This window comes from Xenopus laevis, chromosome 3S (assembly GCF_017654675.1).
Source record: "Xenopus laevis strain J_2021 chromosome 3S, Xenopus_laevis_v10.1, whole genome shotgun sequence".
Lineage (NCBI taxonomy): Eukaryota > Metazoa > Chordata > Amphibia > Anura > Pipidae > Xenopus > Xenopus laevis.
The window spans coordinates 47496304-47716682 of record NC_054376.1 but is presented as its reverse complement, the minus strand read 5'-3'; the positions used below and the strand labels follow the sequence as shown (position 1 = coordinate 47716682).

The window sequence follows — 220379 nt, the reverse complement described above, 5'->3', positions numbered from 1 at the left end:
CATACACTTTATACTAACATGCAGCCTTTAGCTATTTTTGAAATATAATACCAGCAGCCTTTTCCATAACAACAGGAGAATTGCAAGTTACTGTATAAATAATAGGGTCCCCTCCAAGTATATTGTCCCTGTAGCCTCAATAACATGCAGGAGGAGGTACAACAACAGGAGGTACAACAACCAAAGTCTGTACAGCCAGTTGTATTCCCATCATTCTTTGGCACCACTATTACATGGCATGGGGAGTGTTTATGTAATTCTGTATTCCTAAACATGACCTACACTCCGTGCCCAAAACTGAGATTAATTTAACGTAACATCACCATGTGCAAAGTCAGGCATCAGCTGGAGTGGTATTCAGATCATCACCAATGGAGAAGCAGAAATGCATCCTTGGGCGGGATAAATGGCATTTCAACTTCTGCGAGGTGTTGGGCTGTATTCCATGGTATGAGCTAGGGTTCTTGGTTACATTGAAAGCAAACCTCAAGGCTGCACAATGATATTCCTGAAAAGTTTTGTGTGTCTCTCCTGTTTCAGCACAATAATGCTTAATGCCCAAAGCCAGGTCTGTACAAAATGGGTTTTCGGAGATATTCTGAGACAATTTGCAATCTGGTTGCTAGGGTCCAAACTGAATAAGAGACTGGAATATGAATAGGAGAGGACCAGAATGAAAAGATGAGTAAGAAAAAGTAGCAATAACAATAAACTTGTAGTCCTAAAGAGCATTTGTTTTTTTAGATAGGGTCAGTGACCCCCATTTGAAAGCTGGAAAGGGTCAGAAGATAAAGGCAAATAGAAGACCAGTGAAGACTAATTGAAAGCTTGCTTAGAACTGACCATTCTATAACATACTAAGGGGCAAATTTACTAAAGGGTGAAGTGACTAACGCTGGAGAAAATTCGCCAGCATGACGTCATTTCAGGACTTTGCCGATTTACTGACGGGTGCTGGGGTAAATTCGATAGCGAAGGAGATAGACTTTAGCGGTACTTCGCACTCTAACGACAGGCGAATTTTCGCTCTGGTGAATGGACGTAACTGCGGATTTTACTGAACGTTACCTCTTGCGCCAGACTTGCCTTCGCACCTCAGACCAGGCGAAGTGCAATAGAGTAGATAGGAGTTCCTCAAAAAGAATTTGAAAAATGTTCTAAGTCCCAAAAAATGCTGGTGACTTTTCCGTTTTTCAGGGTGATAGGCCCCTACATTTCCTAACATATGGCACATAAATTATACAGTGGGCTAATGTGTAGGGCATTATAACAACTATTTTCTTTTATTAAGCTTCCCTTGTGTAGTGTAATGTATTTGCTGCAACATATACGTCCATTCAACTTTAACTTAAGGTCATATGCAAATTAGCCAATGATAGCGCAACTTTGCTTTGCTTGCCGAATTAACGCTAGCGAAACACCGCCATCGTTTGGCGCCCTGGACGCAACTTCGCATTTTATTGAATTAGTGTTGTCCTGGCAAAGTGTGGCGATGTGAGAGAAGCTGTTGCTGGCAAATTTCCGGAGGTTAGTGAATTTGCCCCTAAGAGTTAACTTAAAGGTGAACCACCCCTTTAAGGTTTATTAACATGCGTAGCATTCATCTTTAAAAGTGACCCACATACAGGATTCTACTTGTGCCATTTCTGCATATAGTGTATGTGAAATTCACATCCCTCAGGCTTTTCTTAAACCATAAGTGCCATTTGGACAACTGAGGATGGTGGGAACTAGATGTAAAATGGTTTGTTTCTTAACTAAAAAAAAAAAAAACAACTAGAATTTAGTATAAGCAAATGTTTATTGTAACTAACACAGGCAAAATACATTCAATAAAAAAGATCAAAATCCAAAATGTTTGGTTACCAAGGAAAATAAAACCATTGATTATTTCAGTTTGTTCCAGGTCAGGGCTTAAAATGATGAAAACAAGTATTTAACAAGAGCCGTGATCACTATATATATAATTCTTACATATTACATGGAAGAAAAGTACACAATAACTCTTCAGCACTTGGCAGTTAGATGCTTTTGAGCACCACACCCAGCCTGAAACAAATGGATTTCACATTGCCCACACTTCGCCATAGTACAACTGGTTATGGAACTTAAGTATTTATGAGAGCAGCTATTTTTTTTAACCACTTAGTGCCCAGCAGTAGGCAATACAAAATCAGCTCTACCAGCTCTCTTCTTGTACACTTTTACGACATAGCTCAGGTCATTTGTCTGCAATCCGGATTGCAGATTATACATTAAAAATAACACACTACCCAGTACAAATAAGCAACATACTGCTCCAGTGACTCCCCTTCTGTTTGTACTCCAAGAACACAAATGGTACAGTTCCCTGCCGCACTGAGCTAGTAAGTGTCATACGGAGCTGAAAGTAACAGGGAATTGCCATGGGCTATATGTGTGAATGGCTTTCTGCATTCAAAATGTTGTCAATGGAAATTAAAGGAACTCCTGCACCCATTATAACCCCAATCATTTAGATTTCCAGATACTATAGGTTTGATTTGAGCCCAGCACTGTCTGCATAGAGTTTGTATGTTCTCACTGTGTCTGTGGGGGTTTCCTCTGGGGGCTCTGGTTTTCTCCTGCAATCCAAAAACATACAGGGAGGTCAACTCCTGATGAAACGGACCCTAGAGTGTGCAAGGTCAGGAAATTATATTGTAAGCTCTCTTGTATGATATGACCACCAAGGGTGTCCAAAATATGTGCAGTATTTTACGATCTATATTTAATTATATATTATAGTAAATATCAAGATTAAAGACAATATTCAGGCACAGAGCAGGGCAGGCAGCAATCAGAATGATCAGGAATAGGTTCAACAGCAAAACAAGGCAAAATAGTAAAGGAAATAATAACCTAAGACCTACAAGTGGAGTTTGAGCCATGGACCCTAATGTCTACTTATGCTGAATTTGGAGCCGCGACTGGTATGGTAATGTCAAGTTGCTGTGACACCGTGGGTCGTGATGACGTGGCACCCTTTATAGCCACCAAAACATCGCAGGGTTGTGTTGAATGAATAAGTGCTCCCCTACAGCAGTAACTTTCATTTTGACTTTTTAGTATTATTAGCAAAACTCCTTTGGCAAGTGGTAGAGAACTGACTGAGCCTAATTGGGCAGCCCCTAACTCACTTGATTGATGTCTCGTCAAATGAGCTGATTTTATTTCTCACCAGCAAGATAAATATCTAGTCCTTTCCTTGACAGGCCATTAACTATACTGTATTAAGGATAAGGATCTTTTAGGGAAAATACACTCTATTTACATTGAACATTTCTGTCATTTTTCCTTTTTGGAACACACTAGCATATGCTATTAGGCATTACCATGTTATTGTTCAGTGCTCCTGACAGATCCGTATAATGCCCCAGGACTGCATCGTTATTGCACTAGTGTATTAGTGCTTGGATCTATGTAGTTATTTCTGTTATGTATCAACATTATTCCTATAGCCTTTAGCTATGAGAAGCCTGGTTGGATTTGCATTAGCAATACAAAGTGATATTCACCAGAATGTGCTATATATTTCCAAGTATTCTTTCTCACCACCTTGAGTGATATGGTTTAGAGCAGTATAACCTTTATATAACACCCAAAGGCTGTTCTACCATCAGTTTTATTCTAAATACAAAGCCAGTTATTTCCTTTTACTCTTTTCACACCATTATTAAATGAGGGTAATTGCAGTGGTAGAATGTTTTTTTGAGCTTTGAAGGCTATGGGCCTATTGCCTATCGCAGAAAATACTGTAATTACCAAGCAGCCACAGACATTTTCATTGAGACTAATGAGATAATGAGACTAATGAGATACAGTAAGTACTGTTCTTAACATGAAAGTACCATGAAACCACAGACATCCTGATTAACCCTAATGAGGAAAACATTTGCTTTAAAGACAATCATTACTTAACTCTTCGGACATCGGTTGGCTGGGCATATGGTTGGATTGCATAAAAAATATTAATTTCCTAAAATAATAGAGTAGTAAAAACAAAAGATACAGAAAAAGTCTCAAAGATGAAATGCAGAAACTATGCAAACAAAAAAAGCTCAGGAAGAGTTTTGCTCTCAGGTTCCACCTGCTCCTAAAATGCTCAATGAATTAGAGGCCCCTCTAATGAACTGATTCACACTGATAGAAAGGTTTCAGCCAGTGACTAAAGCATAACCATGCTGTATTGTTCTTGCAATCCCAGGCTTGTCTAAATGCATCTTTGTATCCATATGTTTATCTGAGCAAATGAGATACAGTATAATTGTCTAGAATCTAGATGTATATGCAAGTGAAATGTGTCACCCGTTTTTCGGCCTCTTCATCTGACGATTGGGCATAAACCTTTTGCCATGATTAAAGAAAAGGTTTGGGGAAGGAGAAAGAAAACATATGCCCTGAGCCATTAACCCCAACATTATGAACATGGCAAAAGCACAGTGCCTTTGTACAAATAAATATCATGTATTACAGTGTGTAATTTTTACATATTTTTATTTACAGCAGAGAAGTCCCTCTCGTGAGTCTCCAGATGATGAGCTACAACTCCCGGCAGCCTCAGGCCACAGAAGCAATGGTTAGGCATCCCTCAGTTCTATTTGCTTTCTCCACTAAAGGAGAAACTATACCCCCAAAATAAACACTTGAGCAACAGATAGTTTAAATCAAATTAAGTGGCATATTAAAGAATCTTACCATACTGGAATACATTTTTAAGTAAATATTGCCCTTTTACATCTCTTGCCTTGAACCACCATTTCGTGTTGGTCTGTGTGCTGCCTCAGAGATCACCTGACCAGAAATACTACAACTCTAACTGTAACAGGAAGAAGTGTGGAAGCAAAAGACACAACTCTGTCTGTTAATTGGCTCATGTGACCTAACAAGTATAGTTTGTTTAGTTTGTTTGTGTGCACCATGAATCCTATGATCCCAGGGGGCGGGCCTTATTTTTCAAAATGGCAATTTTCTATTTAGGATTACCCAATGACACATACAACTAAACAAGTATATTATTATGAAATTGATTTATTTACATGAAGCAGGGTTTTACATATGAGCTGGTTCATGCAATATCTTTTTAGAGAAATTACATTGTTTGAAGAGTACAGTTTTCCTTTTAGCTCCCAGCCCCCTAGAGTTCCAACCCCCCATCCTATTAAAGGGGAACTCAACTCAAAAAATGAATGCAGGATGATACATGAGGTATTAATAAGCATCTTCCCAAAATAAATGATCTGATCGTTTAAACAGATGTAAGTGTTTCATTCTGTTTGGCCCTTTCTATTCGCCGCAGTGCTTCTTCTGACTTCCAGACTGCCCTGCATGTTCTGGAATAGAGCCGGTGTTAACTACAGGGGTGCCTTGTACCCACCGCGGTGTAGAGTCTGCACCTCTGTACAGACCTTTACAGACATAACAGCAGATCCACTTTCCTGTATCTGCCTACAAAATGCAGGCGGAGGAAAGCAGCAGATCAGCTGTCTGCAGAGCTGTCAGTACCCCCCCCCCCAATTTTTCTGGAATTCTACCTGTCACTCTAACACAGTCCCCTGATTTCTGACAACATCTGACGATTCCCCATGATTTTTGGGGAAAGTGTGAAGTGTGTGGTTTCTGTGGTTTCAGAAATAGTTGTGCTCATGTGCATGGCGTCAACTCCGCTGACATCACATCTGCTGATGTCACATCCCCCGACTGATGGCACAGTCTGGGGACTTGAATGTTTCAGGTCCCCCGACTGTGCACTCTGCAAAGCTGACAGCTCTGTTTTTGTGCCCAGACCTAATGTGCTCTTGTACTTTTGGTCGGGGCATGATCCCAGGGGCCATATAATATTCTTTGGTTCAGGAAACGTACTACACATTACACATGTATCTATGCTGATTCACATATCAAATCAGTAGAAAGTGTCTGGCCTCTGAGCATTTCAACACCATTCTGCTCTATGATGCGCTAAGTTTTAACATCCCTGCAAATACTAACTCCCTGAATTGCAATTGTTGATTAGAAATTTGTCATTTTCCTCAATGCTGAAATTATTCAATGAAAAAATATCAGTATTTGGATTTTTTATTTATTATTACACCAAAAAGTAAGCACGTTTAATGCTTTGTAGAAAAAAAATCAGTGCTTTCCAATTCAGGCCATTTATTTCTTATGGAAACAAAAACAGCAATGACGCCATTTTCCTGTGCAGAATTCCATAGCTAAAATAAAGATCATTTCCCTGTATTGAGTTTTAGTGTCTGCCACATTGCTTCAGACATAGGGGCAGATTCACTAAGCTCGAGTGAAGGATTCGAATGAAAAATACTTCGAATTTCGAAGTATTTTTTTGGTACTTCGACCATCGAATTGGTTAAATTCGTTCGAATTCGAACGAAATCGAACGAATCGAACGAAAAATCGTTCGACTATTCGACCATTCGATAGTCGAAGTACTTGACCTTTAAAAAAAACTTCGACCCCCTACTTCGGCAGGTAAAACCTACCGAAGTCAATGTTAGCCTATGGGGAAGGTCCCCATAGGTTTGCTAACCTTTTTTTGATCGAGGATTTTCCTTCGATCGTTGGATTAAAATCCTTCGAATCGAACGATTCGATCGATCGAAGGATTAGCGCTAAATCCTTCGACTTCGATATTCGAAGTCGAAGGATTTCAATTCGAGGGTCGAATTTCGAAGTATTTTTAACTTCGAAATTCGACCCTTAATGAATCTGCCCCTTAGAGATCAGAATGAAATGCGAGTGCTGGACACATACAGACTATAAGGCAGACAGCAGTTAAGCTTTTAATTTCTGGTGAGCTGCACACAGTTTTATTGCATTCAAGTAGACATTGGTTATTGGTTTGCTTATTTACATATAAAACAGAAAAGAAAAACGTTAGAAAAATAAGCATTTTGGTTACATTAAAGCCTAAGCGTTCCTTTAAATAAACCAGAGTATCCCCATGCAGGCAGCTGAAGTGGCAAAGGCACAAAGCACCAATGTTCTGGCTTATTAAATTTTGCATGATGAATGCCTGGTCTGTATTCTGCAGATAATAACAAGCAGGCAAAAGGTTACCACTTACACAAATACTCAGTGCATGGAATCTGTTCTAATAAGAACCATTTGTTTGTGGATCCTGTGCTGTATATTACATATAAGAGATATCAAGATAAAAAAAAGAATATTTTCCAAAAACAGATGTTTTTTTTTAATTATAACTTGTTTTTATTAGGAATTTTTAGCATATCTGTTGATTAATATTGATTGTACAACAGGATTTCCTTTTATTCCAATAACATTGTATAGCAACATTATAACAACATTACAATAATATTATCATGATAACATTTATAACAATCAGCTTGTTGAGACCCTATAGAGAGTTTTGTGGATAGGAGGCTAACAACCTATTGATTTAATGACTCCTGGGGGGTGCACCAAAAACAGTTTTTAATGTAATGGGTGGAATTGTTTTCTGAGAGAGTCGGGAATAATATGCTTCTCATTCGGAAGCATTTGGAAAGTTGTAACCCCTTGTTTTGTATAAATTAAACCATCCTGGCAAATCAAAGTAGTCATAGATCCCCTCTGTGTACTTGGGATGGTGACATAAGTGCAACATTGCACAATTATACTGAACATGTCCATTAGTCTGTGCCCAGTAAAGGGAAAGCTATTGCTAGCACATGGTTATGACACGATCATTCATAGGTTATTAAAAGGAAATACTAACTAAATGCTGGGGTCAGTGATTCCCTTTAACCTCATTCTCAGCAAACCATTCAAACCACAGTATGACAGCTAGGATCCCTATACCATTTAGGAGAACATGTATGGGATCCGTTTTCAAGAAACCTGTCACCCAAAAACCTTTGAATTATGGAAAGGCCATCTCCCATAAACTCCATATTAATCAAATAATTTTAACATTTTTAAAATTGATTGCCTTTTTCTCTGTAATATTTAAAAAGTACAGGTATAGGACCCGTTATCCAGAATACTCTGGACCTGGGGTTTTCCTGATAATGGATCTTTCCATAATTTGGATCTTCATACCCTAAGTCTACTAGAAAATCGTGTAAACATTAAATAAACCCAATAGGCTGGTTTTTCCTTACAATAATGATTAATTATGTCTTAAGGTGGCCACAGACGGGCAGATTAAAGCTGCTGATATCGGCCCTTTAGACTGTTTCGGCAGCTTATCTGCCCTTGTGTGGGGGCTTCCGACAGGATCTCCCGATCAATATAAGGCCAAAAATCGGCCAGCTATCGATACAATCCAGGACCGCAGCCATTAGTGGGCATATCGGGTTAAGATCCGCTCGTTTGGCGACCTTGCCAAACGAGCAAGTCTTATAGTGTATAGCCACCTTTAGTTTGGATAAAGTACAAGGTACTGTTTTATTATTACAGAGAATAAGGAAATTATTATAAAAATGTTGATTATTTGATTATAACGGAGTCTATGGGAGACTGCCTTTCCGTAATTCAGAGCTTTCTGGATAATGGGATAATATGTCTTCCTATTATTTTGTTCTCCATTAGTGATGGGCAAATTTATTCGCCAGGGATGGATTTGCGTCTAAAAATTTATTGCGCGTGTAGAAATTGATGTGTAGTAAATGCATTTGACATTTGAATGCATTTGAACAAAAAAGTCACGCTTGTAAAATGTGTTGCACGTCAAAATTATTTTGACCCCCATTGACTTCAATGCGTTTCACAAATTTTTCATTGCGGCAAAACGGGACAGATTTGCCCATCGCTGTTCTCCATATCTATTCAATCAGGTCTCTCATTCTTCCTGACATATGACTGGCTGGTAGAGTACATGGGACCTTAGTGACTAGTAACCAGCTAACAGTTTATTTATTCCAAACTGACGAGCTGCAGAACCACAAAATGTAATCAGTCAAAAACAAACACTAAAAAACAAGATAATTTGCTAACTGCCTTAGAATGCCATACTAGCAGCTAATTTAAGAGTAAAATACCCCATAAAAAACTAAACAAACACCACTGTCCATCAAATGGTAAGGGCATACCTGGAGATTCGGGGAGATTTAGTCGCCCGTGACTAATCGCCTCTTCTTTGAAGCAGCGCTTCTATTTCCGAAGTTTCCTCACAAATAAACTTCGGGCAACTTCGGAAATCGAAGCGCCGTGAGTGCATTGGCGCAGGCGTTTTTTTCATTTAAACCCGAGGAAGACACGGGGAAGCAGTTTGGAGAGATTAGTCGCCCCAAAGAAGAGGTGATTAGCCGCCGGGTGACTAAATCTCCCCGAATCTCCAGGTGTGCCCTTACCCAAAAGGTGAAGAAAACCCTTTAAAGGCAAAGCAACACAGCAGTCTCTGCTTTATAATTCAATATAATCTTTAAGTGCATACGAAATGTAAATATAAAAGCCTATCCATGGGAGAATGTTCTCTTTGTAGGAAATTTGGATTATACATGGTAATTATGTGCCAGTGAAGAGGCATAATAAGTTATGCACCACAATTTCTAGCATTGTTCCGCAGCAGCTAAATATCCTATTATAATATTTTCATCCTACTTGTTTCTGACCTTCCCAGATTACAGTGCTCATGAATTCTTTGGATACGAAGGGTTCTGTAGAATAAAAGAACTAACAGGTCAAATGGGTTATGGCCGTACTTTTATTCTGTTCTTCTAGTACAGGGATTAATAATGGATACACTTCTATGATGAGAGCTGTTCAAATAACGATTGATCTGGTTCAGGTGATTAATGGCATGATTAATGTGAGGTTCAAGCACCAAAGAATTATAGTATATCCCAGCCCACTACCAAAGTAGTCTATACACTGGGTGCATCAATCCTATTAAAGATATACCGCCCGCCTTGAATATACTGCTAATAGAAGTGAAAAGGAGAGCACCCCAACAAGCATGTTAACTACTAAAATGAAGTTTATTTTAGACTGACACAACATGTTTCAGGCTCAGAATGGTCCCTGGAGAAAAGGGGCACAATTCTGGGCCAGAATCACGTTGTATCAGTCTGAAATAAACTTTACTTTAGCACCTCTGCTTGTTGGAGTGCTCTCCTTTTCACTTCTATTAGCAGATTAATGTGGGGTTATCTAGGATGAGAAATGTAGTAGAGAAACAAGATTAAAAGGCATAAATACATCCAATACAACAACATGGAAATAATTATAATTTGTAAATGTAATGCGATTTATATTTATGGCACTAATTCCAGGCTCATGATTGTATCGGTGTACTTGATTAAATCTAACATGCGGGTTACTAAGGCAACAGGAAAGATCTTATGGATTTTGTAAGAAACAATGGCAAAATGAATTAAAGCCATTTTTCAAACACCAAACAAAAACCCTGCACAAGGAAAGAACAACGTTTACCACATACTGGAAGAAAAAAACAGCACATCAGCTGTATTTAAAATAAAAACTTCAAAAAAATGGTTAAAAAAAAATTACTGGATAACTGAATTGAGTTTGTCTCAGTAACTCTGTATGTGGCCTATCCAATAGTGATAATTATGGTAGAGCTTCTGTCTGGAAACCACATTTATCCAAACAGAGAAATGATGTTCTGCATGTAACTTTGTGTTATTGTTGGAAAGTTAGAGGAAGCCAGCAATAAACAATGCCTGAACCCAATGGTAGTTTACAATGAAAAGACATAAAACAATGCACAAAAATAGATGAAGTCAAGCCTATGACTCCTGCAGGCACCAAATCATTTAGACTTTAGAAGTACTGGAGTGGTAGTATGTGGACCATCAGTGGACTGATTGAATAGTGGCTATTGCTCAGGAAATGCCTTGAGTGCCTAACCTGATACTTACCCATTTCACTGTAGGGCTATTCTAGTTTCAAGGTTTACAGTCTGGATCAAAATATGGTTCAGAGACTAACACTCATTTCTCCCAAATCTTATTGGCATTCAGGCTGAGTCTTCCCTGCTGAAACTCTGGGCCAGCACCACAGTTTGGGAACCACTGACCTAGAGGCCCATGTAGAAAAATCAAAACCATTATACATTCAGTTTGGGGTTGCTTAAAGGGATTCTGTCATGATTTGTATGTTATTTCTAAGACTAAATTACTCTGTGTACATTGGAAGTAATTTATTCTACCATTTAAAATTCTTGTACCAATAAACTTATCTTTTTTGGCTGTAATATTGGTGTGTAGGCATCTATCTCAGAGCATTTTGCCAGAACCTGTATTTTCTGGAGTGAGCACTACACATTGGAACTGCTTTCAGAAAAGCTGTTTCTCCTACTCAGTGTAACTGAAGGAGTCATGACTTGGGTTAGCCAGACTTGGATTTTTACTGTTGAGTGCTTTTCCCATATCTTCCACTAGGTGGAGCATGTAGGTGTCAGGGAGTTGTTTTCTGGTTACCTTTCCATTATTCTGTTGATGGGCTGCTGGGGGGAGAAAGATTGGTGACATATCACTTCAACTTGCAGTGCAGCATGAAGAGTGACTGAAATTTATCAGAGCACAAGTCACATCACTGGGGGCACCTGGGGAAAATAACTTTGATGTTGAGCCCCATGTCAGATTTCAAAATAAAAAAAAAATCTGTTTACTTTTTTGAGAAATGGATTTTAATGTAGGATTCTGCAGTAGGAGCACTATTCATTGCTCAATTTTGGGGAAAAAAAGGTTTTCCCATGACAGAATCCCTTCAAAGATATTTTTGAGCTGTGCACCATGACTGCTTGAATGACTGCAATTAAAATCCTAGTTGACAATTGATTTAATTTGCCATGGCAGCTCAGTCTCCTGCCAGGTCCAGTAAAGGAAATTTTCTGTGCAAGTTAAAAAGCGTTATGCCTTAAACCCAATGTTCAGAACTTGGCACATATTCTGTAGGTAACATTAGACATTGATTTAGTAACTGGGGCAGTTATAGATTTATTTCCGAGCAGTGCCCAGATGTTCTACTCAGTGAACATTCACATATTCCAAGCAACTTGCTTTACTGAAGCTGAGGAAAATGAGAGATATATTGTGGGAGTCAGTAATCCTACTGAATGTGGCAAACACAGTGTTTTCATTTCAGCGGCACTGCCCTCTTTATATATGTGTTCTTCGAGCTTTCCCACAGGAGAACCCTAATCTATTGCTGTTCCTACTCACAGTGACCAAAAAAACAAAATTGCCAGAGGGTCTGTAGAGGAGCTGAGCAGCAAAACATTTTGCCTCCTTCCACTAAGGCTCATTTGAAAGTAACAGCTGATTTTGTAAGAAAGGGAATAATGTTCAAAGTTACAGCTTGACATTTATTCCCCAAACGAAAAAAAAAGAGTAAATGCCAAATTTTAAACTACAGATGAAAACAATGTGGCCTAATATAAAACACAAAGTGTCACTTGATATTCCCTTGGTATGAATCTTGCAAATCTAATAACAGTTCTTCATGCCTCACTGTTTCATTATGAACAATGATATAGTTAATTGTGGTTATCTGGCTTTTATATCAGGTCAAATCTAGGTAATATACCATCATTAATTTATACCTTCAGCCTTCATACCTCTATACAGCTGTACAATGAGATACTGGAAGCAGAGCATTCAATATCTATACTTGGGACGTAGGGTTTTCCAGATAATGGTTCTTTGTATAATTTGGATCTCCATACTTTAGGTCTGCCTAAAATTCATTTACAATTGATATTAGGCATCAGTAGGTAAGGGGCAGCCACAATACACAGGAGATATAAACTCGTGGAACCAATCTCCTGCCATATTACATGAAGGTTAGTTGAAAAAGTACTGTTTTCCAGCCTTCATACCGTCAGCCTTCAAGTGGAGGTGCAGAAATTTATATAATAAAATAGAAGCAATGGAGAAACATTAGAGAAGCCTGCAAGATTGTGTTTACTACTCCCAACCCAAATAGAAATGAGAGGCCACACAAAAAAAAGGATTGAAGCAATGGAGAAGCCTGGGGGGATCGAGTTTAACACCAACAAGTCAAAAAAGCTGAGTAACATCCGCAGGATAGAGATGTCGCGAACTGTTCGCCGGCGAACTTGTTCGCGCGAACATCGGGTGTTCGCGCTCGCCGGAAGTTCGCGAACGTCGCGCGACGTTCGCCATTTTGGGTTCGCCATTGTTGGCGCTTTTTTTTGCCCTCTCACCCCAGACCAGCAGGTACATGGCAGCCAATCAGGAAGCTCTCCCCTGGACCACTCCCCTTCCCTATAAAAACCGAAGCCCTGCAGCGTTTTTTCACTCTGCCTGTGTGTGCTGAAGAGATAGTGTAGGGAGAGAGCTGCTGCCTGTTAGTGATTTCAGGGACAGTTGAAAGTTTGCTGGCTAGTAATCGTTTTGATACTGCTCTGTTATTGGAGGGACAGAAGTCTGCAGGGGTTTGAGGGACATTTAAGCTTAGGTAGCTTTGCTGGCTAGTAATCTACCTTCTACTGCAGTGCTCTGTATGTAGCTGCAGTGGGCAGCTGTCCTGCTTCTGATCTCATCTGCTGACTGCTGCAATAACAGTAGTCCTTGTAAGGACTGCTTTTATTTATTTTTTGTTGTTTTACTACTACTACTACTACTACTACTATAAGAGCCCAGTGCTATTAGTCTAGCAGTGTTGGGGAGTGGGACTGGTGTGCTAATCTGCTGCTCCTAGTAGTTCAGCAGCACCAACTTTAATTTTTTTTTTAATATTCATTTTTTTTTTATTTTACTTTTTTTTATTTTACTACCGCTGTAGTAGTGTATAAGTTGACCTTTTAGGCATTATTTGCCCTGTAGGCATTTTTTGCCCAGTGTGTTATTCAACCAACTGCCATCTAGCTGTGTGACCTTGTTCACATTCTGTCTAAATATCCATAATATTACCGTCTCCAGAAAAAACACCGGAGTGACTTTTTTCCAGCAGCCATAATATATTTTACGTAATCCGTATCCATCGCTGTAGTAGTGTATAAGTTGACCTTTTAGGCATTATTTGCCCTGTAGGCATTTTTTGCCCAGTTTTTTTGGCCGCAGCCACTGAAGCACAGAGGCCAGAAAAAATATGCCATATAAATGCTGAAAATAGTCATTTTTTGCCATACGTTGACTCAACGTATATGGCAAAAAATTACTATTTTCAGCATTTATATGGCATATTTTTTCTGGCAACTGTGCTTCAGTGGCTGCGACCAAAAAAACTGGGCAAACAATGCCTACAAGGTCAACGTATGGCAAAAAATGACTATTTTCAGCATTTATATGGCATATTTTTTCTGGCAACTGTGCTTCAGTGGCTGCAACCAAAAAAACTGGGCAAACAATGTCTACAAGGTCAACGTATGGCGAAAAATTACTATTTTCAGCATTTATATGGCATATTTTTTCTGGCAACTGTGCTTCAGTGGCTGCGTCCAAAAAAACTGGGCAAACAATGCCTACAAGGTCAACGTATGGCAGTTGTTTAAAGAGAACAGTAGATTACTAGCCAGCAAAGCTACCTAAGCTAAAATGTCCCTCAAATCCCTGCAGACTTCTGTCCCTCCAATACAGAGCAGTATCAAGCAGATTACTAGCCAGCAAGCTTACTATCATCTGTCCCTGAAATCACTAACAGCTCTCCCCCTACACTATCTCTTCCAAGCACACACAGGCAGATTTTTCAGATACATTTTTGCCCTTGATCCCCCTCTGGCATGCCACTGTCCAGGTCGTTGCACCCTTTAAACAACTTTAAAATCATTTTTCTGGCCAGAAATGTCTTTTCTAGATGTTAAAGTTCGCCTTCCCATTGAAGTCTATGGGGTTCGCGAACCGTTCGCGAACCGCTCGCATTTTTGCGCAAGTTCGCGAATATGTTCGCGAACTTTTTTTCCGACGTTCGCTACATCCCTACCGCAGGATAGAGTGTAGGAGAGAGCTCAGCAGTTGGAATGATGGAGTGTTGAGGTTAGAATCAATGAGCCAGTTGAGCTGAGGACAGAAGAAGCAATCTAGAAGGGAGAGCAGACAAAACAATTTAGATGAGAACAATGCAGGTAGAACTAGAATTTAAAGCTAGATGTGAACAAACCATTTATGAATTGTTGAAGAAATCCTTGGAAGTTGGCTTTCTTCTCACCCATAATTGGATGGACCCAATGCAATCTGGTTTCAAGTAATATACCTTACGGAGACAGCCTTATAGAATGTCATTACGAATAGTCTACAGATTGACAAGGCCAAAAAACACTGCTCTTTTCTCATCCTATGCAGGTCATACTATCAGTGCCAGGCCAGGCTGGTTGGGTTCAGTATGCAACCCTGCTGGCCATGATGGCCAACTCCATTGTGCACATGGGAGAACAAGCGTTGAGTACAGGGAACTCTTAACAAACAGCATCCAGTAAGGGGACAAGGGCCTGGACTAAGGGTAGCCCCCACACCGTTATTTCTTAGGCACATGCTTGTTCTGATTAACTCCATTCTAATACGAATTCTCTATTCCCTGGTACCATCGGAATCCTGGTTATTTCTTTTTAAACTCTCTGTATTACTAACAAACCACGTCTTTAGTCCAGCATTGTTCAGTTGTTCTCCCTGTACTCTCTCTTTAGGAGACCTTATTATTTCACATGGCTTTAAATATCACTCATCCGCACATAAGTAGTGATAGATAAATTTGACCCGTTTTGCTTTGTCGAAAATTGGCAAAATGGCAAAAAAAATTGCCAAACTCATTGAAGTGAATGGGTGGGTTTTTTTCTGTGACAATTTTTTAACTAAGGGCATTTTTTTCTGCTGTTTAACGAGACAATATATTCCGCTTATCCCTACACACAATATCCATAAATATTTAGACAATCTGTAATTAATATTTACAGTAGATGTGGATCTCAAACTATCACCTACCTATTTCCTCCTGGCTGGGTGAAACAACACCATATAAAATGTATCTAAAAGTTTTTCCACCCAAACCTGACCCTACTGCCTTCTTTTACTTTCTACCAACGTTATGCTCTCTAGCCAAAGCAGTCTACTAACTCAACAGGTTTAATCTGCCTGACCTGTCCCTTTGCTTTTCCTCTAAATAAGCTTGTCTCTGAGTTGTTATGTCTGAAAGCTTTAATAAGGTGGTAAACTAAACCTGTTTGACCATATTCTTTATGTTCAGCAACACCTTGGTATAGTTCTTTCTCATGACACCCAACCCAGACTCTTTGCCCCTGAAAAGCCCCTCTGTAACACCCCTTTAATGAGTGTCGAATGATTCCTGTGCTTCAGTAACACATAATGAAGGCTGGCTAATCTCTAGCAGATCACTTATCATAGGCTTGGCACAAGGGAGCAGCACGGCATGATACCTAGCACTCACTTCACTCACAGGTATCACTGTTTAAATAGCAGCAGAAATCAATAGGGTTCATTTACGTCTGCAGTCGCAGTCCCACACATTTCCCATAGTCAGTTGCACCAGTTCTATTGTATTTGCATCAAAATACACTTGGTGCCGCTCACAGGGCCAGACTGGAGCATTGGGGGCCCACCAGGTTCCAAATTGATCGGAGAGCAGGTCTGTCTGACCCTGGTCCTACATGACTTCTGTCCCGGACAGGGATGCACCAAATTCACTATTTTGGGATTCAGCCAAATCCTAAATCCTTCACAAGAGATTTGGCAGAACGCTGAACCAAATCCGAACCTTAATTTGCATTTGCAAATAACGGATAGGCAGGATTTAAAATGTTTAAATTCCTTGTTTGTGTGACAAGTCACGTGTTTTTGGGATTTGGATTTAGCCAAGTACTTGGATTGGGCAGAATCAGAATCCTACTGAAAGAGGCCGAATCCCAAACTGAATCCTGGATTCGGTGCATCCCTGGTACCGAATTGGGCACTGTCTATTGCGACAGGGGAGCTCCTGTTACCTCCTGGCCAGGCAATAGCTCCAGGGTTCCCTATGCGCCCAGCTGCGACTTGGCGCACTTACACCTAAAGAATCGAGCATGGAGGTCACTCATACGGTGAACACCAGAAATGACACCAGGGGGGTGCACCATAGTACTTGCAGTTGCATTTCACTCAGTCCACTTGCAGATGTAAAAGTGTCCTACTATAACATAGAATAGATGATGAGTGATTGCCTTGTGCTCGGAAATATAAATAAATCATTAGAGCGTTAGAAGATGCCAAATTTCACTTGCATTATTTTTCTGTTCTTTAGAAAGCAGATGAGTTCTAATCCTAATCATCCAGTTAAATAGTATATTCTCAGCTCTCACTGAAAAGTGATCATTTCCAGTAAGGTTTAATAATAGCACCACCTAGTGTTAATTTTATAATATACACTTTAAATTCTACAATAATATACAAAAGGTTAGAAACAACATTTCTAAACAGGCAGGTGTTAAGGGAGTCAAACAAATTGGTGACGCCTTAAAAAAATGCATGAGATGTCCCTTCCACCAACTCCCAATCTGACTGACCCCTGATCCCCACTATTTCTAACCACCAAGTAGTTGAGTACCCAAAAGAGAAATGTTGCTCTCTCTCTCTCTGGGTAGGAAAAAGCAGGTTTTCTTTCTTGTCATTTTCAGGTCCCTGTTACAGTGTTTTTGCACTCCATCCCAGAACCACAGCACAGAGAGCTAAAATAATTTGGCAGGCACCCCTTTAAGTTTGAGGGATATTGGGGCAGAAAATGAGCACCATTCCAAAATTTCAACTTAACTGGCCTTTAGGCAGAACTCCTTTATCTTATATAAAGGTTACAGGTCAATGCCAGGGCCTATTTTAATCCTCAGTCCAGACCTAACTTAACCCTATCCTTCACATTGGTTGAGCCCCTATCAGACCCTCATTTCTTGGTCAGTTTTAGACCCTAATTCCATCTGACAACCCTGAAGAATGAAGCAATAACTCAAAAGGGCTTTGCATCAGCCATGCTCTTGCCATATCATTTCAACTTTAAACCAGTCAGAGCATCTGGTTTCGGTCTGTACCACACATTACTTATATAGAAACACTAGTCTAGCTAACACACTGATTTTTACTCTAATTTTTCATGTTATAAATAGTTTATGAAATAAAGCTCAGCCCCAGAGCTAGTGAGCCTTCCTAACTGCTAGTTGATTTGGGGCTTTTTTTGTGTATTTGTGTGGATCCACATACAGTATAATACACAAGCGCCATGAAAATCTTGTAAATGATATCCTTATAAACAGTACTTAGTGATGACTCAAACGTGTGTATTATATAATAAAGTACCCACTATTATAAATCTGAGACTATAAGAAACAACTTTGGAGCTCCATGACCTTTACATTATTATTTATAGTATTTTATTCACTCTGTGTATATTAGTGCACCAAGCCATGCACCTTCGCTTTCCTGTTAAGCCTTTGGTTCCTTCGTCATCTTTTGCTTTTTTTTCTCTTTTCTTAAAAAGTTGGGAGTTTTTTTGGGAGGGGTGAAGATTTGAGGGGTCTTCATACACACACACCAAATGACGATGTTGTGTTAGCAATTATTATCACGCAGATAAAAAAATTTATTTATCGTGCGGTAGCTGTGGATCAGCTGCTCCCTATTGTTGTTACCTATTTCTACTTATATCTGTAACAAAAAAAAAGTTAAAAAAAAAAACTATGATGCCAGGGCCTCCCCATAAAGGTTTTTTTTAAAAAAAAATTGGTGGTCAGGGCCCCCCTACAAGTTAAAAAAATAATAATTGGTGACCAGGCCCCCCCTAAAAGTTCAAATAAAAAATTGGCGGCAGGGACCCCCTTTCAAGTTTAAAAAAAAATTGGGGCCCCAGAGAATATTTAAAAAAAAAAATGATGGCAGTGGCCTATAGACTATTAAAATAATACATTGGTGGCCAGGGGTTTAAAAAAACAAAAAAAACACACACATTGGTGTTCAGTAGAATTGAACTCAAGGCTTCAGAACTTCAATTTCGGCTCCTTTTGAGACTTTTTTCGATACTTCAGCACTTGAAATTTGGCTCGCTTTGTGGCTTCAGGTATTTTCGCTGCTTCAGGACTTCCTTCGCCTCTGGTCTTTTTGTGGCTTCGGGATTCCAGCTGTTCGGCTTTTTTGGGACTTCAGGAGGCGGCACGACTTCGGTGCTGTCAAGGAGGGCCTGGCAAATTCAAAAAGTGCAGCACAGCTGGGCCCTCCTTCAGGCCGGGGCCCGATACACTTGTACCCCCTGTGCCCCCCTGATTATTACACTTGCAGTGCTCACAGACCATTCCTTACATTCCATTAGAGATGTCGCGAACTGTTCGCCGGCGAACTTGTTCGCGCGAACATCGGGTGTTCGCGCTCGCCGGAAGTTCGCGAACGTCGCGCGACGTTCGCCATTTTGGGTTCGCCATTGTTGGCGCTTTTTTTGCCCTCTCACCCCAGACCAGCAGGTACATGGCAGCCAATCAGGAAGCTCTCCCCTGGACCACTCCCCTTCCCTATAAAAACCGAAGCCCTGCAGCGTTTTTTCACTCTGCCTGTGTGTGCTGAAGAGATAGTGTAGGGAGAGAGCTGCTGCCTGTTAGTGATTTCAGGGACAGTTGAAAGTTTGCTGGCTAGTAATCGTTTTGATACTGCTCTGTTATTGGAGGGACAGAAGTCTGCAGGGGTTTGAGGGACATTTAAGCTTAGGTAGCTTTGCTGGCTAGTAATCTACCTTCTACTGCAGTGCTCTGTATGTAGCTGCAGTGGGCAGCTGTCCTGCTTCTGATCTCATCTGCTGACTGCTGCAATAACAGTAGTCCTTGTAAGGACTGCTTTTATTTATTTTTTTGTTGTTTTACTACTACTACTACTACTACTACTACTACTACTACTATAAGAGCCCAGTGCTATTAGTCTAGCAGTGTTGGGGAGTGGGACTGGTGTGCTAATCTGCTGCTCCTAGTAGTTCAGCAGCACCAACTTTAATTTTTTTTTTTAATATTCATTTTTTTTTTTATTTTACTTTTTTTTATTTTACTACCGCTGTAGTAGTGTATAAGTTGACCTTTTAGGCATTATTTGCCCTGTAGGCATTATTTGCACACTGTTTTCTTCAACCCGCCATCGAGCTGTGTGACCTTGTTCACATTCTGTCTAAATATCCATAATATTACCGTCTCCAGAAAAAACACCGGAGTCACTTTTTTCAAGCAGCCATAATATATTTTACGTAATCCGTATCCACCGCTGTAGTAGTGTATACGTTGGCCTTGTAGGCATTATTTGCACACTGTTTTCTTCAACCCGCCATCGAGCTGTGTGACCTTGTTCCCATTCTGTCTAAATATCCATAATATTACCGTCTCCAGAAAAAACACCGGAGTCACTTTTTTCAAGCAGCATTCATATATTTTACGTAATCCGTATCCACCGCTGTAGTAGTGTATACGTTGGCCTTGTAGGCATTATTTGCACACTGTTTTCTTCAACCCGCCATCGAGCTGTGTGACCTTGTTCCCATTCTGTCTAAATATCCATAATATTACCGTCTCCAGAAAAAACACCGGAGTCACTTTTTTCAAGCAGCATTCATATATTTTACGTAATCCGTATCCACCGCTGTAGTAGTGAATACGTTGGCCTTGTAGGCATTATTTGCACACTGTTTTCTTCAACCCGCCATCGAGCTGTGTGACCTTGTTCCCATTCTGTCTAAATATCCATAATATTACCGTCTCCAGAAAAAACACCGGAGTCACTTTTTTCAAGCAGCATTCATATATTTTACGTAATCCGTATCCACCGCTGTAGTAGTGTATACGTTGGCCTTGTAGGCATTATTTGCACACTGTTTTCTTCAACCCGCCATCGAGCTGTGTGACCTTGTTCACATTTTGTCTAAATATTGATAATATTATCGTCTCTAGAAAAACCACTTGAGTTACTTTTTTTCAAGCAGCATTCATATATTTTACGTAATCCGTATCCACCGCTGTAGTAGTGTATACGTTGACTTTGTAGGCATTATTTGCACAGTGTTTTCTTCAACCCGCCATCTAGCTGTGTGTATTATCGTTTCCAGAAAAACCAACTGAGTTTTTGTTGTTGTTGTTGTTTTTTTAAAAATAATGCCAGGCAAAGGCAGGCCGCCACGCAGAGGCCGTGCTAGGGGCCGTGCTGCTATGCAATCCTGTGGCCCTAGCAAATTGCCCAGTTTTAAAAAGCCAATGACCCTGAACTCCCAAAATGCTGAAGAGGTAGTTGACTGGCTTACACAGCACACCCCATCCTCTACCGTTTCTAACTTTACCACAACATCCTCCTCATCCTCCACTGCTATGGCCACCCCACGTAACACTTCCTCCACCACCGGTGCCCCTTCTTCACTGGGGTCAGAGGAGTTATTTTCCAATGAGTTTCTTGAACTGAGTAATGCGCAACCATTATTGCCAGAAGAAGATGAAGGAGATGAGGACCTTACACCAGATTTAATTCTGGCAGAGAACACGATAGAGATGGACATAATGAGTGATGAGGAGGAGGTCCCCGCTGCTGCTTCCTTCTGTGATGTGTCAGAAGAAATTGATGCATCTGAGGAGAATGATGATGAGGAGATTGATGTTTTGTGGGTGCCTAGTAGAAGAGAGCAAGAGGAGGGTAGTTCAGATGGAGAGACGGAGAGTCAGAGAGGCAGTAGGAGAATAAGACTTAGAAGAAGCAGGGAGGACAGCCCGCAGGGATCAGCAGGGCAACAACATGTATCGGCACCTGTGTTCAGCCGGCCAACGCACCCGCCATTGCCGCCAATACCGCCAACTCCACCAACTTCTACTGTTACCGCCAGATCGCACACTTCCAAAAAGTCAGCAGTGTGGGATTTTTTTAATGTGTGTGCCTCTGACAAAAGCATTGTAATTTGCAATGAGTGCAGTCAGAAACTGAGCCTTGGTAAGCCCAACAGCCACATAGGTACAACTTCTATGCGAAGGCACATGAGCGGCAAGCACAAAGCACTTTGGGAGCAACACCTCAAAGGCAACAGGCAAACTAAAAGCCACACTCCTTCTGGTCCAGCATCTTACTGCTCTACCTCTGCTCTCCTTGACCCGTCTGAACCACCCTCCACTCCGCCTTCCACCTTGACCACCTGTTCCCATTCCCAGTCATCTGCCACCAGCCAAGTTTCTGTGAAGGCCATGTTTGAGCGTAAGAAGCCAATGTCTGACTGTCACCCCCTTGCCCGGCGTCTGACAGCTGGCTTGTCTGCACTCTTAGCCCGCCAGCTTTTACCATACCAGCTGGTGGACTCTGAGGCCTTCCGCAAATTTGTAGCAATTGGGACACCGCAGTGGAAGGTACCCAGCCGCAATTTTTTTTCTAAAAAGGGAATACCACACCTGTACCAACATGTGCAGAGCCAAGTTACCGCATCTCTGTCACTTAGTGTTGGGCCAAAGGTCCATATGACTACTGACGCATGGTCCTCCAAGCATGGTCAGGGCAGGTATGTCACCTACACTGCCCACTGGGTGAACTTGGTAATGGCTGGGAAGCAGGGAATGGGTAGCTCAACAACAACAGTGGAGTTGGTGTCACCGCCACGGATTGCACGCGGTTCTGCCACCACCTCTACTCCTCCATCGCTCTCTACCTCGTCTTCTTCTTCTTCTTACTCTGCTGCTGGGTCCTCCTTCTCCTCCTCCACACCTGTGCACCCCCAGCTCCCCCTAGGCTATTCGACGTGCCAGGTACGCCGTTGTCACGCTGTCTTGGGGATGACGTGCCTGGAAAGCAAAAACCATACCGGATCTGTACTCCTGTCATCTCTGCAGTCACAGGCCGATCGGTGGCTGACCCCACACCAACTGCAGATCGGAAAAGTGGTGTGTGACAATGGAAGCAATCTGTTGGCAGCGTTGAGACTAGGCAATTTAACACATGTGCCCTGCATGGCACATGTGTTAAATTTAATAGTCCAACGTTTTGTCTCCAAGTACCCAGGATTCCAGGACGTTCTCACCCAGTCCAGAAAGGTGTCGGCCCATTTCAGACGTTCCTACACAGCCATGGCACGCCTTGCTGACATTCAGCAGCGCTACAACATGCCAGTCAGGCGTTTGATTTCTGACAGCCAGACTCGCTGGAATTCAACGCTCCTTATGTTGGAACGTCTGCTGCAACAACAAAGGGCCGTCAACGAGTACCTTTTTGAACTGGGTGGTAGGACTGGATCTGCACAGCTGGGGATTTTTTTCCCCCGTTACTGGGTGCTTATGCGCGATGCCTGCAGGCTCATGCGACCTTTTGAAGAGGTGACAAATATGGTCAGTCGCACCGAAGGCACCATCAGCGACCTAATACCCTTCGCTTTCTTCCTGGAGCGTGCCGTGCGACGAGTGACAGATGAGGCTGTAGACCAGCGTGACGAGGAGCTGGAAGCGCACGATTTCTGGTCGGAATCACCAGAACGAACCCAGGCACCTGCTGCAACGCAGGGAGAGGTGCCAGAAGTGGAGTCAGAGGAGGAAGGTGGCTTTGTGGAGGAGGAGGAGGAGGACCAACAGGAGCAGGCTTCCCAGGGGGCTAGTGGTGACCTTTTGGGGACCCCTGGTCTTGTACGTGGCTGGGGGAGGAGACCGTGGATGATGCAGTCCTTGATAATGAGGAAGCGGAGATGGATAGCTCTGCATCCAACCTTGTGAGAATGGGGTCTTTCATGCTGTCATGCCTGTTGAAGGACCCCCGTATCAAGAGGCTTATGGAGAAGGACCTGTACTGGGTCGCAACGCTACTAGACCCTCGGTACAAGCATAAAGTGTCAGAAATGTTACCAACATACCACAAGTCCGAAAAGATGCGGCATTTACAAACCAGCCTGCAAAACATGTTGTACAATGCTTTTAAGGGTGATGTCACTTCAGGAACTCATCAACATTCCAGGGGCAGAGGTGCCAGTAATCCTGCCACGAGCACACCTGCAAGGACAAAGCCCTTTGGCCAGTCTGTAACGTCAGACATGCAAATGTTTTTCTGTCCAAGGCAGCGCCACAACCCTTCTGGATCCACCCTCAAAGAACGCCTCGACCGGCAGGTAGCGGACTACCTGGCATTAACTGCAGATATCGACACTCTGAGGAGCGATGAACCCCTGGACTACTGGGTGCGCAGGCTTGATCTGTGGCCAGAGCTGTCACAATTTGCCATGAACCTCTTGTCTTGCCCAGCCTCAAGTGTGCTCTCAGAAAGGACCTTCAGTGCAGCAGGAGGGATTGTAACTGAGAAGAGAACTCGCCTAGGTCACAAAAGTGTCGATTACCTGACCTTTATTAAAATGAATGAGGGGTGGATCTCGGAGGGTTACTGCACGCCGGAAGACTTGTTCTGACTTCTATGCAGCTGTCCTTCTCTTCAAGCCTCATGACTCCACACACAGCTGTCCTTTAGCGTCCTCCTCCTCCCTCCGCCACCGTTACAAACTAGGGTGCAAACCCTACTGGTTTAATTTTTTCTGGCCTCTGTGCTTCAGTGGCTGCAACCAAAAAAACTGGGCAAACAATGTCTACAAGGTCAACGTATGGCAAAAAATGACTATTTTCAGCATTTATATGGCATATTTTTTCTGGCAACTGTGCTTCAGTGGCTGCATCCAAAAAAATGCATATTTTCTGCATTTATATGGCATAATTTTTCTGGCCTCTGTGCTTCAGTGGCTGCAACCAAAAAAATGCATATTTTCTGCATTTATATGGCATAATTTTTCTGGCCTCTGTGCTTCAGTGGCTGCAACCAAAAAAATTTATATTTTCAGCATTTATATGGCATAATTTTTCTGGCAACTGTGCTTCAGTGGCTGCGACCAAAAAAATGACTATTTTCAGCATTTATATGGCATATTTTTTCTGGCCTCTGTGCTTCAGTGGCTGCGGCCAAAAAAACTGGGCAAACAATGCCTACAAGGTCAACGACGTTGACCTTGTAGGCATTGTTTGCCCAGTTTTTTTGGCCGCAGCCACTGAAGCACAGAGGCCAGAAAAAATATGCCATATAAATGCTGAAAATAGTCATTTTTTGCCATACGTTGACTCAACGTATATGGCAAAAAAATGACTATTTTCAGCATTTATATGGCATATTTTTTCTGGCAACTGTGCTTCAGTGGCTGCGACCAAAAAAAATGCATATTTTCTGCATTTATATGGCATAATTTTTCTGGCCTCTGTGCTTCAGTGGCTGCAACCAAAAAAATTTATATTTTCAGCATTTATATGGCATAATTTTTCTGTCAACTGTGCTTCAGTGGCTGCGACCAAAAAAATGCATGTTTTCTGCATTTATATGGCATAATTTTTCTGGCCTCTGTGCTTCAGTGGCTGCAACCAAAAAAGTTTATATTTTCAGCATTTATATGGCATAATTTTTCTGTCAACTGTGCTTCAGTGGCTGCGACCAAAAAAATGCATATTTTCTGCATTTATATGGCGTAATTTTTCTGGCCTCTGTGCTTCAGTGGCTGCAACCAAAAAAATTTATATTTTCAGCATTTATATGGCATAATTTTTCTGGCAACTGTGCTTCAGTGGCTGCGTCCAAAAAAACTGGGCAAACAATGTCTACAAGGTCAACGTATGGCGAAAAATGACTATTTTCAGCATTTATATGGCATATTTTTTCTGGCAACTGTGCTTCAGTGGCTGCGTCCAAAAAAACTGGGCAAACAATGCCTACAAGGTCAACGTATGGCAGTTGTTTAAAGAGAACAGTAGATTACTAGCCAGCAAAGCTACCTAAGCTAAAATGTCCCTCAAATCCCTGCAGACTTCTGTCCCTCCAATACAGAGCAGTATCAAGCAGATTACTAGCCAGCAAACTTACTATCATCTGTCCCTGAAATCACTAACAGCTCTCCCCTACACTATCTCTTCCAAGCACACACAGGCAGATTTTTCAGATACATTTTTGCCCTTGATCCCCTCTGGCATGCCACTGTCCAGGTCGTTGCACCCTTTAAACAACTTTAAAATCATTTTTCTGGCCAGAAATGTCTTTTCTAGATGTTAAAGTTCGCCTTCCCATTGAAGTCTATGGGGTTCGCGAACCGTTCGCGAACCGCTCGCATTTTTGCGCAAGTTCGCGAATATGTTCGCGAACTTTTTTTCCGACGTTCGCTACATCCCTACATTCCATATCTGTTTATATAAAAACTACTGGTGCCCAAATGACTGCTCCAGGTGTGACAATGCCTTCCTCAGTGAATTCCCATGTTAGAGTGTCCCTTGTGCTCTGCTGACATTAGTCAGGGGCAGCCAGTGCAACATTACACTAGTGATGAACTCTAAATTCACACTTTCATAAATCTGCCCCATAGTGTTTATGCATCCAGTGAAATAGCATACAAAGAACTATAGCAATGGGGAATATACATTATGTCTGCTACCGGTTACACTGGGTTATTAGAACAGAGCGACTTCTGTGCAGCCATAAACTTTACTTTACGTCCATAACCACAAAAACATTCAAAAAGTTATTTAAGAAATCTGAAATAACACGGCAACGTGTTGAAGTCACGCTTTTGCTTTCTAAAAGTAGAAAAGAGCCCTGTGTGTATAGCGTCAGGCTATTGAAACCATGAATAAAAACATTAAAAGGGATTTTCTGTACATTAGTTTTTGGCAAAGGAATCTGTGATGTGTGTGTGTGTTTTGGAAGAGAGTATTATGCTTGGCTGGGTTTCAGGAACGATTCTTTCCTAAATGCTCATTTTCTTGTTTGCGCACAGTACATTTACCCTTGAAACTTGAACACAGCAGTCGTTTTGCTACTGATTGGAGGAAAATACCATACCTCGAGGTGGCAGGTCCCTGGTTCCTCCTGCAGGCACGCTGCCCTGTATGTGCCAAATGGATTGGAAGACGTGTGAATCTTTGCAGCTAGTCATTCTCTTGCTTTTAGAACAGCCTGGAGATTGTCCCTGATCCCTAAATGGGTCTATGAGCAGCAGCACAGGAACTACATAGACTTTGACCCTTTCCAAGTTCCTACACTCGGGAGAAAATCACAGCCTTTTTCAAACCTAAAGAGAGAATTGTAATGCCAACACACTTGTTTGTTCATTAAATGCAGAACATTCAGATGGGAAGAGGAGTGTGTACTAATGCAAAGGAGTCAACCCAACGTGTTATCAGAATCACTGTGTTTGCTGATCTACAGCTCACCATAACTACAGCCTCTGCTCTTCCCTGTGCAACAGAATTCAGGTTTCTGAAATGGCAAATAATGCACAGAAAGTGATAAAGAATGCTTTGTAAAGGGTTAGGACTGTATTCACTGGGCCGCGGACAGTCCTGAACTGAGCCGCCGAGACTAACGACGACGCGCCTGAATTGGATGACCAGTTGCCACTGACCCCCCCAACCCCCACCCGACCAGGAAATCTTCGGATTATTGCACAAAACCCAGCGCCGATCAGGATATCTTCGGGACATCGCCCATTGACTTCTACATGAACTCGGCAGGTCTGAGTTGGAGTACTTTTTTATTCGGACTTTTAACACCTTTGTCATATTTGATCAAATCAGTGCCTGGGGGACACTGTGAGATTAGCAGCCATTAACCCAGAGAAGTGTCTGACTCTGTAGTGTGATTATTGGCTACAGTTTTTCAGTAGATACGTCAGTATGTAGATGTGGCAAAGCTGAAGGACTTCCAGCAGTTTCAATTAAATTGCTTACACTTCCCTAAGGGTGGTGGCACACGCTGCTACTTGTGGAGATTAGTAGCCCAGCGACAAATCGCCTCTTCTTTGGCGACTAATCTCCCCTAAATGCCTGCCCGCCAGCTAGAATGTAAATTACCGATGGGATGGCACTTGGATCGCTTTGTTTTTCCAAAGTCGCCGGAAGTTGCCTCACGAGGAAACTTTGGGCAACTTTGGAAAGTCGAAGCAATCCGAGTCCCATCCCGTCATCGATTTACAGAGCCATGCATTGGGCTTTGTACCCGCAGGTATCCGCATAATACCCACAAAGCAGTCTGCATTTGGGTGGAAACCCTCCTATCTACTGATGGTGTGGATGGTCTCAGGTATACTGAGTAGGTGGGCTGCTCAGGATGCCGGGAGTTTTGCTGAACTAGATCCATGCAGTGGGAAGTACAGTGTGGAAGTAATAATGTGGTACAGACAAATCAGTTTGAGGTTAAACATATCTGGCATATCAAGGGTCGAAGTGAAAATTTGAGTTTTTTTAAGTGGAATTCAACTAGGGAATAGTTAAAATTCGATTCGAGTTTTTTTAAAAAAAAAATCTAATTTGATTTTCGAAATGTATCATGTACTGGCCCTTTAAGAATTTGAATTTGACTATTCAGCAGCTTAAACCAGACGAATTGCTGTTGTAGCCTATGGGGGGCTTACTGGGATCAATTTGGAGAAAAAACTTGAACCAAATTCGTTTCAAGTTTGCGGGTCGATCCCATTCTTCCGAGTTTGAAACATATAAAAATGTTTGAAACATTTCGATTGGTCATTTTTTTCCCGAGTTCATGGGAGTGAACCATTAACTCATTAACTCTAAATTCGACCCTTGATAAATCTGCCCCTTATTTTCTTCTCTGTTACTTTCTTTGTTGGATTTTACCTTAGTGTCCCAGGCAATAACTCCAGGGTAGAATGTGGAAGGGTTATTATAGTGCATCAAAAGCTACAGCGTGGGAATCTAGAATAGATAAGGATATGAGTCTGTGTGTGAATATTCTCTTTCAGTTCTGCACTGTGAATTTTATCCTACTGCCTGGATATTATCTTGTTTAGGCTTCCAGTGCACAACATTAGTCAGGTATAACTGCAGTCTTTGACCAGCCGCTGTCACAAAGGTTGGCTTTTGTCCATTGTTCCTCTGGGGTATCTGAGCCCAGTGGGGACATCACAGCAAGAGCCCAACCTGCCCAGTCGTGGGGCCTCCACCTCACTTGCAAACGTCACTGGTATTTTTCCAGCAAAAACACTGTCAGCGCAATTCTTCCAAGGCGCATTAAACCCGAAAGGCACATGAATGAAAATATTTGTCATGCCACTAACTTTATTTACTTTGCTATTACAGTCAATGCAATTGAAAGCCTAGAGTTATTCACTGTAATATTTTCTTTTTGAAAAAATTCAAGTAATAAATTATAGAAACCCAAGTATGAAAAAAAAACCACGAGAAACTATTTGCGACATTTGAAGAAAGAAAACTTGTGAAATGTTGCTAAATCTTCCTGTCTGTGTGTGTGTGGGGGGGGGCTGAATAACTAAGCAAACAGCAAGGACTTTTTCAAACATATAGGGGGTTATTTACTAAAATCTGAATTTTTCCGATTTGTTAATAAAAAAAATCCAACCAAATTAGAATTCAGGATTTACCCTCATTAAAAAAACACAAAAAAATCCGGATCGACAAAAACTGCGACTTTTTAGGATTGTCTCTCAAAAACCGTGAAAAAAATTAGTTTCTTTCCCCCACTAAAAATTCAAATTTTATAGTTAAAAAAACTCAGGTAATTTTGCCTGGTCATAAATAACCCCTGGCAAACTGAATCTGGACCCCTGGCAAGCGAGCCCCACAAAACTCTATATTTTAGAAGGCGCCAGTTTTAGAATTGAAAATAAATGTCTTTGATGAAAAAATACGGAAAACCGCAGTTTGCCAAAATTAGTGATTTCAAAATCAGCACTTTGTAGCTTCTTACATGTCATATGCCCTTAGGCGCAAAGAAACATTTTGACAAATATGAATGAGTCTGAATTGTTTGGTGCCACATAGACATTTGATTAGTCAAACTATGAGGCACATAAGATAAATACAGGTATGAGACCGTTATCCAGAATGCATGGGACATGGGGTTTTCCATAAAAGGATCTTTCCACAATTTGGATCACGATTCCTTACGTCTACTAAAAATCATTTAAACATGATTAAACCCAATAGGACTGTTTTGCATCCAGTCAAGATTCATTAGATCATAGTTGGGATCAAGTGAAAGGTACTATGTTTTTACTACAGAAATTATTTTACATTATTATTAATCTTTACAGAGAAAAATCGGTGAAAAGATTTTAAATTATTTGATTTGGGAGATGGCCTTCCAGTAATTCAGAGCTTTCTGTATAAAAGATCCCATACTTGTAATGCATACTCATTTCAACAAAGGATTCTGGCATCTACAGTATACATCTCCTATCACTCGAAAAGCTGACCCAACCCTTACTTACCTGCTCTCAACCCATCTGTAACTATCTGTATTTATAGGCCTATGCCCAACCCACCCATCTATGATGTCACTGAAGAGGTGGGGCAAAGCAGCAGAAATGGGACACAGTAAGATCACAGATGGGGTGGACTGAAGGAAGAGTTCATCTTGTTGCCTATAAAGGATGTATGGATGCTCGGCCAAACCAGCCTAAATCTGTGCGTCTCATGGGTTTCAGGCCGGCAGACACAACACTACTCTGTTTTATAACTCTCTGTATTGAATATTTACATAAACTCCCTTGAAATTTCATCCCCTAGCCTAGCGGGCCAATTGTTGTAAAATCATTTGCTACTCACTACATTAAGAGGCAGATTTATTAAGGTTCAAATTTTTGATTTTTTTTTTTGTCAAAACTGTCAAATTTGAGTTTTTAAAAAAAATCGACTTAGATTTTCATGATTTATCATGCTCTGGCACTTCAGAATTTGAATTTGACTATTCGCTACCTAAAACCTGCCGAATTACTGTATAAGTCAATAGGAGAGGTGCAGTGGCCAATTTGGAGTTGTTTGTAGCATTGCTGACATTTGCGGACACAAGATCACAGCTCCCTGGCAGATATAAGAACAACACACTTAGGGGCATATTTATCAAGGGTCAAATTTCGAATTCGAAAAACTTCAAAATTCAAAAAGACCAACCGAAATTAAGTCTAAGCTTTTTTTGGCCGTATAGGTCCGTTTTCAATCGTATAGGTTCGTATTCGGCCGAAGTCCACCAATTGACTCCAAAGGTTCTAGGAGGTCTCCCATAGGCTACAACAGCAATTCGGCAGGTTTTAGATGGCGAATGGTCAAATTTTTAAAGAGACAGTACATGATAAATTTCGATATTCTAATTTTTGAATTTTTTTCAAATTCAAAATCGAATTTGGATGATTCCCTAGTCAAAGCACACAAAACATAGCTCGAAATTCGAAAATTAACCTTGACCTTTGATAAATCGGCCCCATAATGGTAAAAATCCAGGTCCCACTGTGACTCCATTCAGTTACATTGAGTAGGAGAAACAACAACCTGCCAGAAAGCAGATCCATACTGAAGTTCTGGATCTTTCTGAAAGCGCATGACCAGGCAAAATGAACTGAGATGGCACCTACACACTAATATTACAACTAAAAAAAATACCCTTGTCGGGTTAGGAAAGAAATTTTATATTGTAGAGTGAACTATTTTCAGGGTCAACAGTGTAATTTAGAAATTAAAAACGACATCATAAAAATCATGACAGAATGACTTTATTGGAGAAGCAATGGAATCCATTAGAAGAGCTGCGGGGGAAGAGAAGCTCTGCTGATCCATTTGATACAACCCCACATGGCACAGTAATGTCCCTTTGTCCCGGTACATTAGTTGTTTCTTGATTTCTTTAGAAGTGTAAATAATGTGAGGACTGTACACAATAAGCTGGAAATAAGACACTTGTAATGCAAATATAGAATTTTATTTGACTGCAATTTAATTATGAAAGGTGTAAAATGATGCATTACAAAACAGAAAACTAGGTTCATGAACTGCATATCTTAAATACCACTGTACATTTTAAAACAATCAAAACAACGGGTAAGTGGGGAACCTCGAATAAAAGATGGATTGTGAGAAAACAAATATACAGAAGGGGCCGGTACTAAATTGGCAGAATTTGAAAGGGAAGTACTGCCTGCACCTGGGTTACAGGTTTGGGACCCAGCCACCCGGACTCACCTCATAACCCTCACTGCCGTGGAACAGTTCTGAAGGCATTGCTGGTAGATCTGTGTAAAGTATAAGCAGGCATTCCCATTGAAAGGCTAAAAATCAAGAGAGGCCCAAAGCTATTGGCACATTAAGTCATTGGTGAGTTAATCAGGTCTGTAACAGTCCAGGAAACAGAAGAGCAGGCACTCAAACAAAGGCAATCTTCCACCAGGCGAATAAGAGCAATTGGTATAAATGTATGTCAAAAAATATATAGATACAGCCTTACGTATTTTGTGTTACAAACACTATGGGGCAGATTCACTAAAGGGCGAAGTGACTAACGCTAGTGCAAATTCGCCAGCGTGACGTCATTTTGTTACTTCGACGATTTACTAATGGGTGCTGGCAGAAATTCGCTAGTGAAGTGGACCTACTCTAGTGCTACTTCACACCCTTACGCCAGGCAAAGTTGCACTATGACGAAGGGACGTAACTACGCTAATTCACTAACTTGCGCATTTTACTGAACATTACCTCTTGCGCCAGACTTGCCTTCGCCACCTCAGACCAGGCGAAGTGTAATAGAGTAGATAGGGATTGCTTCAAAAAAAGTTGAAATTCTAAGTCCCAAAAAACGCTGGCGTCTTTTCATTTTTTAAGGGTGATAGGCTGAAAAAGATCGTACATTTTTTGGGGTACCCTCCTTCCCCCCTACATTTCCTAACATATGGCACCTAAACTATATAGTGGGCACATGTATAGGGCAAAATAACAACTCTATTTTATTTTATGAAGCTTTCCCAGGCATGTGTAGTGTAATGTATTTGCTGCTACATATACGTCCATTGTACTTTAACTTGCCGCTGTATGCAAATTAGGCATCGCTAGTGTAACTGCGCTTTCTTTGACGAATTAACGCTAGCGCAACTTCGCTACCTTTCGCCTCCCTGAGCGCAACTTCGGATTTTAGCGAATTAGCAGCGCCCTGGTGAAGTGTGGCGAAGCCTGCGCTAGCGCAACTCCGCAGGTTAGTGAATTTGCGCCTAGGTCCTATAACTAACTATAACTGTAACACAAAATGCGTAAGGCTGTGTATATCTATCTATCTATCTATCTATCTATAGATATATATATATATATTTTTTTTTTTTACATAACACATTTATACTACCCTAATTGTTCTTATTCGCCTGATGGAAGATTGCCTTTGTCTGAGTGCCTGCTCTACTGTTTCCTGGTTTGATCCACTCTCCTTGCTGAAGGCTCAGGGTGGTGTGCCTGGGCATCTTCCTGGTTGTGGTGAGTTACTACCTGATCTGCAACAGTGCCAAGAGACAGATGCTCACTGCTGGTACCAGTGGTATGTAATGATCCCAATTTCTGTACAGTAAAACTAATCTGATTTCATGCATTTACAAAGCATGACAGAAGTAGGGCGTGTTACCAATGCAGCAATGGCACTAGTAAGGAGAATAACTGAGGAGCTGATGCTACTACTGGGACTAAGCAGCAAAGCAATGTCCACACTGAAGCTATGTACCATGTAGAACACCATAAATGATTTTTACTGGGAAAAGTAAGCAACACCCAGAGCTTTTAAGTCAAAGCAAAGACAATCTCCCCTGTTTAAAGTTAGACGGGTAAGCAACCAGATTTTGTCAGCTTACAGCTTCCATAAACCCCCAGTAGAGTCTTGGCTGTTGGTGGGATGCTGGGAGTTGTAGTCCCAATAATATCTGGAGGACTACAGCTGAAGTAAGAGATGCTTGATTTATCATAGGGCATTAACCATTTCAGTGATGGGGTGGGCTATGCCCTATTATAAAGCCAAAGTGACAATGTATGCTTAATTTTGTTTGTGTAGAGCAGTGGTCCCCAACCAGTAGCTCGTGAGCAACAAATTGCTCTCCAACCCCTTGGATGTTGCTTCCAACCTCTTGGATGCTGCTCCCAGTGGCCTCAAAGCAGGTTCTTATTTTTGAATTCCAGGCTTGGAGGCAAGTTTTGGTTGTATAAAAACCAGGTGCACTGCCAAACAGAGCCTCAATATAGGTTGACAATCCACATAGGGGCTACTAAATGGCCAATCACAGCCCTTATTTGGCACCCCGGGAACATTTTTCATGCTAGTGTTGTTCCCCAACTCCTTTTACTTCTGAATGTTGCTCACGGGTTCTAAAGGTTGGTTGATCCCTGGTGTAGAGCATATTCCTGTACATGCAATCCAGCCATTCCATGAAAGGCTTTTACTGCACAGGAATAGGAGCACTACAATCAAAGTGGAAGAAGAATAGTCTGACCTAAAGACAAATGCATTTGAGTATTTGGGAAGTGTCCAAGATATTCTGTTTTGTTACCAGAAGCCATAACATCCTGGAACGGTAATCAGAAAAGGAAATATCAAGGGCAGCTTGCTAAAAGAAAAAAAAAAAGATATGAAAAAACCACTACACAAGGTCTTCTCACTGCCAAACACTCCAACAGCCCTTTAATGTCGTGGGCACCCGTGCCCATTGGCATAGATCATCAATGAACGTCACCCAAAGTTCTATCGTGTAGCCAAAGAACCAGATAACACAGTCATTCTAGTAAATAAACGGAAATAACATAAATAACGTTTGGGTCTCTGAATTACACAATGAATGAATCGATCCATCTTTCAATTTTGGACAAATCATACATAAAGGTTTCATAGAAATGTACTTTACAGATAAATTACTACATATAATATACTAAAAGGCTAATCTTCATTACAATACAAAATCTACATTAAAAACCATCTCGCTCTTATTTTTTGAGTAAAACACGTCATAAGTGCATGTGTGAGTTTACGGACTGATTTCAGAACTTGAGAACCAAAGCAGAAAAATAGGGCGGAATAACCTTATTCTGGGAAACAAAGAGAATATTATGTCCCTTTTTAGCAACCAATGAGCAGTAGCTTCCTCTTATATTCTAGGAAGAAAGGGGGTCCCGCTGATGTGCCCAATGTCCCAGTATTACTGAAAGGATGTTTAATTGATGTTTAATTGAAACTGCAATGCTATCAATAAGCCATTCACTACCTGTGTGGTAATAAAAACATAAACTGTAGGATTATAGAGAATGTGTACATAATCTCATATATCTGTAGAATTATACAGAATGTGCACATACTATCATGCTTAAAGCACTGCGTATCTTGACAGCGCTATATAAATAAATGATGATGATGATGATGATGCTAAAGAAAAATATAACTTATTTATTCATTTTGAATTTTTAATAAATGCTCAGCAAGACAATGGTGTGCCGAATGATGCCCCCACTTCAAACCATGACAGCACTAGTACAGGAATTTGTAGATAAATCTTGTTGGAAAATGTTGCATGGTTAGAGGTAATTTAGTAGCACCTCCCGAGCCAAAAATTGAAAATCACCCACGTGCCATTGCAGTTACACCTGTGGGTCTTACTGTAACCATAATGGTATGGATGAAGTGTGGGTTGAAGGGTCTATGGTGGGAGAATGCAGATAGGACAGGCCTAGCTACAGAGAGTACAGACAGCTCAACAAACCAGGCAATGGAACATGAGGTGGGTTCAAGCATCTTACCTCTACTCCATGGAGAAAAATGCTCCAAATCACCCCCATTTACATGTATGACCAGGGCCTGCAAGTGCACTCAATTGCAACTGTCAAATTAAACCATTGATGTATCAGGCAAGTAACTGCATCCATGCTTGCAGTTGATACATACATGAGAATGGGGGTCATTTTGAGTGTTTTGCACTGTGCCCACGGAGCTAATCATTGCTGTGGGGGATAATTTCTCAGAACTGCTTCATGTATATATGTGCTTTGGATATGTTTTGGATATGTTAAATGAGGGATCAAACCTCCATTTCTTAAATTGCCAATATCCCCCTCCCCCTCCCCTGCAAGTTCAGTGAATAGGACTTGAACAAATGTTTAGCCAGTCTAAATCTGCAAGACTGCACTGGTAGTGAGTAGCAATTGAATTGCTAGTTAATTTATGCTGTAGCCTAGCTGGTGGTGTTCAGCTGGGGAAACATCATCATGAGCTTTAACTGCAGTGACAGGCCACTATCAGCACATTTGAAAGTTTTTGACTAAAATGCAGTCAGTTTCCATTTTAGCCAAATACAGATAGCAAAGGCAGATTTGTAAGGTTTTCTGCTGGAGGGGAAATATGCAGTATCAAATTGCTTAGAAGGCAGTATTATTTCTCACCCCCACTAAAATGTGGTGTCAGCCCTCTCCACTGAGCAATAGTCAGTCTGGTCTCAATAAAGAAAGCAGCTGCAAAACTGTTATTTTTATTACATCTAACCTGTTTATCAAGGATATTGTTGAGTATCATCCACTCTCTAGTACTATATCTTACAGCACCCACTGCCAGTCTGGGAACAGTAGTTCATGAGCACAAACGGGGTGATTCAGACATCCCTGGATTAGACACTTCTGATTTTTGAATGCGCATTTTTCTTGTAACCAAACAGGGTGAAGAAAATGACACACAATGCAACACACAGGTTTGTGATCTTCAAAAATGACCATGATAAACAAGTGTAATGTTCTTCTCTACACCATCAAAACCAAATGGTTACTAAAAACCCACTAAGTAAAATAAATGGTGCCGTAAAATTGAAAATAATCTCACTGGGTAAAGGCTAACGCCACACGGGGTTGATCCTTGGCCTGTGGAAAAAACAAGCTACAATTAAACCCCTGGTAATGGCAAATCACTGGACTATTCTAAAGCAAAAACAACTGTACTACACATGTGACAAACACACAGATTTGTGAAGAAAGCTTGTGGGATGCTGGAGCAAGGCACTACTGCACAGTGAAAAGGATTTCTCAGAAACACAATTACACTGATAGTGTTAGCCTATTGCACTCTTTCCTATGGCAAGTATTTTGCCAGTGGGATTAACAAATTACATAAGGTTTCCCACGAGTCATTTGTAGGATTAATATATGGCTACTTTCAAATCCAAATTATGCCATATTAAAAAAATAAAAAGGCATTATAGATGATTGTAAAAATCTAGAATAAAGGGAGATTTGATTGTTTTGTATGTCCATAGAAACTGGCTGGTGATTAACCCAATGAGTAATTTGGTCAAGGAAGACCAATATTTACTATTAAAAAATTTCCGGTTTAAAAAAATATATCAACAAGCTGATGCCGCCTGAACGTAATTGTACTCTCTATATATTATATTGGCTGATTTCCCATAAATTCAGCTCTTCCATTTACTGCTTCTGTTGGAAACAGCATTGCGTTCTGTAGTTATGAAGCAGACATCTGAAGATAAGTAGGAAAAAGTTTAAACCAATGAGAAGAGCTGGGTTAGAAGGCTAGTCAGGTTGGACCACAAGGGAAAAACAACTGTGAAAATAGAATTATCCGGCTATGGGGTTTCATTCAGATGGCTAATATTAAGGCACTAAACGTTTCATTTCATATTGTTATTTTGGTATGATTTCATACCATATATCAATGTTGGCAGCAATTCATGTCAAAGTTCAAACAAACCTGGTCATTAAGTTATTATTTCGCAAAGGATGAGGTCAGTGGTTTCAGTCTATGTAACATACAGAATGATGTTTATCCAAGTCTGTATGACTAATGGTGGATGTCCTTTTTGTTTCCTTTTAATGTAAGATGCAAGGTCACATATATCCATATACATGAATCCTTCACTACCAGAGGAGCTCCAGAGCACTGGTTCATGTGTTGCACGTCTCTGATGATAAAAAAGAGTAAGGCCATGGCACATTGTAGTCTTAAAAAATTTAAAAGGTGGCTTCACAGAGAAATGTAGGTGGTTCTCTAAATTACTGGCTTTCTTTAAACAAAGACATTTTGTCCCAGACCTTTTTGAAAACATTTTCCCCTTCTTGTCCAGTAAAATATAAATGTTAAATAACGGTTGGGAAGCTCCAACATTTCTGTTTTTTAAGGACCATAAGAAGTAAAATTAGTGACGGTATATATGTTCAAGTCTTTCTGCTACCCAAACGGACTCTTTTCTCTCTGTAAGTGCAGACTGTACTCTGCTTGGAGTCTGGATCACAGCTTGTCCGAACGGAAACTGTCCTCTATTGAGGGGTCAGGCAGAACCATGTCTGGGTCACTTAGCATGCTAAGCCCATCTAGGCTCAGAGGTCCAAGTTTCAGCTCATCATCCAACTGAAATGTATTATCTGCATCAAAACCCAGCTCAGAAACACCAGCAACAGCATTGCTAATGTCCTTTGATAAACTGTTGCTTGAGTCATCTGTGGAAAAACACACACAAAATGTAAAAAATAAATAAAATTCTACCAATGGGAGCTAAAATACATCCCACTAACTTAAAGGGATCCTGTCATCGGAAAACATGTTTTTTTCAAAACGCATCAGGTAATAGTGCAACTCCAGCAGAATTCTGCACTGAAACCCATTTCTCAAAAGAGCAAACAGATTTTTTTATATTCAATTTTGAAATCTGACATGGGGCTAGACATTTTGTCAATTTCCCAGCTGCCCCTGGTCATTTGACTTGTGCCTGCACTTTAGGAGAGAAATGCTTTCTGGCAGGCTGCTGTTTTTCCTTCTCAATGTAACTGAATGTGTCTCAGTGGGACATGGGTTTTTACTATTGAGTGTTGTTCTTAGATCTACCAGGCAGCTGTTATCTTGTGTTAGGGAGCTGCTATCTGGTTACCTTCCCATTGTTCTTTTGTTTGGCTGCTGGGGGAGGGGGGAGGGGGGGGGGGAGGGGGAGGGAGGGGGGTGATATCACTCCAACTTGCAGTACAGCAGTAAAGAGTGATTGAAGTTTATCAGAGCAAAAGTCACATGACTTGGGGCAGCTGAGAAATTGACAATTTGTCTAGCCCCATGTCAGATTTCAAAATTGAATATTAAAAAATCTGTTTACTCTTTTGAGAAATGGATTTCAGTGCAGAATTCTGCTGGAGCAGCACTATTAACTGATTAATTTTGAAAAAAATGTTTTTTTCCTATGACAGTATCCCTTTAATAAAACAAAAAAATGCAGTTAATTTTAAAAGGTCTGAAGTGCAGAAGTCAGTAATAAAATGTAAAGTAGTGTTTACAAAAATTGTATACAAGGTGCAGGGAGTTCCAGTTTCTGGCATGTAAGGGCTGTGATGAGGCAGAATGTCATGGTCTGTAATGTAACTAAGTGCAGGTGACTGAAGATGGCAATTTTACATGCATTTATTGCCTCTATGTAATGAAAAATTTTTTCTGAATAATTATAAAGGTGGCCATAGACACACAGATCCTATCGTACGAATCGAGGATTCTTACGATTTTCGGATCGTGTGTGGCGTGTGCCGACATCTTTCGTCCGGCGGAGATCGGTCAGGTTTGATTTTGACCTGACCGATCCCGCCGGAACCCAGGGAACATCGTAATCGGATCGTTCGGCCATACGGCAGAACAATAAGATTACACCCGTTATAGCCATGTTTGTTAATGGCATATTGGGGAAAGATCCGCTCGTTTGGCGATGTTGCCAAACGAGCGGATCTTTGCATCTATGGCCACCTTAAGCATTAAATCAACCAGAATGCAACCAAACCAGTAAGCAGACTTTCTGAACCTGGTGACCTACCTGTAAGGATTATGTTTGGGACACTCCCACCGCAGTTAGAATACAGATAATTGGGCCGCAGTTGAAAAGAATCCTGCAGATTTCCATGGCTGCCTCCTAGGCCCATTAATGATGCTTGGGAGTACTGAAGATTCATATTCGGATCAAAGAATGCGTTAGTATTGGGAAGGGAGCTGCTTGGGCTTCCAAACATGTCATACTGTTCTTGCTGCAAACAAATGTAAAAATTTATCACAAATGTGAATCTGCCTGCAAGTAGTAACTGAAGTTGGGGGTTAAATTATTAATATGAGTAAAAGTTCTGCAAAGCATAACCCTGGGTGTTCGCTATGGAGTACAGGAACAAACACTTATGCACAATGACATCAGCAACTCATCTTACCCCTAAATGTAGAGAACAAAATTAAAATCTTGCATTGCATTACCTGTGTGCACAAATAATGTTCATTTTTTCAAGTTACTAAGGTTCACCAGTGCAAGTATGGCCAGAGCATATTTCTGCTTACTTTTTGCTCACTGACTGAATACCATACAGGTAGTAGACCTGCTATCCGGAAACCTCTTATTCAGAAAGCTCCAATTTACAGGAAGCTCATATCAAATAGACTCCATTTTAAACAAATAATTAACCATTTTTAGAAATGATTTCCTCTTTATCTGTAATATTAAAAGCATACCTTGTACTTCATCCTAACTAAGATATATATAGTCCTTATTGAAGGCAAAACAATCATACTGGATTTATTTAATGTTTAAATTATATTTTAGTAGATATAAGGTATGGAGATATTTAAAAAGAGATATTTATTAAAAGATCCCTTATCCTGAAGACCCCAAGTCCGAAACTCCTCTTTGCTCTATTATATATGGGCTTGGATTTGGTTTGGGATTCAGAAGAAAGATCTCACCGAATCCCAAAATAGTAGATTCCGCGCATGAAAATTCACTAGATGGCACTAGTTAAATATTACAAAAAGGGGTAGCTGTAGAAATTGTGGGATTGAATTTTTTTTAAGAGAAATCAAACACTAATTTTGTTTTCCTGGCTCTTACTGTAGACAACCAATCACAGTTTATTGCTAAATTATTTATATGGTTACTACTTTGACTGTGAACTTTTCTTAAAGGATGCGGATTTATAATAAGCCCATCATTGGAAGACCTATGCATATGATTTTGTCCCTTCCTTTTTCCAGTGCTTTAAAGGACAAGGAAAGTGTATACATAAATCCTGCTTCAGATATAGGCATACCTTTTGTGTAGTCAGCCTTGCCTTCCAATCGTCTGTGTGTATAGCCTTTGGTGACATCTGCAGGCTGCTTACAGAAATAACCGCACAGTACTGTGTAAAAAAATCCCATGATGCATCCGATCTCAACACAGACAAAGGCAGAGGATTCTGCGCACTGAAAGCGTTCAAAGGGAGCACATGCGCAGTAGAGCTCATATGTGAACAAGCTAACAGAGCAGGAGGACGTGCAAACTGTGCACAAAGCTTGTCCTTGTGCCCTCCCACTTGTATGCGCGCACCAATAGCAACACGTCTAAACGGTTGCTATGGTGACGCCTTGCCGGACTGCCTGTTACTTGTTAGGATCCGTTTTTTTTTTTTTTACTTTACTGTGACGCTCGCGCACGTGATGCGCGTAATAGATTTGGCGCATGCGCATATGAACAACCGGCGCCATCTTGAAAAAAGAAAATGTCGGCGCTGATAACGATGTGCTTCATTTACAGACTAGGATGCGGAACAGGAGAACAGAACGGATTTTGCACTAAAAAACCTAGCGACCAGGTACTTCATAGGGTGGACTTTACAATCATGGGGGATAAAAAAAAATACTTTCCTTGTCCTTTAAGGCTCTAACTCCCAAGCTCGAGACCAGTTTCCTAGTATTGATTGTTGTACAGTGAGCATGTCCTGATCCTTACGGATTATATGTGCATATGACATGGCACTGCATTCATAAACACTATGTGGTCTAAAATGTTTAATTAAAGTAGACATACTAAAACCAGTAAATGCTGGGATTTACAGAACAATATTAATTACCTGCTGCCACAGATATTTCCCCTGCTTTGTAGGTTGCTGATGATCGAAAAAAGAATCTCCAAAGAATCCACTCAGTGAGCTCTATAGAAAATGACAACAAACAGATAAAATATTAAGCTTAGGATTGTTTTTTCTTTTACATTTTCTATATGATTTCAACAATAATTCCAGACAAGTCAAATTCCACTTCATGAATAAGAAATTCCTAAAGTGTTACATGTCCTAATATATTGCTTTTTTCCATTGCCCATGTTTAGAAGGCAGAACGATTATACTGCACTGCCTAGTTTAGACTGTTTTCCAATACCATAATCAACCTACCAAGAAAACAACATCTTTACTATTCCACTCTTTTTTCATATGACTCCACTATTTACATTGAATAAAGACCACCATTCAATTAACTAGTAACCTTGTCGTTATATGCCTAACCAATAGGATATACTCCCACATACAGGAATTTGAGTATTACTTCAACAAAACAACAGAAATCAATAGAATCTAATTAGAAGAGGAGCAGTCACAAAATAGCTATTTCCCAGCATAATACCAACTTACATTAGCCAGGTTCAGATCAAGAGGGGGACAGGGTACTGGTGAAGGAGGCTGGAAGTTTTGAGACTCTGGAGATTCATGCATTTGTTGGTGTGTATGATGAAGCGGAGGTTGGGGTTGATCTGCATATAAGGGATAAGGCGGTGGAGGCTCCAGGGGAGGAAGGGAAAGTGGACTTCGGTCCATAGAAACACCCTGGTAAAAGAAGTTTTACACTTAATTTACTCGTTATTAAAAAAGACCTTCCCCACTTAGCTATTGATTTCTGCATGAATATCAATACACAAATAGGTAAGATTGCCCTGCAATGTAAGAATACACCAAATCAATAAAAACTCCTATCTTTAATGGCTGATCAGTTTGCTGCCTCCACTCATTTTTTTTTCTGTTGCAAACAACTTGCACATGCTGTTTGGCTGCTGGCAATTACATCTCATTTAAAGAAGTTAAATGTCCCTTTTCGTTGCGTCTCATGTTGTATAGCACACTTTATGATATATTAAATATTTTTAACGATGTAATAAGACACAAGCCCTATGCCCTCATGTTGAACAAGGGGGTATATTGCCCATTTAACTGAAACACTGACTACAGCGTGTCATAGATGTAGCTCACCACTGCAGCTTAGTGCAGTGGTGAGTGTTGGTATGCTGCCAACTGCCTGTTTATTATTTCTTCTAAGCATTCAGCATGTAGACATTAACTGTGTCCAGTGTCCAGACTATCCATGTACAGGAGGGATGTTTGCAGGCAAATCAAAAACCAAAAATGGGAAGAGACCCACTATTAGTGAAAAAGTAGCCCAAATAATAACAATAATTAAAATTTAAAAATCTTTATTAGGCCATGCATTATCTCAACATTTCATGCCAAGGTGGGCACTTACTCATACTCATTGGCACGAAACATGTTAGGCTAATGCATGTCCTAATAAAGATTTTTTAAATATTATTTGGGCTACTTTTTCACTAATAGTTGGTCTCTTCCCATTTTTGGTTTTTGATTTACTCTGGTAAACAATGGATAACCCTTTGGACTGGGGGTTTTCTGGGCTGAGACCACTGTGTATAATTTTTTTTAGTTAAATTGGATTTATGATTTTCCTGTTTTAAAAGTAGAACTACACACCACAGCAAAATTACATAAATGTTTGCAGGCAGGCAGTACGTGGAAAACTTACAGAAAATACTGCAGCATTCAGGACAGAAGAGAACAAAGAAGAGAAACCTAAGTTAACATTTAGCCCTAAGATATATGTATATCATTCCTTACCTGTGAATTTAATGGCATGTTCATAGGGCTAGTCGGTGAGAACTGGTTGCTGATGCTACGGTTGGACTCGCTGCCTGGAGTTAAAGTCAGAGGGCTTACAGGAGTGTGCCTGCGTCTTGGGGAACTTCCAAGACCAGAGGTAGGAAGAGAAGGGTTGCTGAGAGAGGAGAGACGCAGAGATGGATGAAGTGCTTGGTTGTTGTGGCCTTGGGGTGTGTGGTTGTTGACATTAGAAGCAAGAGAGCTATTGTTCATCGTTGCCTGGATGGAAGGGTTACTGCGCGTGTTCTGAATACCTGATTGGAAACACAAAAATGGGCATACTTGGATTCTGCAGCTGAAAACTAGACATATGTTTTTTCAGGGGTTATGCAAAGTCAGTAGGTCGGTAGACAAGTGCCCACCCCCCATTTATATTTATGCTCTGAGGACTGAAGATATAGCAGGCAATAAGACTTAATTAGATCCAAACATGTTCTGTTGCTTAGCAGTCTCAAGCACGTGAGATTTAGAGGCACCTGCTATAATCAATTACAGTGATCACAAATCTCCTTATTATATTTCACTGCTTTTGTGTAGTTCCTGTTAGAAGTCATTTATCCTGGCCTTTTTAGATGACTTGAATTAGAAACCTCTCACTCTCCTGCAGACAAATCTCTATTCACGGTTATATAATGGCTGCATTATTAAGGACTGCTTGTAGAACTTGAATGCTTGCGTTTTGATATCAGGGAGTGGGCTGCCTGGCACAATGTTCCTACTGAAGGAAGGAAGCTTTCCATACGCTTTTTTTATTATCTTTATTATTTCTGGCTCACCCCTTAGTCCTCTAGTCCAGCCTTATGCCACTTAGTTGCCTCGTGTCCTACTTTTTATATCAGAAGGGAATCATTTTATATCAGAAGGGAGTCCTTAGTAAATTTTGCATTTGAGCACCAGAGTCGAGTTTATATCCATACTACATTTTTTAAAAAATTTTCTGCAAGCTGCTGTGTCAACACCAAAAGCTTTTAAATGGGCTCTCCTTTTCCTTAGACACATCATAAAGCTGCAGCAATGCAAAATATTCTCCAATTCCATACAGGGAGACTGGCCTAAGTTGCTACAAGGGCTATTTTGCTCCCTATCGTTTCCATGCAAACACTATAATGGAAGTCATAAAACCCAACCACAATTGCGCCATTTTTAGGCATCAGGCAACAGCACCTATAAACTCAGTGGATTCATGTGTGTGTTTTTTGGCGGTATGAAATAACTCTGTGTCTGATAGTAAGCTCTGTAAGCAAGTGAATAGTCATTTTTACAATTTTACTACAACACAATGGTACAGGCCTTACTGAAGAAATTGTTAGTTACTGAACCCTTCCATACCACTGGCCCCTTTGCCTATTGATCAGAAAGGATTTCTACCCTTACTATTTACCATTTCCACAGAATCTGAGAAACTGATTCACACACTGACCCCTGCCCTAGTCACTAAAAAAAACCCAATGTGTGTTCCTTGATATACAAAAACAGTATATACATTTGCTGAGATACTTAAAGGAACAGTGTAAAAAATAAAACGGTTCTGGTTATTATGTTAGACATCTGTTTACTGCAGCCTTTAAAGGCTAACTTTCTTTAAAACAATTTTTATTCTGTCTGTTTACCCAGTTTCACTGAACAGTTATTTAAGTACAGTAAGCAGTAAAGTGAAATAGTAAGGAGCATTGCCAATAACAGTGTCATATATGACTCTCTAAATTCTTGGAGCAGAAGGAATAAAAATAATTACTGTCCCCTGGTCCTTTCTATGCCCCCACCAACCATGCCATCAACTATTCTTACAAATGAGAAATATCAGAGAGTTGCCTGTATATTGAGAGTGCCGTTTTACTGCATTCCAAGATTGCTAAGCCAAGCCTTGTCCTGCCTTCTTGGAAAATGGTGGAAACAAAGCAAAGGAAACATGACATGTTCATCTTTAGATAGTTTCATTTGACAATTATACAGTGAAATAGAAAAAAAAATAAAAAAATAAACAAGGTACAATGATCCTCATAATAATTTCTTTGGAGGTGAACATCACCTTTACATACCTTTACATTTGGCACAGAGCGTTACAAGAAAATGTATTTTATTTACTATTGGTGATAGCTATTAACTATTGGTGATTAGATACAAAGCAAGAAGATAGTAAGAGAACATACTGTAAGGTAAAATAAAGCAGGAAAAAATATTTATACACAGAAGTGTAGGTCATAGTGAGAGGACACTTTGTACATAGTATCCATTCCTATTTTATATAACATTAAAGGGGTTGTTCACCTTTGAGTTATCTTTTAGTATGACGTCGAGAGTGATATTCTGAGACACTTTGCAATTGACTATTATTTTCTATTTTTGAGTTACAGTAGAACCCCCATTTTATGTTTTTCAGGGGACCAGGAAAAAATTTGGTAAAATCCTGGAAATTGTAAAATCAGGGAAATGTGTTAAAGTAACTTTTTCTTCAAGTACTAAAATGCTATAAGCACTGGAGTCCTTTTTGCTTTGAGATACAATATTTACTGTGTTAATAACAAGGGTTAAGCATTGCAGCGTTAATGTTACACTATGGGGGGCATGTACAAGACTCTCTGTCAGTCACATATACAACCTAAAGCAATAAGTGGATTGGTGCAGGACTGTATAAGGGCAGACTAATTGGAAATTACCATTTACAGGGAGAACCATGGCAAATATATATCTGGCTAGTATTTTAAACCTCTTTATTTCACAAATAATAACATTCATAGAGGAAAAAAGGCAGTTTTTGGGAACATCAGGACAGAATTATGATGTAAAATCCGGGAAAACATTACTTAAAATGAGGGAAATGCACCCATTGAAATGCATTATAAATTGGTGGGACCACAAATAAAAAATGTAAAATGTGGGAAAACCTAAAATCAGGGGACTTAAAATCAAGGTTTCACTGTATTTAGCATCTAATTCAGCAGCTCTCCGGTTTGCAGTTTCAGCAATCCAAATTACACTAGCAACCATGCATTGACTTGAATAAGAGTCTGGAATATAAATAGGAGAGGACTGAATAGAAATATGAGCAATATAAAGTAGTAATAACAATAAATGTGTAGCCTTTCAGAGCATTTGTTTTTTAGATGGTGTCAGTGACCCCCATTTGAAGGCTGGAAAGAGTCAGAAGAGAAAGGCAAATAATTAAAAAAACTATAGCAAATAAATAGTGAAGACCAATTGAAAAGTTGTTTAGAAATGGTCATTCTATATCATACTAAAAGTTAATGTGAAGGTGAACCAACCACCCCTTTAAGCTATAATTATAATATAAACTTTTTTTCCACCATAAACAATTTGCTTAAAACGCATAGGGGGTTTGGATAAGGATACTGACGCTACTATGCAATGCTTGCCCTTACAAGTTCTGAAACGGACTGGTTAGTACAGCACTGAAACACATTAAGAATAACACAAACCTGGCGAGCCACTGATGCCAAGATGAGTCATGGCAGCAGGGAGACCTGAGCTGTTCTCAGCGCTAATGTTGGCATAGGCTGTATCGTCCGGATCCAAAGGGGTTGGCAGAGGGGATGGGAAATGCAAGTTTGTGAGATCTGGCAGTGACCCTCCTGTATTAAGGCTCCCCTGAAAATGTGACAGGCTTGCATTTGAATCAGAGGATGGAAAAACTCTAGAGAAAGGAAATATTCAGAATTACTATAAAGTTCATACAAAAATCTCCTACCCAACCATATATATTGGATCATAAATCTTTATGACACTGCTATTTCTGACGGACTAGAACAGTTAGTTGTGTAGGAAACCACTTTAATAAGGGGGGGGGGGTTGCATACACTTTTTCTTGTTAGGATAATAAAATGAGTGCCTGTCTGATCATAAGTAAATGTGTTCCCAGGGATGAATTCTCTCATGGGCTATGTACTGTGTTGATATATTAAGGGAGAGGTAATCTAAATACAGCTGTGGGATCCAGAATGTTTGGGACCTGGGGTTTTCCAGATAAGGGATCCTTCTGAAATTTGGATCACCATACATAAAATCTACAAAAAAAAATTGTAAATGTTAAATAAACCCAATAGTGCTTTCTTTTTACCTCCAATAATGATTAATCACGTTGGTTAGGATCAAGTACAAGGTACTGTTTTATCATAACAATGAAAAAGAAAAAAAAATATTTGATGGATCTCAAACCTGTACAGCCACAACAAAATATCTTCATTCAGTTTGGGGTGTAATGGGTTGTAATCAAGTGCTTATGACATGCCATGAAAAGCACTGAATAGAGATAAGAATGAAACTTACTTGATGCCAGGCACCTCGCAGGACCTTGGACGCGACGTAATACACTGGATCTATGAACAAAAGCAACAAAAACAAGTCAGTAAGAAACACACTGTCATGCATATTCCAGGCAAATCTACAACTAAACCTATATAGCCACAAATTACTTTGGATGGTAATCACAATAATTCTTATTTACTGAAGCAGACAAGAAAAGTGACATTTTCAAATCTGGCATCTTGAGGGGGTGGATAAAACCATGGTGCATAATGGTGCAAATATGGAGACGTCACGTGGACAAACTATCTGAAAACCTTATGCTTTTCAGTTAGCCCAGTACATTTCCTGGCCCTAAATCTGGAGCATTCTGCCAAAACAATAACAAGTTGGAGGTATTGCAAAGGCAATTTTTACAAACATTTACCAACAGGGTGGTGCAGATATATTCACTCAGGCACATACAGGAAGCAATACCAGGGAAAAGCAGCATGCTCTTGCAGACACCTACATTTATAAGTTACTTCCAGTATGCTGCTTTAAAGGGATACTGTCATGGCATCTGCTAATAGTGCTGCCCCAGCAGAATTCTGCACTGAAATCCATTTCTCAAAAGAGCAAACAGATTTTTTTATATTTAATTTTGAAATCTGACATGTCAGTTTCCAGGTGCCCCAAGTCATGTGACTTGTGCTCTGATAAACTTCAGTCAATCTTTTCTGCTGTACTGCAAGTTGGAGTGATATCATCCCCTCCCTCTCCCCCCCCCCCCCCCAGCAGCCTAACAACAGAACAATGGAAAGGTAAAGAGATAACAGCTGCCTGGTAGATCTAAGAAAAGCACTCAATAGAAAAACAACAGGTCCCACTGCATCACATTCAGTTACACTGAGTAGGAGAAACAGCCTGCAAAAAAGCTGTTCCATCCTAAAGCACATAACCAGGCAAAATAACCTGAGATGGCTGCCTAAACACCAATATTACAACTAAAAAAATACACTAGCTGGTTCAGGAATGAAATTTTATATTGTAGAGTGAATTATTTGCAATGTAAACAGTGTAAGTTAGAAATAAAAATACATCATAAAATACATTACAGAATCCCTTTAAATAGGAGCATACCCTTATCAGATGGGCAACTCCTGCCCTAAAAAAAGAGGACTAGACTCGCAAAAAGATGTGGGTGATATATTATGGATTCATGAATTAGACACTTTTCTCAATTTTATTTCTGTTTTAATTGTTGATTACATTTTTTAAAACCAATGAGTTTTAATCAATTCTCACCATCTAAGAGTTAAAGACATTTATTCGACTGAACAGGTATATCCACAAAATAATCATTCATTGTCAATAAAGGGAGATAAAAATATACACCTTTGTTATAATAAGTGCATATAACTTTTCTTGCGTCTTCACTTTTTTTTTTAATAGTTTTTTAATTATTTGCTGTCTTGCTCTTTTATTTATTTATTACATTGATCTGTGAAGCTACTTCAAACTGATGTTTAGTTGCTAGGATAAATTGGACCCTAGTAACCAGATAACTGCTGGAATTCAAATAATTCAAAAACCACAAATAATAAGAAATGAAGACTAATTGCAAGTCAGAATATCACATTCTACATCATACTAAAAGTTAATCCAAAAATGAACTACCCCTTTAACCCCCGGGAAAAAAAACATTGCCTTTATAATGAAACAGTGCAAAGCACAATAAATGCAGTGCAATATTTTTTTCTCAAACAGAACTACTAACTGGATCAATAAGTCATAATTGATTTATTAGTACAGGTATGAGATCTGTTATTTAGAAACCTGTTATCCAGAAAACCAGTATCCAGAAAGCTCTGAATTACAGAAAGGCTGTCTCCCATAGGCTCCATTTTATCTAAAGAATCCAAATATTAAAAATAATTTCCTTTTTTTCTGTAATAATAAAACATTAGTGTGTACTTGATCCAAACTAAGATATAATTAATCCTTATTGGAGGCAAAAACAGCCTATTGGATTTATTTAATGTTTACATGATTTTCTAGTAGACTTAAAGTATTCCGAATTCAGAATGATCCGTTATCCGGAAAACCCCTGGTCCCAAGCATTAGTAGTGTGTTTATCTTGAAGGACTTCCTGCAAGATTACTAAAAAAAAAAAAACTAATGTGGGATTTTAGGTTACGAAAAGCAAATAACATATTTCTGTACATTCTACAATATTTAAAGAGGAAAGATATCCTTTTACCACTCATATTGTAGAGTTTTTTTTTTATCTGAATCGAACCAGTTATATCAATGACCATGTTTGATAAGTCACAGATCCCCCCACAGCCCCATTATAGCACAGGTGTACAACATAATATACACAATAGAATACCATACCTTTTGAGCTTCCCATATTTGCTTGGGCAGTGGCTTAGATACATTCAGCATATTCTCCTCCATCATAGCAGTAGGATAAGAGAAAACTGAAAGAGCTACAAAAAAAAAAAACAAATTTCACTATATATATATATATATAGGTGCAGGATGCGGTCTCTTCCCATGTTCATACATCAGAAGTGAATGTACTTCCGGGGCTTCTATGGCTGGCATTTATTAGCTTGACTCACACAATACACACAGTTGTGCAAAAATTGGGGTACAGAAGGATAAATGAATGGGGGTGTTTTCTTTGTGAACGTAATGGAGACATTACAATGGGTACCTGCTGTGCAGTATCTTTCTTTTATTGAATTCTGTTATTATTGGCATTAGATATATGATTGTTTTTAGCAGTCCACATGCCTCATGCAAAGATTATCATTTACATAGGAACTAAGAATTGATAATTATATTTAGCTAGGGATGTACCAAATCCAGGATTCAGTTCGGTATTTGGCCTTTTTCATCAGGATTCGGATTCAGCCGTATCCTCGTGCCTGGCTGAACCGGATCCTTAAAATCATTTGACTTTTTGTCACAAAACAAGGAAATAAAAAAATGTTTGCCCTGCGTGGCTCTTTCTCCCTCCCCCGCCCTCAATTAATATGCAAAAAAAACTTGGATTCAGTTCGGTATTCAACGAAATCTTTCAGAAAGGATTCGGGAGTTTGGCTGAATCCAAAATAGTGGATTTGGTGCATTCGTATATTTAGCCACATGCACCAGGGCTTATATTTTTAAAGTGAACATACGTGCAAATAATACTGGCTTTATGCAGTCTTTAATAGCTTCATCGGCTTTAATCAACAATTGCTGCTTTATATTCTAATTTTAGTAAAAGTAGAACTGCCTTTAATATGTGAATATGATATTCCCCTGTGTAACAGATCAGCCTTGTTCAAGCATGCAGGGCACTGTAAGATGATAAGGTCATAACACAAAGAACTTATATGCAAACTGTACCTTCTCCAAAGTTGTCGATTTCACCATCTTGTAAACTTGCTGAAACGAGAAAAATTAAAAATAAAGACAATGCACCTATTTAGCACATTCGTTTTAACTTCATTTTGAAGGAGGATACATGAACATTGTGCAGCCCTTATTGTTCTGGAAGACCAGTTAAAGGGGTTGTTTGTCTTTCAAAATAGAAAGCAACTGAAAAAAAAAATCTTTATTTCTGGGGAACTACAGTATCTGAAAAGAACTGAACTGTAAAAAGAAATGTAAGGTGAACAACCCCTTTTATGGTAACTAATCATTTTTGTAATGGGTTACAAGAAAGGGGCAAATTTTCTATGTTAACAAATGCCCAGTGATGTCCCTGTAAATTCATTATAAGTATATTATAAAGTATTATTTTCTGAGCAGCTTTTTTTTTTTTTTTTTTTTCAACTGGTCTTCTTAATGTTTTTTTTTATTCTGTATAGTATTTGTAATTATTTACCTTCCTTTTTTCTGTCTCTTCCTAACATTCCAATGGGGGGGTGGGGTCACTTAACCCAGCAGCCAAAAAAACTCAGAGCAATTTGAGGCTACAATGTCACTGTTATCTTCACTAATTTTTTATCTTTATACTCAGTGCCCCTCCTATTCACCTTCCAGTCTGTCATTCACACTGCTGCATGGTTGCTAGGGTAAGTTGATCAGTGTGTTGCTGCCTAAACTACATGTCTCAACATGGGTTGTAAATTAATAAATGGAGAAATATTACATTACAGAAGTGAGTAAATGTTTTCTGTAAGGTCAAACCCGTAAGTAAACTATATTATGATTGATATACCATCCTTTGTAATACACTGATTAAGGGGACACAGACAAGTGAGGATTCTGGAAAGTTCCTAGAATGTTGGCAAAACAATGTATGGCTGTAGAATTATGCAGTAATGGTCCCAAAAGGTTGGCTTAAAATAACAATAGCTGTACAAAATGCAAGTTAAGCCAGATATGAGCAAAAAGATGAATCACAAACAGGTTAAACAAGACTGTACAGCTCATGCATTATTCAGTGCCAACACTAGAGGGGGCAAGTGCCAAAAACATTCCATATGAAATTGAATCTGGTTTGTCTCAAGCAACAGGACAGGAACCTTAGCGGAAACATCATTACTACATTACTTAACATATTTTTATGTATGTATAGTATATGCTTATATAGTGAAACGTCAATTTTACATCCCCTGAGTTTACATTAACCTTCATTTTAAACCATTTATTTGTGGTCCCCCTACATATTATGCATAGCGCACTTCCCTGATTTCAAATTTTCTCCAATTTTACACCTGAAAAACTTTTGGGTTTTTTGGGTTCTACTGTATATCATTTAGTTGATTTCTTTTTTGGGAAACTGATCACAGAAGTGCATCCTAGAGGGACAAAAACAAGGAAGTATCTACTGTGAGAGCAGCTTGTAGCCTTATTGCTCCTTATGTTGAATTACATCAATGACCACCTTCCATTGGGTACAACATTTTACCTCAGCAGGCAATCTTTCATAACAGTCTCTGTTCCTGTTATGTGAAATACATCATATATATATATATATATATATATATATATATATATATATATATATATATATATATATATATATATATTTGTTGTCACCTTGGAGGTCAATAACCTGAGTAAGAGCACCTAGACTTATGACTTTATACGATTATGGAATGCTGAGGTGATGTATTATATTCCAAGAGCTATATACCCTTTGATTCCTTAGTTCCCTGTGAGGATACATTAGTAAACTGTACATAAGAAATAAATGACAGCATGGATGTTTAATCTCAGCAGTAGTACACATTATGCTATCACTTAACTTGTGTGCCTGTCTCAGTGTGTGCAACAGCTTAGCTGAGAGCTCCCCAACCATGCTTCTACTTGTCATGGCTACCTGTAATACAATGTCTGCCAGCTAGACTATGCCGTGGATATACAGGGAATTTACACACATATTTCACACCTGCACAGGCATTGAGCAAGCTCCAACTTCTGTGTATAGATGCAAATATACTCTTACTGACACACACAGATATCCAATGCCATAGAGACTTTCTCTCTCTGGAAAGATCAAGCGCATACATTCTATAAAGCTGATTACGTTTCTGTAGTATGGTATGCTTTGTATCCTCATTATTAAAACAGTGTGCTTTTCTTGCCGGGAGACATCAACACTCTAAAATAACAAAAAATACTGCACCCCAAAAACCCAACTGGAAAACTAAATACACACCTGACTAGTAAAGCATGTGCTAATCTGATTCAATAGGATTTTTTGCATAGCACATACAAAAGTTAAGAATCTGATCAAGCTTACGGTTTCGTTGTGGGGGTTTTGGGGCCCTCAGCATAGCTTGGGTTCCTCCCAAAAAAGGATCCTGCATTTTGGTACTTGAGGCACTGGTGTGAAGGGCTGAATCAGAATTTGTTCTGAGAAAGAAATAAATAAATAGGATATTGAGATAAATAATGCAATCTGTTTAAGAGGTTAACATACTGGAATGGACCCCAATGGAAAGCCATTTTCTATATTTAAGACATTTCTACTATATAGCGATTTCTAACCAAAAACATTTCTGCCTTGGGATTCAAACTGTTACTATAATTGTCTGATCGTATTCTTTCATTTCTGTTCAAAACAGAAGCAGAAACACTGAATAGCTATTGTTTTGTATGGCTACCGCATTCCATCCCTTTCCACCAAAAGAATAAAAAGTCATTATAAAGGAAATAATAAAACACACGCAAATACAAACTGTTTCATGTCTTAGGGGCAGATGTATGAAGGGTCGAATATCGAGGGTTAATTAACCCTCGATATTCGACTAGGAACTAAAATCCTTCGACTTCGAATATCGAAGGATTTAGCGCAAATCCTACGATCGAACGATTGAAGGATTATTCCTTCGATCAAACGATTAAATCCTTTGAATCGAACGATTCGAAGGATTTTAATCCAACGATCGAAGGAATATCCTTCGATCAAAAAAACTTAGGCAAGCCTATGGGGACCTTCCCCATAGGCTAACATTGACTTCGGTAGCTTTTAGCTGCCAAAGTAGGGGGTCGAAGTTTTTTTTAAAGAGGCAGTACTTCGACTATCGAATGGTCGAATAGTCGGACGATTTTTACTTCGAATCGTTCGATTCGTAGTCGTAGTCGAAGGTCGAAGTAGCCCATTCGATGGTCGAAGTAGCCCAAAAAACACTTCGAAATTCGAAGTTTTTTTAATTCGAATCCTTCACTCGAGCTTCATGAATCGGCCCCTTAGTGTTAAATGAAAAATACATAACAATAAAAGATTGGCTGAAACATGGGGAGCTGCTGCCATCAAGAAGTTTCTTCAGTGATGTATCTGGTGGAGATTGTATGCTTTTCTCTGAATTACATGACACTCTTTATTTCTTTATATCTAGCCATCTAGTCATCCTTGACAAAAACAGTATTAAATGGAGCAACACTTTAACTGGTTAAAGTATCAAAAAGCCTCCATTTGCATTAACATAAGATATTCCTATCCAGGGCATAGCTAAAATAATTCCTTTGGAGCAAAAATACTGAATTTACCACAGAGCCTGTTTTTTAATTACAAAGCAAATATATTTGATTTGACAGCAAATGCATAATCATTACAAGTAAATTACATTTTGTTAAGGCTTTTCGATGAATGAAAATTATTGAAGCTTTATCCTCTTCATAAATGAAGAAGCAGGTATTCAGCATCATTCTTCTAGTGTTCAGAACAAACCGAAGCGAACAGACTACTCTGAAGCATTAGTTATATATATTAACTAGCACACAAGGATAGCTAGCAGAATGTGGTATGACAATGAATACAAGGATGCCCTAAAGAAACTGGAATGCTTGGAGTTTTATCAATTTTATGCAGAGTGTCAACTACATTCAAAACTTTATGTTGAACATTGCACTAGATGGAACAGAACACACAGAATGATACATACTAAATGGCATTTGAGCCTGCATATGGTTAAGGTGAGTGTGCTGGATTGAAAAGCAAGTTTTCTTTGAGATAATGTAAGGATAATTTTTTATATATACATATATCAAAAGAATATTTGGCTTTTACACTACAAAAAACATGGCGACTTTATGGGCTAGAAAACAAAGATATTCCATCTGAGCAATAGATAGAAATAATTCACCTGTTAAGAGCAGATAAAAGTCTAAATCCAGGCCGTTTCTCTTCGTTCCAAGGAACCTGCTGCCTTCAGAGACAGAAGTAAAGAAGGGAAAAGGGGAGAGGGGACATGTTTGACATCAGTTGTAATCCCATTAAAAAGACTGAACATCTGCACATTGTGTCGATCTCAGGAAGTTAAGAGTTCTGGCAAGGAAAAGTACCAGAAGGAAGAGTTTATAAAGAAGGTGAAATGGGAATCATCTGAAAGAGTGTGGCACATATGACCAATGAAGCTAAATCCACGTGCTTGATTTGAAGGCGAATGGTTTTAAGAGGAAGTCAAAGAGGAGAATGTTATTGAAGGGTCTTCCAATGCAATGAACTGCATTGCAAGCTTCTGTGCTGAAAGGAGAGTGTTAGCAAGTCTGATATTCATATTAGTAACAGTAAAGGCCAGCAATTAAAGAAAAGGATGTATATTCAACATTGCTTTTCTTGTCCAATTTGCCCCTTCTGAAGCCAGCCATTGTACAACTATCATACAGAAGCCAGCCATTGTATTACTACCATACTGCATGTCAAAAGGACTCATTTTGCTTCTGAGCTGCATAACAACTTCAATAAAAATCAGTGAAGAGTTCCAGTGGCCCAAAGCCTCTATAACACTCAACATATGCTTAAAGAAATTTAACAAATGTACTACACAAGGTAACAACACCATTCATGCCTTTTTCTTACTTTTCCTGAATGTTTCAAAAAGAACACAGTGGCTCCTTACTTTTCACTGTATCACTGTGCTCTCTTACTAAAGACAGTGGAAACAAAATACATTTCATGACAAGTAGCTTTTGCCAGAAAGAGTGTAGGAAGCATGCAATACTACTTTAGGAACTGTTAACTTGATTGAAGTGACAGATTTATTATTATTTGCATGAAGCATTTTGAGCTCATATTTAAATGTTCTGCACAAGAAAATCCAACAGTCCATTTCAGAATAGAAAAGATCAGTTTAATTGTAAGCTAAAATATGGGCCTATCTTTGTACTAATGCAAAACTACAAGCACTTTTCTCTGCTGTTGATTTATTTTCTCTGTTAAGTTCTTTGGCAAAGACACAGTTGCCAGTGGGAACAAGTGACACTAGGCATCCAGAGCGTGGGACACAGAGCTATTTGTCCAGACCAGCTGCACTACTGACCTCTCTCACTGGAAATTATTTTATTGCCAGGGACACTGGTTTTTACCATCCAGAGCCAGGTCATAGCAGGGATCTTCTGGCTTCACTCAAATTTTAACTCTATGTAGGACCAATTTCCACAAAGAGTGGTAATAAGCATAGTTAAATTGGTGCTTTGCATAATATATACAAAGCAGAGGGCTTACTGTAAAATAATATTTTATTGTATTCCTCCGTGTGACTAGTCAGGCTTATGGCACATATCTACCTAAAAACAAATGAGGGTTTGGAAGGACAAGTACCAAAATGCCACTGATTCTCATAGTATAATGGGAAGTGTTCAGTGGCCATATTCAGAAAGGTTTTCTTCACTGATCTAATATCTGATCAGAACTGACTATATATACGTATATACACACACACAACTTGGTTCATGTTTAAAAAGATTTTGAAACCAAAACACCAAGGGGCCCTTAATCGTGTCAATGAAGGTACCAGGCAGCAGCAGAAACTGGTATATGCGGAACATAAAAATGGATATAAAATAAGAGGCATTAATACTTCAGGAATGTGACATGAGGGGATTCCAGTAAGACAAAGAAAAAGGCAGAAGGTCGAAGTGTTCTGCAGAACTTGTTCTTGTGAAGTGGTGAGTAGCCACTGGAAGCTGGGGATGGCTTGGAGGGGTAATAGGAGTGTGCCTAAGGGAAGCACATGAACTGGCGGAAGATAGTGAAAACAATAGTCTTAAGAACTGGAATATGGTGCAAACATGGGCAAAACTATATGAGTGAAAATGACTAAAGAACAACCAGAAAGTGCTAAAAAATCTGTAAATGAGTAGTGGGGAGGAAAAAACAACAGATGAAGAGAAAAGAAGTAGGAAGGATGGAGAGGCATATTATGCAGGAAATCTTACAGGCATAAGGAGTGTGGGGATTCCTGTTTATGTTTTGGTTATTTGATTAAATAGAATCTCCCAAAACAACATGCGAGCGTTGGGGACTGCCACAAGGAAACATTTGGATAGCATATATTACATTGAGAAGAAGTAAGAACACTTTTCTTCAAAGGCGTAATTGGATTTTGAAGTAAGGACTCAAACTCAATTTATTGACCTCATGAATTGCTTTTTTACTTACTGTCTTTAAAAGCATTATTGCTCATGCACAGGTATAAACCATCACATCCCAATGCACATAAGTTCTTATTACTCAACAAGCCCCTATCTCTATATTGCTTCTGCCTGCGTTTCAACATTTACTTGTTGCTCTCACACATTACAGAATTCCTCAGTGTGGCAATTCCTGTTCGGTTTTCTTAATGTAGATATGCAGAAAAGAAATTGCCTTGCACTATAAAGCTATTTTGCTTCTAAGATTGTTGGAACCCATGCAGTGTTTTACCTAATAGAGGGGAAGTACCTTCCTGTTATAAAGAAATTCAAGTGTAATGTCGCATGTTAAAGGGATTCTGTCATGATTTTTATAGTATAGTTTATATTCCTAAATTACACTGCTTACACAAATAATCCACTCTACCATGTAAAATTTCATTCCTGAACCAGCAAGTGTATTTTTTTAGTTGTAATATTGGTGTGTAGGCAGCCATCTCAGGTCATTTTGCCTGATCATGTGCTTTCAGAAAGAGCAAGAAATTCAGGATGGAGCTGCTTCCTGACAGGTTATTATTTCTGCTACTCAATGTAACTGAAGGATTTACAGTAGGACATTGATTTTTACTATTGAATGCCATTCTTAGACCTACCAAGGAGCTGTTATCGGGTTACCTTTCCACTGTTCTGCTGCTGGGGGGGGGGTGATATCACTCCAACTTGCAGTACAGCAGTAAAGAGTGACTGAAGTTTATCAGAGCACAAGTCACATGACTGGGGGCACCTGGGAAACTGACAATATGTCTAGCCCCATGTCAGATTTGAAATTAAATATAAAAAAAATCTGCCCTTTTAAAAAACGGATTTCAGTGCAGTCTGCTGGAGCAGCACTATTAACTGATTTTGAAAAAAACATGTTTTCCCATTACAGTATCCCTTTAAGATCTGATATATTTTTTTTAAGACTGCAGGTCTGATCTAGCAGCCATGACATCAGGTTTTGGGGGGCCACTGTAAAGACCTGATAGGCTGTAGGTAAAGTGGAAGCATTTTAGTAATAAATGTATTCTGCATGACTTCCCTTTAGCTTTAAAGAATAAAGAAAGCTCTTCCAACTTCTTTCTTTGCAACATTTCAGGCTGCGCGCAGTGCTCCAGATTAGCCCCTACTGACCCTATTTTTCCCTCAAGTCAACATCAAGCTGCCAAATTGAAGCCACAGCCACCTCTGCACTATACATCACTGCACACAGAAACACTTTCCAAGTGTACTGACAGGCTTTGATTTACTAGGAATAAAACTAGAACCCTGGCCAAAGTCAATGAAATTAGGACTCAATGTCTACACAGATGTCTAAATCCACGAAGCTACATGTTCAGCACCTGGAAACAAAGGACAATAGGCGCTCTAAGTGCACAGCAGGTTATACTGAATATGCCCCTGATTTCTTTAATATTATTTGCTCAGAGGCAAAAGAAAAATTATGTTAGGCATTAGAAAACGATTAAAATCTGTAAGAATGCGAGAACAGCTGTTAGTGAAAGAAATGATAATCAAAGTGATTTGGATCCACTGCATGTTTGCAAACCTGAACATATAAACATACATAAACGTGAAAATATGGACTTACTTTCATATCCGTTATAATGTAAACATTTGCCATTGCATGTAGGCAGTGTTTATATAGGTGTTAAAACCTAAACCTTTGCATCCATATACATGCAGATTATATATACCCACACATGCATTTTGTAGAAATATGCAATTTCCCTACTTACAAATAGGAGTGATCACATATTTGAAAATAAAGATGTCAATGCATTATAAAAACTTTTAGAGAATAAAGGCATCTTGCTCATTTACCAAAACTGGGCAAATTTGAACTTTACTAGTTAATCTATAGCAACCAATAAGTAATTTGCTACTGTATTTTCATCCAAATGTGACTGGGCAAATTTGCACCATGCCAATTGTTGTTGCTAAAGGAACCCCACATAAGGTGGACACACTTGAGGAAGTCAAATAAATGCCTAGATCACCAGCTGGATTTATTTATATTTTATTATAAACTACAACCCCCTGTATCCTTAATCTTATTTATTTGCTAAGGCTGACTAAGCCACTAACAACAGTGAATATTATTGCAGAAGATAAAATGAAAGGTCAGTGTACTTACCTTCTCCAGTTATTATCAGGTGGGGGAGAGAGATAAACAGATCCATACGGAGAACTGTCACAGTGATTTTGAGTTAAGGAAAAGCGGACACTTAGCTATACACTAGGCATGCACCATCACAGTGTTAATTCTATGGGAATCACAGCCTAGCACAGGGGCACAGAGAGTAAGTAAAGGGCTCCTTTAAAGTGAGCAGAAATGCCACTACAAACCAGTGGTGCTGCAGAGCTGGAATACCTCATTGTCAATAATACTACAGCATAACCATTTAAACACATGACAGCCCCAGTGCTCCTGTTCTGCCCGTGGCTCTACCAATTTAGGTTTTGAATAGAGCATGTAACACGTTTGTTTTTGGCACTAATTTGGCACTAATTTGTGTTTGACAGCTGAATAACTTCTTTATTGTTATTAAAAGTTAAAACAGTATGTCTAGATAATCTGCAGTGAAACGGGTAATTTAAGTACCCATTATGAAAAGAAGCACAATTAACTTTAATTCTGCTAATCATATCAAATGTAACTTGTATTTACAACTTAAGTTTTCTAAAAAGAACAGAGCCAACTGAAATGAACACAAGTTATTAGAATGTGCAATAAATGGGTATATACTGTAAATTAAACATATAGATTACATACAAAAATATTAACCAATAAGTGACACAAGACGTAACCTGCACCTAACTAAAAACTACCAACAAGACTCGAAACAGTTCACATGGTCAGTTCATATGTTTATGCTAGAGGTGCACTCCCCTACCCCCAGACAAACGGGCAGATTAGGCAAAATGTGAGATAAGGGGATTTGTATTACTCACCGATAAATCCTTTTCTCGGAGTCCTGTCAAGGCAGCACAGGGACAGATGGGTTAATGCACACTTCCCTTCAGGAGGCAGGATGGCTTTAAAGAAGTGAATTAGTGATGGTCTGCCCCTCAGATCCTCCTCTTCCCTGCATTAGCCCCTCCCCTATTAGTTCCGTTTAGCATAGCTGTAGACCAGTATAAATGATAGAGAATTTTGTGTTTATGTTTTGTTGGTGGGGCTCCCTGTGCTGCCTTGACAGGACTCCGAGAAAAGGATTTATCGGTGAGTAATACAAATCCCCTTTTCTCCGGGAGTCCTTTGGCAGCACAGGGACAGATGGGTTAGTCCCAAAGCATAGAAGAAGGGTGGGCAGTGAATATAGAGAAAAAAGAAACAGACAGGAGTACCAAACAGAAGTTAGACTCGAAGTTGCTCTAACATGGCAGTGACTGGCAGGTCAATAACATTTTTAAGAAATAACTGTCTGAAGAACTTTGCGACCGAATGCCGCGTCTGAAGATGAAAAAACATTGAACTTGTAAAACTTTGTGAATGTGTGGAGTGACGACCAAGTGGCCGCCTTGCAAAGCTGTTCTGCTGATGCCTCGTTAGATAAGGCCCAGGACGTGCTCAGTGCTCGTGTGGAATGGGCTGTGACCCTGAAAGGAACAGGTTGTCCCCGAATCTGGTATGCCTTGGTGATAGCAAGTTTGATCCACCTGGCGATGGTGTGTTTGGATGCTTTTGCACCTTTGCGAGAGGATCCATATAGAACAAAAAGTGCATCGGTCTTCCGAAACTCTGTAGTTCTGTGAATGTAGAACTTCAGCGCCCGCGCCACATCCAGGGTGTGAATCCTGCGTTCAGTCTCCGTCTGAGGTTTCGGGCAGAGGGAGGGCAACACTATCTCCTGGTTTATGTGAAAAGCAGAGTTGACTTTCGGTAGAAACGTTGGTACAGTACGTAGAACTACCTTGTCTTGGTGGAAAATACAAAAAGGTGGTTTATGACTCAATGCCCCCAATTCGGATACCCGGCGGGCTGAGGCAATAGCAACCAAAAAGACAACCTTCAATGTCAATAGTTGTAGGCTGGTAGTGGCCAGTGGTTCGAATGGCTTCGTTTGTAGTACTTTGAGTATGAGGTTGAGGTCCCACGGCGGCGTGGGTTGTCGGAAAGGTGGATTTATGTGGGATGCCGCCTGTAAAAAGGTCTTAACTTCTTGCTGAAAAGCCAAAGGGGTTTGAAAAAACAGCGATAGGGCTGAGACCTGGACTTTGAGAGAATTGACTCCCAACCCTTTATCCAGTCCTGCTTGTAGAAATTCGAGTAGAATAGGTAACCTGCAGGTGGAGTGAGACAACGATTGATTTTGGCACCAAGTCATAAACGTTCGCCAAATACGGTAGTAAGAGGATGCCGTTGTCGGCTTGCGAGCTTGCAAAAGAGTTTTTGTCACTCTGTCCGAAAATCCCTTACGCCTCCAGATGGTGCTCTCAAGAGCCATGCCGTTAGTGATAGGTGTTTTAGGTTGGGATGCCTGTACTGGTCCTGGAGAAGCAGGTCTTCCCTTAGAGGTAGATGCCATGGTGGTGCGATCGACAGATTTAGAAGATCCGAGAACCAGGCTCTTCTGGGCCAATATGGTGTGATCACAATGGCTGTGGTGTTGAACAGACTCAGTCGACGTAGAATCGGATGAATCATGGGAATTGGTGGAAAAATGTAAACCATGTCGAACGTCCATGGTGTTACCATTGCATCTAACGCGACTGCCTGATGGTCCCGGTACCTGGAGCAGTATCTGGGGAGCTGATGATTGAAGCTTGACGCCATTAAATCTATTTGTGGGTTTCCCCAGCATGCAGTGATCTGGCGAAAAACTTCCGGATGGAGGGACCATTCCCCCGGATCCAAAAAATGGCGACTGAGGAGATCTGCCTCCCAGTTGAGTTGTCCGGGTATGTAAACTGCAGACAGGATGCAAGCATGGTTTTCTGCCCATTGCAGTACCCGCTGAGCTTCCTGCCACGCTGCCACACTTCGCGTGCCCCCTTGATGATTGACATAGGCAACTGCTGTGGCATTGTCGGATTGTATTTTGATTGGTCGGTGCTTGAGCAGGTGAGTCCAGTGTGATAGAGACAGGTAGATTGCCCTGATTTCGAGGACATTGATGTGCAGTTTCTTTTCTGGAGGTGACCATTTGCCTTGGACTTTGAGGTGACCGTAAACACCACCCCAACCAATGAGGCTGGCGTCTGTGGTAACGAGGGACCAGTGTTTGATCGAGCAAATCCTCCCTGTCTTGAGGTTTCGTGTTTGGAGCCACCACTTCAGGGATTGCCTGGTAGATTGCGACAGGTTGATTCGGGCCTCGAGATTGTGATGAAGCTTGTCCCACTTTTGCAGGAATTCTAGTTGGAGGTAGCGCATGTGAAATCGGGCATATGGTATGAGCTCTATGGAGGCCGTCATAAGCCCTAGAAGGTGCATGGTTCCTCTTGCTGACAGTTGTCTGTGAGTTATAGCATAATTCGCGGCTGCCTTCAGCTTCCTTATTTTTTGATCTGTGAGGGACACTGTGTGTGTTCTGGAGTCGAATTGTGCTCCTAGGAAAATGATCGTTTGAGAAGGACTTAACACGCTCTTTGTGTGGTTGATGATCCAGCCGTGATCTCGTAAAATTTGGAGGCACCTTTGAGTGTTGTAGGTGGCTGTTTCGAAGGATGGTGATCTTAGAAGAAGATCGTCGAGGTAAGGTAGAATGTACAGGTGTTGCAGTCTCACATGTGCTACTAGAGCTGCCATGACTTTCGTAAATACTCTTGGCGCTGTGGCGAGTCCGAAAGGTAGCGCTTGGAATTGGTAGTGGCCACCGAGGATTGTGAAACGCAGAAATTTTTGGTAATCTCTGTGGATGGGGATGTGCAGGTATGCATCGGTGAGATCTATGGATGTGAAAAAGTCTCCTTTTTCCACATTGTTGATCACAGACCTGAGGGATTCCATTTTGAATGTTGGTATGTAAAGATAACAGTTCAGAGCTTTCAGGTCTAATACCGGTCTTACTTTTCCGTCTTTTTTGGGGACTAGGAAAAGGTTTGAATAAAACCCGTGTCTCCTTTCTTGCAGTGGTACCGGTAAGATGGCTTTTGTGGCCAGCATGTCCCCTAAGACCTTTTGCAGTGTCACCCGTGCTGCCGCTGAAATTGGCGGTCTGGAACGCATAAACCGGTGAGGGGGTGATGCTGTGAATTGCATTTTGTATCCCTCTGAAATTACTTTGTGTACCCACTTGTCTGGAGTGGTACGAATCCACACTCCTTTGAACAGAGAAAGGCGTCCCCCTACCGCAGTTTCCCTGTCCGTAGGAGAGTAATCTTCATTGATCTTGCGGTTTGTCTGGCGCTCCTTTGAAGGAACGCTTTTGGTAGGACCAATTCGGTCTCTTGTTGGTCCGAAATCCCTTGGAGGTGCTTGGGTAGCTGTTTTGATATGTGTTCTGATATGAGTTTTGATTTTGGGAACGCTGAGGCATTCTGCGGCCAAAGGAAGATGTCCGAAAGGACCGTTTTTGTGGTGGAAAGGGTGATTTGCCCTTCCTGTCTTGTGGGAGGAAGTTACTCTTACCTCCTGTGATTTTGGAAATGAGTGAATCTAACTCGGGTCCAAATAATGAAGTTCCCTTAAATGGTAGGGCAACCAAGTTTTTCTTGGATGCTGGGTCTGCATTCCATGTTTTCATCCATAAGGATCGTCTAGCTGCTATGGATAGAGCTGATGATCTAGCTAATAATTGAAGAATGTCCATGGAAGAATCGCAGAGAAAATGTACAGCATTGGTAACTTTTGATAAATGGGAGTGCATGTCAAAATCAGGATTGTCCGTTGCAGTTAACGCTTCCTCTAACCAGAGTACTAGAGTGCGTGTGACACAGGCTGAAGCTACTGTGGGTTTAAAGGCTGATGTCGTACATGAGAAGATGTGTTTCATAATGTTTTCCGCTTTTCTGTCCATTGGGTCTTTAAAAGAAGTTCCATCTTCTAGTGGGATGGTAGTTCTTTTTGCTAGACGTGCGACTGGTGCGTCTACTTTAGGGACAGTGTCCCATTTTTCCCTTTGAGAATTTTCAATGGGATATAATGTGTCCAATCTCTTATCCTTGGAGAAGCGTTTATCTGGGTTAGCCCATTCTTTTTGAATGGTGTCAGTAATTGTACTGTGTACAGGAAAACTCCTTTGTTTCTTTTGAGTAGAGCCGAAAAGCTTGTCCAAAGTTTGGATTTCTTTGTGTTCTTCTTGAATGCCTAAGGAGTGGAACATGTCGGATAGAAGGGCATTGACAGCATCTGTCTGTGACTTATGAGAGCGTTCAGCGGTCGGTGATTGTTCTGAAACTTCGTCTTCCCAGTCACTATCTGCTTCTTGCAGAATCCCCTCCTCCTCAGAGGATATGTCCTGTGAATGGTCAGGCCGACTTGGTGAAGGAGGACAAGAAGTGGCTGAGGTCATGTGTACCCTATCCTGGGTGTGTTGAATTGTATGCATAGATGCCAATTTATCAATGGATGCAGTCATGCCTAGGATTGATGACTGAAAAGCTTGGAGCCAGTCCGGAATCTGTTTTGGTGGATTACTGGACTCCCCAGTAGCTACTGACTGTTCTGAGTCAGCTGAGGGTTTACGCTTCTTAGAAGTTTGCTCTATGTCCTTAGTGCGTTTATAAGACCTTTTGGCTGTTGCGCCATTGGATTCTTTGGTTTTGGACACTTCTGCAGTATCTGTGAGTGAAGTTAGAGATTTTGACTGCTCAGATGCCATGTTAGGCCATAGAGTTAGGAAAATAGGTATAAGTGTAAATTGCAGCGTTAGCAGAAAAGAAGTGCAGAAAGTAAGTGCAGAAAATAAGTGCCCCAGAAAAATATTTTTCCAATTAAAATGATTGTGGGGTATACCCCTTGTTCCGTAGCTAAGAGGCTATGGGAATTAATAGGAGCAGGGGATATCAGTTGAGGTTGCGTGTCCTGCAAAATAAAATATCACGTAGTGAGGATTGCCCACCATCCCGTGAATCTTTGGCCTTTGTCAGAAGAAAAAGGCTACCTACCCCTTCGTTAATAGTAGCGCCGACTAAGGAATCGTCACCTCACAGACAGCGATCACGCTGAGCAGCGTTCCTGTGCGCGACTGGATGGCGTATGTGTTTGCCGTTGTGCGCATTAACTGCAGTGACTTCCTGTCGGCAAAAGCGGAAGTGCGCTCTGGCTTGAGGCGCGCCAAATGTGAAGGCGCGAAATTCAAACACAGGTGAACACATCCTGTGGACTCGTGGATGCGGCAGCGCTAAGGCATACCTTTGTTTTGGTAGTGGTTATTGGCAGCGCTATAGCATGCCTGAAACCAGCGGCAGAGAGTAAGACAGCGCTGCAGCATGTCTGAAAAACTACTCTGCGAGCTTGTGGGTTCTTTGGCTTACCATGCAGCGCTGTAGCATGCTGTAGTAAGTGGAGCGGAGATGGGTATAAAAACACCCTCTGAAACACTGCAGTTTGTTCTGAAGAACCTAATAAAAAAAAAAAAAAAAAAAAAATAATAAAAGAAAGGAAAAGAAAGTAAAATAAAATGATGTTTGGAGAGCCGAGCTCTCCCACATCCTACCTCCTGGGAGCAGGATGGCAAAAAACTAATAGGGGAGGGGCTAATGCAGGGAAGAGGAGGATCTGAGGGGCAGACCATCACTAATTCACTTCTTTAAAGCCATCCTGCCTCCTGAAGGGAAGTGTGCATTAACCCATCTGTCCCTGTGCTGCCAAAGGACTCCCGGAGAAAAAAGTTTACCATAGAAAAACTCACCCACTTGCTGTTCATTCCTGTGAATGCTAACTTTTACCCATTGATAAATACACTTACTAAAAATAGTAATGAATATAAAATGGGTGAGTTTTTAGACGATGAGCTCTAATCTCACATTTTGATAAATCTGTCCCTTACTGTCAGGGAGTAATAACTCAAATGTATTTTTGGTTGGAATAGGGTGTTATACTGAATCAAATCAATCTTTGCATTATGGAAACAACAACCTCCTTGTTGTGAGATGAAAAAAAATTCTCTCTCTCTCTCTCTCTCTCTCTCTCTCTCTCTCTATATATAAATATATAGGCAACAGAGCATAGTAATCATCATCATTTCAAGCACAACCATTTTTAAACTTTTTAAAGACCTGATGATTTCTATGCTCTCTTTTCTTGCTCTTATTTACTAGCACCCAGGTACCTGATTTTTAGTGGTGTGTGCTCCATCCAGAACAGTGTTACATATATTTAGACAAATATATATATATATATATATATATATATATATATATAATTTTTTTTATTTATTTATTTATTTTGTACATGTATGTATAGATCAGTCTGCCCATGTGCCCATCATGGAGTAAACATCTTTTCCTCTCAGCTTCAAGCTGAGATTTCCTATCACAGTCATATACCCAAAAGGATCAATTTCTTCAAGTAGACCAAACACAATACAGATAGTGTCCTGCTGGTTGGGATGGACTAAAGATTCCAGTGCTATAAGCCAGCAAACTTACCACTACACCAAAATAAAATAAATTAGGAATTCTTCCTAAATCTTTTCAGCCTATGTACTGTCAAAGCTTCAGATTTCCAGCTGTACCAAACACAGCTACCTTGGCATAGTAAATCCTCAGAGCAGGCCATACACATACTAATCTGTGATTGTGCAGTAAGCAGGTGCAATGAGTGGACAATGATACAATTTAGTAATATGTCAGCAGCCAGAAAGTAACCATTGGTAAGGTTTAATTTCACTTTCCACATGCTTTATGGTTGTTACAATCCTAAATACCTGCATTAAAATGTCAGTTGGCAGCTGTATAGGTAGCATTTGAGAGAGGATTGCATGGAGAATGTAAATACTACTTGTACTACAGAGGAGCAGGGTCTGGGTGGGGATTGGGAGTTAAAAAGCAGGACTAAATCTGTCCTTATTATGACACATGATGAATATAGACTGCATGACTTCACTAAACTAGAGTTATCACACTGTCTAGTTAACTGAGCAGTACCAATGAAGCCTGAATTGACTTAAAGGCAAACCAACCATCACAAATTCTACTTAACCTTAGTGTATTTAATAAATATGTTTACAAATATGTTGTATTTGTAAACATACAAGCTTCATTTATAAATACAGCAAAGTGTGCAAAGGGCAATTCTCATGTGCAAATCGTGCAACTCATTGCGCATTTCTTAGCGATATTTCGCTAGTGTTCAATTCTGCCAAGCGAAACTTCGTTAGTAATTGGTCAATTTGAATAGGGCAGGCACACACAGGTCGTATTTATGTCTTTATTAGAGATGTTGGTTAATAAGCTTGAAGTGGCCACAAATTTCCAAGGAAGCAAAATAAAGACAAAAGAGATGCTCTAAAGCCCTAGACATGAGCCCGCCCTAAAACAAATGTGGCATGCTCCACAAATTGGTTAAAAAAATTGTTAACACAAAAATCTTTAATAATTAGGAAGGCAGTTAGGCTTTAAAAAAAGAAAAATACACAAGCATTTTTTACAACTTTAGAGGCATACAGGATATGATGTCAATGACATAAGATTGAGAAGAGTGTAGCTTCATCTTCTCAGTTCGCCAGGTCTAAGGTGGCAAAGGAAACTCTGGCGTAAGAGGTAACGTTCTGTAAAATTTGAACTTTAGCGAATTTGCGTCTACGTAAATTGGCGATGTCCCTATGGATGGGATTTATGGCAAATTTTCACTAACAACTGGCACTTCGCCCTTTAGTAAATCTGCCCCATTGTGTCACAACTGCACACAATTTTGTGTGTGTGCACAATTTGTTGAACTTGATGCAAATTAGACCTAGTATTCTTAGAATGTCAATTTCCGGTGCTTGTGTTAAAAATCAGCATTACCGTTTGACCTATTTGACACATCAGGGGAGGCAGTTGCTTCAGGTTTCCTGAGCGTAAACAGGTTTAATAGAAGAGGCAGAAAAGACACAATGGTGTGTAGCACAAATATGTGAAAGTGTGTTTAACACAAGTATATTTAATGAATACTATCAACAGGCATACCCAATTGCATCCATTTTAGCACAGACACACTTTCAGCTACTGTATAAATTACCCTTTATATATGTAACTTCTTATATTGAATTTCTTTACCCAACATTTTTTTCTGGCTGCAAATAACAAATGTATACTGTGAGTGGCTGACAATTTTTGATCCAATTGGCTGATGTTAAGCTGGGGAAGCACACTTACAAACTGATTTCACTCTCTCACTCTCTCTCTAGCAGGGAAGATCTGCGCCTAAGCTTAGCTTCTCAACAGCTGCTCAGATTGCACTTTTTAGGGTTCAATCTCCTTTAAGCCAGTGAGATTGCTTAATCAGTGCTGAAGCTGCTGAGAAAGAGACTAATAAATGTAACAGAAATGTAACAGAAACAACAACAACAAAACATTATTTTAGGGGTATTATTTGGGGGGAAAAAAACAAAAAACACACAAAACTAAAAAATAAAGCTTTGAAGATGAACTAGTTCTTTCAAACACATATCTCAGCCAGTCTGGTTTCAGCAGGAGTCATGCAGGCACACCCTGTCCCTGAAGCCCAAGACAACAGCATTAGTTTCATTGTATGGTGTTACATGACAGAGCTTTTACTCTATATAAATGGCAAGCTAAACATCAGCAAAAAATATATTTTAAGACAGAGTACCTTGTCATTCATAAAAGCAGTTGCTTCAGTTGCACTGTATGGGTTAACATGTTGTGACTTATGACGATTGTGAGGGCTACTACTATTTTTTTTATCTTTACAGGATAGCTATAGTCTGGTTCAATAGGACACATTGTCACATAGAATAGAGGGCAAACTCTATGAATTGCCTAAAGCTTGTCAGTCACTCTAGTATCTATCTCTGCCGTGATGTCAGCATTGGGGCAGTAAGAGGACTCACGTGCGTGTCTGATCAGTCCCCATCCTATAAATAAACAAATAACTCCACACATTCAGTGCTTAATATCAGTGGCATAAATTAGCAGACTGTATATCAGATAAACCAGTATTCCTAATAATGGGGCACGGGGTGGCATTATATTTGGATTGTAGGGAAGCCATTTATTCTTACTTCAACAAAAAAAATAAAGCAGTGTGCCAGCTCCCCCATATATATTAGCAGATCAGTCATAATTATGCAGCAGGCAGACTTTTATTTCCAGAAGTATTAATTACCTCTCCTCTAAACCATTGTTTGCAAAAGATTCACTAATACAAGGTAAAGCATTGGTAATGGGAATGGACAGTTATTTTTTTCTGCACAAGGCAGACACCTGTACAAAATGTATAAAAATGCTTGTTTCTCAGCAGCTGTATGTGACAGGATGCTTAAGGCACTACTTAATTAAAGTAACAGTCAAATGTTTGATTCTCTTTACTTTGAATTTGTTTGATTATATAGAGGTGGCAGACTGTTCTACAGGACATCAGCTCCCAAGCATAAAATCTATGGTAGACAAGTCAATGTTTATACTGTGTTATCTAGTATTAGGTTTGTATAAGAGCCTGCAATTTCAGAAGCATCCAGTCAGAATTCTGCACTTACCCATCAGAAGTATTTAGCATGTACATCTGTACAGAGCTAACACTTTAAAATCTGAACTAATTAACTACTCCTCTATACTAATAAAATCACACTAGTCCAATTAATACACTGCAGCGCCCTTCTACAGTTTGATGGACCATTACCCCATTAATACAGTGTATTAAATCAGAGCAAAAGGAATTTCCATATATATATATATATATATATATATATATATATATATTAGGGATGCACCAAATCCAGGATTCGGTTCAGGAATCGGCCAGGATTCGGCCGAATACAAGGTAAAGCATTGGTAATGGGAATGGACAGTTATTTTTTTCTGCACAAGGCAGACACCTGTTGCAAAATGTATACAAATGCTTGTTTCTCAGCAGCTGTATGTGACAGGATGCTTAAAGCACTACTTAATTAAAGTAACAGTCAAATGTTTGATTCTCTTTACTTTGAATTTGTTTGATTATATAGAGGTGGCAGACTGTTCTACAGGACATCAGCTCCCAAGCATAAAATCTATGGTAGACAAGTCAATGTTTATACTGTGTTATCTAGTATTAGGTTTGTATAAGAGCCTGCAATTTCAGAAGCATCCAGTCAGAATTCTGCACTTACCCATCAGAAGTATTTAGCATGTACATCTGTACAGAGCTAACACTTTAAAATCTGAACTAATTAACTACTCCTCTATACTAATAAAATCACACTAGTCCAATTAATACACTGCAGCGCCCTTCTACAGTTTGATGGACCATTACCCCATTAATACAGTGTATTAAATCAGAGCAAAAGGAATTTCCATATATATATATATATATATTAGGGATGCACCAAATCCAGGATTCGGTTCAGGAATCGGCCAGGATTCGGCCGAATACTTCTGCCTGGCCGAACCGAATCCTAATTTGCATATGCAAATTAGGGGTGGGGAGGGAAATCTCATGACTTTTTGTCACAAAACAAGGAAGTAAACAATATTTTCCCCTTCCCAGCCCCAATTTGCATATGCAAATTAGGATTCGGATTTGATTCGGTATTCGACTGAATCTTTCGCAAAGGATTCGGGGGTTCAGTCGAATCCAAAATAGTGGATTTGGTGCATCCATATATATATCTATATGCACATAATGTTTATCAGGCCTGGACTGGGACTCTGGATTTTGGCAGATGCTGGTGGGGGGCTGTTTGGGGGCCTCTCTGCAACTGAATAAAATAACAGAATAATCAGGAATATCGGTTTATATCATAAACAGGGCAGTAACATTGGTTCTGAGTTTCTTCCAGCCATCTCTGAAAGAGAAGTGCAGTAGTGCGTCATTTCATCCAACCTTCCACTTTATATATTTCATCTAGAACAAGTGGTTTTCCAGATAAAGGATCTTTCAGTAATGTGAAGTAATATGCCATGATACAAACAAACATTTAAATAATCAATTGTGCTGTTGTGCCATGAACATGCATCATATTAACATCTCATTATTACTAATAATAATTAGTCACAATTGAAGACTTTATTTCAAGTATTTGAATCCTACAGGGGGGAGGGCAAATAATGTGTTTGAAACTGAAGTACACAGGAAGTAAATATTGGCGATTTACTTCCTGTGCAAAGCATTGTGGGCCCCTTGAGAAAGGAAGAGGTTGCTGCAGCAGAACCAACACCCACACGTTCTACCAGACAGGAAGGAAGAGTTTAGTGAAGTCTGAATACATTCCCACTGAGGGCTCCAGCTGTGATGCAGGGATTCAGCTCGAGCTGTACAAACAAGGAGTGTCTTTGGCAGCCTAGATTTCATTTTTTTTTTCTTCAGAAATATCACTCCCAGTCAGTGCTATGTCAACACCGGCTGGAGACTTTGTTTTTGTCTGTAAGAAAGCAGACTGTGCAGTGCACATCATATTCATGCACAAGCCCTGTATTGGCCTGCTCTGTGGCTAGTGATGTGCAGAAATCGGCATGCATAGGTGCTGGGAGCATCTGGCTGGAGGTGGAGAAGTGACTAAACAAACATGTTTTACAAGTCTGTACAAAAGAAACACAAACTTCCCCAGAGCAAATAATTTCCCTCATACCCAGCACACAATAAAAACAGTATGTTACACTGTCTCTGCCAGAAACACTTCAAAGCCTTGCACTACAGACTCTGCTAGTGATTTACACTCATACACAGCTACATCTCAAACTCCCTCTGCACCACTATAGGGGAACTATGACTCCCACCATTCTCAGTGATGCTCTCAGCCTATCTGACCCCTGCCTTTATGCACAGAATGCTCCTTCTTTTGCGCTTGCTCTTTTAGTACTTATACAAATATACTTTACCATATACAAAGTATATAATATAATAGTTGTATAATATTAAAACCGTGAATAGGTTTATTATACAAATATCCCTATTTAGAAAGATAAACAATGACAGCTATGTAGGGCACTGAAATATATTTAGAAAGATATCAAAGCAAATGTGAGGAATGAATGTTATTTGGGTCATTACAACCCTTTTCAAAAAAAAGTTGGGACGCTGTAAAATGTGAATAAAAAGAAAATGGGAAGATTTTCCAATCATTGATTGATGGACAGGGACACACCACTCTGAAACCTTGTGTGGGGGCAAATATTGCAACAATTTAAAGAATTTAAAGGAGAATTAAGCCCTAAAAATAAATGTGGCTAAAAATGGCAGTGTCTGTGACACTCACATGCTCAGTGGGCTCTTAGCAGCTGTGAGAAGCTAAGCTTAGGGGTTCTCGCAAATTATCAAGCAGAAAAATGAGGTTGGCCAATAATATAAGCTGATGCTACAGGGCTGATTATTAAATTCTGATGCTAGTTGAACTGGTTTCTGTGCTGCCATGTAGAAATTATCTGTATTATTTATTAATCAGCCTTATATTGTGACATTTATATTATGTTGTGAATAAATATATATATAATTCTGGAAGCCACCACAGCTCGTTAAGTTCTGCCTGGGTGCAAAAAGACCAAAAAAGTAGAAGTAGAACGAAGGATGAAGCTTGCACTCACAGGTCTTACAAAAAGTTTTCAAGTGTTTATTGGATCAAAAAAAACTGACATTTCAGCTAGCATTCTTTCACTTTGAGAAAGGCTAGAGTGCTAGCCGAAAGATGCTGAAAAAAAAAAAAATAAAAAAAAATATATATATATATATATATATATATATATATATATATATTCAGCATCTTGTGCTTTGGTCCCTAAGCTCAGTAGGTGACAGCAGCACAGTGCATGTGCAGTGAATCAGCAGAAAAGAAGATGGGGAGCTACTGGGGCATCTTTGGAGGCAGAGATCTTCCCCTCTAAAGCGCTGTGGTTTCCTTGGGCACATATAGAAGCCCACAGCATAATGTACCACATTTCTATCCTACTCCTTTAGTTAAGCTTTAGTTCTCCTTTAAGATGACCAGAATCTTCATGTCATCAGGCAGTACTGCATTAAAAACAGACGATTCTGTAATGAAAATCAGTGCATGGGACCAGGGATACTTCTCAAAATCATTGTCTGCAAACACAGTTCATAGCCACATTCACAAATGCAAGTTAAAACTCCACTACGCAAAGAAGAAACCATTTATAGAAATGATCCTGAAACGCTGCCACCTTCTCTGGGCCCCAAGCTCTCCACTGAGGTTAAGTGGAGAACTCTTGTAATCTGACAAATCAAAGTTTGACATTTTTTTTGGAAATCATGGACCCATGTCCTCCAGGCTAAAGAGGGAAGGATCATCTGTGATGGTATAGGGATGCATTGTGAGGGTCTATTGGTGCACGTGGCATGGGGAGCATGCATATCTGGAAAAGCACCATAAATTCTGATATGTACAGGTATGGTGGGATATGTTGCCATTCAACAGCATGGCTCCATAGAAAGAGTCCTGGTGCTTAACTGGCTTGCCTGCTGTCCAAATCTGTCACCCAGTGAAAATATTTGGCACATTATAACAATTGTTATTATTATTATTATTAATAAAAAATATGACAAAGGAGACCCTGACTGAAATCCTACAGGCAAGAGTGGGGCACATTCTCTTTTTCAAAATTACAGCAATTGGTGTCCAATGTTAAAAGAAGAGGTCATTTAGGAAACATGCTTCTGCCCCACCTTTTTTTTTGGAATGTGTTGTTCAAATTTAAAATGATCATATATTTTTTCAGAAAACAATTGAATTTTCAGTTTCAACATTTGATATGTTGTTTTGTACTATTTTCAATTCAATTAAATATAGGGCTTAAAAGATTTGCACACTATCCCAATTCTCTTTTTATTTACATTTTATACAGTGTCTCAACTTTTTTGGAACAGTGTTTAAAAAAAAAAAAAGGGTATGGCATTGTTTACAGTACATTTAATATTCCTCATGAGCTAAAAAGATAGCCATTCTCCTCCCAACAAGCAGAAGTGATACGTTCCCATGCTCTTGCCAAGATTTCCTCTGAGAAATAATCTGTTTTTATGAAAGACTCTACAAAAGCCACTTGCTAGTATAACACAGGTTACATAAGTCTAAGGCAATGTGTACAAAACATTATCTGGCTGCCAGGGAATGCAGTATTTGCACAATGACAGAAATTAAGCTTTCCAATATACATTTAAATAAAAAATATATATTTTAGCTACAATTGCCAATTTATGTTCAATTTCTGCACTGCTGGCTCAGAGTCATGAAATAATACAACAGAAGCTAGCTCTCCTCCAGCAAAGATCCATATTCCCACAAATGCCTTTCATGCTTTTTCACAGATCTGTTAATCATCTGCTTCTGCCAAAAAGAGACAGACAGATACTGGTTTCAATGCCAATTACATTTACAAATAGCTTTGAAACTCTATTGGTTTCTCTAGAATTTTTCTGATAATATTATTAAAAAAAGAGTCAGAGCGAAATAGAATTCACTATTTCACCTTATTTATTATTAATAAAGCACGATTTAAATGGATCAGGGAAAAACTTGATAAAGTAAAGAGGAAATCCAAGATTTTTTCCCAAAAACCCTTAATTTTTTTGAGCTTTGCCCGAAAAGTCCGAAATAATCTGAATTTTGGGTTAATTCCAGCACAGACCACAAAAACTTCAAAATAGGATAGGGACTTCTATTGACTTATATCCAACCTCAGCAGGTCCGAGATGTTGGATTTTCGGATTCTGACTTTTCCATCCAATATATCTGACTATAATAAATATATGTTAAATATGTTATTTCCACTAAAAATTTGATCTTAAATAACCCTTAACTATTTAGGATGACTTTTTTATTTAATATGTAAACCCATTTTTGGGTGGAGTTGTTTCCTCTTAAGGTTTAATATAAATAACAGCTGGACCATGAAATGAAAATAAAATTCAAGGCGCTAAAAGCAGATACTATTTGACTGTTTGAGTTCCTTAACATGACCAGCCATATATGAACAACACATAAATAAAACATACCAAGCTGCAAAATATACAGATTATCTGCACTTTTTAAATGTTAAATCAGCAGGCGTTTATGGGATTAAAAGCAAATGATTATTTTCTTTTCAACGTTCTGTCTAGTTTCCTCCGGGGGGTTCCCTCCCACTAAAGCACTTTTTTACTGTGGGAAATCTTGCAGAAGAAAAAAATAAACATGTTTCTCTGATGGGTTATTTATTACTTTATAAGGGAGGTATTCGAGTTTGTTATGTAGGTACCATTTTTATTCTGCTCAGATGCTAAATGATTTCCCAGCTCTTTTTTTCATCTGTTATGGGGTAAAAGTGTCAGGAGTCGGAATATGAATATGGACAGTGGTGAAACTAGAAGTTACTGAGCAAAATAATTTTAGGGACTTTTTTGGGTAAAAGACACCTTCAAAGGGGCCCCACTGGGACCCAGAGGCCTGCTTCCTCTCTACATTTTGTAATGGATACAGAAATATGTAGATACTCGTAAAGCTATACAAAATATACTGCCCTCATAATATGTTTTTAACCAATACACACAGACATATCTGTATTTCAGTTACATTACTAATGTCTTTAAGGAGAAAGATGCTCCACACGTTCCCCTCCACAATATTTTTCATACATTTTAGATTATTATTTGTTCTTCACATTTAGGTCTATTTTTCCAGGACCTTGTATTAACGTGTATTAATTGATACATTTAAAGAGGATGATAAGTGAATGGGTCGAGTATGAAAGAAATATGGGTAGAGTAAGATTAAATAATGCTTATGAGGCTTATGCCTCTGGCAAAACACATCTAAATGGTGCACATGAATCTGCCACCCAAGGAACATTTTCATGAGTGTTCTTCAGTACACATTTCCTAAACACCTGCAATAATGATCACGCCACAGAATTAGCTGTAATAGACAGATACTCCAGAAGTTAAACAATTTGTCTCGGACCAAATGGACAGATACCATATGAAAGGCCATACATTAGTTATACATGGTTAGTTAAATGCCCAAACTGTGTCCTTCCTAACACTGTCCTTCTCAACTAGAAACCACCCAGCTGAACTCCAAACCCACACCCACAGATGACTTCAGAGTGGGAACGGAAACTAGGCAACACCCTCCCAACAAAGTAATTTATGGGGAGTCTAGTTGTAACACACATATGGCAGGTATTGCGACTACAGTGGGAAGAGCGTACATTACATCAACATCCTACATGAAGTGGATGCCTGAAATAAAATGACCTGAGGGTAAACCCATGATAGGTTTTACCACCTATGAACATCACTGCTAAGGATGCACCAAACCTCAGAATCCTTGGATTGGCCGAATACAAAACCAAATCCGAACCCTCTGCCGAGCCAGGAATTCCCAATATGTGGGCAGAAAATGGCAATGCGCCATTCAGCCAAATCCAAGAGCCTGCCAGAAACAAATCCGATCCTTATACAACGGTTAATTTTTACCATTGTCTAGGACTTGAATTCGGTTTGGTTAGGCTCTCGATTCAGCTAAATCCTGCTAAGAAAAAAGGCTCTGATTTGGCCAAATCCTGAACGAAATCCAGTTTTGGTGAATCTCTACTTATAGGCACCGTTCTATTGTTTCATTAATTTCAGCAAACAGCCTCAGCAGTTGGAATAGAAGGAGTTGAAGAGAAGCTGTGGCTCCTTTCACTTTCTCCTCTACCATTACATCTGCAGTGCTTTAGCATTTTGCTAGGTCTATGTATTAATCTAGAGCAGATAAATAGGGTGCCAAACAAGAAATAAGGCCGGTGTATGGTCACCTTTATAAACACCAGAGAGCCAGAGCATTATTAAAATTAGCTCATTAGATCAGCTGTGCAAAGGAAGCAATTAGTTTTTGCTTCTACAGACGCTTTGAACAACTGCATATCTTGCCTTATCAATACACCAGTCAACAAACACAATGAATGCTCATGTAATGAATTAAATATAACTTATAAACGTATGAATGCTACTAAATTTTCTTATATAACAGCAGTTATATAAGCCCATAAAAAAACAGTTATGTCAAAAACAGATTTAACATGCACTGCAATTTAGAGAACAACCCATTTAATGTGTGCAATAGCTGTAAGGATATGTAAAAGCCAAAACAAAATACAAAAACAAATAGCTAGAAAAATTCCTTGAGCCAATTTGCTTTTTGCTCTTTTCTGTAACCTGAAAGGATATTTGACGTCCATGCTTCTCTACAGGTCTGTGATGAGAAGAGTGAATGCGATTACGGGAAACTCTCTCCACAAGTCCATGGTGGCGCATACCTCGTATATTATCCACAGGGTGAAAAGAAGGCTGAAAAACAAAGAAAGTAAATTGGCAATGGAGACTGTAAAATGAGACTTTTGTGGTTTGGATGGGTGGTTTAGTCAGTGTCACTCTGTAAACATGCTGATTTGCTGCTTTTACTGTTATTATTACAAGCATATTTTATAAACAAGCACAGCAGAGTTTTTACATATAGAATTTACGCACAAAAGCGCAACCTGCCATATGCGGTTTATTTGGACTTTATATTAAAAACACAGTTGCATTATTATAAATATGCCCCTATATATTAATGTTTTTGTTCGTTTGTGTTCTTGATATGAGTAAATGTGCTCTGGATTTTAGATGTCACTGTGCCTGCGACTCTATACATGTGTTTCTTTAGAGAGTTCAAATCTCAGTGTGTATTTGTGTAGTGCAAGGGCGCTTGTGTGCAGCTATTAACTTTCAGTGTGTTTTTCTGGTTACTGCAAAGAATAGATGCTGATGGGTGGGACTTTGTACTACTGCTATACACTAGGATAACTTGGCAGTTTGAATTTGTGTTTAGGTGACTATGTGCAACGATGTGTATGTTATCACATTGTATTATTTGTATTCTCTTGCTGGTGTTACATTTCTTTGAGTCACTGAAAGAGAATCTAGGTGTCTGCAAACTTACTATCCTATAGCTGCACCGAAGATCACTTTCATCTACTAAGACCTTCGTTTTGAGGAAACCTATTGAAATAAGGACTGAACAGTCAGAACTTTTGATTATTCGTCCATAAGCGTGCTTCCCCACTGCCATGTAAATCTTTAATTCTATACACAGTGCTGAACTTTTTTTAAATTGCAATCCACTGCTATGTCATTGACGCCACTCATTTTTTTATCACCAAAACAGGAGAAATGTGTGACTACATTATTAATGGATAAAGTGCATAACCATTTTTGGTATAGATTATCTAGCTTTATAACACCAGGGTTATCACATGCCTGAGAGCTTTCTTGGATCATCTTTTACCACAGCAGGAGTGAGAAAGGAGTGTGGTGGTACATACACCAAAACAACCAAACCCAGTTGTACGACAACTACGTGTATATATATTACTAATCTCAAAAACTTTATGGATTGTATCTGTGTATATTAGCATACAGTACTTCCATCTTTGGCCTACAAATAGTGAATAGTTGCATTTAATGAATTAACATTTTTAGCTCACAGACACATTGATTTTTATTAGATTTTTTAGAACTTTTATTATGAGACTTGTGAATTGAAGCTGCCACCTATGCACAGTAATGTTCCTGCATATTAATATTCATTTATTGTATTAACTATATGCTTGTAATATTATTGAATACAATAAATTATTGTTATTGATGTTGTTTTGGGGTAATAAAATATGAAATAGTAGTCAGATATTTTTTCCTCACTTTATCTCTTTATTATTCTTTAGATTGCATAGAAAGCAAACTTAGGCCACCTGTATTCTGCCTCTTCAAGGACTATTTCCCCATACCCAGTCAGGCTGGAAGATCCATTCATCTCATTGGCATCATATCTTGTTGCATGTTGAAGGGATGAATTCTGCAACTTATAGTCCTCTATTGAAAACAGAAGGACATCAAGTCCCAAAATTCATCACAAGCTATATTTATAAATGTATTAATGTATTATATTAATTGTATATTTATAAATGTCTCATCAACTGTATAACTTCCAAAAGTAACAACCTTAAATTCACCTACGATGAAATGGTAGGCAGCCCTAATTCTGGTCTTATTTTATCTAAAGTAGTACTGTTTAGTAACAATCGAAGACGTGCAGTACACTGTCTTTTCTCAAGACATCCATCATCTTCTGGTGATGACAGATACCTTTTAAGGCAATGACAGACAGGGCATTTTGTTTCCCACATTTTGACACGGTGACTAAACAGGTGACTAAACACCCGATCTTTCCTTTCTATTGTGGGAAGTAGGACTCTATGCAGTTAAAACACTTAAAATGTATACAGTAATTGTGCATATATGACTAAGAAGGCATTTTTAGTGTTTTAAGTGGGGAATTTAATAAAATTGTTAATGGATAACATTGCAAAACTAACATACTGTATATTTATTTAATATAGCTTTTGCTATATAATCTGTAAACAGTTAAGCGACCATACCCATAATTTTAGTGCATCTGAGATGTTTAAGGACATTACAACTGCAGTGCTAAACAGATTCTTACTTTTTTTTTTAATTCACACATGAACACACACATTTTCTTTTCTTTTTCTCTATAATAATAATAATAATAAAACATTTGTTTGTTTTTTTTTTTTAAAAAAAAAAAAGGAAGACCAGTTGCAAAATCGATACAAACAGTAAAGGTGAATCACCTCTTATCTGTGTTTCAAATTAAACCAGAAACACCTTGTTCAAAGGTATCTTTGAACAGGCAAAACCTTTTTGTGCGTTTTTGTTGTAATAGAGGTGTTTCTTATGGTGTTTGTCAAGAAAAGTAATTGCTTTGATCCCTAATTTGATTTGTTTGCCTAAATCTAAATGGCTTATTTAATGGCACAAAGGTCCATCGTGTCAAGTTAACCAAATCTTCATATGCCACATTATTATTTCCCTTCAATGATTCTATATTGAGTGCTTGAATTCTTTTCATAGTGTTAGAGGTTGCACAGTATGGAGGTTGCACCACCACCTTTGCCTTTCAGTCCTGATAGTTTGATAGTTCTCATATAAAATGTATCTAATTTAACGGGCACGTAAAGGGAAAAAAATAAAATCTAATTTTTACTTTCTTTAATGAAAAAGAAATCTATTGCCAATATACTTTAATTAAAAAACATGTACCGTTTTAGGAAACTGTATGCAGTGAAATTCTCCCTTCATTTACTGCTGTGGATAAGAATTGTCAGACAGTCCCTAACTGCTCTGCAGGGAAACAATCATACTTATGAACAGCAGGGGGAGCCCCCGCCTTACTTCCCAGCTTTTCAGAACTCCATCAGTTTTGTTTCCCTGTAGAGCAGTCGGCGACTGTGTCGAGATTTGTATTGGATTTTATTTTTGCCTTTAGATCCACTTAAATGTTTCCAATGCCAGCTGCAGGGACAAAGATCATGGAGCCAGATTTAAACAGATAAACTGGGATTCTATTTGGCGGAATATTTTGCTGCAGCCACTGGTTCTTCAGAGTTGTAGAAAGTTTGTATTAAACAATACAAAAACTATAAAAATCCACATTAGATTACATGACAACACAGAACCCAGTGCAGTCTGCCAATTCCGATTATTAATCAGTCTTGCTGTATTGGCTTCTAGCAGATATTATTTGACTTGTGCGGTTGTGATAATTTATGATGATCCCTAAGCAGCGTAGACCACACTGAGCATGTGCACAGTCTTGGTCTTGTAAAGATGACAGCCCCCTGTGGCAAAATTTGAAAGCATAAATCATTTGTTTGATTAGGCTTGTGCTGCAGTAAGTTCATGTTTATGTTTAGTATACAAAATACAGCATTTCTAGCCTTATTCTATTTTAGACTTTCCTTGTCTTTTAAAGAATCATTTTGCATCAACGGTAAAAGAATCATTATAATCCTTTAGCCTGTGGTGAAAACTGACAAATGAAGCACTTTGTAACCCAAAAACTGTATTTGCATGAAGCACATACACAGTCACACAACTAAGGCATTATGCTTTTCATGTTCCCTTGGATGAGTGGTGTCAACTAGCCAGACATACGACTTTCATACCACAGCTGTAACTCAAGCTGTGGTGTGGCCTTTTAAATCGGAGAATCCTACATACAAAATGGGTCATTCTTACATTCATATTAATATCAGGTTACTTTAGAATCAATATCCATGCAGGGTCTGGCCCCAATGTTGCAGTGTAGGTAAAGAACTTAAGAGACAATGCATTCCTGTGGCACAGAATGAATTCTGCTCAGAAACATAGGTGAAATGTATATTTCTCTATATGAAATGAGACTGTGGCTCAGCTGTTCAAACATCTATACAAAAAAACCGGTTATTCAAAACCTGAATAAGTGTTACTTCCATAAAGTCTTAAATGTAAAGGTAATTCAATCAATTCAAAGTGATATCACACTTGTCTAGAATTAAACCATACTAATAACATTTAGGAGGTTATTTATTAAAGTCCGATTTTTTCTGATTGAACTTTTAAAGGAGAAAAACAGAAAAACAATATTTTTGTAGAAAAAAAGCCGCAGTTTTCATCAAATCCAAAAAATTGCAGTTTTTTTCGACGACAAATGTGAAAAGATGGTATGATTCAAATTTTTTCAAGATTTTATCAATTTTTTCCCCATACAAAAAGTTTTCGTTATAATGTATTGATAAATAGAGAAAAAAATTGCCCTTAGGAGAGCTAAACTTGCAGTTTAAGTCTTACTTAAAAGAAAAACACCCAAACATATCGTAAAAAATACATTCACCAATTAATATAGAATAACTGAACAACAGAATAACTAAATGCAGCTAACAAAGTACTTTAAGATAAGATGCTGAAATTAGCTGTAGGTGTAGCAAATTGATCAATATACACTACTCCTAATTTGGGATGTGTCATCGGTGGCCATATAAGCAAATATCAACTTGTATGGCTTAAGCGGTTATTTCAGTTAGGTGGCAGCCAGTCTTCATCATCAATTCCCACATAGCCATGCTATTGCGTTATAATGTGCTCACAAGTAGGCAAAATCTGAAACCATTGTAGGGACAGGACCAGTAAAGACAGCTTAATTCTTCTAGCAGAGCTGACTGGGTATGTTAGGTTAGCCTGAAAGATTAGGAGCAGAACTGTCCCTAAAGTTCCCGTTTCTAGCAAATGGAACTGCAGCCTTTTTCTAGAGAATATCTTTGAAGTACTAGTATCAGAATATGAAACTCTAATAGAATCCCACTTGGGGGAAAAATCTCTATCTATGTGATGTGATCCATATCTATATTTTATGTGATTCAACCAAAAGATTTATTTTATATAATAATATTCTCCCTCTATGTATTCTACTGTTAAATTCCCAAGTAACCCAAAGAATATCTAATTTCCCCTTTTCTGCAAGTTTTATCATGTTATTCATGTCCAGGGAAGTGTAAATTCTAGGTTCTTATCTATTATGCATGGCACTGTGAAATAGATGGAAGATAAAATACATTTTTGATGAATGCAACTACACTGCTGACTCCATCTGCGAAACCCTACAAACCAAATTAATCACATGTGTCAGGGGACAATGCAGAGGGAAAATGAACTATATCGATTTATATAATCACAAAGTACTTGCATATAGTTTAGGTTAAAAATACTGCTACTTCAAAGCATTTACATTTATATGAAAGGGTATTTCATAAATAAAACATTCTTCATCGCCAAGGACCCTGCCTATGGGAGAATAATGAGCAGCACTCAGTAGGAAGTCACAAAATGAATAACTGGTTTAAGGATGTATTATTTTACCACACTGGACAGCATAGAGGGTTTATGTTTTTTGGGGTTAAGGTCCCTCATTGCTGTTAGAAATTATGCTGGACTCTTCTTTGCTTATAACAAGGTTACATTTATATGAAAATGTGGTCATATCAGTCAAGTCATGCTAAAGACAGTACAAAACCCTTCACCCTAACTGGCCTTTAGGCTGGACTTCCTTCTGCTTTATTGGACGCTCAGTTCCACAGTTTGGAAAATATAACCCTTCAACTGTCAACCTGGGTTCTGTTTTGCTCTTGTGACATTACCTTAAAGGTTTTTCTTCTCCATGAGCAAAGCAAAGCTCCCACCTTTGTTTTCACATTCTTTCATGTCTTTGTGTGTTTTGCTATGCTGTATTCTTACTCTACAAGTTCTCCTGTGTTTGCTTTACATTCTCTTTAGAAGGAAAATATTACTTGGAAAAACACCAGAGCAGCAAGGCCATGCTGTGCCAGAACCACAGATCCAACAGTTAAAGAGATTACGTTTGTATTTTGCAATTAGTACTTGCTCAGGAGTGGTGGAGAAATCAGTTGGTCTTACCATTCACATAAAAAATTTGCACCACAAGAATGGAATGGAGAGATTCCCATTTACATTCAGTGAAACTGTCTTGCAATGCTAGGGTCATAGATTCAATTCCAGTATATGCAAGGTCTATGTACGCTCTGCTAAAGCTTGTGTGGGTTTACTCCAGGTATTCGGCTTCCTTTCACTCTCCAAAACCACCCATCCTGATAAAAGGGACTCTTGTGTGTTGTGTGAATGTGATGGGGACCTTACTGCAGGTTCCGCTGGGCTAGGGGCTGACATGATCCCTATAAAGTGATGTGTAATATGTCTGCACTTTATAAAGAATAATATATAAATATGTTATTTGAGTAAACAAAATGAAAATATGGAAAAGGAAGGGTTACAAAGAGATGACCTATTAATGAGCAGTGCAACTGAAACGAAATGCATTGCTGCTTGACTGGCTGTACTCTATTATGCAAGGACCTCTCTCTAATGTACAGTTTGCTGACCTTTCATACAATGAGCTAGGAGCATATAGAATGCAACCTTTGCATAAGTTCATGTATTTGGCCTCAAAGGCACACAAATTCACTCTGGGAAGTCTTTCATACTTGCAGATACAGTGAAAGTAATTCTTCAGCTTCAGCTGTAACAAACATAAAATAGAGCTGTGTGTGTTTTGGAGATATAAAAGCATGATTTCATACTAATAAGTGTAGAACTGGGTTGATAGGTGTGATGCAGCTGCTGTTCTAGGGGCCCTTGGTTCTTCAGTGCATACAAGCTTGAAACTGGTGAGCCAAACCTGTCTAAAAATGCTCAGAACAAATTAACGGGGAACTATCGCGAAAATGAAAATTTAATATAAGCTTCCTCATACTGAAATAAGAAACTTTCTAAATACAATCAATTAAATTTTTTTCTGCATTCTTTCTGAAATAATCAAGTTTACATTCACTATTCCTCTGTCAGCATCTGTCTCTCTTCATTCTGTCTTCATGCAGCAGTTGGATGTCATCAATGATCCAATATATCTTATAGGGACTTCCTTTGTTAGCAGATGAATTAGAGCTCACTCAAACAACTGATTCCTGTACAAACAAATTCTAACGAAATAACTGCCTTTTGCACAAATTCTGCATGTAGAAAGACAGGATTTCTGATGATTTTAATAGAATGAGCTCTAATACATCTTCTAGGCAAAAGGAGCCCCTCTATAATATATATTGGTTAATTAATCTGACACCCAACTCCTGAATGAAGACAGAATGAGGAGAAACAAATGCTGAGAGAGGAATAGTGAAGATAAACGTGATTATTTCAGAAACTGTACCAAATTTTTAATTGATTGTATTAGAAAGTTTCTTATTTCAATATGCTGAAGCTAATAAACAATTTTCATTTTAATGATAGTTCCCCTTAAACATTAGGCTGCAGGTAAAAAGTCAAATATATATTCACCAACTTTTTACCCCTTGGGGAACTGTAGAAATGAAAAAGTGAAACTTCCTTCTTTAAGCGGATTAGCCATTTTTTAATGAAGCCTTAAACATTCTTTTTTTACTCCTTCATCCTTATTACGAGATGAAGATTATATGCTTCTAGTTTCCCCAGCTTCATGTTTTTTGCAGATGTTTAGAGTGTTCTCCCACGCATTTTTTTTTACCATTATAATATTAACTAGCCCAGATGCAAGTTCTTGGAAAAAAGGCGACCTCTGAAGTGTCACCATCGAAACTGGGACAAGAACATATACTGTGTATGTTTCCCATTGCTCAGCACTGCACCTGCATTCAGTAACATTCAATTTACAGAGATAAAGGCTATTCTCTTTAAACTACCTATTCAGAGAACCACTGCTTCTTGTAAAATTGATTTATGTATGCCAGGTTGCAAATGTTGGGTAAGCTCATATTACATAGCTATGCTAAAAACTGGTCAGCTTGGCATAAGTCAAATTGTTTTGGTTTTTTTACACGGCAAATGCAACTTTTTTCATTTTTTCAACTGTAGAAATATTCACTTACTGAAAACTACTTAGGTGAACAAGGCCCTTTTCTTTGGTCCAGAACACTAATAATATAAAGTGTAGGTAACATAAAAAAATTAAAGTGTTTTAAAGTAATACAAATAGAATACAGTATTGCCCTGCACTGGTAAAACTGCAGTGTTTGCTTCAGAAACATATATAAATAAACTGCTGTGTAGCAATGGGGGCAGCCATTCAAAGGAGAAAAGGCTCAGTTTACATGGCAGATAGCAGCTCTGTAGAACATAATGGTGTTATCTGTTATCCACTATTTAACCTGTGCCATATAGCCTTTTTTCAATTTCCGCCATTGCTACACAGCAGCTTGTTTATATAAACTATAGTAGTGCTTCTGAAACAAATAGATCAGTTCTACCACTGCAAGGCAACAGTAAATGATATTTTCAACACTTTTTTGGTGTTACAGTTCCTTTAAGAATACTGAACACTGAGAACGAATTATATTACTGAATAGAAGACTAATCAGTCCATAAGGTTATCATTTGTTGCTGATAAAAATACAGTAAAATACAAAGACAAAGTCTAAATTAAGGCGTTTCCCACCACTTTTATAGACAACACGACACAGCCCTGAACCAAATCAGTGGCTGTTGGCAGGATGTCTCTGATGAATTCTGGAAAGGGTCTCGTCTCCTCTGATTCAGTCTTATTTAGAAACTAGACCGTAAACGACGTTCAAGCTTTCCACAGCCAAAAATATTACTTAGCTCCCTCACTAAGGATCCAAATAAATGCAGATATATAGTAATCAAGCATAACAGAAGACTCAACAGATTATTGCTTTAAAAAGCATCATGCTGCAGCCCGAAGACTTAAGCTGGCCATAGACGCAAAGATATGAATCAAAGTTTCGTACAATTTTTGGACCGTGTGGGGAATGTCGGCTAACGATAATTTTTCTGCATGCATTGCCTATCTGACTATATCAATGGGTGACTGTCACCTCTATTTGTCTGACATAACTTTTGTACGGCCAGAACATTTTCTGATTTGTTCTTTTACTACTTTATTTAATCTGAGTGGTTAGGGCAGGTCAGAAGCTTGCGACGTACAATCGAAGGCTAAAATCTGCACATCTATGGCCAGCTTTATAGTCCAATTAATGCCCCAGACTCCCAAAATTTCACAACCCCTTTATTCAGCATCCTGCATGGAAGTGTGTGCAACGGTGTATGTTGATACAACTATGTCAGAATACCTTAACCATGATCAAGGACAGAGGATGTAGGAGGGAAATATTTCCAAAAGAACGTTTGCAATAGTACCGGATATTTATCTTCTAGATTAATGGAACAAAAACTTCACATTGCTTATTGACCAACAGCCAGCGCATGCGTAATACATAAATACAACAAAAGAAATACAAATCAGTTATTACACCAGGCAGAAAAAAGACAAAATGGGAAGTCACCCTGCATGAAAGATGTGCTAGTACAGTTCAAATTCCCTATTATTTGCCAATGACGTGAGCTTTCATGATAGACTGGCCCCATGGCTACTTTATTCCTACAAATGTGTCTTCAAGCAAAAGGGCTCTGAAAGGGTTATTTATCTGGAGAGAGTCAATTATGCAAGTTTCACGGAATTATGAAATGTAGGAGGGGGATTATTCCGGCATCTTGTCTTTCCTCTAGTGAAGAGAAACAACTGTAGGATTGTTTTTCATGACTGCTTTCATCTTTGTAACAGAGCCAATGGCTTTAGCATAATATGACACTCATGCAATGCTTTACGATTTGTTAAGCAATCTGACTGCATGTTCTCGTTACTACTGGATTCCTCCTTTTTTTGTAACTCGTTAGCAAAGATAATTATTGTGGATTTCCCCACAGTGTTAAAATATACATTACTTTCAGTCTTTTTTTTACAAATCAGCTCTTACTCTTTCCCACATTTTAAGCTTTCAAACCAACATGAGACAAAGATATTCTCACTCAGGCACTGAATTAATCTATCCTACAAAATATGACAACAGCTGGGCAACCTGCAAAACTGTAGGTGTTGGAAAACTACAGCTACCTTTACGTCCCCCCTTCAGCTGTTGAATGTGTTTTGTGAGTTGTAGCAAACAACCACCTGAAGGGCCACAGGTCCCTTTACCTGCTTCAAAACTTACCTGGAAATCGGTTGGACTGCTGCCAATCTGGTTGACATTTGGCAAAGAGCCACCATAATACTGAGCCCTAGATTGTTGAAGTCGCAACTGTTGCACCTTTTGAAACTGGACCTGTAAAACAAAGGTGGACAAACAAACATAAAAGACAGGCTTTACACAGAGGTTCTTAACTTTAAAGTTTAAACGCAATACAGGTATGGGACCTGTTATCCAGAATGTTCATGACCTCGGGTTTTCCAGATAATGGATCTTTATTTAATTTGCCTCTGCATACTGTAAGTCTATGAGAAAATCATGCAAACATTCAATAAATTCAATAGGCTGATTTTGCCTCCAATATGAGGATTAATTATTTGTCCGTTTGGATCGAGTACAAAGCAGGAACTGCTAGGTCGCGACCCGGACATTTTGTGCAGGAGTCAGCCCGAACCTGCCGACCCAAGGGTAAACCCGTAGGTATCGGCCCGGTCCACACATCACTACAAGGTACTGTTTTATTATTAAAAAGAAAAAGGAAATAATTTTTAAAAAATTGCATTATTTGGCCTTTCTGTAATTCGGAGCTTGCTGGATAACTGGTTTCCGGATAACGGTTCCCAAACCTGTACTATAACTACCCCTTTTACTTATTGCTTCTGAATCTTATACAAGCAGAACAGCAAAGATACTGTTTATGGCTTACTAATACAGTAACACAAGGTATAAGCTGACTTATAACATAGTAGACTTAGGTTAAACAAATATTTAAAGGGAAACCATGACAAAAATAATAATTCAATATAAGCCTCATCTTATGCATATAAGAAACTTTATAAATATTATCAATAAAACATTCTGTACAGCTATGACTATGAAGATTTTCATTCATTAAGGTCATGGTATATCTAATATAAGTAATTCTATAACAACTGGACTTGCTGAGTAATCATTGAAGACGTTTCACTACTCATCTGACAACTGACTATCACTGCAAGATAACCACAGTAGTCAGTGATAGCAATACATGAGAACACTTAAAGGAAAACTCTACCCCCAAAATGAACACTTAAGCAAAAGATAGTTCATATCAAATTAAGTGGCATATTAAAGAATCTTACCAAACTGGAATATATATTTAAGTAAATATTGCCCTTTTACATCTCTTGCCTTGAGCCACCATTTCATGATGGTCTCTGTGCTGCCTCAGAGATCACCTGACCAGAAATACTACAACTCTAACTGTAACAGGAAGAAGTCTTGAAGCAAAAGACACAACTCTGTCTGTTAATTGGCTCATGTGACCTAACATGTATGGTTTGTTGTTATGTTTGTGAATCCTACGATCCCAGGGGGCGGCCCTTATTTTTTAAAATGGCAATTTTCTATTTATGATTACCCAATGGCACATACTACTAGAAAAGTACATTATTATGAAAATGGTTTATTTACATGAAGCAGGATTTTACATATGAGATGTTTTATGCAATATCTTTTTATAGAGACCTACATTGTTTGGGGGGTATAGTTTTCCTTTAAGGAAAGACTCAACCAGCTGTTACAAGAAAAAGGTGTCCAAAGAATATAGTCCCATGGTCCAATTGTGTCCACAATCCTTAGCCGGCTCCTACTTGTATCCCTTCAAGCAGGACCGCCATCAGAAATTGCAGGGCCCCATACGACAAAACTTCCTGGGCCCCCTGGGCTGCACCCACCACAAGCCCCACCCCACAGGTCCGCCCCCCACCACACAGTTAAAAAAAACAAAATAAATATTGGTGGCTAGGGTTCCCACATGTTAATAAAAAATAAAAAGATATTGGTGGTCAGGGCCCCCCATAAAAAAAACATTTGTGGCCACGACACCCCCCATTAAAAAATATTGGTGGCTAGGACCCCACATGAGAAAAAAATAATTGGTGGCCAAAATTGGTGGCCAGGGCCCCTTAAACGTCCATGCCTTCCCGAAGTCAGCAGCTCTCAGAAAGATGGGGGGCACGGCTAATCAAGTAAGTGTGGCGTGGCAGGGCCCCCCTTTCCCTCGGGCCCCCTACAACTTTCCCCCCTGTTGGCTGCCCTGCCTTCAAGTCCAAAAATCAGTCACTAAAATGAAAGCCAGCACCAAAGGCACAGGGAACAGACAAAACAAATGTAAGGTAGTATTGTTCTATAATGTTGCCACCTCTTGTGTTCAATGGGAACAATTATTCGGTATTTACCACCAGCAGAAAATTGAAAACTTTCCTTAAAAGGCTTGTTTAGGCGGGTACTCACTCACAAACGCATATTGTCAACTTGCTTGTAAAGAATCATGAAGTACATCTCCTGGTATACGATGGCAATGGTTATTAAAAAGCATATCTATGCATGGTCCTCCTGGAAGTTCCCCCTGTATCGAAAGTCCGCACAAAGTCCCAAGGGCCAAGGCCTTTTTAGAAGGTATTAGGTTGGCTTGTAGCGTCCTTTCCTCGTGTGCAAAGAGGGGCACCTTCCAGTGACGTCACCTGCCTTACATGTTTCGTCTGAAGAAGTCATGATGTACTTCATGATTCTTTACATGCAAGTTGACAATATGCGTTTGTGAGTACCCACCTAAACAAGCCTTTTAAGGAAAGTTTTCAATTTTCTGGTGGTGGTAAATACTGAATAAGGGTGGCACTTATAAGGTGGAGATAATTGTTCCCATTGAACACAAGAGGTGGCAACATTATAAAACAATAGTACCCTATATTTGTTTTGTCTGTTCCTTGTGCCTTTGGCGCTGGATTTCTTTTTAGTGACTGACAAGAAAAAGGTGATAGGTTGCCTACAACAACTTGAAAAGGAGAAAGCCATCGATCGAGTTTTATACCGTCGCCTGTACCCCAGAGAAGCCACACCATGCTGTTACGGACTCCCAAAGATATATAAAGAAGGAGCCCCAGTAAAATTCTTGGCTAACATCTTAGCCCCGTTGGTAGGCAATACAGTGCATCATACCCAGCTTCTGATGAAGTGGCGGGGTGTCACGAAACGCGTCAAGCGGGCAGCCAATTTAATTTTTATATTGGCTTCCTCTGTACTCTGTTTATTTGCTTTTTCCTGGATATGAATTTGCCGCATTGGAAAATAGGGGTGGAACGTGCAGCACGTTGAGCTAGGCGTCCGATAAGTGCTCCCACTAAACTATTTTGTGCAGGAGTGCATCATACCCAGAATGCCAAAGAGTTTGTAACCAAGATTCATGGTGTAACATTAGAGGCAGAAGAAACAACGATATCATATGATGTCACTTCATTGTTCACATGTATACCTACGACAGAGGCAATTGAGACTGTAAGAATTCAACTGCAGCAAGCTAACACCCTCAACAGCAGAATGAAGCTCAGGCCTAACCAAGTAAGTTTGTTGCTAGATTTGTGCTTTAACACCACATACTTCAAATACAAGGACCATTTTTATAGACAGAAACATGTCTGTGCAATGGGTTCTCCAGTATTTCCCACTGTAGCTAACTTGTACATGGAGGAAGTGGAAAGGAGGGCCTTACTTACATTCCAGGGAACTACAAGTCACTGGTTCAGGTATGTGGATGACACTTGGGTAAAAATCAGATCCAATGAAGTGGCGGCCTTTACAGAACTCAGTGGACAACAACATCAAGTTCCCAAGGGAAGATGTCTACAATAACAAACTTGCCTTTTTGGACTGTTTGATGCGCATCCAAGAGGGGGTATACAGAAAACCCACTCATACGGATCAATATCTGTTGTTCGATTCCCATCACCCGTTGGAACAAAAACTGGGTGTCATTAGAACTCTGCACCACAGGACGGAATGTGTGGCGACTGATACATAGTCCAAGGACAACGAGAAAAAACATCTCAGAGGCGCTTTGAAAGCATGTGGCTACCCAGACTGGGCCTTTGTCAAAACAGCAGTAACCAAGCCCAACAGGAACACCAAAAGAAATAACCGCCCGGAGACACATAATAGGCGAAACATAGTCATCCCATATGTAGCTGGAGTGTCAGAGAAACTCAGGATTATTTTCAACAAACACCACATTACTGTGTTTTTCAAACCTAGCAACACACTGAGACAAAACTGGTACACCCAAAGGATCCAACACCTAAACAAAAACAAAGCAATGTGGTATACGTAGTCCAGTGCAGAGAAGAGTATACAGATCTATACATTGGGGAGACAAATCAACTGCTCAACAAGCAAATGGCTCAGCATAGGAGGGCGAACTCTACCGGGCAAGACTCAGCTGTCTTTCTACACCTAAAAGACAATGGACACTCCTTTAAAGATAACAATGTCAAAATCTTGGATAAAGACCACTGGTTTGAAAGAGGTGTGATTCATGTCAAGGTGGAGAAACCATCCCTGAATAGAGGCGGGGGGCCTTCAACACCACCTGTCTGCTACCTACAATGCTGTTCTCACATTTGTACCCCGGTGGTTTCAGAACACTTCACGCATCCATTCATGCAACTCTCACAAGTAACACCTGTTTCTAGGAGTTGCATGACACATTGGTAATCCTAGCAGTAACTACACAGAATCAACACATCTGTGAATTTCAGATGTCACCTCTCTTAAGAATTAAGCAGGCCATAGATACAAAGATCCGATCATACGAATCGAGGATTCGTGGGGCTCTAAGGGGGTGCAGGCCCTGGCCCGCTCGCACACCCTGCTCCCCGGTAGTTCCGCCACTGGTCAGGAGATGGGAAAGTCCAATCGTTCGAGTATTCGAACGATCAGATCTTTGCATCAATGGCCATTTTAACAATTTGCCATTGTGATTGGATTAGTGGAAGAGTTTATATGCCGAGAACTTCCCACACCAGTCAGTTGAACTGAAGAAGCTGCTCAGATGAGTAGTGAACCGTCTTCAATGATTACTCAGCAAGTCCAGTTGTTTTAGAATTACTTATATTAGAAATTCGGCACAGTAACACTTTCCTATGCCCCTCTGAGCAATCTGAGTCAGAGTTGGATATTTTAAAGTTCTAGTCCAATACAGCTTGGCAACGGCAGTACAAACCAATGTTATATTAACTGGCAATCATTTCTGACTCAAAATCAAAATACTTTTCCACTTCCTCCATGTGCATGTAGAGAGACAGACTGCTAAGAAGGAGGTACCTGCATTATTTCAGAAATGGAAAATGACTGTTTAACTGGTTATGCAAAGATAATTCTTAAGAGGTGAAGCTCATGTTAAATTTTCATTTTGGTGGGAGATCTGTTTCCAATACCATATACAAACTGATCCAGAGAAAAGCAATGCAAATCCCCAGCAGGCCAGCCAAGCCCCTAAAAATTGCAATTGGGTTACTCTCACTTACAGTCCTGCAGCGGGTCAGGTATCTGTGGGTTACCTGCAAGAAAGGCTGGTACCTTGTGGGATGAGGGTAGGATTTTCGGGTACAGGTATAGATGTGGGAATCATCTATATATCTTATCTTATGTTATATTGTCTATATTTTACTCCTTTTAAAAATTTACAACACTTTTTTCTGTCTCCTCCCATGTTTGATGATGTAATTTCCTTTTTAATGGTGGTCGGCTGGGTTGCAGATAAGGCAGTGTGGGCATGGGTCAGGTAACGGATGCAAGCATGTAAATATGTGGTTTGGGTGCCGTGTTCGGGTTTCAAAAAACTGGTTTAGAGAAGGACTCTACTCTCACTCAATTACTATAATATTGCCATTTATGAAATACTGCCATTCAGCCTATCTTAAATGGGAACTATCGCGAAAATGAAAATGTGATATAAGCATCAGCATACAGAAATAAAAAACTTTCTAAATACAATCTATTAAAATTCTGTACCATTTCTGAAATAATCAGGTTTATCTGCAATAATCCTCTATCAGCATCTGTTTCTGTTCATTATGTCTTCATGCAGGAATTGGGAGTCAAATATTAATTAATTGTTAGATCCAATATATCTTAAAGGGGCTCCTTTTGCCTAGAAGATGTATTAGAGCTCACTCTATTAAAATCACCAGACATCATGTCTCTCTACATGCAGAATTTGTGCAAAAGGCAGTTATTTTGTTTGTACTAGAATCAGTTACTTGAGTAAACTCTAATTCATCTGCTAGGAAAGGAGCCCCCCTATAAGATATATTGGATCTAACTGTCAATGAATATTTGACACCCAACTGCTACATGAAGACAGAAAGAAGAGAAACCTGTTATTCAGAAAGTTCCGAATTACTGCAAGGACGTCTCCCATAGAATCCATTATAATCAAATAGTTCAAATTTCTTTCTTTTCTGTAGTTATGGAACGGTACCTTGCATTTGTTACAAACTAAGATATAATAAATCCCAGTTGCATGCAAAGCAATCCTGTTGGGTTTAATTAATGTGTAATTGATGCATAGTAGACTATATATATATATATATATATATATATATATATATATATATATATATATATATATATATATATAAACTTTACTGGATACATTGGTGCAGTAAATTGCAAAAATGTTAGCGTGAAGGCTGCACACCTAGCAAATAAACATATTTAAGCAAAAGACACAGATCAATCAAAAGACCCCTGAACACAGTTGTATCTTACAGAGGCCTGTAGTATTGCTAGATGGGTGAATGTTACCAGAATTACCACTTGATTACATTGAGATACTTAAGTGTAATTTGGGTTAAGAGCTGAATTCAGACCACACACCTCACTAGATATATAGTCATCTCCTCATGATTAAATGCGAAAAGTACTTGTCAACATGATAGAGAATTAATTAGATAATTAATTAAAAATTGTTAGCGCTTTAAAAGCTATTTTTAAATGTAATTGCTATTGAAAGCACCATTTGCTTAAAGAGGCCCATTTAATCAAAGGTTAAATTTCAAATTCATGTGAATTTTTTTTATTCAATATAGTCACAATTAGACTGGGAGGTTATCTAAGAAAAAATTGGAATGTCTAATATTCTATCGAATGGTTCCGAACCGAGAATTCTAATCATATTCAATTAGTTTGAATCAAGCTTTTCACCAGAAAAAAACCTTGAATGTCAGAAAGGCTATTAACATCTCCAAATGGTTCAACGGACCTCTGCCGTTGACTTGTAAATTAACTCGGCAGGTTTTAGATGGCAAATATTCAAATTAGGACTGTTCCCATGGTCAAAATGTGATAAATCTCATAAATTTACATTAAATGGGTGGATTAAAATTAAAATGTGTGAATTTTGACACTTAAAAATTCAAATTCAAATTTACTATTCGACCCTTGATAAATATGCCCCTTAGTATGTTATAGAATGGCCAATTCTAAGCAACTTTTTAATTTGTCTTCATTATCTTATAGTTTTTTTTAGTTATTTGTGTGTTTCTTCTAACTCTTTCCAGCTTTCAAATGGGGATCACTGACTGAATGCACGCAGTCTAAGCAAGGACTGGACTGGTTCATTGATCCAACAGGTTTTTAAATCTGCCCGATCAACACCTGACCAATTTTCAGCCAGATCTCGAAAAGGGACAGGGCTCTCCAAATTCTACATTTGAATGTGGCTCATATCACGGGTAAAAAAAAGTTGGGGACCTCTGCACTGTCCAATAAGCTGCAGTTTTTTTATAAGCCCGTGTAGGGCCCTCTTTAAATTGTGCACCTCACAGTGCACTGGAGTGCTTCACAAGGCAGAATGGCGGCTGCTTGGCACCAACTGATTTCTCCTTTCTAAAAGGCAAACTGAAGGAGGTAGGGCTACCTAATAAACTTAAAAGCTATGGGGTGTGTAACTGAACTATCTATTGCCATAACATAAGTTGAACTGTGATCTTTTTATGAGACCTTATCAGAGTACAAAAGTACGATTAAGGAACCCATTATTATCCCTTGAGTTAGGAGTGTTTTATGTGATAGTTGATCCAAATTAAGTGTGTTCCCTTTTATTTTTAAGTGGTGCAACGTTTCGGGGCTCCACTTGACAAAGGGGCGGAGCCCCGAAACGTTGCACCACCGCAGTAAAAACTTTTGCAAGGGCTTGCCCTGCAGATACAAGTCTCGTGTGCAAGTGTGGTTTTTTGCTTCAGTTACTAGGAGATCACCGTATCCTCCATTCACTGTGCACCGAGCAAAGCTATACACCTACATAACAGGTGTGCGAGGGTTTCTCTCCAATTGAAGTACCCCAGTAAATGGAGATACTGGATATTAGGATACCAAGTACCTAATCTTTCCTCACACAACTACAGGAATGCTCCAGTTAGCAGCTATCCACCCTTCTGAAGTACTTTGCATCTGTTACAGTTACTATCACAAAGTAGTGCAGATGGTAAGAATTATAAAGAAGGATGACATATCTGTATGACATTAAGTGCTGAATGCATAAAACACATGGTCCAAGCAACACACACCTAAGTTTTGAACTATCTGGGATGACTGTGTTCCCTTAAGTGAAGAACTGTAGGGTCTTTAAGCACCCTCTAAAGCCCCACTTGTAAGCTCTGTATTATATAATAAACAGCATAACGGTAGTGCCTGGGTGCAGGTCATATAGGCATAAAGCAAAGAAGGCAATAAACCGACTTTACTTAATGAAACCTGTAGAGAAGGCTATGGTCAAAGATTTATTCACTCGAAGTTATGACATCATACTAAGGCCTTGATCAGTGTTAAAATGAACCAATAATACATAGATGTCTAATGATGTAATTGGCTAGTATGGGACAGTCACTTTACAATGTACAATGCTATTAGGATTTCGCTTCTTTTAAAATATGAAAACTTTCTACAAACTTGTCTATTGAAAGTTCAGTAACAATGAACAAGAAGAGAGTTCCTCCATTTAGTGAAGCTACCCAAGCACAGACAAAATATGAATAATACACCCATTTGAGAGAAGGAAAACTGAACATGCCATTAAATAATGTATTAGCCATAAAGCCCCTTCTGAGGGGGTGGGGAATAAGCATCAAGGTCATATATTTTAATCCTTATGCATCACTCTGACACCATATTATTATACACACTCCCTGGGGAAAGACTGCAGACTCTACACCAAATTTCTCTACATATGATTTTGGATAAATAACACAGATTTGCCAACACCAGACATTCAGTCAGAGGATATTGCTTATGCCCAAATAATCACTATTCCACTGCACAGACCCACCTGTCAGAGAAAGACAAACAACATGATAGTCCAATCACTTATACTTTGTAGCCCTGGTCTAGGCTGTTTTCTTCACTTCCACCTTTCCAACAGACTAATATAAGGCCTAGCTGACCATATTAACAGAAAAATGTGGATCTTCAACTGAAATCTGGTGATGGATATACCACATGTAATTCGACAATTTACCTGATTCACTGTAGGGTAGGGTTTCCAGATCACCTGAAAAAATCATCACATCTAGAAAATCCAGCTAGAAGGGTTGGACTGATTCCAATTTAATTTTAATTCCCTCCAACATGCATGTATTAGACATGTACCTGAATTTTTAAGTGATCTGGTAACCCTACTCTAGGGCCAGTTAATTCATAGACACCGCATTACAAAAACTCAACTACAATGTAAACTGCCAATGGAAATAACAGTTTTGATTTCAATAGGCAAATAATGTATTACAATATCAGGGGATATAACCTGCTGCGAGTGATTATTAAGCATTCACAACAGTTCCTGTTCCAGTAGAGCTTAAAGTCTACGGTCCTGGAGGAAACTTAAGGGTAAGGTCACACTGGGAGATTTGTTTTCCAAAGTCGTCCAAAGTTGCCTCACGAGAAAACTTTGGGCGACTTCGGAAAACGAATCGCCGTGAGTGCCATGCCGCAGGTGATTTTTCATTCTAGCATGCAGAAGACAGGGGGAAGCAGTTCATGGAGATTAGTCGCCCCAAAGAAGAGGAGATTAGTCGTCGGGCGACTAAATCTACCCGAATCTCCCAGTGTGACCTTACCCTAAGTTTACACAAAGAGAACATATAAACTCCACCTAGATAGCAATATTGTTGACATCAAACCCAGGACCCAATAGGCCCTATCAATAAACACTATGGAACTATCCCTGTAAAAAAGAATTCCAGCTGCAGCCTCATGTCTGGTCATGGAACTGCTCGGTTACTTATAATATCTGTATATTGTATAATATATATATAATAATAAATGTTTCATGGTCTCTAAGTTGTTGAACTTCCTATTCTCACTGTCTTTAACCTAGAATCTAAACTGCTTATGAAAGGGATCACTATAACAAACAATAATAGAGATTTCATGAAGCCTTGACCACTGGAGCCTAACACTTCAATAGCATTTTGGTATTAGGTAACATCAACAGTCTGCAGCCATAGCTTCTCATACACATATAAATAAGCACAACATTTGCAGATTATTATTTTTCCTCTGTGAAGAATAAGTAGTTTAAACATGTTTTAAAAACGTATGGATTCAACTGCATGTAAACAGATTTATTTATTTAATTATTTATTGATACTAGCTATACAACTGACAACTAGTGACATTTTACATGGCCACATAAAGGCAAATTTTTATATCTATCTAGTAGATATGTTTTCCAAAATGTTTGGGGTTGGGGAACTAAAATTTGAATCTCAAGGTCATCAACAGTAAGAACTAAAGGCTAAGTGTGTGGCCTGCTTAAAGGGTCATTTTTGGAGAATTTTTAATTTATCTACACAGTTAATTTGTAAGCAGATGATATATAGCTATCCCTAGGGTCAGACATCTACTTTTTATGTACAGGCATGGGATCCAAAATCCGGAAACCTGTTATAGAGAAAGTTCCAAATTACGGAAAGGCTGTCTCCCATAGACTCCATTATAATCAAATAATCCACATCTTTAAAAATGATTTCCGTTTTCTCTGTAATAATAAAACAGTACCTTGTACTTGATCTAAGATATAATTAATCCTTATTGGAAGCAAAGTGAGCCTATTGGGTTTATTTAATGTTTACATGAGTTTTTAGTAGTCTTAAGGTATGAGGATCCAAATTACAAAAAGATCCATACCTGTATTAATGCAAAAGACTAAAGAGTAGTTTGCATATCATTTTAAATAATATTTGCCAAACAAATGCCTGGTGATAGACAAAAGAGCATATATTTTATTACAGGGGATGGTGACCGTTAAATAAACTTTTGGCATGTTATAGATGAAACTATTCTAAGCAATCTTTCAACTGGTCTTTTTTGGCTACTAGGTTAATTAAGCCCTAGCAACTAGTGATGCACTGAATCCACTATTTTGGATTCGGCTGAATCCCCGAATCCTTCATGAAAGATTCTACAGAACCTAATCCTAATTTGCATATGCAAATAAGGGTCAGTGGGAAAAAAATCACTTTCTTGTTTTGTGATGAAACCCTTCCCATCCCTAATTTGCATATGAAAATTAGGATTTGGATTTGGTTGGCCAGGTTTTATCCTGCTGAAAAAGGCCGAATCCTGTCTGAATCTCGAACCGAATCCTGGATTCGCTGCATCCCTACTAGTAAGAGCAGTTTAAATTTCAAGCCTGGCAGCTACACATGAAAAAGGTAAATTATTAAGAAGCCACAAAAAATTAAAAAAAGAACAATTGCAAATTCTTTTAGAACATCTCGGTCGGCATCATGGTAAAAGTCACTCTTTAGGGGAATTACTCTTAAAGCACAGAATTTTTGAGGCGGCAGCAGCAGCCCTAAAAGCTTTCATATGCAGACTATTTTATTTGCAAATTCTACAATTATGGGGTGGGGTAAGATTTTTGTTTTGGTTCCCAAATACATATCACTGAAAAGGCTACAGCAATATTTCAGGGTGCATAGCAACTCATCATTTTGCCTATTCAATTCTGAAAGTCAATTAGATTAATTACTGTACATGCCAATCTTTTTCCCGGGGAATGGATTCACACTGCTGAACTAAAGAATCTTATCAGACAAGTTTTCAGCAAAAGGCAAAACAATAACAGTTCGTTAGTGCTAAAGCAGAAAACAAAATGGTACATGTCTACAGATAACAGCTATATAATTTCCCGGTGGCAGTTGCATACAGTGGGTGTTATAGGGCACTCGATAAAAGGAAATATAATGTACCACCACTCAACAGCATGCCTGTGCCAAGTTCAGTATGATTTTGAGAAAAATAGAGTGGTAACTATGAGTGAAGGCATTTTACAGGGGTATGTACTGCTTGATTACACAACACTTACACTTCCAATGGTTTAACTCCAAGGGACTGATTAAAAAATCAGCATCAACCAGCAGGAAACACTCATTAACACCCCGGCCCCAAGCCTCCCTGGAGCTTCTCAATAGCAATATGTAAGCAGGATTCACATCTTTACTTGCTCAATAAAGCCATCAGCTTAACGAATGATGTTTGAACTTATACGGCTACATCAATAAACAAGAATATTCATACACTGCCATGGACTGAAAAAAAAAGCATTCGCCACTCTCACATCAGAAATTCATTCCATATTGTACATATTATGGTATTTTCTTTTTGCTCAAAGTTTCTTGCGGCCATAAAAGCAACTGTAAGGGAACTATGGGGACAAATCCGAAAGCACACTGTGCGGTTACAGGTGACTGCCATTGAGATTTGCATTAGAGTACCACTGTCCACACGGTGAACTTACTTTTTAATGCTTATAACTTTTATTTACCTCCCAGTATTTGAATGTAAAATTGAGACGTTTTAGAATATACCCCAGATCCAACCCAATGTTACCCAGCTACAACCAGGCATCACTGATCCAAATAAAACGTTAAGTATCTATAAAGCTGCAAATTGTCTTAGAATCCCACTAGCTACATAATTCTAACTGTAACAGTTGGACATATGGACAATAAACCGTTCCCTTATGATGAGATTTTCATCTGTAAGATTCTATCGAGGTAAATGAAATGTCATAAAGGTATAGGATCTGTTATCCAGTAACCCATTATCCAGAAAGCTCTGAATTATGGGAAGCCATCTCCCATAGACTATGGCACAGATTATTTCCTTTTTTTTTCTGAAATATGAAAATGGTACTTGAGACAGAATTAAATGGTGTTAATATAAATTTTATATACAGTATGAGTCTTTATACTGAAAATATTTTTCCCCCTTTAAAATACTAACCAGATATAAATGCCTGTAAATGGTCAATTCCAATAGTCTGCCCCACATACAGTCCTGCACCAATCACTTATTGCTTTACGTTGTGTATGTGACTGACAGAAAAGACTTGTACATGCCCTCCATAGTGTAACATTAATGCTGCAATGTTTAACCCTTGTTATTAACACAGTAAATATTGTATCTCAAAGTAAAACCCACTCTTGTGCTTATATCCTTTCAGTACTTGAAGAAAAGGTTACTTTAACACATTTCCCTGATTTAACATTTTCCGGATTTTACATAATTTTTCCTGGTCCCCATGAAAAACCTAAAATGTGGGTTCTACTGTATTTGCAAGTTGAAAGCTGGTGCATATATCCTTATACACAGTATATTCTCATGGGATTCATTATTGTTGTCATTATTTATATTGTTGCAGCATTTCCTGCATTACTCGACATTAGTAAGTGGAAGTGACAAGCGCTGACAGTAATACAGTAATCACAGTAAAACAAAAGAAATGGGCAGGCACAGTACAGTGGACACCCTTCTGTGAACGGGGACACATTCTAGAGGATGGGATAGCCCATTAAAGAATTTGTACTGAAGTACCCAAAATGATGACAATTTTAAAGAACAACACCTAAAATATGGACGAGAGAGGTATGGGAAGTTTGTCAACACAGTTTTTTGGACTACTTAAAAGAGCCTTAAACAGCCTCATACACCACTGCCCTTAGCCTGTTCTTGTAAAAAATAATAATGGTGTATTTTTGCTTTCAATCTAAAAATCATGCATAAAATAAGCACCATTGTGGCAAAGGAGGCATCCAGACAGAGTCCAGTAAGCTACCAGATCACTTGAAAATTCAGGGACACATCTAGAAAGGTAGCACTGACTGCATTCAAAGAAAATTGCAATCAATGCAGCCCTGTAACATGCATTTATTAGAGGTGTCCCTGAAACTTCTAATGGTAATCTGGTAAACTTACTGTAGGGTACATAACTAATAACTGTAAAGAATACGGGAGGAAGGGGTCATTCTTCCACTGTATAGAGCACTGGTAAGGCCCCATCTAGAACATGCCGTACCGTTTTGGTCTCCATCACTCAACCAGGACACTATTGTATTAGAGAGGGTACAAAGAAGAGCAACTGAGCTGGTAAAAGGTATTGAAAATCTTACCTATGAGGAAAGACTGGCCAAATTGGGGATGTTCACACTATTATGGAAAGGCATCCAAGTTATAACAATGTACTATGCTTGGCTGATCTGCAAGGTTGAATACAATGTATCAAACTATAAAGAACAACTGAAGTGAGGGTCAGAGATCCAGATAATCTGAATGCCTGCCCCACAACTCCCAGCAACCCAGTTCAGACCGCCAATGCTAGTTTAAATAATTAATGCACTTATGATCCCATATTTAAAATATAACTTTTAATAACACGGTTTAAAAATAGAACACACCAAGCGTGAACGTAATGCCACAACCAACAGACCCACTGCGTTTAATAGCGCAGAGCTGTGTCCATAAAACCACAAAGCTAAAAACTGCACAGGTGGACGTGTGATGGTACTGTAAGCAGTACATCAGCGTAAACATTAATTTTAGAGAGCCCTTCAAGTCAGGTAAGTATGACACTAAGTTCTGCTGCCCCCTTCCGTTCCCATGCGGCGAACCTGCCTGCCTACGTTGGGAGCAGTCGGAGCTATTCTCACCACCGTCCACCTATGCTGCCCTACGCGTTTGGCCGCATCAGCGGCTTCTTCAGGGGCATAGCTATGAGGAAAGACTGGCCAAATTGGGGATGTTCACACTATGTATAAATATATAAGGGGATCATATAATAATCTCTCTAATGCTTTATTTACTAGTACAGGTATGGGATTGGTTATCCGGAAACCCGTTATCCATAAAGTTCCGAATTACGGAAAGATTGTCTCCCATAGACTTCATTATAATCAAATAATCCACATTTTAAAAAAATTCCTTTTTATTCTGTAATAATAAAACAGTACCTTGTACTTGATCCAAACTAAGATATCATTAATCCTCATTGGAAGCAAAATCAGCCCATTGGGTTTATATAATGTTTACATGATTTTCTAGTAGATTTAAGGTATGAAGATCCAAATTACGGAAAGACCCCTTATCCGGAATACCCAAGGTCCCGAGCATTCTGGATAAAAGGTCCCATACCTGTAGGTCTTTCCAACTGACGGTCACCCATTCCGATTAGACAAAAAGAAGTTCAGCCAAAATATTCGAAAGGGTTTTTTCCAGTGAGAGTTGTGAAGATGTGAATTTCTCTCCCTGAATCAGTTGTACAGGCTGATACATTAGATAGCTTTAAAGGGGAAGGAAACCTAGTCGACGCAAACCCCCCCTCCCGTTTGTTGCCCTCCCTCCTTCCTCCCCCCTGGCCTACCCGTCCCGCTGGGCAAATGCCCCTAACTTGTTACTTACCCTTCTGCGGAGGTCCAGTCCAGGGAGTTCCCAGACGACATCTTCTTCCACGCGATCTTCTTCCTGCTTTGAACGGCGTATGCGCAGTAGGATAATTTCGCCGGTACGATCTACTGCGCATGCGCGTAACTTTTGGCGCATGCGCAGTAGATCCGTACTGGCAAAATGATCCTACTGCGCATGCGCCAAAACGCCGTTCACAGCAGGAAGAAGATCGCGTGGAAGAAGATGTCGTCGGTGAACTCCCTGGACTGGACCTGCGCAGAAGGGTAAGTAACAAGTTAGGGGCATTTGCCCAGCGGGACAGGTAGGCCAGGGGAGAGGAGGGAGGGTGGGCAACAAACGGGAGGGGGTGGGGGGTTTGCGCCGACTAGGTTTCCTTCCCCTTTAAGAAGGGGTCGGATTTTTAGCAAGTGAGGGAATACAGGGTTATGGAAGATAGCTCATAGTACAAGTTGATCCATGATCACAGCTATTATGGCTCTCTGTAAAACTTTCATATGCAAAATAGGATTGTTGCTGCCAAGAAAATATCTAACTTGTAGCTGCTTGATAAACTTATAAAATCTGTAAACAAAGTATTTCCCTTATTTCCTAGAACTTTGATGGGTAGTGTCAGCAGATGGTCAAGTTTAGCTGCAACACTGGAGAGGTCATGGATGTGGATAGAGGAGTTTCCAGTAACAAGATGGTACACATAGGAGCAGCATCAGGAAGGACTTTGTGAATGTGGACAACAATAATTCATTCAGGGTAGGACGATCCGACGTGATGCAACAAAACCGCCGCCGCAACGTGCAGCGTCTGCACCCGACAGTCATGTCACGACGGATCAACCCAGCGACCCTATCTCTTACCTTATTTCTGTTGCATGCGATTTGTCGGCGGCGTTTTGTCGCAGCTCGTCATATCACGCCGAAAACGTCCGAGTAGTCCTACCCTCATTCATTCACCCTTAAGTGAACTTTTAGTATGGTACAAAATAACTTAGCAACTTTTAATTGGTATTTTTTGTGTAGTTTTTTAATTGTCTACCTACCTATTTTGCATCTTTCCAGCTACCTGTTTGTTCGGGGTCACTGACCCCCGCAGCCAAAAATCCATTGCCCTATAAAGCTATAATTTTGTTATTGCTCTTTTTCTTAAACTGGTCAAAGATGTGCAGATTTCACCCCTGTATCCGATGATCAACAGGAGACATTTTTACTTGTGGGCAAAATTCACCTGATAGATGGTAATTGAAGCATTATTTATACAGAATCCACTGTGCGACTCTGATATTACTGCTGGACGGCGGAGGGCCTTTTCTGCCTCAGGAAATATTTATGTCAAGAGGCATTATATTTATTTATTAACGCTGAAGAAGTCGCCTTGAGTGAAGAAACTCGGTACTGGGACTTGAATCTTTGGAAAGCACGTTAACGGAAATCGAATCTTCCAATTGGGTTATTATACGCTATCGATGCCTGCAAATATTGTAAGTACATTTTATCTACAATTAATAAATTGTTTGAGAAGATTTTACACCAGGGGAGTGCGACCTTCTTATTATCTATTTTTAGATCACTCCTGGCTTGACCATCCAGTTTTTTTTGAAGTGGCAGCACCCAATCAGCTGTGATTGTTTGATAAGATTATCCCGATCGAGATCTGCTGGGACCGCACACTCCAACTCTAATTGTAATTTGGGTTCTTTCCTTTTTTCTACAGAGACTACTTTCTTTAAAGATTGTTACAAAGTGCCCCCTACTTACTAATCTACGATGAATGATCAGACCTCGCAATCTTCCGACCTGCCACTAACCATACAGATTAATTAAGTAGTAAAAGAACAAATCAGACAATGTTCTGGCTGTGACAGCAGGGCCGGAACTAGGGGTAGGCAGAGTAGGCACGTGCCTAGGGCGCAAAGGTGGAGGGGCGCCAGGCACGTACTTACTCCTACCCCTAGTTCGGTCCCTCTCTGCCAACCGCCCATCTGTGCGAGTACGCGAACGCATGTGTCGATTCGCAAATGCACAGAAGCATCTATGCGCTGAAGTGTCTTTTCGCGCATGCGCAGAAGCGCGCAACTAGCCGGCGCAACAAATAATACTAACTGTCACCCATTGATATCGTCAGATAGGCAATACATGCAGAGAAATTATCGTTAGCTGACAGAAATCTTCTAACCTGTCGATCGTCGATGGTACAAAAAATGTTGGGGCGATCCACACAAGGTCTGAAAATCATACGGAACTTTGATTCGTGCGACTATATCTTGTGTCTATTATGGCCAACTTTACTTATCTTTCTGTTATGGCCCTTACTCTTCTGCCATTCTATTATTTAAGCTACTCCCTGGTTGCTAGGTCAAACTGGTGCCTAGCAACCAGATTCCAAACCGGAAAACAGCTAAATTAAAAACAGGGAATATAAAAAACACACACAAAAATTCAAGACCAGCTGTAAATTGTCTCAAACCCCTACTAAATGGTAATATAAATGTAAAATATCCTTTTAAACTGCATACAGGAGGAAACATCCAAACAGTGCAAAGCCTGGAAGAAATGTGCTGTATTGGTGAAATGGTCGGGAAGGAAAATCAAACAAACAGCCTCATTCATGACAGACTGACAGGGTTGCAGTTTTGATTAATGTAAAGTTCTACAAACTTGGGTCCCTAAATGTGGTTACATTTCAACTCCTGGCAACCTCTGGCATAAAATTAAGGGTCAAGGCATGCTGAAATGTTACTGCAGCATCTGGGGACACCAATTTAAAGAGACAGTGACACCAGATAAAAGATGGCTGAATACAGCAGAGGTGATAGCAAACACACTGCTATTGAAAACATGACTTATATTTCAAAGAAAAGGCTATTCCATGTACATTATAGAAATCAAGTTATCACAGATGAAAATAATAATTTTTTTTGTCTTACAGGAACAAGGGGTGGTTGCAAGGCCACTGAAAAGCCACTAAAATCATAAACAATATCAAAAGGGTTGTTCACCTTTCATACAAGATGTTTAGTTCAGTTGTTTTCAGATTGTTCTCGAGAAATAAAGTCTTTTTTCTCAATTACTTTCCATTTTTTAAAGTTTTTCCAAAATGTAAAGTTGAATGTCCCTGTCTTTGGTGTCTCAGTCTGGCAACTTAGTAATTCAGATGCTAAACTGTTACAATTTTGCAACATTGAGTTGATACATTTCTGAGCAGCAGGAGTATTAGCAACTATTGTATCAATTCTAACAGCTGCCTGTAATGAAACCCAGAGATTCTGCACAGCAAGGACAAAGAAAAGAAATGTATTAACTAAATGTTTCTATTTAGATCAGTGTAGAGGGTAGGTGACCCCCCCCCCAGAGCTGCTTTAGAAAGATGAAAAATTAGACTTACACTTTAATATTAGAAAAACAGTCACATATAGAAAGTAGAAAGTAATTGGTAAAAGTCTTTATTTCTGGTGAACTGTCTGAAACCAACTGAAATGTGTTGGAAGGTGAACAACATATACCTGCATACATATTCTTCGGCACACCACTTACTTTTCCTTTTTCCTTTAGGGTGCATTCAACTCCTCCAGCTACTTCCAAGCCTGGTTTTCATACAACAATTCCCATAGGGAGGAAGCACACCAAACATATGATTTTGCCTTTTAGGACATTTATTCAGCAGTGTTGGCACAAGCTTTTGGGGTCAACCCCTTCCTCAGGTGCAATAAAAATCAAGTGAACATCATTGCATTAAATACCTTTAACACCATGTGAGCTATCATGTGATACAATTAACTGTTTAGTACTCGATCCCATTCCTCTTTATATAATGGTTTATAAATATCCCAAAATTCATGAAGGAAAGAAGAATCCTTTTAGGAAAATTCATTGCCTGCAATATAACAATAAATACTATAAATAACTCATTTAAAACATACTTGTATCAAACATTATTTGCAACAATATTAAAACTTTTACAAAAAGCAATTAATACATTATCCTTCACCGAGTAACGTTACTATTGTAGCCTAATAGAGGCTTGTTACATATTATAAAAAACATCTCATGTTAAAACTTTCATTTAATCCCATAGGTGTTAGGGAATCCAATCTTTTTATCCACACTGCTTCTCGTTGCAGCAACCGTTTTCTTATATTACCTCCCCTCTCAGTAGTTACCTGTTCCAATATATTCCATCTTAATTGGGCAACCGTATGTTTATTATGGAAAAAATGTTTTGCCACCGACATTTCAGACAAATTTTCTTTCTTATTTTCCTGTTTCTCTGTATCTGGTGTAAAGTTTCGAATACTACTTTTATGTTCATTTAGTCTAGTTTTTATAGATCTACTCGTCTGTCCCACATAGGTAAGTCCGCATGGGCATTTTATCATGTAAATGACTCCTGTACTGTTACAGGTAAAATGCCCATTCAATTTTATTGGATAGCCCTTGGATGGATGTGCTATAATGTCCCCTTTCAGGATACCATTACAATGTGCACATTCACCACATCTGAATGTGCCATTTTTTAAAGGTGCCAATAATCCCAAATTTTTATCTTTTTTTAGGATTTTTTTAGTCACTGTCTGTCCTATCGATTTTCCTCTTCTGTACGAGAATAATGGCGGATCTTTAAACAGTTTACCCATTTCTCTATCTTTTTGTAGTATCCTCCAATGTTTCAAAATTATTCGCCTAACATATGGTGTCTGGCGACCAAAAGTTGAAACAAATGGTATCTGAGAATTTTTTTGTTTCCCCTTTCTTTCTCTTCTTATTAATAACCTTTTTCGTTCCATTACTTTAAGGTCTTGTTTTACCTCATTAAGTTGGTCCCTGTCATATCCCCTTTGTGAGAATTTTTTTATCATAGCATCGGCTTCCTGTTCAAATACATTTTCTTTAGACGTAATACGTCTCACCCGACTTAACTGGCTGCGTGGAAGTCCTTTAAACACCCCCGGTGGATGACAGCTTGATGGTAACAATATTGTATTACAATCTGTAGGCTTATAATGGATTGCTGTAGACAGGGTATTATTTTCAATAGATACTTTAACATCCAAAAAGGCTAGGTCTTGTTCCGACCATACTGAGGTAAATTTGATGGTATTATGTACCTCATTTAAATTTTTCACCATCATTTCAAATTGGTCCACAGTACCATCCCAGATCAGAAAAATATCGTCCATATAGCGCCAATACTGCAATATATACTTGTTCCACATATTGTTATTAAGGATATACTTATTTTCAAAATCATGCATAAACGTATTTGCATATATAGGCGCCATATTGGCCCCCATAGCGCAGCCTATCTGCTGGACATAGTATTGCTCAAAAAATACAAAATAATTTCTGGTCAATATCATCTCCAAAATTTCACAAGCAAAATTAATTTCATGATTTTTTTTATCCAATTTGGTTAGGTATTGTCTTATGCTTTCAATGCCCTCACTATGTGGAATTGTGGAGTATAGATCACATACGTCCAAAGAGCACAAGAGTACCTTCCTGTCTGGCAATTTTACATCCATTATTTTATCCAGGAAATCAGTGGTATCCTGGATACAGGTATGCACTGTTACAGGTATGCACTGTTTTAAATGAGTTATTTATAGTATTTATTGTTATATTGCAGGCAATGAATTTTCCTAAAAGGATTCTTCTTTCCTTCATGAATTTTGGGATATTTATAAACCATTATATAAAGAGGAATGGGATCGAGCACTAAACAGTTAATTGTATCACATGATAGCTCACATGGTGTTAAAGGTATTTAATGCAATGATGTTCACTTGATTTTTATTGCACCTGAGGAAGGGGTTGACCCCGAAAGCTTGTGCCAACACTGCTGAATAAATGTCCTAAAAGGCAAAATCATATGTTTGGTGTGCTTCCTCCCTATGGGAATTGTTGGAAGGTGAACAACCCCTTTAAATGTAGCTCATCTCTTGCTGTATGCGTATACAGATATAACCACATGCAATATTCATTTAAAATAATAAAAAACATTGAAATGTCTGTTGATAACTGCTAAAACTGAAAGTAAACTAGAACCTTTTATATCAAATCAGTGCTGGCTGAACAATCAGTGAAACTGGTGAATGCTTTGCAAGGTTTCTTAAAAGGATATATACAAAGGGCAAGTAAACAGAAGAAGATTCAGCCTACAAAGTGCTGATTGCTACTGCCAACACCCTTGAGGGTTAATTCTCCCAATAAAGTTGATGCTAAACTACAGGGTCGTTGTCTGCCCCCCCCCCAGGGGCAGTTGTGGCCCCACAATAAACCTTACAATAGGTCCAGTGCTGTCATGCAATCTCTGCACGCTGTGTGATGATTCTGCAGGTCACATTCACATATACATAGAAGTCATGTGTACTGGAAACATGCCGAGCTCCTATCAACCCAACACACATGGCCTCAGTGTCACGCCTGCTGCTAGTGTGTGTATGTGATGAACCCCCTCTCTAGGAACTGTCTATGCTGGGATCCGCCACTACTCTCACACACATGCAAACATTATATATATATATATACACACACATCAGCACATTTACAGAGTAACCAGAGCTCTGATCCTGTAACAGTCAGACCTGTGATTTCATCATTATTAGTAAATACAAAGTGTCGAGCTTCCCGACCCTACCCCCCCTACCCTACATAGACCCCCCCTCAATCCAAGCCTAGCTGCCCCCCCCCCGCCAAATGCCCCTAATTCTTTACTTACCCCTCTGCAGATTCTGTCCAGCAGAGAGAGATCTCCAGCTGCTTTGGTAATCTTCGGAATGAGACCGGCGCTTTGGATATTTTCGTGGTGCATGTGCAGCGAAATAGAAAATTACTCCAACTGAGCATGCGCCACCTCGTCGGCCTCATTCCGAAGATTAGCGAAGAGAAGAAGATGGCGCCTGTGAACTCCGCTGGACAGAATCTGCACAGAGGGGTAAGTAAAGACTTATGGGAATTTGCCCAGGGAGGAGGGGGCAGATAGGCTGGGGGGGAGGAGGGTCTATGTAGGGTAGGGGTTATTTTTATTAAGGGTTTGTTTCTCCTTTAAGGTCCAATAGACATGGCTGGTAGAGGATGCTGGGAGTTTAGGGTTGCAGATTACTAATCCCATTACTGCAATTGATTTAAAACACGTTGTCACTGGGGCAGTTAGTTTGGGAACTATGGTCTTTACAGCTGTTGTTGCTGCACTACAGCACTTACTCCCGGGGCATGCTGGGAGTTGTAGTCCAACAGCAGCAGGCTGAGCCCCAGTTCCGCCCCCGCACGGCAGCTGTCAGGAGGAGATTAAGTCAGTTCCTTACCCGGGACACTGTCAGGTCTGACATGAGCTCATCAAAAGCGCGCGTCTCCTCGGCCTGTTTCTGGTTGTGCAGCGCGATCTTCTCGCTGAATTTCCTCGGGTTGGAGGAGCTGCTGGCGGCCGGGGTGGCAGTCATGGCGCAGCTCGGGTTCCTCTCCCTGCGGAGGGAGGGGGGGAGATACTTGTGGGAGAATTGAGGGGAGTCCGCTGGTGACTCGCACTTCCTACAGTCCCTGCGGGACCGACACTACTCAGCCCGTCATGGAGGGTCCGGCTGCTGCTGCCACTTGCTCAGGAGAGGCCCTGCCTACTGCCGCCCCACAAGTTCTGCACAGCCATCCAGGATGAGCAAATCCACCAGCGGCCACAACTACGGAAGCTCCCCCGTCTGTACAATCCAGTTGCTGCTAAACTCAAACGTCCGGCGGGTCCGACTGTACAACCACTCCCTGACAGCAGCGATCACTCAGGCCTGGAACTGAGTCCCGCCCACTCAGCCTCCCCGCATAGTATCCGCCCCCGTCACTGGCAGCAAGAGACAGCCCACCGCCGGATAGGCTCCTCCCCTTGGCACCTCGCTAGCAACCACAGACCGCCCCCTCTTCCCCTAACGTTGGCACGCTACTAGCAGCCACAGAAAACTCCCCCGCCCTGGGAATGGTCTCTCCCCTAGGCTCTGGCACATTACTGGCGGCCTGAAACTGTCCCTGGCCCCTCCCCTCCCCCAAAGATTCCGCCCTGTGCCCCGAGAGTGAGTGTTGTGTGAGCGAATGGGCTGACATTTAGGCTGGGTTTTCCCCAATAAACCTTGTGGCCGGAGCTAATTAGTTGTGTGTTGTGGACTAATAGGCGGGGGAAGTATAGTGTGTCACTAACACCTGCATAAAATATCCAGCTCCTATTCATTACAACTTGGTACACTGCATATAACAACAATAAATTGGGTCATATCTGTTGCTTTTGAATCTGAGCTGAATGCTGAGGATCAATTGCAAACTCACTGAACAGTTATGTCCCATGTGGCCCCCCTTATAGTTGCTGACTAACTCAGAGTTAGAGAGCTGAAAAGCAGGAAGTAGTGTTCTGGCTATTATGTTACACATCCAGTCACTCCATCCTTTATACAATACATTTTTGGCTAACTAACTATATTAGAACCCTCATTTTATGTTTTTCAGGGGACCAGAAAAAAAATTATATAAAATCCAGGAAAATGTAAAATCAGGGAAATGTATTGTGCATAATAAATAGGTGGGACCACAAAACAACAATGTAAAACGAGGGAAAAACTTAAAATCAGGGGATGTGGTCAAATAAGGTTTACACAATCCAATCCATTTTTCACGTTACTTAACTGTTATTCAGCTTAAATTAAGATGGTAAAATAGAAAGAAAAAAAAACAGAGTACTATAGTCCCATTTGTTTACTATTGTTTCAATCATAGTTTTTACACTGAACTGTTCCTTTAAACATCGGAGGACTGAAGTATTATGCCCTTGGTGGCAGGGAGTAAGTTGTTCTTTTAGGAACATCTTGAATACACTGCTCTCATGTGCTTTCCCAGGAATGGGGCTCATATCCATTCATGACTTTAGGGGTATGTAGATGTTTGCTAAGCTTCATTCTGAAGTGGTGGCATATATGAACATACATACCTCTGGAAATTTTGGCAATAAAAAGAGGGACAAAAAGAGTTGCCGCGGGACTAATGTTTTTACCACGCCCATTTTGTGGCCACACCTTCACACATTCCTGTTTTTTTTTCTTTCAGTTATTACTATTATGCTAATGAAGGTGAATTGCACTTTAAGCTGTGAGTCTAAATTCTTCCAAGAGACCTGCTTATCTTAATTGTTACAATTACTTATTTGCGTACCTCAAAATTGTTACAAAAGTATCTTAGTGCATCTGGTGGCTGTTCTGGGCTTTCTGCCAAAAGCCAATTAAAGCTGGCCATAGACACAAAGATTTGATCGTACGAATCTCCGTTCCATACGATTTTCCACCATGTGTGGAGAGTCCCGTAATTTTTCGTGCAATGTCGTTCGGTCGTTCAGACGATTGGAAAGTGTAGAACATTTCTGTCGGCTACTGATAATATCTCTGCATGTATTGCTGATCTGACAATAGCAGAGGGAGACTGTCACCAGCTTTTGTCGGACATAACTTTCGTACGATTGCTGTCAGGGGCAGAACATTGTCTGATCTGTTATTTTACTCCTTTATTTGATCTGAATGGTTAGTGGCAGGTCGAGAGATGGCACCGAACGACCGTTCATCCGATATGAAGGTAAATCTGCAGGTCTATGGCCACCAGAAACTTTGTATCTATTTCTGGCTGTTCAGTGCAGAGAAGGGGACTTTTCAGTACAAATGCGGGACTGAGGGTTGAGCTGTCAAAAGTGGGACTGTCCCACTCAAAACGGAACAGTTGGGAGGTATGCACCTTTCCAGATTTCACCCAGACAGCCTGGTATTTGGAAGGGTTGTCCGGGTGAAACCTTGAAAAGATTTTGAAAGTAAACACTGATCACCACAAAATCAGTCCCACCCTGATGTCGCCCCCCTCTTATATTATCTGCCCCACTCCCCAGCCCCAGCAAAGGTGGCAACTCTACAGTATCCTATAGCAACCAATCAGCGAGTAGCTTTTTTTTCAGCCAACTGCAAGTAGAAAAAAAGCAAATGTATAATTGCTTGCTATAGGTCACTGCCCAGATGTAATTTTGCCCACTGTTTATAAATGAGCCCCATAAACTGTATGCGCTCCCCCCCCCCTCTGTTCATATATGCCACCATCATACCCTTAGAATGCAAAATCTATATATGTATCTATCTGATAACCCTGCGGAGGCCAAAGCAGGGGTGGGGAGGATGGAGTAGATCAAATCCTGATGTAAATGTGACAATATATTTTCTCCCATTATTGCCATTCACATCATGTAAAGGAAAGTAAAATGCTGGGAGCTATCATAGTCTAACCACAAATGCAGTGAGCCCTGATCTAGCAGGGACAGTGTGCCTGTGCAGAATAACCTATGCAATATATTTGTGGAAAGTCAGCTTTGTGTTTATGGGCACAATATGCTAGGAGGGGAACCCTGGTAGGGCTCCCTTATATCATTGTACTCTGTACACCTTCAACCCGCTTAGAAAAAAATGTAATTAATAAACTAGAATAAAATTAAGTGCAGCCAAACGTATCTCAAACATAAAAATAGTTATGCAAGGGCTCCCAGTGTAATCTCCTGAATGTTATGCTGTTTACAATACAAAAACTGTGGTACCGTGTTAGCAAAAATAACAAATAAAAAAAACAAACAAATACAAAAAGTATTGTAAAAGTGATACCTATATTGGCTAACAATAAAAATACATTGCAAGCTTTCCATCAGTGAAAGGTATTCACTGATCTAACAGTATATATGCTGTGCCTTTCTAGCTTTCATTTGTATTTTGCCTGACGAAGGGGCCTTGGTGCTCCGAAAGCTTGCAATGTATTTTTATTGTTAGCCAATATGGGTATCACTTTTACAATACTATTTTATTTGCTGTTTACAATGAAACTATAATATAATATATTGAATTAAAATTGTGATCCCTTGCTGAATTTTGTGGTACTTAATGTGACCTATTCCTGTGGATGGTATGGGATCCGTAATTCAGAAAGCTCAGCATTACAGAATCTCCCATAGAATCCATTTCATCCAAAATATTTATCCAAATAATCAAAATGATTTCCTTTTTCTCTGTAATAATAAAACAGTACCTTGTACTTGATCCAAACTAAGATATAATTAATCCTTACTGGAAGCAGAACCAGCCTGTTCGGGTGATTTAATGTTAACATGATTTTCTAGCAGACTTAAGGCATGAAGATCCAAATTTCAGAAAGATGTTATCTGGAAATTCCCAGGTTCCAAGCATTCTGGATAACAGATTCCATACCTGTATAGTGAAAAACATACCTCCTATTGTAATATACTGTATAAGGATACTATAAGTCACCAAGGAGTTCCATGACCATATAAAGGCACAAGACTGCATATCTTTGCCAAAACCAGACCTTTAGCCATAGTTCCAAGTATATCTATAATTCGTTTTTACCAAAAATGACTAACTTCAGTACACACACACACACACACACACAGTGAGATCCATTAGTTTGACCAAGGAACCAAGGATTCTTTGCTGTCATTTCTGGCCATATATCTATTAACAAAGGCATCACAAGGCTAATAGGCCATTTTCTCATCTGTCAAGTTTTAGGCTTCCAAAAGTATTGAGGACACTCTCCTCTAATCTTGCCTTGAATAGCCTCCAATCTAGTCACCCCAAATGAAGGCTTTGGGAAAGAAAGTCACAATATCAATCAACCGGTGAAAATGGAGGAGTGTCAAGTGTCTTATGATTAAGCTTGACACAAACAAGAAAGTCAGAATTTCTTTTAACGGCACCAACAGTGGTTCCCCCTCGGTTCTGCAAATAAGGGCTTAGATTTGGTTCGATATTCGGCCAAATCTTTCACAAAGGATTTGACTGAATCCTGAAATAGTGTATACAGTGCATCACTATCCATGTATAACATAATTTCTAGCATAATCTTTTTTTAAGACTTTGGTTGCCCCTATTGTGTCCTGTCTTCTGACCGTACACTTACAAATACACTATCAAAAAGAATTCACACACACCAATACAAATTAGATTTTTATTTTGTTGAACAGAAATAACGATGTGGGTGCATAGGCCCATGAACAAACAAGGGACCATATTCTACAAAACTGTCAAAGGATAAATATAACTTTAAAGAAAGTTATTTTTACTCGTGGCCACTAATAAATAATAAAAGTTTTAGAAAAGGGAAGATCCCAGATATCCAAGGAATTTTTAATTCAGAGCATGGGTTTATTTTTAATTTACTAAATATATTGCATGAGTTGTGGCATTTGAATAATCTCGGATTTATAAGATAATTTCCCTAAAAATTAAAGTTTTGAATTCTTATATTACAAATAGATGCATCATTTTGCAAAATATATTTCTATTAGCACATATTGGCCTGTCCACCTTCAATAAATACGTATTGCTGGATCATAGCTTGTCAGCAAAAGCATTAAAGTAAGACAGAAGTGTTAGTTAACAATGTGCTTGCCACTTGTGAAGCCACTGTATTATATTATAAATGTAAAGAAATATATCTATTTATAAAAAAAGGCTTGTGGCCATTCATAGAAAACTGGCACTTAATTTACAATATATTTTCTGAACATTAAAAAGCTATAATTGAAGTGGTGCGCAAGCATGGCCCTAGAAGAATATCAGCATTAGCAGAACTGGGTATCAGATGCCATTGGCTATAGCGCATTTATAAGAATGAACACAATCTTTCCAATGTCTGCATGTGAGAAAGGAACTAACATCAATATATTTTCTCTTTGATTCTAAATATTTATCCAGCTTCAGATTTAAAAAAAAAAAAAAAATGTTTTTACATTTTCCTGAGAAAAGCCATAAGACAATCTAAAAGAAAAGAAAAAAAATAAGTGGAATTTTGGGTGGCACTAACCACCGCTACTCCAAAATTAAAAATATTTCCTAAATATTTATGTTCACATAAAACAATGGCTGATACATCTTTTGGCAGCAATTCTACCTACTGCATATAAGTCGGACAGTGGTGCAAGCTAAATTAAATGCAGAGGATTCTTAATAAAAGGCATAACTAATATGGAGGAGGACTAATTAATATAGTTTAACAAGTCACTGCTGTAAAACTGGAATAGTTGAGATTGATTTCAGCTGATTTTTCTGTGTCAGACAATGTTTGCCTTACATTTCAGGACATATGCAAAATATGTTTAACAATGACCCTCCACTAAAACTGCTGCCAAGGAGGTAGTAATGCACATTACAACTGCTGTAAAACAATTCATTAAAATGAAGCAGGGAAGACTGCATTGTGGCTGATTTTGACTAATGAAATATAATAGTATTTGAGGACAAGGTTAAATTCTTTCTTGTTTTTACATTTGTGTCTATACAGCTTTTCGATCCATCTACCCTATCAGTAATAATAATAACGGGCAGGCGATCAGATGCTACCAAAAAAAAAAAAGTATAAAACACTTAAACAATATATATATATATATATATATATATATATATATATATATATATATATATATATATATATATATATATATATATATATATATATATGTATATATATATGTATATATATATATATATAGTGTATTAGTGCACGTACTCTTGTTGCTAATCAGCATTCTAAATAAATGTTTGTTCATGACATCCAAAATAGATTCCCTAAGTTAGGTACAATATGATATGTAACAGTAACACTATATTTGGAAGCACCGCAGCCTTTCTGCTTTCTTACAGCAGGATTCAGGATGACACAGATGGATGCTTGCAGAGGGCGGGCACACAGACTCATGCAGGTATAAAGCAGTTTGTGTTGGCTGACGAGTTTGACAGGACATACATATGATGTTTTCCCCAAACTGTCCCCCTATCTTCTCCCATGACTCTTCTTATTTCCCATAGAACTTCTTGTTGATGAGGAAGATGAGCAGGTTAACATTGACCTTTGCACGATCAAACATCTTCATGACAGCAACTCCTTCATACTGTAGTTGGAGAAGATCCTGCGCGAAAAAAGTTAAGTGCACATTAGCAAATGAGAATATTTTCTCTATATACAATTCTAAGCCCTATCTTTACCATATATAAAAATGCTGATATACCAAATAAACAGTTAAATAATGTAATTAAAATCACAATTTTTCAAAGCAAGCTCAAGGTCCCTTTGACTTTAAAAGCATTGCCTATATTTTAATGATCTGTGATTGTCACAATAAGTATTCTTTGCATCTGCATTAAAGGACAAGGAAAGAAACTAAAGAAGTAGCTAGAAATGTTGTACATTATGTTTTGGGCTTCTGTAGCAGCCCCAGACAACCACAGTCCCTTAGCAGTAAAGATCTGTGTCTCCAAAGATGCCCCAGTAGCTCCCCATCTTCTTTTCCGCTCATTCACTGCACATGCTCTGTGCGGCTGTAACTTACTGAGCTTAGGGATCCACTCACAATATACACTACACATAGAATATAAATGTCATAATATAAGGCTGATTAGTAATTAATACAGATAAATACTACATGGCAGCACAGAAACCAGTGCAATTAGCATCAGAATTTAATGATCAGCCCTGTAGCATCAGCTTATATTACAGGCAACCTCATTATCTGCTTGATAATTTGTGATGACCCCTAAGCTTAGCTTCTCAACAGCTGCTCAGAGCCCACTGAGCATGCGAGTGTCGCAGACACTTTCCAAGATGGTGACCTCCCGTGACAAGTTTGAAGTCCTGGATCATTGCTGATATTGACAAGCTGAAACTTAAGGCTGGTGCAATAAGTTCAGTGTATAAAACATGGCATTTTTATCTTTATTTATTTTTAGGGTTTAGTTCTCCTTTAACGACGGTGATGCAAAAATTAGCAATGATTAGTAAAGAGAAAGCCTAGGGCCATGCCATCTAGAGGCTCACCAGATGGCATGGCCCCCAGATCTTTAGACCAGGTAATGGGAAGGATGATCTTGTTCATCCTACAAGATTCTTCATAAGTGGTGTCTGGTCCCAGAAAAATTAGCAAAATGGTATTCTTCTTCATCTACTATAATTACAAATGTAACTCGCCTATCTCGCCCCTCCCCCCCGGGAAATTCCCAGAGGGAGGGGTACTGATGAACAAAATAATCCAATATATTCACAGACAGGAACAAAATAGACAAAGGCTACACTATGGAAGTCTGCTCTAGAGGTTATCCAACTGCTAAATCCAGGCTTATCATCTGTTTTGTAATGAAGAGGCTTAATAGCATCACAATCTACAAAAATGTGGGATTTATAGATCCAATATAGAGGCCTAATGCAAGATCATGGTTCACCTTTAGTTAACGTTTAGTATGTTATAGAAAAGCCAAATCTAAGCAACATTTCAACTGGTCTTCATTGTTTATTTTTTATAGTTTTTTAAAAAAAAATATTTGCCTTTCTCTTCTGACTCTTTCCATCTTTCAAATGGGGGTCACTGACACCCTCTAAAAACAAATGCTCTGTAAGGCTACACATTTATTATTATTGCTACTTTTTATTACTCATCTTTATATTCTCTACTATTCATATTCTAGTCTCTTATCCAAAGCAATGCATGGTTGCTAGGACAATTTGGACCCTAACAACCAGATGGCTGAAATTGCAACATGGAGAGCTGCTGCATAATAAAAAATGATTGTCTCTGAATATCAGTCGACATCATACTAAAAGTTAACTCAAAAGTGCACAACTCCTTTAACTTTGGCTCACCTTTATAATGCTCACAGTCCTATTTCACCTCTTCCCCAGACTCTCTTTGGTCCAACCACAGTAATGTATTATGCTGAATGAATAGGTGACCTACTATTTTTATTATGAGGTTTTTTAAATTCCCCTTTAACTTCTCTTTCTCTACTTTTTAGGCTGCTCGTGATAACACTGCATATAAATAACTGTAACCAGGGAACTATACAGATAGCATGTGAGAACGATGATATCCATATAAGTTTTTTGGTTATAAATCAAAATGATGAAAAGAAGAAATACAAGTATTGGTTTAATGTGTTTAGCTGTATCCTGTGAAAGAAAGCAGTTGAGAAGTGCTGAGAAAGTGTGTGTAGATAGGTCATGATGCCAGTTGAGTCCCTAAAATACCCATGTGGATTATAAACGGGATACCAATTTTGAAGGGGACACTTGTTTTTTTCATAGAGGTGCTCTAAATTGTATCCTTATTTAATTAACTAAACATTCTATCCAGCCTGGGATTTGAATTATAAATAGGCGTGGCATTTTAAATACACAGAGGCTCAAACAGCCCCCACCAGTCCAAAAATTACTTATTGTCTACAGTTACTGCAGCCCCATTGTAATTTGCCAGAATCCACAGATTGCCAGTCCAGGCCTGCTAAACATTATAAGGCAAGGGTCAAATTTCGAGTTCATGTGAGTTTTTTTTTTTTTTATTTTTTTTTTAAAACTCCCATAAAATCAAAATTCAAATCAAAATGTATTAATAAAATTGAATTTTCTCAGCTCGGACGAATTTGATCGTCCCGAAAAGTATTCGTTTCAAATTCGAAAAACTTAAATTGAATTTAAAAAAAAACTTGAATGTCAGGAAAGCTGAATACATCACCAAAATGATCCCTGGACCTCTCCCACGGACTTAAATTCGAATCGAGTTTGGATAACTCACGATTCGAATTTGAGAGTTTTGACAAAAAAATTTTTTTCATATCAACCGTTCATAAATCTACCCCTAAGTGTACTGTATATATTGAAACACATTTTACCTAGGCTATATATCCTAAGCTGACAGAATACCCCAAAGACTGCATTCTCCTGCCTTAGAATAATTTAATTCCAATACAGTGTTAAAAAAAAGTTTGTGAAAAAATATGCTACAAGGTATTGTACTTTATTTAGGAGGGGGAGTGATTGTGCTAAGAGGAATGGTTTTATGTCTGAAGCCTTTGCATTAAGACATTTTCAAATGATATAAGCGGAAAACTTGTTTCTGTATGCTAAAGGTAGTGGAAGATCCATACATAAGTAATTATAATAGGGCTTACAAATAACTAAACATATAAAAGTAATTCTCAATAGGACACGATAGGGTCCAAAGCATTCTTCCTGACCATGTGGCTCTCCAACCACGGGTGATATCATTTACCAACAAGTGGATCTTAAAGATCTACAATGCTTGAGTTGCTGTGTTCTTCATTTTTGTAGTTAGCTGTCAAACTCATACCTGGTAATGCAGCATGAATGTTTCCATCTGAACGCCCATGAACTTGGCTTTCACCTCAAAGTCACCAACTTCATCTGTGGGAGTGATTTCAAAAATCACGTTCTTGAATCTTCAAAGACAGAAGAATAAGAAACAGATTGACATATGCTTAGATGGTGAATGCGATAATGTCTGAGGCGTGTCACAGGACAATGCATGGGAGTGCTCTAATGGCATTAAATAAAGATATTTCTCTGACACCAAAATAAATATATAGCAAGTATATATATATTTTCTTACATTGTTCCTTCTTTTTAAATAACTATCCATGTTTGCATACCCCAACTTTTCCCACATACACCTTTCTGGTCACATTAATTAAAATGAAGTGGGGGAGAAGCTTTTAAGTCTGCATAATACCAATTCTATTTTAACTGAGCTAAGAGGTTTATGTATATTTTAATGCCATCTAAAGCAGTCTACATCTGTAATAAGGATTTTTTTTTAAAAAAAAATGATGCAATCTTTGAAAATGACAATTGAACTAGGAGACTGCTGCGATGCAATACCCAAAGGAAAGTACGTCTCTAAGCAGAAGATGGGTGTTACTCAAAGCAAGGGAATATAAATTATGTAATTAAATGAGTTTGTGAGAAAGGTGCATTTGAAAGGAAACTACTACTACAGAGAGCAAGGCTGTAAATAAATAAGTCATATAACAAGTTAAAGAGACTTTGAGAAAATTGTATTGAAATTAACAAAAAAAACACCTTTACTAGAGAAATGTAAATAACGTGTTTATAAGTCTGAAAGCTTGTGTCAAGGATAGAGATGCACCGAATTCACTATTTTGGATTCGGCCGAACCCCTGAATCCTTCTGGAAAGATTCGGCCGAATACCGAACCAAATCCGAAATTGCTTATGCAAATTAGGGGTGGGAAGGGGAAAATATTTTTTACTTCCTTGTTTTGTAACAAAAAGTCATGCAATTTTCCCTCCCCGCCCCTAATTTGCATATGCAAATTAGGATTCGGTTCGGTCTGGCAAAAGGATTCGGCCGAATCCTGCTGAAAAAGGCTGAATCTTGAACCGAATCCTGGATTCGGTGCATCCCTAGTCACGGAACAGTAAAACCTTTACATGAATTAAATTAATGAAAATATATTGTACAGTTGCTCTGTACTGGTACAGCTGGTGTGTTTGCTTCATAAATTCTACAATAATTTATATAAACAAGCTGCTGTGTAGCCATTCAAAGTTGAAAAAGGAAAAAAGCCACAGGATACACAGCAGATAACAGATTAGCTCTAAAACACACAACAGGATTCTTCAGAACTCATCTGTTATCTATTGTGTACCTTTCCATGTCTAAGCTGTATCTGTTGTTTATCGATTATGAAGGGTAACAGTTTACTATCCCACAAAAGATACCCCCATAAAGTTAAAAGACTTCTCTACCTGTGATACCAAGTACGTTGTGTACATGTTGAAATGTTCATGCGGTATGGAATTTACTGTATAGGACAAACTATTAGACAGGTGAAGGTACGTATTAAATAACACAGGATTAATATAAGGAATTTTAAAATAGATCTGGCCACTGATGCACCTGTTTCCAGTCATTTTTACAATCAAGGCTATAACTTAATGCAGCTTAGATGGCTGGTACTCTAAAAGATGGTTCATTCCAAAAGAGGAGGAAATATAAAAAAAAGTCTCGTGGACAGCGGGAGGCTTACTGGATCAAAAGAATGAACACGTTGGCCCCTTCCGGCCTGAATGATTATTGGAGCTTATCTCCCTTTCTATAGTAAAAAAGCTCATCTTTGTATCCTCTTCCTCCACAGATATTGACTTCTGTCCTAATTTAGAATACAATGTTGCGAGTACCAGCTCTAGAAAATGTCTAACGATAAATGTGAGCAATTTTTAACTATATCAATTGATTGAGCAGTCACAACAAGGTACCCTGTAGGTAGGCTCTTTTAATGAGCAAGTCCTTCATGTAACTATTTTACTGTTTTTATCCATATTTATGTGTATCTTGATTTCACACCATAAATCTTATGCTTATTTCATTAACACACAGGTATTGGCACAACGGATAGATTTGGAGGATACCATAAGCCATCCTTACGATAATATGAACTTTTAAGGACTTTTTTGGACTTCACTGAATTTTTATACAAACCGTTAAAGGAAAACTATACCCCCCCAAACAATGTTGGTCTCTATAAAAAGATATCGCATAAAAGAGCTCATATGTAAAAAAAAATAAGGACCGCCCCCTGGGATTGTACGATTTACTGTGCACACAAACATACCAACAAAGCATACTTGTTAGGTCACATGAGCCAATTAACAGACAGAGTTCTGTCTTTTGCTTCTTCTGCTCTTTGCATTCGATTCTCATATCTTATATTGGACTTATCCTGTGCTTGTATGGCTGCCCCCATTGCAGCTTGTTTATATATAAAATAGTAGTGTTTCTGAAGCAAACACACAAGTTTTACCAGTGCAGGGCAACATTACATTGTATTAGCATTCCTTTAAACCTATCAAACCATCTCATTTTTTGGTGTTACTGTTGTTTTAACTGCAGCTGTACAAATGAATGATAGCAAAATAAACAGGTGCATACTATGTTATTGTACGACATATCCATTCACTGGGCTTTTTGGATCTATATGTTTTACCTGCTGTAGTGTGAGCCCTATTAAACTAACAAGGTAACGCTTAAATGATCCAGTTTCATACATATACAAGAATATTTCTTTCTGCCTCAAAAAGTTAAAGGGGAAGTTCACCTTAAGCAAATTCTGACCAATATGATAGGGCTTGCCAAAATAAACATCCAAGTAATATTCATAAATAGCAACTAACTGTACGGGTCCTGATATCCAGAATGTTTGGGACCTGGGGTTTTCTGGATAAGGGATCTTTCCGTGATTTGGCTCTCCATACCTTAGGTCTGCTAAAACATTTTTCAAATGTTAATTAAACCCAATAGGAATGTTTTGCCTCCAGTAAGGATCAATTATACTGTAGTTTAGATCTAGTACAAAGTACTGACTTCTTATCACAAGGAAAAATAAATAATTTTAGAAATCTTGAATTATTTGTTTAAAACAGCGTCTATGAGAGATAACTTTCTTGTGAATTGTAGCTTTCTGGTTAACAGATCCCATAACTGTATTATGCATAGTATTAATAGTATTAGCATAGTATTAATAAACACAGAGAAAATTAACTTGATTAACCCCCTCCTACACTATGCTTTGCAGCAGGAAATCAGGAGCAGTTGGGACAGTGTGACTTTGGAAGTGATACTGCACACGCCCCATCTCTTCCTTACTTATATACATAACATTAATTGACAGTCAAAAGTATTGACACTATGAAAATAAGTGAGGGTGGCTGGGAAAAGCATAGTAGCACTTGAAGCTGTGTTGTTGTGATCACTCATTCAGTGTTGCTGAAATCTGCGAAGAGCATCCGTTACTTATTGATGTTATTAGAACAAGTGATTTCTATTGATGGATGTTATGTAGAAAATTTTCATTTTGTCAAACTCTACCATATTGGCCACATTTTGCTCAATGTGATGTTCCCTTTAAAGATATTTAGCTACTGACATCTGCCAGTAAGGCACTGCATGCAAATAACTGCAGTGGTATCTGCTACTGCATCTATACATTTTGCCCATCCCTGTCGTCTTAATGCACACAAGGGAATGTAGAAACCAAAAAAAGAGTGGATCCTCCACCTAAACCCTGGAGCAACCACGTCTTAGCAAAGATATTCGTACAACCCTATTTCCTTTGAAAATGTCTTATTCTATTACTCAGCCATCCTCACTTATTTCCACTGGCACTGTCAGAGCCAACAGAACTCACTGATTTACTTGTAGGTCCTCAATCTCTAGCAATACACCTTTCTCGTGCAGCCGTCCTGCAGTGTATTTCAATGATATCTTTTTACTCTTCTTTCCTTTAGCTTGTCCTGGTTTCTTAGATAACCTGGAGTGAAGAATAAAATATAGAAATACAAGATAATTTAAAATGAGAACCTAGAATAGCGCAATGTATTTTTGGCAATTCCTTACTTCCTACTTTATGGCATCAGTTTGGAGAACTCCCTTTGCTGTTTCAGCACCGTATGCCCCAGGGTACAAGGCTGCACAGAGACTTAACGTCAAACCAAGTGCAAACTAGGCCAACATCAAGCATCAGTAACCTTGGGCTTGAATAGATCCACATTCCAACAACAATAATGTTCCTACATATAGTGGAAAACTGTCCAGGGAAAATAGAGAGAACTAATCCTACATTTGGGTGGGGCAGGTATAAAAAGTTCATTACTCCATATCATTCTATATGGATTTCCTAACATTTTAAGGTGGGTTTGGAGTTTTGGTCTCAGTTTAAAACAGATTAGCTTCTTGCTAGCTGGTGTCCCTCTATATTTGTCCCTCTAAAGAAAATTCAAAGGAAGAAAATAATCTATAAAATATTCCATGAGACTGGAATAATACATTTCTAAAGATATCTGAGCAGCATTTACTCTCATAACCTACTTGCGATTGCTTGCCAAGTTGTCCAAACAGGTTTTGATATAACTCTTGTAATAATCCACTTGTTCCTCATAGAATATAGCCTTAGAGTTCAATGCTGTGTGTGTCTGCTGCAGCTTTACAAGCTCTGCCTTTCTTCGTTGGCGGTATCGCCTTTGATTACGGATATCCTGAATAGCAGGAAAAGGAATTAGACAAAAATGCCAACTGAAGACTATAATTAGGGTTTTTATTTGCGTATAGAGTGAAAAAATATATAAATTTCAAACATCTGTCTTCTTTAAAAAGAATTGACTTAAGTGTACACAAACTTCCCCAATAATTCACTCTTTTTATTGAGGGGCCATCCATGGAAAATGGGTTCCAAGTGATCATTCTGTAGGCCATATAGTGAAATACTTTTCAATTTAGCCATCTGCACAGAGAGAGCTGTGGCAACTCTCAATTCCATATCTGCAGTTACCTAATGCACATGCCAAGTCATCAGCAGATGTAATTTTTACTCCAGACAGATTGACAGGGATCTGTAGGAATTATAGGGCTGTGAAGAAAATCAGTCTCTCAAGTGTCTTATGTGAACAGACAATTGGCGAAGATGAAGTCAGCCAGTTATTGCAGCCGCCTTGCAATATGAACAACTATTTTGTGTTATTTTCAAAAGCATATATAATTCATTTAAAGTTACCAGGGTCATAAAACATTGACGTGGTTTGGTATAATTGGGGGTAATGGCCTGGATGTTTTGGGGTATGGCTAGTTGTGGCCATAACTGATAACAGATTTGCTCTTATGTTTGTACAGAGTCAGAATAATACACTATATTTCATATAACTTCCACTGTGCAACCCACAAATGACCTTAAAATGGCCTAATAAATCTTGGTTATTTGAAGGAGAAGGAAAGCTATTGAAGCAGTTTGTTGTAAATAGATTAGCCACAATAGTGCAAGCTATAACACTGTATTTATTCTGTAGAATGCTTTCCCATACCTGAATAAACAGCTCTAGAAGCTCTCTCTGTTTGTTTAGGATAGCAGCTGCCATATTAGCTTGGTGTGTGTTCACTTCCTGCTTGAGTCTCTCCCTGCTCACTGATAGCTCTGGGCTTAGATTACAGTAGGGAGGGGAGGAGAGAAGGGGAAAAGGGAGGGGAAAAGGGAGAGAGGAGCAAACTGAGCATGCTCAAGGCCAAGCCCTGGAGGTTTGAGCTGAAAACAGGAAGTCTAATAGAGAAGCCCATGTGTACACAACAGAAGGAAAGTAATGCTGTGTTCTTTTAACAGAGGACTCAGAGCAGAATTACTTTGAGGGTTTACTGGTGTATTTATATAGAACTTTCTGATAAAGCTTCCTTCATTTTAGCCTTTCCTTCTCCTTTAAAGGAGAAGGAAAGTCATCTTGCACTTGCCAAATATTAGGTACCCCCAAGTGATTGTATATACTTAACTGAAACCCCAGGCCGGTGCTCCTATCAGAAGAAAACTGCACAGCCTGGGGTTTTTCCAACGAACACCATGGAGCAGCTTCTTCTTTCTTCAAATTTCTCGGGGCAGATGCATGCGCAGTACAACGAAATAGCCAACTTTTTAGTTCGGCTTTTCGATCTACTGCGCATGCACAGCCGCCCAAAGAAAGAGGAAGACAGAAGAGGACCGCTCTGTGGTCCTCACTGGAAGAACCTCAGCCCAGTGCAGTTTTTTGCTGATAGGAGCTCTGGCCCTGGGGTTTCAGGTAAGTCAATACAATCACTTGGGGGTACCTAAGAGAACTGCTGTGCTGCTTCCCATAGTGAGCACCTATATGCCACATTACCCACATTACTTTGAAGGAAAACAGGCTCAGTTTTTTACATAAGGTCTGTGAAGTATATCCTTTATACAGCTATCAAAAGATTTAGCCAGAGCTACTTGATTTGATATGAAATACTGCCTTTTGTAAATTCTCTTTTCTTTCTGTCCAGCCAATACAACCTTCTGTTTTACAATTTCCAATACACTGCATAATTCTGGGATTTTTATGGTACGATATACATTCCCTACATGTCAGTTTACCTTGGCAATATCATTGATGAGATCCTGGTACTGATTATCTGGATTTACCATACCCATTTCTGCAAGCTTTTTTAAACCAGCTTTTATTTTATCCTTCTTCTCCTCAAGGATTAGGTTGCTGTCTTGCTTTAGGCTCTTTGCTGTTTTCATTTTGTCTGGGGTTTTTGCATCTCTCATAGCTCTTCTCTGCATGGCTCGCAAATGGTCTGCTTCCTGTTACATGAAAACACAAGATGTAGAGCACATGCTGGCAAATGCTTCCCTTATTTGACATTAGATGCTGAATAACATTTCAAAACTGCATTTTCTTTTGCTCACATACATAATACAAAATTAACCTAGTAACTTAAACCTGTCAAACACTTATAATCGTTATATTTAAAATGTATATAAAAAAGCGCACCTATATCTGTCTCTAACTACACAGCAACACCTGTGCAACAACTTTGTTTTCTACCTGTTCACTGGTGGCTCGAGTTTGTAAGATTTCTGCCAAAGATTCTCCAGGTTGGAACCGGATAACATCCACAATGAGACGTTTTGTGCTACATTAAAAAGAGAAGAAAAAAAAAGTTTTGTATGCGTTAATAAAAGGGAGCTTGATGTAATGGAGAATACTTTTTTCTACATTTGATAACATGCAGCATGTATCCTCTGCCAGTTTATTTCATCCAGTTGAGAAGCATGAAAAACTGCCACTGCTGAATTCTATTCACTTAAATGGGCAACACACCATAGCACTGGTACTGGCACTGATCTGTATGAAAATGTTCTACTTTTTTTTTTAAGATGAAAAGCACCAGTACCACAGCTGTCATGCAGTTGCAATTTGAGTAAATGAAAGATTGCAGCATGATTTGGGACATTTAACCACCAGCTGAAATACAATGGTAGACAATATTGCCTGTGTGCCGCAGCCCTAAAACACAATATAGATGCTAAGAGTAACAAAGACTGCAGAGAAATCAAAGGGTAAATGCCAAACTCAGGCAGAGATTAGGATCTTACTTCAGCATGATGGTCTTTGCATCCTTTTCTGCATCTTCATCTCCAAGAATTTCAAACTTGTTAGTTAGTGTAAGTGACACCTCTGTTTTTGCCAGTGAATCAATGTTGGTGTCCCCTGCAGAGCCAGGTCCTTCCCCTAATTTAAAATAAATGAATAAATAAATAGCCAGTTACCCTTTAACTATAGAGCTGTGCCAGATGGGATTGAGACATCCCACCCATGACCATTCTTAGAATAGTGTTTCAAAGGAAGCATCTTCTACCTTGTGGTTTTCCTTTACAGGCGTTCACATATGCAAGTTTAAAATCAGGAGACGTATGCCAATCAGTTCTGTTTTGTACATATGGTATAACTGTTGCTTACCAATAAGAGACTCAATGGTTGGAACCTCTCCCAGATCATCCAGAAGTTCATGGATTGGATCGTTATGCTCTGGTGCTACAGCATCCTGATGGTCGAGAAGCAGCTGAAATAATATATAATAGTCCCCAGCATTAGTTACGCCATTTACTAATGACTTGCTATCCTACAAAGAACTGACGCTAATGAATATGTGAATTGCTATAGAAAATAGCGCAGCTTTTGTCTTTTCTACTACAGTGCACTGCGCATGTATCTTAACATTTACTAAACAACTTGTAAGAAAGACAAACTTTGTAGACAGAAGTCTTGAGGATTTATACATTAAAAGGGCTAAAATGAAAGGACTAAGCTATGAGGGAGAAAAACAGTGCGTATTGTAGTGTTCTGGGTTCATATATTATTATAATAGGTGCTATAAAATCAAACAAGCTTCACATACACGGAACAAAACTCTGCTGTGTATCTAGACCATGAAAGTTTCTAATACTGTACACACTTGTGTAGTGTGGTTTTCACTTCATTCCTATTTCTACACTGTTCTCTTAGGCCAGTGTCACACTTAGCATTTTCTCCACTGATGATATTTGTATGGAATGTTGCACACTGTTCAAGTGTACAGTATTAGTAATCTTCATAGTCAGAGCCAGGGTTGGAAAAAATAAGGACTTTTTAAGTGTAATTTCCATGAGCACTATTTGAATATATATTATTATACTTCGGTGGAAGATGACCACAGGGGTGTGCACCAGGATGAAACTGGGTATGCTGACTTTGAGTACCTTTTGTATAGTTTCAGAAACAAATTCAAGGTACAGCTGAAAGTAAGATGGGAACTTTGTGATTGCTAAATAGCAGACTACTTACAGTGTGGGTGTTAACAATTTCTCCAATAGAAATATAGATAACTGGCTTGGTTAAAGTCACTAGATCTGAATATTCATCCACATTAAACTTGTCCTCGAGTTCAGGAACTTCACAAGCTGACTGGAAAAAGCGCCTGTGGAGAAGAACACATATATTTATGTATAGGACTAAGCAAGTACCAGTATTTCTAAGGAATATTTAAATAAGGTTATGTTGCATACAAAGAAATTAGATACCCAATGGTATATATATCTATGTATGAGAGAGAGATCGAGAGAGATTGAGAGAGAGAGAGAGAGAGAGATCGAGAGAGATCGAGAGAGAGAGAGAGAGAGAGAGAGAGAAGCACCAAACAAAAACGCAACCTGCCTTGGTGCAGGTAAAACGTGTACAGAGCAACAAAAAAGTTCAGTTAGAGTAACTGAAATTCCAATGTTTCTATCACATTATTGTGATTTTCCTCAAGAAAATGTGGCAGCTTTTTACAGCTCTCCAGCATCCAGGAGCACAAGCAGTTGAAGCCAATCTAGCTTCAAATGCATATGTTTCTAGTCATTGATCACCATGTCAAGAAGTCAGAGATGCCAGCCACCAACCCCAGCCTGCATTTTATTAAAAGGTACAGGCAGACAAGCAGCATTATGCATGTGGACGTATGATATATAATACAGCACATGAAGAAAAAATACATATATATATATATATATATATATATATATATATATATATATATATATATATATATATATATATATATATTCTTAAAACAATGTTAATTCAGAAGTAAACTTAAATTACATTTAATTGTGCATATAGGGAGCTGAACAAATGGACGACCATGAGGCAGAAGTGGCCCTCTATTGCATTCTTAGGCAGCCCGTCCATGGTCTCCAAAAAATTTTATGACAATTGTTTTAATATAATCAGGCGAATTAACAAATTGCTAATCTGCTAACTGGCCTACTGAATTAAAAAAAGTTGCGCAGTACTGCTTTAATTCAATGGTGCTGTTTGTACTCCATACTGCTCAAGCTTGCCCGCCAGTGAAAGTAATAAGGTTTTTAATCTTCTCGTTTAACCAATGAAATGAATTATTGCAGAGACCTGAACTTTTGGTAGGACTGTGAAAGGTATTCATTGATTGTACTTAGATGAGCATTATCCCCAAGGAACATCTTGTTTGATGCAGCATGCTGAAGCATCTTTGCAATGGAACCCAGGTTCCTTCTCTGGTCTGTGGTGAGCTGCCCTCCAGCAGAGATGTCAATGATGTCAAAGGCATCTGGTGCCACAATGGCTGGGTTCATGTAGCGGTAATATAACAGATTTCCCACAATCTGAAAAGACAAAAGCATTGCTGAGAGAAGATACAACAGAGCTGTAAACATAGAGTAACCCAGATCCTGTGGGAACCATGGGTCGGAGTGGCTGGTGCCTTTCAGCCAGCAAAATACATATCCAATAATTTACCATTGTTGGATGTCACTTCCACAGCTCCTGAGGTTAACTCTGCGTGAGTGACAATAGGTGCAAAATCATTTTTATAAAGAAGGAAAATAGCTTCAATCTCACAACCCAAGCTTGCCCTTTCAAGCAGAAATAGGGCAGCTAAAACCCTGAAGTAACACGATGCCTACAGCATAAACCAGTGTCACTGATGAAAGTTCACCATTTGATCAATATGGTTCTAAAAATCCCATAGGACTAAATAGAAGGTGGGTGAGTTTTTCAGTGGTGAGCTCTAATCTCACAATTTTTATAAATCTGCCGCTTAAAGTAAGATCTAATGAGCAGGGCCCTCTTTACCCAGTGGCGGAACTACCGGGGGAGCAGGGGGTGCGAGCGGGCCAGGGCCAGTTCACGCGCCGCTAATTCCCGACCAGTTCCGGGCATACGGAGAGGGGGCGGGGGGCCCGGCTGCACCAGGGCCCGCCCCCCTCTAGTTACGTTTCTGTCTTTACCGCTAGTATCAGTGAGTATTTGTATGGAATGTGCATGCTTTATGTATCCACACCCATTAAAGGTACAGCACTGTAAAATGTGCTGAAACTTTTTAAATATGTTATTATTATTATTATTATTATTAATAATAAAAAAATGTAGGGAATGGTGGCCATGTGAATCAAAATATAAGTGTTTTGCTGTACAGCCATTCAAAGTGCTCAGTATGCATGATGCAGAAATTCTACGATGGGTTTCTGTACATTGGACATAAGGTGCAACAGGAGTGGCAGTATAAAGCTGATGCACTTTCAGAAGCATATCCCAGTTTTTGGTGATATTTTCCCTTTGAATTTGTCTAGTGAAAAGAGAAGAATGCACAATTCTTTTCTGTAACCCTAACATAGTAATATAGTTATAGTTAAAGTTAGGTTGAAAAAAAGACACACGTCCATCAAGTTCAATCTTTCAATTATTTTAACCTGCCTAACTGCTAGTAACTTGCAAGAATATTACTGTGCATCTTGCAATTATAGCCTAGGATATCCGTGGCCTCTGGCTTCTATAGTGCACAATATCTACATAATATCAGTCTAGTTCCACCTGGAAAAAATGCCCGTCTACATGACAACCTTCTGCAGAATCAGTGTATTACTGTGTTAGGAGAAACTGTGGACAGTTTATTGTTCAGTGGATGCAAATAAGTGATTAAAATGATTTGACTGCAATCATTCCAAATAAACGTGTTGTTAATAGACTGGTTAGCCCATCAAAATGGATTAAAGAGAGATTCACCTGCAGAACTAGTGTAATACCGATGTCTCAGTGCAGAGAAGAAAGAGCTAGAAGAACAGAAAAGAAAAGCTTTCAAAAACAGTGCAGCATAGTTGGCAAAAAGAGAAATGGTTGCAATAACAGGACAGAAACTGAGGCAGCATGCAAGTACCTGCTAATCCACAAGTCACCAGCAGAGAGCACAAAATAACCAAGTTTAGGAAGAAAGAGCTGGAAATACCAATGCCATGTATTATATAACATGGAAAAGAAAACAGAAAAAGTGTTTGAAAATAGACTTTGAGTTGCAGTAAACAGTCCCTTAGCAAAATGTCAAATTATATAATTAAACGATATACACGCTCAACAGCACTGAGCTAGAAGTAGATAGAACTATAAAAAGCAAGTGTAAAAACCACAATCATTGCTTTATTTATAAAAATCTACAAATCATGAGCATATATTCATAATGCATAACCTAAAATCTACAAAGTATTTTTGTACAGTTCGGGACTGGCTTGTCACCTTATTGTGTGGGCAACTATAACATATGTTCAGAATTTAGAAAAAAAAACGTGCCTATAAAAGCAATACTAATATAATAAAATGAAAGATTAACAGCTCACATTGTGTGTGTGTGTGTGTGTGTGTGTGTATATATATAAATGTACTGACCTTGAGTAACTCATCCTCATGAAAGATTAACAGCTCACAGTGTGTGTGTGTGTGTGTGTGTGTGTGTGTGTGTGTGTGTGTGTGTGTGTGTGTGTGTGTGTGTGTGTGTGTGTGTGTGTGTGTGTGTGTGTGTGTGTGTGTGTGTGTGTGTGTGTGTGTGTGTGTGTGTGTGTGTGTGTGTATAAATGTACTGACCTTGAGTAACTCATCCTCTCCTGCATCAGGAAACTTTTCATGCAGTGTGTCTTTTAGAACCTTGGCTATAAAACGCATGCCATAGCTGTAGGGAAAGAGATACATTAGCAAGATACATAAGGGAGGAAAGGATGTGCAAAAGAAACATAAAACAGATTAGATAACTCACGGTATTTTGTCCACAGAGCTAATGATGGCCGCAAGAAATTTGTCCGTCACAGTTCGCATGTTTTTGACAGATGCTTCAAGTTTAGTTCTCACTTCCTCGTGAGACATGGCCTGCTCAGGTGTGACATCATATGGCAACTTACTAAAAAAAAACAAAGAAAATGTCCGTTAGAGAGGTAGAAATCTACCAGAAAGCATAATCTATGCATCAATATCTACATATACATTAAATACATTGATTTTCATAGTGAGAAACATATAACAGTAGGTGGGGGAATGGTGTGAGTGTGTGCATGTTTAATTATACAGTGATCTTTGGGTGCACGGCATTCAATTTTCCTTCAATACAGTCAGCACAATACAATACGAGTAAGTGTTGGAAAGTGTACAATAAGTAAGGATATCATAGAAACAATTTAACTTTGGGGTGTATGTCATCTTTTAGTGAGAACTGTGCACGGGTCCAATACTATGTGTTACATATAAATTAAAGACATGCACAGTGTCTCACTTAAAACATTTATTTGTGCAATTCATCCATAGTAAAATTCACATTAATATATCCAAACAAAGCTTTTTAGCATAACACACCCCAATGCCGTGTCTCCCCCCCCCCCAGTCTGCCTACCTCATGTCAGCCACTCCCTCCTGATGCGTTTCGCGCTATTGGGCGCTTCATTAGAGTAGGTCCTCTGATGAAGCACCCAATAGCGCAAAATGCATCTGGTTAATCTGACATGAGTGGTAGGAAAGCTTTTGATAGGGGTAATTAATGGATAAGATACTTGACTACACTGCAACTCACAAAAATATGAGTTTGCATGAGGATGGGTCTATGCACACTAGATCTTGTCAGACTAATTTAATTGCCCTTTATGAGGAAGTGAGTAGGAAAAGGCTACTGTGATACTAAAAACTACAAATAGTATATTTTATATACACTATAACCCATCTTACAGTATGTAACTATGTATATACAAGAGAATGCACAATATCAGAAATTTTTTGCCTGAGCTGCATGTTTACATATGTCTATACAAAAAACACAACCCATTGAAAGGAAATTAATATAATATAGACAAGCATAACAGGACTTCTGAAGATGCTGAACTGTACTGTAGCTTCACAAAAAGCCTACCTTGCCTCTCCAGTCTGAGATTCCATCTGGTTGACCCAGGCCTTGTATATATCAACTGGATCGGTTTTGATGTTTAGAGCCTTGTCATCCATAATCTCTTTCACCACAGGGGAGAGTATCTGTCTCAGGGCATTCTGTCCACGGGCACCACGATTAAAACTCACCACCATCTTTATAACTGTTGGGTTTCCAGTTACAATCTCCTGAATCTGATCGACTTTAGATCTATGGAGTCCAATGAAAATACCCATCATTATGTCACAGGGCAATGAATTCTTGTGATTGTTACTGGACATGTTACATAATTATAATATATTTAAGTGCAGTGCTGTCTAATGTTGTATATTTACAGGGGGACATATGTTACTATATATGCAACATAAACAGCCAGCCTGGGCACACACATGGCAAAGAACATCACACATTTGAGAAAGCAAAACCACAGCCTCTTTGAATATACATCCAGCAAAGCAACTGTGGACACATGCATCCCACCAGAGTCACAGAACAATAACCCTAAACACACACCACATAAACAAGACTCACAGAAGACAAAACCGATGCCCACTGACTGCAAGAAGTGTGTTTTAACATTCAGCATGTGTACTTACTAGTATGTTGCACTTCCATTACAGTGTGTGGTACACATAGGGCCAATACATCAAAATGGAAAGAGAAAACTTTCAGCAGGATCATTAAAACCTGTAGCTCCCAAGAGTTATGTTTGCAGTATATTGTGGTTGGTGTGGGAAACCTAAACCGTTTTATCTCTTTATTTTATTTCTAAGTTGATTTCCCTAAGTAGACTTACACACATAGAAAATCTTACTTTATCTCCTCTTGAAGGGCTGTCTTAAAGAGACGAAGCAGCAGGTATTCCTCCCTTTGGTTGGATGCATAATTATAAAGGGTAAAAATAACAGAGTCCATAAACTTGGTGGATTTATTCTGGGGCATTTGGAAAATAAGCTTGGCCAAGTAGGTTGGGTTTGTCTGTAATGAAAGAAAATAATACGTAGGGTATATATCTCTACTGTCAAATAAATGGTACAATGTGAAGCATACATCATCTACATAAACCTAGATGAAGTGGTGCTTCTGATATCCACATCAAATGACATGCTGTTATGAGAGGACCAGGATATCAATGTTCCTTGTAATACTCAATTCCTCCCCATGGTGTGCCAAAGCTAGCACCTTCACTCAAATTAAAATGCATGAATCTTACCCCACAATCTAAATGTTTGCTTGTTTGACTTTATAAGACAAACCTCTGAGATGCAACTCATATACACAACTGAAAGGAGATGCATTTGTTCTCACAGGAAAACAGTTACCTGCAACAAATAGAAGAGATGCTGATAAGCTTCCAATTTTTCTCTTTTTTCTTTGCTCAGGGCCTTGAGACCTCCCTTTTGCTTGTTTGACATCATCATATCTGCAAGCTGCTCCTTGTTCTTCTTTGTTAATTTCTTACTATGAGAGACGACATCCTGCAGAAAAGGCAGAGGAACTCAATTAGACAGAAACATAAGCAAACAATATTTCAGTTTTAATTTGATTATCCCGATTAAATGAGAAAAGCGAACCATGGTGGCCTTACTGTCACTAAAAATACTACATTGTTACAGTGCAACCTCAAAGCCAAAAATCCACAACTTCAGAACTCTTACCCTTTACTCATCTTGAGATGAAATCTCTTTTCTTCAAATTTGAATGGAGATGGAGCATAAGAGAGTTTATTGTATGGTGCCCTTGTATATGCAATGTACCCATATGTGGCTTCTGTCCAGTGCAAACAATCCCTCCTTAGCCAACCTTTCCTCATAACCGAGGCCTTCTATACCCTTCCTACCTCATCTTTATCAGTCTATTTGGACTCTATTCCCTTAATATCCATTTTAAAGGGGTGGTTCACCTTTCAGTTAACTTGTAGTATGTTATAGTATTGCTAATTCTAAGCATCTTTTCAATTGGTCATCATTTATTTTCTATAGTTTTTGAATTATTTGCCTTCTTCTTCTAACTCTTTCCAGCTTTCAAATGGGGGTCACTGACCCCATCTAAAAAACAAATGCTCTGTAAGGCTACGAATTTATACTTTTCATTACTCCTCTTTCTGTTCAGGCCCTCTCCTGTTCATATTCCAGTCTTTTACTCAAATCAATAAATGGTTGCTAAGGACCCTAGCAACCAGATTGCTGAAATTGCAAACTGGAGAGCTGCTGAATAAAAGCTAAATAACTCAAAAAACAGAGATAATAAAACATGAAAAACAATTGCAAATCGTCTCAGAATATCACTATCTGCATCATGCTAAAAGTTCATTTAAAGGTGAACAACTCCTTTAAGGCTTGGAGACCAAAACTGTGCTCCATATTCTAGGTGGGGGCCTTACCAGTGTCTTATAAATATATAGTGTGATGCTCTTCTCCTGTCAATCTATACCTCTTTTAATACAGGAAAATACCTTGCAATACCCTATGTATGTCCTAATCCTATAAAGAACTTAACCGGCTTTCCTGTTTTTGTATCCCAAATGCATAAACTTGATGTGTTTGGTTTACAGACCATGCAGAATTTTCAGAATATGCATATGCTTTATACCTGCAATGTAATTTTATTTTTCACAAGAAGACCAATCTTAATGTCCATAAGATTAAGGTCATTCTCCAACTGCTGATTGGATCTCAGGAGAGTCACAACTTCTTCTCGCAGCTTCATTACATCTAACTCTTCTTGGAAATCCTGATCACTTTGATCCAATAGATGGACAAATTTACGTACAACAACCATAGGTGGGTTTTCAGCATTAACTATGAAATTAAAAAGAAAATAAATTAGTAGCACAAAGATATGAATTAAAAACTTTGAAAAGCTGAACCTAATGAACATTTTTTTTTTTTCAACCTTAATCTCTATGTTTCTGTAACTATGTAATCGTAGGAAAAAATGGAAATCATTTCAAGGGATTCTGTCATGATTATTATGATAATGGTTTATATTAATAAATTACACATTGCACATAATTTATAATTTTTGTACCAACTAATTTATTAAGTTGTAGGCAGCCATCTGAGGTCATTCTGCCTGGCCATGTGCTTTCAGAAAGGCCAGCTAGCACTTCACAATGGAACTTCTTTCAGGCAAGCTATTGTTTCAAGTACTCAATGTTACTGAAGGAGCTGCAACTTGGGTTAGCAGTACTTGTTGTTCTCAATTGTACCAATAGGTGGGGCATGGGAACATTTTTAGCAATGCAGATGTCAGGGAGTTGTTACCTTCCCATTGTTATGCTGAAGGTCTGGTGGGGAGATGATTTCACTCCAACTTGCAGTGCAGCAGTGAAAAGCTACTGAAGTTATTCAGAGCACTAATCACATGACTGTGAGCACCTGGAAAACGGACAACTTATCTAGCTCCATGTCAGATTTCAAAATGAAACAAAAAAAACCTGTTTGCTCTTTTGAAAAATGGATATCAATGCAGGATTCTGGAGAGCGCTATTTACTGATGCATTTTGAAAGAAATTATTTTCCCATGACAGAATCCCTTTAAGAATATAATTTAAATTTTTAAATTCCTAAATGGTTAAATATGTTAGCTCAGCCATTAAAAGAAGAATACATTCTGTTTTGAAACTAAAATCATCATTGGATAAACCCCTAGATATGCATGTTCTTGCCTTTGCAACATTTATGTTGCACTTACTGAGGGTCTTGTAGTCATCCCGTGCTTTATTAGCACGAATGAAAGCCTGAATTTTCACAATGTCATTTATCTGAAGAGAAAGAAGGCAGTGTCAGTTAAGAACACCATACATATTGTATGAATAAATACAAATACATATGTCCATGTCCGTACATGATCCCTGAAGTATTGCAGTCTGTCTCTGTACCTCTTCCTGGCTTGATGCATTCTGGTGTAAGACTGAATCTAAGGAAAAGCACAAAGTTATCTATACACCTTTCTTCCCACTGAAACGAAAGGCAAGCTTATTTAAAGTGTCAATATCACTTTAAACCTTTGCAGAATAACACTGTGTCAGGTCTGTTACATATATCTAATAAAAATAAAAGCTACTGTGTAGCCATAACCTATTAAGTGTAATAGCATACAGGGGATTTTGTACGTGGAGGTTGCAAAATGTGAAAACCACCTTTGGGTTACAAAGAATTGAAATTGCAATGCAATTGGAAATGCAGAGGGTGGTAGCATTTTATACAAAAACTCAGTTCTGCTCGCTTAGACACAGTGATTCTGTGGTCATTAAGTAAAGGTATTTTATTTATGACATTTTGTCACCTGCCCGAAATGTGGTTTCAGGTGGGCAACAACATGTACCATGTGTAAATGCCCTTTGCTACAGAGTAGATACTTGTTACTTCTACCTGTTTCATAATCCCACTAGTAAACAGATCAAATTGTTATTATTGACAAATACAGCAAAGTTATTGGGCAGCTCAACCCAAAAACAGAATTATATTTATATATATTGGTTATTAGACGGTGGATTTGCCACAGTCTGAAGTAAATATAGAAAGTAAGTGACGCATAAGAACAATTGCAGAAGCAGAAAAACTCTTATGCCTTTCAAATGTAATGTTTGCTTACACAACATTTGGCTAACTTAAGAGGTCACTAAAGCTTCCTCACAATTTCTTGTTATATCCAATGTAAACATTTCTAGAATGTTAGTACATAATGAAGGGTTTTAGGATGGTAAATCTGACTTGACCAAAATCTCTGAACTTACAGTTTTAAAGACAAATGCACAAGTAAAATATTTGAATTTAATGAGAACTATTTCTGCATAATGATTTTTTTTTATTAATGTATGTTGGAAAGTTACTTAGAATTACAGTAGATGTTCTTTCATTAAGAAGAAAACTTTTTGGGTAGAGTTACCTTTTTTTTTTTTTAACTGAAATGTTTTATTGATTTTCCAAAGAAAATTTTCACATAGCATTGCTTGAATTTTTCAAGCATATGAACAAACATACAATGTCATAATAAAATAAAGTATATTTAAATAGAATAAAACAAATAAAAATAAAATAGAGTAGAATATGACGGCTGGGTTATACAATATAACAGATATACACACTTAGTAGAGCTAGTTTCCAATATTGAAAGTATTTATTCTACATGTTACCTTTACTGACCATTCATACATGTAGTGCTAAAAAGAGCTACGGTCATTTTGGTATGCTAGCCAAGGCAACCAGATTTGGCTGCTATGTCTATAATTTTTGCTTTTAGCATAGACAAAGTAGCCTTTTTCCAGCTGCGTGCAATGATCAGTCTTGCGGCCGTAAGGATATGTTGTGACAATCTGTGAGCTGGATTGGTAGAGTTACCTTTTTAAAGGTACCCGAAGATTCATTTTTTTTGGGGTAAACTGTAAAAACTGGAATTATGTCTTCCTACAAGAACATACAAAGCTAACTTTAAACATTTATTATTTGCTTCACTGTTAAAAATTTATCTTGGATTCGTCTCCAGGCACCAATTTTGAAGCACTGTATAAAACATAAAAGAACCACAAACAGTAGAAACAAACAGGGGAATATCATTAACATTTATTATGTGTTTTGTGCTGAAGTGCTTAAACACAGGACCTGCTTAACATGAAAGAATAGTCTGAATGTGCTTCCCACTCTAAACCTGTGGAGGCAGGAAAGGACAAAACAAAATATAATAGGTACCTTAACAACTTCATCGGAATGATCATTCAGGTATTGCAGACGATTCTTGTATGCTTTCCTCTGCTTCTGTCCTCTGTAATGGGCCTAGGCAGACAGAACAAAATAGTATTATAGTGGCAAATAAGAGTGCAATATCAAATTTTAGATCTTACTGTAGTGTGTTTTCTACTGATTCAAAGTAGTACAGGCATGGGACCAGTTATCCAGAATGCTAGGGACCTGGGGGTTTCCGGATAACGGAGATTACTGTAATTTGGATCTTCATAATTTAAGTCTAATACAAAATCTTGTAAACATTAAATAAAGCCAATAGGCTGGTTCTGCTTCCAATATGGATTAATGATATCTTAGTTTGGATCAATTACGAGATACTGTTTTATTATTACAGAGAAAAAGAAATCATTTTAAAAAATTTGGATCATTTGGATAAAACGGAGATGGCCTTTCAGTAATTTTCTGGATAACGGGTTTCCGGATAATTGATCCAATACCTGTATATAGTGTTATGAGGCAGCGCCATTTTTGTGTATTTCTATAAAAAGCCCACAGAAATCTATACACATTTGCAAACCTCAAAATATACATGGATATAGTTATCCCTTCAGTTAAAATCTTCATGCAAAATTCTCTTTACCTAGTATAAAATCCTTGAATAAATGCAGATAATTGTCATATAAATGTATGCTTATCTCTATTACCTGGATACAGTTAATAGCTGGAATTTGGTCCCTCAAGAATTTCAGTCTTGTATTGAATTTCTGGCGTATAAGATAACCACGGCACCTGGCCTGCAGCTTAGTGATTAAGGTTTCGTTGGCCAGCCACAGCTGCTCCCTGTTGTAAGCAGCAGAAACCCCAGAGATGGAAGTCTGCAAGGGAGGCAAAGTCCGCATAAAATTAGTTAAATTAGAAAAGAAAATACAAGAGGACATTTTTAAATAACAGAGAAAAAACCCAACATATTCCCAAGTATGTGTGGGATCCACAAAGGAGTTAAAGGTAAAAATCAGTTTATTTTATTTTTTTTACACAGCCCAGCAGTATTAGGTGTGGGCACTAGGCAAAACTCGCACTCAGTCCAATCTGGCAGTGACACATGGCTCTGACACGGAGGCTCTTATAATCATCTGTGGCAAAGAATTTCTTAAGCTGGCCATACAGAAAATGATTTGATAATTTTTGGTACATGTATGGCAAGCTGATGATTCTAAAAGATGTCCGCTTACTACAGATAGCAGTCATTTGTGGATTGACACAATGCAATCTGATCTCAATTTGCCCTCTACAGAAAGACACCAACATACTGAAATGTCTTCTGAGAGCCCCTGATTGGAAAAAACCTTTATCCAGGAGTACAAATGGCTAATTGTGATGCGTCTATGTAGGTTTTAATAACGGAAACAAAATGCTGGTAAGCTAGACCAAGAGGATTAAATGAACATTCTTATTTCCCTTCCTAAACTTATCTCCACGAGAGACATTGCCTATAATATTGTTAGTTTCCTGTAGGAAATTAATAAAGGCTTAATGCCTACCACTGTCCCCACAAACTGATCACAACAGTAGTATAAGTCTCATATTAGGCTTTCTGCATATGAAAGGAGAGTATTTCATTCAGATGCACCAGCAGAGTGAAGAATACATCTGGAGAGTATCACAATAAGGCTTTGTTTTTTGTTTGTTTTTTATATCTAGGGTAATACATTATCTAACAGTTCAGCCACTGAAACAAATCAGTTTAGCATATCACAGTATAAGTGATATTTCCCATTACCTGAATCTCTTCCTTTGACAGCTGTGTGTTATTCTGTAGGAATCCTTGGGGCTCCACCCATCCTCCTTCATTGTTGTTTAAATTAAAATAATAAAGGTATCCCCCTTTCACCCAGTGCTGCACCCACTCACTTCCGTTGTCCCCTACAAGGAATGCCGAGAGACATGTAAGATGAAGGATGGGTTTCATTAAATGCAATTCATAGCTATTAGCTCAATTTAATAGCTGGTTTTCCTTATGCCAGAAACATTATAGGTAATAGAAGCAACATATGACAAGCATAAAGAAGGAGAAATCTGACTTGCAGAACATATTGCTCTGTCAAATGTTAGTATTGGTATTGAGATATATCGGCTACACTCTGCCCTGAAAACCAATCTGATTTATAACGGAAAACATAACTGAAAAAAGAGTAATGATGGCAACAGCATTTCATTAAATTCATCAGTCAATTTCTTATATTGCATGGCCACATTCGGCACCCTACCTGCTTCGATTTTCTTCTTCTTAACCTCTGCCAGTTCATTTTGGTAAGCCTGTGCACATTCACCAGTCACTCCATAAAGCCCAACATCTGGGGTCCGCAGTGTGTTCAGGGTATGGGCAGTGTCACCATTCCTTACAGCTTCATTAACAGCCAGGATGCCAATAGAGACTGTGTTCATAAAGTAAATTATGAAGACAAGTGTCAGCAAGCACTAACTGGCAAGCAGCCATGATGAAACATCAGCATTATTGGAACTATTAAAGAAGTAGTAAATCAGATATGTTTGTAGACACCAGAGCAGAAAAGAATCCAACTGCTAAATAAAAGATCTCATTTTCTGATACCATTGAGGTTTTAACATACAAGAAAATGCTCCAGGCTTTTCTGGAAGCAGACATCAATTTCCACATAATTTCTCTGGGCAGCAGCAGCAGCAGTGGGGTTAAAGAACACTGACTCGTTTTCATTGGGATTATGGCCAATCTCCAGTGGTTTACTCAAAGCAATGTTACAGCCCATCTTTTTCTGTAAGTGCAGTAAGGAGTGTCATCTGATATCACTACTCATGTAAGTGTTTATAAAAGTTAAGTAAACTTACATATAAATAATGGTAGTATTTTTCTTTTCAGTATATTAGGGGGCAGATTTATCAAACGTTGACCCTTTAAAGGAGAACTTAAGCTTAACTAAAGAAGTAAGCTACAAATGTTGTACATTATGTTTTGGGTTAGCCCAAGGCAACCACAACCCTTTACCAGGGAAGATCTGTGTCTCCAAAGATGCCCCAGTAGCTCCCCATCTTCTTTTCTGCTGATTCACTGCACATGCTCTGTGCTGCTGTCACTTACTGAGCTTAGGGACCCACTCACAATATACAGTACACATAGAATAGAAATATCACAATATAAGGCTGATTAGTAATTAATACAGATAATTACTACATGGCAGCACAGAAACCAGTGCAATTAGCATCAGAATTGAATAATCAGCCCTGTAGCATCATCTTATATTACAGACCAACCTCATTTTCTGCTTGATAATTTGTAACCACCCCTAAGCTTCTCAACAGCTGCTCAGAGCCCACTGAGCATGCAAGTGTCGCAGACATTTTCCAAGATGTTGACCCCCTGTGACAAGTTTGAAGTCCTGGATCATTGTTGCTATTGAGAAGCTGACACTTAGGCTGATGCAATAAGTTCAGTAAATAAAATATGGCATTTGTAGCCATTTTCATTTTTAGGGTTTAGTTCTCCTTTATGAATTCAAATTTGACTATTTGCCACCTAAAACCTGCCGAATTTATGTATAAGTCAATGGGAGGCGTCCAGTGACCAATTTGACGATGTTAGTAGTCTTCTTGACATTTGAGTTTTTTTTTGAGAAAAAACTCGATTCAAGTTTGGTCGAATTTGATTCTAGTTTTCGGGTCGGTAAAATTTGTCAGAGTTTTAGATATTTGATTTTTTAAATAAATAGCCCCCAATCGAATTTCGACTAAAATCAAATTCAGTAGCGTTAAAAAAACTCACATGAATTGTGGAATTCGACCCTTGATAAATCTGCCTCCCTGTCTTTATATATATATATATATATATATATATATATATATATATATATATATATATATATATATATATATATATATTTATTTATATATATATATATATATATATATATATATATATATATATATATATATATATATATATATATATATTTATTTATATATATATATATATATATATATATATATATATATATATATATATATAAATATATATATATATATATATATATATATATATATATATATATATATATATATATATATATATATATATATATATATATATATATATATATATGTATGTATATGATCAAAACATCTGGTAAAGACGGCATGTAGAATCATTTTATGTCTGAGATGTAAATACGCACTGGGAGGTCAAGAAAAATTTTTTTATGCATCAGTAATTCTAAAACATGACTGTGACTTTTTATAAAAGAAACAAGGACTCATTTACAAATGTATGGTGCGGTGCAAAGCAAAATAATGCCACTCACACAGGTTATTGTGTCAAGCAGGGCCGCTTTGCCAATGAGGGGAGTTGAGGCTCTCTCCTCAGGCGGCAAAAATTCTGCTCCTGGTACTTTAAGAGCCCAATTTCCAGTTTTCAAACGGGAAATTCGCCTCTTCTAGCGCAGTTAGGCTCTCTGCGCTAGCGTACTGGCCCTCTCAGCAACTTCTGCCCCACAATATCCAGGAACTGTGGATTTCTGAATAATGGATCTTTCTGCGATTTGGATCTTTATGCCTTAAAGGGCAACTAAAGTCTAAAATAGAATAATGTTAGAAATGCTGTATTATGTATACTAAATATAAACATGAACTTACTGCACCAGCAGCCTAATAAGACAAATGATTTATGCTTTCAAAGTTGGCGCAGGGGGCTGTCATCTTGTAACTTTGTTAGACATTTCTGCAATATCAAGACTCGCACATGCTCAGTGTGGTATGGGCTTCAGTTGGGAGGTTAAGCTTAGGGATCGTCATAAATTATCAAAACAGCACAAGTCAAATAATATCTGCCATAGAAGCCAATACAGCAAGACTGATTAATAATCATAATATAGAGACTGCACTGCGTCTCTGGATACAAATCTCTACAGGGAATCCAACAATGCTGCTCGAGTTCTGGGAAGTAAGGTGGAGGGGCTCCCCCTGCCATTTGAAAGTATGATCGTTTACCTGCACAGCAGTTGGGGACCATCTGACAATTCCTATCCACAGCAGTAAAAGAAGGGGGAATTGCACTGCATACAGTCAGGTTTATGATAAAAACTGTAGACATCTTTTAATTAAAGTATATTGGAGATAGATTTCTTTTTCATTAAAGAAAGTAAAAATGGGATTTTATATTTTTGCCTTTACATGCCCTTTAAGTCTGCTAGAATATTGTGTAAACATTAAATAAACCCAATAGGCTGGTTTTGCTTCTAATAAGGATTAATTATAACTTAGATTTGATTTAGTGCATGGCACTGTTTTATTATTACAGTGAAAAATAAAAAAATAAATTTATTCAAAAATTAGATTTTTTTGATAAAATGGAGTATATGGGAGGCACCCTTTCTGAATAACGGGTTTCCAGATAACGGATCCCAAATCTGTACTAAGTGCAATAATTATTCACAATCATATGTGGTTTTACGGACACATACATTTCTGTGCTTCCTCTGTTTCTTTGTTTGAGCGGAAAATGCCGTCCTGGATCTCATCAAGCCACAGCACAGCAGATTCATCTTTTGTTTCCTAGCAAGAGAAATGACAGAATAATCTAATACAATTTCTACCTACAAGTATATTCAAGGTTGATGCCTACCGCACTAACCGTTAATTTTAAAAAAGCAATAATTCTTTATGTGTACACCAGAGGGTGCTATATTCACGCAAGCATTTCCTGATGCAGCTGTAACTAGGCAAAAAAAGCAGTTTTCCTGTTCTTTTCTAAATGGCGATGATGACTGTAAAATACGGAGACTTCCAGGAACAGTTTATTGTAAACAGCAAAAATATCAAAAAGTAAAGCGGGAATAAAAGCTTTAAGAGTTTATGCAAATGTGGCTACAAAGCCCATGAAGTAAGTGCTTGTGCCAGTGCTAGTTATTGCCACAGGAGCTTGGTAAATGTGTATGGTGGGTTTTACAGGCTACTATTACCTGACAATCTCTGTTAAAGAGTGTTTGTCATACGATTTACATTAGTGTGTGTAAAGGGCTGATTTGGAGCTATCCATTACACTCCCTATGAAAAACATTTGCCTCTCTGCAAAATAGGTCCGAATTGGCATTGCAAATTACAATTCAATAACTTGTAAAAAAAATTGCATCCCAAACAGAGTTTAGAAAATCTAGGTTAAAACACACATATTTGGGTTAAGAAAATCCTAGTTCTATGTATGGATTAAAATAGTGAACACCATCCATTCTCCCCTGCACATTTAGAGAGAAATAAAACCAGTCCTTACAGACCTAAAGAGTAACATATATTCAGGTCAGTATTAAATGTTGCCTTGGAGAGCTAACTGAAACTCAAGAACTTTGTATAAAAGCCCTCAGTGAAAGAGCTTTCCCTATAACTGTGCTCCCTTTGTGTCCAACAGTCTCAGGGACTAGCAGCTTCTTCCAATAAATTCGACCCACGTCAAGAAGCAGCAAAGTCGTTTTGGGGGGAGAAATTCTACACATGTAATTTACACATCAGGAGCATTGGTCACTGAACGTCTGGCTCTTAAAAGAAACTCTTTCTTTCTTGTCAACAATTGAAAGGGACAACCTGTGCTTTGTAGACGTTGAATAAATGGGAAAAGGTTGGCTCATTTTGGGGCAAATAAACATTTGACTATATACCTTTAAGTGGCCAGAGGGTAACTGCATGGGTAGGTAAAAATGTATGTTCAGCACAAGCCGTATTCATTGCGTTAATGATTATACACTGTCCCTTTAGGATACTGGCACACTGGGAGATTTGTCGTGCCAATACCCTTAAGCTGTTATTGCTACAATAAGTGGCTCGACCATTAATTCAAGAGTGCTGACAGTAGGTTCTTCAGATCTTCAATTGAATTCAAAGTTAAACAAATCAGATTGCAAATCCCTGGCACAGAAATATTCCACAATATAAATATTCCAACATAAATCTTCCACAACAGCAAAGGGTACATAAACAATACCAGTTATTTGGTACATTTCAAATGAATACAATTATGGCAAATATGAAGGATAAAACTCCATTCAGATTGCCGAATGTTTTTTTGTTTTTTTTTAACATCCATCTAGATGTTGAAAAATATCTAAAATTGGTCTGTTGGGTTGTTAGATGCTCATTGTGACTAAATAAGGCAATTTTTCCTCAGGGAAATTACCAGGCCAACCTCTATGATTACAGAAAAGAAATTGTTATTTCACAGCAGCTCAGCAGCAAGAGGAAATGCTTGGACAAATACTCAGATCCTGTACAAATTCACTTACTCCTTTACTGAAGCCAATAATGTGCAAGCTGAAAAAATGTAACCCTTGTACATTTACTAACCAAGACTGGGTCCTCTCTAATCCAGTCCTAAGGGAACTCTCATATAATACCATGTCACTCAAAAGACTGTGAGGATGATTACTATTTACATTTTTTTTTAAAAACACAAAAATACATAAATTAGGAATTATTCCTCACTCATCACTATCACAGCCAACACCTACCCTGGAGCATCGCTAATTACATTACTATAATATTTACAGGGTTTTTTCAAAATGTTATTTTGCATATAAATAAATGTCCTGTGTGTTCTCATGAAAAGACCTTGTGTGTTTGTTGTAGCAAAATCAGCGTGCATGCTACATATTTGTGCACTGCCTCCACTACTGTAATGCAATGTTTTATCTTAGAAATATTAAAAAAAATTTTTTTTACAATACAGTTTTGATTCATAAGCCAAGTGCACTTGGCTTTACTAGATTTGCAGTTAGCTCTCAGAGAAGAATAGGCTTCACAGTATGAGAACACTTCAAATCGGGCATCCCCAACCTTTTTTGCCCGTGAGCAACATTCAGATGTAAAAAGAATTGGGGAGCAACGCAAGCATGAAAAATTCAAAATTGAATATAAAAAAATCTGTTTGCTCTTTTGAGAAATGGATTTCAGTGCAGAATTCTGCTGGAGTAGCACTATTAACTGATGCATTTGAAAAAAAACATGTTTTCCGATGACAGGATCCATTTGACTTAAACCTTTTTTCCTTTCTTATTTCTGTGAGGAGAAGTCACATGATTTAAAGAATTAGATTCAGCCAGGGACTTGGATTCATCTGAATCCTGCTAAATGACATTTTTTCCCCTTTCTTATTTGTGTGATGAAAGGCCACATGATTTTAAGGATTCAGTTCATCCAGGAACTTGGATTCGTCTGAATCCTGCCAAAAAAGGTTGAATACTGTCTGAATCACAAACTAAACCCAGTATTTTTTAAAAATTGCATAATTTTAAACCTGCAATAGTGCAGGTTCCATTGCCCTTTCTTTTTCAATAATGTTAACAATGTATTTGAAACAGGATCCTTGAATTATAATTCACTGTTGCTCTGCACTGATAAAAATTGTGTGTTTGCTTCAGAAACGCTACTTACAGTTTATATAAACAAGCTGCTGTGTAGTCATGGAGGCAGTCATTCCATGCTGAAAAAGGAGAAAAAGCAGAGGTTTACAAAGCAGATAACAGATAAGCTCTGTAGAATACAAGATACAATGGTATTCTACAGAACGATTCCGTTATCTACTATGTAACCTGTTTATTTTTTTTATTTTTAGACGGAATGGCTGCCCCATTGGCTAAATATCAGCTTCTTTATATAAACTATAGTAGTCTTTCTGAAGTAAACGCACCAATTTTACTAATGCAGGACAACACTATATTATATTTTAGTTACATTAAAACTTCTGTGTAAGTGTAAGCTTCTGTCCATCCCTAGTGGGAATGGCTTTATTCAAAAGAAAACATGTTAATTTAATACAAAAAAGTTTGAAATAAACTAAAACTGTTAACTCTATCACGTCTCATATACATACCTGTGCCTTCTCCCTTTTTGCACGAACCAATGTATCTTGGTAATGCTGAGCAACATTAGGTTGAACACTTTCTAATTTGGCAGCTGGGAGCTGTAAAGCTTGCAAGGTCTTCTGTGCATCCCCTTCATCTAAAGCTTCATTAATAAGCTCAATTGCCATGATCCCTTTTAAAAGATAAGTCAAGCAGATATAAAGTCACAGAACAGCCCCTTGAAGATGAAATACAATGAGAAGCTTCCAATAATTCAATAATCCAAATTATGTTATATCATAGTCTGGTTTCCTGACCAGGCTATGATATGGAAAGCAAGAAATGCATATATATACCGTATATACTCGAGTATAAGCCGTCCCGAGTATAAGCCAAGGTACCTAATTTTATCTCCAAAAACTGGGAAAGCTTATTGACTCGAGTATAAGCCGACGGTGAGAAATGCAGCAGCTTTTGGTAAGGTTCAATCAAAAAATTGAGGGTTTCTGCTCCCATTGGAGGTGCCGGCGTCTCGTTTTTGGATGCCAGCGACCATTCTTGGACGCCGACGAATATTCTTGGAGACTATTCTTGGATGCCGGCGACTATTCTTAGACACCGGCGACCGTTTTTGCGCTTGACCCGAGTATAAGCCGAGGTAGAGTTTATAAGCATATTTTGGGGGCTGAAAAACTCGGCTTATACTCGAGTATATACGGTATATGAAAATTATAGACTTACTTTTACAAATACACACACACACAATCAATGATTACAAATGCATTTGAACCTCAACAACAGGTCATTTTCTGGAGGTGACAACTTGGAATGTATGGAAAGAAGGAATTTTCTTTTTAGTAATAAAATATCAGTCTACTTGGATCAAACTACACTGCCCTGTTAGTTATATGATAGTCTACATAATATTTGCACATTAGTAATAGACTACACTGTGCTTATTGTGCTCAAAAAACATTTCCTCTGTACAGCCCCAAAGGACTTACATAAATGACATAATACAATTGTTTAAGTTCTCTGCCTTGTAAAGGGTCATGTCCGTCACACTGTTAGTATAAACACATGGACTGAAGCCAAGCATTTAAGAGTATTGGCTATGTCTCAGGACATGTTTTGAAAAGTTAAAAAAACACAATTAGCAAGGAGCTTGATGCAAAATAGCTGTTGTTTAGCGAAGGTCTCTTGTTGATTATTATTTTCCCAGGTTTTAGATATGGGGGTTTTTCTTGTCTTTAAATAGGTCTGAAGAAATGTTTTGAAAAACAAACTTTCATTTGTGTGTATAGACTGTCTTTTTCCCCACCTTAACTGAAATTTGAATATTCGTTTACAATTAATTACATTTAAACATTTTAAGTTTTAATAAAACTGATGCTAATTAATTTCAGTAGTTGTGACTATAGCAACCAATTAAATCCTATGCATAATTTAATCTATTGTCAACATTTATTTTAGCAAAGTTTAAAATGAATATAACTATATAAATGTTTTCAGGTGTGCCCTTCAGATAAACCCCTGAAAAATAATATGTAAATAACTTACTTGCATGCTCCTCTTGCACAGTCAGATTAACTTGTGTCACACATCCTTGGATATCGTTCCATGTGATAAACTCAATTCCTTCTTCCCGTGCTTGCTGTTTCATCCTAATTAATTCATCAATATACCTACAAAAAGAACGGTGTGTTTAAATAAGTAATTCGGAGTACCTTTACCTTCATGCATCCCTTTTGCAGCATGGAAGTAGCTATTTAATAAGAACATAGCTCATATAAAACATAGTTCATATAAAATTGGCACATAAAGTACTAAGTTGCCATGCTAGAGAATTCCTGCACACTGCTATATTCTTTGAGCATAAAGAAGTTAGGGAATTGCACTGTGTTCATATAAATGTCTATACAATGCTTGTACAAACCTCTGAAGGTTCTCATCATCTACATCCATTAACCCAGTAACTGGAATAATCAGATGTTTCTTGATTGTGCCAACATCTCCTGCATCCAAAGCCCTATTAATAAGAGCCACTGAAGAAAGTATTTCCACAGCAACCAAGAGCTCTGGATGAGTTAAATTTCCCTGTGAGTAAATAAAACAATATCAGTGTATCTAAACAGATTTAACAGTTACATATTTAAACAGACAATCAGCAAGGTAAAGGTGACTAATGAGCCATATAAGTTATATATACATAGTTTAAATTCACTCTAAAATCCAAGTTTGCTTTGCTAAACAGGAATTTAAAGCTCCATAAATATATTTGCTTGTTTAGTCAATGGTATAACCTACCTCTGGGCTTTGTTGCTGTAATGTTGCCAATTCATTTTGGTACAGACTTCCAGCAAAGGGGTACACCTCTGGTAGTTGGGCATCAGGGTTCATCAGCTCCTTCACAGTTTCTTCAACAACACCTTTCCTTATTGCATTATTTATCCTGGTCACTGCAGTTAGCTCTGAAGAAAACAATTAAATAAGAAGGTAGCTGTATTAAACGTGATACTTATTGTAATAAATGACTAATGTACTGAAAAAAAACAAGCAGGGAAAAAATCAATGAGGCTAAATAGAGTCCACAGATCGATCACTAAGGATCAAATGCTAGTCAGTTGCTCCCTACTTAGTTGGGATGATGGCAAATTGTGCCTGTGACTCTCCTAGCATTTACCCTCACTGTTTCACCTTGCTCAGTTTGGTACCAAATGCCAAAGAAGAAATAATTGCATTAGATGCCCTATACAAAGATCTGAATGTTTTTAAAACCAGCCGGTAAACGGTCATTAAGATGTGATGCTGGAAATGAAGAAGATAGAAGAGTAGGCTCATTATCCATGACAACAGCCCTCTAGGGAGGGATGGAGAGAGGTGCCAGGCCTGTTAGACCCTAAAAATTTTTACCTACACAGTAAATAATGCATTAAGGAAAGATCTTCCATTTTGTTTACAGCTATGTAAACTGCTAAAGTCAATTAGTTTTGAAGTTAGTCTACCATTTAGAGTATTACAGAAATTTGTCACTTGAAAAGCTACAGAAAATTTATTTGAGGTTTTTCACCACACTTTTTTCAGTTCAGTTGTTTTCAGATAGTTCACCAGAAATAAAGGCTTTTTTTCCCATTTACTTACTAAAGTTTCATTATGATTCAATTGTCTTTCAAAAGCAGCTCTGTGAAGGGAGTTGACAACACTCTAACTGATCTAAATTGATACATTTAATTATTAGTACATTTCTTATATTTGACCCTGTTGAGTAGAACCCCTTCGTTTCATTACAGGTAGCTGTTAGAGTTGATACAATAGTTGCTAATATTCTGCAGATGCTGCTGAGAAATGTATCAACTAATGTAGCAACTAAATGTATCAAACTGACAGTTCAGATTTTGCACCTGAGGTCATGAGCTGCCAGACTGAAACACTCAACTTTAAACTTCATTTTTGGAATGGTAGAAAAATAAAAGTTGGAAAATAATTTAAAAAAGTTTGTATTTGTGGCGAACAATCACAAAACAACTCAACTGAAAAAAGTGTACAACCCTTTTAAATATTGGCTTCTGATACTGTGCTGTAAGATGATTCAAGTATGCTAGAAGAAATGGAATCTGTTTACACTAAAATGTGGTCAATGAAAGTGAACAGTACTCTTATCAAATTTCTTTTCTTAATTTCCCAACATTGTTTTGGCACAATGCATTGGAAAACCTGTTTTGCGCAATTTGTGTTGGTGGAGATGGCTTCAGTAGCAAAAAGTTACGAAACACGCATATAAATCAAGTACACTTTCCTCTTAGCCATCCAGTTACTATATAATACTTGGATAGACTCAAACAGGTATAGGATCTAAAATTATCATGTAGAAAAGAAGTTGGGGAGCACCTCCCATCAAACGAGAAAAACAGTAGATGTTGCGCAGGGTCAAGTGGTAATTCAAAAGAGAACAAGAAAGAGAAAGAACTGACCCATGTATTTGCAACCTCCCATAAACTCGTATTTATACACCATAATGGTGTATAAATACGAGCTTGTGGACATGCTTTGATTGGAGGGTGCAAATACATGGGTCAGTTCTTTCTTGTTCTCTTCTAAAATTATCATGGGCCACCACAAATGCAAGCGATAGTTACTTACTTCTTTGATACTTCTGTGCTGCACTGTTTCCTGCATCAACCCCGGCCTGCAACTCCTCTTTCTGTAGGAGTTCATTCAATCCACTCTATCAAAGATACAAATATGTTAGTTTAAAGGTGAAAATGTGAACAAAGTAGGTTTATGACACAAAATACATAGTTATAGTGATATGTGGCAATAGGGAGGAATGTGAATATACACACACATAGCCAATATTTGTTCCTACACACTAACTTCACATTCTTATTCAAACCTGCAAAATAACACCTTTGGCAGCACCCAACTAACACAAATATTATTTGTTATTTACTAATAGCTATTTATGAAATATATTGATAAACAACCTCTTAGTGGAAGAGCTTAGTAGAAGCCATTTAAAAAAAACAACTTTATATGTACCAGCTGAAAAGTGTTAAGTAGCATCCCTGCATGTGCCATCATAACATACTAACTTTTTTTTCATTTTGCACCTAGCTTCATAAGTTACTGAACACTGTTGCCCAAGACATTGCAGAGGCTGAGATAATATGCTTTCCCATGTGCTTAAGAAATAGCACAGTGTAAACACAGTGTTATTAAAACAGTAAGAATGGAACATTTACTCATATAAAAACGCACACCCAAATTCCTGCTCTTAACACACAGTCTTCCGTATTGCGTGTGTCTATTTATAACTCCAAACATACTAGAGCGCCATATGTGTGTTTGTGTGTGTGTGACACACCCTTCTGCATGCTGTGGGAATAACAGACATGCTCGGTATGACACAGATGCACTGAGAGTACAAGGATTGAATGGCTGCAGACCGACACATCCACTGTAAATAGAAGAGCACATTATGCTTTTGCATGCCTAACAAATGTGACGTGTCAGTGACTGCATTGAGGGACTTAAGCATCAAAAGAGTTTGAAAAAACATACCATGTGTTCATGAGACTCAGTTAAAAGAATGTTTATTCTGCCTGCATACACCTGGCACAAATGCCTTTAGGTAAGAATGGACTTCATGGCTTTAGAAGAAACACTGAACAATGCAGCGCAGTCTGTGTACAAACACTACACAGGAAATTACACTCATACTTGCTCTGTTTCTAAACGCATAACTTTACCCCTAAATATGCTGTTATGTCATTCAGATCTGTATGCAATGCCAGAAAAAAAAATTGTATTTCAATGAAAGCTTGATGAATAGCATGACCTTGTTCCCTAAAAAAACGATTTTCTGTAGTGGTATCCTAAACATATTATTATAAGATATTTTAGATTTTAGAACAGATATAAGAAGCCCTGAGAAAAATGTTTTTTAAAAAAAAAACATTCCCGGCACTTTAAATACTTTGTAGAGCCAACCTCCCCAGAATTTAAAGGAGAATAAAAAAACTAAAAAAAACTACCCCTTTTAACCAAACGTGTATGCAGAGCAGCTTGATGCATTTGTAGTTTCCACATTTGGTCATGTGGAGGTCAGGTTTCCTGGTGGTGAATGCCAAACTGGAGTATGCAAACCAGAAATGGGTAGGCCTCCAGTGTGCACTACTAGCAAGCCTAGTCACTGGGTGTAGCATTGCCAAACTGGCAGCTGCCACACCTGCTGCACTACATTTGCCCAACAAGTAAAGGAGAGTGTAGTTGATGTGCTTGGGAAGGGACAGGGGTACCCAAGGGTGGTGGTTTCATTCCCCTGTAAGCCTCAAGTGAACGGAGAACAGGACTTTGACTGGACCAATGCAGGACATTCATGGTTTTGTTCTTGAGCTGCTCCAATATTATTTTGTCCATTGCAAGATGGTGGGTTAGTACAGACCCCCTGATAACTAAATACAGGCCAAAATCCCTTCGTTAATTCATTGTTTCCTCAGCAGCTCGAGTCAAAATGCCTAGTTAATCTAGCTAGTAGGAAATTATATACATTCAAGCATTTTTCTTTCTCTTTCCTGTTTTTATCGTCCTCTTAAGTTCAATAATCATGTTCAAATAAGTCACTTTTGTTGAGGTTTCAGTTGTCCCCTAAAAGAAACCACTGAAGGACGCCAATTTGTTTGTTTTGGCTGAAAAAAAAAAGCCTGGGTACAGGTATTGGACCAATTATCCAAAATCCTCGAGACCCAGGGCTTTCCGGATAACAGCCCTTTCTGTAATTTGAATCTTCATGCCTTATGTTTACTAGAAAAGCATGTAAACATTAAATAAACCCAATGGGCTGGTTTGCTTCCAGTAAGGAATAATTATTTGAAAGCTACTCTGCCAGCTAATCTCCAGGAATCCCTTGCAGCCACCCTGAAAGGTGAAAATGAGCAGTGCCTAAAATGTGGCACCCCACTGTAAATTAATGAAGTGGGTAAAAATACTAATCAAGGTGACTAGTGTCTATATTCTGTATAAACCAATATCAGTTGAATAAAATTAAGATTAATTAGATAACTAAACTAGATAAATATCATATTTATAAACCAAGGGAATTTTTAATGGAATCCATGCCCCCTTATTAGGTGCCCCAGTGATTACTCTTTTTTTATTAATATGTAAAGGAAGGTACAAATAAGTTATGCCCTTTAACTTCTCTATGCATTAGGGCAGTGGCACAAGATTTGTTGTCCGTGATTTTTAAGACACAGCTGCAGGAGACAAATCTCCCGTAAATGGCTCTCCATTGGCAGTAATTGAAAATGCTGGTGGTATGCCCAACTGATCCCTAAATCGCCTGAAGATGGCTCGAGAGGAAACTTCAGGCGATTTAGTGATCAGTTGGACATACCGTCAGCGATTCCTATTACCGGCAACGGAGAGGCATTTTTGGGAGATTTGTTGCTCGATGCCTTGTCTAAAAATTGCGGGTGACAAATCTTCCTGTGTGCCCCTGCCCTTAAGGTATAAAGGGGTCATAAGAAGGTATACCTCTTACCTCAGATAAAGACTGAATGGATTATCTCAAAATAGAGATAAGAAGTTCAACCCACAATAATACAGCACCCAATACATAACAGCCCTTTATCTCCCTTATAAAGATAAAAAAAACTACAGTGTTAACATGCAAATTGAGAATTTTATCAGAACTCTCACCTCTTGCTTTTGTTGTTTCTCAGCCTGCAGTGTTTTCAAGTACCATTCAGCATTTTCATGTTGTAACATCCGCAAAGCAAGGGAAGGTGAACTCAGAGCCTCAAACAGAATGTGCGGGTCCCCAGTTTCTAATGCCCGGTCAACATTTTCTACGCCAACTTGCACTAAACATAAAAGGGACAAGGCATATTTAGAAGTATTGCTAGTCTACCATTTATGTTATTTAATGCAGACAATGTATAAATATGTAGTTTAGTTATTAAACAAAACATTCACTCTCTGTGTATCTTTACTGAAAAATTGGGGTGCACAGTGATGGGGAATGTTTGCCACAGCACTAGTAACTCTAATGTCCCATCCCAAGGAACCGCAGTGCACAGAAGTGATGGATCTATTGGAGTGCATGCCATAGGAAATAAGAGGGCGAGTCTAGTTGTTCATGGGGTGCTAACCCAAATAGCATAGGACAGATGGGTACTCTAGGCTGCCTCATTTAGTTCTAATGTTAAAGTTGAACTTTAAAGATAATAATTCAGAAGGCCTTAAAGAGGTGGTTCAAATACAAATAGCCTACCTAAGCTACCTACCCTAGCTAAGCTAAGGTTAAATGCCTCTTAACTGCATATATTTTGATCACAGGTAAACAAGTTAGGGATTTACCTTGACGTGGTATGGTGGCTTATCAACTTTATGATCATAACTTTATAACAAAAAACCCTGTTTTTCTTTTCGTTTTTTAAATACATGCACTTGCATATTTATTGAATCATTTAGACAGGGGATTATTGTACTTAAATATGTTTTTATATGGCCTTAGGAGTGCACCCACAACCCTCCTTTTTTGTTCTTAACTTAATATAGCCTAACTGTAGAGCAGAGATAAGGTTTCTTTCTGTTGGGAACTGTTATAGGATGATGTAGTACATAAAGGGAAATATTTGCCGCTGCTGATGTCAAACAGGGCATGGGAATTCAGTCAAGTTAAAGTAAATCTCCAGTAAATAAAAGACATACAGAAATGTGACTGGTCAATAAACATTCTCAGGTCTACTGTTTTATTAGTGATTTAGTAAATGTTCAAAAGAAGTAAATAAAATGAACTGGAATTAGACCTCCACCATGCAGGGAAGCATGAGATATACTCTTACAATGACACCCAGATGAATGGGTTTTCATAATGCATTCCCTTAACTCGACTTTGAAGAAGCATTGTAAATAGGCGGAAAAAGCTTGGCAGCCCTCTCTAAACCGATTTAAAGAAAATGGCAAACTTACAATTAACTTTGTTGACATTGCCTTGAATCTCTGCCTGTGTCAGCAGCTCCTCATACACATCACGTTCTCCTCCTGTATTATCTGTCGTCAGCTACATCAACAGATACAAAGCTTTAGCATGAATCTCTAAAAAATAGCACACTTCTGATTCATTTTTACTATATAATTTATAGGAAGACAGTCATTGATGGCTCTGTGTTTTCCAACATAAAGTAAGAGACAGGATATAATTATCATTGCCATAAAAGAAGGAGCCACCACTTTATTAAGTTTTGCAAAATAAAACCTGCAATAGCTCAATAGCACAAGGAGGCAACTCGTATGCACAGCTCAACAGTGCCATCCAAAACCAAAGGTTGTTTTTAAGAGTGAGATTTGTTTGTTACCCGCTTTTTAGCATTCTCTGCTTTATGCTGCTTTGCCTGGTAAAGTGTGTTCTGATACACTGTAGCCAAAGGCTTGTTTAGATTTACGAGCATCGCATTAGGATTCTGAAGAGCGGTGAAAGTTTCTTCCGGAACACCATGATCGATGGCTTCATTGATGGCGATTACGGCTGCATGTACTGTAAAACATAATTTGACGTTTATATAATGAGGTACACTACCAAACTTCAGCTGCTATTATTCTGTCTGCTTGACGAACAGAAAAATAATTTTATATATTTAAATGCTTATTCACATTCTGCAACATCTACTACAGCAACCAATTGTTAAAGTAGCAAAATACCACCTTGTTCAGCATGAGTGCAATGAATAGGGTGTGCTAAACATACTTTCTTTACAAGGTAGATAATTAGAGTACACGTATAGTTGCCATGCACTTATAGAGCACTAGTTGTTTAATTCTACCTCGCAATGACCAAATAAGAGTACCAAGTACTTAGATCATTTCACTGGAGGGCTAAACAAAATATAGTCCAAGTAAAACCACACCCATATTATCTCACATGAAGGACACTAGGATGTATTACTCTATTTCATACAGCATACTATTTAAGGCAGGACTCCATCTTTAAAAAAACATTATTGCTTAAAGGGATACCTTGAAAAGAACATTGTATACATGAGGGCTAAACCCCATAACAGCAAAACAAACTTTAAGAAGTAAAAGCCAGTATGATACAGAAAACAGAGAAAGTCACACATTATCTGTAATTTGGAAAGCACAGACACTGACTGCAGTGTGTGTGCTTTAATGAATAACACAATTGCACACAATAACACAAACGTTTTTTATCCTTTACTAGCCTACAAATCGCTTTTATCTTGAATTTTTCCACTTACCTAATGTTCCAAAGGGGCATTAGCATGTACTGCAAGAGTAGACACTTCTAACAAATTGATTCTACTTTAGATGAAAGCAAGTGGAGTGTAAAGAAAATGCCGTTTAAATAAATGATGCCTTATATTTATTAAACATCGGTTCTGCTCATTGAACAGTATCAGACTCTCTCTAGCATCTGTGCAATTACAAATGGTTGCAATTAATGTTTCTGGGAGCCATCAATGCACTAACAAAAAGCTGCTGTCTGCATTACAGCTTGACCCTTTACAATGGATTAAATGAAACATGCAAAAAGCTGCTGCCTGCATTACATCTTGACCCTTTACAATGAATTGAGTGAAATGTGTACTTACAATGTGTTAAAATGGGCAGGGGCGCTTCGCCAATGAGGCGACTTAAGACTGTCGCCTCAGGCAGCAGCGCCCCACTAGTTACCAGGGGCGGCAAAAATGCTGCTCTTGGTACTTTAAGAGCCGAATTTCCCTCTCTGCTGCCCTGGTGTACCCCCCCCGACCCCCTCAGATGAAAAAGGTGGGCGCACGGTGGGGGGGCGACAGCAACTTCTGCTGCCTCGGGTGGCGGAGGGGCCAGGATCGCCCCTGCAAATGGGACAAACTCCCACCCTTATAACAATATAAAATTGCTTTTCTGAGCAGTTTACATGAACTTTTCTTTTTTTCTTAGTTTTAAAACACGAGTAGATTTTAGACAAAGTGTCCAAAAACATTTGCAGAGCCTTCCCCCAGAACAATTTTTGCAATAATCTTTTTGAGGGATGTCTTCATCCCCCTTCATTCCGCTAGTGGATATAAATTGTGGAATGAAACCATCTGTGTGTATTCAGTACAGAATGCATACAGGCTGTCTAACCACCACCCCCCAAAATTTGCCAAAAAAAATAACTTACATGCTGCTTCATCAACAGACAATTCACTTGCCAAAATTCCTCCAATTTTTCCAAATGCTGGCATCTGAATTCCATACTTTTCCAGCTCACTTTTCATAAAGTTAATTTCTTCGGCTAAGGTAGAAAGAAAAAATAAATTCAGAATAAGGCTCCATAGCTTCTTTGAGTTTTTTTTTCTAAATTAGGCATTAGTAACTACAGAAGACAATGCAAGACAAGAAGGAATTGTTTTGAATCTTAAATTCCATAATATATATAACATATTAGTAAGTTGAATTAAAGTTTGCATACTTTTGTCTGTTATTTGTGCATCCTTATTCACTGTGCCTCTGTGCAGTGGCGTAACTATCGCCAGTCAAAAGGTGTGAGTACCAGTGCTATTACTAGGGAAGCCAAAGTTGGTGTGATTATGCTGCAACTGGAAAGCTGCAGTAGCCCAGGAATAGGCAAGAGAATTGGTAAAAAGAATGGTGATGTCAGTGGAGGTTAAAGGGGTGGTTCACGTTTATGTTAACTTTTGGTATGTTATAGAATGGATAATTCTAAGCAACTTTTCATTTGGTCTTCATTATTTTTTTATAGTTTTTAAATTATTTGCCTTCTTCTTCTGACTCTTTCCAGCTTTCAAATGGGGGTCACTGACCCCATCTAAAAACAAAATGCTCTTTAAGGCTACAAATGTATTGTTATTGCTATATTTTATTACTACTCTTTATACAGGCCTCTCCTATTCCAATTCCAGTCTCTTATTCAAATCAGTGCAGTTGCTAGGGTAATTTGGACCCGAGCAACCAGACTGCTGGAATTGCAAACTGAGATGAGTATATTAAATATATTCCACAGAGACAACAGCTTTTTAAATGCTTTAAATATAAATTCTTCACTGATGTATTTTAGCTATCAAAGAAGCACCCTAAACAGTCATTCCTGACTGTGATAAGGTATCTGAATGTTGAGCCAAAATGTTAAAGTACATTTTTGAAAATGTCGACTGTATAATTGATACTGCATCAGCAAATATTACTGACAAAAAAATAGACATTTTCAAGAAACCTGTAAGCATATTAAAATTCTAACTTACATGCAAAACATTCTGAACTGTATGCACACAAACAAATGACTTTTCAAGAACTGACTGTATGTATACAGTATACAGAAAGAAACAAAGGCTATCCACATGATTTTTTTGTATACTGTAAAACAGAAACAAATCATTTCATTCTGACCTGTAAATTCTACCTTCCCATACAGGTCCTGAATCTGTGGAGCCAGGCCGAGTTTAAACAGGTACAGACTACAAAATAAAAGGAATACCAAGCAATTATTATTCATAATAAATAACTTTCCTACAATGAGCAATTCTTTACAGAGGTGATTTAATTGCTTATAACTAGAAGAGGAGTCATTTTTCAAAAAAATCTAAATGCATTAGCATAAGAAGAAACGGGAAAAGTAAGATGGAATTATCCTTATACTGTATAATGTATTGCATATTAACATAGATATGTACAAACATAATCTTCTAATTTACACCTCCATCTTCTTTGCAATTTCCAAACTCAGGATATCGAACTGATGTCAATGCCAATCGTGGAGACATATGTACAGCAGATTTACATTGACAAAGACTCAGTTAGCATTTGTAAGTCAAATAGTTGCTTAAAAGAGAAGTAAAGCCTAACTAAAGAGGTTTTCCATTGAAAAATAGCATAGGAAGATCTGTGCCCCAAAAATGCCCCAGTAGCTCCCCATCTTCTTTTCTGCTGATTCACTGCACATGCTCTGTGCTGCTGTCACTTACTGAGCTTAAGGACCCACTCACAATATACAGTACACATAGAATATAAATGTCACAATATAAGGCGGATTAGTAATTAATACAGATAATTACTACATGGCAGCACAGAAACCAGTGCAACTAGCATCAGAATTTAAAGGGATACTGTCATGGGAAAAAAAAAATTTCCAAAATGAATCAGATAATAGTGCTGCTCCAGCAGAATTCTGCACTGAAATCCATTTCTCAAAAGAGCAAACAGATTTTTTTATATTCAATTTTGGAATCTGACATGGGGCTAGACATATTGTCAATTTCCCAGCTGCCCCAAGTCATGTGACCTGTGCTCTGATAAACTTCAATCACTCTTTACTGCTGTACTGCAAGTTGGAGTGATATCACCCCCCTCCCTTTTCCCCCCAGCAGCCAAACAAAAGAACAATGGGAAGGTAACCAGATAGCAGCGCCCTAACACAAGATAACAGCTGCCTGGTAGATCTAAGAACAGCACTCAATAGTAAAAACCCACGTCCCACTGAGACACATTCAGTTACATTGAGAAGGAAAAACAGCAGCCTGCCAGAAAGCATTTCTCTCCTAAAGTGCAGGCACAAGTCACATGACTGGGGGCAGCTGGGAAATTAACAAAATGTCTAGCCCCATGTCAGATTTCAAAATTGAATATAAAAAAAATCTGTTTGCTCTTTTGAAAAATGGATTTCAGTGCATAATTCTGCTGGAGTGGCACTATTAACTGATGTGTTTTGAAAAAAAACATGTTTTCCGATGACAGGATCCCTTTAATAATCAGCCCTGTAGCATCAGTTTATATTATAGGTCAACCTAATTTTCTGCTTGATAATTTGCGATGACCCCCTAAGCTTAGCTTCTTAACAGCTGCTCAGAGCCCACCGAGCATGTGAGTGTCGCAGACACTTTCCAAGATGGTGACCTCCTGTGACAAGTTTGAAGTCCTGGATCATTGCTGCTATAGAGAAGCTGAAACTGTAGGCTGTTGCAATAAGGTCATTATATAAAATATGGCATTTTTAGCCATTCATTTTCAGGGTTTAGTTCTCCTTTAAAAACCCATACATGTAAATGTGTCAGGTCACTGCAAAGTAAGTCCACTAGGAAGACAGTTTCAGGCACTTTAATGTCGTAAACAGCCTTATGTGCCATTGCTCATAGTCTGGGTATAGAAACATACCCTAAAATTACAAGGTGGCTGCTGCCAAGAGTTTTATGTCTTCAGAGACTCATGATGTAATCTGAATAAACGCTACTCATGTGATAAAGATGCTTTGTCCAGGTTTCCTTTAGCCCTGCATTTTATACTGTCTGCTGTATTGTGTCTGGACAGAGCACAAGGGGGCATAAAGGACAGCTATGGTCTATTTGGCTGTAGTTTGTTTGTGATCCAGGGACACAGATTTTGTATCTTAATCCAAAAAAGGATACGCCAAATAAAGGGGGGAAACGGACACCTGGCAAGACATTATGTTCACAAAATACTGGCAGTTCCCGGGTTACATACGAGATAGGGTCTGTATGTAAGTTGAAACACATACATTAACTTATTAAATGCAACTTAGATAGATGTCCGTCTCAACATATTTATTACCGGTATTACCTTTCTCTAGGCGACACACACCAGAGGGGATTGGGGCAGGTGGTTTATTAATGCTAAATGCTAATAAAAGTCAAGCAAACCATAGTATGTTACTGTAATAGCCTCTGTATGTAAATGTGAGTTGTGTTTAGTTGTGTGTATGTAACTCGAGGACTCCCTGTCACAGTGATGGTATAAGAAGTAATTCTGCAAAGCAACAAAGCCGTCCTGCCTAGAGAAAACACATAACCTGCAAGGATTTCATTGCTCAAGAAAAATGCAGGGAATTTAAATAGAAAGTAGAGAAGATTCTTTAGATGATAAGTTTACCTCAAGGCGTGGATGCAGTATATGCACCGGGGCATATTCTTTCTGTCATATATGTCTGTTGTCTCTGGATAGAAAATCTACAGAATTACAAGACAATATTTAGTTCTTTTACAGGTAAGGGAGAAAAATGATTTACCGTAATAAAGTTGTATAGGTACAGTTTGTGATGCTGTATCTTTCTACTAATTATTAAAATTATAAAAATATGTGGAAAAGGGATATTGTCTCATCAGAGCTGTAGCAGCCAGATCCACAAGCCTGGAGATTGTTCATGTATACAAAAATATAATAAATGATGCTAATATAAGTAATTCAGAAAAAGAAAAACTTAGGCCACTGCAGATTTTATTACTAAAAAGTATAGGAAATTGCATTCTGTTTGTCTTTAAGTGAACTGAATTGTGGATTTATCTAAATCTACACATTGTGGATGTGTAAATTTAAATAAATCTGCAAGATACGTGTTGGTAGCAATTCTATGACACACCCATTACCTTTGGAAGCCCTATCTCAGACATTGCATTCAGCCACTGGATAGTGTTGTCTGTGTGTCGGAAGTGAAGGCCGGTTGCCTGCGAAAAACAAAAGTTAAATACATAATTAATAAAGTAGAACATAACACATAGCACACATGTCCAAATGCAAAATATATGCTAAAAAAGTAAAATGATATATTTTAAGAACTGCTGTTTCTAAAACAGACAATGAATGGGCAACGTAGTTTTAACCTCAAGCTATAGCACAGGTGCAGACACACCTTTTTCTAAAGGTGAACTGTTAAAGAAAACAGTTTTATTACACGTCATTTTAGTTGACTGGCTTTACGTCGAATGGATAAAAAAAAAAATCTTTCATAAGGACTAATTACATTGTATCGGGTCTGTTCTCGGTCGTATATCTTCTTCAGTGACACGACTTTTGGACTGAAAAAGTTTCCAAGTTTAGCAAGATAGACTCCATTCCTCAGACCTTCCTCTAGCTCAGTGGTGGGTGGTAAGTCTTCTCCCAGGCATGCCTCCATCCACCTGCAAGGGACAAAATATTCCATTGAATAACGGATCTTTTTGTAATATGGATCTTCATACCTTAAATCTACTAGAAAATCATGAAAACGTTAAACACAATAGGCTGGTTCTGCTTTTAAACAGGATTAATTATATCTTAGTTTGGATCAAGTACAAGTTACTGTTTTATCATTACAGAGAAAAAGGAAATCATTTTAAAACATTTGCATTATATGGATAAAATGGAGTCTATGGGAGACGGCCTTTCCGTAATTCGGAACTTTCTGGATAGTGGTTTCCGGATAACGGATCCCATACCTATATAGGATTTCATTATATATCCTACTGAAGATTTTGTACATTAATAACACTAATGTCCAGCCAGTGATACCAGTAAAGGGGATATATAGCAAACAGGAAACACTACATGGTTCATGGTTTCAATCTGGGCTAAAAATAATAATTTTTACCCCATGGATCTGCTATGGTCCATGTTCCAAATGAGGGGTAAGCATGCTCTAATGGTCCCTAGCAGAAGCACAGTAGCTGGGGGATAGCCAATCAAAGCACTGCAATCACACGTGCAAACATTGGGGTAAAGTTAGAGATTGCCACATTTTGCTTCAGTGAAATTCCGCCAGGGTGTCTCAAACACAACTTTTCACAGCACATTCCTTTGATATTTATAGGAGTATAATGCTTTGGCACAATCATGTTTTTTCACAATATTTTAATTTAAGGGGCAGATTTTAGTGATGTGCGGGTCAGGTCTTAGCCAACCCGCACCTGCCCGATATCCCTCCTTCCCTCCCTCCACGCGGGCCTGCCCAAACCCGACTTCCGGGTTCCTTTTATAGACCTGTGCCGCCCCGCCCCTCCGATGACGTCACAAAAGGGGTGAGGCGAGCAGGGGCGCTTTTATAAAATGTTGAACCTGGAAGTTGGAAGCCACCATTGTAAGGTTGAGGGCAGGAGAGAAGGCAGAAGACTACAAGAAGGGGGGTGCAAGGTCGCTCCGAACCCGCCCGACCTGTGGGTAAACCCGTGGGTCCCGCAGGTATCTGTTGCGGAGAGCAGACAGAAGAGCTGAACCCGGACCCGGCCACAACCCAAAAAGGGGGGTGCGAGGTCAGCCCGAACCCACCCGACCCGTGGATAAACCCACGGATCCCGCGGGTATTGGCCCGGCCTGCACATCACTAGTGGCAATGTCAGTGTCATACTGCCTGCACTTTCACAGGGTTAGCAGATTTATCAAGGGTCGAAAATTCGAATTTTCGATTTTTTTTTTATGGCCAAAACTGTCAAATTCGACAAGGGAATTATCCTAATTCGATTTGAGTTTTTAAAAAAAAAAAATTTAATTCGATTTTCGAGATTTATCTTACGCTGGCCCTTTAAGAACTCGAATTCGACTATTCGGCACCTAAAACCTGCCTAAGTCAATGGGAGGGATCCAGGGATCAATTTGGTGGTTTGCAGCCTTCCTGACATTCGAGTTTTTTTTCGGAGAAAAAATTAAAATCAAGTTTTTGGGACAATCCTATTCATCCGAGTTTAGACATTTCAATTTTTATAATAAATTTCGATTGGTCGAATTTCGAGTTCAAATTCGAAATTCGACCTTTAAAAATGTTTAATGAGCATTTATTGGAAGGCTGCTCACATTTGAATCACATTTTCATTTATTATACAAAAACTTATTGGGTGGAGGATGCTCAATTAGTAAAGCTCTTGATTTATAGATATTACAGTGAATACAGAGACTTACGCGGCCCTTGCTGAGGTGGTACTTTATTATGAATTTTTTTTTTTTTTTTAACATGTACAGTATTTATATATTGCCAACTTATTCAGCATGGCTGTACAATAGATGAGAGTATGTATTGAATATACATATTACATCAAATATCAACTAATACAGGAGGCAGAGAGAACCCGTCTCAGAACAGCATATCATCTAATAATATTATTTTTGAGAAGAAAACCGTAATGTAAAATATCTGTAACACTTTGTCACACCAGTTTCCCAAGTATTACACTTTCTGGATATAAACACTATTTTTAGTCAGTCCATGTAGAAAATGAATACAACATGCCAATTAATAAATTTCCCTGGGCCAAATATTCGTTTACTCATTGTTTAAAGAAAAAATACAGTGAATGCTGGCCGTACTTTTAAATACTCTATGCTGTTATTTCAACAGCATGCCTGTGTTCAGAGTATGAGATCTTGTTCTGGCAGGTTAGTGTCAGACAGTCTGACACACTCACCACTTAAGAGAAATATCTGTTGAGTGCTCTCCCACTAACAGATGAAGGGCACATCTCCCATTGCTCACTATACAATGAAACCAACTCCAACAAAATGAACAGCACTCCCTTCAGTTCTGTTCACACTGAAGAGGACAAGAATATCAGATGCCTGTCCAGATTCATTATCAGGTTCATTGATAATCACATCGACAGGCAAAGACAGTCGCTGGCCTTTGGTGATTTAATCATTCAGCACCACAATATCTGGCAAGGTGTGGCCAGCATAAGGCATGGTCCACCAAAGCATAGCCACAATACAGGTATGGGACCTGTTATCCAGAATGCTCGGGACCCGGGGTTTTCTGAATAACGGATCTTTCCGTAATTTGGGTCTTCATGCCTTAAGTCTACTAGAAATTAATTTAAACATTAAATAAACCCAATAGGCTGGTTTTGCTTCCAATAAGGATTCATTATATCTCAGTTGGGATCAAGTACAAAGTACTGTTTTATTATTACAGAGAAAAAGGAAATCATTTTTAAAAATTTGGATTATTTGGATAAAATGGAGTCTACGGTAGACAGCCATTCCATAATTCTGAGCTTTCTGGATGTTGGGTTTCCGGAATCCTATACCTGTATTATCTTATCTTTCTTTCTTTTCAAGTTCTTTTTATTGAATTTTACAATAAAACAATATGACTGTTTCGGTAACAAAATGTTAAACGTAATGTTGAACTTTAACTTGATGTTTACTAAACTTAATGGCTTTATTGCTTTTTTTTTTAAACTGTATACTTATTTGGAGATTTACTGTACACTGTATAAACAATTTAACAATATTTCTGGTTTGTGGGCACATATACACCACAATTCATTGTGTGGGCAGACGTGTGCAGTCTCAAATCCACAGCTAGAGGGATTACTTTTTGATACGTGCTTTTTGGGTTTTTAAAATGAAACAATCTTGCACAAGGGTGTATCCTGTCCAGCAACCCTGGAAGGGGGAGTGTGGAAATGAAACACACACACACACACACTTTTTTCCAGTTGTTGCTGTGAAAACCAGGCCAGTTTTGCAAATTGAGCCAAAGCTAGAAGCAGATTCTTGGTCTGAGGGAGTCTAAGAGAGTTGAATATACCACTTGAGAAATGGTAAAAGCTCTGCCAAACCATTGAGATCTAAAATCTGTCTTAGGCTAGCCTGTGTATACAGGGCTGAAGAAGAAATCGTGAAAGAGTTATGGGCGATCCTATAAAAGAGGGGATTGTGAAAGAGTTATGGGTGATCCTATAGAAGAAGAGATTGTGAAAGAGTTATGGGTGATCCTATAAAAGAAGGGATTGTGAAAGAGTTATGGGTGATCCTATAGAAGAAGAGATTGTGAAAGAGTTACGGGTGATCCTATAGAAGAAGAGATTGTGAAAGAGTTATGGGCAATTCTATAGTCAGAAAAGCAAACACCCGTCTCCCATATAATATTGTAGAGAACAAGACTTTAACTTCCTCCCATTTTCATTGCTTAGGAGTTTCTAGGTTTGTAGAGCACTATCAATGATATGCGATTTCGGTTTACCAGAACTAAAATACTACAAGCATTGTATTCTGCACGGGGTGCCATCTCTGTCAGAGTAATTCAGCCGGCAGAGAATACCCTAAGCAGCCCCTTCTGCCTCCCACTGACTATAATACAAAATGCCTTAAAGTGTCAATATTGCCATTAGTGGGTGTTTTTAGTTGCAGTAGTTCTGGAGGTTAGCATGAAGCGAAATGGAACTGTGATGGCAGACAAATTACACTGTGTGCCTTCAATCTAAACCGCTTATCTGTTATGTGCTATACAAATATAGATCCTTTAGCCCAACTGAAAGTTGAATGGCAGCCACCATGACGACAAGGAAACCTATTTAGACAAATTAGAGCTTCTTAAGTAAATACACAATTTTTAAGGCTAGGGCCTAGCACCAAAATCTGCTGAATCTTCCTGCAGTATTTTAAAAAGTATTACATTTGTTGGTGTTATTGGACATTTAAAGGGATAATATCACATAATGTTACATTTTTGTCTGTGTGCACAAGTGAGGAACCAGTTAAGGTACCAGCTAAGGGTAGAACTCCACGTGCGGTTCAAGCCGACACGTCTGCATGCTACGAAATGCATGCGACGTGTTGGATGTTCTGAAGATATAGGTAAGAACTACATTTATCAGACAGTCGGATGAAAACGCAGCGTGCAGCGTTTTCATTCGACAGTCCGATAAATGTAGTTCTTACCTGCGTTTTCTCCTTCACTTCCTGTATCTTCAGAACATCCGACACGTCGCATGGCGACATGCCGGCTTGAACCGCACCGTGGAGTTCTACCCTTAGTGCCGAAATATGTATTATATAAAATAGGCGTCATTTATGACCATAAACACTGTTGTGTTCAGTTGAGAGTAAAACTCCATTCATCAAAGACACTTGCATCACCATGAAAGCCTTGCACTTCCATAATAATTGCATTCAGTTCCGCTGCCTACCTACTTTACTGAATTAGGCGCTGCTGCTCCTATTTACACAGGGGAACCATGAAGCCCTGAAGGGTTTCCTTAGTTCCCTGTGGTACAAAAGGTAACATGATGACTTGGATTACTAGAATTTCAAGTCTTCATCCCCCACTTTATTAAGCTTTGAGTGCCCCTTATTTAATAGTTCAAACATGTATTTCCAAACTACCTGGAAGAGATCCAACTGATTTGCATGGCAATGGTGCAGACACATCACTGAGTGAATTTCAGTTTTTGCCCTGATATCCACTCAGTTTGTCTGCACCCAGCCTGATGCTGTGCCTGAATATGCAGACATATGCCGCCTCACCCCTCTAAAACCAAACACATATGGAATCCACAGCCTGCATGGCTAATTAGCAATTCCTTTAGATGCATGATGCAGACTGAACTGATTTATGATTTATGAGCCATGCATCATGCATCTAAATAAATTGCTAATTAGTCATGCAGGCTGTGGATTCCATATGTGTTCGGTTTTAAAGGGGTGAGGTGGCAACCCTATGCAGACAACAGTTGGCACCTAGCCGGTACATCACTAGCCTAGCCAGTACAATATTGGCAAAGGCCAGTATAACAAAATTTCTGCCCCAATGCAGACTGCCCTGCAGGCCGCCCACTGACATCATCGCTTTGCCCAAAAACATCACTGATCCGCACAATGACATCACTCTGTCTCCCTCAAGTTATCATCCTGCCCTAATCAAGCCACGGACAGTATTTTGCAGTGACTGGTTAGGCTGTTTCACTGCCTGCATTTATAAGCAGGCTAAGAAACAGCCAGGTCTAACTCTAACCATAGCCTAACTTCAGCTCCTCAATGGCATTAAAAAAAAATTAAAATCCTAATATTTTAATTACACTCAGAAAGAACATAGACTTTATACCACATTGCTGAGCATTTTTCAGTTTTCCAAAGAGTGGAAAAGAACAAGACAAAATAAAACACCCTGTGATCATCGATTGCTGGGAATAACATCAGGGGGTCAGGCTTCCTGAAATGCTTTTGAGACAACAACTGCGCATGTAACAGGAAGTACTTGGAGATGAGGAAAGTGAAGAAGGTCAGTAGTAGGAAGCCAGGGTTGTAACTCTATTCTCAAGGGATCACTACAGGAAAAGACAAAAAGCTATGGAAAGATCAATCCTATCCTGACGAACATTTCTCAATAACGTTTTAACCACCCTAAAGAGGATTCCAGCCAAAATCTGCTTTTCTCCATAACGAAAGCTCAGCAACTTTCCAATACAAATTAATTAAACTCAGGCTTCATCTCAAGGATGTTGGTGGTCTTCCTTGTATGATCTGCCAGATTCAAGTGCCTCCACAATATTTCTATTAACAGAACTGAAGACTTCCATACTGTTTCAACAGTCACAACCAGACAACACATGAAAGAAAACCTCACTGCTTTCAATGCATTACATGTTTAAACCATTTAACATTTTTATTTAAACGATATTGGGAAGTTCTTTTCTTTTTAATCAAAAGAAAAAACAAAACAAACAAACTTTCTTTTCACTTCGCTTTTCTGGAGGACCCCTTAAAAGAGGCTCTAAACCCAACCATAAGATTGTCCCCCTCCCCTCCTTAGTTTTCAGCTTTTTTGCCCAAAAAAAGCTTAATCAAAATGCAAGAACATTCACCAATGAGAATTCTACTGACCAAAAACTGAATTATAGAGAATTTACAAATGTCGATTACCAGCACTATGTTAGGTATACAGATTATTGTGTGATTGAGATCGTGATCAAACATGGTGATAAAGGACACACATGTTCATTGTTGGGAAAAATGAGTTTTATTCCTTCCAACTCCAGTTGGAGGAACATAGAACATGGAACTAGATTATAAATATCAGGTGGGATTCTCTTTGGAGGATTATTTAGCATGTTTTTGCAGCCGCTGCCTGTGGGGAGCTGAGGAAATTGTACAATTGTTGCTTTATCAACAAAATTATGATGTCAATGAACTGCATCGCCTCTTCTTCTGCAATATTACTTTAAGTATACAGCCCTTGCTGGACTACAACTTCCAGCATGCCGTAACCTTGAGAATATGTATGTATTTGTAGTGTGGTTGAACTGTTCAGTGCAGCAGGGTTTAGATTCCCTTTAAATATAAATATTCAGGAATGCTTTTACTCATTTCAGATTGTATATTCTATTGCAAGCTCAAGAAAATGCTCTAAAAGTGACCTGACTTTATTGCAAGATTGTCATATTTTGCAGCTACAGGTATCCGCATGCAAGAAAGGTAATCAAACCTCTTGTTTCTAAAACAGAGGTAACATTTTTGCAAGATATGAAAGCTCTTTCATCTGATTCTTAATTTTATTATATTACTATAATTATCCTTTATATAGTGCTGAGCCTGACATATTCTACAGATATTGTTCATCATTCTCAAAAGGTCACTGCCACAGTGGATCTATCAGAGTCCAGTTATCCTTCCAGAATTTTTTTGGAGTATGGTAGGAAAGCAGAGTACCCAAAGGAGAACATGATGCATTAGGGCTCCCTGAAGAAGTAGTTACACAGAGAATGGAAAAAGAACTTCAGAACAGTCAAGCACTGGTGTTGTACTCCTGAATCCCATGGGCACCATAAAAATAATTCAGCATAATTAAATTAAATTGGCAAGGGAATGCTAGTTGTGTCAGGCAGGGATCACTCAGAGCTCCAAAGAGAATGCAGCTCTCCTGGCCACAGGCAATGTAAGTCACGTTAGGTCGGATTGGCAGATAAGGTATTTAGTTTACATTTGCTACAGAGATAAGCAGATACCAACTGCCTCTGCAGGAAATATTCAAGTTTTTTATGTAACAGTCACACTTCATTGAGTCAGAAATAGAAATGGCTTTCAGTTTTATCACAGTAGTTGGGAGAGAGAAAAAAATAAATTTCAGATATGACATTTGTGAGGATTTGGGCTGTGGGGGAGACTGGGATCATACATGACCCCTTGTTTTTACAGTCTCAGTTTAACAAAGTAAATTAACACTTATTCTGGCATTTCTTTACAGGGGGGTACCTATATAATATTTGAGGAACTGGCCTGAACAGCTCTCTTTCACAAGAGGGTGTAAATGCAATATCCCTGTTGTGCAACACTCATACTCCCCTCCTGCATGGGTAATAAGAAGAGGACTTACTGATAATCTGAATGAATTTAGGTGACTCCACAGCCAAAATGTACAGAGGCACGTTGTGAGTTTCCTATTGTCTTGGGTTGTATGCTTAAGCACTAACTTGCCTCAGGGGAGACACTTACTGGGTAATTTCTATAGTGCATTTGAATGTCATTGTGAAGCTATGGAATTCTCTTCCTAAATTGGTTGTTCTAGCAGATAAATAATAATAATGATGATAATAATAAGTCAATCTAGATTGATATACCAGATAGATTCAGCAACGGAAACCTGTCAAGATTCTATAGAAGTCAATGGGTAGTGTATTTTCCACATTAAAGCTATTTGAAAAAAAATTCTAATATTGAATTAAATAGTTATGCCAGAGCAATCTGCAATTTTTTAGTAAGTGGAAGTGGTTTCACTTCCTCACATGCAAGCCCCCACTGCAAATCTTAAGTCACAACCCATAGTCATTTTTATAGAGTCTTGGAGTATACATTCTTGTAACCACAGAGAATGCAGAAATTCTAATGCTGAAAGTAGCTAAAAGTAAAGATGCATTGCAGTGATGTCCAACTTATTACATATGTGACAGTGAGCCACTTAATTTTCATGCATTGTATACAAGGGATTATATTAAAATGATGTCATACAATGTTGTATATGATAACACTTAGCAGACTGGGTCTATAAAAACCCTTTGGAGGGCTACATCTGGTCTGAGGGTCTCCAGTTGGACAGCCATGATCTAGGACACAGTGCTGCATGTTATTCACACCCAGCAAAAACACGGTCTTGAAATTGCAAAATGTTCTCCGCACTGCCTTAGCCTTATAGAAATGGACTGGCTGCAGAATGCATGGATATTAGTGGGGGTGATGGAAGGGGAGGGTTTATCAAGCAGTCACGTTCTGTTTCTTGCTACACTTGAGGGTTTTAAATAAACACAACCACAGCAGATTGCTGCTTACGGACTGCTCTCCTCTTACTATATGGCAAAAACACTGTCTTGTCCAACAAGGAAAACATGAGATTGGTCAATTCATGCATTTGAAACTAATCAACATTTAATTTGTCCTTCAATGTCTGTTAATAAAGTATTGTAAAACACTTGTTTATATGCTAAAGCGTTCCTTTCAGCTTTGTAAAACAAATTACAACTCCCGAAATTAAAAACTTAAATATAGATAAGAGATTTCTGTAAGTGTAATTTAACATTTTTCATAAGATGACATATTTAAAATATGTTTGTTTCAAGCATCACTGAGGAAACCAAAAGTTTCGAGACACCTCATCACCTCATTTCACAGTTTAAGGGAGATTCCAGACTAAGGCTATGGACACACAGGCTATAAGCTCTGGCTGTTGTCAGACTGTGTATATTTGTAGGTTGAGAGAAGCAGATCTGCTCAGTGCCCCTGCTCCATTGATTTGAATCTGATCAGCCTGTGTGCAGTCACACACAGTGGAGCTGACGCTGCGTCAGTGGACAGGTCTAACTTTTGCTATTCTAGTGTTAAGCTAAGTGTTGGAATTTTTATAAATGCAGAAGGTTTTTCTTTACGGTAAGGCTATGGGCCCACAGGCTGTTGGCTCTGGCTGTTGTCAACCTTTGTATTTTTGCCGGCTGAAAGAAGCAGATCTGCTCAGTGCCCCAGCTCCATTGATTTGAATCTTATCAGCTAGTGTGCAGTCACACACAGCGGAGCTGAAGCTGAGGTCAGTATTTGGGCTGTGTGTGACCACATACAAGCTGATCGGATTCAAATCAACGAAGCAAAGGCACTGAGCAGATCTGCTTCTCTCAGCCTGCAGAAATACGCTGGCTGACAACAGCCAGAGCCAACAACCTGTGTGCCCATAGCCTAGGGAATTTTTGCTGCTGTCTACAGCTTTTTACCATGAATTTATTGCAGACATTTACATAGCTAAAGCCAAAACTCCTTCATTGTCACAGTAATGTAACTTGTTGTTATATAGTGACATATACTCATGTATTCATGTTTTGGCTCTTTGAATCATAATGGAAACTAAAAAGATTTTGATAAATGACACAAACTGTTTCCGTCAATTAGTACACACTAAAATATAGCACACAGGTATGCTTATTGCCAGAATACTCTCCCACGTCTTCTATAAATAATCCTCATTATAAGATTATGCTCGTGATCTATGACAATTGTATTTATCTAGTCTTGGTAGATGTTTCCTTAGTACAGCTGGATCTATAAAGCAAGATCATTCTTCCAAGATTCATTGCCAAGATCATCAATCAAGTGGATCTTTGTCTGATTTTTCCATCAAATTTGGCTGATCTGACGGTGTGGCCACCAGAACACTAGCAGATCAGGCCTAAGCAGTACTGTGAGGGGAAACGTGCATCAAAGGACCAGTGGCATCTTCACTGAAAGGGTTTTTCTAACCTGATCATGGTGAAGCAGACAGCTGGGATAGACCCATACATGGGTCAGTAAACTACCAATTTGTTCTGAAAGGGCCAAGCTATATATATCAGAAAACTGCAGACCCAAATGTAAGGGAACTATGCATGGCATGAGGCAATGGTCTCAACAACAACAAAGCACAAATAAGTAAGATCTATCATGTCTGTATCTGGTCAGGGTTATCTGCGAACTAAAAAAGCAATAACCAGAAATAGTATCTAAACTATGGTAGACAGATAATACTGTACAGGGATTTGTATGTTCCCCCTGAAAAAATTAATTTACATCACTGGCCAATCTGGTCATTTAAAGCAGGCACAGTTCCCATTTTTATCAGGAGGAAAGTTTGTATTGGAGAGACTCCAGTAAATGAATAGTATTATCTAAAAAGTAAATAAGCTTTGGTTTTTATTTGGCTTTGTTTGATATCCAAATAGCACTGGGGAAATGCTGAGAAAATCTATATTTATATTATGTCATGCTAATCTGAAAGATAAACTCAAGTGGCCCCAGGGGCAATGATTAAATCCTATGCAGACCAGTCTGGAGATGACGACATCAACAGTCCAATGCAGTCCTTGGCCAGTAGGGATTTCAAACCTTCCAATTCCCGGCCACATATTGCTTGGGTAGGCTGTTGTTTGGGCCCCATTCACATGTCAATAAGCTGCCTACTAAGTCTGGAGTGGGAGACTCCACAGCTAATATAGTCCCAAGTATGGTCAGCATTTCTTAGTATTGCGCAATAAATTAAGTTTCCCAAATAGTATACTTAACTGCTTCTGTAAGTTTAATAAAGCAAATTATGCTGTCATCATATAATTCACTTTTTCAGATTAAATTTCATATTTGGAGGCTTGTGGTAGAAGGGCACAAAGCTTTGCCTAAAGGACAGTTACAGTAAGATTTACGGGTGAATGATTATTTCTAGAAATTCATGAAAGTCAAGCCTGAAAGCCAGTTTGAGCGAGAACTGGGTGAACACCTTTTTTCTCTAATAGAAGTCTCTATTTTTCTCTAATAGAAAGTATGATCCTGTACAAAATGTTGAAACACTAAATATTTTATTTTAATACACTTTATGACTGTTTATAAAGTTAGAAAACAATGTTAAAAAGCATAAAGGGTGTAGTTTGTCATTTTATCCTTACCTGTTGTGAACCACATTCAAATTCTGTATCCAGATGGAGAGGTGAAGACCCCCCCCCACCCCTGCTGCAAAACTTGAGTTGCTTATGACTTAAAGAAACAGTAACACCAAAAAAATGTAATTGTTTTAAAGTAATAATATAATGTACTGTTGCCCTGCCTTGGTAACACTGGTGTGTTTTCTTCAGAGACACTAGCATAGTTTAAAAAATAGCTGCTGTGGAGGTAGCTTACAATTTAGCCATTCACAATCTTGTACAGTCAGTGGCGCAAATAGAGTGTGCCGGCCCCCCCCTGCAAAACCCGGTGCACCTTGTTCCCCATCCACCGTCCACTTCCCATCCTTGCCCATGCCCCACCTCTGCCCCGCCCACGTCCCATTCATGTCCACACCCCACCTCTGCCCCGTCCGCTTCCCATCCTTGTCCACACCCACCTCTGCCCCACCCACTTCCCATGCATGCCCGTGCCCCACCTCCTGCCCGACTTGCATCCCCCTTCCTTGCCTCAGGTAAGAGAGTGGCTGAAGAGGAGGGAGCTTTATTAGCTATAAAGGAAGCAGACCCCATAGTCTGGGCCCCCCCTGTTCCCGATGTCCCCCTGTGACTGCGGGGTCGGCTTCCTCTTTAGTTACGCCACTGTGTACAGTTTAAAGATATTTTCTAAGTAAGGAATGTCCTTGTTAATACATGCATACATATCTGCCAATGTTCTAAGTGCAGCTATATGTAATATATAGCAGAGATGGCAGGATGCTGGTAGTATCGTATTCAACAGAAAGTCACTTGAGTTGTCACCAGAGAGGCCGTTAAGACAGTCTCTAAGCAACAAAGAAGCAAGAATAAACATAGAGATGAGTAGTGGCAGCAGCAATGGGAGGTGAGTCACATCCTGTCAATATCACTTCATCACTCCATCTGAGACCTTACACTTCCTCTTCTCTCACTATAAATGAGCAGCACAGAGTATCACCAAACATGGCATTCCTAGCGCAACCCCTCACTGCTCTGTAGCAGAACTGAGCCCGGCAGTCAGATACACACCTTCTTGCTCTTATATGCAGCTCTTAAAGGAACAGTAACATCAACATTGTTTTAAAGGAAAACTATACCCCCAAAATGAATACTTAAGCAACAGATAGTTTATATCAAATTGAATGACATATTAAAGAATCTTACCAAACTGGAATATATATTTACATAAATATTGCCCTTTAACATCTCTTGCCTTGAACCACCATTTCGTGACTCTATCTGTGCTGCCTCAGAGATCACCTGACCAGAAATACTACAACACTAACTGTAACAGGAAGAAGTGAGGAAGCAAAAGGCAGAACTCTGTCTGTTAATTGGCTCATGTGACCTTACATGTGGTTTGTATGTGTGCACAGTGAATCTTACGATCTCAGGGGGCGGCCCTTATTTTTTAAAATGGCAATTTTCTATTTATGATTACCCAATGGCACATACTACTAAAAAGTATATTATTATGATAATGGTTCATTTACATGAAGCAGGGTTTTACACATGAGCTGTTTTACTCAGTATCTTTTAATAGAGACCTACATTGTTTGGGGGATATAGTTTTCCTTTAAAGTAATAAAAATAAAATGCAGTGTTGCCCTGCACTGGTAAAACTGCTGTGTTTGCACAAATATGGTTTACATAAATAAGCTGTTGTGTAGCAATTGGGGCAGTTATTCAAAGGAGAAAAGGCTCAGGTTACACAGCAGATACGCTCTGTAGAACATAATGGTTATCTGTTATCCACTACTTCCGCCATGGCTTGTTCATATGAACTATAGTAGTGTTTCTGAAGCAAACACACCAGTTTTACTAGTGCAAGGCACTACATGATATTTTCAATACTTTCAAACACTTTAATTTTTGGTGTTACTGTCACTTTAAAGGGGGCTGTTTACCCTCAAATTGACTTTTTTTTTTTTTTTAAAAGGTTTTATTTTGTTTTATTACACTTAAAACAAGAACATAGACACGAGAAAGAAAGAGGTATACACTGTGTCTTCACACAAAGCCATAGGAATACAAATATGCATTTTAGTATGAGAATAACTTACTACAGGATCCAAATATTCCTGACTTACAAGGTGCCAAGCATCAACATCACATAACTGACAGATCGTTACCTCAAATTGACTTTTAGTATGATGTAGACATTGCTACTCTGAGACAATCTGCAATAACTTTTTGTTATTTCATTTTGATTTTTTTTTTTGACCAGTTGCTCTCCAGTTTGGAATTTCAGCAGGTATCTGGTTGCTAGAGCCCAAGTTACCTTAGCAACCAGGCAGTGGTTTAAATGAGGAGGCCGCAATATGAATAGGGGAAAGAGACAAATAGAAGAATAAATAATAAAAATAGCACTAACAATAAATATTTAGCATCATAGAGCAAACATTTTTGGCTCCTGGAGTCAGATGAGATCAATTAGCCATTCTATAACATACTAAAAGGTAACGTGAAGTTGAACGACCCCGTTAACATTGCTAGGGCAATGCAGTAAATGCATATGAAATGCAACATTTATAGCATCTGAGGAAACAGACTTGTGCGTTACAGTGATGATGCCATACATACAGAATGCAGTCTAGTTTGTGTTCCATGTTGCATTGTTGCAAAACTGAAGCCTACACTGCTAAATCTCTATCTGAATATGCGTAGGAGAAGCTAAGCTGTGTATTTGCCAGAATCAAATTGAAATCTTTTGCTATTTAGAGGAACAGTAACACCTGAAAAGGAAAGTGGTTTACAGTAGTTAAAATATAATGAATGTTTGCTCCACACTGGTAAACTGTGTTTGAATCAGAGAGATTACTATAGTGTATATAAACAGGGGCGTTTCTGTGCCGCCTTTCAGATGCCCCACCCCCTCGCACTCCTTTCCTAGCATTTAACAGGGGTCGAGGGGGCCATATTGTTAGTGCAGAAATCACAACCGAAGAGCCAAAATTCAAATCAGATACAGAATTTTGGGTCAAAGTTACCAGAAGCAGCTTTTTGCTGCCTCTGCTAACTTATGGGCTGCTGCCACCCGAGTTGAGTCTCTCAACCTGCCTCATGGCAGCAGCCTGTATATAAACAAGCAGCTGTGTAGCCATGGGGGCAGCTATTTTAGTAAAAGGAGAAAAGGCCCAGGCTACATAGCAGATAACAAATAAATCCTGTTAAATACAATGGGTTTAGTTCTTACACAAGCACATAAAACAGGGTTCCATTCATTGCTCTAGTGGCGTAAATTATACAGCAGAGCCTACAGTAGTGGGGGGTAGGAGGCCCCGCACGGCCTCCTTTATGGTAGTCCACCCCCCCAAAAGAGAAAATTGGCCAATTGTCACAAGTTAAGGTGACCATAGACATAGAGATAGCTCGTTTGGCAATGTAACCAAACAAGCGGATCTCTCCCTGATATACCCACATTGAAGTGGGTGATATTGGGCAGATCCGATTGCGGGCCCTAGGGCCCAACGATCAGATCAGAAAGGAGGCCAAATGAGTGGTCGGATTGCGGAGCCGCATCAAGAAAAAGATGCGGCCACAATCCGACGGGATTTTCTAACCTGCCCGATCGGCATCTGGCCGACTTTCAGGCAGATCGCGATCAGGAAATCCCGGCGGGGGGCTCTACATATGGGCCGATAAGCTGCCCACTTGTTCTGTCGGCAGCTTTTATTGGCCCTGTACGGGGGCCTTAAGAGAACAGCAATAGGCAAGTAGCCAAAGGGGAGGGGGGTGCATAGGTGGGTGTGTAATCATGCCAGAGCTGTGATGGTATGCATGGGCTCCCCTGAATATTTTGCGGGGGGGGGTGACTGGAGAGTCATAGATTACACCACTGTATGGCTGTACCGACAGGAAAGCTTAACTTTTTGGCATTACCAGTTCTTAAAGCCTCTATAGCATTTTAGTGTAACGATTCCTGCCATTGTCAAACAAACAAAAAGGAAGAGCAAATACATATATTACGGTGCAGATTAATTTGTGCAGTTTACTTGGTAGTAGGGCAAGTTTAAAAGATACATTATACATTATACAGATAAATGTAGTGCTCAGCGGGACACAGTTTAGCGCCGAAACAGTCCTGCCATTATATAAAGGCAGCTGCATTCCCAGACAGTGGTAAAAGTCATAAAAAACACTTCCTGCTGAAGAGCAACATAACAGCCGTACTGTGTTACTTGCACTAAGTGGAACATGGTCATTCAAGTTTAACGAAGAAGTACATGTTCCATATGAGCAGGGATGTCAGACCATCTCTTTATTGGCACGGGTAGAAAGGCTTTTGCCTAGCTGGAGCTGTAGAGGTGATGTGAACTGATCTATGGCTAGCAGTGGGTGTTTTGGTTGCCACAATAATCTTCCACTTTAGACATAGGTGCATACGAACAAATATAATCTGCAGCCATTAAAATGGGCAGTTACCATTACAACATGAGGAGTTTGCATGTATATTGCTTTAAAGGGTTTAGCTAAAACAACTAATCGCGTTTTTATGATTTATATAGCTGTGAATTATATGGTAGCTCCATCTAAATAATGGGCTATGATTTATATGAACTAAGGAGGAACTTAGGGAGGAAGCATGGAACAACTTTATAATTGAAATTACATATATAAAAAATGTTCTGCTGAATTAACATGTTGGAAAACAAGTATGCATTATTTACTAATTTATTAACGCTGCACTGAATTTAAACATGCCCAACACCCAATAATTGTCTTTGCACAATTAATGAAAATGTAATTCTAAGCAACTTTCTAAAACACATTTATTAAACATTTTCAGTGATAAATGTAATTGTTATTAAAAGCTGTATGTCTCGCTGTTTACATTCTCTTCATGCCTGGCTGACTCCAGAAACAATGTTGCAAGCCAGCTGGGTGTCCAGATTCCATTTACATTGGACAGGGAGATAATCACAGTTCTCCTTACAAAAACATTTATAAACTACCTTGAAACCATTGCAATCCTTGTAATGGTTAAAGGAGAAGGAAAGCTACAGAGGCAGTTTATGCCCAATAGATTAGCCACAATAGTGCAAGTTAAAACACTATATTTATTCTGTAGAATGCTTCACCATACCCGAGTTAACAGCTCTGTTTGTTTAGGATAGCAGATGCCATATTAGCTTGGTGTGACACCACTTCCTGCCTGAGGCTCTTCCTGTTTGCTTATAGCTCTGGGCTCAGATTACAGCAGGGAGGGTAGGGGAAGAGGAGCAAACTGAGCATGCTCAAGCCCTAGCCCTGGAGGTTTAAGCTGAAAACAGGAAGCCTGATACAGAAGCCCATGTGTACACAATAGAAGGAAAGCAGCTGCCTTTAAAGGGATATTGTCACGTCACTTTTCAAAATGTATCAGCTAATTGTGCTGCTCCAACAGAATTCTGCATGGAAATCCGGGCAGATTCAGGGAGATTAATCGGCAGGCAACAAATCTCCTCTTCTTCGCGGCGACTAATCTCCCCGATCTCTCTTCCCGTTCCTTCCGCCGGCTAAAATGGAAATTGCCATGGGGCAGGCACACGGAACACTTTGTTTTCCAAAGTCGTCCAAAGTTTCCTCGTGAGGCAATTACGGGCGACTACGGAAAATGAAGCGTTCCGTGTGCCTGCCCCCAGGAGATTTACACTTTAGTCAATGAAAGGCAGGGGAAGTCAGATCGGGGAGATTAGTCACTGCGAAGAAGAGGAGATTTGTCGCCTGCCGTCTAATCTCCCCGAATCTGCCCATGTGGCCAGACTCTAAAAAAACATAACAGAATCCCTTTAATGAAACCCTGGGATTTCATTAAAATAAGAAAATGTATCAACTAAAGTATCATAAAGATGATATATAATACTTCAGAAAGACATAAGAAGTTAAAAAAAATGAAACTTTAAACTTCAATATTAGAAAAACTGTCATAAACTGAAAACAGGAAATAATTGAAAAAGTCCTTATATCTGGCGAACTATCTGAAAGCAACAGGACTGCAAAAAAAAAAAAGTGCTGAACCCCTTTAATGTATTTTGGAAGTTTGCTTAGAATTTTATTTTCCTTCATTGGGCTAATATATGCTTTGAAAACACTGAAGTATTTTCACTATAATCAAGTCCTATAAATACACATTTAGATGACTACACATAAAAAAAAAACCTAAACAGCTTTGAGAAAAAAAGTCTAAATATTAATGTATTTAGAGCTGGAGCAAATTCCGTTTAGATGACACTAACCACATTTTAAAACGACATTAGTCTGCAAGGGTGTAGGCATTTCCTTCTTTACTTTGGGCTGTGGCAGTTAGTAAGAAATATGCTAAGGGGCTTACTTCACCAAGAATATGTCCTTTGTAAAACCAAAGCAAATAAAAATAGAACAGTGACTAATGGTGTTTCAAAAAAAAAAAAAAAAAGAAATTGGAGCTGACTCTGCATCCATCTCTGTCATAATTCACATGACTTTATCCTTGGTAATCACAAGGTTTGGCCACCGCCTACCTTCAAAACCTACAAACAGTAAGTCAGTATGCTAGTTAATATGGATGAAGAAGGATACTTAGGGCAATGTTTTTAAAGGTGTGTAAAAAAGATTTAGACCAAAAAAGGTGTGGGAAAAAACAAACCGATAGCAGGCAATTACATTACAAAGTGCTTATTATGTTATATTGTAAAAGGTGTGCCATACTAACACTCTAAGGGACAGATGTATCAAAGGTCGAATTTCAAAGTTATGGTAGGTTATTTATGAAAAAACCCTGAACTTCTAATATTTGATCGAATATGAACGACCCGAAAATTCAAGTAGAATTTGAATCGAGTTTTTCTGACAAAAACTTGAATGTCAGAAAGGCAATTAACATCTTCATCGGACCTCTGCCATTGAGTTATACATGTACTCGGCAGGTTTTAGATGGCAAATAGTTGAATTTGAACTGTTTCCAGGGTCGAAGTGTGATAAATCTCACATTCAAATTCTAGGGGTTTTTTTTTTTTAAATTTCAATTTATGAGTTTTGATCAATAAGCAAATTGTTGGTTTTTTTTTTTTACAGTTTTTCCAAAATTGAAGTATAAAGTTTAATGTTCCTTTCTTTGGTGTTTCAGTCTGGAAGCTCAGTAATCCAGGTGCAGAATCGGAACTGTTACAATTTGCTACATTTATTTGCTACATTTATTTGCTACATTAGTTGATACATTTCTCAGCAGTATCTGTGGAATATTAGCAGCTATTGTATCAATTCTATTATTATTTTTTATCTTTAATAAAACCCAGGGATTCTGCTCAGCAGGGACAAAACTAAAATATATCAACTAACCGTGCAAATTTATAAAAAGGTAAAGAGTCTGCAACCCCCCCTCCCAGAGCTGCTTTGTAAAGACATAAGGTGAAAAATTTAACTTTTGACTTGAATTAGAAAAATGGTCAAAAATAAAAAGTAATTGGAAAAAGTATTTTTTTTTCTATTTTTGGTGAATTATCTGAAACCAACTGAACTGGAAAAAAGTGTTTGAAAGTGAACAACCCTTTTAACACCAAGGGGCAGATGTATCAAGGGTCGAATATCGAGGGTTAATTAACCCTCGATATTCGACTGCCGAATTAATATCCTTCGACTTTGAATATCGAAAGTCGAAGGTCGTAGTCGAAGGTCGAAGTAGCCAAAAAAAACATTCAAAAATCTAATTTTTTTTCCTCTTTTCCTTCACTCGAGCTTAGTGAATTAGTGAATGGGCCCCCAAGTGAAAGGCACAATTTTGAGCAACGCAACAACACGAACGCATAACATCATGGCGAGGTTTAGCATATTTCAACTCAACATGGCCATCTATTGTTCGTTAGCAAAGAAAGCATAATTTGGCAGTCCGCTCAGTTTAGCAATACACTATGACAAAAAATGCTAGTTTAAAGCTACCCACACACTTAAAGATCTGCTGATTTGGTGAATTCATCATCATTTATAAAGCACCAGCAAAATAAAAATTGGATCAGACATCTAGAGGTTGCCACACAAGTAGGTGAACCACTCACAGGGCCAAATGAGACTCATCTGTTGACTCAATATGTGCATTATACAGTAAAAAGATAACTCGATGAGTTACACAGTGCCTGCTGATTTGGATTGTCTGATGGTGCCTCTATTCTGTTTGAAGAACCCATATACAAAATTACAGGAAAAACTTCACCTATTATCTATTGTTGGCTCAAGGCCTACAGAGGTCTACTGGAAGAGGACTGCATCAGCACAACAATGTGGTCCTCGTCCAATGGGAATGTAAAACCAGGACAGGCAGGCTCTTCAGTGGTTCAGATATATGGGTCGATAAACTGCCACCTCTTCAACTATATCTGCCTTAAGCCTACATAATCTTCTCAAATTATAAAGTGAGCTGCAATATCCCAGTATTGCCAAGGAAACATGTAAATCTGTAAGTGATCCTCAACTAGACAACATGTAAAGCTACTACAGGTATAGGATCTATTATCCAGAATGCTTGAGACTTGACTCTTTCTGTAATTTGGATCACTGGACCTTTAGTCTGCATAAAAATCATTTAAACATTAAACCAAATAGGTTTGTTCTGCCACCACTATGGATTCCTGCAGCTTAGTTAGGTTAAATAAAAAGTACTGTTTTATTATTACTGTTTTATTATTACTGTAAGTTCCTTTCAGCGTAGCTTGTTTGAATATTAAACACAGAATGCCAAAATATATGTTATTTAAATAAGTAATTACATGAGATAAGATAGTATTTATCTAAGTTCTGGTGATATGCAAACAGAAAGGGTTTTCAAATGCTTAGTTTTTGCCTTTAGTATCACTTGCCGTTGTTTAATGCAGACTTATGCCAAAAATACAAATATTTCAGCTTACCTTTTTGCTTCCTCCAAATGGCACAGGTATTCATAGGCAACATTTTGACGTCTTCTCTCATCCATCTCCTCTGCTGTAAGTCTCTCATCATCAAGGACAGCTGCAAAGAGATAAATACAAAATCTTACATGGATAGGGCATTAGCAAACAAGTACAACCATGGGTAATACATCTGTCTTCACTATTTAACACTGCAGTTAACCTAATGGGAATATTTAAGTATAAAGGGGAAGACCCACTCATTTTGTGAGCCGATCTTCTGTATTCTTTGGGAGGTGAACACAGTATTGGCGCATGCACAGTTGCAGCAGTCTTCCAGTTTGTAGTAACTGCGCATGAGCCAAAAGTGCCCTACTGTATTTTTGTATTTAGTTAGTCCATCTAATTTAGTTTCTAGAAGTACAATTTGCATGGTTTAGCAATATTGGTCACTGCTAAATCATATATAATTATAATAACTACATAATGTAAAGCTATTGGTGTGAGGCAGTGATCCCCAACCAGTGGCTCGCGAGCAACATGTTGCTCAACAACCCCTTGGATGTTGCTCCCAGTAGCCTCAAAGCAAGAGCTTTCTGAATTCCTGGCTTGGAGGCAATTTTTTGTTGCATAAAAAACAGGTGTTCTGCCAAACAGGGCCTCCTATAGGTTATCAGTCCACATTGAGGCTACTAAATAGCCAATCACAGCTTTATTTGGCACCTCAGGGACTTTTTTCATGCTTGTGTTTACTTTTTACATTTCAATATGGCTCACGAGTAAAAAAAAATGTTGGGGACCCCCGGTGTAAGGTGTGCTCAGTGGAATACATAAACTGCAATTTCTCTTAAGGGTGATTTAAGTTTACTGTATAGACTAGGAGCACACAGGATTTCAGATTACTTTAGTTCATTTCAAATACCAGTGGACTATACATCATTCACTAAGTTCCCACCACCCACAAATTCTAAAAACAAATGCTCTGTAAGGCTACAAATGTATCGTTATTGATATTTTTTTTAAATCATCTTTCGATTCAGGCCTCTCCTATTCATATTCCAGCCTCTCATTCAAATCAATGCCTGGTTGTTGGGGTAATCTGTGCCCTAGCAACTAGATTGCTGAAATTGCAAACTGGAGAGCTGCTAAATAAAACGGTAAATATATCAAAAACCACACATATAGCCATGGCTCTTAGTATTTGGTTGCTCCAAGTACATAACTAAAATGGCTAGTGCTATCAAAGTATATGTGTTGCTGTAAAAAAAAAAAAAAAAAAAACATTACCAGTTTAAAAGAGTTTTCTGCTCATTTTAAAATGAGAAAAAGATTGGTGCAATTCTGATAAGCAGTTCGAATTCAATGTTTTACTAATTGTTTTACAGAAAAAAACAATGTTTATTATAAGGGCCACAAATGAAGCATTGGTTATGGCTATGTTACACTGGTGCAGAAGTACCAGCAATGTCACATATTTTCTATTCAAGTTAATAAAACAGAAACATTTGGTTGGGTCAACTTGCTTAGTCACTGCCCTTCACATAGCATTTAAGCAAGCCTATATATTTGAAAGCAATAAACTTGGAAAGAAAACAGTTCTGTCGGCTGAACTCAGACTTGACAGGGGGCATATGTTTTATCAGTTTCCCTCATAAAGTAGTGAGGAAAGGGACAGGCAGATGAATTGTGCAACAGAGCCGGCAGAGGTTAATGAATGATGAGTGTTCAATTAAAAGATAGGCTGATATACTTTCATAGGTAACTTCCCCATAAATCAAATGTAAAGCAGAAATCAGATAAGTTACTAAGGTGTAATTATGGACCTTACAGGTATGGGACCTGTTAGGCAGAATGCTCAGGACCTGGGGGTTTACAGATGAGGTATCTTTCCATAATTTGGATCCATACCTTAAGGCAGGGGTGTCCAAACTTTTGGCTCGCAGGGCCACATTGGAAAAAGAAAAATTGTCTGGGGCCACACATGAAATACACAAACACATTTGGTTTGTAAAAGAAAAGGAAATATACAGAAAAGAACTACAATGCCAGTTGGTGACCAGATGGAGCTATACACTGGAATATGGGACACCTGGATATTAAATAGACTTATTTTTATATTATTATTACTAACTGGGCAATGAGTCCCCCCTCCTCCTATATCCTTTGCGACATGACGTTTCATCGGGAACCAAGCTGGGCCGCATTCATACGCATCCTGGGCCACATTTGGCCCTCGGGCCGCAGTTTGGACACCCCTGCCTTAAGGGCTGAACTCCACCGCTCAGTGTTGTCCAACACGTTGACAAGCGATGAAATGCATGCGACATGTGGGATGTGCAGAAGATAATGGCACTGAACGTGAAATCGCAGGTACAAACTACATGTATCAGACTGTCGCATGAAGACGCAGCATGTGGTGTTCACATCCTACAGTCAGATACATGTAGTTTGCACCTGCGATTTCACATTCAGTGCCATTATCTTCTGCACATCTGACACGTCGCATGAGTGTCATTGCATGGCGACGTGTCGAGCAACAGTGCACCGTGTAGTTCAGCTCTAAGTCTACTAAAAAATAAACTAAAGGGGTTGTTCACCTTCAAACACTTTCTCAGTTTAGTTGGTTTCCGATTATTCACCAGAAATAAAGGCTTTTTCCAATTACTTTTTTATTTTCTATTTGTGACCGTTTTTTTTAAATTGAAGTGTAAAGTTTAAAGGAAATGTCAAGCCATTTTTCACTTTTATCATGCCTGTGTAGCCTACCTTAAACCCAACTGAACCGCATTATTTTCGATTGGAAAAACGCTTCCACTTCCCTGCACCGATGCAATGTTTGCCTCTCTGCGCATTTATATTTTTTATATATACACATATATTTTTTATTTTAAAATATATATTTTTTTATTTCCATGTGTTGTATTTATGATTTATGTATTAAATGGGTTTTTTACATAATTTTATTATGACTTTTACAGTGATATTTGCAATTTGTCTTTTTTTTGTGTTTTTAATTTTTTTATCCAGCAGTTCTTCAGCCATTTCAGCAGTCTGGTTGCTAGGGTTCAAATTTCCATGCAACTGGGCATCGATGTGAATAAGAGACTGGAATATGAATCAGAGAGGGCCTATATAGAAAGACGATTAATAAAATATTTGTGAACGCTCAAATCTTTTTTTCCCTCCCGATTGATGAACTAAATCATATATATATCTATTTACCCAGTTTTTATTTTCACACTGAACTATTCCTTTAATGGTGAACAAGTTTGGGATTAGGCCAAATCCTAGGACTTCTTGTAAGATTTGACAAGCTTTCAGCCAAACCAATTCCTGCCCTTGCTCTGAAGAGCCTGAACTAATGTTGGGCCACACTTAAAGGATTCCCCAAGAAATCTGAAAACCTTACTACAGGCATGTCCAAAGTGCGGCCCGTCTTCAAATTTACACTGGCCCTCAGCCTCCATCATGAAATGAATAATAATGCAGCCTGCCAGCACAGTGCAATTAAGAATCAACTAGCCGTAATATTTGGGCACATTAGTGAAATGATCTGCCCCTTGGTCTATAATGCTGCCTGTGTGCTGGATAAGTTAACAATAGACACCTACTGGCACATAGTGATGCGCCGCTTCACATACTTCTTTAGGGCTGAAGGTGTCAATAGACGTATTGACGTGCCAGTACAGTAAACTACATGCCAGTACGTGTCTACTGAATGGTCGGCCCCCACACAGCAAATCTGGCCCTCATTGCAAAAAGTTTGGACATCCCTGCCTTACTAGCTAGAAAAAGTAGTGATATTTCAGACAGGTGATTTTCTGAGAATGCTTAAAGGGTTGGTTCAAAAGATAACTTTTAGTATCTTATAGAATAGTTAATTCTAAGACATTTTCTATTGGTCTTCATTATTTATTTTTTATAGTTTGTTAATTATTTGCCTTTTTCTGCTGAATCTTTAAAATGGGGGTCACTGACTCCATCTAAAAACAAATGCTCTGTAAGGCTACACATTTATTGTTCTTGCTCTTTTTATTACTCACCTTTCTATTTAGGCCTCTCCTATTCATAGTCCAGTCTCTTATTCAACTCAATGCATGGTTGCTAGGGTAATTTGGAACATAGCAACCATATTGCAGAAGTTGCAAACTGGACAGTTGCTGAATAAAAAGCTAACAAATAATAAAAATAAAAACCAATTGCAAATTTTCTCAGAATATCACTCTCTACACCATACTAAAAGTTAATTTAAAGGTGAACCACCCCTTTAAATTTGCTTTTGTAAAATGGAAACAGCGTTGTTCTGCTGTGTGTTGAAATGACCAATTGCATTAACAAGTCACAAAGGGGAAGTCACTGAAAAACATGTATTTAATTCTATTATATATACTGTTAGTTTGCATGTTTGAATATGCACACAAACACATTTAAGACACATGCCATTATGAGGTTCCAAATTCATCTGGCTGAACAATAATGATTTGGCTAAATGTTGAAAAAGTTTTTTACTGATTAAACTTCTGGATTCAGTGCAATAAAGGAGAACTAAAGGATAAATCACTGGGGGTGTGCTAAATGTTAGCCCCCCCCCCCCCCGTGACTGTATGCTTGGGAGGCTGATGCTCGGGACCCGGAGTTTACCGGATAACAAATCTTTCCATAATTTGGATCTTCATACCTTAAATCTACTAAAAAATCTGGTAAACATTAAATAAACCCAATAGGCTGGTTTTGCTTCCAATAAGGATTAATTATATGTTAGTTTGGATCAAGTACAAGGTACTGTTTTATTACTACAGAGAAAGGGAAATCGTTTTTAAACATTTGGATTATTTCACTATTAGGGAGTCTATGGGAAATGGACTTTCAATTATTCGGAGCATTCTGGATAACGGGTTTCCAGATAACTGATCCCTTAACTATATAGTCATTATTTTACCATTTTGACTAATAGAAAATGTTTAACAACTGAAGTAGACTGTTTTTAAAAATTTCATAACATTGTCCTTGCATGAGGTTTATCATTTTGTCATACAAGTACTTCCTGGTGCTTTTACATCACCTATTGTATACCCCAAGTTTGTCTATAAGGAGGCTGCCATATTTGTACTGCAGTAGTCTGTTAGTGTTAGAAATTCTACCTGACTGGTTGAAAAGGGACAGTTGGGTCAGTAAAACAGTCAGGTATAGGAGCTTTAAGTAACAATTACCTAAAGCAAAACGATCTGGGGAAAATGAACGTGACCTATGGTAACTTTATTAATGACATTAATATTTAATATTTTTACATTAGTATTTTAAAGGTAATTTTTTCCATTGCAGTATCACTTTAAGGGGTCAACATTGAAGCATTGTTCTTTTGCTCCCTGTTGCAGTATGTAATTTTAGATCTCTTGCATAGGAGCATTTGCTTCTGCGTTCTGAGAGCAAAAATACGCAAATATTGTGTTTAAATGCATTGTTTTTAACTCACTAAGTTTGTTTTTTTTCCATTCCAACCACAACCCTCTATTATATTGAAAACTGAATGCACAACAAGCGCAGGGAAATGCAGCATGCTACATCTAAACAAAAGCACTGATACGCTAATGGAGTAAAGTGTAACTCAGAATGTAACCTAAATCCTTTCAAACAACAATATTAACCATTAATTTTGACTATTGTTTTCTATATTGAAAAGTGCAAATTAGGCAATGTCCATGGTGGGCCAAACTGTGTAAGTTACACAGATAAAATCATGTGACAGTAGAGCAGAATGAACTAAATGGGAACTGTCCAGTCTATAACCCCATATGTTGCCTGATCATAAATTCTGCACCCACAGTGTTTGCATAAACTAATTTAGGCAATACCTGGATCCGCAATAGCCATGCACCATAATCTACCAGCCCTCCCCCCAACAATAAGCCAGCCTTTTGTGGTCTGCAATTTAAAAGGGCACCACCTTAATAGGAACAATTGGAAGGTATGCCTCAGCACCTTGAGTGTCTATAAAGAAGAACATTTCTAATATTGTTGTCAACACAGAATGCCCCAGCCTAACAACACTCCTACTGTTTTGTGAGGATATAAATACAAATGCAGAAACAAAGAATGCTCTGTGCACAGGGTAAACCACAGCTCCACACTTCGCTGCTCATTTTAAAATAAAAGAAGAAGGATGTACACTGTGCATACTAATACATGCCTTTACTTTTTTACTCTATATAAAAATTGAATACTCTATCAACAGCAATAAAAATTGCCCTTATAATGTTACACAATAGAGGGGCTAACCAAACCGTCTCATGCAAATTAATGTGATGTTATTTTGCTTTTTGACTTATAATGAGACATGAGTAGTGGCATGCCCCAGAAGACTTGCCTTGAGCAGTTACACTTACACATGAATATATCTGCATAACACACTTTTATTAGACTCACGACTTGTAAAACTAACCAGGTAACCATTTAAATTAGGTTATAAAAATTGCACATATGAATGTCACCAGAAAACTCGTTACTGATAGATGCTGGCAGCTGAATGGGTATGAATATTATTGAACGCACACTTTGCCTATGCTATTGTATTGGTGCCCAATACTAGCCTATAGTGTTGCCCTCCCCTCTTTTCTAATGGTTCTTTCTCGTTTTTCTCTCCCTTTTTCTATTAGTCTTTTCATATATTTTACTGTTACTCCTTATAACATTTATATTACTTATATTACTTTATTCATATACTGATGGCGTGTTAATATAATAATATATAAAGTTATAAAATATAAAGATCTTTAATTAATCATTGACATCAGTTTAAATTCCCAGATATACACACACACTCCCAAACCCCCAGTCAATTTTTTAAGGACCACTTAATATTTCTTCCATGCTTTAAAGTCCGTTAAGTGCCTTGTTTAATATGACATATATAAATAAAAATTCCTATACATATTTTATAATGCCCCGGTATATATTATACAACAAGCTCATTTCTTTGGGCAGCACAGGTCTCTAGAATTAGCCTTGCTATCCTGCAATCAACAACAGCTAAGGAAGGCCTGTCCATACTGAATTGTCTACTGTATTATTATTCATCTAAGTTAGTCCATTTAAATTGGTGGCTAGACCCTTCATCATGATAGCCAAGATTTGACAGTAGAAGCAGCATGTTCCAACGGACTAGAAACCCTAGCAACAACTGCAATGAAAGCACTTATTCAGGTATTTCAGATCTACCGTAAATGTTTTACCCCAGAGGAGATCATTTGTCTCATTGCACACCTCTGTTGCAGAACCGAAAACTCCCCCACCTGCAACACCTACTCAAAGCTGTACTAAGGGTCTCCTCTGGGATTAAATACAAAGGGTAATCAGTAGGCGATATAGGGGGAGTGACAAACCTTTCAAGCATTAAAATCGCCACATAATTTGCATTCGCCTATGTTATTTAGATACCTCCAATTACAGCAAGCCTTCCAAACACAATTCAAGAAACTCCCTTTAAATATGGCCCAGAGCACATTAGAGCTGTACTGCATACAGCCTGCTTTGGTTAAGGTGGTAACTTTGATGTAGGCGATTTTCCTTAAGTTTTTTAGACTCCCCTCAAGAGAAACTTATCTTAAAATGGCATACATGAGGTGGACATGGGATATATATAAAAATCCCAGAAATTACAATATCAAACAGGTATAGACTAATCGAGGTAAACTTTAACTTCGTACAGGTTGGCAAATATCTATCTTGGGGCCCCAGAACCTGTTATAACTGCAGTCTTAAAGTTTGGGGCTCCACTCGGCTTTGTGTTTTTATATGGTCATGAAACTCCTCGATAACTTATAATATCCTTATAATTTACAAGAGGAGGTACTTCATTCACTACTATATATATATATATATATATATATATATATATATATATATATATATATATATATATATATATATATATATATATATATATATATATATATATATATATATATATATATATATATTCAGTGGTCTCCAGACCCAGCATAAGCTGTTCTTTCTCCAACTGCTGTACTGTACTAAAAAAAAAAAAAGCTATCCATCTAAAGTGGAAGGTCCTTGATCCCCTCACTCTGGCCCCATGGAAAAATATAATTAATGAGTTCTACCCCTCTAAGAATCTGTGTAATTGGTTTGTGGCTGGCTGGAAAATTTTTCAAATATACACAGTATGAGACTTGAGATATCAGACACAATAACTGAACCTGCACATAGCTAATGTTTTGTTTGTATTGTAAAAATGCAAAATAAAAAACTTTAAAAAATGGCAGCTACGCAAACTCTAACAGTCGTTACAGTACAAATTACAAAACTACCAAAGTCAGTTCTGAACAGAGTATAAAATTAGCTTTGTAGATATTAACACAGGAAAGAAATCCTAGAAGTGACGTGGCTATATGTCTGGGACACAGATTACAATGCACTCTTCTGCCGACCTGATATCTGCATGGAAAACAAAAGTGGGCTTTGATGTGGAGAGCTGAGTAGTTGGGAAAAGGAAAAATGATGTCAGACACACTACTGCTAGGAGTGGCCTGCATATGTTTGTCAAGATCCATTCATTAAAAGTGAACTCCCCAGCCTGAAGCAAGTTCTCTCAGACACAATCCGTGTGGAGTAGCAGGCAAGGCAACTCGGTTTAATACTTTCAGCTGCTGGATGAATTGACAGTTGGACAGGCCTCACATTTGACCCTTTCCCAGCGGAGCTGTAAGATCCCCATCACATTCACATAAAACACATTAGGGTCAGTTTCATTTCACAACCTACCTGTATTTTGACGGAGTGAGGTAACCACAGATAAACCCTTGACGACAAGGAGCAAGCATATACATTACTTGCAGATAAATTAGGAAACATTAGTCTTAAAGGGGTAGTTCATTTTTAAGATAACTTTTAGTATGTTATAGAATTACCAATTCTAAGCAACTTTTCAATCGGTCTTCATTATTTATTTTTTATCTAATTTTTTTAATTATTTTTTTTTCCTCTTTTTATTTGCCTTTTTCCAGCTTTTAAATGGTGTCACTGAATCAATCTAAAAACCAAATGCTCTTTAGGGTGGTGGCACACGGGGAGATTAGTTGCCAAGCGACAAATCTTCTCTACTGTGGGCAACTAATCTCCCCAAATGCCGTCCCGCCGGCAAGAATACGAATCGCCAGCGGGAAGGCATTTCGGGGAGATTTGTCGCCTGCAGTAGCAACGATTCCCCATGTGCCACCACCCTTAAGACTATTAATTTATTGCAGTTTCTACTTTTTATAACTCGTCTTTCTATTTGGACCTCGACTATGCATATTCCAGTCTCTAATTCAAATGAATGCATGGTTACTTGGGTCATTTGGATTGCTGAAATTGCAAACTGGAGAGCTGATGAATAAAAAGCTTAACAACTCAAAAACTACAAATGATAAAAAATGAAAACTAATTGCAAATTGTCTCAGAATATCACCCTCTACGTCGTACTAAAAGTTAACTCAAAGGTGTGCAACCTCTTGAAAGAGGACGCCAGCCAAATAAAATGTTTTTTATAATGAAAGAAAGGGTTATTTAAGACAACATTACAACATGTAACAATATTAAAAAGTCAATGATTTTAGCATTTTGTAAATGTATACAGAACCAATGACGCCAAAAATAAAGGGTTTTGGGTGCATTTAAATATTATATACTGTTATATTTCCTTAAAAAGCAATACAATCGTAGTAGCTGCTGTGAAACCACTGGAACAGCCATTTAAGCTAAAACTGGGCTACAGGATCGATGTTACACAATTGATGGCAAAAGCTGTGTAGCATGCAATTGTTTTGTTTTAATACAGGATAGACAGTTGCTAAAAACTATTCATAGTGCTGTACAGAACTATAGAATGAAAACTTCTCTTATAAAACAAGGCTAATCTTAGCAAGAAACAGTATAGTTGTAGGTGGATGAACCAATACCATGAAACAAACATTAGAAACCTAACTTGTCCTTTAAAGGGGTGGTTCATCTTTAGTTAGCTTTATTAAGTTATAGAATGGCTAATGTTAAGCAACTTTTCAATTGGCTTTCATTTTTTATTTTCTATAGTTTTTGAATCAGCCTTCAAATGGGGTCACTGAACCCATCCAAAAAATAAAAACTCTAAGACTACAAATGTATCGATATTGCTACTTTTTATTACTTGATTCTATTCAGGTCCTCTCCTATTCAAGTTCAAGTCTCTTAATCAATCAATGCATGGTTGCTAGGTTATTTGATCGAATATAGACATGAATATGAATAGGAGAAGGCCTGAATATGGTTACTAGGGTAATTTGTATCCTAGCAACTAGATTTCTGGATTTGCGAACTGGAGAGCTGCTGAATAAAAAGCTGAATAACTCAAAAATCACAAATAATATGACTACATCATACTAAAGTTAATTTAAAGGCAAACAACCCCTTTAAAGGAACAGTAACACCAAAAAATTAAGTGTAAAAAAAAAAGTGTTGCCCTGCACTTGTATGCATTCTACTATAGTTTATACATACAAGTTGCTGTGTAGCCATTGGGGTAGCCATTCAAAGCTGAAAAAGGAGAAGAGGAACAGAACACAGAGCAGATAACAGATAAGCTCTGTAGTATACACTAGCATTTTTCAGAACATATCTGTAATCTACTGTGTATCCTGTGCTTAAATGGCTGCCCACATGGCTACACAGCAGCTTGTTTATATAAACTATAGTTGTGTTTCTAAAGCAAACATGCCGTTTTACCAGTGCAGGGCTACACTACATTATATTGTCATTCCTTTAAAACACTTTCATTTTTTGGTATTACTGTTCCCTTACAGACAAAAAGGACAGACAAAAGATAGGATTGCCTATGATTTGTAATTTTTTCCATGGAACATCTTGGTGACATCTAATATTGTCATACAATTTTCTTTTATATTATTCGGTCTATAAAAATGTCTAATATTTAGGAGCCAGTGAGTAAAATGTTAATAAACCTGGCTCCTGAGAGTTGTCATTCCTCTAATGCTGTCCCGAGAACTCTTTAATGAAGCAAAACCAGGCCTTTAATAAGGTACTAAATTCTCAATCCCTGGAGTGCAGTAGGTACCTCTCAGACTCCAGAAACATACAAACAGGTTTAATGACTGCTGATATAATTATCCCTAAGGGCAAAGACAGATAGGGTGTATTTTCACTTGTGCTTAATCTTGGCTACAGCGGGTGACAAAACGTCCCCTCCACCAGCTAGTCGCCACTGGGGAAACATAAGGAGAGCAAACGTATGTTTCCTCAGTAGCAATTTCAATGTTTGGAGAGGAAACAAGAACGTTTTTTCGCCCACTGTAGCCGAGATAAATCACGGGTGACAAAATGTCCCATCTGTTATTGCCCTAATATGTGTGTGGTGTAAATAGTCATCAGGCTTTATGCTCCACTGGGCCGGAAATTATGTGTATTTCTGTTTCTGAAAAGCTTTAAATAAAATATTACAGTAATATAAATGAAAGATAATAATAATTGTTGCACTATAGGCCTGTACTTAGCTCTGTGGGGGGACCTCAGGAAGCTAATAATGTTGTCTTTGTTTAATCCCTTGGTATTTTTAAGTTAAAAGCAGATCAGCAGACTGTCAAAATGGATAATGGTTTTGTTGGTCTGAAACCCTAGAACAGGACCGTTTCCCTTTGCTGCTTGAAATCTAAATGCAAGTTGTTCAAGCAATATGATGATAGTGGCCACTATGCAAACTAAGACCACATATCGTAACAGGTAAGTTTACCTCTGACAAGATCCAGCCAGCTTGCTTCACCTGGGTGCCCCATACTGGATCTGTCATATTATAGGTGACTTAGTCAGCCAATTTAAAAAGCCATCAAGTGTAACACTATCCTAAAAAAAACCTACACCATGATGTGTTTCTGTGGGGGGGCTGAATGAAACACTGTACGACAAGTACAAGTGCACCAATATGATCCAGCGGTTCTGAAACTTTGATAAGTAAACGAAACAAAAACATGTAGCACTTCACTACAAAATATATGCATAAATACAATGGTGTGCTGTAAAACCACGAGTCCAAGTCTCCATTCAACCACTCTAAGTTTATGGAATACAGCAGCTTTGCTTACAGGCATGCTAAACCTCCAAACAGATGGTGAATACGTGATCTATAGGGCAGGTCCGGACTGAGAATTAAAATAGGCCCTGGCTTTTCAGGTACACAGAGGCCCAATCAGCCCACACAGAGGCCCAAACAGCCTCCACCAGCCCACTAAATACTGACTTTCTATGGCACCTGAAAACAGCCCCTCTGGCATTTGCCAGAACCCACAGATTGCCAGTCCGGGCCTGCTTTAGGGGTATATTTATCAAAAAGGGAAGTCAGAGATCACCACATTCTGCAAGAGTGAAATACTGTCACTCACCATTCATTTCTATGGGAATTTTAAAGGCGTATTTATCAAAGGTTGGACGGTCACCCTTTGATAAATACGTCTTTAAAAATCCCATAGAAATGAATGAAGAGAGGCGGTATTTCACTCTAGCCGACTGTGGTGATCTCTGACTTCGCTCTTTGATAAAGATACCCCATAGCCTGTACTGTCATTTTGTCCTACTGAAATAAGTCCTACTGTAAATGACAACTTCCGTTACAGGCAGATTTATATGCAATCTAAATGTAGCCCACCTCTACCGTATACGTAGGCCCAATCCCAAAAACCAGCTGTTTTCGGTGATATCATAAAGTCATAATTTTGTCAGCAAATGTCAGGCGATATTGCCTAACCATCCCACTGCCTGTAAAATGCCACATCTCTCACGTTGCCACTCCTGATCTTGCCCATCCCCTATCCCACAGTGTGTCTCTCACACGCCCTTCTCCTCTGAGCTCTTTTGGGCAGGGCCCTCTTTACCACCTTATTTTGCAGTATTTAATGTGTATGTTGGAAGTATGTCTCTTTCTACTGCGCAGTGCTGCAGAAATGTGCATGTTCATAGTAATAATCAGAGTGTACACATCAATTATAGCTACTGGCAACCAATAGGTGTGACTGTGCCCACAGGTAGAGCAGAATCTTCCATATGCTCCCCCCGTAAGGTATACATTGGTTTGGGCTGCCTCTGAAGTGACTGCAGATACATACGCAGCGTTCTCTTGCGGACACTCACTGTGGGCACTATATTTTTTCCCGTGTGTCTCTGTGTGAGAGAGAAACGTGAAATAACCCACTACTCCCATCCTCACTAAGGAGTTGCCTTGAGTAACACCCGTAGCCCTGCCAAGCCACGAGCCTGTGTCATTCTAAGGAAGGTACCACTTACAGCCATAGTGGGGACGAACAAGCCCATCGACTTCCTCCGAAACGGACATGCTGCTGGCAGATACTGTCCTGAACCAGTTTTATGCCCACAAACGGGCCGGGGATGGTGAACGGAAACACCGCAGAGCCGACAGCAAAACTCAGACAAACTTCAGAGGTGGTAAAAGCGATTCCTCAGTCACTGAGAGGGAACCGGGTGTGGCTGCCCGCCCCTCCGCCCGTCAGCCTATCAGATCGCAGAATGACTGGGCAGCGTCATAAAAGCAAGGCTGTCAGGCACATATACTTTGCATGGCCGGATCTACACAGTTTGTGGGATGGCTGCTGAGTCAAACGGGGAAAAGTCACGTAGACGGGACGGTTGTCATGTTTTTTCATTCGACTTCACGTCGCCCTCCGCCGCCTCTTTGCTTTTTTCACAACCAGCTCAGTGAGTGCACTTTCCTGTCTGCTGTAGACTCCCACTCTGTTATTGGATCTATTTGCCACATCGACCAATCAGCGATCGCTTCTCATACAGAAGGGAAAGCGCGTGTGAGATAGACAGGGAGCCACCAAAAGTTTGCAGAGGGGGAGATGCCACCTGTTCGGGTTTGATCCAAACAGTTCGGTTTTTCTAAGGCCTGTCCGAGTCTCAGCCTTATAAGACCCGAACAATGATCTGGACAATAAATGAAAAACAAAATACTAAGATCCTCATCTCAACATGGCTTTGTTATTATCAAATGCAATGTATTTCTTATTATTACAGGTCCAGAAAAAGCAAATCAATCCAAAATGAGTTTTTTTTCTCTAAATTTACATTGCTGTATTTTAGAGCTTTCTTGATAACTGATTTCTGTGTAATTGATCTCATACCTGTAATAAAATGGATTTGGCTTACTCAGCAAGCAGAATATAGCTGGATATAGGGTTGCCACCTGTGTGATTTTGAATTGGGCATCAACACTTTAAAACACTGAGATAGAAATCCAGCCAGTTGCATCTGAGTGATGCAATAGCCTCACCCCTGTGCAAAATGCCACCAACATCATTGTGCCCACCTCTGATGTCATCACACCTGTTCCCCCGTGTTTGGGTTAAGCCATCAGCAAAGGTGGCAACCCAAGAGACGCAGCACTGTGAGAGTATCTGTCCCGAGCAGGATTGTAGAGAAGCAGAGGTAAGGGGAGGAGGAGTGTGTGTTAGGGACATACTGACAATGGGGTTTGCTATCGTTATAGCTGAGAGTTCTCATTCCTGGCTGAGCTGCGAGGGCTGCCTGGTTTTGTCGATAAGGAAAACGGACCTCCATCCCTTTCCTTCTCTCAAGTTAATACAGGAGGCAGATCGCACTACAGCCCAGACACAAAGTATTGTGGAGGAGAGGAATGTGTCTGCATGACTGCAATCACACTTGCAGGAAAACCAGCAGATGGTAGCTCCCAGTGACCTCAGTCAGCTCCAGTCTTCTTCCACTATAGCTTTGACTAGCAAAGGATTGTGGGAGATACCGTATATACTCGAGTATAAGCCGACCCGAGTATAAGCCGAGGTACCTAATTTTACTTACGAAAACTGGGAAAACTTATTGACTCTAGTATAAGCCTAGACACAACTACAGCCCTGTCTCCCAGCAGCGCACATTCTGCCAAAGCGACCCCCCCAGCGATCAACCGGACTTCTTTGCAAAGTTGATGGTGACAGAGAATTGCCAAACGGATTACTGTGTGCATTGTCCCACTGTCCATGTGCAGAGGGTGCTGTTTGATATTGCCATCACTGTTAATCTTTCGTATAACCAACAGAAGGCGCTGTGTGATATTGCAGTCACTGTTATTCTTTCATATAACCAACAGAGGGCGCTGTGTGATATTGCAGTCACTGTTATTCTTTCATATAACCAACAGAGGGCGCTGTGTGATATTGCAGTCACTGTTAATCGTTCATATAACCAACAGAGGGGACTGTGTGATATTGCAGTCACTGTTATTCTTCCATATAACCAACAGATGGTGCTGTGTGATATTGCAGTCACTGTTATTCTTTCATATAACCAACAGAGGGTGCTGTGTGATATTGCAGTCACTGTTAATCTTTCATATAACCAACAGAGGGCACTGTGTGATATTGCAGTCACTGTTATTCTTCCATATAACCAACAGATGGTGCTGTGTGATATTGCAGTCACTGTTATTCTTTCATATAACCAACAGAGGGCGCACTGTTATTCTTTCATATAACCAACAGAGGGCGCTGTGTGATATTGCAGTCACTGTTATTCTTTAATATAACCAACAGAGGGCGCTGTGTGATATTGCAGTCACTGTTAATCTTTCATATAACCAACAGAGGGCGCACTGTTATTCTTTCATACAACCAACATGTCACGGCCGGCACCCAATACCAGAACAGGTGCCAAGTACCCTGGTCTCGGCTCGGCTTCACCAGTAGTGTGACCACCGTTGGGCTTCGGGAGGAGCCCTCAGCTTACTTGGGTGCCACCTGGACTTAACGAGGGGTACAAGGCAAGATGTTCTGGCTAGCAGAGGGGCACGGCAGGTAGCACAGTATTTTGGGCCGAAGGTCACGGTACAAATGGAACAGGCAACAGAATCGTCAGACAGACTGGGTCGAGGCAGGCAGATAACAAGAATCGTCAAACAGGCTGGGTCGAGGCAGGCAGATAGCAAGAATCGTCAAACAGGCAAAAGGGTCAAAACCGGGTGATCAATCGAAGGGTTAAACAGTAGAGTAGTCGTAAGCAGGCAAGGTCAGGATCCAGAATTCAGAATAGTCAAAATAGCCAGGCAGGGGTCAAAACAGGGATCAAACAGATTCAGAATACAGCAAAAGCTCAGAAAGCACCAGGAACGAAATCCTATCACGGGCAAAGTCTCACAGCCCTAATGGGCTTTAAATAGTGTTTGAATTGCGCGCTGACGTCACTACGTCAGTGCGCCTGCGCCTTTAAGAAAATCCAGAGCGCGCCACTAGGACGCCGGCGCCTGCGGCCTACAGAGCCACTCGTCGAGGCGGGCGTCCCCTGTCGTCCCCCCCCTAGACCACCAGGTATGTTCGTTACACAACAGATGGCGCTGTGTGATATTGCAGTCACTGTTATTCTTTCATACAACCAACAGATGGCGCTGTGTGATATTGCAGTCACTTTTATTCTTTCATATAACCAACAGAGGGCGCACTGTTATTCTTTCATATAACCAACAGAGGGCATTGTGGGATATTGCAGTCTCTACTGTTGGTATAGGAATGATTAAAAGTGACTGCAATCTCAGCTACTCGGGTCGGGTACCGCTGACCCGAGTATAAGCTGAGGTAGACTTTTTCAGCACATCTTGGATGCTGAAAAACTCGGCTTATACTCGGGTATATACGATATGTAGTTCACATTTCTGAGGTATGTGTATCTGTGCCATTATGTCACTAAATGCTAGGGATGACTACACTTTAAAGGGATTCTGTCATGATTTTTATGATATTTTTATTTCTAAACTACACTGTTTACATTGCAAATAATTCACTCTACAATATAAAATTTCATTCATGAACCAGCAAGTGTATTTTTTTTAGTTGTAATATTGGTGTGTAGGCAGCCATCTCAGGTCATTTTGCCTGGTCATGTGCTTTCAGAAAGAGCCAGTACTGCACTATGGAACTGCTTTCTGGCAGGTTGTTTCTCCTACTCAATGTAACTGAATGGTACCTGGATTTTGCTATCGAGTGCGGTTCTTAGATCTACCAGGCAGCTGTTTTCTTGTGTTAGGGAGCTATCTGGTTACCTTCCCATTGTTCTGTTGTTAGGCTGCTGGGGGTGGGAGGGAAGGGTGTGATATCGCTCCAACTTGCAGTACTGCAGTAAAGAGTGATTGAAGTTTATCACAGCACAAGTCACATGACTGGGGGCACCTGGGAAACTGACAATATGTCTAGCCCCATGTCATATTTTACAATTAAATATAAAAAAATCTGTTTGCTCTTTTGAGAAACGGATTTTGGTGCAGAATTTTGCTGGAACAGCACTATTAACTGATGCATTTTCAAAAAAAAAATTCCTATGACAATATCCCTTTAAGAAGACGCAAATTAAGGGAGATTATGCATCTCTGTAGCTCAGGTCACCACAGTACATAAATGTATGCCTTTATACAGTCCCCCAATATGATAAGAAATCTTCCTTTTAAAGTTTGACAGCGGAGCGCTGATGGACCCATTATGGTAGCCCAGTCCATCACTGGGGCCTGACTGAGCAGTCACATAAATGTAGCCAGCAGCAGACCTGTGAAATACATCCTTGTACTTACAGTGCATTATAGTGCTGCTCAGCTGAATGTAACAGGGATTTAACAGGGCCCGCAAACTCCATTGCCCTCTGAACTTTTACTGCCAGGGTCTGTGTCATTTTGCACTTTGTGCCCTTAATAAGCATTTTTGGCAGTAAAGTAGTGATAGACACCACCATAAACAGGGTAATATAAAGCAACATCCTTAAAGGAGTTGTTCACCTTTGAGTAAACTTTTAGTATGATGTAGAGAGGGATATTCTGAGACAATTTGCTATTGGTTTTCATTTTCTATTATTTTTGTTTTTTGAGTTATTTAGCTTTTTATTCAGCTCTCCACTGCACTGTCAACAATATAGTTACTAGGGTCCAGATTACCCTAACAATCATGCGCTGATTTGAATGGGAATATAGAATATTAATAGGGGAGGGGTCTGAATAAAAAGATGAGTAATAAAAAGTAGCAATAACAATACATTTGTAGCCTTACAGTGCATTTGTTTTTAGACCCCCATTTGAAAGCTGGAAAGAGTCAGAAGAAGAAGGCAAATAATTCAACAACGATACAAAATAAATAAAGAAGACCAATTGAAAAGTTGCTTAGAACTGGCCATTCTATAACATAATAAAAGTTAATTTAAAGGTGAACCACCCCTTTAAGGCTAATGCCACATGAGTCTGAATCTAGGCTTGTGGATAAATGCAGGTTGATATTCAAACCCTATGCTCTGTTCTGCCTACCCCTGTGCCTGAACCTGGACACACTGCATCTGCCCAGATGCAGGCATACACAGTGTTGAAAAGCATAAGTAAGCATTTAAGCACCGAAATATGTTATGTGTGTCTGCACCCTGGACCGACTCAGTGGCTGATCAGTGATCGGAGCATAGGGACTAAATCTCTGCCTGTGTTTATTAAATTCCTTAGTGTACAAATGGTAAGGAGTTATTAGGTATAATACTCTTACATTCACTGCATAGCGGGGGCAGAAGGCCACAGTAAGGTTGAACAACTGGGGCTCATTTATCAACACTGGGCAAATTTGCCCATGGGCAGTAACCCATGGCAACCATTCAGATTGCTGCATTCATTGTTCTACTTGCAGCTGGTTTCAAAAAGCTAATCACTGATTGGTTGCTATAGGTAACTGCCCATGGGCAAATTTGCCCAGTGTTGATAAATGAGCCCCAGAGGTAGGACAGCATCTCCGTAGAAATCGGAGAGAAAGGCCTTAGTGAATAAAGATTTATAGTGTGAGACTAGCTCCTGTAGTGTGACATAGGTGTAGCTAGTATGAGCAGAATTAAGGGATACTGAGGACTGGGGGTAGCCGATAATACAACCTTGGATGCACCACTATAAGGTCCTGTACACTTTGATTTCATACCTGTGGGTGAGGACCAACCTATAAAGGCCAACACAATAGGCATACTGAGGGATGGTTCACCGTTAAGTTAACATTTAGTATGTTATAGGATGTCTAATTCCAAGCAACTTTTCAATTGCCTTCATTATGTATTTTTTTTATAGTTGAATATATAATTTTTTTGCTCTCTTCTGATCCATTCCAGCTTTCAAATAGGGGTCACCGACCCCATCTAAACACAAATGCTCTGTAAGGCTACACATTTATTGTTATTGCTACTTTTTATAACTCCTTTTTCTATTCAGGCCTCTCCTGTTCATTTTCCAGTCTCTTATTCAAATTAATGCATGGTTGCTAGGGTAATTTGCACCCTAGCAACCAGATTGCTCAAATTGCAAACTGGAGAGCTACTGAATAAAAAGCAAAATAACTCAAAAACGACAAATTATGAAAAATGAAAAACAATTGCAGATTGTCTCGGAATATCGCTCTCTATATCATACTAAAAGTTAACTTAAAGATGAACAAACCCCTTTAAAGTGGACCTGTCACCTACACATAAAAAGTTGCATAATGAAAGTCCTTTGCAAACTAAATATGAAACCCCAAAAAATTGTTTCATTAAAACATCCATACCTGTTATAAAGGTGTTTAAATATCTAAACTGTCAATCAAATATTACCTGCCCCGCCTCTATGCCAGTGGCATAGAGGAGGGGCAGTCAATTACTTTCACTTTCCATTCAGCACTTCCTACATGTCACTGCTCTCCGCACATTCCCCCTTCCCTCCTCAGGCTCTATAATTGTGTAGGGCACTGCACATGGACATTAGGTCCCTTATGCTGGTGCATACATAAGATTTTGGGGTGATACACAATTTCCCTTAATAACCATGTCCACAAAATGGCTGCTGCCTGCTTGCTGTGATTGTATAATTCCAAGACAAAAGGAAACAAAATTTAAATAATAAATACAGTGCAAGTAAAGTTTAATTTGCTCAACTAACATGATAGAAAAGAATTTGAAATTATTTCTTTGGGTGACAGGTCCCCTTTAAAAAGGCCAGTTTGTGTACATCTACCACTGGCATAACTATAGAGGAGCAGACCCCTTAAAAGTTTGCGGGAGAGAGGGGTTGCTGTGCGCGCCAGGCCACTCTGAATTTTTTTTTTTGCGGTGGGATGCACAGGGTTAGTTTTGTTACTGGTACATACCTGAAGAATCTGTTCAGCAATAGATTTCATATTATTGTGTTTAAGGCTATTGTACATAGGAGCTGATCTCGGTCTGTGGAAAAGCTCAGGGTGAGAATCAGTTCCAATGCTGGCATTAGCTTTCTTTGCCTGCACCCTAAACCATTGCATTGGCCTGGGTCCAGGCACATGCAGTAGATTGCAGCACAGAAATGCAAGTATGCATTTTGCACTAAACTAAACTAAATTTTTAATAAAGCTGATAAAAATACTAAAAATATTAAATACTAAAGCTTTGGTAAAAATACTAAATAGGTCTGCAACCTAGGATTTTTTTGGGGAACTAGAAATCTAAAATTATTTATTTATTGAATTACAAATATGTACAAAACACGTGCACAGAGTAAATTTGTATTTTGAAGCTTTTTTTGGCAAAAAAAATCACTATAAATGCAGAAACTGACATGGCTTTAGGTAGCACAATTGAAAATGCATTTACAACCCCTATATTCATATGGTCCTATATTTTAAATATTAGACCAGGTATATGTATTTTTTTAGGGAAAAAAAAGAGTCTGTATCCCTTTAATATATGAGTGCTGGTTGCTACATGTTTTTACATTTTAATAGTAAACATATCTTTTTAATTACGTAAACAGTTCATTATTGCTGTGAACATTAAAGAACAACTAAACCCTAAAAATTAATATGGCTGGAAATATTTTATATACTGAATTTATTGAACCATCCCAAAGGGTCGGCATCTCGATAGTAGTAATGAAAAGTTCTCACAGGAGATTCCCATCTTGGATTATGTTAGAAGTGTTTGTGACACTTACATACTCAGTGGGCTCTGACCAGCTGTTGAAAAGCTAACTTTTCGCTAGGGGGCTGCATATGCTAACAAACAGGCTGTCTAAAGACGAGGCTTTATAGGCTTCAAATCAGTATTTGTAACATTATTCAATGATTATTTGGGGACATCCTCCATAAACATTTACTGTGCACAGTAAATGTTTATGGAAGATGTCCCAAAATAATCATTGAATAATGTTACAATAATAATGGCACAGTAAATAAAATAAAACACAGTAAATGGTTATGGAAGATGTCCCCAAATAATAATTGAATAATGTTACATACACTTAGGGGCAGATTTACTAAGGGTCGAATATCGAGGGTTAATTAACCCTCGATATTCAACTAGGAACTAAAATCGTTCGACTTCGAATATCGAAGTCGAACGATTTAGCGCAAATCCTGAGATCGAACGATCGAAGGATTATTCGTTCGATCGAACGATTAAATCCTTCGAATCGAACGATTCGAAGGATTTTAATACAACGATCGAAGGAATATCCTTCGATCAAAAAATCACAGGCAAGCCTATGGGGACCTTCCCCATAGGCTAACATTGACTTCGGTAGCTTTTAGCTGCCGAAGTAGGGGGTCGAAGTTTTTCTTAAAGAGACAGTACTTCGACTATCGAATGGTCGAATAGTCGAACGATTTTTAGTTCGAATCGTTCGATTCGTAGTCGAAGTCGTAGTCGAAGGTCGAAGTAGCCCATTCGATGGTCGAAGTAGCCAAAAAAACACTTCGAAATTCAAAGTTTTTTTTATTCGAATCCTTCACTCGAGCTTTGTAAATGTGCCCCTTAAGGTTTCATTTACATAAACATTTATACAAACAATTTTTTCAGTGAATGCATTCACAGTTCAGAATAGTAAACAATGCTGTGTGACAGCACTCTACAGGCAAAACTGGACGGGCAGGGATTAGCAGCACTTTTTTTTTCTTTTCACTAGGGGACTGCATATGCTAACAGGCTGTCTACAGACAAGGCTTTAAATCTGTATTGACATAGTAATATAGTAACATAGTAAGTTAGGTCGAAAAAAGACACACGTCCATCAAGTTCAACCTTTTAACTTTTTCTAACCTGCATAACTGCCAGTTGATCCAGAGGAAGGCAAAAAATCTGAAGCCTCTCCAATTTGATTCAGAGGGGGGAAAATTCCTTCCTGACTCCAAAATGGAGACTCAGACTAGTCCCTGGATCAACTTGTACTATGAGCTATCTTCCATAACCCTGTATTCCCTCACTTGCTTAAAAGCCATACAGCCCCTTCTTAAAGGGGACCCGTCACCCAAACAAAATTATTCCAAATCCTATTTTATCATGTTAGTCAAGCAAAATTAATTTTAATTACACTGTATAAATTATTTCAACATTGTTTCCATCAGTCTGGGAATTCATAATTATAGCAACCAGGAAGGAGCCAATTTTGTGGACACTGTTATAAAGGCTAGCCTTGTATCATCTCAGAATCTTGTTTGTGCACCAGGGGACAGGGACCCAATGTCCATCCCCATGCCCTGGTTATACAATTAAATCAATAAGAGAGCTGGGGGAATGTAGGGAGAGCGGTGACATCTAGGAAGTGCTGAATGGAAAGTGAAAGTAATTGCTTGCCCCGCCTCTATGCCTAGGCATAAAGGCGGGGTAGGCAATATTTGATTGACAGCTGATATTTTTAAATGAGTTTACAATAGCTATGAATGGTTTAATAAAAAAAAGAAATTGGATTACATATTTAATTTAAAAAGGACTTTTATTATACAGATTTTTATGTCTGGGTGACGGGTCCACTTTAAAGCTATCTAATGTATTAGCCAGTACAACTGGTTCAGGGAGAGAATTCCACATCTTCACAGCTCTCACTGTAAAAAATATTTAGGCGGAACCTCTTTTCTTCCAATGGGAATGGGTGACCTTGTGTTAGCTGGAAAGACCTACTGGGAAATAAAGCATTAGAGAGATTATTAGTTGCTCTTCTTTCTACCCTCTCTAATACAATAATGTCCTGTTTGAGTGATGGAGCCCAAAACTGTACGGCATATTCTAGATGGGGCCTTACCAGTGTAAATGTCTAGGGAAGATGCCCCTAGATAATCCTTGAATAATGTGAAACATTGTTATGTTACACACAACCTTATTATATATATTAGTTTGCATTCTAGCTGCATTTTGTTATATTTGTCCTTCACCTCTCCTTGTAGTCCCGTAAGCTGCTGTGACCCTTAGCCCCCCTCCCCTCTTCAGTTAGCAGCCATTTAGGTGCTCTTCAACTGACTATCCAACCCTGGTTTACGAAATATTCTCTGACTTAAAGGTCTGATCTATGTATGGGAGACTTTCTTCAGTTTTGAAATAAAATTCAACAAAATCTGCATGCTCGTGTCAGTCCGGTTGAGTTCAACTGTCTGTGGAAATCTGCTAATAACAGTGAGTTGTGAGCAGTGTAGGACTGGGATGCCAGGGGCCCACCAGAAAACCTCAGACCATGGGCCCACTTTCCAAATAGTATTTCTCCTCTCTTCACTTAACCTCTTTATTTTTCTTGTCTTTTATATCTACGTACTATACTCTATTCTTCCACTAAATAGCCTAGGAAATGGGGAATGACCATGAAACAGACCAAATGGTTAGAAGCAAGAGGTCCACTGACACCTGGGCCCACCGGGAGTTTTCCTGATATCCCAGTGGGCCAGTCCAACACTGGTTGTGAGTAGCCTATGATTAAGTATCCTATCAATATGAAACACGTTAGGTTGTGTCCTAGTGCACAGGAATAAATAAAATACTTTTTAATTGAAATGTATGCCTGGAAGATTGGTCCTTGGAAGTGCCTGCTCAACCCTCAGCTGAAGGTTTAGGGCAGTGCACCTAGACCCCTTCTCTAAACTAGTGAGTTTTTCACTTTGAGACCTGAAAGATTTACTGCATTTACATACTAGTGTTCTTGATCCTAATGTATCCAGTTGTCCTTCAAAGCTACCCAGGTATCATCTTCAGGACAGTGCTTCCCCATCTAGCATTTTGCCTTTACCTTTGCAACAACTTGGGTCTTTTTTCCCCATACAGAACCCTTTTTGGGATTTGCCTAGCATCAGCCTGAAGTTGACCTTAGCAAATTGCTTAATGAGGACAGTGTTCTGTACAAAACTTTAAATAAGAACGAAGGATTTGAGAAGCTGATTACACGTTAATGTAGCAGGAGAAAAATGCTGCTTTGGCACTTTACCAAACCCTACGTATCTGTCACTCATTAATGTAGCCTGAGGAAGATGCGACCTATGCCTTTGTATTCAACAGACAGCTATCAAACAGGCCTGGAACTCGGAGCAGTCGATGGGCCACACGGCCTAGTCATACTGGGAGCAGTTCCGGTTGACCGTAATAACTTATTGTCCCCTTTTGCCTCTGCATTGACTGGCAGTGGCGGAAGTCCATCTTCTGCTAATAGAGTCAATACCAACCAGAGGTAAACCTCTGAAAGATCCTTCCCCAATAGCAGAGTCAGTAGACCACATGCCCCCCAGTCTGGGAGAACCACAAGGTTGTGGGTTTGATTCACATCTCTGCTTAAAATTCAGTGACAAAGCAGGACTGGTTGATTGTGCTTTAAAGGACCAGTAACAACAAAAAATTTTTTTTAAAAAAAATTGGTTAGTATACAGATGCAGCCACTTTGGTTTGTCTGTTTGACATAGAATAACTAAACACAGATATCCCATTTATCTCATTTAACACAGAAAACTGTGTCACAACATCCCATCTAATTAAAGCATTCACCATTGTGAACAATGGTGCTTTGGTATGCTAATGAAAAGGTTAAATGCATTAAATGAGTTAAGATAACTTTAGATAACACAGTTTCTTCAATTAACTCTGAGTCATGACGCATTTAACTCACAAATCCAAGTGGCTTCATCTGTACATCGAAAAATAAACACAAACACAAGTTAAACTTTTAAATTGCAAAGCCTTTAAAAAATAACTCACTGAAACTCCACTTCCTGTCCTCTTGAGAAAAGGCGACCCAGCGACCATCCATAATGCAGCAGTTGATTTCTTCTCCCTGGCTATCTCTCCTGGCCGCCCTATGTCTGGAGCGCTCTTCTCTGCCAGCAAGATTGACAGCTGGTACTGGTCTATGGAGCAGTCATGGTTGGCAGGAAATCGGCGTGTGCTGTCCTATGTCATACCCTTTCTTCGCAGGATCAGGACGATTTCCTTCTGACTGTCCCAGCGGAGATGTTTCCTTTCCTCCCTTGTCGCTCTGAGCAGTGAGACTGACACGGACTACACGGCGCACAGGACACACATTACAAGCGGATCTGCCGGCACTTGCACGTAGAAGAGCGCTGTGCACAGGAGAGCGATGCGCACAATTTGTTCATTAGTACCGATAAAGCGACCCCCTGTGATTTTGGATTGTTTTTCCTACGCAAGTGCTGGCAGATCCGGGTTACAATTTACACTTCCTCACTGTAATGTGTGTCCTGTGCGCCGTGTAATCTGTGTCAATCTCACTGCTCAGAGCAACAAGGGAGGAAAGGAAACATCTCCGCTGGGACAGTCAGAAGGAAATCGTCCTGATACTGCAAAGAAAGGGGACGCTGTCGCTCTCCTGTGCACAGCGCTCTTCTACGCGCAAGTGCTGGCAGATCCGCTTGTAATGTGTGTCCTGTGCGCCATGTAGTCCGTGTCAATCTCACTGCTCAGAGCGACAAGGGAGGAAAGGAAACATCTCCGCTGGGACAGTCAGAAGGAAATCGTCCTGATCCTGCAAAGAAAGGGTATGGCATAGGACAGCACACCCCGATTTCCTGCCAACCATGACTGCTTTAACTAACTCTGGAGAGTGATGGAAGGACAAGTGCCGGATTTCCATCATCCGCTTTCCATTTGGCTGTACCTTTTTGTATTACGCAGACTAATAGAGTCAACACCAACCTGAGGAAAGGCTATAAAGGAGCATTCCTGAATAGCAGAGTCGTTAGAGCGCATGTCCCCCAGACTGGGAGGTCCACAAGGTCATGCGTTCAATTCCCTCCTCTGCAGAAAACTCAGTGCCAAAGCAGCACTGGCTGATTGTGATTTAACTAACTCTGGAGAGTGATGGAAGGACAAGTGCCAGAAATCCATCATCCGCCTTCCATTTGGCTCTACCATTATCTTAGTAAGCAGACTAATAGAGTCAATACCAACCTGAGGTAAGTCTATAAATGAGCACTTCCGAATAGCAGAGTCGGTAGAGCGCATGTCCCCCAGACTGAGAGGTCCACAAGGTCATGGGTTCGATTCCCACCTCTGCAGAAAACTCAGTGCCAAAGCAGCACTGGTTGATTGTGCTTTAACTAACTCTGGAGAGTGATGGAAGGACAAGTGCCGGAAGTCCATCATCAGCCTTCCATTTGGCTCTACCCTTATCTTAGTAAGCAGACTAATAGAGTCAATACCAACCTGAGGTAAGTCTATAAATGAGCACTTCCGAATAGCAGAGTCGGTAGAGCGCATGTCCCCCAGACTGAGAGGTCCACAAGGTCATGGGTTCAATTCCCACCTCTGCAGAAAACTCAGTGCCAAAGCAGCACTGGTTGATTGTGCTTTAACTAACTCTGGAGAGTGATGGAAGGACAAGTGCCGGAAGTCCATCATCAGCCTTCCATTTGGCTCTACCTTTATCTTAGTACGCAGAATAATAGGGTCAATACCAACCTGAGGTAAGTCTCTAAAAGAGCCTTCCCCAGTAGCAGAGTCGGTAGAGCGTATGCCCCCCAGACTGGGAGGTCCACAAGGTCATGGGTTCAATTCCCACCTCTGCTGAAAACTCAGTGCCAAAGCCGCACTGGTTGATGGTTCCCCATCTCACATTTTTCCCTTACCTCTGCATCAACTTGGGTCTTTTTTCCCCCATACAGAACCCTTTTAGGGGTTTGCTAGCATCAGCCTGAAGTTGAGCTTAGCAAATTGCTTAAAGAGGATAGTGTTCTGTACAAAACTTTAAATAAAAACAAAGGATTTGACAAGCTGATTACACTTTAATGTAGCAGAAGGAAAATGCAGCTTTGGCGCTTTACCAAACCATACATATCTGTCTCTCATTAATGTAGCCTGAGGAAGATGCAACCTATGCCTTTGTATTCAACAGACAGGTAGCAAACAGGGCATCATCCACCTTCCATTTGGCTGTACCTTTATCTTAGTACGCAGACTAATAGGGTCATAATAGGGTCAATACCAACCTGAAGTAACCCTCTAAAAGAGCCTTCCCCAATAGCAGAGTCGGTAGAACGCGTGCCCCCCCGGACTGGGAGGTCCACAAGGTTATGGGTTCGATTCCCACCTTTTTCCCTTACCTCTGCATCAACTTGGGTCTTTCCCCATACAGAAATAATGTAGACCAAGTGAAAAGTTGCTTAGAATTGGCCATTCTATACCATATAAAAAGGTTAACGTAGAGGTGAACCACTCCTTTAAACTACCCATGCATCCGCTTCTGGTCATGGATCCCCATTTAACACATTGCCCATACCTTGCGCTTACCTTGCCCATACCTTGCCCTTTCTTTGACCATACCTTGCCCATGCCTTGCCATCACATCGATTTGGGGGAATCCCCATATAGCAAACACCTCCCCTGCTGCCCTTTTTTGGGGTTTGCATAGCTTCAGCCCACAGCTAACCTTGAAAATTGCTTATTCAGAGTAGTGTTCTGTACAGAACTTGAAAAAATATTGGGTTATCTGGGTTTAGTTATTCTGTGTTAAACACACAAACCAAAGTGACGTCGTCTGTATATACCCAGCCAAGTTGCTTTAATGTAGCCACATGGAAAAAAAAACACATACCCGGGTGTGGAACAGACTAGCCCCAAGCTGGACTCAAATTTCAGCCTCTGTGGGGTGAAAGACATGTAAAGACATGCAATTTGAAAAGGAAATCTAAAGCATGCCTCCAAGGTTTCCAAAAGTCACCAGCTGGGATTTGAACTCGGGACTGCTCGGCCATTTAACAGGCACCTTAGCCGGTGCGCCACAGGTGCCCAGTGTTTCAGGCAATGTTCCGGATGACCATTAGCCTTAACTGGCTAATGCAGCTTGAAGAAAAGCGGAATCTTAAGCATGCCTCCAATGTTTCCAAGACATACCACCCGGGAATCGAACTCGGGACTCCTTGGCCATTTAACAGGCGCCTTAGATGGCACGCCACAGTGGCCAGGCCTTCCAGGAGTGGTTCTGGATGACCATTAGCATTAACTGGCTACTGCAGCTTGAAGAAAAGGGAATCTTAAGCATGCCTCCAAGGTTTGCCAAAGATACCTCTCGGGATTTGAACTCGGGACTCCCCGGCCATTTAACAGACGACATAGCTGGTGCGCCACAGTGGCCAGGCCTTCCGGGTGTGGTTCCGGATGACCATTAGCATTAACTGGCTAATGCAGCTTGAAGAAAAGGGATTCTTAAGCATGCCTCCAAGGTTTCCAAAACATACCACCCGGGAATCTAACTCGGGTCTCCCCGGCCATTCAAGAGGCGCCTTAGCCGGTGCGCCACTGTGGCCCAGTGTACCCGGAAAGGTTTTGGATGACCATTAGCAGTAACTGGCTAATGCTGCTTGAAGAAAAGGGCATCTTAAGCACGCCTCCACGGTTTGCAAAAGGAACCTCCCGGGATTCGAACTGGGGACTCCCCGGTCATTTAACAGGCGCCTAAGCCAGGGCGCCACAGTAGACAGGCCTTCCAGGAGGTGTTCCAGGTGACCATTACAGCCGAACGTCCCTTGGTGTCTCTTCATATAACAGGTAGTGCCGGCAGGCTATTTTCTGGCTAATAGAGTCAATACGCTCCCTGGAGGGCCTTAAAAGGGAGACCTTCTGGATAACCAAGTGGTTAAGGCATCCGCCCCCGGTGCATAAGGTCGTGAGTTCAATTCCTGCCCCCGGCAGAAACTCGTCATCGTCTGAACAGATCATTGGGTCGAAGAAGTGGATCAGATGGCGTGTTGATCAGTGGAAGTTGCTGGTTGGTGTAACAGTGCCCGATGGATCTGAAGAAGTTGCAGCCTGGAGTAAGAGTGGCCGATGGAACAGGGGAAGTTGCAGCCTGGAGCAAGAGTGACCGATGGATCAGTGGAAGTCGCTTCCTGGGGAAAGAGCACAGCGTAGATCAAAGGAGGAATAAGGAGGGACGGTGGCACAGTGGCACGATGGCCAAGGTGGAGGTGACCTGCCTGGGATGGAAAGAAGGGCTCTTGCTGAAAAAAATGGTGGTCGGCAGGTGCTCTTGCTGAATGAAACTGTATTTGGCTGGCTTTCTTCTAATAAAGGTTGCCTTTTTAACCCACCATAACCCACCATTCTATACCATACAAAAAAGGCAACGTAGAGATGAACCACTCCTTTAAACTACCCATGCATCCGCTTCTGGTCATGGGTCCCCATTTAACACATTGCCCATACCTTGCGCTTACCTTGCCCATACCTTGCCCTTTCTTTGACCATACCTTGCCCATGCCGAGCCATCACATCGATTTGGGGGAATCCCCATAAAGCAAACACCTCCCCTGCTGCCCTTTTTTGGGGTTTGCATAGCTTCAGCCCACAGCTAACCTTGAAAATTGCTTATTCAGAGTAGTGTTCTGTACAGAACTTGAAAAAATATTGGGTTATCTGGGTTTAGTTATTCTGTGTTAAACACACAAACCAAAGTGACGTCGTCTGTATATACCCAGCCATATTGTTCCACTGAACTGTTGCTTTAATGTAGCCACATGGAAAAAAAACACACATACCCGGGTGTGGAACCGACTAGCCCCAAGCAGGACTCAAATTTCAGCCTCTGTGGGGTGAAAGACATAGGTAAAGACATGCAATTTGAAAAGGAAATCTTAAGCATGCCACCAATGTTTCAAAAAAACACCAGCCGGGATTTGAACTCGGGACTGCTCGGCCATTTAACAGGCACCTTAGCCGGTGCGCCACAGGTGCCCAGTGCTTCAGGCAATGTTCCGGATGACCATTAGCCTTAACTGGCTAATGCAGCTTGAAGAAAAGCAGAATCTTAAGCATGCCTCCAATGTTTCCAAGACATACCACCCGGGAATCGAACTCGGGACTCATTGGCCATTTGACAGGCGCCTTAGATGGCACGCCACAGTGGCCAGGCCTTCCAGGAGTGGTTCTGGATGACCATTAGCATTAACTGGCTACTGCAGCTTGAAGAAAAGGGAATCTTAAGCATGCCTCCAAGGTTTGCCGAAGATACCTCTCGGGATTTGAACTCGGTACTCCCCAGCCATTTAACAGATGACATAGCTGGTGCGCCACAGTGGCCAGGCCTTCCGGGTGTGGTTCCGGATGACCATTAGCATTAACTGGCTAATGCAGCTTGAAGAAAAGGGATTCTTAAGCATGCCTCCAAGGTTTCCGAAACATACCACCCGGGAATCGAACTCGGGTCTCCCTGGCCATTGAACAGGCGCCTTTGCCGGTATGCCACAGCGGCCAAGTGTCCCAGGAGCGGTTCCGGATGACCATTAGCATTAACTGGCTAATGCAGATTGAAGAAAAGGGAATCTTAAGCATGCCTCCAAGGTTTGCAAAGGATACCTGTCAGGATTCGAACTCAAGTCTCCCCGGCCATTAACCAGGCACCTTAGCCGGTGCGCCACAGTGTCCAGGCCTTCCTGGAGCGGTAACAGACGACCATTAGCATTTACTGGCTAATGCAGCTTGAAGAAAAGGGAATCTTATGCATGCCTCCCAGGTTTCCAAAAGATACCACCTGGGAATCGAACTCGGGTCTCCCCGGCCATTCAAGAGACGCCTTAGCCGGTGCGCCACTGTGGCCCAGTGTACCCGGAAAGGTTTTGGATGACCATTAGCAGTAACTGGCTAATGCTGCTTGAAGAAAAGGGCATCTTAAGCACGCCTCCACGGTTTGCAAAAGGAACCTCCCGGGATTTTAACTGGGGACTCCCCGGTCATTTAACAGGCACCTAAGCCAGGGCGCCACAGTAGACAGGCCTTCCAGGAGGTGTTCCAGGTGACCATTACAGCCGAAAGTCCCTTGGTGTCTCTTCATATAACAGGTAGTGCCGGCAGGCTATTTTCTGGCTAATAGAGTCAATACGCTCCCTGGAGGGCCTTATAAGGGAGACCTTCTGGATAGCCAAGTGGTTAAGGCATCCGCCCCCGGTGCACAAGGTCGTGAGTTCGATTCCTGCCCCCGGCAGAAACTCGTCATCGTCTGAACAGATCATTGGGTCGAAGAAGTGGATCAGATGGCGTGTTGATCAGTGGAAGTTGCTGGTTGGTGTAACAGTGCCCGATGGATCTGAAGAAGTTGCAGCCTGGAGTAAGAGTGGCCGATGGAACAGGGGAAGTTGCAGCCTGGAGCAAGAGTGACCGATGGATCAGTGCAAGTCGCTTCCTGGGGAAAGAGCACAGCGTAGATCAAAGGAGGAATAGGGAGGGATGGTGGCGCAGTGGCACGATGGCCAAGGTGGAGGTGACCTGCCTGGGATGGAAAGAGGGGGTCTTGCTGAAAAAAATGGTGGTCGGCAGGTGCTCTTGCTGAATGAAACTGTATTTGGCTGGCTTTCTTCTAATAAAGGTTGCCTTTTTAACCCACCCAGGTATCTGCCTTGGGTGGGTTCCCCATCTGGCTTCCTATCCACTAAAAGGGGTTGTTCCCCTTTGAGTTAACTTTTAGTATGCTGTAGAGAGTGATATTTTGAGACAATTTGCAATTTGTTTTATTTATTTTTCGAATCTTTTTTATTCAGCAGCTCTCCAGTATGTGGTTTCCAGAATCTGGTTGCTCTGGTCCATACAACCATGCATTGATTTGAATAAGAGACTGGAATATGAATAGGAGAGGACCTGAATAGAAAGAGTAGTCATAAAAATTAGCAGTAACAGTAAATGTATAGCCTTACAGAGCACTTCTTTTTAGATGGGGTCAGTGACCCCCATTTGAAAGCTGGAAAGAGACAGCAGAAAAAGGCAAAAAATTCAGAAACTATAAAAAATAAATAATGTAGACCAACTGAAAAGTTGCTTAGAATTGGCCATTCTATACCATACAAAAAAGGCAACGTAGAGGTGAACCACTCCTTTAAACTACCCATGCATCCGCTTCTGGTCATGGGTCCCCATTTAACACATTGCCCATACCTTGCGCTTACCTTGCCCATACCTTGCCCTTTCTTTGACCATACCTTGCCCATGCCTTGCCATCACATCGATTTGGGGGAATCCCCATATAGCAAACACCTCCCCTGCTGCCCTTTTTTGGGGTTTGCATAGCTTCAGCCCACGGCTAACCTTGAAAATTGCTTATTCAGAGTAGTGTTCTATACAGAACTTGAAAAAATATTGGGTTATCTGGGTTTAGTTATTCTGTGTTAAACACACAAACCAAAGTGATGTCGTCTGTATATACCCAGCCATATTGTTCCACTGAACTGTTGCTTAAATGTAGCCACATGGAAAAAAAACCACATACCCGGGTGTGGAACAGACTAGCCCCAAGCGGGACTCAAATTTCAGCCTCTGTGGGGTGAAAGACATGTAAAGACATGCAATTTGAAAAGGAAATCTAAAGCATGCCACCAATGTTTCAAAAAGTCACCAGCCGGGATTTGAACTCGGGACTGCTCGGCCATTTAACAGGCACCTTAGCTTGTGCGCCACAGGGGCCCAGTGTTTCAGGCAATGTTCCGGATGACCATTAGCCTTAACTGGCTAATGCAGCTTGAAGAAAAGCGGAATCCTAAGCATGCCTCCAATGTTTCCAAGACATACCACTCGGGAATCGAACTCGGGACTCCTTGGCCATTTAACAGGCGCCTTAGATGGCACGCAACAGTGGCCGGGTCTTCCAGGCGTGGTTCTGGATGACCATTAGCATTAACTGGCTACTGCAGCTTGAAGAAAAGGGAATCTTAAGCATGCCTCCAAGGTTTGCCAAAGAAACTTCTCTGGATTTGAACTCGGGACTCCCCGGAAATCTAACAGACGACATAGCTGGTGCTCCACAGTGGCCAGGCCTTCCGGGTGTGGTTCCGGATGACCATTAGCATTAACTGGCTAATGCAGCTTGAAGAAAAGGGATTCTTAAGCATGCCTCCAAGGTTTCCAAAACATACCACCCGGGAATCGAACTCGGGTCTCCCCGGCCATTTAACAGGCGCCTTTGCCGGTGTGCCACAGTGGCCAAGTGTCCCAGGAGCTGTTCCTGGATGACCATTAGCATTAACTGGCTAATGCAGATTGAAGAAAAGGGAATCTTAAGCATGCCTCCAAGGTTTGCAAAGGAAAACTGTCAGGATTCGAACTCGGGTCTCCCCAGCCATTAACCAGGCACCTTAGCCGGTGTGCCACAGTGTCCAGGCCTTCCTGGAGCGGTAACAGATGACCATTAGCATTTACTGGCTAATGCAGCTTGAAGAAAACGGAATCTTATGCATGCCTCCAAGGTTTCCAAAAGATACCACCTGGGAATCGAACTCGGGTCTCCCCGGCCATCCAAGAAGCTCCTTAGCCGGTGCGCCACTTTGGCCCAGTGTACCCAGAAAGGTTTTGGATGACCATTAGCAGTAACTGGCTAATGCTGCTTGAAGAAAAGGGCATCTTAAGCACGCCTCCACGGTTTGCAAAAGGAACCTCCCGGGATTCGAACTGGGGACTCCCCGGTCATTTAACAGGCACCTAAGCCAGGGCGCCACAGTAGACAGGCCTTCCAGGAGGGGTTCCAGGTGACCATTACAGCCGAACATCCCTTGGTGTCTCTTCATATAACAGGTAGTGCCGGCAGGCTATTTTCTGGCTAATAGAGTCAATACGCTCCCTGGAGGGCCTTATAAGGGAGACCTTCTGGATAGCCAAGTGGTTAAGGCATCTGCCCCCGGTGCACAAGGTCGTGAGTTCGATTCCCGCCCCCGGCAAAAACTCGTCATCTTCTGAACAGATCATTGGGTCAGTGGAAGTTGCTGGTTGGTGTAACAGTGCCCGATGGATCTGAAGAAGTTGCAGCCTGGAGTAAGAGTGGCCAATGGAACAGGGGAAGTTGCAGCCTGGAGCAAGAGTGACCGATGGATTAGTGGAAGTCGCTTCCTGGGGAAAGAGCACAGCGTAGATCAAAGGAGGAATAGGGAGGGACTGTGGCGCAGTGGCACGATGGCCAAGGTGGAGGTGACCTGCCTGGGATGGAAAGAGGGGGTATTGCTGAAAAAAATGGTGGTCGGCAGGTGCTCTTGCTGAATGAAACTGTATTTGGCTGGCTTTCTTCTAATAAAGGTTGCTTTTTTAACCCACCCAGGTATCTGCCTTGGGTGGGTTCCCCATCTGGCTTCCTATCCACTAAAAGGGGTTGTTCCCCTTTGAGTTAACTTTTAGTATGCTGTAGAGAGTGATATTTTGAGACAATTTGCAATTTGTTTTATTTATTTTTCGAATCTTTTTTATTCAGCAGCTCTCCAGTATGTGGTTTCCACAATCTGGTTGCTCTGGTCCATATTACCTTAGCAACCATGCATTGATTTGAATAAGAGACTGGAATATGAAAAGGAGAGGACCTGAATAGAAAGAGTAGTCATAAAAAGTAGCAGTAACAGTAAATGTATAGCCTTACAGAGCACTTCTTTTTAGATGGGGTCAGTGACCCCCATTTGAAAGCTGGAAAGAGACAGGAGAAAAAGGCAAAAAATTCAGGAACTAAAAAAAATAAATAATGTAGACCAATTGAAAAGTTGCTTAGAATTGGCCATTCTATACCATACAAAAAAGGCAACGTAGAGGTGAACCACTCCTTTAAACTACCCATGCATCCGCTTCTGGTCATGGGTCCCCATTTAACACATTGCCCATACCTTGCGCTTACCTTGCCCATACCTTGCCCTTTCTTTGACCATACCTTGCCCATGCCTTGCCATCACATCGATTTGGGGGAATCCCCATATAGCAAACACTTCCCATGCTGCCCTTTTTTGGGGTTTGCATAGCTTCAGCCCACGGCTAACCTTGAAAATTGCTTATTCAGAGTAGTGTTCTGTACAGAACTTGAAAAAATATTGGGTTATCTGGGTTTAGTTATTCTGTGTTAAACACACAAACCAAAGTGATGTCGTCTGTATATACCCAGCCATATTGTTCCACTGAACTGTTGCTTTAATGTAGCCACATGGAAAAAAAACCACATACCCGGGTGTGGAACAGACTAGCCCCAAGCGGGACTCAAATTTCAGCCTCTGTGGGGTGAAAGACATGTAAAGACATGCAATTTGAAAAGGAAATCTAAAGCATGCCTCCAAGGTTCCAAAAGTCACCAGCCGGGATTCGAACTCGGGACTGCTCGGCCATTTAACAGGCACCTTAGCCGGTGCGCCACAGGGGCCCAGTGTTTCAGGCAATGTTCCGGATGACCATTAGCCTTAACTGGCTAATGCAGCTTGAAGAAAAGCGGAATTTTAAGCATGCCTCCAATGTTTCCAAGACATACCACCTGGGAAT

The 220379-nt window shown here is 39.3% G+C and overlaps 2 protein-coding genes across 5 annotated transcripts; both read right to left on the bottom strand.

The window, feature by feature from the left end:
* Nucleotides 1-36538: 36538 nt before the first annotated feature.
* On the bottom strand, nucleotides 36539-111633 carry crtc3.S (CREB regulated transcription coactivator 3 S homeolog). 4 transcript variants are annotated; one of them, XR_001935067.2, is made up of 16 exons: nucleotides 110919-111633; nucleotides 88088-88198; nucleotides 77826-77945; nucleotides 59730-59791; nucleotides 55285-55347; nucleotides 53439-53551; nucleotides 51092-51130; nucleotides 50087-50181; nucleotides 47732-47781; nucleotides 46885-47099; nucleotides 43406-43701; nucleotides 42137-42328; nucleotides 41579-41659; nucleotides 39526-39733; nucleotides 37434-38179; nucleotides 36539-36589 (listed from the first exon to the last, which is right to left on the bottom strand). XR_001935067.2 is itself a non-coding variant. In XM_018255373.2 (15 exons), the coding sequence occupies exons 1-15, from the start codon at nucleotides 111051-111053 to the stop codon at nucleotides 37971-37973; spliced, it is 1989 nt and encodes a 662-aa protein (XP_018110862.1). In that variant the 5' UTR covers nucleotides 111054-111633; the 3' UTR covers nucleotides 36539-37970. The 4 variants fall into 4 exon arrangements, 3 of the variants coding, with proteins under 3 accessions (XP_018110862.1, XP_041444205.1, XP_018110863.1); XM_018255373.2 differs by having other exon boundaries at nucleotides 36539-38179; XM_041588271.1 differs by lacking the exon at nucleotides 110919-111633 and adding an exon at nucleotides 97206-97224 and having other exon boundaries at nucleotides 36539-38179.
* Nucleotides 111634-117201: 5568 nt separating this feature from the next.
* On the bottom strand, nucleotides 117202-198801 carry LOC445857 (ras GTPase-activating-like protein IQGAP1). Its single transcript, XM_018255372.2, has 38 exons — nucleotides 198177-198801; nucleotides 184878-184977; nucleotides 164337-164493; nucleotides 163963-164040; nucleotides 163469-163545; nucleotides 160976-161043; nucleotides 159750-159863; nucleotides 157942-158120; nucleotides 157556-157646; nucleotides 156281-156444; nucleotides 153221-153305; nucleotides 151388-151551; nucleotides 151017-151177; nucleotides 150641-150765; nucleotides 149110-149273; nucleotides 145715-145805; nucleotides 142493-142660; nucleotides 142006-142148; nucleotides 140930-141100; nucleotides 140232-140315; nucleotides 138388-138459; nucleotides 138235-138304; nucleotides 137131-137339; nucleotides 135861-136016; nucleotides 135353-135516; nucleotides 134524-134748; nucleotides 133387-133527; nucleotides 133218-133302; nucleotides 130737-130969; nucleotides 129633-129765; nucleotides 128769-128871; nucleotides 128405-128540; nucleotides 127854-127941; nucleotides 127397-127609; nucleotides 125350-125516; nucleotides 124670-124792; nucleotides 120794-120902; nucleotides 117202-117586 (listed from the first exon to the last, which is right to left on the bottom strand). Exons 1-38 carry the CDS (start codon nucleotides 198223-198225, stop codon nucleotides 117473-117475), a joined length of 4974 nt encoding a protein of 1657 aa, XP_018110861.1. The 5' UTR covers nucleotides 198226-198801; the 3' UTR covers nucleotides 117202-117472.
* Between the last annotated feature and the right edge of the window lie 21578 nt (nucleotides 198802-220379).

Coding starts and splice junctions, on each gene's coding strand:
- crtc3.S (XM_018255373.2), bottom strand. CDS start 111,053: ATGACTGCCACCCCGGCCGCCAGCAGCTCCTCCAACCCGAGGAAATTC. Junction 59,792..77,825: donor TAGAGAAGCATGGACGTCAA/ATATCCTTTCAG, acceptor ACTCAAAATCAC/TGTGACAGTTCTCCGTATGG. Junction 51,131..53,438: donor AAAACCCCCACAACGAAACC/GTAAGCTTGATC, acceptor TTCTCGTTTCAG/CAAGTTTACAAGATGGTGAA.
- LOC445857 (XM_018255372.2), bottom strand. CDS start 198,225: ATGTCCGTTTCGGAGGAAGTCGATGGGCTTGTTCGTCCCCACTATGGC. Junction 159,864..160,975: donor TGGGAAGGTAGAATTTACAG/GTCAGAATGAAA, acceptor TTTCTACCTTAG/CCGAAGAAATTAACTTTATG. Junction 138,460..140,231: donor ATTCCGATGAAGTTGTTAAG/GTACCTATTATA, acceptor GCTTTTCCTTAG/ATTCAGTCTTACACCAGAAT.